Source organism: Chroicocephalus ridibundus, chromosome 1, assembly GCF_963924245.1.
Source record: "Chroicocephalus ridibundus chromosome 1, bChrRid1.1, whole genome shotgun sequence".
NCBI lineage: Eukaryota > Metazoa > Chordata > Aves > Charadriiformes > Laridae > Chroicocephalus > Chroicocephalus ridibundus.
This window is the reverse complement of record NC_086284.1, coordinates 86,970,974-87,259,331: the sequence shown is the minus strand read 5'-3', so window position 1 is coordinate 87,259,331 and position 288,358 is coordinate 86,970,974. Positions and strand designations below refer to the sequence as shown.

The 288,358-nt window shown below is 40.6% G+C and overlaps 3 protein-coding genes across 12 annotated transcripts in view; 1 reads left to right on the top strand and 2 right to left on the bottom strand.

Annotated features, from left to right (window-relative positions):
- Positions 1-123,258, bottom strand: part of CDKL5 (cyclin dependent kinase like 5) — a 132,032-nt gene extending 8,774 nt beyond the window's left edge. Inside the window, exons 1-17 of one of the 4 annotated variants that reach the window (XM_063342561.1) lie at positions 123,151-123,217; positions 77,104-77,231; positions 73,837-74,066; positions 73,253-73,287; positions 47,465-47,510; positions 44,280-44,416; positions 41,134-41,254; positions 39,880-39,939; positions 33,843-33,933; positions 29,352-29,541; positions 24,855-24,935; positions 21,037-21,197; positions 18,322-19,348; positions 14,782-14,887; positions 12,544-12,667; positions 4,404-4,506; positions 263-385 (exon numbers count right to left, since the gene is read on the bottom strand). In XM_063342561.1, the coding sequence (XP_063198631.1) occupies positions 263-385; positions 4,404-4,506; positions 12,544-12,667; positions 14,782-14,887; positions 18,322-19,348; positions 21,037-21,197; positions 24,855-24,935; positions 29,352-29,541; positions 33,843-33,933; positions 39,880-39,939; positions 41,134-41,254; positions 44,280-44,416; positions 47,465-47,510; positions 73,253-73,287; positions 73,837-73,900 (2,469 nt within the window). In that variant the 5' untranslated portion in view covers positions 73,901-74,066; positions 77,104-77,231; positions 123,151-123,217. Of the gene's footprint in view, positions 1-262; positions 386-4,403; positions 4,507-12,543; positions 12,668-14,781; positions 14,888-18,321; positions 19,349-21,036; positions 21,198-24,854; positions 24,936-29,351; positions 29,542-33,842; positions 33,934-39,879; positions 39,940-41,133; positions 41,255-44,279; positions 44,417-47,464; positions 47,511-73,252; positions 73,288-73,836; positions 74,067-77,103; positions 77,232-123,146 lie in introns of all 4 variants that reach the window. The other 3 variants (XM_063342554.1, XM_063342545.1, XM_063342570.1) reach the window with 3 other exon arrangements.
- A 29,448-nt stretch (positions 123,259-152,706) lies between these two features.
- Positions 152,707-224,679, top strand: SCML2 (Scm polycomb group protein like 2). Of its 4 annotated transcripts, none has more exons than XM_063342525.1 (15): positions 152,707-153,139; positions 166,489-166,596; positions 172,495-172,563; positions 179,155-179,225; positions 183,598-183,832; positions 187,974-188,062; positions 189,451-189,694; positions 201,889-202,139; positions 206,147-206,279; positions 208,870-209,073; positions 215,346-215,528; positions 216,620-216,733; positions 221,778-222,056; positions 222,773-222,936; positions 224,479-224,679. In XM_063342525.1, exons 2-15 carry the CDS (start codon positions 166,575-166,577, stop codon positions 224,602-224,604), a joined length of 2,184 nt encoding a protein of 727 aa, XP_063198595.1. In that variant the 5' UTR covers positions 152,707-153,139; positions 166,489-166,574; the 3' UTR covers positions 224,605-224,679. The 4 variants fall into 4 exon arrangements, with proteins under 4 accessions (XP_063198595.1, XP_063198579.1, XP_063198604.1 ...); XM_063342509.1 differs by having other exon boundaries at positions 221,775-222,056; XM_063342518.1 differs by lacking the exon at positions 152,707-153,139 and adding an exon at positions 153,604-153,735 and having other exon boundaries at positions 221,775-222,056.
- A 15,446-nt stretch (positions 224,680-240,125) lies between these two features.
- RAI2 (retinoic acid induced 2) lies at positions 240,126-287,139 on the bottom strand. 4 transcript variants are annotated; one of them, XM_063342468.1, is made up of 2 exons: positions 286,965-287,139; positions 240,126-243,019 (listed from the first exon to the last, which is right to left on the bottom strand). In XM_063342468.1, the coding sequence occupies exon 2, from the start codon at positions 242,912-242,914 to the stop codon at positions 241,244-241,246; it is 1,671 nt and encodes a 556-aa protein (XP_063198538.1). In that variant the 5' UTR covers positions 242,915-243,019; positions 286,965-287,139; the 3' UTR covers positions 240,126-241,243. The 4 variants fall into 4 exon arrangements, with proteins under 4 accessions (XP_063198538.1, XP_063198558.1, XP_063198549.1 ...); XM_063342488.1 differs by lacking the exon at positions 286,965-287,139 and adding an exon at positions 285,222-285,455; XM_063342479.1 differs by lacking the exon at positions 286,965-287,139 and adding an exon at positions 284,401-284,865.
- Between the last annotated feature and the right edge of the window lie 1,219 nt (positions 287,140-288,358).

Genomic DNA, 288,358 nt, shown 5'->3' with positions numbered 1-288,358 from the left:
CCTTTAGTCTTAGTCCCAGGGCTCATTCTCTCTGGAACTGCGTATGTTACATGTTCAGTATATCAAATACTAAAACCATTTTTTTAGGCACAATCAGTTTCAACAGAACTGCCAATTTTACTTCAATTTATTGAACTGGCCCAAGATACTTAACTGGCATGAAGAGAAAGTGATCCCATGAAAATAAAACACATGCTGCTGTAGTCAGTAAAACAAGTTTACTGGAGCATTTGACAGTGCTACTGTACTTAAAAATTAATACCATGGGTAGAGTGACTACAGGAAGCTTTTTCAAAGAAGAACTATGCTTTAAATTATTCTTTGAATTAAAAAGAGGAAAGAGGGATTTCTTGATGCTTGGATTCTCCCCGTTGGTTGAGTCTGTCTGCAATATAAGATACAAAAACTAAATGCATAGTATTTCAAGTCAAGAGATCTGTCCTTACTATATTATTTCTTTTTCTTTTATTTTTTTAAATTCCGACAATATATGGTATCAATCCTATAATTTGCTTTGGGAAAATACAATAGTGATTGAATGAAAAAAGCATATGGAACAAGTTCAAGGAACTCAATGCATATAAAGCATGTAAAAAGAGATCAGTAGACCTATTCTTACATCCATGCTCATTAGGAATGCAGAGTGCATTTCAAAGCCTTTTGGAAACAATTGGTAGGTCTTGTTGACTTTACTGAGCTTTGGATTAAATCCCGTAATTCTGGCAATCATTTGTTACTTATGTAATGACCTAAAACGGTATGACATTTCTTATTTTTATATAAATAAAATATCAAAGATACAATAACAATAATATCAATCCGTTTCAGAATGAGCAGTTGATAGCTACCTCTAGAAGAAATAAAAGTATTCTATTTTTAACTTGTAAAAAGAGCTAGGGCTCCAAGATGAAGTACTTGAGTTCTGACGAAAATATGCCTTCAACAACTTCATGTATAACTGCAAGGGCACCAGCTTTTTTATTTTAATTTCTGTCATACTACCAAAGAGCATACCAATGGATGCACAAACAACAAACAGAACTATCAAGTATTAAAATTATGGATGGGAACATTTCTCCCCTGCTTAGGTACAAACAAGCATAGGACACATATCCTGTGTCTAGCATTATTCTGCCCACCGAAAGAAAACTTTATAATACAATATAATGATTACACAACTAAAGAGAATGATGGGTGCACTGCCAAAAGGGAGGGTTTTCAAACAGCTGCTAGATTCCATCCAAGTTAATGGAGAACAGAGTCACTAATTAGCATAGGCTGTTTAGGCACTTTATGGTCAGAAGAATTTTCTGTGTGAAGTTCAGTAAATTAAAAAGGAATCAAAGCATTGCTAGGAGAAATACTCTCCTGCAACTGTTTACTCCAAAGCAGATATTTCTTCAGACCCATAGCTTGCAGTATGTGCCAAACCCTGCAAAACTCAGGCTTCTCTGAAGATAGTGCCTATTGACACCAATTGTTTGGTGGCAGATGACAGAAAAAAATGTGACTCTAGCGATCCTCAAAACCTTTTGCTACGTTATTAGAAGACTTCAAACAAGATGAAAAGGAGAATGGATAAGAACAGCTCTGCAAAAACAATATTGCAAAGAATTCCCATAGCAGGCAGTAATGATTATTATCCCATGAGGAACTGCACCTGGAGAAATCTAGGGAGAATGATCAATAGGAACAACTCTGCAGAAAGAAGTGTCAGGAATTGCGATCAGTTCTGGGCTATTAGATATTTTTAGAATTACATTATTAAGAAGATGTCTTCAACCCAATTTCAGATATCTTTTGCGACTCTTGCAACAACCACCAGCAACCAGGGGCCTAGAGGAAGGATGGGGAGGGGACTCTTTATCGGGGGCTGTAATGGTAAGACACGGGGTAACAGTTTGAAACTGAAAGAGGGGAGATTTAGATTGGATGTCAGGAAGAAATTCTTTCCTGTGAGGGTGGTGAGGCACTGGAACAGGTTGCCCGGGGAAGCTGTGGATGCCCCATCCCTGGAAGTGTTCAAGGCCAGGCTGGATGGGGCTTTGAGCAGCCTGGTCTAGTGGGAGGTGTCCCTGCCTGTGGCAGGGGGGTTGGAACTAGATGGTCTTTAAGGTCCCTTCTAACCTGAACCATTCTGTGATTCTGTGAAAATGAGACTTGCTAAAGGATATCAGAGGTAAATAGTAGCTAGCTATGATGCGCTTCTCACTGTTGTGACAGTTCTCAGGTGTAGCTTGTTACTTGCCGCAGGAAGTCTGTGTCAGAGTAAATAAGTGGAATTTCATACGTCTAGGACTCTATAAGAATGATAAGCTTCAGAAAAAAGCTCAAGTAGTCACAAGCTATCTGATAGATTTTAATATGAATTCAGATAAAACATTATTCATGTAGTTGAAGAGCTAATACTACAGTGCTGTTAACAGCTTTTACTACTGAAGTCAGACTTGGTGCTGAACTGAAGACAGTTGTTTTTGTTTGTGCTGGAAGATGCTAATGAACATCCCAATGTTTGTTAGGTAGATGTCCTCAACTAACAGACAAAGAATAACAAAGAACAGTGTCTGAACTAGACACTTGTACGTACATCGGTGGGTACAGTCTATGCCTAGATACCGTCCTGTTAAACAGCTGTTAAGTAGAAATGAAAAGGGGTTTTTCAGTCACTGGTTGGGTCCAAAAATTAAGCTGATGTCAGCAAATTCCTAGCTGAGAATGCAAGAGTTTTATCACTATCTTATTTCATTAATTTATTCATCTTCCTGTGAGATACTAGCTCTAACTAGCAAACATAATTTTCCCTTATGCAAAACCTCTTTCTCCCCCCCTCCCCCTCTCTCCCTCTTCTTAAGAGTGAGAAGAAAGAGGAGTAAGGATTATGTATAAATCTGTCCTGTCTTGTAATCAGTGATGTTTTCAGTAGCTGTAGATCAAGGATGTTTCCACAAGTGATGGATTTTGAAATGCAACACAATCCAGTCTGTATTTCCTTCACACATTTTAATCTGGAAGTAGTTGATACACCGTTTATCAGCTGGGCTTTTAAAGCGTTCCCCACCACCGTGTCTGAATGGCTGAATCAGAGTAGATTAGAACAGTGCAAATTTAACACTTTTTTTTTTTTTTTTTGAAAATGCATTACTGGAACCAATGGCCTTAAGTGTGCTGTCCTTTCATGGGCATTTTGATATCAAATAATGTCAGTTATAATCTAGACATTTTGTTCAGTTGTGTAGCGTAAACGATCATATTTGAACTGGGTACAGGTATGAGGATGAACAAGTTTAGAGGGAGAGGCAGACGCCACTTCTCTAAAACCTGCCCAGCAGGAAGGCAAAGTGCATTTTTGAGTGCTAGTTAACACACACATGCACATGTTCCATACAGATCAAAGAAACTACAAAAAAAAAAAAAAAAAGAGCACCTGATAAATCACTCCTCTCCACAGTTTTTAACAGATCTGCCTTCCACCAGCATCCAGTCATGCCACCTCACTCTATGACAGTAGATATTTTGATTTAGTTACTCTCCTTTGCCAGGAGTGAGTGTGGTTTACTCCATTCTGAGAACCTTCAAAACTATAACTGCGGTTACACTTACAGAAACATTACAGCTTTATGTAAAAGGAATTTTAAAGATTTTACTGTTTCCAGAACTGTCATTCGAGAATGAGATGAGATGACGTTTAGGTTACTTCAGTTCTTAGGGAGATTTTCATTATAAAACTTTGTGAAATGTTGATATACCACTGCCCTCTGATAAAAGAAAGTTCTTTCTCCCTCCCATAAACTGGATGAAAATGTAAAAATGCATAAAAGGCACCAAAGGCTTATACTGAATAACAATAACAAAAGCCACAATCCATTCCCCCAGTAAAACATAAAATATTAAGAATGGTTAGGACACATCATCCTTATTCCCACGGGGTGTAGTAAGACGACAGAGGCTTTTATGAAGACACTGCCATGAAAAAGACTGGAACGAATTCTCATTTATAACAGTTTGATCTCCTCCTAACGCGTGTCTGAAATTATTCAAGCTCTGAGGACACACAATAATACATTTGCTATTCTTGGAAAGGTATCACAATATCCTGCAAAAGAATTTGCTGCAACATCAGCTTAAAAACTTGCATCAAAACTGGCTCTGAAATGGTCTGAATGAAAACAAAGATGCACAGGACTAGTAGGTGAAGAAATATTTGAAAAGGCAGATAAATAAACCCTGAACAAGGAAAGAATTTGGCTTTCATATGCTGAAGAGAAAAAATAAAAGAACAAATAAGATGCATGTGGGCATGATCACAAATAATACAAAGGTACTGTACTAACCTAGCATTTTAAAATGGTATAAAACGAAACTGATGATAAACATATTTTCTTTTAGAAATACTGAATACTTACGGTTTGAGATTTCTTCTTTTTCTTTTTTATTGCCCTGAAAAAACCTTGCTTTTCTTTCTCCTTGAGCTGTTCTGAGTGACTGTTAAGGTTTTCAGGACTTTTCCTAAACATGAAATAAGGTATTGTAAGAGAGATTTTATTTTGATGTTATGTAAATTCTGTGTAATAATGAGATCTTATCCCAAATAATGCAAATTATTGATTAAAGCAAAGATTCTTAACGTGTTAGCATTCATTGGTTCAAGGGTTACTCTACAAATACCAGATAAACAGTCTTTTTAAATGGGATAGGAGGAACACAGTGTTAGGTTAAAATGATTAGCTCAAACCAGTGAATAGTTATTTAGGGAAAAGGAAAGCATGCATGTCTTTTGTGTTTTGGTTTTTTTTTTTTTTTTTTTTTTTTTTAAGCCAGAATTTAATATTCAAACCAAAATATCACAGACAAGGTCTTTTAGAAAAATGAAAATCATATCTGAGAGAACATACAAATGGTGATGAGGTATAAAAGCACAGGTCCAGTTTATCCATTGCTTGATGGAGAGCCAGGAGTTGCACAGTTCACCAGAGAGAACCAATTTCAATCACACTTCCTGACCTTTGTGGAAATGGTTCCAAATTTATCACCAGGGAATCTGGGGATCTACTGTTGTCCATTTCAACTTAAAAACTTCAGTTAGTTTGTTATGCTTGGGTGAGACAGTGCTGGCAAAAGAAGATGACCCAAAAGTGGAACAGATGACTTGCCTGAAGACCGAATTTCCACCTTGTAACTTGTCTACACAGCTGAATTAACTACAGCTGACAAATAACATGTTACTTTAAGTATACACAGTAAACTATGCATGTAAAGTACGCATATGGAGTAAAAAAATGGTTTATGTATGTAGGACATTGGTGAGACATAACTGAATGTAGTTCTAGTGCCCTTTATAATAAGTTTGAAAATTGGAAATAGTGCAGTAAAGTGTCACAGAAACAATTTCAGAGAGAGAAATACTGGCCTACGTTAAAAGAGTCAGAGATTTCTATCCCTTTGGTATGTTAAAAAATAGCTAAACCAGCCCCAACATTTCATTTCCTTGATTGCGGCGCACAAGTACTTATCCAGGAATAAATTACAGAGTACTAGAAGGGTGTCTAAAGAAAAGGGCAAAGACTTGGCAACAAGTAGGTGGACGATGAAGCCAGGGAGTCATATTAGAAATAAGGCACTGATTTTAACAATGAGAATCATTAACTGCCAGAACAAATTCCTTAGCGAAATAAGTGGATTTCCCACCTTTGACATTTCAAATCAGGACTGCATGCTCTTCTGGGAGATACACATTACTCAGGTATGTTACTGGGCCTAGACCCCAGAGAACGGATGACACTTAATGGCAACTAACATACAGAAAATCATCCTGTGTGATTTAATAGTCTTTTTTCAGTCTTAAGTTGTACAAAAACAAAAATGAAATTATTCCATTGTCTAGATCAAAAACCTGAAGGAAAGCCACAGTTCTAAGGGCTCCGGATGACAAAAAGGAGCAGCTTTTCTTGGAGTTTACTGTAATGTAGCAACACTTCGCTGTCTGCTATAGTTATCTTTGGCTTCTAATTCTGGCTTTAAATGCTATGCTATCAGCTGGTGATTCAGCTGCTACTACATGCCAAGCTGATATTTTTTTTTTCCAAGCAAATGTGAAACATGTAACTGTGGTAGGAATCACTGGAGTCATCCTCCTGATTGACAAGTATCTTCATTCTGATAGGTGGTTTCATCAGTTCCTCAACTGGAGGAACACAAAACCACCTCAAGCTTGAAATGCTACCTGCTTCTGAATAGAAATGCATGCAGTGTTTAAACGCTGTAACAAAGTGCAATTGTTGAGTAAGAGAATGAGCTTAGAAAAAGATTTATAGGCAGAGGATGGTGGAAATTTTCCTAATTTAGATTTTTGAAACTTAGATCTAGGAAACACATTCAGGTGCACAATAACATAGATTAGGAGAAATCTCTAGTTTATATATTATAAATCTAATAATTATATTATTTTAAATATACTGGATTACTAAGGATTCCTGTTTCTGTCACATCCCTGCATTTGGTACCACTGCGTAACAGTAGTAAGGCAGTCTTGTTTTAGTCACTTAAAGCACCAAGGGGAAAGACTGAAAGTGAAGACTACTAACAGCTTTACAGATTCAGTGAACTCACAAGACCAACTTAATACAGACAAAACACCTGCCAAATTATTTACCTATTGATTTTTACATAATTTGGTGGAAAACTTGGGGGAAAGCATGCACCCCAAGTACCCTGCTTGTACTCTGAAAGTCACGTTGAATGGGGCTGAGAATCTTCCGAGCCTTTCCCCAAAGGGGCTACTGTGCATCCACATCTGCAAACATGCCCCAAACTACAGCCCAGGTACAAATTACCAACCCAGCAACTGTGTTACCTGCTGAGGAACCAGCGTCAGATCATAAGGAAGTTCCCCACGTGGTTACTCTAAATTTTCCTTTAAATTTTTTCAACGTCTGGCTATGGCTTTTCTGGTCCAAAGTCTATTCCAAAATGGAGATGCTGTATTTTTAAAGGTGAACTTAATCTTCAGAATAAAGCTTGGGACATTTTTGCCAGACTTTTAGACACAGATTCACTCATGTGTAAACTCTTTTCTTTGGCCCAGTGAACCTGGATGAGAAAACTGCTCCCTACAGCAGATGAGCAGAGAGGGAAGAAGTGAAATTCTGTACCATCGTTTCCTCTTTGTGACTATAGTGATCAGACAGAGAAGGAAAATAAGGGGCTGAGAACTCTGCTCCTTTTCAATTGCTGCTTACCCAAAAGCCAGTGGTTTTACACCGACTGGTTTATGTCATTAACTCCTATGACTCATATTGCAGTATAGTTGTCTGAAAAAGCATTGACCTTGAACAGCAACTGCTTCAAAACACATGCTCATTATGTGAAGAGAGTGAACATATATAGCATTATAGCAGGAAGCTTCAACACCAGGATTTTGTACTGAGTAAAAATAGAGCAGAACATTTTGATCCATGAAATGAAACACTGGGATATTTTAGGCATCCCAAAAGATGATTTTCAGACAATGGTCTGTACAGGAAAAAATTAGGATTATCAGAAAAAAAATCTCTATGGTATAGTCACTCAACACTAAACTCTTGCAATGTAACTGCAAGTATCTTGGTATTTTGCATAAAGCTCCAGCTCTTGAAAGCAAACAGTTACACCAGAATCTCTTACGCAGTGTCTCTTTTACTAGCAGGTAAGAATAGCACTAGAGAAGAGCCCCCCCATTCAGAGAGCTCACCCTCAAGCAGAAACCAGAGGCAAAATGTGCTGTTCTTTGCTATTTTATCTTTGTGTGCCTTTTGCATGCTTAGGACATATAACGTAGATCACGTTGGTTATTCTGGTCTGAGACATTTGGAAAAGGCATAGGTACAAACAGAAATTCTGTGGTTATCACTAGCATTTATTGCCCCTGGGCAGGAACGGCATCCAACTTCACACTAGTACAAGGAGGTGTAGCAGCAAACATGCATGGGGCAAGCAAGCTGATGTGCTTTAATATTAACTAAAAAGAATAAATACAAAGCATGCTGCATTCATGCTGCCATAGAGAGATTCGTATTGCAGACAGCTCTTTTTGGGAGGCAATTCCTCATGTTTTTTTCAGTTATTCTTCAGCAACCCTAATCTCAGCAGGCAGCCTGGGTTGGAAATCCTCTTTAACTGCCAATATACTACTCCCTTTACTGAACCGCTCACAATTACACAAGTAAGGATTTCCGTTTAATGGAGGAGTTACTGAAATGTCTGAAGTTTTCTTCAGAAGATAAACAAACAAACACAAATTCTCCAAGTTAGCACTTGGTTTTGCTTAAAGTAAAACCCTTGGCAGTTATAGAGTTACCATAAGTGAAGGCAAGAAAACGTCAGAAATTAGTGAAGCACCTCAAGTAGATGGTTTACTTAAGGTAACAATCTCAATCCCACAAGCTGAAGCCCACAGTAAAACTTCCTGGTCTAAAAGCCTAGCATTGAAAGCTTAAAAATCAGAGATCAAATCTGAACTTCGCTTGGAGCTGCACAGATTTTTTTTCATGTCGAAAATGAGGATTTATTAACTGAAATAAACCCCAGATCTACTGTCTTATATACAGAATACTACCCAGAAGCCAATAGATACCTGAGCTTATGGCATCACTAAAAAAAGTATACACATATACACGAGTGTGGGCACACACACGTATAATGTATATATACCCACATACATTTTACACCCGCTTCCCTCTTCCCCCACCCCCGTATCATTCAACATCAGTAACCCATAAAAATTCAGAAGTGGTTGGTTTTGTAAACTTATAAAGCATATACTTCAGTAAGCTTATTTTTTGGGACAGAATATTGATGACTACAAATTCTGGAAAGCTTCCTTGCAAATGACACTAGACTGCATCATCTAATTTTTAGCACAAAACAAAAACACTGATGGCTGGGGAAGGGTCATTGGTTACTAGAAGAGATGGGTAGGGAGGCTCAGATGCAGCCAAACAGATGAATAAAGCAAACACATTGGATGACAATGCATATGCAACTGTCTTGTGCAGGGAATGTCAGCAGGAAAGCTATACCGTTCAGAAAGTGAACATCTTCAAACTATACAGAGCAGATTCCTAAAGCCTCAACCAGTGTAACACACACAGGTGATCAAGAATTCTGTAAATGAGCTGGAAAAGTATTTACAATGCAGCAACAGTTCTACTGCACACAAAGCTGAACAAGCTTTAAATTAGCTTGCTCAGATATTGGTAGCCTTCTAGTTTCAGGAACATTAAGTGTGACTACATTCTTACACCGATACAGCAATATTACACCCAGTCATGACATGTTTACAAAATACTGTATTATTTTGGAGTCTCAAAAATTAATGGTAGGTAGATAATTGTAAGCCTTTGACACTCCTTAGAGACGGATGTTCTTTTTTATTCTTTTCTTGAATGAGTTTATGTGTGTTTACATATATTATATACATGTAAAAATAATAATAAATATTACATATGTTTCCTCTTTTTATTATTTTTGCAGGAAGGTATGACACATGCTAGAGAAGGTATGACAAGCTGTTTGTCATACAATGAATACATTTAAATGGACATAAAAGGTCTAAACAACAAAGCTTTCCAGAAGCCCCCAGATACCTTCTAAGAAACCAATGCAAACACTTCCAAAATGATGTGAGATGAAGTACTGCATGTTGGAGTTTATTCCAAAGAGATATTTAGAACTATAACAATCAGGCCAACATTTTGGCACACTGGCAGAACAAGGTTAAGCATCTTGCCTACACCTACTGATTTTGTCCAGCTCAAGACAAAGCTCGCACAAGTGAAAGAGAAGAAAACATCTGATACTCTTGTATCAAAATGGAAAAAAAATCAAGAAAGTTCAAGGTCATTTACAGAAAATTAAACTCTCCCAAAGAAAAGATTTTCTAGAACGATGAAAAATTTGCCTTTTTTTCAAATCAAGTTGTCTGAAGTTCAGAAATGATCTAGTAATTTAAGAGTAAAACCTGATGACAAAAGTCGAGTTTATAACATCTTTATTTTTCAAGAGGCAGGGCAGTGGGGACAGAGTGAAGAAATGCACACAAAGACAAGGGAACACCTGTGACAATTCAGTCTAGCAAACATTCACAAAATCTTTGACAGAAGAAAGGCAACACAGAGCAGTAGTATGAGAGAAGCATTATTTTACAGTAGTGGCAAGTCCAGGTGGAATACATGTCACTCATAATTCAAGATGAATTGTCATGTACCAGTTACGTATGTCAGTCAAACATCAAATATTTACTTCATCATAAAATTGATGTAAGCAGAATCACATTCCGTTAGAGCTTTCAACATTTTCATAAGCTTTTACACAACTTCTATACAGAAAATTAAGTAGAGGAACATAGACTCTACATCACTCAGGAATCTGATTAAGCGGCATTTATGGCACAGAACAATTTTGCAACAACATTAGACCATTGCCAGGACAACTTGCACAGAGTTAACATGTAGAGCTGGGCAGGAAACATTTCAGGAAAATAGGGAGTAGGAAAAGCAAGGAGAGAGAGAAACGCATGCCAAAATAGCAGTAACTTGGTGTTGCAGGCACTGCTATTCCTCCCATTTCACAAGAAGAAATGCTTATTCTTCTGTGGGTTCTTCTCTCAAAGGAGCTGTTCCACTTTGTGAAAATATTTGAGTACATTAATTGGAGCAAGGACTTAAATCTAACTCTCTCAAAGTTACTGAAGGGCTTTATTCGCTAGGCCATACTCAGCATCTCTGTGGTCCTTTCACTATTTCAACAAGATGAAACAGCTTCAAGAGAATATATTGAGGGAAACAGAATGCGCTCCAGAATAACCTCTAACTTCTGGTTCAGGGCGTTCACTTGTTAGATCTAAGATCTTGGTTCAAGCCTCTGGTTAAAATAACGAAGAATAAAGGCCCTGCACTCGAGTTCCTCACATTCCAAAAAATAATGCTGACCCCAGAATACTTGTTATTTTGCGTATATCTCTGGTTTTGACTGGGAATTCCATCCTGGAGCTGAAGAATCTTCCCAAGAAATGGTTAGTGGATATCAGTCTGTTCCTTTGAAAACTTTTGGTTTCGATAATTTGGCATTGTAAGCAAATAAATACTTAGTCAAAAAATTCCCAACCAGCTCTAATAACATATACTATTATTTCAGTTCAGAGTTAAAATAACATTACATGTTTCTTTGCAGTGACCACATAATAAAAGGTAATATATTGCTGAATGATATATAAAGCAAAACACGATTCCAGTTGGCTTGTGTTATATGCAAGATAGAAAGATTCAGATATGAACGACAACAAAATAGGGTTCAACAGTAGGAATAAATACCTTCTTTAGACACATAAGTCACAACATAAGTACCACCTTTTTACATAAATGACCGGGTTCCTCAGCTAACTTCCACAAAATGGATGTAGATGGAGCTACTGAAGGACAGGAAGCAGACTCTAGTGAATCAGAGCAGGTGACAAGGGTTCTGGAGTAAACATTTTCTATTACTGACAAGGGTATATAACCTGAACACAAGCTGAAAGACCAGTTGTTTCCCTTCCCCACCCCCTCCACCCCCCCTCATTTTTAAGCAGATAATTCACAGGTTGTTCATGTGAAAACACATTAAATCAATAAACCACTGAAACAGTTCTTCAGATAACATGATTTTATCACACTTTCAGAGAGCAGTGTTTCAGATAGTGGTACGAAGCATAGTTGAATCATGTGAATGCATACAGTTCATTCCTCCCACCAATCCTTTGAAGCTCCATTTGCTTATTTTTATTCAGTGTGTTTTATTGTGATTGAACAAAGTAGAAGATTAAGAGTATTTTAGAGCTGAACAGCTCTCAGAGCAACAAAATTAAGATATTTCCCTTTAAGTCCTGCAAAGCTATGCATATGCTGCCATTCTATTAGCATAATTATAGTTAATTGTTCTATGTTATATAATGGAGCCATGTGATGCTTTTAATCTTTTAAAATCGATATACACCATTAAGATGTTGCTTAGTCCATTTTCCCATAGAACGTACTCATTTCCTTCTGTGGTGCGTAAGCAAAAAGAGCAGCAGTCCCCATTGTAGGGCAAACATTATATTCTTCATTAAAACAGTCCTATTATATATATGGAAACATGCATTTTGATATTTTTTTTTCCCGTTTGACAATTCATGCTTCTGGAATCCACAGATGAAGCTAGGGCCTTGCTATCCATACTACATGTACAAAAGCACTTTGTATTATCTTTAACCGAAGATTAATAGATGGAAAAAAAAATAAATCAGGAAAGTCTGGACAAAAGTATATAATCTTTAATGCATTCAGTGTGATAGTGTAATGAAGTGTTTCTTGTTGCTCAAAAGGGAACAGCAAACATGCAACGCTATGTCAGTATAGTCAGAGGAAGCAACTAAGCACATATAGAAAATTGCAAATTCTGAAAAAAAGCGTTTGTTTTTTTTCCCCTCCTGTCAAAAATCCTTTTTTTTTTCCTGCCATTCTCTACACATCTGTGTAAATAACAACTCACCAGGTGTCAAAGGTGGTTTGCCTCTTTGAGTGGTTTGCCACCGTGCTGCTGTCTGCTGGTAACACAGAGGCTCTGTTTGACACATTGTTTTCTATGTACGTACTCTCTGGACGCGGAGATGGAACTGAACAGAGAAACAGCAAACAATGTATAACGACCTCTACCAAAAATCACATCTTTCAGTTGTCTGCTTCCTCTCTACCTCTTTTACAGAAACAAAACAGTAAAGACACAGCTGTACTTTATGTATGACTGAAAAAAAGCATACTTTTTTTTCACAGTTTGGAAAGCTGTTGTTTTGTGATACTTGCAAGGTAATATTAGTTGTAAAATGAGACCATCATTGGAACTTGGGTAAGCTGTTACTAGATTTGAGAACATTTCTATCTGTAGGGAGCCACAAGTGCAATCGTTATTTAGGAACAGGAAACAGAATAAAAGGTTGGAATACTGGTAATTAAAGATACAATACTACACAGTTTACACTTTGCCTTCACTTAGACCTTAAAAAAATAATGGTACCCATTCTGAAAAAAAATTACTTTGGATTTTAATGTAAGTAAGACTAAGATTACTCATTAAAAATGAAAGGATCAAAACCAGATATTATGTATTTTTCAAACAGCCGTACTGTGGTTTTCAAAATAGGTTATACCTACCTAGAACATAAATTTGTTAGAATTATGAAGATCACCAGAAATAGCTGCACTGGATTAAAAATTGATCAGGCAGGAGTTGCAGCATTACTACAGCATCATACTATACTATTTATCAAAATTGAATCTGTAAGTTTTTGTTCAAGCTGTAGTATAAAAGTACATGCTAATAACCTTTGTATTAAGTCAGTATTGAAGAATTACATGAATATAATTTTACTTTTTTCATAGTAACCTTTTCTTTCAATAGTTTTTTGCATATACTATTACCAATGTATTACTTAAATGTAGCATCATTTTTCCAATGCAATAATTAAGTCTATGAACCAAAATATATTTGTTTCATAGATATAATTAAAGAGGAAGAAACCTCTAGTTTATAATAAGGAATTGAATGCAACCCCAGACCTACAGTTTCCTTAGCACATGACTTAGGAAAGTCATTCTTCCTTGGAACTTCTGTTTTACTATGTATAAACCAGAAGGATAATCCATGTCTAATTTTATGAGTGTTTTAAGGATTAATAAAAGCAATTCAGGATTGAGGATTTCTAACGATTCTCTGTTGCACGCGCTACAAAACCTTGCACTCAAAAGCATTGCTGAAAACAGTACAAGCTTTAGTATTGCTCACAGGTTCTAATATTGCAATGGGACACTTGCAAGGACTGGCAGATTTTAACATGCCTAAATCAGGTCATCAGCTAACTGAACAACCTGAAGAGGATCAGAGAGAGATTTGTGACTCTACTTAAGGTTATTAGGTAACTCATAATCGAATTTTAGCTGATTGGGACTTCTTAAGGTTCAGGGGAGCCCCGCAAGTCTCCTAATACTTGCAGGACAGCAATTAGCTTCTTAGCATCCTTGTCTTTTTCGAAAGGATTACCCAGGTTTAGTCATGAGGCAGCTGCTCAGAAATCACCATCTTTTGTGTACCATAATAGGACAATATCTATCTGTGTGTATATATACACACACACATATACATACTATATGCACATACACAGTCCTGTGTTATTATTTATTCTGAACTGGGATTATGTAAGTGTGCTTTTGCTTGTAGGAAACCCTGATCTTTAGTAAGTCAAAACAAAAGAAATGAATACAGGTTTCAAGCAATGAAAAACTAGCATTATAGTTCCATGCACCACAGTATCTGAAATAGATCAGTAAGTATGTCAATGTGTTACAAGTACAAAGGTTTTTAGATATAATGTTAATAAGAATTTAAATAAGAATTTAAAATATGAATTCAAAACATTAATGAACTGTTTACCCTGATAATATTTATTCATTTTGTTCAATTCCCCCCAATGAATTATCTTGTTTTCTCCAAGGTACTGCACTGGATATACTTTCCAATCAAAGCAAGTTAACATTTGCAAATAGATAATGTGATACTAATACAGTTACTGCATACAACCTAGCAGGTCAACCCAGTCTCTGAAAGTGGGGTAACAATTCTTTTTCCAATAAACTTTAGTTGTTTATGTTAGTTCTTCATATCCATTTCCACTACTTAATTTATATTCCATGTTAAAATTCTTGTTTAATTTTGAAAGATCCACCATAAAATTACCTCTGTAAAAGCTGCCAACTCTTCTCGGAACAGGGTCATTATACAGAATTCTATTTTCCTTAGTAGATGCTCCATCTTCTGTGTGTGGATCATGATATGCTCCACCCTGAACAAAAGAAGAATCAACTATTTAAAATGAAAGACTAGAAACTGATTTGCAGTTTTTAGCTAACATACATAAGCAGCAAATCCCAAACTTAACCACACACAATTTTCTTTTCATGTTATTAATAACTGCCCATATCAAATCACAGACTATGTAATTAATAATTATTTGGGTTTGCTGCTTGCTTGCTTTTTCCAAAATGGCATTAACAAAATTTTGCCTTAGTTGTAATTTTAAAGATTTGAGCATGATTCAGACCCTCAGATTTTTGCCATGAATGAAATGCAGTTGTAACATCTCTGGAGGAATCTTTTACTGGAGGCCTTGTTAAATTAAATTCTGATGGAATCTGGTCACTCTACTACTGGCAAATTTTAAAAAGCAAACAGGATATTCATATAACTTGTGATAATTGCAACACCAAAGCATTATCTTTTATCAGCTCTATACAGTAGTACCTAGAGGTGCTAACAGTCACAAAATCTACTGTATGCAAAATAAGAGGTAGTCCCTGAACAAAGAAATCTCTAAGCTAAATAGTTAAATCAGACAGGACAGCAAAAAGAATATCATTACCTCTAATTTACTCTGTTTTCCTGAATACAGTACTTCCTGGAAGGTATTTCAAGCAAAAGCTTAAGTATGCCCTTCGAAACATCTACATGCATGTAATTTGCCACCAAATATGACTTAACTCCACTCTTAAATGAACTAGATGCTGCAATTTTTCCCGCAGTAGGGACTAACCAGATAGAATTCAATGCTCTCTACAAGATCCTACAGGAAACCATACTGTAACCCCTATATAAATTTAAATCTAGAATGTCCAAGAAGGACAAAGGTTAAAGAAACAAAAAAACCTATAAAAAACCCAACCAGAATTAAAAATTGGGATTGCAATACAGTATATAAGTGATTTGCAAAATCTATTTTGCCTTTTATTAATGAAGATCTGGCCTGTCGCAGATAAAACAACCCTTGAAACTGTACCAAGACAAGAAATGGAACTAAAGCAATGCTTTACATCACAGTTTGATTCTTCTAAAATTTACAAGAGGCTGAAGCATGTGATTAAATTACTACTTGTTTAACATACCTCTTCTTTGTCAGCAGTTATGTTACAAATATGAGACAGTAATAGCAACTTGTACTTGATTTTCTTCTGCTTGCTCTCTTTTGTGTATGTTTAATTTAAAGTATAAAAGAATCCTTAAAACAAAAGGGTTGTACTGAGACTTAAAAAGCCCCAAAACTAACACTGAATGCGAATCTTTTTTTTCTTTTTTTAAAGTAAGATTTAAAGACTAGCAAACAAAGAATGGCTTTCTTTAAAAAGACTTGGTAGAGCTAAAGAGAAAAATCAATGAGAAACTAGAAACATGGAAAACATGAGCACTGAGAGAGAACCAGTAGAACTAAACAGAAAAAAAAAAGGAAAACAATGAAGTATCTTTGAGAACACTTATTCCTGATTTTTTCAGTTCAGTAATCCTGAGGGAAGATAGATTTTCTGATTTCTAATACAGAATGTAGCAAGAAAAAAAAAAAAACCAACAAAAAACCACCCCAAAAATGGGGATAGGAAGGAGCCAAAAAATGACTTCTTTGTGACAATGCCTTTACGAGCCACAAGATTGAGAATTTAATTCTGATTTATTACTGAAAGTAGTATAACTGAACAAAAACAGCTTTGTGAATTTACAGACTTGCCATCCATTTCAGAAGAGTATTTTTCCTGATGGTTGAAATACAGATTTAAAAGCATTAATTGAAGGCTTAAAGTTTAAAAACACTGACCATAAGAGATAAAGGCAAGTTCTTTACAGATGATTATGTATTCCAAAGCAAAACAAAATGAACAAAAACATAAGCATTAAGATACACATAAATTTTTCTATTTAAAACAAAAATTTCTCAACCAATTGTCAAAAGACAAAGGATGATCCAATAAAAACAATCTGCCTGTACATAATAGGAAATAAAATTAAAATTACTTATCAAATTAGTATCTGCTACATAATGCAGAAAAAGATCCTAAAGCTCTGAGGAATACAAGACAGCATGAGCTTTTCTTATCAAAAACTCAAATGTTGGTGCTATTGCGCTTCTACAGTAACATTCTGAAGAATAAGTAACTTTTAACTTAACTGAAATGAGAGAGAAAAACGACTACACAAAGGAAAAAAAACCTTGGTTTTGAAATGGAGCTCCTGTAATCTCCTTTTAAGTAGCTTTTTTTTTTTTTAATTACACTGTGTTTCTCCTTTTTTGATGAGATCTCATGTGTGAATACACGTAATTCTAAATGAAGGAGATGTGGTAAGTAAGAAAAAATTTATTATGCTTTTTTTCCCCTACTGGACTAAAGAGGCAACCACTACCTGAAAATTCTTTTTTATGGTAATTGTAGACCACTATTATCAAGTCAGCTACACATATTTCTTACATAAACTAAGTAGGCTGAGTTTTTTAGTCTCTCACAGTAAAGCATAATTTTTAGACTTTAAATAATATTTGAAGCTCTTTAGCTTCCTTCAATTTGTCAACAAATCTGAACTAGATGTTCTCTCCTTTGAAGTTACTTTATCACAGATGTACATATAGAGAAACAAACACTCGTTTTTGTACTTCTCTCTGCACCATTTTGCTCCAATTTGGATCAACAATATAGCAATGTAAGGATCTGGGGACAAATGCAGTCATATTTACACATCTGATGTGTAAAACTTCAGATAATTCTGAAGTGTTGTGTAAAGAATGTAAATCAACACCAGAACTGGTCCTTTCTCCACTCATTAAATAATGCTCACAGTAAAACACAACAAGGTTATCTAATGACAGTAATCACTGTAAGGAGCCAATTTACCACTGCTTTCCGCAACATAAAATCTCTAGAGTAGCCCAGTTGTTTATCATACTAATCAAGAGAAATATTGCAAGTCTTTATATTCCTCTAGTAAATTATGGCATTTCAGCAATAATGTCCTGCTATAAGCGAATGAAAAGCTCACTTCCAAAATTAACATTAGCATTCATAACAGAAAGACATAAAAGAAAAGCTAAATAAAAACACAAATGAGAAGGTTAATTAAGCAAAACAATATGATAAAAATTACATCAAACAAAGTAACCAAAGACTAGGAACTACTAATGAAATTTTAACTTCAGAGACAAATTTTTCTGTTCTCACATTTCAGTACTTTAAGAGAATGGTATTCATAGTCCATTTAAAATGATTTTTAAAATAGCCTCTCATTTTGCACTTGAAATATTTAGCCCTGCTGAGAAAACCCCCAATATCCCTTGCCTTACAAGAGGACAAATAAACAAATAACTGCAAACAAACAAACAGAAGAGAGAAAGCAGGACACTGTCCCCACATGAAGTAAAGACAGGAAGGCAAGCCTTCCATAATAGCAATATTTTGAACTAACCCTATTAGTATCTTCTGTACAGTCTTCTCGTGAGGAGCCAACAGATCTTGTGAGTGACTTATGCTGCACCTGTGGAGATAACAGTTGCAGGCTGTTTGCTCTGGCTGCCATCCCTTGCCCTATGCTTAAGCCACCCTCTGAGCCCTTTGACCTCACTCTGTCCCGGCTCACATACATAGAGTGTCTATGAGGGCGCTGCTGTGAAGAGAAAGGACTGGTATAACCTAGACCATAGGAAAAAGATTCGTGTGGAGCAGACAGAGAGTGGGAATGGCTTCCATCCATGTGATCTGGAAGTTTTAACTCCTCCATTGTTTTGGAGTGTCTTGTCGATGGTCTTCGGGCATCCAGGGTACCCTCGCTGCGGTTATTCCTCCCCGACGGACTGAGCAAAGTTCTGTTATCACTGTGGCGGGGAGCAGTTGGACTGGTAGGAGAGTTCAAGTCCATACAGCTGGATGGAAAATATCTACTGCTGTTTGGTTCTGCAGCTTGGGCCCTGGCCTCAGAAAGGTTGCCCACGGATTTCGAGTCTGTCAGAACCCCATGGCTCTTTGACTTTGTCCGATAAGAAGGACTCTTAGAAGACTGTGGGATAGTATCGATATAGCTGTGGCGACTGTGCTTATCGCCAGGTTGCAGTGTCCCAGTTTTGCTTTGAGAAGTTTCCATAAATGAGTGCCGGTTCTGCTGAGATCTGGTGTTCGACTTTAGGTACTTTGTGCCTGGACCATCGGAACTTTTTGGGTCCACGTTAAAATCAAATTCTGTTTTTGCCTTTGCTTCCTTTGGGCTGAGAAGATGTGGCATATTATTATTGGCTAGATCCTTGTTGCCAGATCCAGGTGTGTTGCTTGATTTTTTTGTATGCATTGGACTGTGTGCAGCTCCAGGAAGGTTTCCATTTAAAAAGCTTTCATTTGCTGGAAGACCCTCTTCTCTTGGCCCGCCAACCCCTAGTGTCTGTATATCCTTGCTGTTTGATCTGTGGTGTGACTGCAAAGCAGAACTTTTGCTGGCTTGATTTCTACGTTAAAATGCATAAAGAAGCATTAATATACCACATTACATATTCATGTATTAGTAACTTCAACAAAAGTACACTCATTTCAGAAGGGAGTTGCCATTTAAAACCACAAAATTTAACTGCAGTAAGATCAAATACTGCCAACTAGGCATCAGGAGCTCCACTAAAATAACCGACATGCAAGTGTTGGTACATTGTTGTTTCTTGCTGCTTAAATCCTGACGGACAAACTCAGCTTTGGTTAATGGATTTTGCTGACAAAAAAATGAAGATATAAAATCCAATCATAGAAATTCCAACATACATTTACACATTTATGCATGTGTGTGAGTAATATATGTGCACATCAATAATGTAAGCACTACATTATGAAAATTAGCTGTATATCCATTGAAGAAAATCTTAAATACACCTGGCATATCAAAATGAAGATAGAACAATAATGTATGTCAGCACTGTCAAAAAAATCAGATACAATCAATGCTCCAGGCCACCTATGTCTGATTTAAAGGGGGAGGGGAGGAGAGAGGAGGGGGAAAAGAAGATACTGTGCTGGTAAAGACATCCAGATGGAGTGAGCCTCAGCTCAGTGCAGCAGAGCAAGCCCCTCATAACATCAAACCCAGGTTTGCCACAGGAACCCCAGCTTTTTGCGGAACTTGGCACTATCCCAGTTCTTGGCACACCAACTCATCCCCAAAGCTGCACCCAAAATGCTCTGCAACCAGACTGACTTGGGTGCAGAGCTACTTGGTGATATCCTTAACCTCTACTCTACTCTCCAGCTCTCCTGGTTTTGGGATTAGGGGACCGAGATATGAGTTGGTTCTGCAAACACTCAGCTTGAATTTATTTGAGCGGGATTTATTATCTCAGGTTTTCTGGCATAAAACCGGTTCTGCTTCTGGACTTATGCTGGCACTGCAAACTAGCCATGACTGCAGTGCTGCAGTTGTACTTGTTAACCTTGATGGACCCAGGCTGGCCATAAAGAGTTAACTTATTTTTGTATCAAATCTGTGATAACGTAACTCAGATATACTAATAAGGGTTAAAGTGAGAGCTCACTGTACAGATGAGTCTGCACCTTTGTTGATCTTGTTGCTAATTATAATCGGATAACGCTAGCCATTTTTATACTCTAGGATTTTCATACTACCCACTTTCAGTGATCTAATTATGTACTCTATTACAGTTTCTAGAAATTTAGCAATTTTAATGCCAGTTTAAAATATTTTTTAGTTAAAAGGTAGTACATTTTTTAAAAACATAGGGATATAAGGAACCTAGTAATTTTAAATCAAGTGGCTAGGCAAGCCTTTGTATTAGACAAGAAGTTTCCCATGCATCTAGGTTTTCCTTTCTGATGACACATCTCTAATGGTAAAACTTCTCTCCTAAATATCTATTAGGGCAGCTAAAACTTTTTGGTGTCTATCGCCAAAAAAGTATAGATTGTAAATGTCATCATCACAAAGCTTAAAATGAGGAGTAATGTTTTCAATCTCACAAAAAGAGATAAAGAAAAACACGGCTGGCAACGTGGAGCAGTATGTGTGTCTCAATGTGCCTAAACTGTCAAACAACAACTTTTCCCTTCTTGTAAGCAATGTTGTATGTAAGCATGATAGCAACTCACTCATTGGCAAAGCAAATGTCGGTGATGACGGTGACATGACTACATTTACCTGTTAGACAACGTGTTGCTGTCTACGTGGTAAGGTTTTCTCTTAGCTGACCGTGAAGGTGAGCTTCCACAGCGATCCAAGAGTCTTTGGGTTTGAAACGAAGGATGGTTCAAACATTGTTCTGTCAAATATCTATCTGCTGGATCTAACTTCAGTAAGTTCTTTGGAAAACAAATCCCAAAGTTTAAATGTTAGTATCTGCATTTGCATTATTAAAAATGCAAAATAAAGAAAATAAAGAACTTTTTTAATCTCCCGAGTTTCTGTGATTAGATGAAACCACTAGAATAATTTCATGTTGCATTAAACTACATATGATACAAAATAAACACTTACAAAACCTATGTTCTACTTAAGAGATGGAAGGCCTCAGCCTTGCTTTTTATGACACATATATGTGCTAAATGTATATAATGAATATACATACACATATATATATTTATATGTGTGTGCTTAAGTATGTTTAAAATACGTATATGTATTTTAAAAATATTTTTCAGGATATACTGTACAACAATGTTTAGAATGAAAAATATTAAAGTTACCAATAATAAAATGCTACAATGAGACAGGCTTTACAAACAAACAGAAGCAGCATATGGGAACATTCTTATTAAAAAAAAAGGTTTTAAAGCTAGTATTTTTTAAAATATACAAATATAATAAGAATTCTGTTTTTTACTTCTAGTGTTCAAGTCCACCCATATTTTCAAAGAATCATCTAAACTGTTTACAATGCACTCAGAATAACCTTTGACTTACAATTCTGTTAGATCTGCTGTATTCTAAACAAAGACATTCTCTGACATGTAGAAAACATTTAATCACAAAATCAAAAACCAGGAGATTTGGTATTTTGATAAGTTTGAAAGGTTTCTTGCAGGAACAGGGCAATACAAAACTTATCTTGGTATATTTGACCATACATGACTGTCAGCATGGATAAAAGTTTGAATGGCTATTAAGTAAAAATAATAGCTATTTTTTTAAGTGTTATGTACGTTGAATAGAGAACAACTCTGTGTGTATATATGCATGTCTACACACACATGCACACAATGCATATCTGAATATGCATTAACTTAGTATTCAGCCACTTGACCACAAACTAGTTTTCCCTTCACAGGATCCCTGCACTTCCAACCATGCATTGAAGAGCATGAAGAAGATGAAGAGGACAACTCTCTACAACAAGAAGCAGAAGTCTCCTGATCACAGGCCCTCAACCTCATGGCAGACTTCAACTGTAGATGATCCAGGACATTTCTAGATTATGTTGGTGGCAGCTTCCTAGTGCAGCTGCTGGAGAGACAAATCAGCCAAGGGTAGGACTTCACTCTACTTGACCTGCAGCTCACCAACCATAAAGTACTGGTGACAAATCTGATCAGAGAAGACAGCCTGAGCTGTAGCAACCATGAGATGATGACAGTTAGGATTCAAAAGAAGGGTGGGAAGGTAAGCATCAGGACGCAGGACTTCAGGAGAGCAGACTTCAGCTTCTTTAGGGCATCACTGGGAAGAATCTCCTGAAAAAATGTGATCAGAGGAAAAGTGTCCAGGAGCCACTTGATTTTTAAAGAAAATTTCTTGAGAGTTGAGGAACAAAGCATCTTACTGCACAGAAGACAACTAAATTTTGCATAAGGTCAGGTTGGCCAAACAAGGAGTTCCTTAATAAACAAAAATGCAAAATGGGAGTGTGTAAGAAGTAGAGAAAATGCATGTCTGCTGCTGAACGGGGGAGCAAGCTGAAGGACAGATGATATGAAAAAGACTGAAATACTCAACGTCTTTTTTGCCCAAGTCATCACATGCAAAACCATCTCCCAACTCACAAATGGAGACTTGCAAAACAGCATGATCTATGAAGGAGAGGGGAGGAGAGAAGCAACAAAGCAATGGGCCCAAATGGATGTCTCTTCATTAATCTAGTCCAGAAATGCTCTCTAAATAGAGACATATCAAGAACTCACTACTTTAGCTGGCTTAAGATGATGTGTGGGTTATTCACTAATCTAGTCATCAGACCTGAGGTCCCTGGGAATGCAGATAATGAGGAACAGACTAAGCGTGGACACGTGACAGACTGTCCAGCATCTGGAGAAGAGAAAGGCATACAGCAAAGTATGTGCAGCATTTGTAGCATGCAACTTAACCACAAGTCCCTTCTGTTCTCTTCTTGTAGTCTTTTGCTCATTTTTTAACAACTTTCCAACTCCTGAATTAAGTAATGTAGGCCAAACACAAAACATTGTCTCTACAGAATCCCAGACCTTTCTCACCGTGTAGGGAGAAATACAGACAGAAAAGTTGAAAAGAATTATTTGAAGTCAAATGGAATTATTTGGAAACCTGTGTTTCCCTAAAATTCAAGGGCTTCATTTCACAACTTCATAACTTTTAAATCACACCAAAAGAATGCAAAAGACATTGAGATATAACATAAAAATTAGGGCAAAATGAAAATAAACCCCACCCCAGCAGATGTAACAATGGTCTGAAGAATGATCTTGAAATAGCTGTTCTGTAACATATGCTACTACAGCTTGAGCTACAGCTAACTACGACACCAGAAAAAAGCTTCTGTGAATTAGAAAATAGAGGAGAATGTATAATACCAAAACAAGTAATTAGATGCACCAAGGTATCTAATTTTGTGGACTCCGTGAAACCAAGATAAAAGCTATGCTGACTTTCTTCATAAGGCAGGGAGATTAAATGAAAGCGATTTGAATGGGTGGTGTTCAAGAAAAAAAAGAGTAGAGCAAATTTTGTGGACTTCTGCTGGCTACATCAATACTGCTAGAAACAAGTAAACACCAAAGTATACCCCCAAAGCAGATGACCTCTGGTTTCCAAGAAAACTGGCACAGATGGGCTTGGGACCACATGATTCATTTAGAGTTGATTAGCCATATCCACACTTCATATTTGTCCCAGCTCACCTTTAATTCTTAGGTGGTACCCCTGTGATTCTAAACCTAATTTTTGACACTGACTTTTTTTTTTTTTTCAGTTTACTGTGGATGAAATAACGGGAGGCTTGTACTGCAGCTTACCACAGTGATGTTTTTATAGTACAGTAATAAGGACAACAAGATGTGGTGCATACCCACGGACATGGCACAAATGCATAGCACAGTACTTGACAGCATCTGGCCATTTTGAGGAGAGCCAGCTTCTCCTGATCCCCTGTAAGAAACTACCTCAGGCCCATATCCTAGTTTGGCGATGGTTAACTAGCTGAATTGTTCCAAAAGAGGACTGAAGAGTAACTTAACATCCATGTTGTGTAGATGTGTGTGATAGCAAGGAGATTAAGGGCTCAGGTAAAAAAACAACAACAAAAAAAAAACAAAAACAAAAAAAACACAAAACTGTGCATCAACTTTGTCTTTGACAACTGTTGACATCCTCATGCTTATCCAACAACAAATGAACAACTCAGGTTAGCCTAATACTCTGTGGATTTATCTAAATTTATTACGGGTTGAGAGCTCATACTCCAGCATTACTAAGGTAACCTGTGCATCTGAATGTATGTCAATGTGAATGCATATTGCTGCAAACAATGGTGATTCTTTCGTCTGGACTACGTATTGCTTATCAAACCAGTCAAATTTGAATAGACTCTCCAGGCATTTGCAACGGATGTTTTCCTAATTCCTAGGAAATATCAAGCCTTGCTACAAACCATGGTGATATCAAAATATCTCAAAAGGAATTTCACAAGTACTTCTAAGATGTATTATATGAGGAAACAACAAATAACTTCCCATCATATTACAGACAGAAAATAAAATACATTTTCCTACCTTCATAAGATCAAGCAATACACCACTTAAAATTCCCAAGTATCTTCTCTCTAAAGACTGTGGATGGTTGACTGCTGGAAACTGTAAAAATAATATAGCATAAATATACTGAGAATGTAAACAAGGTCTACATGAATACAATGTTTCAAAAAATAGCAACTACACAGTAAATAAAGACACCTAATTAATGGGAATCATATGCACTGAAAAGTTAGTGGTTTATGAAATATTACAAAACGTTATAATGAAACAAATAACTGTTGATGTATGATATGCATCTAGTCAATCAAAGAAAGTATTCTTGATTAGTAGGGCAGTCAAGGAGCCTCTGTCAAATGAGTAATAATCAACTTAGATTTATAAATGTTTTTGTGGCATTATGATTGACAAGAGGTGGGAGGTTTAAAATAGATGCAGAAATAACATAAGTAATATATATTTAAAAAAGGGATTAAAAATAGCTTTGAGATAATTTTGGGAGTGCAAATACTGTACTAATTGAACACCAAAGATTAACAGACAATTCCAAAACGTTTTTAGTGAAAAACATCAAAAACTGAAAGGTTTAAGGTTCAAGATCGCTCCTGTGGTCATGCTGTAGTAAGAACTGGCAATGCCATGAGTAGTGCACACTGCTGAAGGGCATCTTTTGTCAACTAGAGTCTGGACAAAACCTGATAAAGGTAGTGTTTGAAACTAGCCCTGTCTGGCAAGCAGAACAGGACCGGTAGGGATGATTCGAAGAAAGGAAAAATAAAGCACAGAATTGGGTTTTTTTTGTTTGCCTTGTAAACAAGACAAGAGTCAAATAAAATGAAGACAGAATCTTTTCTTTTTATCAAATGAAAGAAGATTTGCTCAATATTTCATTGCTATAATGTAACATCAAGTACAATAAGTTGAAAAGAAACAGACAACAGTGATCCATTTCCAGGCTGCGGCATGCGTTAAACTGACAGCAAACAAATAGATAAACTGATTTCAGTGAGGTAACTTCAAATTTAAAAACTAAACATAAATGCCAGTGTTTGCAGAATTAGAAATTAAGTCCAGATTTCCAACAGAGGCATAAAAAAACCTCATGGATCTAACTTACGCTGATTTTAGAGAAAATTACACATTTGAATTCCAGAGAAGCCTCTGGAAAAAAACCAAAACCAAACACAAACCAAACCAAAACAACAAGCAACCAGCCTATCGGCATTAATCCCAGTTTATCCAAAACTACACAATTGAGCTCCAGACACTGTTAGCAGTTCCCAGAGTTGTGGAGTTTGCCTAATACTATTCAAGTGTTTCAGTTGTAGCCTGGCTTGATCCCACCCACACTGTATGTATTTTCTAAAAAGTCCTCTTAAGCTAACACATCAAAACAAGAATACTGACAATAGGAAGCATGCAACGTTCTCATCTACTGGTACTTAAAAGTCACCACTATATGTCTAAATGGGCTCAAGTGATACATAAACTATACCCACATACATTATTGAGCTATAGTTTAAAAATCAATGAAAATACAAGAAAACAATAAAATTCGAGCCAGTAATTAAGACAGACAACAGCAACAAAAAATAAGCACAAAGATAAACGAACATTTTGAGTGGAATTTTGCTACAGTATAAAAGCATATCAGAACTATATGTTTGGTCAAAAATTTCAATGAACATTAAGTCTTAAAGACTTTTATTCCTTTACTTTCACTTGTATATTTTTCAGCTCTCACATCTAGTGGTTGTTACAGTTAGGTGCATATATTTACATGTTCACCTTCCTCAGATTAAATCCTAGCTTCAAACCTATGCTTTAAAGAGCAAGCCAGTACAACCAACCATTTCCAAAACCGCATTTTATTTGGAAGCCGAATGCATTGCATACGCACCGTATGTGCATAAGTGTTAGACCACTATGAATTGCTACCCATCATTTTTACTGGCATTACTTTTCATAAATTACATTACATGAGCTTTGAAGGAAAATGAAAGAACACAATAGTTTGAATGCGTTTGTTCCTAAATAGTCTCTGTATTTTTCTTTTTACTTTGCTTTCTTCTGAAGTGGTTTACTAATAATTGAGAATTTTTTTAAGTCCAAGTCTGCTATGTTGATATTAGACAGTAACCTAAGTGAACCAAGGCTTCCACGCTTCTTCCACTTTTTACATGAACCAAATGGCAAAATATTCTTGTCTTCATCTAGAATGACCACCATAAAGAAAATTTTACATCTGTAATGATTAGAGAAACATGAAAATACGCTGCAGCCATGCAAAGCAGTAATATGAGATGGCTACTCACTGGGATTGTTCAAATTCTCCAGCCTATTTATAACTTATTTGTAGAACAATACTTACAGCCATACATTACCACTTAAATTTTCCATAAAGACATGAGCCTATTGGTACTTTCTGATTCTGTATTATTTTATTTCCTCGGGCCTTCAACATACCATGGATGATTTCTTCTTCAAAAGGACTGAAAAGAGATCACTAAATACTACCTAAGCCTCGGAAGTGACGAAAACTGTGTGTATCTATCTATATATATATGCGTGGAGGAAATAAGCAGGCAGCAAAGACAGAAAGTATGCAAAAGTGCATCTGTATACGTGTCCCTGTGGTGCTGGAGTGTTCATATTAGAATTTTTTAAATCCTGTGCTACAGTACCGTAACTCACAGTAATGTAGAAATTCCCAAAGCCTAAACATATGGATAAACAATTCCATAACATGGGCTAGTTTCTATCTTGTGAACACACAGCACCAGATCCAGCTTGTAAATAATAGTTTGCATGATCACAGCATACCTTCTATCTGCTATGCAACAGAAAATCTTCCACTATGCTACATTCAGAAAAAAGTGTACTTTTAAGGTTGTCTTATAGCATGGAATAATTTTTTCCCATGAATCAACTAATGAGTATCACATTTCAAACCAACATTTTTTGTAGTATTTTTTATGTTTAAGCCATTATTCAGACTTCCCTTCAGTATTCAAAAACAACTCTCTATCATTAGTATCCTGACTTTACAGATGGAGCTAAGGCAGCAGCAACATGTCTGCCAAGTAATAAACCATTGATCCAGGATGAGAACAGAGACTCGTAACTCTGAACCCTGTGCTAATCATATTAGGTCTATGCTGTCTTCTGGAATTATTGTATTTTAAAGCTACAAAACAAAAGATACTTCATTCTCATCCTAAGACATTACAGGCCATTTATCCAAATAAGATTACACTGCAAAACTAGAACTGCTGTAAAATAACGTTGAAGAGGCAGTTTATTTTGCTTACAACTTTTAAATCATTGCTTTCCTGAAAAGGAGTACAATTTTTTTAAATAGAAAAATCTCATCCAGCCCACTGTTCTAAACAGCATTAAATACACATAAGACCTTGCAAGAAATGCTTGTCTAATCGTTTTCTTAAAACCCTCCACTGATGGAAGGTCTACAAACTTCAACGAAACCTCTTAGGAATTAGCTATCCTTGTAGCTAAAATGATTATCCTAACACCTTAAGCCAAGTATTTCTTGTCTTATCACCATATCAGCTAATTTATGGCAACCTTTAACATGTTTTAAGACAACTAGGTTCGCCTTCTTTCCCATTCTCTAAATTTTGTCTTTTACAGAGTAAAAGTCAAATCTCAAGTCTTTAGCACAGATCAAGTCTCCTAAAAACTTCATGTGTCTCTTCATAGGATTTTACACTAATGATTTCAAAGCATTTATCAAGATCATAAATTCACCTTTCTAACCAACATTCATTAATAAAAAATGACAACCAAATCTGAGTTATAAGGAAACATGAGTACAATCACTGACCAGGTATTGTTAAAGACAACAGAGCTATTATATATTGCTTCTGGCATTTTGCTATATTGTGCATCCCAACTTGAGCAGCTTCTCCACTCTAGTGAGTCTCTGTCATTACATGGTATTGGCAAACCCCTGAAAGGGGAACGATGCTATCAGTAGGAAGAGCTTTTTTACTCACGTTGCTTATGACATCTCCCCAGGAATATAAGTCAAAAGGCAAAAAACTCTTCTGCCATCATAACAGCATCTATGGCCCAGATCTTCCCAACATAGTAGCCTGAAGACAGCAGGCATGAATTTTCCACACTCTGAACTGACAGAGTTATGCCACTAAACTTCACAGAGCAAACCTGGCAGGGTAATGCTAAACTAGGTATAAATGCACACTTGCATGCCAAGAAAAGTCAAAGAAATGAAAGAAAATCTTTAATCAACTTTTAACAGTAAACCAAACATACTTATAAACCTCAATACTGGTGTAATCAGAATTTTACTTTGTATTATGAATGACTTATAATCTAAATATCCCATACTTACACAGAAACACACGCGATAGATAACGCACCATGTAAATGAAAAGAGCCTTCACAGCAACAATGACTATAGTGTGAATACTATGTGAGTAAATTAAAAAAAAAAAAAAAAAAAAAAAAAAAAAAAAGAACAAAGCTTTCTCTTACCCGCAAGCCATGGAAGCGTGGGTTGCTGTAGAAGAGCTTCATCTGCTCGGCTGGCAGTGGGCCTAGCACCTTCTGAATGGTAAAGAGCTGGTCAATCTCGCTCTCGCCAGGAAACAAGGGCTGCCCGTCACTCAGCTCTCCCAGGATACAGCCTACAGACCACATATCCACAGCCTTTCCATAAGGGGCTCTGTAAAATTAATGTACAATGTTTTTTTACCTACTGGCACTGTCTTCTTACCAAGCTGTTTCAATTTAGTGGCTATATTTCCTGTGGCCTGCTTCCTTACAACACAGAAAAGTAAACATCAATATTTAAAGAAACTAACTCAAATACCAAGCCTTCTGTTTCTGTTCTGGATTGCCTGATGTATCACTGCTTGAAACGGCAGGAGAGGAATTCTCAACTACCCTCAAGGATCTGGTTACCTTTGTGAAAAATCTTACATACAAGAATACAATACATACATACAATCTTTTCGACTGTGGAGCAGTTACCATTCCAAGTTAAACTAGCACTAACTTCCCTTCCGTCCAGGGGTTAATGACTGTGCTGTATTTCTGCATTACATTTCTTTTTCCATTGGGCTTAACAGGGGGATAGGCATACTGGGTCTGCCACCGGGAGAACAGAAATGATAAGAAACCTTTGTTTCAGCATTCATACAGAGAAATTTTAATTGGAGAGAAAACAGAATGCTCCTGAAAACTATTCCTTAAAAATAAACAGGTGAGGAAGTAACGAAAGCATCATAAAATAAATAATTCCTGGTTTGGAGCAAAGCCACAGGTGTGGTTTTGGGGAGAAATTCTGATGGGTGGTCTATGTGTGTGTAAGCAATGTTGTGTGGTGGGAGGATTGTACCTGGTATTTTAAACTGCTAATGACAAAAGAAGCCATGTCAGCAATGAAGAGGTGTAGGGAATTAATCAGAAACAAAACTAAGTGGTGTAAGTGTTACACCAGCAAGGGCTATACCAGCTTTTCTTGAGACTACATACAATGGTATTTAATGGAAGAAGAGGCAATAGGGATACGCTAGTCAGGAGAGACTATGGGCTTGAGGATGGTTTGTAAGAAATGTAGGACAGAAAATCGGAATGTAGAGAATGGAAGTTTGCATAAGAAGAGAGCAGTAGACTACTGCAACATTCAGTAAAGGCACAAACATTGAAGAAACACAGACTGTGGACGCTTTCTGATTTTCACTCTAAGGTTCTGTTCCTCGGCAAGCTTGTTTAGCTGCCTACCTCAACTGTGCAGCAGCTAATGCATTACATACTTTTGGCTTTTCATTGTTCCTACTATAGACCGAAGCAGCTCCTTTTCTGTATGCTTGAGTTCTTCCTTGTTGAATTTGTGAAAAATTTTTGTAAAAATCCTACTTATTCAAAGAATCTCTTTTGGATGTTTATGTTTGGATCAGAACAACTGGAGAATCATTCTCATGTCAAAGAAAAAGCATATAAAAAGAATGAAGACTAGAACAAAGACTAAACTGAAAACACATTTCACTGGGTGTCTTCTTTTTGAAACTTGTAATCCAACAACTCAACCCCTGTTTCAAGACATTTTTAAGTTACAGCTGGCTCACCTATTTCTGGAATAAGTTGTAGGTGACAAATCTCATCCTAAATCTGTTCCGTTCACTCCTTCTTTATGCTGATGATTAAAGATGGTTAGAGAAACAGCACCCTCAGACTAAAGAAAAAATATCTGACTTTTCCCCATGATTACTCATGATTAGTTACTTGACTTTATGGGGAGGACACTCGGCCAGAGGACCCTGCAACCCTTGTCATGATTTAATTAGGTGAAGGTGAGAAAGTGTTTCTAGCTGGACAATAGCCTGAGTGAAACTACAGGCTCACTGAGAGGCCTGGTGCAAGAATCTGAAAAAGCTGAAGCTAGGAAAGGTCCTAGCTTTTTTCCTGAAGTAAGACGCCAAAATTTCAAGAACCATTTGACTTTCAGAATCTGTCATGAGACACTGCAGTTCTTTCACAATCATGACAAAATCAAAGTTTGCTGCACTGGAACAGACTGCTGACAAGGAATCACCAGTGGCAAAGCAGAGCATGCCAAAACTCCTGAAGTACTGCTACCACAATGGCTCTGTGGGTTCATAATTCCCTTACTAATCTCGCATAGTGTCTACTTGTGGATTTGCTGAGACTCAATGTTTGTACTTTCTGTGATGCTGCTAGTCCAACCCACCCATTAGGTCAAGTTTGAGTGCCAAGGAAGGACTAATTTTTCTACACGCTGCAAAAGGCAACACAGATGAGAACAGACTCCAAAGCCAAGGATCTGCTCTTAAGATACTATGTGCCTCTACTGGAAAACAGTTTGTGAGAGTGCAACTAAAAAACCTACCTCTTTCTTATGACAGAAAAACAAGCACATCTTTATTTGCAACCCCTTTAATTGGCAGGTTGCTCCACTGAAATGTGAAATGGGGAAAAGGCTGATGGAGGCCGGGGCATTGGAGAACAATCTAGAGTTACAACTGAGGAATGGCCTAAAACTCCTTTGAGGCAGGGACCATTACCTTTCCTTGCTCACAAGAATAAAGGAAGATGAATCACAGTTTAAGAAGTTTCCACTATTTCCTCTGTAGTCAAACAGAAACAAATCACAAAACATCCATTTCTTAAGGCAGTGGCAGAGTAAACTGCAACTTTTTTGTTTGAAAAGGCATACTCAAGCCTCCTATTCTGCTGACTATCAGGATCAGTCTTGTCAGATCACAACAGGCAAACAATGCAAGAGTGATGTGGCTGGATAAATGAAATAACTTCTATAGGACAGAGACCATAAATCAGAAGTACTATAGTCTATTCGTGCACAAATTAGATTCTCCAAAACATGTTTTCATCTAGTAATTTGGTATGCCTTAAAATCTACTGGCTTTCAGCAATATTTTGCCATCAAAGGGTACAGAGTACTCTACTAACAGTTACCTGAGGCTCTCCAAAGTGAGTAGATTTTGTATGTTTTTTGAATAATTATGCATCGATTTCTTTCCTCTCCTGAAATTTAAGTCTTGAACTCTACCATAAAACAGAAACCTCTCTAGGACACATTTTAAAAATTGAAAAAGTAAAACTGTGTTTGTTGAAACATATGTATTTAATAATCCTGTGAAGACTTTTGAATATTAGATGCAGGTAAACGCAGGGAAGAGGGAATGGCTAAGATGAGTGTCTGGGAAATAGAAAAGGATTACCAAGAAACGGACATCACTTTGTGCCAGAAAAACTTGGCATTAAAAACATACACCAGCAAAGTTGAAGTCATATGCATTAAATACCCACACTCCCTCCCTTTCTCTACAAGGTAATCAAACAAATTTAGTCCATTACAAACAGACATGATTCCTGCTAAATTTCCTCTGGTAACAAAACAGTTTTTAACACTGCAAGTCAGATTAATATTATGTCTGTCAAGCTTTTCATGTCTTTCCCCTTAAATCCTCATTACTACTATAGACAAAGAGTAAAATGTCGTGCAACCAAAAAGGCCACAATTGATGCTTTCTTTCCAAGTTTTTTTTAATACTTACATATACACATACACACGCACACTTTGCTGAAAGCTTAATAATATCTGTTTTCTCCAAAATATGAAAAACTGAGCTTTGAGGTTTTTAATGGCAATTTTAACTTACTATTCTGCACATAACAATGCAACTGCCTACCAATTTGGTTAAGATTAGCACAGCTCTGGGAATACAGCGATGACTTCATTGACAGAATAATTACTATCTAATGCCTTACCTATTCAAGAAATATCTAGTTCAGTGTTAACCAAAGCTTTCAAGAAAGACTTGTTTCTCAGCAGCATGAAACATTTTGCTTAAAGAACCTTAGGAGTGACCAGTACTTTTTTGATTCATCCTGTGGCTACTGATTCCTTACTAACGCTAACTTCTCAATGCTTTATTAAAATGATTCATACAGCCTCCTTCAATAAATTCTTCCTGACTAGTTAAAGAGCTAGCACCATCCTGAGAGACTTCAGCAGTGCTGGCAAAGGGCAGCTGGGAAACAAACCCAAATCATAGTTTTGATCCAAAGGATGAAGAGAGCTAGGAGTGTAGCACGTTGAAGGTTGCACTGCCATTGCTATGCGATGTCCACCACAAGGCTGACAGAACATTTCATGCTACAGGACTACCATGGAAACCTCTTTTCAAGGGAATGGGGCGGGAGGGGGGAGGTGGGGGGGTGGAATCTGAAGTACATCTGTGATAATTCAGCTTTATATTTTAATCAGTTAAACACTGCTCAGCTCAAGACAGGTCAACACGTCAATGATTCATGCCAACTTGCTGGAAATGAACAAAAATTAATGAAATTCCAGAAGCCTCTTGAATCTTCCCTTTAAATCAACCACAGTTCTCCATCAGTAAATCTTATCAAAGGTGCTTGAAAAAATGCAAAGAATCAGTCAAGATTTATCATGGCAGTTCTACAAAATGTACTTACCCAAGCAAGAGTTCAGGTGAGCGGTACCATCTGGTAGCCACATATTCTGTATAGTTAGCATTGCTTCCTTCAGAGAGATTACGAGCAAAGCCTGTCAATGAAACAGTGAGATTATAATATTTTAATTTTTTTAATTTAATTTTTAAATACGGTATGCATATCACCACTGATTTTGGCAGTAAGAGGTTACACCTATTTAAATAGAGACAAATTGTTTACAAGCCCTAATGCAGAATTTCTCCAACAATTGCTTGTCTACTGACATGAAAGCTTTTATTGATACGACAGTGAAAGTCAGCATGTCTGCTTTAATGACTACTTTACTTACGTAAGAAGTCTGTGATTATTTTTGGTGCTTTGCCATAATCATAACTGATTGATAAAAGTTATCTGTCAGTATGCCATGCAAGCTATTGAACCACTGCCACTAATTTTCACCGAGATGCTGTTTGCAGAAGAAGATTCATGATGCTAGAAATGTAACATATGCATGGGGAGTGGACTCTTCCAGTCATTGATCCTAACTACCACAGCCTTACTGCGTTCAATTTTTTAAACTGGTCAAGAAACTATGTATTATTCTCATGTAAGGACACTCGTTCCCTGACCTGGCAAGGAATGAAGTCATCTCCCAAAAACTACAACAGGCACGCATCTACCACAGAGCAGCCAAACTGCTTTATAGCTGCATTTTGCTCACTCCACACACGTCAGCTTCCCACCTGCTTTACATCACATTTGTAACAAGGCTCTTCATGAATTAGGATCAGAAGCCACTTCCAAATTAAATTCCTCCTCCACATCATTTTGTTAAGAATAAAACCAAAATGTATACTTACTTGCGATTGTACCAAAACTTAACTTCTGTCCTAAGGCATAATAATTAAGATCACTGACTGAGAGAAGAGTGTATATACTGGAAAACCCAGATGTAGGAATAATTTAGATTTTTGTTTTCATTATCCTCTATTTATAAAAAGTCAGTCGAGCACCAGAGTAATGATGTTACTGGATTCTTCATGTAGAAGTACTCTAGGGCAGTTGCTGGCACTGTTTTCAGAAAAGTATTGAGTGTCTTTCTGTTTTCAAACAAATGTTTAATAATGAATCGAGACAGGACAGACAGATCTCAGCAGCAAGACTCCAGATGTGTAAGCTCCTTACTAGAGCTCAAACCGAGACAAATTTCTGGGACTGAAATGCAGAAGAAATATTTTCAAAATGCTTTCTTACTGGGATGTGGAATTAAAACTTGGTCCAAAATTCACTTCAGCGAAATCACTATAAGTCTTTCCATTATTGCACAAATCATGAAGAATAAAAATTCCAAAGTATCACAGAGGTATAAGGCATGATTTCATTTTCAGAATCAATAAGTGCTACTTAAATGCAACAGTCATTTTTCTTTATATCTGAGTTCTTATGCAGAAGCTGCCAAGATTACTTTTCCCACATGACTATGCTTGTAAGGTTGTAATTTTTTTTAATATTTTTTTTTCAGTATTCTGAAAGCATATGTCATTTGGCAGCTTAGTGTGAAGGAGCCCAGCCCCACTCACCCCTGTGGAACACTAATTTACTCCAAGTTTAAGTAAAGGTTTGGATGCAGATTATTACTATTAGACTAGTGATTTGAGAAAACAATGATAAACTTGTTACCGGCGTAGGTTACAGCTGTACCTTTTTGCAAGGTACCTCTACCATCAAGAGTTAGTAAACCAAAAGGCATGTATGATGAGGAACAGATATTTCAAAGTTGTCCCAAAATAACAATAATTCTGATCTGTTCCCATAAAGTCGAGCGAACATTACGATGCTGCTGGAGAAAAGCTGGAAAGGACTTTTTTATTACATGTAACATTGGGTTTGGGTAAATTTCTAAACATGACTATATTTAGAACTGCTTGGGCAGCCCTGTTTCTGTTTCAAGTTACATGACCCATCTGATTAATCTTGTGAGTGAAAAATTCATTCATGTGTTTAAAAAAAGAGAAGGAAGATAACCAGCGACTACACTGAAGAAATGGGACACTCAAAATGAACAGTGGGAAGTCAGTCCCAAACAAGGAGGCGGGTGGGAGATGCTGTCACATAATGCAAATAAACACATGTGCTAATGTAACGCACAAGCCTGGAAGCCCATGAGCCCCTGTGCACCAGAAGAATCAACAAGACAAGGATGCATGCTCCTCCCTCCAGGCCAGTGTATTGGAACTTGGTCACAGTCAGCAGCTACCATGTCCACAGATCATCAGTAGCTAATGTAGTCTGAAAAATTAGCCCACAGCTTTACAGACTAGGTGCATCAGGGATTTAACATGGCAAGACAGAAATTAAAATTATCATCATAGGCTTCAGTGTCATCTACATATTGTTGGGTGATGTAAGAAACCATTTTATGGATTCGCTACCACTCTGACTCTATGACACCATGGTGAAAGATGACGGACAGAATTATTAAGTCGAGAAAGCATAATACCTTTCTATGGGCACAAATACTTTTTTTTTTGTCATGGTGGAGTTAGCTTCCTCCATGGTGGAGTTCCTTCCTCCAGACTGTGCTGAGGTATTGATAAGAATTTTTTGATACAAAAATAAGAGAAGTTAAGTAGGGAGAAGATTAGACCAAACTCCAAACAGTGAGAAGGAACAAATTAGAACATGAAGACAGAAGGCGCTTTGGGTGAGAGCAACTATGAAAGCAACAGAGTTTGCAAATGTGTCATGATGCAAGGAAGGAGAACAAGCGAAATAAGAGATTTCAAGAAAGGACTTTATACAACTCCAAACACGGTAGGAGAGATGTCAAGGAAAAAAAGTGTGAGGAAAAAAGGAGAAGATTGGCAGTTTCTTATAGAGAAATAAGGCAAATTTGAGTTAGACACAAAGTAAAGCATTCTAACATTAATGACATGTAAGTACTTAAATACGTGCCTAGGAACACTAGGGAACCTCCATTATTCAGAAGCTTAAGAATAAGCTAAGCAAACACCTGTCAAGAATGACACAGGCATGCTTAATCCTTTCTTTGAGTAGGTGGAAGAACTAGAGAATTTCTTTAGGTCTTTTCCAGTCCTGTGTTTCACGATTTCTATGCTTATGCACCATACAGAGATTAGGAGATTGCTAAAACAAGTAATTTTGAAGCTCTGGTGCTGAAACAGCAAACACACTACTCAGAAAGCCTAACTACTTCCAACAGTCAGATGCTTCTGCTGTAATCGGCATTTTGCACCGTTCTCTTTTTCCACTTCTATTGGCAGAAATGACACCCACACAACATGTGTCCAGGCAAGCACCACATTCAATCTCATTTTTATCTAGCACGATATGTACGGAACACATGGCACAAGGATTACGAAGAACTATCTTGTTAGAAATTTATGAACTTTTCTATTCAAACTGTTTTGTCCACTGGGCTATTCAGAAACACCTAATTACTTCAATATCTGCATTGGGATGGATGCACAGACCTTTTCTTTGCATTTGTTATCACATGAGGAATGTGGTAGTTGTATGTAACAAGTACTCGTGTTCCAAAACACGATTTAAGTTCGATAGGCAAAGAGCATACATGAAATCACAGAATCATAAAATCATTTAGGTTGTAAAAGACCCTTAAGATCATCGAGTCATTGTAAACCTAACACTGCCAAGTTACTACTAAACCATGTCCCTCAGCACTACACCTACACGGCTTTCAAATACCTCCAGGGATGGTGACTCAACCACCTCCCTGGGCAGCCTGTTCCAATGCTTCACAACCCTTTCAGTGAAGACATTTTTCTTAATATCTAATCTAAACCTTCTCTGGCACAACTTGAGGCTGTTTTCTCTCATCCTATTGCTTGTTACTTGGGAAAATAGACCAATACCCACCTCCCTACAACCTTCTTTTCATGTTAAAAAGCAAATTCTTACATCCTAATCTGTACATGTTCAGGAAATGCTTGTGGCTAATACTGTTCTGACAGACATTTTACAGTAACAGCTATACTAGCTGTAACTAACTACTAGCAATAATGTCAATTAGCAAAAGGCTAAAAAATTAAGATTGATCCCAAATTAAAAGTGTTGCTTGGAATTTTAAATCCAACTAAATCTGGAACATGGATCAAAATTCAAAATAACCCACATGAACAATAAGAACAGCAGAAATTCCCCTAAGTTAGTTTGCCTTCCTTGAGGCTGTGCCGAGCACCATGAGTGCACTGTGATTGCGTTTTTTTTCCAAAAGCAGAAAGAGAATGTGGCTGGCGAATATGGCGTGAGCAAGCCAACGGAGCAGAATATCACTGCGCACAGAATTCACATCATCTGTATCTAGTGAGAAAACCATCGTCCAAAATGAGATCGTACCATTTGTCTAGCTTTTTATTTTCCTGTAACACTGTTGAACAGAGGATGCTGATGCAAGTCCGCATGCGCAAAGATTGTTAGCTGGCATATGCCAACTCTAATGGTGAATGTTACTTTCAGGGGGGACATCCCCCCCAGAAAACGTGGGAGGGTGGGCAAGGGCCAGCAAAGGCTCTTCCCCATGGACAGGGAAGGAGGTGGGAGTGAACAGTTGCCGTCCGGACCCATTCACACCCCTACTGGCTTTTCTTCCTTGCAATGCCTTTAGCCCCAGTAGGAGCACACACTGGTCAGGGGCAGGTGTTGCCTGCTAATTGGTTGTTAATCTCTGTGCAAAGCAGCGACTGGGTCCCTGGGCGGAAGGTGAAGGAGTAGAGGGAGAGCAAAGCGTCCCCCGGGAGAGCCCTGGCCCCGCCAGTCTCAGTGGAGTTTGCTTTGCAGGGGCAAGGCCCTGAAAATAAATGTGGGGTAAGGGAACATCCTGCCCTGACAGCTCGGGACAACGCTGCCAGGGCAGCCTGGGCACAGACAGAGCCACAGCAGTGCCAACAGGAAGCCTGTGGATACCGAAAAGGCCAAGGCACGGAGGGCACCACATAACAGTGTCCCAGTGTTCTCTCAGAGCTGTGCGGTTCCTTACAGTGCAGAATAAATTGCCCTTATTTCAAAGAACTCATATGTACCAAAACTCCTAAGGCTTTTCCTAGAAGGGTTAATGTTTCTGAATGCTTAATCAAAAAATGCCTTCAGGATTAAAAGAAATAAGCAGCACTGTGAATGACAAACGCCTTTTTTGTGTTCCTAAAAAACTATTTCAATCTATTTTTTTTAGCAGTTCTTTTCATTCAAAATTGCAGAGGTTTGAAATGGCAGCTTTCAAACTGCTCTCACTGAAAAGTGCCCTTGGGTAGCACTATGGAATTGATTTACCAAGCCAAACTGTAAGATTTTTAGAGGGAACATTATTTTATTCTGTGTTTACGTAAGCATTTAGAATAAAAAATACAGTTTGTGGGAACAGCGTACACTCCACCCTGTTGTCTTCTGGGGATTACTCACATGGGCCTTGTGCTCGGATGTTGATTCTTCAAAGCCTTAGAGCTGACATTAAACAGGTATTGATAAATCAGGGAACATCAAAGTTAACATTACACGTACAACTTTGACTCTGTCCTACAGCAATTCAGTCATTAATCATATGTGGACAGGATTCCTTGATTAACACAACAATAAAAGTTGACCTATAACTACATACATAACAGTCCATGAAAGCCAGTGGTTCAAATAAAAAGTATAAATTTATTGTGTCTTTACTAAACAATCTTTTCTTTAAATATACAGGCCAGAGAAACTTACAGTTTTGTTAGCCTCCTAATCATCTTATCTGCATTGTTCTCAGCTGAGTGCCAATAACACTGCTAGCAAAAACCTTGTCAAATTTAGGATGAGATAAATGCAGCATTTCAATTGACACGTTAATACAGGTATTTCACAGGGCATGCAAATCAAGCCCAGAGATCTCTCAAATTAAAATACTAGCCACAAAGCTGAATAAGTAATCTATTCTGACCACTAAATGGGTTTTAAACAGTACACACTGTATAATTCTCATAAGGCAAAATTCCACTGCAAGAGATTTTCTTTAAAAGGGTAAGAAGTAGGTATTTGTTTAACTTACCAAAGTCACACAGCTTCAGAACATCGTTGTGGCTTATTAAGAGATTCTCTGGCTTGATATCTGGAGTATCAGAGTGAGAGGGGGAAAAAAAATCTGCTGTTAACTTCTCTTTTTAATTTTGAACTTTGTCAACAAATACTATTTCATTATAACGTATTTAGAGATATTCATGCAATCATAAACAAAGCATTACAAGAACAACTGCTGAAACAGCTTCCAGCAATTCAGTTTGTGAACATGCAGAATTAATTTTCTGCCTTTTGAAGTCTTTTAAAGTGTTTCCCAGCAAAACATGGCAAGATAGAAGGTGCTTACAGGTATTTCTGGGCAGCAAACCAATATGCAGAATATTGCAGATTGCAAAATAATAGAAAGAACTGACATTTAATTAATCAGTTAACCTATAAAATGTTAAGTGTGTTGTGCCCAGCATTTTCAGTTATCATGATTTTCTTGATCACCTCTTGACATTGGTTTAGAAAAAGTGTGCCCTGTAGTTTTAAGCCCATTTTTTTATTTCAATATGGGTATCATGTTATCTGTATACGGTATATTTTTCAAACTATATTTTAAAAAAATATTTTGCTTATGTTTCATCAGTCTGAAATACAAATAGCATATTGTATGAGAATTTTAACTTATTGGAAACATTAATTAGAAGTGTTACTCTTGCAAAGCCACAAAGCAAATTACATTTTTCTTAAATCAGGATAATATACATAAAACTAGATAAAGTCATACACCAAGATATGTACCATAAGTGCGTGAAGTTTAGGGGGGGACAGTAAATATTCAGAGATGAACTCATAGAAGCTGTGTGGAACTGCCTTAAGCAGAAATAAAATACAGGGGACCAACCTTTAAGTTCTGGGTTATTTTTCTACTAATATTCTATTATGAGATTCAAAAGTGAAATGACTGAGCACCATGAAACGTTTAAAAAAATTCCTTTTCCTTTGGCAATGTTTGTACTGCAGTTCCACTTTGCTGTACATATGATACAATCTTTATTCATACGCCAAAGATGGTAGACAGCAAGCTTTACATGTATATGAACTTACTTTGAAAACAATCTGAAGTCATGCGGCAGACTTAAGACCCAGCCAAATTTACTGATTTATTTTTTTTCTGTTGATATAAAGCAATTGCTTATATTTATGTTAAATGCAAATTAGTTCAAGCTGTAACATCTTTCCCTTTAGAAAGCTAATTCCTTTGTGGGGCTTATTTCCATGTGGAGAACTACACACTTACCTCTGTGAACAATATCATTCTTATGGCACCAATGAATTGCTTTAATTAGTTGGTAAATATAGCTTTTCACTTTTTCTGGTGGAACTCCATTTGGCATTTCTTCTAGCAATTCAAGCATATTCTAAATGTTTAAAAGACATGTTTTTTTGAAAGAGTTATACTGTAAGTTGCTAATAATAACATAATACATAATATGCTTAATAATATGCTTTCAGCATTCTGAAGCAACATACTTAGGCCAGTGAGCCTGGCTACACAAAAATCAGTAGTTTAACATTCACGGAGTATATTTTAATCATAAGCATACTACTAGCTGTTTTCAGTCTAGATAAAGCACTTGGGAAGACAATAATCCTTAAAGGTGAAGCACAAATATACCACAAGTCCTTAAAATCATCAAACCACTTATCCTAAAACTTCTAACAAGTCATTTACTTACAAAAAGTTGCTCAAATAAAAAGACCAGGTCAGTGTGACTATATGAAAAGTTTAGTAGAGCACAGCATTTTGTAAATATCTGACTGTGCTTTAACATACTGTTTTCTTCATTGTTAGGCTAGTTCTGCCGCTTTGACCTAGCAGGGCTGTGATTAATCACAAACCATGTCTGTATGTGAACGGATATAGTTAGAGCAACACGAGCCAGTTAGTGCAAACGAAGTAACAGATGTAAAAATGCCTCAGAGGGGCATAAATAGTAACCTAGGGAGTACCCTATAGCTATGTGTCAGCTGTATTGATCTTAGACATATTTGCACTGAAGTAACTGTGGCCATATTAACTGCTTTATGGATATACCTAAGGAAGAAAATGAACTGATTGTTTATACTATTAAATTTCCTCTTTGCAAAAAGGACATTTAGATTCCCATTATGTTAGCAAACGTCTCCAATTTTGCACAATTAGAAGTACAATGGAGTTTGTACTCTGAATCCTGAATGAATAATGGGCGGCAGCAGCCCACTTTGAGAGAAAAGTCTTATTTACTGAATACTGAAATAGAAATAAGTATTTGGCTACATTGTCTTACACAACTCATTTAAGTATGGATTTGAGCATTTGTAGATTTTAATTTGAAAAATATTTACCTTGTCTTTGACTAGCTGTATAATAAAATTTTTGAGGTTTCTCTTATATTTTAATGAACACAAATATAAGACAACACAAACATAAGACAAAATAAATGCAGACTTTGATAATATTTGAAAACATTTTTAAGTTTTGCAATCTGTGAATAAATACTAGAACTTCTGCGCTTGAGCGTAAGTTTCCTTAGAAATACACTTCAGATCTGAGAAAAGGAATTTTCTGTCAAGGAACCATATTGATTTTAGTTAAGACTCTTGTCCATACAGAAGCCGGTGGATCTGGATAAGTAAGTCAAGAAGTTAGTATTACAAATACAAACGAAAATAGTATCATCAACACAGCAAGACATAATCCTATATGAAGACATTAACTAAAGGGATGATGAATAAAGGAGATTAGATTAGATGTGAATTTAAGTAATCTGGATTTGAGTATTGCAGAGCCGAGATTCCCTAAAGGACACAAGGTGCTCATCACCAGTTAAAACAAAAATTAGCCTACTATACCACATTTTATTTAATTCCTTCTACTCTTCCCTCATATAAAAACACAGAAACAATCCTGGTCTTCAAACAAACTATTGTGGAAACTATTTGACGTATCTGAAATGAGAAACACTCATGGACTGCAAAGTTTAGCTAAAATTAAAGGTGACCATTAATATAAAAATAACATTAGGCACAGACTATACATGGTGTCTACTTTTATCATTATATTCTTTTATTCTGATGGAAATAACACTAGATATTGCAGCCTGGTGTTTTTACCAACATTAACAGTTTTTAAAGCATGCTCCTTATCAGACCAATTAAATGCCTTTTATTTACGCTGCTCTTCCAACCCACAACTACGTCGAGCTTAGCCAAGTGAACTATAATAGAAAATTAAATGTATGTTCTAAGTTGGTATGTGATCAAAAGACATTCCGCATGTCTGGAACAACTACAAGGAACATGGGTGGAACAAGTCAAGCTTTGGACGTTAAGATCTAAGTAAGATCCACCACATGAGAAGCTACTGATCTGCTGGTTAAAAACAAAACTGATTTCTACCAAGCTGTGGGCTAATATAGGTCACCTCACATTATGCAATAAAGTTATATGACATAATACATTGTAAACTGAGGCAAAGGAGACACAGTATTTAGGGTGAGCAATCTTTACATGAGAGACAATTGACTGAAGAGGACTAGCACTCAGCTAGACTCCAATATCACACTGGCAGGATATTAAATGAAAATTTCCATCAAGGGAACAATATCTCATGAAAGCTACAGAGATATTTAAGCTTGCATTTATTTTTACTGTGTGTATCTGAATACCATCTAATTATTTCCGTGAATAAATGCTAAATGGTTAAAATACAGAGGGAAGGTCTACTTTTATCATGAAGGTTGCAAAAATAATGAAAGACCGAGCTGTTCTAGGTTGTTTCTCCCTGGAAACAGACCAGAATGCTTGGCAGTAGTAGGCCAATCTAAGGAAATTTTGGAATTGTTTCAAATGAGGTCAGGATTGGAAATAATGACAGTCATCTTTGCCAAATCCCTTTAAGCAACTATTGATAGTGGCGTTGTTACAGAAATATACAAACAAATCCTATTTTTAAAAAGGAAGGATGGAGAAAGTTGAAACAGATTCCAAGGTCAAAAGTCTATGATCTTGTTTTGAAAGACTACGTCAAGATTCATTACACAACATAACACAGGAACAGTTAATCAGCTTTACAATCAAATGGACTACAGAGTTCAGATGGAATTTTCTTCTGCAAATTATATATATTCCAGTCTATATAATTTGAATAAGTTTGTGTTCATATATGAAAGCTTTTTTTTTTAAAACCAACACATGAAGTAAAAACAATAGTAAAGCTATCAGTGTTGCTTTCCACAATAAATATCCAATTACAATAATTCAGATTGTATTAAAGTTTGCTCTTTGTTCCTCTTTACAGAGCTTAAGCTTAAATAGCTTAATTTCTAAAAATAAAAGTAATTTTAAAGACTTTGAGTAAGCTGATGATTTAACTGTGGCAGGGATAGTACAAACTCAACTCACTTTTTCCACATATTCAAAAACTAAGTATAATTTTCCTCTTCTTCTGAAGGCTTCCTTCAGCTCCACTATGTTCTCCTGTTTCAAAGTGCGAAGCATTTTAAGCTCTCGTAAAGTGGTTTCTTTGACTTCTTCATTTTCTAGAGTGCAAAGTAAAAGTGACAGAGTAAAACTTAGTAAAAAACAAAACAAAACCCCCAAGTAACAAGTGTAATACATCTTTACTTTGAACCCATAAATAAATTCTCTGCTTCTAGATATTACAGTGAAAAAGGCTTATTTTCCAGTGTGGACTCTCTCTGCTGCCTGGATGCTTCTGCACTGGAAGAGAGGTAACCGGGGACTGTGCTATCTTTATGCAACTCTCACAGACTTCCCGTCACTACCATCTGGGTTTTCAGTGGCAGAAAAAATCATGAGAAACAAATCATTTGCATTTCTATCTTTTTCATTATGAAGAGCACTAATATGCTTCAAAAAACATGCACGTATGTGTACGGACACATCCTCAACCCCACAAATACATGTCATATGCATGAAGTACTGGCGAGGTTAGTATGTCCTCAGCAGAAACACTGGAATGCAAAACTCTTTTCAACAACGTCAAATAAATCTGTTTGATTCTAAAATAATTTTATTCTCCAAAAGCCATGACAAATTTTAAGACCAAAGTACAGACCTGTAAGTCTCGTTAAGTTTCCCTACAAGGCTTTTAATGGAAATTCAGCAATGCAGACCAGTGTAGGGGCCACAGAGGGCAGTAGAGCAAGTATTCATTCAACGAAACCTTGAGTATGATTCTGAGGAGTCACTCTGTTTCAACAGAGTGTCGTGAGCTCTTGTTTCGACAATTTAGGTGTGTCTAGAAGTTGTTCAAGAAAGGTGGAGTGTTCTACTAAAGCTTTGTACACTGCTTATCATCAAGGGGCCCTGAGCTGCCTGAGTTTTAGAGGATACTACCACAAAATGTCAAGTAAACAAGATTACATTAGGTTCTATTTTTCATTTAGTAAAATGAAATCCATTAATTTGGTATGCTTATGTCGAAGCAGGGTTCTTAATCTCCTAGAACAGTTATCCACAACAGAGGAATATTAAATGGGACACAATTGCGTGAATTCAAAGCTAAATCACATTTGCAGGTCAGGTACCACAAAGACAGTCAGAGACAGAGGAAGAAGAAACAAGGAAGAGAAATTATTTTTCCAAGCAAGCAAAAGGCAAAAACAGGTTTGCAGGGGAGAGAGAATAACACAGGTCATGCAAACACATATAATTATCATCAGAAGAGAGGAGAAAAAAAAATTGAAGTGTAGCAGGAGGGAAGAAAAAAACAAAATACTATCATCACAAATGTTTTGATTAAAAAAATATATAATTTAGAGCAATCTAAATCATTTCATTTTAAAACTGAGTGCTCGGTGTTGGCTCGCAGCAGCCTGAATACATAATTTCATAACTAGACACTTTCTTTGCAGCGTATTTAGCATGCATATGTCAAACAACAGCAAAAATTCAGTGAAGCAAAAATGGCAATAGAAACAATTACAGTATATTCAGATTTGTAATGAACTAACATATTAACGAGACAGATGTGAAATGGGCTGAATCAAATCCATCAAAAGAACTTCTGTCGTATTTCCAGAAACTTGTAAACAACTAGCTACAACTCAGAAAAGCAGTCACCATTCATGTAAACTGCTATTAGATAATACTCTTGAAAAGACAGACCTAACGGCAATGTGGCATTTTTTGTTTTCATTTTTTGGTAGACAGGCTAATATAATAATCCTGTTTAGGGCTTAATACTAAGATTCATTGCCTAGGATCTGTACTGAATAGCCATACTGAGTTCCAAAAAGCAATTCTGAAGTACTCTCATGATCTGGTGAAGATGGTCACCACAATTAAATTATCTCCTACATTCTTTAATGGGGATTTAAAACAGATTTCTGAATAGCAGAGCTAGAAGATTCATCACATATACTCTTCAAGTGTCTAGCAAAATCAGCTGCAAAGCAAAGGGTCTGCACTGCATAAAACAACAGACACAAATTTGACTTTGCTCTGCCTGACTGACTCTGAAAATTACAGTCCTTGTAACCAACCACATCTTCATGGCCACCAGCAATCCTATAACAGTAACCAAAAGAAAAGTTTGCTAAAATAAAGCTGCTGTTTCTTTAAACCACATAGTTAGCTTTCAGCTAAAGCTTTGGTATACAGCAAATCATAGCTGCATCACCTCAGAGTGGGATGACTCCTCATTACTTCATACTTGGCTTCTCCTTCTGTTTGTGCTAGCCCATTAGGGATCAGGGGTAGCTTCTGATGTATGCCAGGTAGACACTTGCTTTTGTGATTGATTGTCAGTTTTGCCTGTGATAGGATAGTTGGATTCCCTGTCCCCCAGTAAGCGCAGGTCAGATAGCCAGTCTTGTCTTGTACAGATCTTTGGGTTTATTACTGCTGGGTGAGGAATAGGTGTGTGCAGCACTGGCAATAATTTCCATGTGTCCAGCCTTCTGCCAACCCACTTTGCGAGCAACAGTAAGCCTTGCAGGAGCTGGCTCTTCCCCCTCTCAGCAAACTCAGCAACACTGGGGAGTACAGAGAGGCTGCTGCGAGGGGTCAAAGAGCAAGTTTCCTGTGGAGAGTGGAGCCTGCTGAAGGGAGGGCAGAGCTGATGCCTCACCACCCAGCTCCTTCAAATCCTCACACAGAGCCCTGAGAGCTCCCCAATTCCTCTTTGTACCACTGAACTTCTCAGTAATTTCTCTCAGTCTCCTCCATTTATCCCTTCACGTCCCCCTAACTTTTAGATCCCCTCCCACAGATGAAGGGTGATAAAGCCCAAAGATTCTGCGAGCCACTACTACAAGAGGAGTTTCTGCCATTTTCTGATCACATCCAGTCTCCAAGTGGTAGATTTTACTACCATGTATGGCACCACAATCTCAGCCATATTAAAACAGATGCACCAAGAAAGAAAGGTGGTTATCTAGTTGGAGCGTATAATGCAGTCCCCTAAGTAGGTATGAAGGATCAAGTGCCTTGAATATTCACAGGGCTAATAAATCATTACCATTTTAAAATCAAGCCTTGATATATGAGACTTCTTACTTTAACTGGAGAGATATTAACAATGTAGTTATTGACATGAAAGATTATGCAGCAGAAAAGGTTACCTTCGCTGTCTTTGAATTTCTTGATAGCCACAATTTCATGTGTCTCCTGTAAAACAAAAGCAAAGAAAGGGAAATGAGCAAGATCTGTCATGTCTTCTCTTGTGTTTTTTTTTCCCCACCTGAGCATCAGACTAAGAAAAAAAAGCATCCAGAAAAATTCCACACTGAAAAACAAAAGTAATTAAAAATCTGGTGAATATCCCAGTGATCAGGCCAAATGCAATACAAAACCTCATGTAGCAGATATGTCACAATTAGGAAACCTAGTACTGAAAAACCAAGGTTAAATGCTCAAAATTCATATTTAAATACCTTGTACTAGATATCAATTAAATTTTCAGAAGAGTTGTTCCTGTGACTCTTGTTGCTTAGTTATTCTGAAAGTCAAAAAATCCTTTATCTGACTTAAGTATAAGTGTGGGTGCTTATCTTTGTGAGCTGAAATAAAAATACTGTGCTAGCTAAGGCTAAGGCTTGCAATGAGACCTGTAATTTTGGTCGCCAAAAGTTTTTGGGTTTCAAAGTTCAAATATCCACAAAGAACATGAATTTAGAAAAGTAAGTTCTCTGTCTCCTTAAAAAAAAAAAAAAAAAGTTGTCATCATCCTAAGGGAAGCCTATCCAAAACCAGAATCACTAATCGCATTTGAAAGTGTTAATCTGTGCTTACTATACAGTCGTAGGTGAAAACTTCTTATTGCCTGCTTGCCTTTGCATTCCTCTAGCATTCTCTATTCTCACCATACCTAATCATCATAGGTCACATTTTTCTCTGAAATTAAGACATTTCTCTTGTTGTGTAAGCAGGAATGCATTTAGGACATGGCCAAAATATAGCCAATATGACATGATTAGTGCAGGTCTATTCATACAATGATGCAGAACCTGAGTTTTAGAAACATGATGGGGAAGAAGCTTTAAGGTCACAGAGTAAGGGCATGTGAGCAGATGGGCAATAGGTTACTTGACAAGCTAGATCTAGCTTACCCACCTTTTGCAAAGATCACAGTTTAAAAAAAAAAACCAACCCACAAACCCATTATTAATCACATACAGAGGCTGGATTGGAGAATAGCAATAAAAAAGTGAAGCCCTTCTGGATAACTTGAAGACATGTGCATAACCAAGTATTGAATAACACAAACATTTACTCCATTTTTCACTTCAAATTGTAATAAAACATGAACCTGTAAAACACCTGATCGCGATTAAAATAAAAGCAAGTGAAAGTAGGTAGTGAATAATGCCTTTTAAGGCCTTTAAATGAAAACCAACTGCTGAATAAAAATCAACAGCTTGCAAACAAACATACATATGTGTGTGTGTATAATTTGCATGTTTAAAAAATATCCTTTGATCATTACTCATAACATCTATGAGAAAAACTTGGAAGCATTATGTTATGATCTAGGTGACCCAACTATATCTACCTCACATTGAAGAAGGTTAGTTCAGCAGAAACAGCACATGCTACTAACTCTTAGAGAGGACTTGCATTGCTTTTCTGCTACTGAAACCTACCCTTCATATACACTGGTCTAACCTGAAGGCTGAAACATACACAAATTCAGCTGAGATACTACAAAGGTCCAAGCACTACCCTTTGCTCAACCAGTTTTAGAGAACAGAAAAGGAAAGGATGTCAGAACTGAGGACATACTACGCTTTTCAGGTTCAGAGTGATTCTGAAAGTCTTGTCTATAGCTTTTATGTCAAATATAGTTCCTAAATATTTTTGTTTCAGGAAGCTTAGAGTCTAAGCTAAACTGAACAGACTACTTTACTAATTATATTGTTACTGCTAAGTTATAGTATTGTTATATTTATTAACTCTAACTACAGTAATAATAGCAATAGTTACTAGCACTATGAAGGAACACTGCTAAGAGGGTGAGTAAATTTAACTTATTTGACTTCTGGTATGTACTGTTAGGTGCTCTGGCTAATTAAGCCTCTGAAAGGTTTTTCAGAAAAGGAACACCATAATTGCCCTCAAAAGCCTCTGCTGACTGTAACATGCCTATGTTTAGACAGTGTGCATACACCACTTTGCAGATGAGCCAAATTTATCCATTAGCATTACATTGCTATTTCAAATGAAGGAAAAGAAAAATTTGTAGATGTTTCGGCAACCATTGAAAGGCTGTATTTTTATTCTCGAAGTAATGGTTAAGTACACTGAAAGAAATGTAGGAGTTAAGCCTGTTGCCTCACACAGACATCAATTCTGCACCACTCACGAAACTTCATCCATGTGGCTTCTCTGCCATATGCTGCTGTCCCTTATGTGTACAGTTAATGTGATTATTTTGGAAGTTAAGTTTTAAAAGCTCTTGTGTCACAGTCTTGCAAAGACTTAATTAAGATATGCTATCAAATGTCCTGTAGGATTTTGACTATACACAGTATTTAAAGCATGAGTGGCTCTATGAAGGAAAAGAACATAAAGACTTCAGCAACACACATATGGAAGAAAAAGTCATCCAAACAGTTCAAAATACTGTAACGTTAAAAAAAAATTAATTTGAAATGCTATATCACTTGTATTACTTCATTAAACTAATTAATGGTGTCATAATTAAGCAACCAAGAATTTGTATGCGACATATTCCCTGTCTTAAAAAACCCCAACACATAATATATGTAAATAACCTGAAGTGAAACAACACCAAAATGGGACTACACAATAGATGCTTTGAGGAGCTGCATTAGTAACATTTTTTTCCTCCTTAGGGATAGACATTCTTGTCTAGGTTTCTTGGAGGACCTCATCCTATCTAAATGGTATTCCCTAGGAATCAGCTACTGGTGAAGCAGTCAAGCCAAAGCTAAAATGGATACAAGGACTCTAAAGATTACTGTGCAGAGATTTTTAAATATGAGCTACCTGCTTGTCAAAAAGTCTGTAGCTTCCCTATGATGTGGAACACCTCCAAAAGAGTAAGGTTTTGGAGTGCTCTATCAGGCAGAACAGAAAATTGAATCTGAGTGCACATTTCCCACTTCTTGGTTGAGTGCTCTAAAGCAAGTAAATAGGTCATAGGAGGTGACATAAAAAAAACCAGTAGCTCCTCACTGATCACGTTTTAGACTAGTTTCCAAAGGAAGAATCCATCTGAAATGCCCTGTTTGTCTGTCTCACTGTTTGACATCACCACTAGTAATTTTGAACTAGCTGTCCAGTTTTAACCAAATTTTACAGAGAAATGCAAATTTTAAAAAGAGAAAATGTCAAAATTTTTTTTCAAATTTGTCAGCCATATATAGAATATCCTTCCTTGGGGCAAGAAAGCAGTAAGAACTCAATCTCCTGTATATTGTATGATGTTGCAGACATGCAGCGTATGCAGACTGCAATGAACTACCAGGCATAGCTTTTGATCAGCCATTGTACATAACCATCATTTACACAAATACAGAAAGAGACTGGAAAGCATGGAATACATTTTGTATGTGGACCAATTCAGCAGGCCTTTTCGTAGGGGTGGTAAGAGTATGCTTCCTGGATCAGGAGACAGATGCTAGAGCCGTCAGATGATGCAGGCCAAACCTCAAGTTTCAAACAAGTACTGACAGGCACGAGGTGCAAACCAAAGAGATCCCACATTGCTAAGCCCTGAGAAGACAAGACAGAATCGGGGATACAAAGAAAAGCAGAGGTTTGAGCAATGAGTGAATTCAACAGTGATAATTCAGATTCCTGTGGGAATCCGAAAGGTTCTTTACAGATCAAATTTAGACTTTGTTACTTAAACCTTTACTTAAAAGCCCTTTTGGAGATCTGACCTCTTTTGTGGATCTGGTTCTCTGCTCCTCAAAACCAGGCCAAATGGCAATTCTCCAAAATAGAACTGTCATTCTCTAAAATATCTTTTTTTTTTTTGCATTTGAAAAGGTTTTTTTCAAGGCTATAATCTGAAACACAATGCAACTCTGAAAACATGTTCAGTCTGATTGCAGAAACCCTCCTTAGACAATAGCTTAGTATCCAACTCCTATAATGGAAAATTCTCATATCCAATTAACGTATCATCTAGGCAGATAAGCTGTTACTAGTTGATTGAATGCTTGAGACTTCAATGAATGTTAAGAAAAAAAACAACTCAAGTAATCCTAAATATTCCGTGGTCTTTATGGAACACAGAATATCCTTTCTGATCTCTACTACTAGCTTATATCAGGAAGTATGAAAATCTGAGTTCACTTAGCTGTAAGTTTTGTTTCACTCAGCTACATTTATTCCTACACATCTCATTACCTTGTTCTACTAAAAACTTCTGGCCTCAATATTTCATTTTACATTCTGCAGCAACACCAAATTTGCAAATACACAAGTCAAATCTCTCATAGCATTGGTACTACCTCTGCTTATTGATCACATATATTTTAAACATTCTACATTATGAAACTATAGGAAAACACTGTTTTACAGTTAAGTATGCAACGAGATAAAGGTTACTGAAAACACTTTGTGTAAAAGGATGTACACCAACTGATTATTCAGACTCCTATTATTACACGTGTCTAAAATGGGGCAAAGTACATCTCCTATATGTACAAACCTGTTAATACTATTTAGTAAGGGTAAGACAAAAACTTCTAAATCCACGTTTGCTCCATTTGCTTTATATATAAATACATATTGAGAGAGCAGGAAGGAGACACCCATTCACAGGAAAAGGATACCTCCAGTCCTGGAGATGGGAGTGACTTCCTGCTAGGGCTCAATCCTTTCCTTTACTTTAAAATATGTGTGGGAATTGCCTCTGGCGAAAACATGTGATTTGCTGTCTGTCCACTTAACCACAAATGAGAGGTGAGTATGCTTATGGGAGCAGAGCAGATCTCACAGCTCTTCTGCTAGCCATCGAGAGATTTTTCTCCCAGGTTTCCTCACAAGATTGTAGCATCTGGTATTTCCTGCCACCAGTATCAAACTAGAAAAGGTCCCCGATTTGAAAGTATTTAATGTCATTTTATTTAAAGGATAGAGGTCCCCTTATTTTTCCATTGACTCTACATATGACCTAACAGTGCTTTTTCAAAACAGTGTAGGAATGTATCTCTGCTGTTTTCTAGAAAAATCCTTGATGTTGATACTGATGATGGGAGCACTCAAGGAGAAAGGTGCTCCTCAGCATAAAACTCATTATCTTAGAAATATAACCATTCTTCTCTGGAAAGAGAAACATATCCTACCAAATGATTTGATGTTCTTGAAGATAACATATGACAAAAAATCTCTTCAAATGTTTGTCCCTATTTTGTTTCAAAGGTTTCTGTTAAGATTTTTTTTTCCCCTTTTTCTCTTGCATATCAAGGAAAATTTGACACAAAGCATAGGTACACAAAAGGATTCTTGAAAAATAGATAATATTACATCCTTCAGAAAGTTACATCATTCATCTATAATTTTACTGCCTCACCCTATATGATTACAAGAATTTCCCAAGAGTGGATTTTTTTTTAAGCAACCGAAAGAATAAGTGTTTATAAAAACCTACAAACATGAGTGGAGATTGTGATAGTCAACACTGAGCACATGCCATGGAGAAGTAAAATGCTGCTGCCTTTACTCAGGCAGCGCTGCTCCAGCAATATCTAGTATGTCGTTCAGGGGTTTATGCCAATCTATCAAGTAGCATGTTAAGATATGGTATTGTGTGTTCTTTGATTGTCTCATGTTTTCCATCTGTGCAGGTGTGTGGCTATAATGCCCAAAGATAAAAGCATGCCCAACTTCTGCTAGAAAAAGTGAAAGTGATCATGTTCTCTACTCATAGATATTTACGTTTTATAAAAATAACCTAGAAGCAGTAAAGAAACCGTGATCTGATCCTCATTGATCCATAATTACATTCACACAATTTAGTTTGTCACAACAAAGACACATGGAAAAAAATTAACAAAATTCTGCCAAATATATCCCACAGCTAATACCATTTCTGAACAAAATAGTACAATTTGACTTGCATGTGCCTGATTATGTTCTTCAACATTTAAGTGTTTAGGATAGATCTTTCCATAACCTTGATTCCAGCAAAAATCACAGAACATTAAGCAATCACCAGAGGCAAGAGAAGCTCATGAAACCATTATGAGACAGTAAAACATTTATTTTTAATCACTCACTTAAAATGAAACTTTTTAAAAACCAGCAAATCCATTTTTCTAAGTTAGTCTCAAAACAAGAACATAGAGCACTACCATCTTCATCAGTATCAATCAATGTATCATAAATGTAACATTTGTCATTACAAAAGTCTTTAAACTTAGGCCAAGCTACTTCGCAATCCAAGTTCTGAGAAATAACAGGCATCGTTACCTGCACGTAAATCAGGTCCTTAAGACATCACCCAGACACTGTCCTGACTCCATATGCATTCTGCCTTAAAACATTGCTGCATTTGGACAATACTAACAGATCAGAACACAGCTTCCTGTCTTCTCAAGACTTCTAAGATTAGGTGCTGGCAATTTTGCAACATTACTTTCAGAATCTAGTGGAGTATCCTAGAATACTCGCCAAGATGTGCAAGATGATGGATTCAATTTCTTGACCAAAGAGTTTCCCCACCACTGGTGGCAGAGGCTCTCCAGACTGCAGTTAAGTTTACAGGCTCATGGGAAGGTTGGGGCTGGAAGGCACCTCTCTACCGATCTTAAACATCTCCATCCCTGGGGGTATTCTGAATAACCTTAGAGATATTAAAAATCCACCAGGACAAGATCTGGAGCAACCTGCTGTAGCTGACTCTGCTTTGAGCCGTTATTAGGAGGCACACCTAAATTTTGCGTTACAATTTATGCATTTTATATTCTTCAAAAACTTGAAATTTACTAATTTATGGGTTACCCCCTGCTGCTCTACTTTCCACAAAAGTTACAAAGACTAATCTTCACCTTTCAGGCCAGTCCCTCCCACTTTCATTTAAGATTGACAGAGGTGCATAGAGTGATTCAGAGCAGGACTAAAATTAAGGTGCTGTCAGTCACCTCTGCACAAATGGAAAAAGCAACTTCCCTAGACTCCCAAGGAAGCCTAGAGGGGGCTTATCTCTCTAGACTCACGTTAGCTCTGTGAATTCTCCCTGCATCCTTTTTTATATTATGCTGAATGCTGGCTTTTCATAAACATTGGGAATTAGGAGTTTCTTTAACCCAAGGTTATAACATTATAATTTAAACAGTCCTACAACCCTAAAATACAGCACTTTCTACTAGCTACTAGGTTGATGATAGTGGTTAGCATTGAAACTTTCATTGTTCCAAATGTGTTTTTCATATTTACTCACATTTTTCTCTAAGCAAATAAGTAAACAAGTATTCCCAAAGAATTTGTACAGTAGTGTAGTGTAAAGGATCTGGAATAAAAAACAGCTTTTAAATACTATAAGTGCAGCTATTCTGGCTTTTTACAGTAAACTAGTATTATTATAGCAATTTTTTTTATAATCTGGCCTTCATTTCATCCTGTTGTAGCATTATTGTAGCACTAAACCATATAATTTTACAATTTGACAGTACTATTTAACACCAACCCTAGATGTAAAACAGAACCCAAATTACGTAAACGGCTATAAGTTTTTTCTGATTATGAAAAGTAATAGTAATTTCAGTTTCGTACCCCAGTTCTTTTACAATTCAATTTGATATTTTTGCCTGTTAAGTCTGGAAATTGTGAAAAATTTGAGAATAAAAATAAAGCTATTTATAAATGGCATACTCCTGCATTGGGCAGACACCAGTATTATATAATTACTTCTTATAGCATAATCTTGGCACTTGGAACACAAGTGATAACAAAGTGAAAAATCAGGAAGTCAACCTGCAATACCTTTATGGCTTCTTTGAAGATATTGCTGACTCCATAAATGCAGAGGCCAGCAAGAGGTTTATAATTACATTGTATTTCTTAATTCTTTATTATTACTAATGTAATGCTCCTTCCCTGGGCACCTTGTAACTCAAGAGTGGGTAGAACTTATTTGACAAATACTTCTTTATTTTGTTTGTGTTTGTTTTTTGGGGTTTTTTCTTTGATATTTTTTTTAACATGCATCAACGTCAAAGTTGTCATTATTCCAACTTCAAGCATCAACATAGTCTCAGCCTGACTGGCTAAACTTCAAGCTTTAATTTTGAAATCTTTACTTCTGCTACTGACACAATCTATGTTTTATCTGGTACTTTCACATTTAAAATTCTGGGTTTTTTCTTATCAACAATCTGACAGGCTTTTTTTTAATCTGTAAAACAAGACCTACTATGAATCAAAGGCACACTTGCCAAGCAGGTTTCTGAGGCCAAAACTCTTCGGGTGGAATTCATTTTCAGATTAAGACATCTAAACTCAGATACCTGCATGCAAGTTGGGTGTTCAGGCTTCTACTGTAACAAGCAGAGCTGGAGAGCTCTAAGTTGACCAGTCACTCAAGACACGATTCAGTAGCCCTCCAGTAGCCACAGGCATCTAGTAGCGTTTAAGATTCCCTAGCTACCCGTAACACTCACACGGTATTGGCAGAAGCGACAGAGAATTTACAGAGACATATAATTCCTAGAGGAGAAGCTAGAGGTAAGGCATAGCATCCTAGATATCACCAATGGCAGTAGGAGCTTATTCTTAGGCAACTAAAATGCACCTTTCATCTTCAAAGAAGCATGAACTGAACTTTCCTCTATTCCTTGACTAGATTTCCATTGATTGTAAGTAGGATTTTAGACACTTGCACAGGTGCACACATACAAACCTAAGTTTATATCTTAATCATGTCATCTTTCAAGGTCTACCAGAACATCAAAAGAAAATCAAATCAAAGCACATATTCATCTTAAGCATGTATTGGAAATGCATGGAAATCACATTTGGATATTCCAATCGTGGGTAATATCAGTTGGGAGTGGGGCTTTGGGTTTTTTTTGGGTTTAATTTAAAAAAAAAAAGAAAAAAAAAAAAAGTTGGCCCCTTCTCTTTTTATCAACTACTTCCCCCAGTCTCCACGACCTATCAAAGACAATCAAGAGCTGTCCTGCTGCAAGGACTCAGTACCTTTGGATGCCACCTGTCTGGTCCCATTAAACTGTATGGGCTGAGTTCTCTTGAGTAATTCCCAACTCAGTCTTTACCCAGTGCTGGTAATTCATCTTCTTCCTCAACCCTTTCACTAAGCATAGACACCTGAGAGATTTTGCCGAAGACAAAGGTAAAGAAGGCACTGAGCATCTCAGACTTTATCTGGCTCTGCTGTCACTAACTTGCCCGCCCTACTTGGCAATGGGCCCAGACTTTCCTTGTTCAGCCTTTCACTACCAGAGTAGCAGTAGAAGCCCTTCTTGCTGTCCTTATAAATCTCAACTCCAGCTGAGCTCTGGCTTTCCCAACACCACCCAGAACCACCCACGCAATGTTTCTAAATTTCTCCTTTGCAGTTTATCTATGCTTCTGCCTCCTGTATACCGGCTTTTTGCACTGGACCTCCACCATGAACTTCCTGCTTAGCCAACTCTGACCCCTGAGAAGCCTACTTGCTTTCCTAAGCACTGAGATAAACCGTTCTTGTGCTTGGAGGATGCTGTTCGTAAAGGACTGGCAGCTTTCCCTTGCCTTTTAGAGCCGCCTGCCACCTACCTGTTTCTTGAATATTCTCTGTTCAAGGTCTGTACTCTGTTACTTTGTTCCCCCTCAATCTACTCATGATCTTATGCTCCACTATTTCACAGCCACTGTAGCCAATTATTACAATATTCTGGCTGGTCCTTCCAGAACCTGTATCAAGAAATTTTTCCTGACATCCTCCATAAACTTTGGGTTCCCATCCTTTGGAACAGCTTCCATCCCACCACATTGCCCTTCAGATGCCAGGAATGTTGAAGTCCCCCATGAAAACCAGGGTCTGTGATTCATAAACTTCATCAGCTGTTTAAAGAAGGCTTTCCTCACTTCTTCACCCTGATCAGGTCGTCTACAAAAAAGTCTCAATACAATGCCACAGTTTCTGGCCTCACCTCTAATTCAGAGCCACGGGCTCCCAACTACACTGTCATCCATCCCAGAAAAGACCTCTGTATATCTGAGACACTCCTTCATATAAAGGGAAACCTCAACCCTCTTTTTCTTTTGAGCCCATCTTTCCTGAAGTGCTTGGATCTATCCATCATAAACTCCGGTATTAATTCTATTTTAACAATTTTTAAATACTAAGTAAATTTTCATTTTAGAGCACAAGCTCTAGGATTTCCCAAGCTTAGTTTGCTCAGTTTACCATTATCTTAGAAATAAAAACTGTCTATCTTGGTCATGATGGTAAAAAAAAAACCACAGAGAATAGCAGGAACAACTGTCATTTCCATGCTGCAGACTTACACATGAGGTTTGCCCTAACTCTAACTTTCCATCTGATGCAGAAATGACAGCAAAAACTCCTCCATATTCTGGAGTGGGCCTTAAACCACCAGAGGTGGTTACCATCTATTCAGGTACCAAGCAGCCATTTCAGATCTGCTCTGGAGCAGAAGCAAGAACCATGGGTCAGCTTATTTTTGGTTTTAATACATTAATTTGAAAGAGAGTATGTATTACTAACGATAAGTTTTCCACATCTAGGGGATAGCCCAAGCTACAATGTTCTTCTTGTCCAGAATCCCAAATATGAAAAGTCTTTGTTTAGCGTTTCCCATTTTTAAAAATATGTTTTAAACTGAAAACTGGGGTGGGTTTTTTCCCCATGTTGGCCCACAAAATAGTTTAACACTGTCTTGTCCATGCAATTTAGTAGGCAAAAGGTGTTACTGAATGTAACCAACACCTTTGGTAATCTGGTCTCAGGTTGTTGATAGGTTTGGCTGTGGACTATTTCACAGGTATCTACATTCACCCTAAGAATCTGCCATTCCATGTCCTCTCCATCAAATGGTATCTGCTTTCTTCTCAAGCAGCACTAAGGCTCACAAACACCCCTTTCACTTCTTTCAGATCTGTAATGATACTATTTCTGTGTTGTTCTGCAGGGGAAGGGATGATAAACTTGAACAGGAAATGCCACCTGCATTTTCTAGCGTCAGTTCTTTGGCTACTTCTTCCATTAGACAAGAGTATTATGGAGAGAAATTAATTGTTTTAACATTATAATATAGCAGCACCATTTTCCTGACATTTTATTGATCAGTTCTCCTCACTTCCGACTCTTTCCCTACCAGCCTGATGGATGGTCTACAGAATCCTAAATCAATGCTCCTTCCTACTTCCCTTTCAATTTAGCTATTATTTTTTTTTTAGTTTTTTACAGTCTGTATATTAATATGGGTTTCAGCGGATACCTTCATTTCTTCTCAAAGTCTCCACATTCAAGTTTGCAGAGAAAGAAAGGCTTTTCTTCTCTAGGATTATACAAACAGTGCATTCTTTGGAAAGTAAGAGAGAAATTCTTGTCTCTTAAGAAAACGGCCATTTCACTCTGCCAAACATTTAAAATTGCATTCCTTTTAGAGATTTTTCTCTTCTTTATAGCATAGCATTAAGGATTAAAATTCAATCCGAACTGCTTAAAAAAAAGACAGCAGGCAGGATTCATAACTCAAACACATATGGGTTTTACTGATCACTGTTGCTGAGGTCAGAGGAACAGGAGGGCTGCCGCTACACAAGTTGCATGGTAATTTAGTCAACCTGAGAAGCAGAACACATGAGGAAAAAGAGGCATCTGCACCCAAGGAAGACTTCTGTTACTATTAATAGATGATATAGAAACAGCAGCTAAGTCTTCAGGAAAATAGCATTTCTACAGATGAAATTTCAGTTTTGGAGCTAAATTGAGAAAGTGAGTTTGTGGATTTATTTCAGGCAGTTTCTGCAGCATCCAAAGACTTATGACTAGATCAGTATATTTTCTCTTATATCTCAAAAAGGAGAAAAAAAGTGTAAGTATCACACAAGTTCCAGGAAGATTAAAGAAAGCTATTCTAACAAAAATTGTCCCTACTGATAAGACTATGTAACACATCCCACTTTTAGATCTTGCACACACACATGCACTTTTGAACGAGGTAAAAAAAAGATACCATGCAGAATTTAAGTTCACTGTGAAAGTTTGCCAAAACGTGACAAACGAATACTTCTTGGAAAAAGGGGAAGGAAAACAGTGTCTTGATCTTACCAAGTTAATTGTCCCAAATACTGGAAACAGTATGTGGGGAGAGGGACAAAAAAAAGTGCCGAATGAAGAGCTGACAGCCAGGGAGTACATAGGCTAAAGAGACTAGAAAAAGAAGGCAGACAAATGCAGGCTGAAAACAGATTGGAAGAGAGAAGCGGGATAAGGCACCTGGACTCAGAAGTATTAAAACCAGTATAACAAATAAGCAAATGAATCTGTGAACATCTAAAATTTTACTGGAACCCCATTTTACTGAAAGCAGAGGAAGGGTGAGAATTCAGAAATAGCTGCAAACCCACTAAAACCACAAATGAGTTTCATTCCACAGCATTCTGGTATGCACGGGGGATGAAGGCAACAGGTTACTAGTTACACCATCTCAAATACTAGAAGCTGACAGCTGTGTGAAAACTGTGTGGGTATCCATATGGTGTTATATGATAAATTTCGTATTTGAGAAGTCTAGAAAATTACGTGCAAAAAAGTTTATCACAGTGTATATAAGCAAGGCAGTGTTTGAGGGGAAAAGGTAGCTTTCTTTTATTAGAACTACTGGGGCACGCAAAAGAAACTGAAGCCCTTCTCCAGGTCTAAAATAGAAACAGCAATCTCCAAAGCTAAATTTAAAATGAGAACAAGTATACTCTGTGTTGAAAAAGATTCAAGACATCTACAGAAAACCTTGTATATTTCCTAAGGTAGAGTCCATCTCATTTAGCTTTAGCCAGCTAAGAGTTATATATGCAATGTGCATTGTCAAGGCTTTCCCCACAGCTAGTAAAAGCAGGGGAGGGAGAGAAGATTCAGCCAGAAGGTTACCGATTTTAACCATTTCCAGATGGTATGAATTGCTTTTTTTGGATGTTGGACTCTCTCAATTTATATAAACTAGGGAGACTGGTTATGTAAGACCTATGCACTGCAAAAGTGGATGAGATTAATTCCACCCAAGTTACTTGACTTTGCAACCCTTCTGTCTGTATCTTATTTTTTTCACACATGCACAAACTTACATGCATGCACGTGTTTTTAAGGTACATTTCAGAAATAGTGATCAACACTAGTAACTTCAGAGATACTGCCTTCTCTCTATCAGTATTCTTTGAGTTCCATTGCTACATTATTAACATCACAGTCCATTGGATTGTGTTTGTAATACACACGCTAGAAATACAAATAAAGCATTCCCAACTGTGCTACTGAAGTAAGAACATCTCCATTGCCAACGTAACTGTGCAGCGTCAATTCTCACATCCCACAAAGCAATCTGGCATAGCTAGCAGCAAGATCAGAATTTCTGAAGCTCATCCTTCTTCTTTAACCCGCACATGAGAGAAAAAAGTACATGTTCACTGGTGAGTAAATTCACAAAGTTATAAATATCTCTGCTACGAGCTTCGCATTTCCTTTTCCTGGTATAATTGAAGGTATTACCTGCGATCAATAAAGCTTTAAATAACTTGCAAAGAAGGCCCCATTAGAAGTAACTCCTTTCCTTACATTAAGCTTCCAGGAGCATGTTTCAGAGAAAATCCTTAGGTAAAAGCACACAGATTTACATGAGAGGCTGTCATAAGAAAAATACAGAGTTAGAAAATATGTTATCTATTGATCTTCTAGAGCTGTATTTCTCTCAGTTCCAAGGCACTGTAAAGATTCATTTAAATGGAACTGAGAGAAAAAGTAACAATTGGAAAACCTTTAGGATTCTTTGTGGAATAACAGTTTCAAATCTTTTACTTAGTAAAATTTCTCTTTAATAGTTAATAACAGTACTGTTAGTTCAGATTTGATTAGGGGGATACAAAGCATTTAAGATAACTGCAAAAATCCAAAAGCTAAAACTGTACAAGTAAGCTTGGAGCTTCATTGCTGTACTTGGTCTAAACTAGATGCAGATATGAAAAACAAAGCTTCTTCAGAGGAAGGTTGCCTTCTGTCCTTTGTGATCTGATATAGTAGCAAGCCTTCTGCTGGTACAGAACATAAACAACAGCTCTAACAACACTCGATTGACTAGCGTTTGTGTTCAAATGTACTAAATCTGACTTGGTTTCATTATAACACAATTCTGGACGTAAAAATTATTTTATTTTTTTTAAAAAAGACATTACATAAAGATTATATAGCCAAAGCTCTGTGTGTGACAAGTAATATAAAAGTACAAATGAATCATTACTCTAAAACCAAGTAAAATCCTCACTGAAGAAAAAAAAAAAATCAATATCTCCACACAGGTTTCACTCAGACGGTACAGTGTAAATAGTTAACTACCACCACCTGTTCAAAAAAGAAAAGGTGGCCTTGCAAAATGTCAATTGTTAACACACCCTACCCTAAAAATAAAGAAGGAAAAAAAAATCCCAAACCAATTCCATGGACAAAAGATCCCTGGACCTAATTATTCCTTCATTTTTGTCTTCCCACAGATTTATTCTTTGCAAGAATAAGCTATGCCCTCATAATTTGATTCCTAGACAGATCTTTTCAGAAAATAATTCTCCCATTGAAAAATTCTGGGACTACTTGTTTACTGTAGAAATAGTGCTATCAAAATTAAATAGACCCTTCATTTTCACTTTTTTTTTTTTTTAATAGCTTAGAAGTGGTAAAAGATTGTCTTCCTTCACGCAAACACGTTTAGGGAAAAAACACAAGATGCTTTAGTAATGAGGATAATTTTCAGAGAGTTCCTGAAACATGATCTTCAGATGAAGAGATGAGTGAAAGCTGAGGAAATAAAATCACAAGATTTCGTTTGTGAAGTCTTTTATTCAGATTTTGGTTAAAGACTTCTACACTCCTGCTGAAAACTTTGATAAAACAACAGAATCATTGTAATTTGTATTTTATACTGAGGCACAAGTGTTAAGTTCTCATACTCATAAAAAGAACCAGCTAGTACATACAGAAATCTGCTAAGAGGCAAGAGAAGGAATGGGCTAGTGTTAGTTTCTAAAACTGACCAGAAGAGATCACTTGCTGCAACTCATTAACTAAACAAACGCGTGTGTGTGTATACACTTGCGCATGGCTCAGTACATGTACACATGTGAAACTGAAAGGATGCTGGTAAAGCAACAGAAGCTAATCTTCAGTAATACAGATTTAAAACTATCAATTTAATTGAGAACCATAGTGAATATAAAGTACGAAATACTGTAGACAGGCTGATCTGCCTTGATTTGCTTCTCTGATACTCTGATGTCATCTGAGAGATCTGGTTTGCAGTCTCTATTTTATGTGATCTGGGGAACCTGGATGAAGGGGCACTACATCCCAGAATTTCTAACTAGAAATACCACCCCCTCCCTCTTTTTTTTTTTTAAAAAAAAAAACAAAAACCAAAACAAAAACCAAAACAAACCTGCTAGTCTCTATGGGATAAGCGTTATTTGGCCTCTCCAAAGCCTTCCTAAATGTCACTAGTGAAGTTCCTACTGATTCTCTTTTCCTTCCCAAGTAGTTTCGATTCCTGAGCACTACAGCAACATTTATAGCAGTGGAAGCATGCAGGGCTCACAAAATTAAGAGCAGGTTCAGAACCCAGGCTGCAATTCCACCAGATAATATCTTGTATACATTTCTTAACACCATTCTTCACTGGTTGATGCTCTGAGGGGGGGGAAAAAAAACAAAAAAGGTACACACCACTCGGATGAATTTTTCACACAGTCACAGGAAATTTGATCCTGTAGAAGAAGCAGCTAGTCAGCTTTACTCTGCAGATGGCAATGCCTGTAACATATTTCTGTGCATAAACATGGCATTACTCCATCTCTGTTGGAAATGTTAATTGATTTCAAGAAGATAGCTTGCCTCCTGGTCAAGATGCGTACTGTCAAAAGAAGAGGTAGGTGTAACCAGCCAACCAAGTTTTTTTGGTCCTGTGGAATTTCATCTTTCCACACCTCTGTGCGTGATTACAGTTATAAATGTAATCTATGTCTGTTATACCTGAAAACCTCACAATTAAAAAAAGTCTCTCTAGTCACATGGAAAATGGACAGTGATGGTAACCTTGTTCAGCCAAGGTTAAGGCTAAGAAAATCACTTCGCAATTAATTTTCAGCACACTGACATCTGTGGTAATCTTCTGCCATGAGAACAGTACGTAAAAATATGCTTCATAACACACATTTGGGAAGGAGTTCTCAATATCATAAAGACTGTTTGTGGACTGAAAAATTAAGAGATATAGCAGCACCCAAACTAAGCTTTCTCTCTCAAAGCATTTTATGGTCAACTGATACTTAGTTGTTCAATAACACAGCACAATCCTATATTAAGAACTGAAAAAATAAAAACAAACTTTTCAGAGAACATATGCATTTGTGCACCTTGTTTTTGCTGCAGAAATCTGAATAGCATATTGGGGAGGCGTTAAGAGAGTATGCACGCCAAGCACGCACAAGCACAAAATGAAACTGCATAAAAAGGTTTCGAAAATAATTTTGACTGATAACAGAGAAAACTGTTCCCAGGACGGTGATCCAATAGTAAAATTGAGGAAAACATTACAGCAAGCCCAGAAGGTTGCAGCACAGCTGACTCGCAAGCAGACCCTGCATCCTAACAGCCAGAGAATGACAAGAAGGTTGCACCTTATAACATATACTAGCCTTTTTCCTGTTAGCCCATCAGGAAAACAGACTACAGACACACATTTCAAACACTAATTCCAAACAAGGAAAAACAGATAACAGACTCATGGAAGTTAAAGTAAACAAGACTGAGGCTAGGGACCATCCCATAGCAACGGACAACTTCTAAACATGAAATACACACACCCAGAGGAACTCCAGAGATGTAGCAAGGACCTGATAGCTAGCTACCGTTGTCCTCCATCCTGCACATTGGAGATACTGCCCAGGTGGGCACACGGCCCCCTCTATACTTCTAAGGGTGTGGGTATGAGGGTACGAGTGAATGAAATCATGAAAGAATGGGTGTTGGTGGGCACAATCATTCCAATTCAAGATCCTGCAAATATTCACCTTCTGTAGGATTTACACTGAATTTTGTTATACTAATCTTTCTATGCTGCAGTGCTCTACAGAAATTGGTATTCACATGGAGGAAGAAATAGAAGATGCTTTATCAAACTTTTTAATGCACAATCCACAATCAGAAACAAATGCTCACTTTGCTACACATCTGGAAAAAGGAAAATAGAATTCCATAAAGTGGGTGATTTTTTCATAATGTGCAAAGTTAAGCAACTATGTTGTAAGGTGTTAGTCTTGCATGAAGATTGGTCTAACTTAGCAATCTAAGCTAAAATAATTCAGGGACCATATAATAAAAATGCAAATACTTTATAAATCCAGAGAGTGTTTTGGTTTTCCTATTAAACTATAGAAGAAGCTTAAATAGTTACCCTTTAGAACAGGAGAAGCCAGCATGCAACTGCACTATTCTTTATAAAAAGCAAGAAGACGATTCATTGAGTTTTATTGTCCAGGTGCAGCTAAATACAGCAAAACAGAAGTACGTACACTGGAGAGTTTCAGAATTGTAATATATGTATAAGGGATAGATAGCGTAAAGAATGCTTCCAGTTCTGTGCAAACCTGTAACAGTTGCTATCAGTTGAAGAAACATCGAGCACTCTGCAGTCTTAACAAAACAGTGCCTGTTCTAGAGCTCGGTCTTGCCTCCCACTGTATCTGAAATTTCTTGATCACCATACTCTGATGCCAGGCTTGTCTAGTCCCTTAGGCTTTTAGCTGAGATCAACCACCACATACGTTAAGTGCAACTATTAAATTCTTTGTATGAAATTTTACACATTTGTACACATTTCAAACAGCTATAATTTTGTAAGTGGAAACTACTTTCCTTTTTCACCCCCCATTAATTGTTATCCAGGCTTTGAGTGAGAAGTAAATACTGCTATATTTGAGAAGTTATATATTCCAGGAGGTTTTATTCAAAAAGAATAGAAAGTTTTCTAGATTTTTAGGAGGGCATCCCACCAATTAGGAGTTACACAGAACTAAGTGGAAAATGGAAAACGAAAGTACTTTAACAAGGACATTCATAAGGACAATTTACTATTTAAAAAAACCACTGTAAACCTTACTGATAAAAAAAATAAATACAAGTGCCAAGAAGAGCCTAGGGCTTCCAGATAAAGTGGAATGCTAGGAAAGTTTCCACTATTGTCGTCAATGTTTCACCTACACTGTCAAGTGTTCCTTTTCCAGGACTCCTGGCTTAAAGAAAAGGCTTTAAGTTCACAAAACCAATTAAGAAAATAAGTTAATGTAATTGGTATATTCAAGACACTTGAATGTGTAGTAAAGTTTTAGATCAGCTTGGCTTCTACAAGTAATTTTGAAAGCCATCTAGATGATCCAGATCCATTTTTACCCTGGTATATTTAATAATGTACATTAAGGACCTTCTCAAAAACTGAACTGTGGTCTATTTTACTGACCTTTATTTAAATACATGGAGTGTTCAGAGATCAGTGATTAACCTAGTGCTCTTAGAGTTGCTCACATGTCCTACAACAGTTTAAGATGTCCACAAGAATCCCTCACAGGAAAACAATTAGCCTAAAATTTAGAAATACAATTTTCTTTGCATCAATTATGCTACACAGTAATCTGTAATTTGATGACAAGACTAGACTGTAATCCAATATTCAAGCAAGTTCATACTACTACAGATGTAGTACTATAATTAGCCACATGTTGTTCCTTCTCCTATCTATTAATTTGCATTATCTATAAATTCCCTAGCCTGCACCACTACTTTCCTAATGATCCAAGACCCTACAGCAGGTCTAAAGCCCTCATTAATTCGAATTTCTTCTGCTGCTTCTTCTAAGAAATACTGCAGTGAGGTTCTTAAACTTCAATTTTCAGCACAACATTTTCCACTTTTTGCAAGAAAGAATAATTTGTATGGATAGTCTTACTTTGTGTGCTCATATCATCTACACTTATAAAAATAAGATTTCACCTACAAGTGCATTAGAGTGAGATACAGGACTACAAGCTGTTTGCAACTAAGCACCATTAGGGGCAGCCACAGAACACACTGCTGCAGGTCTGAATATGATTCCTGTATTAATACAAGTGTAACCATATATAATCCATTTGGAGATGGGAATATGCAGCAACTATGACGGAGTGTGTTTATTTATTGGCAATATTTCAAGGAAAAGTGTTATTTGTGGCCTAAGCAGTAACTTTTCTCTTAACCAAACCAGTACCCGTAGCAGGAATTCATCCAACGTATTATGTTAAAGACTATCAGAAAGAAATGCAGTTTCTTCGAGAAACAAAAGAAAAAGTGCCACTAAAGCTATTAGTGTGACAAACTGGAAGAAGCTGTGTGACTAAAAGAAATACTGATCTGAAATATTGTGACTGTAACGAATTACTTATCTTTGACTTAATTTAAATGGAAAACCATCAGTAATACATTTCACATATCCTTCCCAAGGATATTCCCACTGTTGCTATTTTTAACTCAGGCTCCTATGCCTCCTGCAGTTACCTGTATTACTGGAGTATGAGAGTGACCACCCATTTTTCTCCTTCCCCCTACTTGTTTTGAAGATCTTCTGCAGAATCAGGTGTCTGCATCCCAGCTTTGTGTTGCATGACATTCCATTACCCAGTGTTACCATGGCCAAGCCAACTTAAGCCACCCCAACTTGTGGCACTGAGAGTAACACCCTCACACTGTGCTGCTTTTAATTCAACAAACCTGAAAAAAACCCAAGACCTTATTGTCTCCTTCCACACCAAGTTAGTTTCACCCCTCTGGAAGTACTCTCTCATCTTTCCCCTGCAACTTCCATTTCTCAATTAACCTTTGGGAAGAAGGGAGGGAACGGCAATTTTGAATACTGCCCATATCTGAGCAAGGTTCATAACGTGACAAGTATAAAAGAGGTGGTAAGGGAATGGAGTGTAACACAAGGGACCTTTCATAGAGCATTCTGGATTGTCACAAAAGACTCAAAGGGAAACAACACAACTGCAGACATCAGAGCAGCACTGTTCCATTGATATGGCTACAGACACTGACCAATGTGAATAACGAAAAACGTTAAGTTTAATGCATTTATTTTCATGCCTGCTTTGTAGAACCCGACCAGGTCCTCTCAAAGAAATCATTGCATGTGACTGAAAAAAAGATAGCAGGAGTTCATATTAAAACAAAAAAAGAAAACCTTAGTAATCTATAGCAGAAGTAACAGGCAAAAGACAACGCAACAAAAGCAATTAAAAGGAGATGTGGGACTACCTTACTTTATCTTTTCACACTTTTAAGGCTATATAGCATGAAAAACAAATGTTTACTTCAGTTGATCACAGGACTCGGACTTCTAGGAAACTGGGGCAACATTAAACACAGAGATTTAAATTTTTTTCCCTGGAGCAGATAGATCATTTTAGAGTTGCACAGCTTCCTCAAAATTAGTGCTTTAATGTTTTTTATTGAGAGATACCTTACAGAACAACTCTTTCTAAAAAAACATTTCAGAGAGATGAGACTTGGGAATAAGACTTTAAGGAAAAGAAATCCAAGGCAGCAATCTTGAAATACGGAGAATATTATAGGCCACCTTGGGGCTGGGAAGGGAGGGGAGACCAAACAGTCAGCTGTCTTCTCAACCTGTGGGATCTCAGCAACTTAAATTTCTACCCTCCATTCTGCACAACTACCTGAACTTTGGAGCCATAACAGTACATACATGAACCTTCCACGTGGTTTAATATAAATCAGGACTTCAGTGACATCAATGACATTTAAAACATATTAATATATAATGCTAATCTGATTGTCTGTTGCCCCCTGCCACAGGGAACCGAGAGGTCTACGGAAGAGCCTCAGGTTCAGTACAGACAAACGCCATAACGTGTCAATGAAAAATGAAAGCTTTAGAAACTTTCAATACCACGTTATCATCTACCCTGCATAGCAAGAAGTTACAAGCGTTCATTCTATAGCATTTATACACATGTATAGAAAAGTGATAACTGAAGTGAATTAGGACTAATCAAGCTCGCCTCTCACTGCTGCACTCAAGGGAACACCATGGAGACAGAGCACGGAAGCCCATGAAAGAATTACTATACAACTAATATTTCAAACCAGAATTCTGTAAGGAATTCAAAAGCTATTCATTGCCTAATGGTGCAGTCGAACCAAATGGTTATTAAAGAGTTAATATGTTTTCGGCACTACAGCTTGCCTAATAGCTCTGTTTTCCTCACCTAATACTCAAGACAGATCTCAACTCTGACTACCGCAAACATTTACTACTGGCACATTATTTACTTCAGAAGCTCAATACAGGTCTCAGGTTCACTGTATGTATTTCACACAAGTTTTGGCACAAAAACACATCAGCAAGTTGGTGCTTTAGCCTTAGGAACAACAGCATTAGGTGCAATAGTCCTCGATAGGTAAGCTGCCACTACTGAAAAAAAAATGGTATGCTGCATGTAGATTTGCCCTTGGCCATGATTAAAACCAAAAAAATCTTGCCACAGAGACAAACCACATTTGGTTGGTAGTAAAAATAAGGAATGCTACTTTTAATTACATACAAAAATCAAAGAAAAAGATCAGCAAAGAATTTGGGGACATAACCGAACAGAGGCAGCAATGACAGGAAAGTAACCGTGAGAGAATATGGCTCTTAGACATAAATCAGTAGGGTTTGGCACTGTACTTTTTACCCGGTTTTAGGTGAGGTATAGTTATATGTAAATTCATGTTATAAATGCATACAGACATAATACTTTACATAGTATACAGAAATATCAGTTAATATTTTAAACAGTACACACAGGCAAGTATAAGACTTAAAGGACAGATGGCTTTAGGCACAGGATAAAGTAATAAAAAAAAATACACTGCTGGCATAATCTGTGCTAGAATATTCTGGTGCTAATGACTTTCCAGTAGCACTGTACCAATTAGAGACTGTGAATACTGTGGGGAGTATCGCAACATGCCTGCCCTGTTCTTAATCTGTTATTTACCTCCAACAAAGTCACTTTTAAGATACTGAGCTAGCTGAACTCAATCTGACTCAAAATGACCATTCCTGTATATATCAGGATAGCAGACTGAAAAAAGGCTATGCATTACTCAGCTTTCAGAGCTTTACTCTGACATGATAAAACTGAGTGCTCAAAATGCTCCTAATATAATTTAAATTTTGCTGGAAGGTTCGAATTTTGAAAGTCAATTGTATATGAAGAAATACAAACATTTAAAATATACTTTGCCTGAATTGAATCATTTGCCATGTAATGCTAAATGCTCTGCATTATCTTCCATTGCTTACCACTGCAGTCTGTTTTCCATAACTTAACAGCAGTACTTTCATATTTACCTTCAGATCAGTCATTAAAATGTTGAATAGCAATAATGTACCTAGTGTCTATCTCTGGTCAAAATCAGATAGAAATACCTCTCCTTAACTCACAGTATTACAAGAAGTTTAGTGAAATACAAACACTACCTAGAGGAGCTACTTTAGGTTTTCTGATAACGTTCCCTTAGCAAAGAAAAAATGCGTATAATAATGACAAGGTATTTGTTCGTTATGCCATTGTCTCCAATTTAAATCCATATACACATACCAATGAAATGCACTGAGGTACAAAGCTACATACTTATTGAAGCACTAGTGGATTATATGTTGGAAAATTGTTGCAATTAGGGGCCAGCTCCTCATTTCACACAAAATTTACCCTCTCACCAATACACTGGAGATACACTGACTTAAAATAGCTGAGAATTTGATCCTGGCAGGTTACCACTATTTATGAAGATGAATATAAATACTTCTACATTCAAATTCTTAGACATAATTGCTATCTTTGCACAAAAACAAAAGCAGTAAATAATGCTGAGGGAACATGACCAAGGATGGCCTGGTATATACCATACATACATTAAAAATACTGCAACATTCTCTAGTTTTTATGCTGTTTGTGAACTTACGTAGTGCTGAATAGGCTTACTACGTAATGCACTCAAAGTTCAACTGTGCTACCTGCAGACAGATCATGTGGAAGAACTTCTTACTTTCTTCATCTATACTAAAAAAATACATGCTCATCAGCAGCCAAACAGTAAAAAACCCTCACATATCCTTGCATTTCCAAGTAATTCTGTTAAGACTTCATGAAAATGAATTAAATCTTTGTTTTCCTATATAAAGAGGAAAGTTGTATTAAAAACCAGTTCTTGATCAAGGAAAACAACTGCATATACCATCCTGCAATGTGTTTTTTTCCATCTGTGTATACAAGTAAATTCTCTTAACACACAATCCATCATCTACCAAATGGTTTGGCAGAAATTCCCATTTTTAGCTAATTATTGACTGGTTATAGGCCTCACCTAACCCCTCCCCCCACTTTAGCTTATAACATCTTTCATCTGATGGGAATTAGAATCACCTCCCCTTTTCTTCTTCCCTTTCCCTTCCCATTAGAAGGGTGTTTCACTACAACTTCAGTTCTATTACAGTCATTCAAGTCAATGATTAATATCAGAGCCTTAAAATTTCTGTCTATAATTTGGATCTTTTCTGTCTTAAGGTAAATGAAAATCTGTAACAAACAGGCAGCATCTTTTCACATCTTAAAGCTCCAATTCATACTGACCCTCCAACTCTCTTCCTTTATAGCCACTTTTCCTCCATATTTAAAAGGAATAAGCCAAGTAAAAAAATAATTAGATCCATCAAAAATGTAGAAGCAGATAAATAATTCTGTTTATTATGATGCCTATAATTACACATGAACTAAACTCTTGTGGCAATTATCAAATGTTTTCTTAACAAACCTTGTATATCTAGGCAACAAGCAGGATGTTTCTGCTCTGAATCTGTGCAAAGGAGCTGGGGACAGGCCTCTCAACATATTTTACCAAGGCGTAAAAGGAAAAAGTTAAGATGACAAACAGCCAGGGGAAGGACAGGAAAAATGATGCAGGTCAAAGTTTAATGTTTAGATAGTTATTCTTTTTGTAGTAAAACAGATAGCCCCTGAAGTCATCTGCTCTTAGAGGCTGGGTGCAGCTTGTTTTAAGTAAGTGAGAATCGTAAATCAGTAAGCTTAAAATAGCAACATACAGTGCCTTTTCTTCAGGTCTCCAAATACTGGAAACCCTAAGTCTTAGTAAACTGACTTGCTAGAAGCTTTAATAAATACCACTTTGTTTTAGAACTTCAATACAGTTGTTTCAATTAAGCTTAAAGCGCAGAAAAAAAAAAAAAGGTGCAATTACCTAAAAATGTATATCCTCCCAGTGTCCTTTCACAGGCTGAAGGAAGAAGCACCTCTCTCTGCTACAGGAAAGTCTTTCCTTTCTAGTCATCTGGTATACTGTAAGGTATTCTTATAGGAATTCAGATAACATTACCCTGCCATTATACTATATTCTCAGAGTACTGAACTCTTTAGGATGAGGATATGACTAAAGACATACAGATCTTAAATTTCACTCCGCAATGCAGGAAATCCTAGAAACTTTTTGAGTCTTGGTGAGGTCACCTTCCATAAAGAAGAGAGCTGACTAGTATAAACTGTACTGTTACTCCGCAGGTGCTCTCAAACTATTCACCCTGAATTATTATTCCATAACTATCCAAAAATATCCAATTTATCAAAGCCATTCTATTGAGTGTTATTGTCTCCCTCAAGCCCAACAAGGCTACAGCTTGAGACAGCATCTTTCCAAGTTCTAATATTTTTTCCCTTTTTTAACTTTAAATCAGTATAATATAGTTATTATTATTTGGAGTGGCTTACACTATGTCCTGTGCAAAAGTCCTTCTCTGTACATGCTAAAAGCCACCGTAGGAACACAGGCCCTCTGCACAATGTTAACTTTTTCTAGAAAAAGGTATGAACTACATGCAAAATCTTTTATATATTCTTGGATTGCTACAAGTGAATCATTCTATGATTCTGAAATGTTTTGCTTCAGAGAAGTAGAAGTTATTTTGTTATATGACTAACTGCAGCTCCAAAGACAGCAGAGTAGTTCACGTCAGAGTTCCCTGTTGATGAGCAGCAAGTTCAGATACATCCAACTTAGACAGAAGTTAAAATAATGTAGACAGGTTGCCAGACTTCATTTTTGTCTGAAACAGGGGTTTTTCTCTCCGTTTTTACTTCTTCCTCTTCCAAATTAAAATCAACAAGCATAAGAGTCAGTGCTTTCTTACTGCAGTTTTATTGTCCAACAGCTTTAAGAATTCCACATGGGTCCCACTCCCTCCCTCACCATCTCAGACTGCTACTTAAACAGCAGTATTTGGCAATTAATTGGACATTCTAATTGAGACTACTTGAGCACAAACTACATTCCAAAACAACTTTTTTTTTTTCCCCCCCAAAAACCTCTTGGTTGAGATTAATGAAACATCATGTATTTCAGACAAATATTAAACATCAAAAAAATGGAGGTCTGGTACTAGATGTAGCCATTTTCCTCTTGAAAAACTGAATAACTGACTGCAAGGAAAAACCCACCCCAGCTGCCACATCTCATAAATAGTACCATCTCAGTTCTCATCAAGAGCAACTTCTTCACCCAAATACCAACATTTATCTCTGACTTAAAGCAATTTACTTACCTTGTGTCTGCATTTAAGTACAACGCCATAGGCTCCTGAAACAAAGAAGATAAGAGATAAGCCATCTCAAAGCAGAAAAAAAAAAGAACAGCAAGATACAACAATCCTCAGTCACCTCCTGGCTATAGAAATAATATTATTCCCAGTATTACTATCCAAAACTTGCACATACAGGTACTGTACTAAATTTCTGCGTGCTGAAACAATTTTATAAAAACTGCTTGGAAGTAAATGGATTTTAAAGTGCTGAAATTATTTTTGTTTAAATATACTTGCAGAGAAGTTTGATAACTTGCATCTCCCTGGTATCGCTGAAAAGCGATTAACGCAGTAAACTTAAAACTCACAAAACACAAAAGACCCCGAAACTCTCAAAACGGACACATTTCTCTTCCTTTTCTTTCATCTTCCAAACTTCTCCTTCCATCTGAGAACAGAACTAGAAGGAACTGTAGAGAATAAACTGATGTTTCTTAAGATCCGCATACAAGCAATATTTTGCAAATGAAAACTTACTACCATCAAGAGGACTAAGTCAAATCTCTATAAAATTCTAATCAAATCTTTATTAAGGTACTACTTACCTTCACCTACAACCCCAAGGATCTCAAATTTATTCATCACATTACCAATGTTAGGAATCTTCATCAAGACAAATTCCTCTTACGGTGAGAGCCACAAAACATGGCACAATAGGGAGCGTCCGAAGATTTTGCAAAAGGCAATTGTGAAAAGGCTCTTGGAGACAGAAATTCCACCTTGATCAACCAGACTTCTCGCACCCTTTCTTAATTTCTAGGTAGTCAGTAGCTTCCTGGGGAAAGAAAAAAAAAGTAATTAGTACTTTGTTTTATTTCAGTAAGAGAGAGCAGTATTGTCTCACAATTGTAACAGACGACTAATTTACTTCTAAATTTTATGATCAAGACAGCTTAGCAGCATGTATAGTGGACGAAACGTATTGAGAAAATGTATCTGACAGAACAGCTGGCCTTGTAATGCCATACTTAGGATGTCTTTTACAATAATAACTAACTTACATGAAGTTATTTTCTACAGGACAGAAGCAAACAAAAATGTTGACAGGAACTACCCCAGTGAGCAAAAATACACCTGTTATTATTTATGTTCTCAATTTGGTGTATGTTGACAGCTGGGTATAAAAACAAATTATGTTTAGTCAATTCATTATTTGTCCACTGTAATGACAAAAAGGATACAGTAGAAAGAACACTAAACAATATAAAATATTCTTCTACTACAATTTTCTGTGATTGTTTAAAAAAAAAAAAGGAAATTATTTGCTAGACTGCCTAGCAATCAGATTTAGAAAATTATTTCCATTATCAGCTTATTTAATGGAAATATAATAAACAGAAAACAAACAAACAAACATTTTCAAAGGTTTTTTTTCCATGTTTCCCAAATGTTGAAGTAATTTGTCAAATCAAGCAACTATACACAGGGAAAAGAACAAAGTTTTTTGTGTCTGTCTGTTTTAGGCTCGCGATATCTCTCCTATAATCTTAGAAGTCTGATAAACTAAACACACCAAAGTTTGGTTTTTCTAATTCACACTGCACTTTTCCCCCTAATATTAAAGGCATACATTCCACATTCAAAAATGGGAAAAAAAAATCTTCACCGTGCATCAGAAATATGTAATTTCCACAGCTCGGTGCTTCAAGAACAGGACCACTCTTGAGGAACAAGATGGCATGATAGAAGTGAATTCATTTAGTTAGCTTATGTGTAATGGGTGAGTGTGACCTAATGATACTGGGTTCAGCTCACACAAACGGGAAGTCGTGTTGCTGTTTCACTGTAGCTAGGGGTGCTGGCCAAAAGCCCTCTGTTGACCAAGTCACACATTAACAAAAAGGACAACTCAAGGGTGGCGGGAAATCACAATGACAAGCCTCAGAAGGACACAGGGAGATAATTTGGTGGAGTGGGGGTTGTTAATTTAGAAGCAGTTTCAGAGTTAATCAACCACAGTGTTTGTGAAACAAACTTTGAAAATAAAGCAGTGACTTCTGAATTAAAGGAGTAGTTAGTGGCTTTTTTTGTTTGGGTTTTGGCTTTTTTTTTTTTTTTTTTAATAAGTTACCCACTCCTTAATGCATTATTTCAGTGGTTTAATTTAGTGTTTTAATGAATTAATTTTTTCTTCACTTATGAATTGTATAAAATACCCTTTCCTTTCCCTTCCATGTACTATCTTCCTATCTCATTTGGCATTTCCTTCTCACAAAAGCCTTTATGCTGTTTGTCCAGGCTTTGAACTAAGAAATGGGCTCCTGGAAAAGCAGCTGCACCCATCAGCACAAGAACAGAGCCTGCACTGAGCTGCTTTGGCTTTCTACTGAAACAGGCTGGTGCCGGGCACCCAGACACAGCTGGCTGTCCCCACACTGCAGCCAAGTGACAGGAATACCGCTACAGAGACCCTGAAAGAACCGTTAACACCATAACATAAACAAGACACAAGAAAACAAGTCAGCCACGTTCAGAACAGCAAAACTACTTGCAGGAAAGAGAGGAACAGTCAGAAAACATATATTCTGTTTTCCATTAGCAATATTTAATAACATCACCAAATCCGCTACTTCAGTTGCCAGCATTATTCATTGACAAGTGTTTCTAGAAATTAGTTTGTGAGAACATTCTTTGCTTATCTGCTAATGTTATTAGCATACATCGTCTTTCTGCCTTACACTGTACACAATAGTTTTTGTATCTATGACAAAACAGTGAAGAAGCTTATGAGATAATGTATCAAAAACTCAACAAGAAATTTAGATGCAGTTTCCTCTTTCCCTCATTCATGATTTCTAAATTTCTCATATTCCTAAAGCTATACAGACCTGCAGCTTGTGATCCACTATTTTTATTTTTCTATTTTTAATACTTAAATATTTAATACTTTAATACTTAAAGGGTGGGTGTCAGGACGATGGGGCGAGGCTCTTTTCAGTGGTGCCCGGGGACAGGACAAGAGGCAATGGGCACAAACTGGAACATAGGAAGTTCCACCTAAACATGAGGAGGAACTTCTTTACCCTGAGGGTGGCAGAGCACTGGAACAGGCTGCCCAGAGAGGTGGTGGAGTCTCCATCTCTGGAGACATTCAAAACCCACCTGGACGTGTTCCTGTGTAACCTGCTCTAGGTGACCCTGCTCTGGCAGGGGGGTTGGACTAGATGATCTCCAGAGGTCCCTTCCAACCCTATGATTCTATGATTCTATGATTTTTAAGACTTCTGCAAGTGTGTTCAGTACGTATCCTATTTTTTAATTGGGATATAAAAGTTAGATTTTTCAAGCAGTTGATCTTCCTTTCCAAAATTCAGTGCTACATATCATCTTCTCCCGCGTAATCAAGCGGTTCCCCTTTTCACTTCATTAAAAGTAAGAGCCTTAGAAAGCTGATCTGCTTGTTACACTGGTGCTCCTGGACTTATGGCACCTACAGCAGCATTCAGATGTAATTCCCTAGAGGTAAGAAGTCTGTCAACTTACTTATCAATATTCATTCACCATCAGTGATACACTTCAACTGGCCCAAAGAAACACATAAATCAGCTTCTTGCATTGTCCCCAAAGCACATCATGACTGACAGCAAAGGTAATATAGATGCACATACAAAGGGACTCCCAAAAAAAACCTGCACTTGAGTGACCCACCTCTCCTGCACTAGCTCCAGTCATCTTTGTGCACAACTCTGCTGAGAGCACTTCATGAGAACTTAATCTTGAAATGAAAAGGAGAGCTAAAAGACGAGAAGCAGCATGCAGCAGTAGTAAGGATTCATACCCAAATACTTTTTGCCCCAGCTCTTTTGCCATACCTCCTCAAGCAGGGCGCTATTTCAAATTAGTTCTCTCCTGCAACATTAGTGAATTCAGACTAGCTAGACCCATCCAATCCTCAGACAAGATGTATGTACTTGTTTGAGATCTTCGCCTTCAAAAGCTCCTGAAAGATTGAAAAGAAACTGCTAAAAATACTTGCTCAGTGGCAGCACCCACTGAACTTTCTGGGGTTTTTCTGCTTTTCAAAAGGCACTGGCCTTATTAAGAATGTTTTTAAAATCACCGATTCTTGCAAGTAATCTGGTGACATGAGCTCAAACTCCATAAATGACCGAGTCTTGTCAATGGCAGAGTGAGTAACTGTAATAAAAAAATAAATTAAAAACATAATCTAGAAGTTTTAAGCAAAAAAGTAATTTCAAGAAAGTTATCCATAGCAAGGATTACATTATTCTGTAACTCAGTGAAAACAAGCTATATTCTTTCAAGCTGAACACTGGAAATAGCAAGGAAAACCTTATTAATAGCAACCACAATTTCGTTTTTTGCACTGAGCACCATATAGGTCTTTTTTAATACGTTGCCTGCTGGCTAGAATGATAACCCTTGCAGAAGAGGAAATAAGGCCATTCTTTACCTCTCAAAAGTTCTCAGTAGGGAAAGAGCACTCATTCTCCTAATATCCCTTTCTGAGGCAGCCAGATTCACAGAACATCAACAACTTATGAATTAAACCAACAGATCTCTAAGATGGTCTCAATGTTACCATGGTGTTCTACAAAATGCAGAGCCAGTTCAGCAAAAGGAAACACCATGAAATGAACAAGAACAAATTAGTTTCACTTAATATAGAATTAAAACAGTGTGAAATTTTAATACAAAAGTAATGGCCTTGCAATAACATGTAAAGCTTATATGTAAGAACCAAAACAGTATAAACATTCTGGAAATGAACATACAGACCAATACAACACTATGGTACCTGATCATTTGCATTTAAATTAAAACAATGGGGGAAGTCCCTAGCTCCTTCCCAATTCCTTTTCCCTGCATGACTATTAAGAATTCTAGAGCATCACCCAAAAGCATCCAACTTAACCACTCACTCCAAGGCCTCAATCCTAAATAAAAATCCTGTTCATTATTTCATAATCGTCAATAGCTGGGGCAGGGAGGGGGGTAAACACTTTTCACATAGTTAGATTTTGGTAGGGACATTTAGTGAGAATTATAAAAAACTTGAGGTGGACATTTTCACAAAATGTGGAGAAATAAAACTCCATTCTAGAAATATACAGTTAGATTTGTATATCAGTATATCGTATATCAAGTATATGGTTCATTTCATATATCAAGACAGAAAGAGTACAATCTGCACTCTGCTGAAGTCAGTTACACACTTCTAATTGACTTCAAAGTCATCTATTAGCTTTTAATCAAGCTTCTTGCCAGTAGATAATAAACCTCTCCTGCTCCCCTAAAACAAGAAGTAAATTTAATTTTTTTATTCGTTATTTTACTTATGGAGAAGACAGAACTAAGAATTTCTGGAGGCTGGGTGCATTTTCATCTGTTCACTAACAAAACAGCGGGTCAGTAAACAGATGTAAAGAACTTATACCCTGTAAGTATCTGTCTTTGATGGTTATACATTAATCCAAACCCTGGCATGTCTTCTGTCTTATAAGGTACACACATGAAAGGAAGCATTAACCACCTCTTTTAGTCATGATGTATCACTACTACAGCATCTTTCCTTCTCCTCCCCTTTATATGTGCAGCTCTATTTCAGGAAAACCCTAGTTAGAGTTACAAGCACCTGATTCAGTTTTATAGCAGAATATACAAGTGACAGTGTTCAGAAAACAGATGGAGAAATTTTTCTGGATTTATTGATCTATCTGGAATATTGATATATTCCAGAAGAATGCACAACAAGTATTATGAGGAATTACAGATTAGGAAGAATGAATTCAGTATTTGAACAGCTGTGAGGAAGAAGCTAGTAGTAATATTCTGACTTTAACAATGGAGAGAAAAAGATACAATCATATTGCTAGTGAAGTTTTGCAAGTCTCACTGCTGCATTTGGAAAAAAGCTACCACTTGCTGTTTTTCCATTTTATGGAGGGACAGTAGAGCTTCTAACAGGACAAGGTTCTGGAAGAAGAGCCATCAAGATTTCATAATACGAAGAAACCGATAATGTGGAAGTTGAAAAAAGAAAAAGCTGAAGACGACATAAAAAGCAACAATAACTTGCAATTAAGCAAGCCATTTTTCAAACTCTAAGCTTCAATCTATCCTCCTCTGCTCATGAAAAAAATAAATTAGGAATGAAAAGAACAGCTGGTGAAAATAAATACAAAATTCAGAAAACTGTCAAACTTGAACTAATTCTGTAAAAGCAAAACACCAAGGTTGCTCACACAAGCTCACAGGTTTTGAAATTCATCTCCAGTAAAATTTATTGACGTTGCCAATATCATCATTGGAACTTGACTTCACTGTTTTTGGGTTTTGGAGGAGTCGTTTTCCCCCTCACGCGCCAGCCCCAATAGCTATTGATATAATGAAACTTGGAAACTCATCTGAACGAGTTATATGATCAAGGGAAGTTATCGCCACATAACTGGCCTAAAAGGCAGCATGCCTCCATGGCAGCAGGGCCAGGGGTGCAGGCAGGAAGAACTTGAACAAAGTTCCCATCCTGCAGCAAGCACATAATTAGGAAAAGGGTTGAATCATCTCCAATTATTAAAGATACCTATTTGGCTAAATTCCTAAAGGAAAACTGAGCTTGAAGACCAGGGCACCAATAACGAATTGGTTTGTTTTATCTTGTTCTGCGAGTGCTCTTCCTTTTGTATGCAAGTAGAAATTCAAAAATAAATTCAACTCATCCTGGATACATGAACTCAATTCACTTCTCAGAGTTAAAATGCAGGATTTATGAGCTTCTCTAACAGCTGTGGCCAACTCAAAAAGAGTGGGTGCTTAGCAGGATGCATCTAAGACCATAGTGACAAATAAGCACACTGATTATCAAAGCGTTGAGCACAAAAGCAGCTCCCATGAGTCATAACAGAAGGACAGGAAAGACAATTTTGCTTCCATTTTAGTCTTCCTCTCTAATAAGAACCTTAACAAATATGTCTATTGTGGGTGTGACAGCTTCTTACGCAGTTTATGCTGGTCCTTACGCATGCTGGGCGGTCTTCACCATACCTGCAGCAGCTCTGAAGAAAAACAACCAGTGTTCAGAGGATAACACTCAACAGCAACCTGTTAAATCCAAAGCCTTTCCAGTTTCATCTGGCACAAGGAGCCTGACACTTACGCATTCACTTCTATCAAATAGAAGTACCCAACATTTATAGTTGAAGTAAAAGCACACTTCTGCTTACCATTAGGCAAAGAAGAACAAGGAGAAAAAAAAATATTTTTTTTTTAGATAAAAGAAGCTCTTATTTCATAACAGAGTATCTTCCTGTGGAAGAAGCTAATGTTTCTTTATCTGACACAATATTTGTAGTGGCTCCTTAGAAGTTGGGTCTTTCATTTTAATCTTTCCTTCTCTCTTCTCTGAACACCAGTCTCCAGTAATATGTTACATTCATTTGTCATGCTGCTTACTATTCAGTCCCATATTATCTTTGACTATCTGCCATGGACTTCAAATCCCCAGGCTATAAAATAATATTACAGGCATAGCTTTTTCATTTTTAATAATTACCAAAAAAAAGCTACTATTTTCAAAGAGTTACACATTAGGATTCTCTTTGTGACTCAATTCCCAAATTTGCGTTTGAAGATCCGTGCTTAGAAAAAAAAAAAAAAAGAAAAGAAAAGGAAAACATGTTGAGCATAAAAGTCTTCCTCCTTTACCACCAAAAAAGAAAAAACGAAAAAAAAAAAAGAACGTATCCAAAGTCTTGAGCAGTGGGACTGAGTTCCTGTCCAAGAAAAGTACAATATATTACCTTTCAGGGAATATGTTACAAGCACTGAGCAGCCAGTCAACTGAAGGACTGCTCTAAAGTTTGAGCTCAGCAGGGTATTTGTGGAAAGAAAGGGCCTCTTGAGTTCTTCCATCATGCTCTCTGTTCCCTCTGTTCTCCGGCAGCCTACTGTCAAAAAGCGCGCTGCCCAGTTCCTCTCCACACTGGCAGCAACCACTAACTGTGCACCAGCAATCCTTTGCCGCCATGCCGTCAGCAGACAAAACAACAGATGTAGAAGACCTGGCCAGTTAGGAATGCATCAGAGGACTTCTTTTCTAACTGGATCAGCCACTAAATCTTTCATACGTGCACACACAAAGCATACCGGCTGTCTCCTCACAAAAAAAGATGGAAATTCTTCTAATCTGACAAACTTTCTCCCTCCTACCAACCCAGTTTTGTCTTCATTGTTCCTTGTTCTAAAAATAACTCCCATTCACATTCACTAGTCAGATGTTCCTCTCTGCACTGGCTTTAGCTGGGATGGAGCTTTCTCATAAGAGAACAGAAAAGTAAAGGTGAATATAAAGTATTTATAAATAGCAAATGAATGCTGAAACTATGTTCTGTGGGCATTCTAATGCAGATCAAAATAACCACAATGACTACTCTCCCTTGTAATCTTCAAATATATCATTAAATACAGATTACTAGTTCACTATCTGAAGTAAAAGGAAAAAAAAGATGCAAGAAACCAGTTTTTCCTTTGAAAGGACATACCAAAGATATGGAACAAACCTAAAAATATAAGGGGAGAGCCCTCCCGAAATTTAATACCAAATTAATAAGAAAATGCAATACATGTAAATGAACAGAATTATATTCTAATTACACTATAAAAATTATTCATAATTTCCTCTTGATGCATTTTTCGGGCAAATAGTCAGAGGCATTTTATTTAAATAATACTGATCCATCTTTTACAAAGTTAACCTTGGAAAGAATGCCGTCGAAAGTTTTCAGTAAAGGACTAAAAGAAGCCACTCAATTACTAACTGTCCTAACACCCAAAAACAGGTCATTTCAAGAATAAATTCACATTAGTATGCAAGCACATGTGCAGGAAGCATATTTAAAGAAACAACTCAAAGGCGTTTCATTATTGGTTCTTCTTTCACGAAAGCCATCACAAGTGATTAAACCACATGGTGGGCAAACGGTGTACAATGGAGGTTTTTGGGTAGAGTGATGGGGGGGTTGTTTTGTTTGGGTTTGCATTTTTTTTTTTTTCCTTTATTAGAAAAAGACTCTAACTCCACCAACCTCAAAGCAGCTTGCTTCAAAAAACCCAAAAGAAATTGAAACCTATAGAATCATCTCTCTATCCGAAGTTTTATCTGAATTTGAAGATAATGCTACTATTTCCATGTGTGAAAGTCTACTACAAGACATTTGCTCCAATTTTATAGATTTCAGAGGTAACAGTGAGTACAATTAATACTGAAAATATTTGAATGTGCTTATTTTATTACTTAATAGTCAGGCTTTTTTAATGACGTCTATTATCAGAGTAACTGAACACTAATCATGTTTAAATAAAAGGTGAGTTTTGCCACACTTTCCAGTTGAAAAACCTGTTAAACTTACAAAGGTGAATAAATCAATTAAGTGAAACCCAAGTCAAGAAGACTAATCTCCAAAGTGGCTCAGACTGCATTAAGACCTTATGACCATTATAATAAGCTGAAGGTCAGTAAAAAGAGATTCACATTCTGGATAAAGGAAAAAAAAAAAATCCCAACAATTCCTCTCAATTAACATAAGCTTCCTTGAAACAGAGGATGAAAACTTTGAGTCTTCTGGAATGCAGCACCACAGAAACAGCACCAGCACCAATGTATCAGGTACCAAGGGCAATTCTAACAAGAACCTTAAACTGAAAACCCTGAAATAAACATTGTGTTCAGTGCAAATCCACTGCAAGGAAAGTAAAGCAACAGAGCAATCAATTGTGCTGTTATGACAGATGCCCTCATGCTGAACCACCTGGAACACCTTCAGGTAGGAAAACTTCAGTCTGCTATGTAAATTACTGCAAGCATATTTGTAAGATATATTAAGGTGACCAAGTCAATTTGCAAAACATGTAAACAGCTTTCCAGTGGAGAAAAAAATAGAAGAGGGTAGATTTAGATTAGATAGAAGGAAGAAATGTTTTATGTTGAGGGTGGTGAAATACTGTCACAGGTTGCCCAGAGAGGTGGTAGATGCCCCATCCCTGGAGACATTCAAGGTCAGGTTGGACAGGGCTCTGAGCAACCTGATCTAGTTGAAGATGTCCCTGCTTATTGCAGGGGGGTTGGACTAGATGGCCTTTAAATGTCCCTTCCAATCCAAACTATTCTAAAAAAAAAAAAAAAAAAAAAAAAAAAAAAAAAAAAAAATACAGAAACAAACCCACAAATTTAATTTAGTGATCTCATCTAAAAGCAGCAAAAATCAACTTGAAAATAGAGTCAGGCAAAAGCAAGGAAGACCAGAATATTATCTTTTGCACAAGATCATATGCTCATCTCCACCACTGCTAACTGCATCAGTCAATGGATACTAATGAAGAATTCATCTGTATACAAGAAAAAATAGGCTGGGAGCAACATTTATTCATATTCATTCATGTACCATTTGTTTTACCTAAACACAAAATTTAAGTTCTATTGAAATTATAGTGAAACTGAGTGGTAGTAAGGAAAACAGGCTGTTGTGATTTTTATCTGCTTTTGAATATTTGTACTCAAAAAATCTCTTCAATGATCAAAAGATGCACTTTCATCCCATACAGCATGAAATAAAACTACTACAATCAGGTTAGTTCAGAGCTTGGCAGCTTAAAAATTATAAAGTCTAATGGTTGTGTATTTAAAACAACTGCCCCCTTCCCTCCCAGAAAGAAACGAGTGAGCCACCCTTGTGCTTCAAATTGCAAAGTTGCAAGTGAACTCCAGGTTGGAAGACACATACTTGTATTAGTATGTTATAATGAAGAGGGCTGTTCTGCTACAAGGAAACCAGTAGAAAAAACTACATTCAATAAAGATGAAAGGAAACTGAGGATCTAGTAACATAATTATAAAGGCTAACAGTCTGCCATCCTGTGCATGCTATTCGAGGATTGAGGTGGATCACAGCAAGGCTGAATGGGAACCCTGCAACCAGGCTTGGAGCACTGGAGAGACTTAAAAGAGACAGTTTGAGAAAACTACTGAAATTCATGTAATACTTCCCTGTGTGTATCCTTTCCCCTTACACTATGAGTTTAAGCTATAGTGGAAAAATAATTTTCCATTTCTAAACTTCTATCTCTAGTTCTATATTAGAACAGATGAGGTTCTAATCGTTATTTTATTTCTCAAACTTAAAAGACTCCAAATCCCCTATTATGAAACTTAATTGCAAAGACTTTTAATCGCTTACTATGTTCACTTCTCCTCTCCTGTTTATTTCAACTGCTAGATGCATTCTAGGGTCTTGCCTTTAACTAGATGTTAAGCTCTTTGATAAGGAAACTTTTTTTGCTATGTTGAAGGCCTCTGGGTGTTGTTATAAAATAAGTTAAAAAGACGTAATGTTGTAATGTTTGAAACCATGCTATGGTACCAGTTCTTTGTGTGAACAGAATTGCTACGGTAAAATATAAGTCTTGAGGTAAATGAAAGTCTCACCAGATGACTCAGGAAAAAACTTCAAAAACATTAGGAGGCAATTTGATTCATCTCTGGAAACAGGATGTGGTAATAATTTTTTTTAATAATAAACAACACCGTTTCAATGCCTGCACCCACAATGACTTTAAAAAATAAAATCAAGTAATAGTTTCTCTTGCAATTTCAGCCTAGTGGTTTCCATTTGATAGCTGAAAGAAAAGATACTTAAATCTCACATAACATCAAAACTATCCTCATAATTAAAGTATGAATGTTCAGCCAAACTTCGTTAACACACTCGCAGCCTGTACTTGTTCTATACCTGCATCCATCACCATCAATATACTGCCAAAACATACATACCAAACCAACCATGCCTAACTAGTATTTTTGTCAAAAAGTTTAGTATTTAAAGTAAAAGCCCAATGAAGGAATGCCACAGCCGTAGTCACCATTATTATTCTGGCAAAAACATCTCTAAACTAAATAGAAGAGTTTTCCCCTGAGAGGCATGAGCCACCTCAGGGGGGAAAAAAAAAGGGGGGGGGACACCAAAAATTAAGACCAGTATTTACAATTTAGTCACTACAATCTAAAGTGAAGAATCTTCCAGATTAGGTGGTTATGTATCAATGGAAAAATATTTAAACATAAATAGGAAATGGCAGGTGCATGGCCTTTCTCCCAGGCAGACTGTTTCACAATTGCCCATAATCCTTCTCTCCGGTATGCTGACAGCTTCTTACATGGGAGATTCCCATGGCAATAAAAGCATGTCTGGATATGTAAGTGACCCAAAAGAGGACCTGAAAAACAGGTCTTGAGAAAAGGGAGATGCATCTAAACAATAAACAATGTTGGCAGGCCTACCAAAGGAAAGGTAATAAAAAAAGCTCATAATCCTGATTTTCATCCTTCATGCCTTTCTCTGTCCCTTGAGACTTTTAAGTTTAATTATAGAGTGGAGAGGGAAAAAAGAGGCAATGCCCCTGGCAAAGGGCAGGAAGGGTGGGTGAGGGAGGAAGGGAAGGGAAGCTAACTCCAGGGAATCACAGAAGACAACAGTGAAAGGCTGGCATACAGGGAAGTTCTGGAATGAAAGAAAAGAGGAAAACAAAAATCTAAGATGACGCTTCAGGCATGAGCAATGCGCTCATCATGAGATTTGAGATTTATATTAGCTTACAAAAAAAAATACAGACCCACAGCACCCAAAAGTCAATATTTGCATAACTGACTTTCCTGTTTCTAATATATCTAGTTACTTCTTGTACAAATACTCTTGTAAAATTAAGGGAAATAAAAGTAATTTGGGAGATCTGAATACAAAAGTCTACTCCCAGCAAATAATTATTATTTATTTCCTGTAAAAGAAAAGTAAAAGAACCTAAGAAAATACGGGCTGGTAACAGTGCAGGGCATACCATGTCTCAGAGGATTAAAAAGAACTTCCTGAAGTTCAGTTATACCTAGTGACAGAGGTTGCTGGGGAGCTTCCGAGGTGAAAGACTCTTCAAATCAAAAAGATGAAACAGCTGACACTTATTTGCAGTAAGCAAGTTGTAGAAAACCTTATACATATAATGACAGGCCTAAATATTTGTCATCAAGAAACTCAAAGTGAAGAGGCGCATATCGAGACATTTCATCACCCACCACAGGCAGTAATCACAAAGCAGCTGCACACTCACCCCATGCCTCACCCAGCACACGCAGCCAAAGAAGCCACTGCCCAACAGGTAGGGAGACAACATGTAAGATGACAGTTTTAACTGCACCGTATTACTTCTTTTCACTAACATTCTCTTCGTGCTTTTCTAACATTGGAAGAGTAATCTCCACTTTTCTTTGGAACCTACGTAGAATGGGGGATACACTCTTTACTCAACGAAAAAGAAATAATTATTGTAATCTTTGGATTAGATCACTTTGCTGCTGAGACTGCATACTAAACCAATTCAAATGTAAGTTTAACACTTACGCCTCTTGTGGTGCTAGATATGCATTTCCTATGCCTATCTACTCATATTTCAAAAAACTCCAACAAAACCAAACCCAACCCACCAAAATACCGATTTACAGAGCTGAATACCTACCACTAGAGAGACGTTTTGGTAATGTATAGGAGACATCCCTCCCACCCCCAAAGAACAGAACTAAAAGACAACAAAGTAATGTAAGAGTCTCCATCCTGAGCTGGAATTTCAAACATGGATGTTAAGTGCATTTCATAGTCTATTTGCATCCAATTTTCAACCGATCAAAAGACTTCATAGTTTAGAATAACTCAATTTCTCTGCTTGCATGCTCAGATTTTTTTAAAAAGCAAAATACTTTCAAGACAATTTGCACAACAGCATTTTGCAACGAATCACAGCTAAAGTGTTTTTTCCCCACTGTAAGGTATTTACTAGACTGCAGTAATCCTCTGAGCACTTTTAAAGCTTGAAACACACCTTCTTTTGAATGCTATGAGTCAGTTTTAATGACAGTGTTATGTTCTATTGCTCTGTAGCTTATGCAAGAGAATGAATTTGCATTAAGTACCCAACTTTAGAAGCCACCTTCTCTTCTCCATTGTTAACACCGAATAATGGTAAAAAATAGGCTATATTCCCTGCATGCTTTCTTATTGTTTTAAAAGAATGAATTTAACTAGCTGCCTGCAATGTAAAATGGACATAAAATTTGCTATTGTCACCTTATGGATATGTACTTTTTTTTTTTTTTGCAGAAAGCCAGTATACAGAAAAAATATGAAGAGTAACAACAGTTTCATATTTAGTGAAATTTCAAGATTTTAGTCAAGTGTTACCTGATTAGTGTTATTCTTCTCCCTTACCCTGCTTGCAGAAGAATTTACAACAATACCTTTAAAATTACTTCATTTGGAAGAAAACTAACAGTTAACTTCACAAGAAGGAGGATAAAACAGCCCAACATGCTAATTCAAGGGAGGGAGGAAAGGTGGGGAGTGCAAATTATCAACTGGGTTATAGATTAACTTTTGAAGACTGTCACTGCTGTCATGGGGGAGAGTATGCAACAACTTTGCCTTTTTCAAGAAATTCAACAAGAAAAAGTTATAACACGACATCTCTTGCCATCATGGGTCTTTTAGTCCAATGTTCCAACCTAAATATGCTTTTCTTTAATTTCCTTTGTCCCCTCGTTTAAAATCTCCCAAGCTCCCCACCTCCCTAGAACAGTACATTATACTTACATCAGGGCATTTATTTTTTTTTTTATTGAAAACATGATTACGCTTCACTCAGCTTGACAAAATGAGGGTTTGGCCAATTTGTTCCTAGAAATATGACTAGCAAATTTTGTAACTGGTTCTCATGCAAACCAACAGCCAAAAGCCCTCGCAAATACACCCACAAGTAACCATACAGACATACAAAGTTGATGTGGGTTTTTTTTTTTTATCTCTACACATATATTCACACACAGAAAATGTACATGCACATGCACCTACTTCTAATGACAGGGAACAAATTCCTCCTTCCAGTAAATTTATTTTCTTAGAACTTAAGCTAAATGATCACATTTCTTTTCTTTTCTTCATTGAAAATGAATGTGAATAAATTGAATTACTTCTACTCTACCTTCTAGAAATCATATATCAGCCAAAAGCTTCCTCCAAATCAAAGCTTACTCTTTTTAGCACTTTTAAACACATCCCAAGTTGCCCAAGCAAGAAAGAGATAATTTATTCCATATTTTTAGTATAAGTTCACAAGTTGAACTCCACGAGAATGAAGAGAGGGTCTAATGCGTATCTTCCTCCATGGTTGGAAGATCTGCTATAAAAGGCTAAGCCATTACAGTAACAAAGGACACTTTTTCAGTCCACAAAAAGCACCAAGAAAAATCAAGATAAAACCAGATCCCCCCACACACCTGCAGACTGGAAGACTGATACCGTTTTCTGAAAGCTGTACGTAGAAAATGCTTGTAAAATAAAGAAACACTTCTGACTGAAGAAATGATGCATTTACAAACCCATAAACATAGCATCTTACTAATTAATGAAGGAATTGCACCTGTATGAAGGTATAACAGATACACAGATCACACCACAATCTGCTAGAATCCAAGTAGCAGGTAAGAGATTTGCCCAGTATATCGGAGAACAATATTCACTTTAATGAAGATAATTAATTTTAAGGAAAATGTCAACTGTCCCCTGCACTAAAAGAAGCAATTTCTCAAAATACGAAGTCTATCATTACTGACCTGAAATGTGAAAGCAGATTATACTGCCATTTTTATTAATTTGCAATTAAAAACAGAGATGCAAAACCTAACACCATTCTCATCTTGTTTGGGGGTGTGAGGAGGAGGTATCAGCCTTTTTCTTTTACTTATGTAAAAGCAAGCCTTCTCCTGTTTTTTTTTCTTCCATTAGAAGAACTTCTCCTTATAGTACTTGAATCTGCTCCAATAATAAGCTTTCAACTAACTTCAGAAATATATTATAGCTCTTGAAGTTCAATTAATTGGGAGTAACGGGCGGGGGGAGGGGAGGAATTCATCAGCACATTTTCCAACTATTAGAGACTTGTTTCTTGGCAAGCTGAGAACCTGGCGAACTGAGAACTTAAATAATTTTGTACCCTTAGCTCCAGTGGTGTTGAAACGCAATGATCTTACTTCTAATTCATCTTGTAAGCAGCAGTAGCAGCTAAGTAACACTAGAAATAGAACATATAATGTTGTTAACTTCAGGCATTCTGAAGCACGCGTTAACATATACACCCATCACACAAGAAAAAGGTTAGCAAAATATTTCATCCAAGATTCACAGATTTTCATACTGCAAACAAAAGCAACTATTTTAAGTCTGCTGAAAGTCAGCTTTTTCTAAATAAGGTTAATTTGTGTTCAATATATAATTTCATTATTAAAAAGGGAATGTCAACTGTCATTATTAGGAAGACAAATATATTTGCACCCAAAAACCTGAAGCAATGAGATTTTGCAATACTTCCTTCCAACAGTAGAAGACTTCTTCTCTTCACCCATTTTTAAATGCACCATGCCATCAAAAATAGTTTGCATCCTCCTCTCTTGTAGGAGAAAAGGGGAATCCCCTCCCCAGACACACTCTACACGGGCAAGCTCTCCTCCAAGCTGTTTGTAAGCTTGCGTCTACTTCCTCAGCAAACATGCTGAAATGAATGTTTAGTAAAAATAAAGAGGAGAAATAGTATTTAACCCCATTTCAAGCATCCAATTAAAGTGGCAAACCATTAATCTTTCAAAGTTCAAGAATTTAAGAGACTATAAGTTTAGGCATAATACAACACTTGTTTTAGTTGTAACAGGGGTACGCTTATGTGCCCACTAGGCAAATGTAATACATACAAAACCCCAGATCTAATTTAATTCTTGTTCTTTTAGCATTTCTTTGCCTGATTTAAATTTATCCAGCTTAGTTTATGTAAACTGTTTGGATACAGAATGTGCCAGCTTGAATTTGGCAAGGAAAACATACTTTTAATACGTAAAGCTTGATTTATTTTCATTTCTAACCTAATTAGTTAAAAATAAGTTTTGTGATGGTAGATTTACACTGAACTAAAAATCAAGATTTTCCCCAATAACATTTATACAATATTTAAAGGTATCAAGAATATTTTACAGAAAATCTACTGCTAATAATCCAATTTATTCACATTGGAAGTCAAATCTGTCCAGTACTGAAAATACTCTTTATAGTAAGATTATGTAAACTACTTGGGAAAAGCCTACAAACCAAAGCCACCACAATATAAAGCATCAGCCACTGGTGGTGTGTTCCAGTTCATTCACAGGCAAAGAATTATAGCATTCACTGTCCTCACTAGTAAGCTACCTACCGACAAGACTAAGGACCCCAGCACCCACCCTCCCCAAAGTTTACAACCATGTTGATCTCAAAACACCATTTTTACTTCAGTTTTTCTTGTAGATCTAATCCAAGTCAGTTTTTTTGAGGTGGTAACTCTTTTTCATCCTCAAAAAGATCTTCTCATAAAGAGCATTACACCAACTCTGCACATAAATCGGCAAGAGGCCACCGAGAACTGAAGAACACAGCTATGTCACTAGAGGCTCTAAGGTCTATTCAACACACAAATGAAGCCAAAGCCCTGACAAGCCTTCAGTTAACACCAACCAATTAACTTTCACATAGCAACTTGAGACAACAGGAAATAAGAGCACAAGGCTCTAGTCCTCTCCATTGCCACCTTCTCCGGACACCCAGGGTCTCAGTCCCAACATCCTACTAGGGCTCTAACCTCCTGATCAAAAAAGATCTGCTGCAGTAAGGAAAACCAACTTCAGATACCAGCTCAGAGGAGCCATACAATCTTAATATTCCCCCAAGTAAATTACTTTAAAAGTTAAATATAAACAGAGGTTTTGGTTGGTGGGAGTACAACAGTAGCAGAGTTTTACAGCACCTTTAGAGATACTGTCCAATCTAATCTCATGCCACTAGGGCACAACAGATAACAATCCATCATTTCAGTAAGATAGCCACACACATTTTTCCCCACAGCAAATCAGGAAAGTCTTTTAGTTCTGTGCACATGTAGATACAAGAAAAGAAGAGAGACCACACCAGAGAAATGTCAATCTGCCAAGGACATCTTCACTAGGAATAAAACAAGCATCTATGCTCATGCTTATAACCACAATACTGAACTTCAACCGCTCGACTGATCTGAAAAAAGTAGAAAACTCAGATAAGAGTTTTTACAGCTGGAAGGAAGGAATCAACATTTGCTACAGGCTTGGCTTCCAGAAGAGCTACACCTACACTGAGCTTCTCTTTCAACAAGTAACTTAGGTCAGCGTGCCTTTCAACACTCATTGGTTATTTGGCATCAGTGTGTAAAACAGCTGCGCTCAAACGTAGTACCTTAATTAAAAATGCTCACCTTTATAACAAGTAATTTAATTCACTAATTTACTAACCAGTTTCTAAACAACCATAATTGAAGTTGCAAGTATCAGCTTTCATATAATAAACTCTTGACACCACATAACTTGTCAGACAGAAGCAGCAAAGATGCAAGAAGCTCTCGATACATCAACCAAGTGTTAGCAGCCAGAAACACACCACTTGTCATATATATACAGTATATATTTTTATATACATACACATATATTTATAAAAATATATACATACTGTATAGTATACATAGTTATAAGGAAAAATAACAGGAGAGAAAACGTAAAGAAGCATTTGTCTCTGAGAATGTCTGGATGGCATACCAACAACCACACCCAGCCTGTGAAAAAAACTGGTTCCAGAAGTGAGCAGCAGAGCTATGAAGAAGGAGGTGCACCAGATTAGAATCACAGAATAATTCTGGCTGGAAGGGACCAGAGGAGATGCCTGGGCTGTTCTTGCTCAAAGCAGGACAAAGGCCTTCAATCAGGTTGCTCAGGACTCAGTTTATAATCCTTATTAGGGGTTGCAGAGCATTTCTAACAAGACAAGCTAGAACAACATGATGACAGAAGTGCTTTGATTGCAGTATCTGAAGCAAAAAAAAAAAAAATAATCCTGTACCACATTTACAGCCAAATCAGTAACAACAAGAAAACAACCCACACAAAACCCAAACCAAATCAACAAATTTAAGAGTGCAAGGATGAACAGATAATTATTCAACTGCCTCAAGGGAGCTTCTGTACCAAACATTCTTGTATTCACACACTTAAATTTAACAAAAAGCTCATTCAACTGCTGAAAGTTTCTTGGTTTTTTGTTGCTTGGTAGTTTTCAATTGCTGGCACTATCTCCCAAATCACACCAACCTATTACAATATACCTATGCTAAGAAAACTGAAGTCTATGAAAGTATTTCTAAGTTTCATTCCATCTCCTCGTCTTAAAAGCTTCTCTAATGACATCCAATTAGCCTTGAAAAATCTCTAAAGGAAAATCAAGTTTTTCTTCTCTGCAGTGAACTGAAATGGAATCTCATCTATTTTCTTTAGTGTTATTCTGGATGATTAGCTTCTTTTTTCTACTCAGGTAAGACCTCAGCAGTCGTCTGGGAACCCCTCCAAGCCTGCAAATCAAGATGCAGAAAGGAAAGGTGCTTGTCAATCCCCAAAACTACCATTCTGAAAAGCCTTGTGCTTACTTGCTTGCTCATGTTTAAATGAGTTCAGTACGCAAGAAGCATGTTCCAGAAGGAGAAGCTAGTAGGGGCCAGAGGAGCTGAATAATCAAACAAGATCAACTGAGATTGTGGGGTGCTTTCTCGGGTGTTCCCCCATTGCTAGCAAGTTTTCCACAGAATTCGCAGCTCAATCCATCTGAATAAACCACAACAGATACGGATGACTGGAAATTACGCACGCAAGATTTTATAAAGCCTGTACTTTCTCCAGGCCCAAGAAAAATAATCTGCCTTTAGTATTTTCATGTTGATCAATCCAAAAAAAGTAACATTTAAGGTAATATTTTTGTCTACTTAAAAGAACTTTTAAGAATTGTGTTCTAAAATAACTTCATCAGTAGCCAGAACAATAACTGTAATGAGGGACTACAGTCAACCAAATTAAATAGGTACAGTAAGCAAAAGGCATTGACAAAGTTTCTTTTCAAAAGACAGATGATATTTTGCAAGACATATGGTATTTATTTTTAGACATTAGTCATACAATAATACTACTTATTTTATTTTTCTTGAAAATAGCACAGTATTTTATGTTGAAGTGTTTTGCTGGTATTAATTTTGCACAGCTTGACATTTATTTTTGCTGTTACAAAAGGTTTGACTGTATTTTTCAAGCCATTAACATACTGTACATGAAAAGCAGTATTCGGTATACATACAGGTATACAGTACACATTTTAAAAGAGAAGTCTTCACAAAAAAAGCAATACTGAATTCAAACACTGAAGGGAAAAAAAACACCATACGCAAGCACATGCCGTTTTTTGAGTATCTATTATCTTTTCAATCAAATCTCCCTAGAATCTCATTAAACATGAAACGAGTAACTGGCTTTGGATTGCTGTAATGACTGTTAGGCCAGTACACTGCAAGCAATAAGGTGTGAAACAATATCAGCAACAGATTCCATCTGGACTTCAATACATCCTTGTTGACTTCATCTAAGCAAGAAGTGTTCCAAGACCTTACAGTTTTTAATATTCCAACTTTTTATATGAGAAAACATATGAAGGAATATATCCCCTACTGATTACTCCCCTCAGACTTCAGTTTATGTGGGTTTTGATTCAAATTCACACATTACTCTTCCAGTCATTTCAAGGCTATTTCAAAGTTTATTTATTAGAATTAATTAGTATTAGTATTAACTGTCAGTTAATGTAACATAGATTCTTCAGGTGAGGTTGTTTAAACGTTGTCTACATAAATTTGATATAATTTATTTTCACATCTTCACCTTTGTTATTTCCCCTCCCCTTTCCTTAACATATTTTCAAACTAAAGTACTTCAGGGTTCTACTACATGAAAACTTCCACATAGCATCTAAAATAACCTACAGGACTATATTATCTATTCCTTAAAGGAAAGAAAAAACAATCCCCACTTAAAAAGCTCTCATTCTGATTCAAAGAAGAGAAATCTAACAAAAATTTATGAACCTTGCAGACACAGAAAAACGAGTTTGTTAGTTTGTAAAAGCAGTACTTGCAGGGGTCAGCCCACTCAGAGAGAAGATAACAGAAGTTGGCCAAGGCCTCATCATTAAAACAGGCTCTACCATGGTAAGCCCAGCATGTGTTTGAAAGAGTAAAACACAATAATGTTATTTTATGGTATTTGAGCAGGGATTTGTTTTTCTTTAGGTAGGTGTTATAGAAGCCTCTACAGTACACTAGGCTTTTTTGTTTGAGTTCATAGGTCACAGAATTGAAAACCAAAACTAATAAAAATAAAAGTGTCCACAAATATTTGCGAGATAATAGTAAAACGTTTTAAGATACAATTAGATACTCAATTCTAGCTGCTACTGATCCATATAAAATTGTCAACAACTCCAAGTAGCCATAGTTGATCACAAATTCCTATTTCTACCACCTCTACCACTCCAGGCTCAAAGCGCACTTCTTCTACTATACGTTTTTACACTAATTTATTTTATTTGTTTAATATATATATCTATTTATTTAAAAAAAAAAAGTAAGAAATCCACACACACTTATTAGGCTTTCTTCTTCGAAATGACATACTATTTCCAAAAACATTTGCAATAAATCTATTTTTTTTTTTCTAATCCAGAGGCCTTTACTCAATGAAGATAGCAGATTTTTTTTCCCAAAAAAAAGTTTTGCTCTGTCTTTAGGCCACCATCACAGAAGTCTCAAGGGGACATCTGGGAATATCTTTGCCATCTGGGTCTTATGTTGCCAGATTAATAATTCTCTTTCATATAATGACTCCGAGCAAAGAAACCAAAGCTTTTACAGAATCCTACCACTGTTTTCTCTTGCTAGATGACAATCCCAGCCTCATGTCAAAGTCAATTCACAGATCAAGCTACCTAGAATACATGGAATCTCACACATCTCCTCTTAACCCAGCCTAGATTAACATTTAATATTTCAACACTACAAATTCATTCAAGATTGTCTTCTAACTCTGTACCTAACAGAGGTGACAAAGTCTCTACTGTAGTATTAACAAATCAGTAGCATGAATTTTTTTTTAGTAGCATGACAATTGCAATAGTAAAAATCATACCTGTTCTCTAAAAAAATTGGATGTTTGTGTTCCAATGCAACACTGATTAGCTTGGAAAAAGATTGAGAATAAATGCACTTAGTTTTAACAGCTACAAACATGTTTGTCGTGTCACATACTTAAACCTGGATATATCATTACCCTGTACTGTTTAATTCAACGCCTACGGATACTAAACATAGATCGTTAAGGTACAGTGATGAGGGAACTGGAGCAAGCAAAAAGAAAGAATAAAAATTGACCAGGATCCCCATAAATCTATACAAGAATACATGTCTACAAGGTAACTACCATGAAGATGCAGTACCCATCTCTCCATCCCTAGTGTAAGGGATAACATTATTCTAGCAGTTGAGGTAAAATATTCTTATGTTAAGTTCAATATTTAAGACTTGTAGGAGGATATAAATACACTGAAGCATTATGAATCATCCTGAGAAAACAGATACATTTTGTTTTCTTAAAAACCCCACAGTATTCAAGAAAGTGGAAGTTCATCTTTTCTTCATTTATGGTGAGTTATTTAAACATTTGGAAAACTGTATTGGGACCACCAACCATTCGCTTAAAAAAAAAAAAAAAACCAACCACCAACATTACCCTAATACAGACAAGCTATTACAGAAGAGCCAAATTTCCTGAAAATCATCTAAGAAAAATCCTATACACAACAGTTAATGTACACCTTAAGCCCTGTCTCCATATCCAGTTAGATCTGTTTTCTACTCTCCTCAGGCTTTTCATCTTTGGATCCAGGTAACTGCTAAATTCCAAGCAGCAATAAGCACATTCAAACTGGTTTTATATATATACAAAGAACTTTTTTTATATATATATATATATATATACACATACACACACATATATATGTATATATATGTATATTTTTAAGTGTATGAATCCTGGACAGCCTTTTACCATTATTTGTGAAAACTTGACCTTTCCATTCCTTATTAAACATTTTAACAGCACTGAAGGTGTTTAAAAGAAACCTTTTAATTTTTTTCTTCTGAAGTAGCTTCTTTCTCAACAATTAACTCTTTTGGCTTGAATTAAATAAGAGTCAGAACCAAACCACATGCAAATCCATAAAATAATCAGGCTGAGGCAGTCATCCAGAATAGGGAGGGTGGAGAGAAGAAAAAAAATAAGATGTCAGCCCAGACACATTTGGCAAAACTTATAAGCAATTTAAAAGCTGGGTCTTAAAGGGGAAGCTTTGGGAACCTTAATTATAGATAGTAGTTCCAAACCTGTCTACTAAAAAAAACACCACCAAAAAAACAAAAAAACCACCCAACCCTATTAAGACTAGATGTTTCAATTTCTTCTTTTTGAGCATTTGGTAAAGAAACATAACTTTTTTTTTTTTTAAATAAGCTTAGAAACTCCCATATACATCAGCATCTATTCTAAACTAATAGACCTCACTCTTTATCTCCAGATCTATATATATCACAGGATACAAGTACTGTTGCAGTATTCAATTATCAAATTTACAAATTTCAGGCTGACAACCATGATATTGATGAAGGCTTTGTTCCATTTAGAGCAGATATCTGAGAAAAAGAGAAAAGGATGGATTCAGTTAGATGTATGTAGTGTGAAACTGGTGGGCAAATAAAACTGACACTACAAGATAAACAAAAGACAGCTTTAAATGTATATGCTTTGGTCTTTAAAATAAGAATAGTTCTTAAAATGAGCCTAAGGATTGCAAATCATAAACAGAGCAGCCAGTGGCCTCAAAAAACCCCAAAGAACTAAAAAAAAAAACCCACAATGGATCAGGCTGTGGGGTTTTTTGCTGTAATTCCTTAAACTTTTTTCTATTCTGCTGCAAGTTTAAGACCATATCAAGAAGCCCATATCAATTATCCAAGCATTTCTTTCCTGCATAGTACTGCTTCTTCACAAGTTTCACATAGTGAAATGAAACAAACCGGTGGTTAAATCAAAAGAGCAGCTCATGCAAAATCATGGATACATAGACTACTGCTAGATCTCATAGAGGGGAGAGACCTGCAATCAAGAACAGATGAGCTGCTGCTGGTGAAAAAGGAAAGGCTGAAATAAAGGAGAACTCTAACAAAACAAAAGCTCAACGCAACAGAAAAAAAAAAAGGGAAAGATAATGGGCTACAAAATGAAAGGCAATTACCCAAGGAAAGTGTGTCAAATCATACATACAGGGTGGGGGAACCGCTCCCTTCTGAACTACTGCAATTCATTAGATATTGCATGAGTATAATTTCTTTACCACAAAACTTAGATCAGCAAACTGATACAGACTTAAAACAGATCTGAATGTAATTTAAGTTGAAGACTGCCAGTTTCTTACTCAGTAGGACATTTTCAGGACTACCTGAAGGGAGCAGACGTTTCATTAGTAAAACCGGCATTTTCTAGAATGGTAACTGGGATAAAATCCCTCAAAGTCCAGCCCTCTGTATCTATTTTTATCACAGCTTCTTGTTACTTGCACTTTCTAAAATGTTTTACATGGTTTATTTTTTTTCCCCTATTAAGTATCTAATATTGTTTTCTACTAAGTAGAGACTCAGCGTACTTTCATCAGAACCTTCAAAACTGATTTCTGGGTGATGCTATGTTGACATTTCACTACCATGAAAATTATTAACAAATTCTGCTTCCTGGATTAACATTGCAGATTAATATTGATAATTGGATTTATATATCTGCCAAGAAAAGTATTGTGAATGAACATTGAATCACATTATTTCTCTTAAGGCTTAGCATAACTCACTGTATCCACATGGTCAGTAGGGATCACATAATTTATCGATACAGTAAATTAACAAGTTACAAAGAAACGCTTAATTGCGACAACACATTTTCCTAATAAAATTTAGAACTTCTACTTGCAATTATAAAACTTAAAATTATCAGATTCAATTTTCGAACTACCTTTGTGTTCCTGTGAAGAAGGAAATACTACACAACCAATTAAAGATTGGTATTTGGGACCAGTGTCCTCAGCAGTTAAATACTGTTTAAATACAGATCATGGAACCTGTTTTGCAGCTTAGTTAAACTGCAACTAGAAATGGAAGCCTTGGAGAAAAGCAAAAGATATTTGATCATACACAACAGTTAATTACTGACAATACTGTTTTCCATGAACCCAAATTTTGGCAAAATCCTGAGTTTCGTATGTATCTCAAACTGTACTGCAGTGGTATCTCTCTTAGTTCCTATTTCCTTGGGCCACTACAATTTGGTAGGCAAATCAGCTTGCAGCAGAGCACACAAGGAAAAGGGCACCAAGCCTGCATTTCATCCAGTTATTAGTTTTTATAGAAGATCCTTCAGCGTTCATATTTTTCTCTACATTGCTTTACCCTGGGAAAAAAATAAAAATTGAGGGATCCCAATAATCACCTATCATCTGCAAAATAAGTACAAATTATCCTGCTCCTGCATAATGTTCACCTTTAGGACTCAATATATAAGAATACTCAATCACCTCATTGATTTCAGTACTGTACATACTCATTTTACAGGCCAAACTATAAACTTCTGAGAGAAGACACTAAGATCTCATTAACTTGGATATCATTCATTATAAGAAACCAAACCACTGTTAAAAGGCTTAAGTCTCTAGCACAGGTGCTGAGCTTGTCTGTACAGAGCAGTAACAATGGACTTTATAATATACCTAGTATTATTCCTCACACCAACTCTAGCACAGCCTCACTTAAGTCTAACTCATTACTTCTATATATATATTAAGCACTTCTGCTGTATTAAATCCCCTTCCACACATCTTTAACTCCTACTTTAGGGATTATGCAGTAGAATATTGCAAGAATAAATGGACATCTAAACAGATTCATAATGCACCATTGCAATCAGTATACTAGGAGTTACTTCTTTCCGTTTGTGCGCACTTAGGAGGGACAGCAGAAATGGCTGAGAAGGTCAACTGGTAAAAAAGACTGACTTAGAAACCTCATAATCCAGCAATGGCTGGAAAGTCCTGTGATAAAAGACAAGACACTTGCAGAAGGCTACTGAGGTTACCTAGTTACTCAGACATGCAGCACCAGCACCTGCAAGCTCAGGATATTCCATAAGCAATCATTAGTTAGCCAATTTCACACTGGCCGAGTAACACCAGGGCTACTGTGCTCTGCTCCTTGCAGTTTTAACAACAGTAGAATGGTACTGGCAAGACACGAAAAATCCTGACAGCTTCAGATTAACTGGGGTTCCCAAATTCCCCTTTTCTCTTAAACTCATAAATTGAGAAAAGGTATTTCTTCACTGTGCTCCACAACCTACCTGATCACCATGGCAATCTCACCAAAAATAACACTGCTTGCTCATGACTAGAATCTTTAGCAACTCACACCTCTGAGATGAAAAATCAGCATGAAGAGCACGCTGCCACAGAATAACCCATTCGCTCTCATCATCATGATCGTATCAGTAAGATTGTGATGGTCCTCTTGTCATTTTGTTAATTCAGAAGCTTAATCCATGGAAATAGAAAACAAGCAGAGTTTAACAATGAATTAGAGAAGAACTGCTGAAGAGATAATTAACCAGCTGCAGGTTGAACATGTATTCGTGGGACTGAAAAGGACACGGTAGTGTCTTGGTATCTTGTGATCAGATTACAAGCTGCTGAGCAACATTGTTGACAACTGCATAAGGAACATCTGTGAACCTCACTTAGGGCTGAGAGAAAAAAAAAATGCTCAGACATTCTCCTCAGTCATGCAAAGCACTTTCAGAATACATGCAAAATTAGCAGGGTTCATCTCAAGTTGAAGAACAGAAACCTTTTTTCCTTCAAATTTGCAAACCAAATGAAGTATAGCAACCACTTCAGTGACATATAGATGCAGCTAACTTTTCACGGTAATTTGGAGAGATTTACAGGATTTTGTGAAGTATTCATATGTTATTTTTATGAATATGATTAAATCAATCTTGAAATTTCACTTTTGAAAGTACCTCTTCTTAGTAAAGATCCATAAACAGAATAATGAGAATTTTTATTATTATTAAACAAAATTGCTCTAAGAATCAAAAAAGTCCAAGTTTTGAATCAAACACTTAAGAGGCGGTATGAACCGCAGCTACACAAGCCCTTGTGTAGCTTGAGATGGTGCAGCAGGAACTCCAGGAATGCTCGAGTCTTCAGGGTGGATTTACGAGTCAACAGGCATTACTACTCTCCATACGCTACACTGGGGTGCCAAGGACTTTGGACACAGTGACCAGATAATATCTTATCAGACAAAGTGTCTTGATAGGAGGGTGTAAAGAAGACGAAGTCAGATTCTTCTTGGAGGTGTCCCTGAGAGGAGAAGCATCAAGGGGCATGAACACAAAGGAAGCTCTGTCTGAGCATAAGAAGACATCGTAACAGTGAGGAGGGCTAAACACTGGAGCAGGCTGCTCTGAGAGGCTGCAGAGTCTCCACGTTGGAGATATCCAAAATACAACTGGACATGGTCTTTGGACAACCCCCTCGAGGTGACCTGGCTTGAAAAGGAGGTTTGGATTTCCAGAGGTGCCTTCCAACCTTAATTACTCTGTCATTCTTTGATATTTTGGAGTTATCTCAAACTATAGTGCATGATGTGTCTGAGGGTATTACATGACAACAGGAAGACATTTCCCAAATTCAACAGGAGGGGTGCAAAACTTCATGTTATCCCATTCTTTTTCTATAGCATCCTGGTCCGCGCTTAACTCCTACATTTTAATTTGCCATAATCCTCTTTAGCCCTGAGATATTCCTTTGGTCCTGCCCACACTTCAAGGCAGCTAGCAGTTTTCTAAACATTATGTTATCCACAATCCCTTCAGATGTGCCTAAATTAAGACAGTTCTTAAACTTAGCATTGCTAATCTTGGCTCAGATGCCTATTCTGTCAAAGGTGAATTGCCTGTTCTGTCTTTCAATGCCAAGTGTAGTGTTTCTCAAATTTTCAGATGATGTTTTTATACCTTATTAAAAAAAGAGTTTAGATAGCTTTGCTTCTATATTCCCCATATCTTCTACATTAAATAAGCCAATACGTTATGCTGTGTAGTAGAAGGCAGTTGCTACTGCTGTGCATACCAAAACAGAAACAGTTACTTTGGTAAACAGAAATACACGAATGCCTATGAATTTCAGGGATGGATCAGGAATTGCAACTTTTGTTTTGAAATAGTTTCAACAATCCATCATCAAAATGTCAATAAAACTAAGGCAATAGATTATTCATTTACAATCCCTATCAGAGGCCTCCAAGAATGGAATGATTTTACTGGGCTAACTTCCTACACTGGAAGAAGCAATAGGAGCTGTGCCATCTTCCTTCAGGACCATAAAATAAAGCAGAGATACAAGATGAACTTCAACTTCTCTTGAAGATGCTGCACAGAGCCCGAAATGACTGTTCAAGACATTCTAGGTTACCAGTGTTTTCCTCACCAGTGGATTATCCCTTCTTTGTGATTTTATTTGTATAGCAAGTGACTTATTAGCTGCTTAAATTCTCTACTTTGTATTACAAAAAGAAAACTGCCAAGTCTAAAAAGCCATGACAGAACACTGCGGAGTATAACTCAGAGAATACTAACATATAATGCTATAAAACCTCAGACCTACAAGCAGGACACCGATCAAACCATGAACTAAATACGTAAAAATGCATCACCATGTAAAAATCCTGTGGATTTTAGCCTTTTTAATTTGCTTTGGAGATGCAGAATGATGGGGAAAAGTTTGCTACTTGGAACACCGAAGAGGAGAAAAGGTTTCAGTGAGAAGTTACTTAAATGGCCAGACTATGTATTTTCATTGCCACAAGAAAAACACATTTTTGCCTTTTCATTGCTTTCTTAACTCTAAGTATACTTATGACTTCTCTGGAGTGTACGAGCACTGACTAGGCAACAGCTGTTCAAATTAGAAAGGATAGCCTCCTATAATCAAGGAAGGATGATTGACTTCTATTCTGTCTCCTACTCACCATGCTAAGTAAGCTGGGAATCTAGAGAAAACTCTTAGCTTACAAGCTTACTCCCTCTCCCATTTCAGCATATGGGGATAGACAGCCTGGCACTCAGTAAAAAACACAGCTCTAAGAAAAGAGATTTTAATTTTTTTAACTCTGTTCTGAAACTGATGCCTGCACTATTCACCTTTTGTAACAACACTACCAAGGCATAATTCAAAGGCTACCAAATCACATCCACGTATCAAAGAACCACTCAATATCGCTTCTCCACAGTGAGGCACTAAGGGAGGAAAAAGCCCAAGCAAGCACACAGTCATAGAATCATAGAATGGTCTGGGTTGGAAGGAACCTTAAAGATCATCTAGTTCCAACCCCCCTGCCATGGGCAGGGACACCTCCCACTAGACCAGGCTGCTCAAAGCCCCATCCAGCCTGGCCTTGAACACTTCCAGGGATGGGGCATCCACAGCTTCCCTGGGCAACCTGTCCATGTCCGTTCACAGAAATCATGTGTTTATTGCAACATGTAATACTACATCAAATAAAACAATATAAAACAGGAGAGAGAGATATACTATTTGTGATCCTTTTCCCAGGTACACAGTTTGAGTATAACTGATATTGAAACCATCACTTCTGACCTGCTTAAGGCTCTTTCATCACAATGATTTAATCCATCAAAATGGATTATAAAAATTATCTCCCTTTCTCAGAGTTCATGAAGTTTTCAGTAGCCTGAAATTCCTCTATTGACAATAAAGTGTGACCTACTGATGACATACTTTAAATGTTGTCATACAGGACAATGTTAAAGAAATTATTTTAGTGCACGCTGGTGTTGATACAATACAAAATCATGCAAGAGCAGACCAAGGTGCCAAATAAAAGCCCTCACATGATCATATGCCCACAATTTATTCATCTGTCAAAAACACATTGCTTTATTCCATGTTATAAATGCAGTTTATGCTGTATGCAAAAAAAACCTCATTTAAGAGCTAAACAACTTCAGTTAGTGAATGCCATATCTAGAATTGCTTGAGGAATTTTTTGGAGGCAGATACACTGCTTCTCACCATTAGAAAATGGAAAATGCCTTGCTATCCCACTCAATCAGTCAAATATTTAGAAGAGATGAACACAAACACCCGGACCGTTCCCATTTAAAACAAAACTGTCATAAAACCAGTAATTCACAGAGTGAACAGCCAGGCATAAGACTCACGGCTTAAGCAAAGGTTAAGACTGGTAATTCCAAATATCTTAATGAAAAAATAAACTAAAATGTCTATTTATGACCGACTTTCCAGTTAACGCATAGGGAAGGATATTGTTAGTTTTTCCTCCTCTATTTGCTTCTAGTACTGTTTCTTCCACCTTCCTTGAGACTCACCTTGCATTTTACACAAGTCAAAAGGCTTTCTCGCAGCTACCAAGTCAGATTTTAAATGAAGAAAGTAAAAATCTTATTTGAAACACTAAAAAAGTACCTGCTAAATACAGAATCAGACTAGGGACCCAAGATCCAGTCAATACTTCTAGGTCACCAGATTTTTTCAGTATCTTTTAAAAATCCCTCCCCAGCCTCCCCAATCAAGAATACAGGCAGCATCTTCAAAAATTGTTACGCATTTTTCATAAGCATAGGATCTGTGCATTTTAAAAAAGGGGGTGGAGGCTACTGAAGCTTCTCCAGATATCTTTAGATGCTCCTACAATTTTTCTTCTTTTAAACCAAAAGTAGATCATTAACACTAGTAAGACCTGCAGACCATAGGTAATTAAAAGACTTGTGGAATTGATGACATAGTATGAGCCTATATGAAGTATTGTCAGCTGTCTAAAAAATTGATCCTCACTAAGATCTGATCTTCCAAGAATATTAAAACAGTTACACTTGTTTGACCACAGGTCTACCAAATCCAGCATCTGGTTTCTGACAACAGCCAAAAGGGAATACAGAGTATAGCATAAGAACGCTACGAGCACGTAAAGACAACCCTGAATATTATCCCAAAGACCCTGCCCCATACAGACACCCCCAAACATCCTATGGTCCTCATTGTGTTCAACTCAGATAATCTCTTCCTCAGATTTAGATTTCAGTAGAGCCCTGTTCTGTGCACTTTGACGAAACACCTATTTAACAACACAGTGCAAAAGCTAAAAAGGGCATCGTTTGATGCCATAGTGACAATAGCATAATGGTAACAAGAAGACTAATTTAATACAAGAATAATTTACCAAATATGGATTAGCAAGTAAATACTAGTTTAGCTCATACTTGATGTTATCATCCTTAAACACGAATTACTGAACGGAGTTTTATAAATTGGTTTGTAGCAGACTAAGGCAGTTGATTACAGTAGTTACTCCAGGACTTAAAACCTACCCTGTGGTAAAGGGAATATAGCTCTAAGGAACAGAACAAGCTAAAACTCAAACTGCCTTAGCTAACCAAGAGTCACAACAATTAATCCAAAAAGACTGAGTAATAATTCAGCCATATGCTCAAAGTATTTTTTTCTAAAAATGTCACATTGATTATTAAAAGGCCATGAAGCACGCAGCTTGTTTGAAGAACCTAAACTGAGTTACACCCAAATGCCAACAAAAAAGGTTAGGATCCCAGGGAAACTAACAAAGGGCTATAGGATTCTTCACCTACAATAGTTCACATGAAGCACAGAACAATTAAAGCACTCCAGTTCTACCACATCTTCAGATTGCTTTCACTGAATATTTAACATAGTGCAAAGTGGCGTCTGTCTGAAAGAACACAGGAACCTAGAAATTTCAAAAGTTATTAAGTTATAGCTGTAGTTACAGTTTATCCATGTTCTTATGACTGCACCTAGTCAGGAGTGATTATTCTTACTTTATCAGTCAGTGCCATTAAGTGTTGCAATTCAGCTATACCAATGAGTAAGAACTTTCACTCCAAAAAGGGAGCCGAGCTAATATTGAAGACACTGACACATGATCTTACGCTGTAAAGCAAATGCTATAGGCAGTAATAGTGAATTTTTATTCTGAGGCAAGTAATAGAAAGTAAGAGATCCTATGTGTATGATCCAGCTATGAAATACACCTTGACAAAAATCAAAATTAAAAATTTTAAAGGCTGATAATGGTAGTCTTATAATACCACCATACATTAAGATGTTAGCCACAGAGAAATGCAGCAGAGTAACAGTAGAGCTTCCGTATGTAGATGATCACTAACAAAGTAGAACTTGCTACACCTGCTAGCCACTAGCAGAGCCTATTAAGTAGCGTCAGTTTTACATATACATATCGATCTCCTAGAGGTGAATGAATTCTGCATGTTGCCTTCTTTCAAAGTACCTGATCAATGCATTATTGTCTCACCTGAAACAAGAAGATGAGCACCAGCTTTTCCAGTTAACTTGGGATAGACTTCCTATGCACAAAATATGATTTATTGTTAAAACACTTGCATCACTCTGTGTTTTCTGGGATATCTGACAGCAAATAAGACTTCAGGGAACTGTTCTAGTTCAGTATTTCATTTTATTAGTGTCACCATTATGGATAAGCTATCATAGACACATCTTTAAACAAAAATAGTAAAAAAAAAAATTGACTGTGTATTGTAAATATCTAAAGGTAACTATCAAAAAAGCAGCAGGAATAAGAGACAATTAGCTAACTAGTTTCAGTCTTTTTTTTTTTTCCTCATTCAATTGATAAAACATAGTTCACCATAATTTTCAACAGACGCTTTCTTAATACTACAATTGAAGAGCTTCAAAACTGTAGTTGGGAAAGAAAAGTAGGCAACAAAAGACAAAAAAAACCCCAGGACTGAAAACCCACACACCATACGAGAGACTTCTTCCCTTAAGACCATCTCGCATTTATGAACTATATATGTGTATAAATACACATAGTATTTCTATATCATACAAGTGGACTATTTGTAAGAATGTAGTCACAGAATCCAATTTGATACTGGGTATTACAAAACTCAAAGTAGTTCTATTTAAGAGTTAAAAAAAAAAAAAGAGGAAGTCTTCACTTCAGAGTGACAGTGAACTTCAAACTTCAGAGAAACAAATGGACTTAATCAAGTTTACATGGGTATTTTTTGCTCTAGTGAAAATGAATGTATGCACACTGCAGACTGACATTTTTTTCTATTTCAACTTGACACAGCACACAACTGACATCTAAGCATGAAGTTCTTATTGCTAAAATAAACACAGAAGTGTTGAGCTTGATATTTCACCAGGATTTTTTCCCAATCAAGACTTTTTTTCTTCCTCTCCCTAATCTAATGCAACATTTGCAGAAGTCCCCAAAAAATTTCAGAACCATAGAAGCCTGCCAAACAGAGTAACCCACACTGGAAAATTCAAGAATTGCAGAGATCAGTGAGATCTGCTTTTCTGCATTTCCCACTGCTGAAAAGGCAAATTAGCCTGCTGTTCCTGAATTACAGTATTTGTAAAATGCATTTATAGCTGTAGTACAGCAAAAGATTTCCCCCTCCTCCCCTGATCTCACAAGCAATGCTTCCCCTCTTGGTACTTCCACATTCTATCATCTCATTTGTTAATTATTGCTTAAACCCAAATATACACTACCTGCATATTTTATAAAGAAGAGATACTCTTTAACTTCGTTTGTTTTATTTTCTCATGTACAACAGTACAACTGAACTGCAAAGCTAGAAACATAAAGTTTACACGATTATGACTTAATTACTATCAGGCCTTTAGCCTTCAAGAGAAAAATACTATCAAGATCATAGTGGGCTTTTGTTTCCCAATTAGAAGAACAAAACTGTTAAACATATGACCCCAAAAAATGCATTATGCAGCTGAACAACTCATACTAAATAACCAACTTTTTTTGTTCTCTACTTTTAACAAATTATATAAAGGACAGCTCAGATTCTGAGGTGCTCACAAGAGCCCAAAGCTAACACCTTGCTTCTCACAGGAAACCACATTAAGCAACTATGTCACTGAACAACACAGAGTCACAGAAAAAACGCTTTACCTTTTCAGAAGATTATTGTAACCTAACCTCCAGATAAACAAAATCTTTTGAATACTAGCTGGATTCAGGACTCCAAGTTTATTTCATTATGGTGCTGGGGTTGTTATTCTCTTTTGCAAACCAGGAGAAGTTAGGTAATAAATCTCAACCTTTCTCTGCACAGAGAATTTGGGCACACAAGAGCCATGAGATCCAACTCCTGATGTTTGCTACATTTACTTATTAAACATCCATTGCAAATACAGTTGTTAGGAAAGAACTCTAAGTTCTGTGGTTAATATTCACTAAATATACATTACAATATCAAGGACAAAAAACTTAGCCAGATCCTATAAGATCTGCTTATTGTCTAGAAAAAGGACTATCATCCACAAACTCCCTCCAACAGTAATTCATCGTATAGTCTTAACCATTTCTAGAAGTCAATGATTAAGCTACTGAAAAGCACATAAAAAGATGTAGTGAACAAAACCAGAAAAATGTGGCAAGTAACACCTTCATTCTCACATTAAAGTAAGTTTTAATAGCTAAAACAATCCCCATTCACTTCCTAAACTTACCCTATTCAACATCTGCCCTCCATGGCAGCAACCTAAAATAGAACCATGACACAAAAAAGGACCATTTCCACCTTATAGAGGTTCACTGGAAGACACACAAAGGTCCTCGAAATAAGCAAATTTGTTCAAACCAAACCACAGCATAAAATGGTAATAGTCATTAAAATGTTATCACTAAGCTGTTAGCCATTCATAATTTGTGCAATATTTCCCCAGCGAGAAAGGACAGCCTGCAAGATTCCGTGAAATTGCAACAGAGAACAAAAAAAAATACAAACCAACTTAAAACAGACACTAATCACAAGGAAAACCCTTGAAGCACTATCCTAACCTTCCATCTCTTTAATACAAATGAACAAAAAGGTGAAGGACATATTACTGGAACTTCTAGGGAGAAGTGACAATTATTGCTGAATAAGAGCTCAGCATACTTCAGTGTTTTATCTTAAATGCAGTCTACAACCTACGGAGACTTTCTTGTTTTGGTTCCTATTCAGTAATCTCAAATGCTTAGCCAAGAACTCTACAATCCCTATAATTCAAAAGAAGAAAATTAAGTTCCAAACAACTTCCTGTATACAAAAATGGGAGCAGCGACGCTCTGAAGTCTGCTCAGAACACTCAGCTTCATGTAACTGATAAAGCTACAAAATCTACCTAAAATGCCTTTTTGGTATATTCACCAGCAAAAGTCATTTCCACTTAAGCTTTACCTCCAGGTTTCTTAAGTAAATAGATGAAAACTTTTGCTGTTTGCATCCTCCAGCTCTGATTCAATTAAGTTGTGCCTCAACTGCAAGGAATACAATGCAGGGATAGCTTATAGTATTATCACATAATTAGAGGGGGGGTGGGGGGAAATCACATTTGTCATTTTGCCAAAGGGCTACTTGATGATTATACTCTTTAAATAAAAGAATAATTACAAATATGTGTCAAAGAAAACACCAACCACTTTTTTACCTTAAAACTGCATAAACAACAGTACATGAATAGTGGTACATGAAAGAACAAAGGCACCACCCTGAACAGAGCCAAGCAACAAAGGCAAAAACCACATAGCAAGTTCAGAAACAGCCCAGGACATTCACGGTTTCTACCAAAAGGCATAAGCATGCTATAGATTTCTGTTTTCTCAAATTTTGCTCCAATTTGTATTTCTCCAACTTGTTTCACAAACCTCTTAAAATAAGACATGTAAAAGAGGGAAATTAAATAGGCTCATTGATGGAAATCAAAGTATTGTTTCAGGTCATGTTCAGCACAACTCTTTGTACAGAGTGTACTTTTAAAACCATGTCTATTTTGCCACTCTTTCCAAATAAAAGATATTTTATTTACTTCACTTATATCTTTGAACAATTGGTTTAAGTCATTTATAGTGTGGCACACAATGCTTTATTACCTAAACTCCTTGAAGGCAGGAGGGCAATTTAAAAACACATATAGTATGCTTACTTGATGTCCCATAATTTTCGTACAGTTATAAACACAAAGCTCAGCCTGCTTGTTTGCAAAACCTGACTCTCAAAAGTGCTGACAGAAGAGATGCAGCTTTCAGCATATAACAAATGCATGCAAATAATTCTTAATTATCTGGAAATTTAATTAATCTGTTTCACACTACCCAAGGACCAAGTCCTATTTTCACCTAATACTTCTGTTCTGAAAGGGAAGGGTCATACGGACCTACGTTTAATAGTGTTTACATTTTAATTCAGGTATGATATGTTCACAATATGTTAGAAACATGGTAACTTGAACCAAAAAAGTGTTAGTCAATGGCTCCACACTAGAACTCCTGCTCCTCTGGAATTTAGTCCAGTTGTTACCTTGACTTATATTCCACTTTTTTTTAGCACTCCAATCACAGCTGTACCATATATAGCTAGCACTGGCACTCACACAGTATTCTCTCACCCCATGACAGACATGTTAACTTGAAATTAATTTGGAAACTGATTTCGTATGTTTCTCCTTCAAGAGGATTACATTTCTCTGAGGTAACTGCAGTGAAATTGCTCAACACTTGCTTTCACCTTTTTTGAAGTTAGTTTGAGCTATGGTTTTCGTCCTCCAATGATTTGGTTTTGCTATTAATTAAATGGCAGTATTATTCTCCTCAATTGGAATTATTAGAAAGTGTCTTAATGAGTTATAACTACTATAAAACTGACAAGCACAATATACATTACTTCATTCTATGTTGTCAAGGAACAACATCTGAAAGAGAATGCCCACTTGCCTTCATATAATCAGAGAAAACGGAAAAATACTTATCAAACTGAAGAAGTTAGTAGAAAAAAAAATTATTTGGTATGTGCTACTTCAGCAGAAGACTTTCTTAAAAATTATTTCAGAACACTTCCCTTCATACCTTTTGGATAATTTCTCTTCAGTTCATGTATTTCAGGGGCATATTTATATATACCCACCTCGAGTACTGCGTTCAGTTTTGGGCCCCTCGCTACAAGAGGGACATTGAGGTGTTGGAGCGTGTCCAGAGAAGGGCTACAAAGCTGGTGAGGGGTCTGGAGGACAAACCTTATGAAGAACGACTGAGGGAGCTGGGGTTGTTTAGCCTGGAGAAGAGGAGGCTGAGGGGAGACCTTATCACCCTCTACAACTACCTGAAAGGAGGTTGTAGAGAGATGGGGGCTGACCTCTTCTCCCTGGTGACAAGTGATAGGACGAGGGGAAACGGGTTCAAGTTACGTCAGGGGAGGTTTAGATTAGATATTAGGAGACATTTTTTCACTGAAAGGGTTATTAAACATTGGAATAGGCTGCCCAGGGAGGTGGTGGATTCACCATCTCTGGAGGTGTTTAAAAAAAGGGTAGATGGGGCACTGAGGGACATGGTTTAGAAGTGGCTCTTGTCAGGGTAGGCTAAAGGTTGGACTCGATGATCTTAAAGGTCCCTTCCAACCTCAACAATTCTATGATTCTATGATTCTATGATTTAAGGGCAAAAAAATCCAATATAGTTTGTGGCCTTCGTACAAGCACTTTCAGTTTTCTAAAAAAAAAAAAAAAACACCACCAAACTATCAGGAGAAAATAAACTGTTCATATGGTATTATTTTCTCTGTTTCTTAAATATTCCACATGAAAGGCAAAAAAGGTATATCCCTTGTATTAAAAAAAGAAATAAAATCCAGTATTTTCCCCAATATCAATACATCACCATTGGCAGTCCCACATGAAGGATCATAAATAACTACAGAAGTGATCCGTATGAGAATCAGTGGCATGCAGTAACACTAGAGATGTCTTGCTGCTCTTTCTAACCTTTTAGCCAAGTTAGATTAAGTACAGTGTGAAACAATGCTTTTTTAATTTAAAATATGATTTTGTAACAAATAAGGTAACAGTTTGATTTATAATAAAACTGTAGAGCATTAACAGTATATTTAATATATTTTTATGCTCTTACAGAAAGCATCAGAGGAAATTCTGTAGCCTACACTTACTTACATGCCTGGTAGCCCTACAGAACCTAAACATGAGCACATACTACGTCACAGTAATATACTTCTGCTTTTGCTTGCAAAATGAAACTAGACAAAACCATTTTCAGACAAGTGTTACTATATGTTAAAAACAATCTCATCTTTTGATATTTTGCTTCTAGACTCAAACTCCAAGCAAAAGCATAGTATAATGCCACTTCTGCTGTGGTATCATGATGAAAATCTTTTCTATATAACTACCAGGTATTGGCAGACATTAAACAATTCACATCACGTTCAAATTTATTTCTGATTTTCGGCAGAGGGACTTCACCACCACAATCTGGCATACGTAATGAATAAGAAAGCTTACAATTTCTTTTAATCTGTCCCATAGTTCCTCAATAAAGTGGTAAAGTCTATCAGACAAGGAAAAGGAAGTTAGGGAAAATTCACCATCCATCTCACAAAAGTAATTGATTCTAGAGGTCCATTTTAATCTTCGTCTATCATTGCACCTGAAATAAAATCCAATTATTTCAGCTTCACAGGTGGACTGGATTTTCATCCCGAGAGATATGAATGAGCCATGAAATGATAAAAAAAGCCCACAAATTAACATCACACAAATATATATGCTACATACAGAGCTGTCAAATCCCGCAGTTTGAACATTAAAACTGAATTTCCAGCTCCCCAGTTTAAACCTCTAGCATTAAAACATTAGCAATGAAGCACAAGGACTACTATCCACTGAACAATACCATATTTGGGCAGTACAGCTTGCCCAGGCAGTGTTTCACCTTGAGCACGAAGGCTCAAGGCAAGTGGGAGCCCTATCCACTGAGGCAACCTCTCACCAGAGCCTTGTACCAGACCCTTCTCAATCACGTGGCCCAGCATAAGGCACATAGTTTTCCTTAAGACCCAGTGCACTGGTCTCCTATATCAGGGCTTCACAGCAGAGGAAAAAAAAATAATCTGTAAACATGCTCAACAAAATAGTCTCCTTCTCATCCCTGGTTCAATTCCACTACTGCAACCCATCTTTCATTATTTAATTCTCAGCATTGTATGCAAAATGAGCTTAACGATAGGAAAGACATCATATTTTCCTTTCTAATTATTAGTTATATTCATAACAGCTGAAAGAAACTGGAAGTGGTCATTTATCTGTACAGTAAGTTGCATAGGCACAAATTAGGATGGGAGTCCCATCATACAGCCCCTATCCTCAGGATTCAACAGTATAAAAACACACTCTTACTTTCATGCATTACATGTCCTACACCATCACCCTTGCACATTTTATTTGCCCTTGCAAATTTCACAAATTTGGGGGTATGTATGTTTGTTGGATAGTAAAGGTGCTTGGGGCTTAGCATTGTGGTGGGGAATGTTCTGTTGTAACTATTGTTGTACTTCACAAAGAAAAAAAGAGAACAAAAATAAAATTAATGATCAAAATCAGGAAGTGAGCAAGAAGTTATATTAAACCCTAAGCAATGTAAGAAAAATACAGAAAAGTTTGATTGTCACAAAGTGAAAATTACAACCGCTGTTAACAAATTATTTAAAACTCTGAGTTATTAAAAGAGAACTTGTATTTAAAAAAATACGTATCTATTGATTTTAGAGTGGGAAAGTAAATTTACTAGAGTAAAACTGTTTGTTCATATTTTCAATAATTGAACAATCTTTTTACACTAGCATTGAAGCTTTGTGTAGTCTAATTATTTAAAAGGACAGCATACTTCCTCTTTATTAATTTCTTTGAAGAGGAACAAGCTAACAAGCTTGATCTGCCATTCCATTTTCAGTGAAATAGCCAACAATAGCTCAAATGTTATTTTAAGTGAATATAACTGGAACAGTCAAACAAAAGGTCACCCATTTTACTGGTGTGGAAAAATACAGGATAGGCCTCCTGGTGTCCCAGGGATGTTCAGTACTTTGTATGATCAAAGCTATGCAGACTTTGGCCTTAGTACAAATACCTTCCTATCTCCCCTCATCCATACTTATTATTCGCAACACAATTTTAGTCACTGTTTTTTATGGTGACTTGTATAAAGAAATCTGATTTACCCCACAAGAAAAAAAAAAAAAAGAAACACAAACAAAGCACCCCCAAAGAAAACACAGAAAACATCTCCCACTCTCCAAACTTACAGCTAAAACAATCTTAAGTTTCAAATAAATTAAAAATATACATGGATTTTTTTCTGTGAGTTACATCACATAATTTGAGTCAGCAGAAGCAACTGAAAAACAACTAGGTTAACAGAAGTAAGGCCATGACTTTTTTCAAATATGCTGTTCATTTACAGAGCTTTAGGCAACTAAAATGTCAATACGTATAGACTTCACTGAAACAGATTTAATGATCTCCAAATGACAGGAATAGCTATTTGCTTAGGAAAAGCAGAGTCAAGGTTCACCTTCTGAAAATAGTCCTTTGTTACTATTACTGTGGGCATCCCACATTGTCACCCTCATACCGAAATCTGTTTTTATTTATAGCAGTAGTATAGTTTTTAACGAAAGTCAAGCAACCCATTTGTTGTGTTAAAGTTGCAGAATTCTTGAAGTCCTAACTGAACACAACATTTCAGCCCTCCAAGTTTTTGAAGAAATACTTCAGTGATTTTGATTTGTTTTGCTGTGCTACAGCACCTCTTTTCTCTCTAGTCCCCCTCTGTTCTATATATGAGGTTCTATGTTTGAAGTTCCTCCTGGTTGGCTGCTACGCTTCTTCCTGCATCAAGTTCATATTTCTGTCACTTATTTTGTAGGATATGTACAACCTCTTACCCACGTACATCAGATGACATGTTTTCTATTCCACCTACAACTCTCTCCTTTTCCTTGCTCTTTATGCTCAGGTTTCGACTGATGAGCTCTCTCCCCATTTCCTTCAAAGACAGAAAATTCTTTCAATTTCTGCATAACCTACATCAGGCAATGTCAAACAGGTCTCCCACAATAACTCTGGGTCCCATGTCCACCCATGAGAGTACCCTTATTTCCCTCCAAGAATAACATTACCAAATCATTGCCCTCGTGATATCCCCCCCGTTATGCACAACACAATAACCTATCACACTGGCTTCACGTCTCTCCTACTTTCCATACTACATTTCCTTTCACACTGGCTTGGCAAAAGGCAGCAAATGCCATGGTCACGTGTTACTACAGGCTGACCACAGAGCCACAGAACGGGGTTCCCCCTGTTTCTTTGCCCAGTCTCTTCTCTAACCATCTGCCTGTTTCCACAAGACCTGTATGTTTGCAACAGAGCTGGGGAACGCTGCCCCTCTGCCAAAGTTGAGTGGGAATTGAGCAAGTGGTTGAGAAGTTACTGGCAGGGTGGGAGCACAGGCTAATGGACAGATGGATGGACAGATGGAACAATTGCATAAGCAACCTTCCCTCAAACCAAAATAAAACTTCCAAGTCCCACCTGTTCCACAAAGCATTTCATCAGCACTAGCCACTCCTCACTTCAAGGTTTTCTGTTTTATAATAGGCTATACTGCATAAAGTAGTAGCTTTAGTCTGTAGAGTTACCGGATCAACACATTACTGACTGTACATCACGATGTACAGCTACAGTGCTCCATAAATAACTGTCTTTAAACACAAGCTGTACCCAAACAAGACTTCACAGTTAAGTAGAAAAAGAATGGTTGCATAAAAACATTATAATGGCATGTAATTTAAAACATCCTTCATAATAATAACGTCAACAAAAAAAGGAGAAACAAAACACAAGATTGGCGGGGGGGCTTGGGTTGGGGTTTTTTTTTTGAGAAATACAAAAATATGTAGAGAATTAAAAATAAAGACTACTACCAATTAAAGGATCTGCAAAGGCGTCTTGCATTTCAACAGCCTCAGACTGTGTGAAGGGCTAGAGAAGAAGCTGTGCTAGATGAACAGATGGATCAGGAAAGTGTGAAGAGGTCCATAAGGTAGACTCAAGTTTTTAAAGCATGAAACTTCTGAAGCGAGCATAGGACTCATTGTAGGTGTTTTCATACAAGGATTAGTTAAGGTGAGGGATTTGGTGGGTTTCTTTTGGGTTTTTTAAAGCTTATAGATGTAGGTAGATAACAGCATACTATGTGTGCATGTCTGGAGTGGTGAATTTGGGAATACTGCAACTCCATACACTGACAAGCAAGGCAAGGAAGACTGGAAGTGTTTTTGCAGAGGTTAAGCAAACAACCAGATGGCAACATTGTGGATGTGGCAGATTAAGAGTAGAAACAAAAGAGGGGGGAGATCAGAGGAGAAAAAAAAACCTGCTTGCACCAAAAGCCTTTGGCTCCTTTTAGCTGGAATTCTCTTTTCAAGTGCTCAAAATAAGATAATGCAGCGCCATTAAAATGAGTTGACCATGGGGGGGGGGGGGGGAGGTGCCCTGGAAAGAGAAGAGTAATTTAATTTTACGTAACTTCTTCCTAGTGACATTTTAGGAATAAATATATTTTTAGGAAAATACTGCTTTTGAGCAGAAGGTCTAACTAAACAGCCTCCTGAGGTCCTTCTTCCATCCTTAATGTCAATTATCACTTCAAAATACCCTAAGCAATTCTATTAAAAACAACAGTAGAAAGTTAGAGTGGAGGTATTCTATATGCATTAATAGATTCAGCCTCACTTCAATGAGCATCCATATTGCAATAAAAAAGGATATAATTTTTAAAAAATGTATGGTCTGAGGTTCACAACTGAAAATTATTAACATCTATTGTCACTGCTATGACAATTGCCTACTCTTTGACTAATAAATACCTTTAAATTTTGGATGAATATTTCTATACATAAGCAACCCATAAGTAAATTAAACTTCTTTTCATCTGAAATCGTACATAACATAAAAAGCAAACTTGTTCTAAGTTATTGTAAATCTACGCCCATTTCCTATTTTTCATCTCCAGAGCATATTCTAACAACATAGAAAATGAGCTGCCAATATTTTCCACCAACTATTTTGAACAACAAGAATTTGAAATATCAATTAAAATGTGAGATTAAAAACCAGTTTCATAGACTATATGAGGTGCTGTATGTTCTGACGGTTTTAAGATTTCTTCACCTCTGAAGGGGGTCACATAAAAACTGAAGTCAGATGGGCCCCAATCCTGAATATACTTCTCCATAAGCAATATAACTGAAGTTGAACATATGTTTAACTTATTACACGTGCACAAATATTTGTAGAGAGGGCTTAAGTGACTCCAGGGAATAAATAAAATGCTGCCAAGTGTTAAAATAAAAAACAGAAGAGGAAGCTTTTCCTGCAATTTGTTTTCAGCTACTGTAGAGTTTTTACTAAATACAGCAGGTTAACTGGAATTTAGAACAAGTGTAATAGCTCTAACAAGAAGAACTTTATGAAGAGCTGACTATGACATACCGCTACTTTCCACGCACCTCAGTTTTCCTATTATTATTTCGGATAATGTCCATAGGTGCAATCTATAAAAAAACCCCACCATCTTAAAAGATGCAGAACAATCAAACTACATTATATTTATTCATGGAAAACTGCTCTGATGAACCAGCAATTAACATGATATGCTGCAGCATGCAAGATACTCGTACCAGACATACTGAAATTTGTTCTAAGAGCCAGCATAGAGCAATATCCAAATCCTTCCAGCAAGCTTTTGAAGCTTATCTACTACAGGACTTCCACCAGAACACAGTTTCCTCTTTGCCATCATCTAGAAACGTTGTCCAGATGAAAAGGGAGAGAAGAAAAAAAGAGCACTGCACCCCACCAAGCATTGTGAATCTGCAACATTGAGGGCACACCAGACCTTCTGCTCTGGCAATGCCAGCATAGCGCTGATGTACGCACAGGCAAACACAGGGAGTTTGTGAGATGCAAATTACATGAAAAATAAACATGACCTTCTTAAGACTAGGAAATCTAGCAACAAGTAAGCAGCTTATAAACACAAATTTACTGTGCTCTCGAGTTTAATTCAAAAGTTTCTATGCTTTAAAGATAAATATTTAAGTACAAAGTCCCACTTGCTGATACAAAGCTTAAAAAACTTACTAGCTGGCAGCTATTTTGTGGCCATGAAACCAGATTGTTCCAACAAGTTAAAATGTCACCCAGCCTATCACATACAGGTCAAGCAGAAAGATCTACCTTCTCAAGGTCAGAAAGCACTGAACTGATGAACATTCAAGTAGCTATTCAGTCACTTCACATGTAAGTGGGACTTTACAGCAGAGTAAATCGATCACTTCATAAGCGCTCAAAGTAAACCAAATGTACTGAAGAACTTCCAAGTGATTCCATGGTGGATAGTTAGACCAAATAATTATCAGTTCAGTAGGAACTTAAAAAAAAAAAATCCATTTCAAGATCACAACAACTCTGAGTTTGAAAACTAAGGGTTTCCCTACAAAAACAAGAGCTTCACAATTAGTTTTTAGATGATGAGACCAGCCAAAATACAGTTCTAAGGAACTAAGCTAAATAAGAATTCTTCCCTACAAATAAGCCATTGTAAGTGTTAACCATCTCTCTGAATTCACTAAGAAATGTAGTTACTGCAACACATGATGACTTTTAAACACTGCCACCTAATTATGAAGAAAAGTGGAGGAGGGGATAAAAGTTTTGTTTTCATATTCAAGCTCCATTAATCATTTTTTTTAGTACTTAATAGCTGAATAAATATTTGATTCTACTGAACCTTACAGCCACATACTCCCTTTCCCTCAGTTGAATGAAGCAGTGTGCTAGCATCAACATCGGTACTTCTACAGTCATCTGTAAGAGAAGATTAACAGAGACAGCGATAACCAAAATAACAGAGCTCTATGTAGCTGGCATAATGAGGATTCAGTTAAGAATTGATTCACATTTTGGTTTTTTGAGGGATGATTTTTTTTCATTTGTCTGGGGGCTTTTCCCCCTCCTTTTAAAATACTGCCAGGCAAGTCTTTCTTGTGAATGCCACCCACAGTAAGATTATCTTCTTTTTCCAAAATAAGTGTCAGTTTTAAATTAAGTTATCCTACTGTTAAATATATATCAACTAAAGGCTTAATTGTCAAGACATCAATGGGCAATTTCAACACTAGAAGGTTTGACCAGCTTAGATTAGGAATACAAATTTGAAGCCAAACTGGAACACACTAACATCTCTTCTGAAGTAATGCTGTAAAAATAAACGTAATTCAACTAAAGCTAGAATTAAAAGCTTCTGGAGACCTAACATTTGAGTATCACAGATAAGCATTATAGAAAGTCATTGTATATTAACTATAGCTATCTATTTATTCCATTCACATGTTCCTCATTTTAAGACACAGAAATAGATTATTTTGACTCCACAGCAGCTAAACATAACCTAGGTATCAATCTTCATATGAACAGAGAAGTAGAACACAACTCTAACTTGAGAGCCCATACATCAATTTCTGAAAGTTATTTTGCCTAAAGGAAACAGACATGGAAGTTCTCTGAAGGCTAGGCTATTCCTATGAAATTTGCATGATTGCCTCAGATAAAGGAGAAAAGAAAATACATGCAGTATTTCTATAGCAACAGAGTTTAAGATATGCAGACCCTTTCAAAGGGGTTCTTTCATGGATTTCATCAAGATATTGTTCTTTCATTGTGATTTCATCAAGATATTTAACACAATTACTTCTCTTAAGCTAAAATATCTTATTTAACACAGTGACAAATAAATTATCACATTCTAAACAAAAAAAGTTTATTTTTAAAAGCTGAATACATTAGTGTTGTGAATATTCAGAAGTTTAACATTTTTCCTTCATCCATATTTAATATTATGAAACTGCACAGACTTGGCAAGAGGACTGATGTTGTAACAGTGACTTCCTCAGTTTACTTACATACTGTTTTAATGCTCACTTTAATTTATATAATGAAATTAATTCTTACTGCTTCTGATGCAGAATGCTGATATTACAATTCACAAACAAATCTCCATCTAGATACTGAGGTATTATAGTTAGAATATAAAATTTGGAACCAGAAAATAAACTCTATTACTCATTATATTACATACATTCTTTAGTAGCAGCAAGTCACTGATCATTCTCATGTCTTGATGTTCTGATGTGAAAAAATCAAGATAAAAATCTAGAGCTGCTAGGTTTAGCTCATGAGTAGTGCTAAAATTCTTCAAAATTCTCAAATAGAAGTTATGATAAACATAAGCCATTCTTGTTCCTTTCACATGATGAGCACACACAGAGTTCACAATGACTTCATTTATCCTCCATGTCAACAAATTTTCAGGGTAGCTCCCTCTCATTACTGTTTCATGACCCATGTTCATGCTCTGCTCAGAGTAAGCACATAAACTCAAGAAAATTCTCATAAATAAGAATTCATATCTTATTCAGAGCTTAAATAATACGTAGGAAAACTGCTGGGTTTTTTCTTTCCAGATTTCTACTGCTGAGAGTTGTGTGTATGAGAAGGCTAATGCTTATATGTGAACAGTTTTGAAGAGCATCCATATATAGTCAGTATTATAAATAGCTATTTTTATAACAGCACTGAACTGGCTTTTCGTTATATATAGTGAGAGGGTGTTTTCTGCATACAGAAATTATTCTCTTATTCTACCTTGTACTTGCAGTCTTAGCTCTCCTCCCACTCACGTAGTCCTGCTCCATACAACAACAGAAATAGCCACTGCTAGTGTCAAACCACACTGGCACTATAGTTAACTATACCAGTGCTCCAATAACAGTTTCCAGCAGACCAGCCCAAACCTCTTTTTATAAAGAGGTTCTCTCTCTACTGACCATACAATTTTTTTATATTTTCCTGTCGCTATTTCACTAGTTAGAAAGGCTTATGAAAGTGATATTCTCGAGCGTTTTGTTAGGAATATAGAGCTACAGTAAACATTTCAGTATTTGAATCTCAAAGTGTATTTTTTCCTCATGCTTATTAAACTAAAGTGAAAGGATCTATGAGAACATTAAAATAGATCTGCAATTTCTTCGTTTCGCCCCTTCAAATTTTGAAAACTAAGCCAGAGCAGATCGGCTACAACACTAACAGGTTTGCTACAACTCTCATTTTAAAGTCAGACAAAAGGAATCAAAACATATTTCTACTTTTAGCTTCCATAAAGTTCAAATCTAAAACATTAACAAAAAATATCTTTAACATAAATCAACAACAGGTTATATATCAGATCCATTAAAATCCAAAAAAAGTTAAAAATCAATCATAATGCAAGTATTTTTACATGTGTATTTTTGAATAATGATAACTGCTTTCAACTGCAGGTCTAAGCACTGGCTGAAATTAATTCCAAAACTAGTTCCAGAACATGGTATAGCATTTGCTCTTGCAGCACTTGATTGCTACAGCTTTAGATTTCTCCCTTTTCCTATAAACTAGGGTCTTTCACTCATTGTAATGTATCATCTAGTTTTTCTGCATGCCAGAAAAATCTGAGTGTGGTGACAAAGATTTTGATACAATTTTGATTTAAATCCCCAAATACTACAGTTTTAGATAAATACTGACACAAACAAGGCCATACTCCTGAGAGTTATTCAATGCAGAGGCTTCTTTAGGCAGAAATCTCTCTCCTTGCAGAGCATCTTGCCAGAATTACAAAGGGGGAGATTTTCCTTCCTATTGCCAAATGAGCAAAATGACAGAAATCTTAAACACCCACACAACTAGAGGTAGTATTTAAGTCTGTACAATAGAAAAAGCCAATATTTCTATTATTCATCCACCTATTAAAATGGCGCTTCATGTTTCTACTACAGGCAGGTATATTTTATAAAAAGCTTGCTTTTTTTTTTTTCAACTGCAGATGTCTGCTGTTAGGTCAGCACACACATTCACTGAGACAAGAAAAATCTTAAAGATCATGGTTTTTTAGGCAAACACAACAGACTATGTGAAATATTAGATTTGACACCCTTACACTGAGATCTGGAAAAAGATAGTTAAGTGTCCTCATAGATAGTAAAATTAAGTGGGAACTGTAGGTTGTACTAGCCAAGAAACCACTATCAACTGGCAATAGGCAACTTGATCACTCATTATACTGGAAGCCTGCGGTGCCCAACATGTCTCTGAAAAACAGCAGAGGCATGAGAACAAAAGAAACTAACAAGACAATTTAAAAAACTTCTCTCCAGCAATACTGCAGAACCTGAAGGCCATTCATGATCTGCATCTATCAGTATGCCAATGGATTTTCCTAGCCCTCCTCTGTTTTAGATTCTCTCACAGCCTATTTGAGATGTTCCAAAGCTTTGCTAAATAAATATATGTACTTGCGGTAAGGAAGAACTCTTCGAGATATGACTGCAGACTAATCTATTACCATCTTGACAAGCCTACTGAGTAGAAGTCAGGTAGTAGCTTCCCTCACCCAAGGCACAACACAGAGGAATTTGCATGATCATTACTAATGTCACTATGGCAGTTTCACGCTGTTGCTGTTCCAGACAGCTACCTGCCGCAGCAATGGTAGGCAGTACACGATGCAGACAGAAGGAGGATCTCCGAGAGGGAGGCTGGAGTAGTTCAGCAACAGCACGCAGAGCCCTCTCATACACCAAAGAAAATAGAATAGGAACAGAGCTTCTGGCTCCCCCAGCCCTGGAAGGGGCATCGCTGCAAACACGCAAAACCCTGCTTAATAAAAAAATATAAAATATCATTTTCCCCTCCGTACGCCTAAGTCCAAGGATAGAAACCGGGTTTTCCCTGCCCACCGACCAATAAAAAAGACGAAACCCGAGAGCGGAACCAAGGAATAGCCCAGCAACGGGAATCCCGGCATCCCTCTTCTTCCTAGCGGCTCACTCTGAGGAGCAGCCTCCTCTCCTGGGTGTTGTCCCCTCCGACGCTCTCCATCACCACCGACCTACCCGGTAACCACTCGCCTATTTTCCGACAAACGGCGCAGAAAATGCACAAAGACCAGCAACAGCGCGACTGATTTTTAAACAAACAAAAAACCCCAGCAAAAAAAAAACCAAATCCCAAACACAAAAAGAAACCCCAGAGGAAACACTCCCTCCCCCAAATCATAATAACCTAAGGAGTATCTCTTCAGAAAAAGCCCCTGTAGCCAGCCGGCAGGGCCGTGAGGGAGGAAGAGGGGAGAGATGGACAAGGCGGAATCCCACAGGCGGACCCCCCTCCCCGCCCCTCTCCCGGGGCACCTCAGTCAAACCCCGACCAGCGGGGGGGAGGCTCTGGAGGGGCCGCGCCCACGGGCTCTGCCTCCTCCCGAGCCGGGGCGGCGAGCGGACACCACCGTACCCTCGAACACATCTCCACCGGGGAGCCGGCGATACCTGGGCTGGGGAGCGGCGGGGCGCTGCCCGCCGGCGGAGACGCCCACCGGCCCCGCCAGGAAACGGCTCCCGGCGGGATGGCGGAGGGTGAGGGGGTGGGCGGCGGCCGCTCAACGGCGGCGAGGGCGCGAGCGGCAGGGGGTCGCGCGGCTGGCCGGTAGCGGAGGGAGGGGAAGGGACGGAGCCGAGGGAAGGGGCTGCCCCGTTGCCGCTGCCGCAGCAAGAGCCCCGGAGGTGACAGGTGAGGGCGACGGAGGGCGAGGGGCGACCTCCCGGGCGCTCGCCCGGCCCCGCGCGGCTCCCCCCTACCTACCTACCTACCTACCTCCGCTCTGGCGCTGCCACTGCTCCGCGTTACACCCGGCGGCGCGCGCTCACTCACACACTCGCCCGCCGCCGCCGCCCCCTCACTCCGCTCCCCCGCCCGCCGCCGTCGTCCCTCCCTAGCGCGGCGCTCAACCGACACCGCTAGCCGCCCGGCCCCACCCCCCCATCTCGGACTGACACCTCGTCTCACCAGTCGCAGAGGAGGAGCTGGCCCCAGGCCACGCCCATACCCTCTTCGACCAATAGAAGCTAGCCATGAGCCTTCCCCCGCTCCCCTCCGCCCTCCCACTGGCCCCGCCCGCCCTGGCGGCAGGTTCGGTTGACTCGCAGCTGCCGAGCAACGGGCGCGGGGCTACGGGCGGCGGCGGGGCCGGGGCCGGGGCGCCGGGGGTCGTGTCAGGGGAGAGGCGGCGGTGGCGGGGGACGGCCGCCGAGGGGAGGTCCGTCCGCAGGAGAAGGACCGTGGTTGTGCGTGGCACCTCCGCTGCTGGCAGGTGGAGGTGCGGGGGGTCAGGCGCCGGCAGCGGGGCAGGACCGTGAGGGACGTGGCCCGCCCTGGACGGGGAGCGAGGGGGCAGGAGGCTTCTCGTTCGAGGGGGATTTCGCCTAAGGGATGGGCTTTTTTTCCTTCTTTTTTTTTTTTTTTTTTTTTGGCATGGAAGCTGGTCGACGCCCCCGGCACGCAGAGCCGTTAGCCACCCGCGTGCGGAACGGGGCGGGGAGGAGGGAGCGGGCTGTGGGGGGGGGGAGAAGGGCCGTAGGAACTGCTGCTCGTTCGGATAGATGGATGGATGGAGAGTAAGGCAGCCGAGATGTTAAAAGTCAATATCTCCTTTTCCCTCAGCTCCTGAAACGGTGAAAATGTCTCCAGCGCTCGAGCATTTCTCCAGCCTTTACAAAACCATAATCTCAGCTTGCGTATTCTGTTGCTGGCACCAGTAAGGCTTGCACGTTCCGGCTTTGCTCTCATCAAATTAAAAATACAGTTAAAAACTAAAGCCACTTTTAGCTGCCGCTTTCAGGCAAGCATCAAATATCAGATGCATCATGGCAAAATGCAGTTCTGCAAGTTACTGATGCTTGAACTCGTCTCCCATTTTCTTGGTATGCTTCAGTGGTTATTTAAATTAGAAAAATGTTATGAAACCCACTGGACATAACATGCCGTAGGACTCAGCGATGGCTGAGTATTGCTAATCTAACACTAGCCAAAAGTATATTCCTTTTGTAGGGATATGAACCTTAGAAAGATCTGTGCAGACAGATAACAGACTTAAGGCATTGCAGTGCATAAAAATCAGGCTCCTCATTTTCATTTGTCGTTCTACACATACTGCTTCTTGAGCCTTGGGGCACTTCAAGTGTCTAGGTTTGGATCAGGGATGCACTTTTGAAGTAAATGCTGTCATCATCTCTGCTCACAGTGCTTTGATTCGCAGTGTGGAGTGGTGTTGGACTGCATGAAGTAGATCCCTTTTGGATGAAGCTAAACTGGCAGAGGTGCTCCAGGAGTGCATCTAATGCATTCCAGGCATAAATGAGTGCTCAGTGGGACTCAAACTGAACTAGTTGAACATTAGGAATCCTTGAAATGTGTTTAGCTTGGAGATCAGGTGCTCAGCAACAATTGTTAGACGCTACAGAGATTCAGTTAGGCCTTGGTGCTTGTCAGTATAGTCAAAGACTTGGAGCTTTATAGTTCAGAAGGAAGGTCCCAGAGGATTTCAAATATAACATCTGAAAGACCCAATTCGTGGTTCATAGCAGGCAGGCAAACTGATCTTCTGAAACTTTGATGCTTGAAAGTCTGCCAAAACTCCCAGTTTGTATATGGATCTTCCCATATTGTTGTGTCAGGAGTACATCACATCTTCCATAGCTATAAGGATAACATGAACTCAAGTTCAAGATGTGATGCCGCTGTCTAAAGGGTAGAAAATGTGCTACCGATGTTGCTTCTCCAGATACTGTCAATAGCTTTTGTGGTCCTTAATTATTCCCCTATGCCTGTTACTGATTCCAGGATAGAAGGCAGTGGTGCTATAAGTTAAAAATTAAGATAAATGACTGGGTAATGCTTTAATGCTTAAAAATAACTGAATGAATTTCCGGTAACATATGCTAGCAATTAAATCAATTTTTTTCTATCAGTGTATCTTGTCATTTTAATATGAGGCCAGATTGTAAGTGATGTAGTACGTGTTGAATTTTTGCAAGAAGGCATAGACAGAACCACTGCTATGTCAAAATCTGAGCAGAGAACTGGGGATTTTTTTGTTATAACCTACTCAAAATCAATTTCCTTTTCCTACAGTGCTTCTCACAAGTAACCAGTTTCACACACTAACATGATGTAGTTACTCTTTTTCCTGAGATCTGCCTTCTTTTGGATGTTTCTCATAATATGGTATGTGACAGAGAAGATAGAACAATTTATAATAATCTTTAATGTGGAGCTTTGCTTCAATAAGGACAGCAGTCCATAATTTTACATGCCTGAAATCAAACATCATAGCTCACTTGTCTTCTGGGTTTCTTCAGTATTCATCATAATATTTTTCTCCCTCATCTTGTGGTTGTAACAGAAATGTTAGAGTACAACAGATTTTTGTTTACTGCATTCAAAAGTTTAAGGCTAATTTCACTCAATTAAAAAGATGGAATTTTCTAATGTGAACCTTTGCAAATCAGGCATGGATGTGAGGCCAAGCCCTTTTTTTCTGACACACACATCATGGTCTGTAATAGAGATTTTGTTTTGAGAAGCTAGACTAGGCTCCACCAAGTCACTAAAATAAATATAGGAAAAAACATGATTTACCAGGTGGAACAAGCTCTGAATATGACTCTGAATACAAATAAGCAGCAGGTCTTATTCATAACCAGATAACATTTTTAGGCATTATTCCCATAAAAAGGAGGAGAAACACCCAAGTTTGGGCCACCTAATTGGTTTTTCCAGGGACTCCTAAGGGAGTGATCCAGGTCAGGGACAAACACTTGAAGACAGCAGCCAGATTGTCTTGGCTTCCTTTTTTGGTCCCACAGACGAGCTGGCTTGCTGTCAGGCTGGCCCTCCAGTGCAGATCAGAGCAGTCTGATCTGTTCTGCTGGAAGCGGCGTGAAGTGCCAAGTCCTACACGTGTCTTCTCTAGGAGTGCCTGTGAGTCATTGTACCAGCTAGGGGTACAGGCAGCTACCAATCTGATGGCTAACCAGTCTAATACGGTCTCGGTAGGAAAGAGCTGCTTCCCCCCTGCATCCGTATCAAGCCACTGACACTGAGAGCCAAGTAGGAATTAATTTGATGTAAGCACCAGGGGAAGTGGATGGCAAGAGGATACTGAGTGAGTAGCATTATCCACACGGTTTAGACAGGTATAAATGTAAATACATGGAGCAAGATACTATCAGAGCATTTTAGAAGGGCCTTTAAAAAGACAAAATTCAATGGGAGTTTCTCCTAGCTGAAAAGTGCAGAAATTGGCACATGGGTAGGAGCACATTATTCATTTATTCTTTCTTGCAGTGACATTTCATTACATGCAGAAGAAACAAAAACCATGAAGAAGTGAATAGATATTGTTTCTTTCCTAGGGTCTTGAGAGAAAACAATGCAACAAAAGGGAATGATGCTGGTTTTATTATTATTCTCTACAAACTGGCTGTTGCTTTCCCAGGAACCAAGCTCTCAGTTGAGCAATCAGTAATTTAAAAAGAATTTTATCATGAATTTCCTATACAGTGTTGCATATTTAATACGTGCAATAAAGGCCGACAGTCACAATTCTCAGGTGGTAGAGTTTGCTGTAACTGCACTGACATTCTTTTACACAGCTTTTCTTAAAATGTATATTTTAAAATGTGTAACTTGCAAATATTGCTTTTGAATGGGATCATTTCATTTTGAAGAGCAGGCACGTGATGAAAGAGTTATGGCTTTATTCCTCCCTGTGCAATCACGTCTATGCAAGGGCTACAAACCAATTTTTCCCTCCTCCATTTGGTGGGTGCCACAACCATCCTTCACCGAAATGGCGAGTGGTTCACTCCACAAGATTTGCCTGGTAGGGGTGTTTGTGGGGATTCAATAGGGACGAGGGTTTTCTGCACATCCCCACAGCAGCATTGCTAGCTGCTCTGCCCGGCACTTCTAAGCCAAACAGAGCCCTACCGGGGGTGGTGGTGGGGGAAGTAACAGAAGAAACAGTGCTTGGTCTATAAGAAATGGTTTTACTGTCTTATTTAACAAGACTTGTTTAGGCTACGAAAAGTACCAGTGATCTAGAGCTTACCTACTCTCTGCCTCTTAGTTTAAAAATAGGTTTTCTGTGCTGCTTAGCCACCTGCTGTATTCTCCTCTTATGCATTACCACTGCCCTTTCTTCTGGCTTCCTAAACATATGTGGGTAGATCGCAAGATACACATTCTGCTTTTGCAGAGCCAGGACTCAGCCTAATTATAACCTGCAAGATCAGGATGTGACTGTTTTGACTTGCAGAAGCAAAGATGAATAATTGAGTTGTTGACATTTAATTTGTTTAGATATTCTGAACTCCGTCTGCTTTTTACTGTAATGTGTTGTGTTTATGACAATGCTGATACCTGATGAAAACTACCTGTGTATGCAAGCCATTGTTTGCATTGTATTTTCCGATGAAGTAAATTGACTTCTAGCAAAGTAAAAACACTTTTGTTGTTCTTTTATGATTCTAAATTCAATGTGTTTTTATAACTTCTCCATGACAAGAAAAATAGTCCACGGAATAAAGTTAAATAATATTTCTTTCCGGGCTATGCTAATTTAGACAATCTGACGTTTCAAAGAACTATACATCTTTATTTCAATAATAATGACCAGTTATGGCTAATGGATTTCATTCATCCTAATATGTCTTACTGTGTGTAATAGGCACCTTCAGTGTGCACGTAGGTAGCTTTGCCCATGAGGCATTTCATCCCTGAGCATAATTCATATTTTTATGTCAGCATTTGGTTGGAATAAGACAGGGGGTAAGACGACATGATTGCAGGGTGGCTTTCTGTTGCAGTAATCTGTGTCTTGAGCTCTGAGGGCAATTCCTGTATGTCTAGACCCATCAACACTGCAGTCCTCAGCTCATCTCAGAATAATGGTCCAGACATACATCATTATAGTCTCACAGATCACATTGTCTTCCACCTCCTCTCCCCTCCTGGAGTTCTGGTGTCCCTAGCAGTGATGCTAGAATAAAAACATACTAGATAGGAGAGCTCACATGCTTTCCAGTGATTATTTTCTTAAAAATCAGTTTTGTTTACAGAGCATTTGTAACTTTCCATAAACAGTTTGTTCTTGTTATATTTAAATACCCTATTTTCCTCTGTCTTACTTCTCCCTCATTCTCCTTTCTGTCTTGATTGCATTTAAACTTTACTTAGTTACTGTTTTACTAGTGTCAGTGTGTTGTTTTCACCTCCGTCAGCAGTATCCCCCACTTAGGGATCTTTTGACCTATTTTCTAATAGAATAGGTTTCCATAGGAAAGAAGAATTGCCCTTCCTCTCTAGAAGAATTAGAATTTATTAACTGTCTTACTAAGCCAAGCCTAATGGAGAGCCCATGCCGCTACATTTAGCATCTGTATACAGAATCCCAAAACTTTATCTATGAAACAGTAATATATGAAATATTGCATCTAGGCTGGCAGTGTCTCACTAAATGTAATCTTCAATTAAATCAAAGATACAACTTGGTTTTAATGTATTTTTAATAAGGGAAAAGATGCATGTGTTTTTGTGGTCTGACATACAGAAGAATAAGTTCAAAAATATGAATTTAAATATAGCACAGAGAGAGGGGTCGTACAACAGTATCAACATGGTTAAGAAGTTACAATTTCTCCCTATTGTAACATGTATTATCATCACTGTCATACTTAGGAATCCTATTCTTGGACAGAATTCTTATTCAAGTGGACCCGCTGTCATAAAAACAGAAAGTAAGAATCATAGAATGATAGAATTGTCTAGGTTGGAAGGGACCTCTCAGATCATTGAGTCCAACCATCAACCCAAATCTGACAACAACCATCACTAAACCATGTCACTAAGCTCTACGTCTACCAATATTTTAAATACCTCCAGGGCTGATGATTCCACCACTTTCCTGGGCAGCCTGTTCCAATGTTTGATAACCCTTTCAGTGTAAAAATGTTTCCTAATATCCAGTCTAAACCTCCCCTGGCACAACTTGAGGCCATTTCCGCTTGTCCTATCGCTTGTTACTTGGGAGAAGAGACTGACCCCCATCTTGCTACAACCTCCTTTCAGGTAGCTGTGGAGAGCGATAAGGTCTCCCCTCAGCCTCCTCTTCTCCAGGCTAAACAGCCCCAGCTTCCTCAGTCACTCCTTGCAAGACTTGTTCTCCAGACCCATCACCAGCTTTGTTGCCCTTCTCTGGACTCACTCCAACACTTCAATGTCCCTCCTGTAGTGAGGGGCCCAAAAGGGGATGCAGCATTTGAGATGGGGCCTCACCAGTGCGGAGTCCAGAAGAACAATCACTTCCCTAGTCCTACTTGCCACACTATTCCTCATACGGGCCAGGATGCTGTTGGCCTTCTTGGCTACCTGGGCACACTGCTGGCTCACGTTGAGGCGACAGTTGACTAACACCCCCAGGAAGAAGATGATCCCTGCCCCCAAAACCTTACAATTCAAGAGGTAACAGGTGAGACAGCATTGGGAAAGGATGAGGTAGTTCACACAGCATGACAGACAGTTGGCTAGACTTAACCAAATCTGTAGCATCATGGCAGAGGTGAATTTCAAATAGAGATTTTTCATGGAAAATACTGAAGTAGCTTTGTTGATGTTTATGAGAAACTCAGCAAGAGCATGTGGGAGCAGTGTGGGAGATAACGTGGATGCACATACCTGGAATTTTAACAAGCAGATGATAACTATCATCCTGGGTAGGCTGGAGGTGAGACCTTGAGAGATGATATGGCGGGAATAGATTGCAAATGCACTTGAAGGCAGCGTACACCGATGTTGTAAAGATGGGGAGAAGAAAGAAAGGATTGTAAGAGGAAGATTTAAAATTTACCATCTCCCTGAATGATGCTGAATTATTAAGGTAGTGCATGGCAAGGGTAAGGAAACAGATGTTGCAGCAATCAATGTGTGGCATAATGAAAATTCGGATGAGTTTTTAGTATGCAGATGAATGCAAAAAGCCTTCTATTAGAAATGTTAGAAGAAAGTCTTGTTGGGATTACAGCATAATTTGGCTATGAGAAAAAAAGATGGAGGTGGAAAGCGCAGATAAGTGGCAGGCTAGATATGATTTGTCATGGTGACTGCAAAGGAGATGCAACCAAAAATGTTGTTTTAAACATACTATTCTTGGGGTCATGTCTCTGAAGAACACATCTGAGCCAGATTTTTTGGGACTTTCCTTGGAATAAAAACAGGCAAATCTGTAGTGAAGAGATGAATATTCAAAATAATAACTAAATCATCATAGGGTTAGATCATCATAAGTGCTGGAAGTGGGTCTTGAAAGAACTCCAAATGGCATGAAGTGGTAATGGACAGACACACAGAGGGGAAAAAAAAATAGACAGTCACAGAAACTTAAGGAGGACAAGGTTTCAACGATGGATTATTATTTTTCAAATTTGATTCAGTTCCAAACCAATAAGAGACACAGGTAAGAGCAGATTATGTTGTGTCTAAAGGGAGAAGGCTAGTTTACAGAGGTTCTGGAATGAAACTGGAGAAGAGGTATGTTTAATGAGCTTGGAGATGGGAAAGAGGAGCAGAACAGTCTGTAGCTGGTGAGAAAAGGGGATCAGAAAAAGAATGTTTTTGGTGTGAATGTGAGAACTGAAGGAGGAGTGAACAACGGTTTGCTCAGGGTGGAAGAAATGAGGCAAACGGAGGAGTTGGAAAAGAGAAATTCTTAATATGTGACATGGAAGAAGGAAAGGAGTTACAGAAAGGAAAGTGACGGAAAGCAGCTGTCTTCATGTAGAAGACATTGGTGAGATCCCAACGTGGAGAGTGAAGAAGATGCAAGAGCAGGGTAAGAGGGAGGATGATTCAGGGTAGCAAAAAACCTACTTGAGAAGACAGATGTTCTCCAACTGGAGAATGGAGAATTACTTAACTAGGAAACTGGAAGAACTGAAGATGGATAAAACAAACTTGCAGTTGGGAAAGACAGCTCTTGGGTGAAAAGGGTGAAGCAGGCAGAAAATGAACAACAATCCTTGAGGTAGAAGGAGAAAGGAAAGAAGAAGTGTGGGAAAAGAGAGAGGAGACAAATACTGATAAATACCGATGACCTGGAAATTGCGGAAAAACTGAGTGACAAAGCATGAGGGAGAAGACCTTAAGTATAAAGCTGAAAGATATAAGATCATTGTTTAAAAGGGAGGAACACAGCACCAGGGATGTGAGAATATGGCTGATGAAAATCCATGCAAGGCAGTAAGCTTTGGTATAGGGTGACCTGAAGGAGGAATGCCAACTGAACACAGAAGGGAGACGTGGGACTCTTCAGCGAAGGGACTGGACGCATCAGCAAAGATTTACATGGGATACGGTGAAAATAAAAGAATGTTTTGAGTTGAAATCAAAGAACAAGGCTGAAGAGAACTGCTGCATGGAGAGCAGAACAGCAAGAAAATGATAGGGGGAAATGGAGAAGGGTCGTATTTAATGCTGCTAAAACCAGAGAAAGAGCATAAGGGATGTAGCCAGGGAGGGGCAAAGGCAGGGAGAGAGCAGAAGCCCAGTGTGACTACCATGAAACGAAGCTGGGGGAAGAAATGGGTGGAAGACAGAAATTTCTGAAAGAGAAGGAAGAGAAACAAAAGGATCCAGGACTTGGTGAGGCTGAAGGGAGTGACACATGAAGAAGTCATGGATGACAAGGGTTTTCTACAGAGACAAAGAGAGTGGGAGGAAAGAAGGGCGTGGGTGGGAAATTTGAAGCTGTGAAACAAGACAGGTAGAAGCAGCAAGAAAGGAAGATGTAGCACAAGGCAAGACAAAATTTTCAAGCTTGGATGGTAAAAATAATAGTCCTAACTTCTGTTTAGCCACCTTAGTAGAAAGTGGCTTTAAAGCATAGTCCCTCAAAACATTTTTCTCTTTTCTTTCCAGAGTTAATCTGCAAATAGTTACTTAGATGTGTAGACTTTCCTCTGGGGAGGGCAGAGGGAAATGAACTACTAATTCTTACTTTCTCCTGTTCAATGTATTCATTAGACTGGTGGAAAGGCTGCTAGAAACTGTATTTAATAAAGGAGCAGGTGATTGATTTAGCTGGGAGAAGGCACGGATGTTAACAGCGTCATTCCTAAACAAATTTAGATCCTTCTGTTTCATCACATTTGGCAGGTCTGGTTGGATGATGTCCGTACTAATGCTAAATATGGACTTGAGCTTGAATGCAACCTAAACGACTGAGACCAGGTTTATTTCAGCAGCCTGTTCTGGAGGGTTCTGCTGCTTGATAATGGTGTTGGTTTCTATCTTAGGGACTTTCCTGTTTCTCCAGATGCAAATTAGCAGCAGCCATGGAAGCTTCTTTCAGTGTGAGCTTTGCTCGGAAGTGGATACCTTTTTTACCTGGATGTGGGCCTTGCTACTCTACTTCTCCGTGCTTCTGTCAGCTGAAGTTTGGATTTCTGCAGGGAGCACTCCATAAAACCATGCCCAGAGATCAAAAGGAAGCTTCCCCAGGTGCGTGCAGAATGCCCACTGGCTGAACGAGTTCCTCCTAATGTTCCCACTGGGCAGCCTTAGCTCCTGTGAAATTCAAAGCGTGTGTTTTTACATGCGCTGCAAAGCTTCGGGATGGGATCCATCTCGCTCGAATACATTGCTCACTCCTTGTAATAACTCAGCAGCTGGGCTTCTTCAGGTGAAGGGGTTCTGCTCTCTCCTATACCGGGGAAAGGTCTGTTGATATTGGATCTTGCGTACTCAACAAGGTGCTCTCGAGCAGCATTATTATTTCAGTCATTATGTCTACAAAAGAGCCTGAAGCTACAAAGCCTGTTTCCAAGATAAGCCTTCTCCTTCCTGTTTTTGAAAAGGGATTCGGTTGTTAGGCTCAGGGAGCCGCAGCAGGCTGCGGTTCTGGTTTGTTTTCTAGGAATGACTAAGAGAGGAAGAGTTTGTACAGTCTGACTAAATTCTGACGACTTTGTTAGCAACCGCATTTCTTTACTGTACATGAGCTTGCTGAAAGTATGTTTTTAATCTTGTAAAACCCTCCTCAATTTCTGATGTTGCTTCTCACACACATCCTGTTATTTTCCCTTTTTAGCTTCAATCCTTCTGTGTTCGACATACAGGCATTTCCAGGAATATTTTTAAATGGATTTTTTCAACTTAGTAAGCATACTACTTTCAAATATTTTCATTATTGGCTAATGTCTAAAGATTTCTTGTTTTAAATAAAACCCCTTGGCCCTGGTTAAAAACAATATTGTGTTTTACTATATGAGCAGCCAAGCCATCTTAAAAGTGAAACACATTAAGTCATAAAAATGAAAAACTAATCTGGTAGGCATTTTGCTTTCAAGTTATAGCAAGAAATGCAGAGAGAAGAGTTCAAATCTTGATCAGAATAATGCAAATGTGGGATTAAGGACATGATTGGAGGCTGCATCAGAAAGAAGGTTGTGATTTACGTCCTCAGAAGCAACATGAATGAAGCGCATGAAAGCTGTTTTTGGTTCAGAGTGATGGCTGTCCCAGATTATCTTCCCTGATGTGATTTCAGCTGCATCCAACCATGACAGTGAAGAGTTTCTTGTGTTTGGTCCCAAACAAGAAACAAAAGCATAAGAAAAAAATTTGGAAGTGAGGAGTGATACTCAGTGCTGATGAAAATCTGAAAGCATAAGGCTTCAGTTCTCCATTGTGGACCACTCCCTGGTGAAACTAATATCCCTTTCCCCAAAACCGAGTTGGAAGTAGTTGTCCTGTACTGCAGTGACATCTACTGAAGAAAAGTGAAAAAAACCTTAGGAAAGCAGTGTTGGCCTCTCAAACATAACCTAATCATCAAAGCTTAAATTTGTTTTTAAATACCAAGGGCTTTCGTATTTTTCCCTTCGACTATTTCAGAGTTATTATTATCTGATTGTTACCCAGCATCCATCATCACAATGTTTCCTGACTTTAAACAAATACATACCTAACTAATGTATTCTTTGACTGTTCTGTATGCAAATATTTAATTCCTGAAAGATGGTGTTTTAGTTTAAGTTCGTTCTCCATTTGAAAATGGAAGTGAAGGGATATTTTTTCTCACTGAAGGAGGGGAGAGATTAGAATTTTGGGCGCTGGCAAGTATAGCAAGGTGTTCAGACAGAGCTGGCTGCGACCTGAGCACCTCAGCAGGTGGACGAGGTGGAAAAGACAAGGAGAACTGTCACTTCTGCTCTTAAGGTGAACTGCTTGTATTTGTATTACATTTAGGTAGAGCATGTTTGATGATGTGTTTTCTTTACGCTCTCCTCTTGCCAGCAAGCACTGTTTTATACTGGAAATGAAACTGAACCCCTGTTTTTATTAACTAATGACTTATGTTACATACAGCCTTTTGTAGGGAAGATCAGCCTTGTTTGCTGATGAAAGTTTGTGGTCTGTAGCTGCCCCACCTGGATATGTCCATCTCTTCTTTCAGGGGACTGGATTATGGGATCTAATCTTCCTGCTGCTGGCAGCAGTGGTTACAGGTGTCTGGATCAGAAGGAACGTGGGATTCATGCCTGCACCTCTGCCCTTCAGAAACAGATAGTGTCTTGTCCTTTTAGTTGCAAGACCCTCCTTGAAGGGATACCTCCAAGCAGAAGAAATCCCATGGGTGTATGCATGTGCCAAGCTATCAATGAGCTAGGAAAAAGGCATAATGGAGCTGCAAAATGTTTTTCGATTGAGATTATTGTTATTTGAAAAAGACCTGAAAATACTGAAGGGAAGGTTTTATGGTTCTGCTCTCTTCTGCTTTTTTTTTTTCCCTAGTCTCCCAGCATGCAACACTTACAGCCTATAATTAAAACAGCTTGCTGCTATTTGCATTTTCATGAAAGGAGCCTCTTCTAAAATACCACTCTTAAATCTCCTATTTGATATCAAGTGAAATTTAATTTCAAGGCTTTCCTCTTTGCAGATCATTTAACTCTTAATGGCTTTTTCGCCTAAATCTATCTCGGCTTCTGTCTGAGCATGTGTGTCTCCCTCCCCCCTCTCTGTCTCTCTTCCTCATTATTTGTTCACCTTTAAGCCATTCCAAAGCTATTGGAAAGACAGATTGCAAAGACAGAAGCCCGAATTTTGCTATTATGCTCAACAACTCTGGCATGAGTTCTTACACATTCCTATTAGAAATATGTCTGGAGCTGAAAACCCAAAGAGGGAAAAATGGGCTTCGGGCTGCTTATTAGTTAAATAGTTCTGTATAGCACTATCTGCACATGGGAGTCACATTTATGGATCTAGATGAACAGTGGAAGAATAGTGCTTAGCACGATATTCTTGGAAGTGCTGAATTTAAGGACATACGTAAAATTAAAATACTGTGCATATGCTAAGTGCTAGGTACTTTGTGCAATACAACTGAGCAAGGCTCCCTTAGAAAAGTAATAGCTAGCAGCAAAGGATGTCTAGCGAGTGAAAATTTCTGTTGATTCTCTCATTCCCTTCCCTATCTTTCCTTTTCCTGACAGAAACAGATGGAATTTTATTTTCTCACAATTACTATGAACCGAGACTAACAGCTCCTAAATTGGCAGTGAGGAGGTGGAAAGGTGTGGAAAGAAATAACAACATGCAAACCCTCTGTAACAGTCTGAACAGTGAAATGTGGAAATAAACCTTGCCATATGAATTAACCGTGACTGGCCTGTGCCTTGTGGATTGCACCCAATATGTAATGATCCATCAGCTCTTCAAATAATGAGCGTTATGTTAAACAATAACACAATTCTGTTGTCCTTCTACTGATGATTAGGCCTTCCAAACTATTATGAAAAAGAGGAGCACTGCCATATTATTTACCTAGTGTTGAGACCTGCAAAGATTTTTTTTGGCTTTGAAGTTGTTTTTTAAGCATGGACTATATGGAAGCTGTTGACTTTCTTCGAATATTTCTTTTAGGTTCCTCTTTGCCCCGTTTGTTCTTGTCCAAACTCTGTATTTTCTTTTTGTGATCACTACCTTATTTTTAAAATTGTGTTATTTAAACACGGGGTAGGGCACAATGGTAGTAAACTCAGTTTAAAATCTACTCCAGCTAGCATATGGACGTCTTCTGAGAAAGCAGCCACTTGACTTTCTTGTTGGCTACTTCTGAAGATAGTCTGGATATGCCTGAGGTACTAGTCATGATATGATTGTCTGACACATGCCCCAGGAGTCACACAAGGACTTTCTGTGCTACAGTTATACTTAATTTTGAGAAAGAAGACTTTCTAAATTGAACAGGTTCAGTAACTTATCCCCTCAGCAGACTCTATAGAAAGACGAGGAAATTAACATTCAGAGAAGTAGAAGCTGCTGAAATGACATTTCATAAACCTTGGCTGAGGTGTGCAGGGTGGGAAGGCCTGATCCAACGCTCCTTTTTGTTCCTGAGGAGGATCCCAGTGCAGATTTCCGCATGTGCGGGACCTGATCCCATGGTGGGGAATGCACACTGACCAAGCTGGAGCGAGGGTTCCCCTTCAGCATGAACAGGGTGAGGATATCCTCTTGCGTGAAGGGCATTAAAGGAAGAGATTTTGTGTGAGGGAGAAGAAACAGAAAATTGCGCCAACAAGCATCGCGAAAGGAGTTTAAATCTCAATGAACGGCACAGAGAGATCAAACAGCAGAGAGGACCGACTGAGGAAATAAAAAGCATGGACTAATTTACCTGGTTATTATGAGAAGCCAAAAGTCACAACAGAACTTGTCCTTTTCCTGGGTTTTAATTTGGTCTCTGATGAAGATGTTTCGGATATTCTGGATTTCCTAATTCCAACCCTGGCCTGTTACCACTGTGCCAGTAAGGCAAGGCAGTACTGCCGAGGCAGGCTCCCACTGCCATGCCTCATTCAAGGAAGGAAAAGTGCCACCTTTTCTGAAAAAATGTGATGACCTTGAGTGCAGGGTCCTCACCAACTGCCTTTGTCTCTCCACGTGCTCATTTTCAGAAGGACTGCGGGGGGAGGGCTCCTTTGCTCCTGAGGTGAAGCTGGCCTCAGCTGCAGCTGGGCTATATTTCAAGCTCAATTTTGGCATTGCTACAGAACCAAGATCATGCTGGTCCTGAGTACTGGCTGCGTGCTGCTCTAAGATCAGTAAATTCATTTGGGTGTGACCGACACTGCAATTGATACTGATATTGCTGATCGTGACCTGTTGTTTCAAGAGCTGGAGGTCTCTGCATTCCTGGTAGTGCTTGTATTGATCATAACTCTCTTTGGAATTGATTATAAATTCCAAGTGGTCGGGGTTGCTGCCTCTGGTCTGACATATGTGTGTCCCTTCCTCTTTGCACCCACACATGCATGATTCAGGCCATCTGACAGCTAGCTTAGCCAGCGGCGTAAAGCAATAGCCTCAGAGGCTGACAGTGATTCCTTCTCAACACTGAAGAAGCTGAAATATGGATGTTGCTGATGGTTACACACCTTAAGCTTAAATAGTGCTTCTGGGAAGATGACTGTGAAGCATGGGATAAGAGATGTTGAGTACACTAAAATTATTCAGCTACATATTTTCTGCCAAGCGGACCCTGAAAGTTCTGGGAGGAATGCCAGCGTGATGCTGGTAGATGAATGTTTCTGAACCATCTTGTCCTTGATTGCAGAAAAACAGAAGTTGTGTTGGATCAGGATATTTTTTCATAAGGCTACCCTCTCTTCAGTTTGCTTTTCTGCATATGGAGTCATGTTAAATACTGGGTCAGAAATCTTAAGAGTCCCTTTTGATGGTGCCCTTCTCATGGAAAACCATGCGTCAGATGATTAAACTTTTAGCTATGCAGTTTGCATAGATTGCACCTTATTTATTTCATGGTTACCTCATACCAGTATCATATGCATCTTCCTAAGTTTTCTGTGTTTCCATTGTTTTGCTGATTCACTGTATGCAGCACATTGAAAACGCTTAGGATCCCTGAGAACCCAGTCAGCCTGATTCGCATTCTGTCTATTGTGTGCTCATTTCATGGAAGACCCAGCTTTAGTCCTGCCTTAGTGTATACAGCTGTGAAAGGTTTGGCCAAGTCGTATCTGAAACCTCCTTCTTGACCATTTGCTCAACAGGATTCTGTACTATTATCTTGTATTTTGTTATCTTGTATTTTGCACTTTTGCATCATTGAAATTTGTGCCATGGTGAATCCTGTATGCGGAACTAGCCTCTGAAATACAGATTGTTTGATTCTCCCAGCTATTTTTCTTTACCTAAAAAATTTAAAATTACCACCACAGTTGCGTTTGATTGTGCGAATTACAGTCTTTCCTTCTGGTAATTTTGATGAGGTTGGAATGTTTCTAGATAACGATGCATCTTTGCTAAGCCCTTTTCAGCAACTTAAGTCCCTGCTATTATTATTTTAGTCTTTGTTGTTGTTGTTATTATTATTATTATTACAGTTCTAGAGCTTTCTTTTCTGGTCAGCACAGCCAGCGCAGAGAAATTTTCATTTTATATCTGCCATTTTTTCTGATATTGTAATAGAACAGATTCTTTCTATTTGACTTCAATATCTTACACTGATTGGTGTTTTTGATGCTCTCTTTCATGCCTTGCTTCTTAACAGTTGCAACTCCACCTTTAGTGAAACACTCGTTTCACACTAGCTTCTTGTACTCTGGCGGGATTTTGCAGTGATGTGGAAAAAGAGTCTAAAAGATGTTGAAGAAAGATTGCCCAAAATAAAAAAAAATAGTTCTTTTTTGAAGCATTTTCTAATTTTTGATCCCTGTGAGAACTAACGTAGCCAAATCAAGGATATGCTAAAATATTAAGTATTTTTTATTCTGTAATATATCGCTATGTGAACAGAGGGAAGAAAGTATGCAGGAGGTGATGAACACATAGGAGTTTGTTGGCCTGTAGTAATAAATGTCCCGCTCAATCTGCACAATGTTGGATTTAAAGTCATTGTTCAGAATTCTGGATTATATATGACATTAACAGCTCTGAACTGGCATATCTTTTTCTGGGGTTTGTAGATTTATTTGAATATGCTGGGTATGATGCTCTGTGTTGAAAGAAGACCATTTGCTTAACAGTAGCTTCAGAGATGGAGCTACCACTGAAGGACAGAGCTAAACATAAGGTACTGTCTTCTGCTGAGACTGTGGTGATGGCAGCTGAAAAGCTCATTAGGGCACAGCAAAAGAAACAGTGGTATGTGATAGAGCCAGGAGGCTTTATCAGGTTTATCAGGAGAGGCAGGCTTGGAACTGTGGAGGAGACCAGTTTCCTCCTGTTTGGCTCCTCCTGTGTTCAGGGAAACAGGGATGTGCGCGAAGAGTCTCTTTAAAACGCACCAAAGATAGCATCAAAGAAATACTCATGTAATCAATGACTGATGTAATAAGCTTTCTTCCTAGTGGAAATACCCAATAAAACCTGAAATACTGCCTAGCCATGTGATTGAAGGGACAGTATAATAATTTTTCAACCCTAAGAAGGAGTGCAGCACATTGTTTTACACAGAATATCTGAGGAAACCATGAAATGTCCTGATAAATATAATAAAAACGTTGATATATATGAAAATCTGCTCTGGCACATAAGCTTCAAATGCAGCTAAAGGAACAAAAAATCCCACCCATGTATAAATCTGTCTTTGTCATGGGTTCTCTTATACTCAGGCTGAAGGTAGACTGAAGGTGGGGTCACTGGGACCTGTAACGTCGTGCATGTCAGGGCTGATATTACGTGGGAGTTGTTCAGAGCGATGTGATTCAGATTCAGTGCTATTTGAGGCCATGTTACCATAGCCCTGACTCACAGGAGAGCAAAAACTCATTTGGGCTGGATCCTATTATTCTCCCTGTGAATGTATCTTTTTTGGAACATATACCCCTTTTTGATCAAATTCAGTATCTGATTTTCAATGCAGTCCTAGTTTGCCCCCCCCCTTTTTTTTTTTTTAACGCGTGCTAAGCTAGAGTGGTGGCTTTCCAAAAATGCAAAACAAAACCAGCAGTTCCTCTCCCTTCTGTTCAGTCTGCTGCTTTGTCCTTCTGCCGGAACGTACGCCATCTCACACGAGCTTGTAGCCCCTTCTTAAGGTTTAGTGTTTGCCTCCCCATTTCCTCCATAACTACTACTTTGGCTTTTTCGAATACGGCAATTTTATGTCCTACTGCTATATTTTCTTTAGATCATTGTTTCCTAAAGCTACTGAAGCACTGAAAATGTGCACAAAAGGGCAGATTTCATTAAAGTGCAGTACATGAGTTTAATTATAACTAAAAGAAGAGAAACCGTCCCTTCTTTGTGTCATCTCTGTGCAGTAGTCATTTATCCAAATGCCTCGGGCATCTTGGAGCATCAATTTACTAAACTTGGCTCAACAAAGAATTCCAGGACACCATTTTGCAAAGGATGTTTTATTACTGAGTTAACATCAAGAAACATCAAAAATAAAGGTTCCTGACTTCGTATATTAAAACTGAGTTTACAGTCTTTTCAGCAGTGAAAACTTTCTATCTTTAAAGGGAGTTTCCTGTGACTAGGACTGGATGGAGTGGCGATACACGGATGGGGTCAATGCAGTGATGTTACTGTTTTCCCATCTCATGATCTCAGAAGTACTGCTTGAGCATTACAGCTCTCTCTTTGTCCTTCAACACCCCTCTTTTAGGTATCTATATAGGCTCAGATGAGAAAAGTCAACCAGATAAATCACAGCTATATGCTATCCCATGGTGGTCTCTTTTCAGCTGGAAGCATAAAACACCCCAAAATGTGGGCTCAGGTCTGCGAGAAGAATTGATCACTGTCCTCGTGATTTCTATGGGCTTATCTCCTGGTACACTTCCATTACGTGTGGGATTTTATACGTGTACTTAGGGGACAGCTTTCAGCCAAACATTATGAATTAAGAGGGTACTGTAAATAACTCCACTGCTGCTGTGGTGTGTCTGACCAGAGCACCACCACAGCTACCTGGCCATGGCCAAAGCAGTGGCAGACGGCATGAATACGGCAACGGTGCCACGAACTGCAACGGTTTGCTGTGAACACAAGTCAGGGCCACAGAATGCCCTATTCCATACATGGAAACATGCCAGTTTCTAAATGAAAAACAAAGAAAAAAGTGGTTTTCTTTTTTATCTTCAAATGATTTAGGTGACCACACACATTCACTAGTTATCACAGGGCTGGTGGCAGGGTACTGGGGAGGAGTGGAAGGTTTTGTCATATCTTTTGGAAATCCAAAAGAACTAAATTTTTCATTATGGCTAAGTAGTTGTAAGTCAGACATTAGTAATTTGCTATTTGTTTACAAGAGCAGTCTGGTAGAAAGACAATTTTTGGCTCAACTTAGAGAGAAAAAAAAGCACCTCAAACAAAGTCTGTCCATGCAATGGTATGACATTATCTAAGTAATCCATGTCTTGTCAGTGTATTACCCCAACTTGTTCTTCACTTGTCACAATTAGCAAAAAAGGTCTTTGTTTTGTGCAAATAAAAAGACATTTGAGTACTTCTAAGTACAACTCTGAAAGAAAAAATATTTGCTTGAGACAAACAACTGTTTTGTGGCAGAACTATTTCAGGTGAAAAGAATGTAAAAGTCTAAGCAATGTGTCTCTGGTGTATAAATAAACGCCCTGTAATTGTCTTTGCTAAAAGTGGAGGTAATGGAGTTGAAACAATAGACTCCATTGAAAAATGAAATCCTGTAAAGTGATAAATGTGTAAGGTCAGCTGAACTATTTGAAGGTAAATCATTTTTCTTTCCTTAGCTACTGGCATCTTTAGTCTGAGAAAGAAGACTTCCAGAAATTAACTCCGTGTGTTCCACAGAGGTAGGAAAAGACCTGTATCAGGTATAGGATCACACCTGCCACTTCACGTAGCGGGAACCCCTTCAGTATGCTGTCTCTTGACTGGAATAGACAATTCCTAGCACAAAAATGTCCGAACTGTGTTCAGACATGCTCAGCTCCCTCTGAGACAGTTTCATGCAGATGGCTGGCAAGACTGATGAGACCGATGAGTTTCTGACCAGCTTGCGGCCAAGGGGCTAATACTTCACATTCCTTCTTAAAGGCTGGGGTCCTTTAAACAGGTAAGGGGCAAAACTCCTCTGTATAGACAAAAACATGCCAGATCATTGGGCCCAAATCCCAGCTGGAGCTTGCCTCTGGAGAGGAGAGTGCTGAAAAGGAGGTAGTTACAATTTAGGGGTGCTTTGACTACTCATATAGCTCATATAGATCGCCGTAACAGGCAAAGGTGGCTAACAGCCTCCAACGGGCTGCACACACCAGGTAACGCCACCAGGAGCGGAGCACAGATTTAGCGCTGCAGAACCTCACTGCTTATTATTTCATGTCAGCTTACACTGTTGTATGGTGTATTCATGCCATGCTTTCTTCATTTCGCCATTTCCATTTTACCTTCCAGCCACTCCCAATTCCGATCTCTCCCAGCTCCCTCCAATTTTATATATATTTTACATATATAAAATACTATGTGTGTTATACTGTGTATACATATAGCTGATATGTACATACCTATATAGCAGTATCCTGTGGTAAGGAATGCTCCACCCAAGCACATAAGACTGTAGCAGAGCTCAAGGATCCTTACTGCATGTACAGAAACACTCTGCTTGTGATGGGAACATCAACCTCTGCACCAAAAACTGGTTGCAAGGGCAGAGGGCTTCATTTGAAAAGGTTTTGGCTCAGTCTCGGTGCTGATATCCTCCTTTGAATGCACGAGAATTTTTCCATTAGAGCCTATTTTGTGAAGTTATTTTGGGAATAACTTCACAAGCAACTGAATAAGAATAAAGACATAGGCAGTGAAAGAATAAAGAAAAAGCTGTTAATGACAAGTGTGTAAGAACTTACGCTCACGAAAAAGAACTACTAGAAAGAAAAACACTATGTTCCGATAATTCAGATATTTGATATCTTGCTTCTTATGCAACTAATTTTCTTTACATCTCTGGTGTTTCCATTAGAAATATGATTCTCCTTCCCTGCCTCCTGTTCAGCTGGTATTTTGGTCATGACGGTTTTTCATCTTTAAGAACAAAGGAATTTTTGTAGTTTATAAGATCAGAGGTTCATGCAGTTCCATTGACTTTCCTCTGACAATGATAACCCAACTGATTGCAAAAATAGTACAAGCAATTGTTACAGGCAAAAAAAAGAATTTTATTTCTTACCCTTAGCAGCTGTCAGCTGCAAAAAAAAAAATAAATCTGAAGGGGTGCTCCCTATTTAAAAGTATCTCTATTGTTATCATCATAAGACGGCCAGGCCTATTTTAACCTCTACAGGTCTATTCCTTTGTGATATCCTCTTAACTCTTGATCTCTTGATAGCAGTGTTATATTGTGGTGAGGGGTTTTATGGATTGTTCTATTTTAACTCTTCACATTTCCTTATACTGAAGTTCAGTGTATGTTCTTATTTTTAGAATAAAAGACCATATGAGTTTAGATTCTTTGTTCTTTTTCTTTTTTTTTTTTTAAATTATTTATTTATTGCCCCTCATTCATCTCTACAGGTATATGGTCGTTCCTTGTATAAAAGTCTTGAGAGAATTTCTAATTTGTTTCATCATCTGTTTTTGAAATAATTTCACTTGCATTGTTTTGCAATGGTGAGAATAAAACTAAACACGGTAGAAAATATACCTCTGATTTATATAATGCTTGTATATTGTCATTGTTATGTTTGATGGTGCTTATATGCCCTTCTTGATAATGATCCTTTTATGCAGACGCTTCCGAAGTGTAGCAGGATTTGCCTTAGGGACCACTGTCATCTTTGACCCTTTGTTGGGAAATGTTCGAAAAAAAAACCAAAACCCTTAAGCAGAGAAACTTTTTGCTAACAAGTTCCTGAGAAGTATCTCTTTGTTTGGCCTAAGACTGACTGCGTATTATTTTAGTAGTTCCACCATTTATTTCAAAACTCCCTGAATGTACCATTTAACCCTGAGGACTTGTCCTTCACTTTGTTCTGCTGTTTCAACACCTCTCCCTCCAATTCCTCAATCTTCATCTTTATTACCTGGAGGCAGAACAGAATAGGGCTATTCTGACATTTTCTTACTGTTTCTACCCTCCTTCACACCTAAACTTTACTCATATTCTCATATTTTTAACAAAGAACATTTACATAATCTTTTTTTTTTTTTTAAATACTAACACAAGGGAAAATATTGTTAAAATTGAAAGCTAGCTAAAATAGTTGAAAAGCTTCGTTTTCTTCACCCAAATGCTGAAAGCTGAAGGTAAGGTGGTGTATATATGAGAGAACGGAAAAGCACATTATTTTTGTATCTTTGTAAGAAATACTTAACCTGTCGAAACTTCATTTCTTATGCTAACAAACTATGTATTTGTTCAAAATATTTAAAAGTAGAAAAGAAAACCCCATTACCTCTATGTACTGCTGATTTGGGGTTGTCTATTATTAATTCCAACAGTTGCCTTGAGAAAAACAATCTGTACTTATGAATATGGATAAGGTGGCTCCATTTGGCACTCCCATTCTGCTCCACAGCTGTCCCTCCCTCGCGCGGTCTCGTCGCTGAGCCAGAGGAGGGCAGGGGTGGGTGGCAGGGGGTGACCACTCTTGCCTTGCAGAAGGGGAAAGATGGAGGTGCCAGCAGCTGCTGCTTATGCTCCTGGTCCTTGTTCTACCCCTTTTCCCAGCCACTTGCCCTTTCGCTTTCCCTCCACGCTCTCCAGCAGCGAGGGTACCCCCTGGGGCTTTCTGGGCTTGGTGGGGCTCCATCCCCAGAAAGCTGAGGAAAGCTGTGCCCAGCAGAGACCCCCTCGCACGCCACCGGCACCCATGTCACTCCGGAGGTGGGCGTCCAGCGCCTTCATGGGCAGAAGCATCTATTCCTAATAAAGCCAACTAAGCTAAACTATAAATAAACACATAAATAAATGATTGAGAAGCTGAATAAACGAAGCAGCACTTTATGTACCCTATTTAAACCAAGCTATTCTCTTTACAGAGAATAGTCTGTTAAGGAAAGCAGAAGCCACTGGTGTTGGGGAGCTTGCAAGCCGAGAGCTGCAAGCAAACTGCCTCTGTCATCATTTGAAACCACAGCGCTGACAGATCTCTAACTTGGCGGTAGCACTAAACAGGATTAACCACTTTGGCAGCTCAGGTTTCATTGCACTGAAATGGAAATAAGTGCTGTTCACACGAAGAATGGCATTTATCATATTATTCATGCTTGCAATGGCCTCTCAGGCTGTACGTGGTCAGTCACATCGTGCCAAACAACGTATGACTTGAAACGAAACTTTCAAGAGTGCTTTGATGGTATTATTATCAGTTAATTCTTCTTCTGGTCTTAAGGCACTAATTGAAACAGATAGCAACCCGGCTCAAACACCCTGTTACTCCCAGCTTCAAGAAAAGCAGAGTTTTGGGTTTCTTCTCACGGAGCACATTTATTTAGCGGTTAGCCCCTCACCCACCCATGGCACTCCCTGTCACCTCCATTTCATCCGGGACATGTTCACCGAGGGCTACAGCACGAGTGGGACTTACATAGCGGTCATTCGGAGGTGAATTTGAGGGCGAACCCGGGATCCCATCACCAACCAAAGTGTCTCCTTTCCCTGCCCGCCCCGGCTCACAGCTGCTGCCCTGCCCCAAAGGCAACTCAGGCGGCGGCCAGCTTGTGCTCCTGGCTCGCTCCCGCTCGCTCCCGCTGGCCAGCTGGGCTCCCCATCGCTCCCTCGCCAGGCGTCTTGGCCTCTGTCTGCCACCCCCCGTGCCAGCAGAGCCAAGGAGCCATGGGCAGCTGCCGGCAGGCACTGGAGGGGCAAGGAGACAAAAGAAAATGTCAGGGAGCCATCGATGGCAACTGGCAAATCCCATGGCACAAGTGCTCGGTTTGGTGGCATCACAGAGAACGTACTGGATTTGGAACCTGTGGGATCACGAGGACCAAAGACTGCGTAGCAGAGAAATTTACCCCTCACAATTACCTGTATGACCGCGCCAGATTGCCTAGAAATATCGGGAGACAACAGTGCATTTGCTTAAATTTTTTCATTTTCTCAAAGCTTTCCCATAGCCGGAAGAGCTGGATTTTTTGTTGTTGTTTTTTTTTTTGTTAACCACCCAGAGATCCGTCAAACCTTGCCAGACAGAGCTCCCCACCGCATGCCTGGGACTGAGCTGGGCAGCGAACCCCCCCGACAGCTGGATAATCCCCAGCAGCAGGGACATGGCAGCGACAGCACCAGCCACTGAATTCAAAGGCAGGGATTGTTAGCACTTCATCTTGTTTGCTCTCGCTCTTAGGGAAGAGGGTGCTCTGTTTTACTTGAATTTCCTTTTAATTTTTAAAGAGCATCCAAAGGAGAAATGCTAGTATACTTGCAGTACTCCTTGAAGACACTCGTTCTTACTTAGACATGCAGAGAAACCAACTGCTTTAAGAGAAAAGGGGGTAAGTTATGCCACATTCTGTAGTGTTTTATGGAGCGCTTCAACTGAATTAGAATAATTATTCATGAATTTCAACTGTTGCAAAATTAATCGGAACTTGGGTCAGGTGCATTGCTAAAATATTTGTTGATGCATCGGGATCAGTGACTTAGGATGTGTATTGTAGCTTTCACATTTGGGCCCCTAATACAAATCACTCATCTGGATTATTATGAGAAGCAGAAATTTTGTTTCCTGGTGCTGCTGCTTTATTTCAAATCCCATGTTTATATCCATTCCATAAAATGTTTTCTCCCATTTTATTCATGTCTTTTAAACTAGTCCAAAAGCTTCCTATTACATTAACACAAGTAATTCTGCTTCACTGAAATTATCTCCAGTAAAGGGATGATTTTTCTGCCATTCCTAGTTCCAAACAAAAAAAAAAAAAACAAACTAAGGTTGGATATTTTAACTTTCAAAGTAGGATATTTATAACTAAAAGTTCTGAAAATGTTTGATTCCCAACATTTCAAGTCAAATACAATGAAATTTATGTGAAAACAAAGAAAAAAAGCGTCAAAATGGGGTATTTGGAAACACTGAAACAAACTATTTCCATTTACTGAAACAGTTTTACTCAGTCAGCTTATGAACGTTTGGGATTTTGGATTCTATGGAGAAAATACCATAGAAATGGAAAATGCACAGGGAAGGAAAAACAATTGTCTGTCCAGCCCTGCATATTATTTATGCAACCAAGAGGCAGCCTGAAGCTCCAGAGAACTTGACAGATGTCAGGGAAAGAGTTCCCTCATCACTTCAAATTTTATCTTTTTTGGCATTACAAATCTATTGCAGGTTTTCGTCCCCAGCATTTTCTGAGTAAGCACTTCTTTTTGCTTGTCACTGTGTAGGAAGCACTCACTTTAGGTAATACAAAACTAAATAAAACAAAGCTGTTTTCCTGCTGGGGAAAATTTTAATCACTATCCATCCAATGGCAAAAGACTACCCCTAGCTGAAGTCTATCTTACCTGAAATTGGTTCCTCACTGCTTTTCCTCTACAAATCAATTTCTAACACAGCAAAATGTTTTAACAAGCGTGGGCAATATTCTGTTCCCACTTATTTCTGTGACTTTCCTATACCTCAGAGAAGTTATTTTCAGGTTTGCAGCCATGCAAATGAAAATAACATAACTCCTTTTCTTTCAGCATTACCAGTTCCTATGTGCATATCTAAACACCTTAAGTGTACACTGTAACGTTATAGCATTAAATGAAACTGCTTTGGAATGTCTGAATGTTTTTACTTAATATAGTCACAGTGAGTGTTCTTTACACTTGTCATCTGTAATTATTCCTGTTCTTAATCTACACGGTTTAAAAATTGTGAAGGAGGTGATGGCGATTCCCACAAGCAAGCAGAAAATAAAAAAATAAAAAAAACGTTATTAAAAGAATATGGCATTGTCCAGCTTCAGGCCTTGAAGTACTTCTGAGGCTGTTCTGGAAAAGGTAAACTTCATTCTTGGGAAAGAACAAAATGTTAACTTGCTGTCAGATAAAAATCTACAATTTCTGTTGAATTCACATAACCGGGAGTAGAAGGCAGACCTATTTCTAAATTACGGCTCAGTTCAGGGACGACTGAAACTGTGCATCCTCTTCTATATCTACAATATACTTAGTTACATATTGTGACAGCTTGAAAGAAGGAGGACTCTGAAAATAGGAAGGCAGTTTAACATTCTTATTGAAACAATTTATTTTTGGAAGCTAGCGGCATGCTCATTGCAGAAACAATAAAACCCTTTCCCTGAGGAAGCCGATCCTTTCTAGTGCCCTTAAAGAAAGCTTACATTCATTGAATCGTGTTGCTGGCAGGGACCATGAAAGGTGATTTGAGTCCACCCTCCGCCCGCAGACCAGCCTACCTGCACCAGCTCTGACCGATGGTGCCTGCTTCTCCTTGAAGAGTCAGAGGTTGGAGGCTGCACAACCACCCAGCCAACCTTCCTCTCTATCCTTATCATTTTTATTTTCTCATCTTTCTTGCTGCGTTTTAAACCTCTTCTCTCTTGACCCACCTGCTATGGAACCGGAAAGCAAATTCGTCCTTTCCTCTTTACAGCAGTCTTTCATATATTTGATATACATTCATATCTGCATTGTATATCTGTGTCTGTTATTTTCTCTTTTTCCACTTTCCCCCCTTCAACCTAAATCCCTGTTGGTTTTTTCTAGAGTTTCCTTATAGGGCATATTTTATAGATATCAGATCATTCACATGGTTCTTTTCTGCTCTCTTCATGGGCTAGATATTACTGAAGCCACCCAGACCATGGCTACTGAGCGTTTCTAGGGCTGTGTAAATCAGGCTGTTCCACAAAAAGTCTGTGCTCTCTTTCTGTATTGTTTTATGCGGTTTGACTTTCTCACTGCAGCTCTCTGACATTGTCCCCTTTGTATAGACTGTGATTCACGTAACCACAGATTTTCTTTTTTTTTTTTTCTTCACACAATTGCAGCTTTTTTTCCTGCAGAACACCCAATAGTTCCCCCTTTCCTGTTTGTACAGCTGATGATATCTGCCTCCGCCCAGTAGCGTGCCCTTATCCCTGTTGAATAGTACCCTCCTCTTTTCAGACCCAGTCTCCAGTGTGTGAAAATCCTTCTAAATCCTACATCTGCCCTCCAGTGTGCTAAAGCCTCCCAGTTTAGTATAATCTGCAGTTGTGTAAACACGTTTTTTGAACCATCATTGAGTTCATTAACACCTTTCTAACAACAAGCTGCTTGTACCAGCTCCCCAAATACCTTCATCTACATTGTTTCCCTTGTTTACTTAAAGACTGTCGTATGAAACCATGTCAAAAATCTTACTAAAGTGACATCCAACATGCCATCCAATGCCGATTCTCCTCCACTGACGATTCCTCTTACTTTGTTGCAAGAGAGATTAGATTTGACATCTTTTGTTCTATCAAAGCTGTGTTGGCTGTTACTTGTTGTGTTGTAAGTGCTTAAAAATAGCTTGTTTACTTGCTCCAGTACCTTTTCTGGGCACTGAAATTAAACAGATTGGTATATAACTTCCTATTTCCTTCTTTCCTTTCAACAACCCTATTTGTCCCTTTCTGACCTATAATATCTTTCCACTGTAAATTCTCAAACATAACCACTAGTCACTGAGATTTCATCAGCCAGTCCTTTAAGTCCAGGTGATGTGAAAGCAGAAAATTTTGTGTGAATAATTTCTCACATGTTCCTTTGATAGTTAAGTCTAAAATCCATCTGTTTTCCCAAGTATCGATAATGCCTGATATTAAAAAAAAAAAAAAGAAATAAAATGCGGTGCAAAAATATTAAGCTTGGCTTTCTCAGTTTTGTGTGTCAAAAACTTTCCACTGCTGCCTGATATTGGAGTAATCATTTGCTTGATTGTTTTCCATTTCTGGTAACGTACTTAAAATTATTTCATGCTACTCCCGATATCCCTTGCTAGTTGCTGCCTACACTTTCTGATTTCATCCCTGCACGATTGGGCTACGCTTTTGTAGCTTTCCCAAGTAACCTGACCCAGCTTCTCTCTTCTGGGTGCTTCGTTCCTGTCTGAGGTTCAGGAAGAGCTTGTGACAGCCAGGCTGATCTTTTACTGTGCCCCTTAGCTCTTCTGCATGGATAGTTCACTTTTACGCTCTTGATGTTATTTCTCTGAGGAACTGCCAGCTCTCTTAAACATCTTTTTCGTCTGCATCAATCTCCCAGAACATCACATTGACCGGTTGTATGAGTTCATTGGAGTCTACCTCCATGAAACATCTTGTTTTTATTTTGATGTTGTTGCTTCTTTCTAAAATCATGGCATCTCTCTGCAAAAAAACTGGGAAGCCATATATATGTATACACACATATATGCATACACGCATCTTTCTTTGTGAAGAACACTGAGAACTTAAAAATTGCCTGGCTTTTCTGACCCAAATAATTCAGTTTAATGCCTATAAAAAGAAATGAAAGATGATGGGTGAGACACCAGAAAACAAGCTCATCAGTCTGCTGGAAAATGCAAACAGGCAGGACTCCTTATTCCTTTCCTCATAATCCTGTAAATTGTTTAAATCAGCTATAGCTCGTAGGTGAAGGGCACATGTGAAGGCATTGTGGACCCATTTGGCTCCTGGATTAGAAGAGTTAAAAGTTTTCTTCTGTTCTGCTCTTTTTACTGGTGATGTATCTGTGACCATGTAGACATTTATTCTTATGATGTCTGTTGTTTATTCTCAGTTTCACAATACCAGGGGTCTAAGAAGCTGGATTAATGCTGCCCAGGCTTCCCGATTTCAGTCTCCTGGGAAAATTACGCGCAGGTAGAGGACTGCACCAGTTCACAGTTGACAGGTTCTGCAACAACAGCTGTAGAAACAAATGGTATGGTGTCCCACTGGCTCGTGGGGAATGAAATCTTCAGATGTTCTATCTAGCACTAGCTTCGGTTTTAAAGGATATCTTTAAAACACGTTTTCTTTTCCTCCATGTCTACCAAGGACTTATTCTATGACACTTGGTATATTTCTATATCCATTTCTATGATGCAAATGATCTCTCATTTTCCTGCAAAAGTTCAGTATGACAGAAAGGGGAAAATATTTCAAACGAAGCAGCATCAGTCTGCATTGGTTATGAGTATACCACACTTGGCTCTAAAGATTTTATGTAAGCATCTTTCAGTATTTCTTTGTCTTTCTCTTGTGTATTTGTAATCACTTGGATTAGCGTATTTTTACTCCTTTCTCTCATGTTGTCTAAATATTAAAAGTTCATAATTTATGGCAAGGACTCATTTTCCTTGTTTCTGAAGAACCATTTACTGCTTACAAAAGCGCTTAAAATGTTAGTAGTAACTTGCAATACATGCAGGATACAAAAGTGGGCTGTACGAATTTCACTTTCATATAGAAGAGTTTGAGGGCTTTGGGGTATATACTTGGATGAAAAAAACCTCCTACAATTTCCCTCTCACGACCTTAGTTTAGTTTTGAATTTAAAACTGCATTTTACAGTCATGTTAAGTAGTGAAGATGAAACCTGGGCATGGAAAGCCCCGAGCGTCGGTGGTATTTTAAAGAGACAAGTTTCTTGCCAGGTTGATGTACTTATGCCTACATACTGCTTGGGCTGCGAAATAAAATACCCAGACCTTATGCAACGGGGACGCACCCTCTTAAAAAAGTGCAGGAAGGACTTTTCAACTATTTGAAGTATTTATAAGTAAATATATATATATATTTATATATAATGTATACATTATGTATCTTTATATACTGCATATATTTACAAATATTGAGTATTTATAAGCGTGGATCTGTAAAAACCACAGAATCTCTCAGGCTTCCACCGATTACAATATGCGTTACACAGTCGTGATCGCTTGTGCGTGTATAATGCGGCGCATTATTTAATGTAGGTCCGCGTAGCCGTGCCTTTATCCCGACGGTGCGTCCAACACCCGGACGCCGCCGCCGGCGGTCCCGGGGGTGGCCGTGGGGCACCGCCACCCTCCGCCTCGCATTTCCCAGCACGAATTCCTCGCGCGTTTTCCAGCCGTTGCCCGCTTTACACACAGCATTCCCGCACGAACACCTGCCGTGGGGTGACCCCCCGCCCCTCACAAAGCTCCCAGGGCGCCGGATCCCCGACCCCTTCCCAGCCGCCGGCGCCCCGCCACCCTCTCCCTCCTTCCGCGCCGCGGCGAGGGGACGGGAAGGGAGCACAGACGGCGGCCGGTGCGCCGGCCCCTGCCGTTTCCACCGAAGCCCCTCCGGCCCCGGCCCCGGCCCGCCGCAAGATGGCTCCGGTCGAGCGGGGCGCCCCTCGCCCCCCCTCCCCGTCTCACCCGGCGAAGGGACGGCGCCAGGTTTGAACGCGGGAGGACGGCGGGTAGGCAGCGGAGGGGAACGGCAGGGGCGAGGCCGGACGGGCTGCGCTCGGCGCCGCCTCACGGGCCCCCCGCCTCCCCAGACGGGGCGGCTCAGCTCCTAACGGGGCCGCCCCCCGCAGATACAGACCAGGCACAGGGGGGCCGCCCCCAGCGAGGGGCCCGGGACCTCGTACTGCGCCTCCGCCGCCGCTTCCCCCCGCGGCGGGCGGAAGGGGGGCGGGTGTGAGGCTCGCGCCCCCGGTGCCGCTGCCGGGCATGCGCGGTGCCCCCGGAACATGGCGGCGGCGTGAGGCGGGCGAGGGGCAGAAGCCGCTTGACAGGCGCGGCAGCCGGCGCGGGACGCTGGGGACTCGCTTTCCGTCCGCCCGGTGAGTGGCGGCGGTGGCGCTCTCTGCAGCGGCGGTCAGGGGAAGGGAGGAGCGGGGAAGGGGAGGCGAGGCGGGGGTCGCGCCCCCTCCCCGGGCTCCCACCGCGACCCCCGAGCGCCGCGGGGAAAGGAGAGCGGCGGCGGCCCCGTCCCCTTGTCCGCGTCCCCTTGTCCCCATCCCCTTGCTTTCCTTTCTAGCTGCCGCCCGCCCCACTCCTGCTAGCCCCGCCGCGCTGGAGGTGGCAGCGGGTCCGGCCGGAGCTGCCCCGGGCTCAGGCGCCGCGTCCTGGCCTTTGGGAACTGCCCGCTCCCCGGGACGGGCCCCGCTCCCTGCCGCCGACTCCGGCGGCGTTTGACAGGAGCGCGGGGAGGGAGGACACGCCTCCCCCGGCGAGGGCGGCCCCGTTGCCTCCCCCGCCTCCCCCGGCCGCCCGCCGCGCCCTCCCGGGGGCGTCCGGCCGGGCTGCGGCTGCCCGTGTCCCGCTCCTCGCTGCCGCCGCGCTGGGCGTCCGCCCCGGCCGGTGAGGTCCTGGGAGGCGGTTGTTCAGCGGGAAAAACGGAGGCGCGTTAAAAATTCCGTAATTCGGAGAGTGTTCGGTAAGGGGGGGGATGGGGCTGGCCGGCGGGCGGGGGGCGGGACGCGGGGGAACGACTTATCGTTCGGCTGCGGCTCCGGTCGCGTTTTCCTCACGGTTAAACTGCCGATTTAGAGGAGGTTTCGTCTTCTCCGCAGATGGGATCTATGGTCCAAAGAAAGCAGTTAAGCCTGCTCTGAAAAGTTCTGGTCTTGCGAGCGGTGCTCGTCATCGCTGTCCTCAGCCGCTGGGACAAACGGCAGAGCACGTTGCAATGCTGTAGTAATTAAATTAATATTCAAGTTGAATTTTATGCTCCGTTGGTCTTTAGCAATAGAAACTTTACGTGTCTATTGCAAGTGTGAAATTTTCTAAGTAGTTACTTCACTGCAATTTAAAGTTGATGCCTTTCCCTACAGTTATTTTCTGTTTCTCACTGGTTAATTAGGCTGTAGGAGATAGCCAGAAATCATCCTAAAGCCTAAAAGGTTTAATGAAGAGGTGAAATACTAATATCTTAGTGAGTTATAATGATGTAAACCTCGCTTGTGACTCATGCACGTTCTAACTAATGTAGACTTGGTGGTTAAAACTTTTAAAAGCATAGACTTTGTAGATTTGCTGTCAGCTTTTCAGAGCGTCCCGTGTCTGACTTGGAAACAGCTCTTCAAGTTTGACTGGTTATAAATTTTTTATCGTTCAGAGTAGCAGTCTTAAACCTTTGGATTTTTCAAGCTTTCATGCTGCACCTTACTCTTTGGAAGCGGCAGAGAAAGGCAGTCGGTGAGGCAGTCACTCGGGGTCGGTAACACTCCAGGAAGGCGTTTGCTGCGTTACGATTACATTCGAAGCTCTCACATTAACATCAGGTAATAAGTAGGGGAGTGAAGGCGTTGTGGCTTACTGATTCTCCACGGGCCACCATTGAGTGCTGCTCAGAGCGTGGCAACCCACAGCCCACGTGAGTGGCCTCGTTGGTAGCATGTCTGGGGAAATTACTTGTACAACCAGGCTGGGTGCTTGGGGGCAGGGGGAGCTGGTTTTCTCCCTTAGGGTGTCATAAAACTTAAGTGCTGTTTAAGGATGATATGACTTGAATCGATGTAAAGGGAAAGTACATTGAAGACGCTTCTATTTTATTTATGGAAGTTTCACAGTAATGCAAGCGGGAGGTTAACAGGAAGGAGTGCATGGTAAAACTGAAGTTGGGACCTGGAAGTACTTGCATGGCTTTTAACTTCAACATAGTCTGGTTTTGAATACAAAAGTAGTGTTTACTGATTTTGTTCGATTCTCAGCTGATGGAGTTGATGCTCTAGTTTTCTATTCGGTGTAAATATGTAGTAATATTTATGCAATAATAATATTTGTGTAATATCTTTCAGGTTGCTTGGTATTATGTATTTTCACAGTAATGTTCAGATTTGGAAAAAACAAATACTAGCTTTTGATTACGTGTTATAGTTGCAAGTATAAACTAATTTAACATTAATTAGAAGCCGTGTAGATACACAAATGTGACTGTCTGTAATTTGGTTGTTCTTAAAATTTGGTCTTATGTTAAGCTGTGATTTTGATGTAGGCAGGTTCAGGGAAGAAACAATGACCATCCTCTAAAATACGTTTCCTCAGACTTTGTATATTCTTACTTTGAATGTACAGATGCCTTTTTTGTTGTTGTTGTTTTCTTCCTTGCTGTGTCTGTCCTTGCTGTGTCCAGCTCCTGTGCTCTTGTAAGGCAGAGGCATTGTTTTCTGGAATAGCTGCTTCAGTTCAAAAGAGGCGTTGAAGAGTAGTGTTTCCTTGACAAAACCAAGTGTAATTTTGTTTTCACCAGAGTGAAATTTGTAGTACTGAGGAAGTATTAATTCCAATATCTGTCTAAACATTGCGTGTATAAACGACGACGCAACTTTACTTAAGAAGAGAGAACGTGAAAAAGCCTGAAGCGAATTTCGATAGCTCCTTCTGCCCTTTGTACGTGGGTGTCTTTTTCTCATGATTTTGTCTCCTTGTTTTCTTACTGTTTGAGTTGGATTGTGAGCTGCAAGTGAGACGTGTTTTCTCCCTTTACTGTTGCAGTCGATCCGTAATGGAATGGATGTATAGAGAGAAATGAGGTCTGCAGTAATTATCCCTTGATATTAAATAGCATCACTAACAGGAAATGACATTTGTCATTAATTGTCCAGGACACTGCAGCTGGCTTTCTTGCTTGTCTGGATACACCTACCTCAAACAAGGATGGGTGAAATAAACAGTTATTCTTGTATGCTTTAAGATAAACTTTGAAAATGCTATTTGACAGTCTACTGTAATATTTTCTAAGTGTAAAAATAGAACAAATTACAGGTAGAGACTGGGACACTGCTTCAAGGAGTCTACACAAGGGAGGTTGTTAACCGACTTCTTGACCTCTGGGCATTTAAAGTTCTGTTTATTCCCGTTTGAAAGAAATAGCCTTAGGCACCCAGCCTTAGTGCTGATTGCTTCTTCCAGAGATTAAAATCTTAAATGTAAAGGACTACGCCATTTGTGTTCTCTAAAGTGTAAGACATGCAAGGTACGCGGCCCAGAACTCTGAGATTTTTCTAGCATGTGGGAAAGCCAGAAAATCCCATATAAAATTGATGAGTCTTAATAAAGCAGTTTGTAAATATGAAGAAATGGATGCGTTAAATGGAAAAGTATTTGTGCTTGCATGTTACAGGTGTTTTCATGACATGTAGTAGTCCTGGTATTCTTGCAAATAATTCTGATTGCAGTTTGGCTCAATGTAATTGGAAGTCCCAGAATATTTATTGACATTCTGATATGATTTGGTGAACGATTCTTTTTTACTGTGATTTGTGTTTTGGTATATGAGAGGGTTTTTTATTAATCCAATTTGCACAGCTTCTTTGAAGACTTATTTTAAGGTCCAAGTGTTCTGTATTTTGGTTGTATCTTGATGTATTGGTAGGAAGCTTTAATATTAGTTAATATTAGTTGCATGCAGTTAAGTTTATTTTTGCACTGTAGTGATAACTGATAATGGTGAGGTACACGTAGTGTGTGTGAGCAGCTTTACTTATGATGTCTAAGTGGAGAGACGATTCATTTGCTTCATCTATCATTCATCATCTATCTATTCATCCATCTATTGTCTTCTGCGATGGGCAAGGGGGGCTTGTAGGAGTGGAGGAGCGGCTTCAGGTATCTGAGCCAACAGTGAGCAGGCTCCCCTTTTATCTGGAGCAGGTGTATAGATGAAGAGTAAGCGATGCATAAATGGTGATGATGACCCTCAGACGTACTTGTATCTCTTCCTTGTTAGTCTTTCTGCTTGGTCAGCAGGGACATAGATCTGGAAGAAAGTCAGGAACCGCATCACAGCCATTCAGAAAGCAGCAACTGTCTTTACAAGCTGCCTTCTCTCTTTTATTTGGGCTTGCTCTGGTATTTTCTCTTGTGTACCGTGGACACTGGACACAGGTATATACAACTAGACTATTTGTAGTAGAGGGTATATACTGTCTCCTACCCTTAGCAAGTCTTCTCCCAAGATCCCTGTCACAAAAAGTAACAGCTTTAGTTTCTATGTCCTTGGAATAGGACCAAAAATCCAGTATTTTCTTATCTTGGATCTAAATGACTTGAAGTAGTATACACTTTTTCTTTGTGATGGTAAGTTACATGTCGCTCTTATTTCAGCAGTGTAGATTCAAGACGGATTCGTAGTTCTAGAGTTTGACATGCCTGCTTTATGGGTAGTGCTTGACGATTTTGAATCCAAATTGGTGCAATACTAAGTGTGTGCTTCTTGTGGTTCTTCTATGTGCTCTCTTCCTGTCTTTCTGAATTACTTGCAGAGCCTAATATCAAAGTATTACTGAAATACTAAAACCTTTAACGTAATTTTAGTGCTCTTCCATTTGTTTTAGCAGGTGGGCTAGGCTTTCTGCTCCACAGGGAAAATGCTGTATAGATATCTTATGTCCAAACTAATCCGAAAGTACTTTTTCTTTTTTTGGATTTGTTCGAATAAGCTATATGCAGCTTAAGTATGAACAGCGTTTTGGACTGTTATTTTTTTACTCATAAATGATACATTCTCTGTGCAGCTCCCCATTTGTATGTTGTCATCTAAACCCAAGCAAGACATTGCATTAAAGGCAGATGTCCTGGTTAAATAATTTGACTCTAGGCCTTCAGCTTCACAAATCAGGTCAAATTCTATTTAAGATACCAAAGGAATTCAGTCTTTTCATGAAAAGGGCAAATTTCTTTGATGGAAATCTAAGTCTGTTGTCTTCTCAAGGTAACATGATATCCCTTTTAGCATTGGGGAAAGACAGGGTTGAGCCTTTCATCATCTCTAGAATACATTAGTTCAGGGAGCATCTGAAGTTTATAAAACGTACAAGAGGGTAGCACCATTTTAATGAGGTGCATACCTAAAATGAAGCATGTACCATTATTTATGTACTGCATGGAATCAATTCGAGATTAATGCAGGGAGGTTCAGTGGAAGGAGTGCAGTTCTCAGGGCACTTTTAAAAGCCCATTTAAAAAGCAGAGTTTGTAAATGTGAGTCTTGTACACGGAGGAATGTGGAAGGGTATCAAAGCTGCTAAATTTGGTGGAACTCCTTATTGTCACTATCGTCTGTCAGGGGCTCAGAGATTAAAAGGGCTGTAGCATGTTTGGTGGCACTTCTCATACCAGGGTATGTGTACCCTGCACTGGAATGCTATAAAGAGGCAGACAGTGGTTTTCTGGAAAGATCAGAAGATATATGTACTGGATTTAATAATGAAATAGACAGTGTTATTATTAGCTGGAAAACTTTGTATGTGGCATGTAATTTTTTTTTCAGCTTGTTGTAGAAAAATGCTACCTGGGTCCTTGTCTGAATACTCTCCAGTGCTCACTGGTGTAAGCACTGGGTGGAGGAGGGAGGGAGGATCGCCTTCAGAAAGGTGAGCTCCAGAAGCAGCAGAAAGGGAGATGCTCTGCCTCTGTCTTGGGCTGGAGCTGCACACAACCAGTGAGAGCTGTGCTGAGGAAGAGGTGGAGGAGGTTGCCCCGTTACAGCCTGCTTCACCTGTGTTCTTTTATAATCGGAAAGTTGTCTGGGGAAGTGGGAGAGAGAGGTACGGATTTGCTGTGGATGTTCCTGATGCTTTGGGTCTTTCATCTTCTTCCATTTTTGAAAGGTGTGGCAAATACTTCTGCTGACTATTTGCAGCTGTCTAGTCCTTTGAGCACTTAGGAGTTGTCTTTTCTTTTCTGACCTGTCAGCACTAGGTAGCTGCAGAAATGTCTAGCAGCACTGAATGGTGCTTACGAATCTTTGTCCAAATAGATGGACAAATATTTTTGGCGGCATCTGCCTGGAGGATGAATTCCTTCCCTTGTGTAAGGGGATTAAAGAAGGATTTTCCTTTTTAGCTAGAGAAATAAGAAGTTGGGGAACCAGCACAGCCATCAGTACCAGCAGCACAGGTGAGCCCAGTGTGGGGATGCAGGTGTGCCTGGAGACTGCAAGCAGCTGCCTGGGGTTTTCTCCATTCAGAAGCATCCTCTGGAAGGGCAAGCCATCAGGAAATTGCTTAAGGGTTTATTTAGTTCTGGTTGGTTTGGTTTTGTACCCTGATTAGACACCGGTATGTGGGACAAATATAGTTGTCTCATTGTATAAGCCAGGGTACACCGAAGGGTGTCGCAGCAGCAGATAACACGTGGTGAGGCAAGTTCTGTCCTTGTTAATAGACAGTGGCAGGGAATTGTTTGGATTCTCAAGTGGGGAGAGAGAAACACATACTTTAAACACTGGAAGAAGATGGTAGCAGAAGTATATTGCTGCTGGCATTGAGTACAAGCAAGGGGAGGCAAGCGTGTTGCTCTGAAACAAGCAGACTCCACCTGGGGTGCTGGCAGCAGACTGATCCTATGCAGAAATGTCCCAAGACTGTTCTCCATGCGTTCAGTGAAAAAAAAAAAAAAACAAACCAATAAATTGTGCACTTTATTTGACTTGCGTAGATTTCTGCATCAGACTAAACGTTGTTTGTGTTTCTCCAGATACTCTGTTGGATGAACAAAAAGTCTGGACCACAGGGATGTATTTGCCGGCTACGAAATATGTGGCTAGAGCTCTGTTAGATCATATCTGAACCGAGCTCCCGCAGTACTTCTCGAGTTTGGAGGCAATGTAGGTGGGAGGAAGCCAAAGTTGCCTAAGAGGTTGTAAAATCCCCTTTCCACCATCCCTCCTCTGCTTGTCTTTCTCCCCCTTGTCCACTTATGTATACGTGCTCTCTGACTGCTGCTTTTAAAGCTGGTGGTATTGCTTGTTGTCTGCCAAAGACAAGCGCAGAAAAGCTCTATAGGGATCTCTAACATCTGGGCATCTCTTACTATGTTTGCAACAGCAATTTCTTTTCTCCCTTACCTGCTGTATTTGCACTGTGCTAGAAGTATGCTCGGTGCCTCACAGAACAAATAGTTTGAGAGCTCTCTTCTGTGTCGAGGGAGGCTGAGCTGAAGGCAGAAGAGATGTATCTGTGCGTAGAGAAAATTTCATGCAGGTATGTAGCTCTTAGCCCATGCTAAGCGTACAAAATTGTTGGGGTTTTGGTTTTTTGGTGCCTAATTTAATTAGTTTGCTTTATGAAAGAAATTTAAGTTAGGCATTTGAACAAAGCCAGGTTGAATAATGATGATGAATGTTTTCAGGAAGAGTACTCCAGGCTTGAAGGGGGAAGTGGAAAACAGCACAGAGGTTCAGTGAGCTGAATTCACCAGAATGTTTAAACAATTTGTCGAACGCTTGTGCTACTGTAAATATGTACTAGTAAACTACTAAAACTGGCAGTTTTACTTAAGATATGTAATGTAAGCGCTGCAAGTTGTATTTTTGATTTATTTGAATATAACGTTAAAATATCCTTTTATGTGGGAAGACTGGCATTTTAAGAATATTTAAAGCTGTTAATGGCCAGTCAGCCGCTTTGCTGAACTGCTGACTTCACACATACCATTTCCTTTTTCAGGTTTTTACAACCCCACATCTTCTGACTTTTAAAGCAGGATGGGGAGGGAGGAAAAGAGGAGAAAAGCTATTTTTATTTTGCACCGGTAGCCGTGGAGCAGCTCTGAACTTTAATTTTTAAAATTAATTGCAAGTTAGTAAATGTTCAATCTACATAACATAAATTGTTTCTGTTGTGTGTTGATACAAGCTATGCTGTTTGATTCGGAGACCTTACTTTTCTGCTGTTCCCACTTATAAGTATTTATTTTTTGTTTCAGGAATTTTTGGGACGAATCTTTGGTCTAAAGCTTGTTAATGTTGCTTTTGAAAATACACAACGCCTTGCTCTGTACTGGATAATACACTTAGTACAGTTTGAGAGTTTAGAGAGATTTTTGTAGTCTTGAAATGTATGACTTACTGTAATTACCGTTGCTCATATTCTAAAGCAGATCGTAAACTTACCTGGAGAGAGGGCAGAACATTTACAGGCAGTATTTTACTGCTGACAGCTTAAAAGTTTGTTTATGCTAATCACTTCATAAATAGTGAGCAGTACACTGTTGGCGACTTTCTGAGGAATTTTGCAAGTGCAGAAAACTCCTTCTTGATGTTGAGGCAAATGACATTACAAAATAATATTTGTAAAGTACTAAGTACCCACTCTTCCTTTAAGAACTTAAGAAATATTCAAACTTTGTTTTTTAATAATACATATGGCTAGCTAATACTTGTTCTTTTGAAAGCCCGTAAATTTGACAAAAGCCTATCTCTCCTAGCTCTGTTTTTATCAACTGGAAGAGAGTGGAAGAGAAGGTATTCAGATATATCAGCTCATTAGAAGATCTGCTGTATGAAAACATGGAAGTTTAATTTCCTTTCCTTGAAAGAATCTCACTTTTTCTTTTTTTTTTTTTTTTTTTTTTTTTTGCAAAGAATGTGGACTAAAAGGGATTCCAACTTGGATCAAATTTCTTGTCAGAACACTGACTGATTACGTATTTGTGTGCATAAATGAAAAAAGACCTGATCTTTAAGTTTCATTTTGAAATCATGTATGAGTAATGTTAAATAATACTGATTTTATAACTACAAAGCTTTTGTTACATTTTATAAACTTCTGATGCATTTGTGTAATTATTTTTTTTCTCCTAGCCTTTGAGATCTTAACTTTTCTATAACGATGTCACAGTATGCTCTGAAAGGTATAAACTGATTACGTCTATTACAGAAAGTATATGCTCTTGTGTCTTGAAGTATACTAAATGAGTCTATGCACTGGGTAACTTGCCAGAAAGTAAATTTTCAAGTGCTGGAAATTTGGAAATATTGCATGTTATAGAAATACTCCTTTTAAGTCTTACTTTCTTTATTTGCCTCTTTTCATCCCCTTAAAGACTTTTGAAACTGGTATGAAATAGGGTTTTTCTGTAAGACATGACAGATGAATAGATGATTAGGTTTAAAAAAAGGTATTCCGGATTCATGAAGGATAACTTGGAAGGAATGCAGTTAAGTCACGCTCCTTGTGGAAGCGACTGGTACCTGTAAGTACATGTTACCCATGGGTGGAAGCTGGAGTGGGAACCGCGGCTGCTGGACTGTGTGTCGGTCCACGGAGGGGGCTGTGCAGGTCCTTTTCTTGAAGGGCTCTCTGCTGCGTTGGCTGTAACAAACAGCAAGAAGGAGGCGAGGAGCGGTAACAGTGATAGGAGCGTGGTGATACTCGCCAGCAATTGTAGCTGGTGTCTCTTATGTTTCCAAAGCTAACAGCACATGAATGCCGGTGGTGAAAGCAAATGCAGGACTTGTACATATGAAAGAGTTGGGGGAGAATATTCCTTTTCTTACGTTGCGCCTATTCTCTGTCTATAACTGGTTTTGCTGTTCAAACTGTGCGTAATTCTTTTCCCCCCTTGCGTATGGAAATTTTATCTGGAAGCGTTTGTAGAAGAAAAAGAATGAAGAAAGAGAGGGGCGAGTAGAACTCCTTGTTCAGATTGAGCCTAAAAAATGTCTGCCTGTATTTCAAGCTAAAATTAAGAAGAACTTAATGCTTCAAAGTGTGTATTTTGTTAGATTGCTCTTCTGTGCTGTGTATCTGTATATACACATATATCGCATACATATACATGTATCTATATATCTGAATAGTTTCAGTCCTTATCCAGCAGAGATTGCCCATTGGTGACTGTCCCTTCCTCCCCTGAGGACAGCAGCGATGAGGTCTGAATTACTGCATTTATATGCTAGGGTCAAAAAGCTAACAAGCTCTGAGATTGGTATCACTGTCTTACCTCTGAGAATGAGATGCAGAGTCATTGACAGAAAAACCTTAATCTTTTTGGTGGGGACTAAACCCTCAATCAGCTGCTTGCTTAGGCTTATTTTAAATATTATATTTATCTCCGTAATTCTGTGCTGTGTATTTTTATGAGTGGGCACGCTGTCAAGATAAACTTGTGCTGGGAAGCCCTAAGTATGCATGACTTTTTTCCAGGACATTCGGCTTACTTGAGTGCCTGGTTTACAGTGAGAAGGATAACGGAGATTTGTAGCAGGCAAAATGGAGAATGATTTTGACATTTTCTGTAGAATACTAGCTTCTTTGAAATGCAGTAATACATGTCCTTCGAGAAATTCTTTCAAAACGAGAAGAGCAAAGTTAGACAGGAAAAATGTTTTCCATCCTGGTTGCTGACACCTAGTATTATGTAGTAGCAGCGCAGAGAGGGGGAAGGCTTAGACTTGTCCACTAATATACTGCTTTCTGACAAAGGGCTCGCACAGTGGGAGGTGGCTAGTAGAAGTGATTTGGGGATTAACAATAAAAACTTCAGTAAGGAATTAAAGGCAGATGAATGCTTTCCATCTGATTTTTAAAACAGTAACTAATGTAAGGGACGCTAATCAGAGAAGGAATAAAACTCAGTTTATGGGTTGAATTGAGATGTAAATGATGCAAATAATACACTTCATGAGTGTGGAGATCCTCCACAGCTCTTTAAATTGAACATATTATGATGGTGAATCCAGTGTTATCCTAGGCTCATGGATTTATATTTTTTTCTTCGCTTTTTCAGTTTCCTTAATTTACAGGAAACAGTTTCTCACTGGTGTCTGATATGAATTCTGTACTGCCGTTCCCTAAATCAATGAGTTTTGGCCATTTTCTGTCCATGACTGACAGTCACTATGCTTAGCTTAACTTTGGTTTTCATTCTGCTGCTTTGTGCACCCTAACGCCATTATGCTTCATCCTTGCCGTTGCGTTTCTTTCTTTGCTCGTATATTACTGATCTTGTTTTGTTTCATTTTTTCCCTTAATTTCTAGAAGCTGCTAGATTAATTTCTTAACCCCAGCTTTCTGTATCCCTCACTCGGCTCGCTTGCCAAGGTGTGCATCCAAGAATGCCTTGAGCTCTGTCCTTCCTACGTAATTTTGCCAAAATGCTCGTGGAGGTTTCTCCCGTCTTTGCTGGCATTTTTCTTCTCTTCTGTGGTGGTTGAGCTGTGGGTTGAGCCAGGCTGGTGATGGTGAGTGCAACGTAAGAGGACTCTGTCTTGGTTAGCAGAGGACGTAACTGCCTTGCTTACGGTTTGCCGCGTAATGATGCGAGGCGATGGAAAGCTGTTCCTAGGTCTGCCCCCGCAAAAGAAGATGCGCTTTGTGTCAGACTGACCCCGCTTTTTTTTCAGAGGTAACTGGCTTTCATTTTGCTGTAATTCAGCAGCATGTAGCAGTTGTTAGACGGAGGCTCAGAAACACCGTTCTTGAATGTTTTCTGTGCCAAACAGCACTATCTACAAGCTAATTTAATAAGCGGCTCTAAATTGAATACTTAGGTGTAACTGAGTTTTAAGTAGCACCTTTTCAAAGCAGTAGTTTATGGTATTCCTGCAGTTGGGTTTGTCTCAATTCAAACAGCGCTTTCAGAGCTTTCGGTTGTCTTATATTTTTAACAGGCTGGTGGGCATGCTGTAAAATAGCCTATCTGGTACAACACAAGCTAATGAAAAGCTGGAATCCTTTTTATGTTCTGACAGACGCTCCGGTTGTGCTAAACTTGATGACTATCACTGTGGGGTTGGAATCTTTATTACTGCACCAAGTGCAATCTGGTACTTGGAACAAAAAGATAAAAACCATGCACTGTTTTAAAGTAATCTGTAAAAACAGTTACTTTGACTCCGCATCACCTTTCACGATTTATTACTTGGAGCGGAAAAGCTTTGAATTTTTGGGGGAGTCTACGAAAGTATCAAGTATTTCAAATTTATTTGATGGCTTAAAAGGATTTCTGTTCTTAATCCTGATGATCACTTATGCTATGAATGCTATTGTGTAGCAAAGCCTGCTTATTTTATGGTAGTATTCAGTTTTATTTATAACTGCTTTCAAGTCTCAATCTTGAGAGTTTTTGTAATAACTGTCCAGCATGTTCACACACGGCACACACACTAAATGAATTCTTCAGTCACTGGCATTTTTAAAACCATATTTAACTAGTTTTAGCCATGGGACTTGCACTGTCTAAAGTTTTCATCGTGCAATCCATCACCATAGTGTGCAAGCTCCTTGAAGTTTCACTGAAATGTCACAGTTTCAGGAAAATACTGAGCTGTATGACACCTCTCTTGTTACGTGTGATGCATATGTGTAATTTTATATTTTTTTTAGCATGCGAGTATAAGATTCAAGAAATTCCAAGTAGATAACTTGCTTTTTAACTATTATTCCTTTTATGTAACACTGGAAAGGTGTAGCTTCTAAAAATTTTACTTTTGGCAAAATTAATCTTGGAAAAAGTATGCACTTTTTTACATTTAAAAAAAAAATCTCGAACTTTTCATGATATCAGCTTTAATCTCATGGGAGTTCCTTGAAACAAAGTGAACAAAGAAGATAATTCAGAAATTTGAATGTATTTTTACCTATTATTACTTGAACAGTTAATGGAAAAGGGTAATAAAATTGCTGGCTTTGTTGCTTTGAGGCTAAAAAGCTTCAAATGAGTTTAACTTGAATTGAATGCAGTCAAAGTTCAAAAAACTAGATGGTGGAATAGAAAACCACGGTAACATACACACCAAAAAATTAAGTTTGGTTTTGCTGTTTTACAATAGTTTAACTAATTTGGCCCTTCTAGTTTTTAAACCCTAAAAGAATGTGGCTTGTTGCTTTTATCTGCAGTTAGCGTTTCCCTAACAGGTTCTCTGTGCTCTGTTACAAGTGGTGGTGGGCAGCGGTATCAGTGAGTACTTGGGCCTTTGTGTAGATTTCTTACATTGGTGTTTAGTTTCCCCCTTCCACTGTAGTTGTGCAAGTTAGTGTGTTTTACCCAAAGATGTTTAAATTGATGATTGTTTAACTTTCCGCAAGTGAGGCAGGATGACTGGGTTAGGTATAAAAGTCTTTCTTCCATTTTTCAGTAATGTGTGTTTGGGGAAAAGGGAATAAAACGTGTTTTATATCTTTCTTTGTATTAGAAATCCACAGAAAATGCAAATAATACAATGAACTGTCTAAAACAACGAAATAAAAGTTTGGGTTCTGTACCCTTGCTACTTTGATATATCTATTGTTTACACACTGTTCTTCTACACATAGCTTCTTAAATGCTTGCAACTTAAAATCAGGAAGATAATTCTACACCAATACAAAAAAAAAAAAAAAAAATCCTCCTTTCCAAAAAAAGAAAACCCAAACCCCACCAACAGCCTCCCCCCTAACTTTGTTGTATTACTACTCCACAGGAAACTGTTGTGCTGAAAGGAAGAATTAACTGGTCTTTCAACTTCGGCCTTTTTATTGTGAGAGGGAAGATCACAGAAGTGTTACCATGGGGAGAACAGCAGCTAAAGGTAAGGCCTGGTAGCTTTTATCCAAGAGGAAAGAAAATAGGGAACCTGCTAAACTCTCTTTTTGAAGATGGTGGAATATTACTTGACAATTACTATGCTGTTAGATTAAAGAAGACAGTTTATATTTTATGCTGAATACAGGTAAGTTCAAACTTCACATTGTTTTAGAGTAAGTATGCTAAATTTGGCTTACCCTGGAGTTCTACAAGTTCAACCAAAGCAATTTTGTCCTGTGACAGCCTTGACGCCGTTACACTATTCTAAAATTGAAGAATGTGTCTAGGTGTGATGTTAAATAAAATGTAGTGCTTTAATCTGTAAACTGCATATAATTTAGCAGGATGATAACTTAAGTAGTACAAGGAAGCAAATTTTATCACAATGGATGGCATTAACAGCTGCCTCTTGAAGATAAAATGAAAAGTTTTAAAGAAATTAATCCACAAATGCACAGCGTACTACAAAGGTGTGATTTTTGCAGTGTCATGTCTTCAGAAGTTAATTGTGAGTTGTGAGTTAAGTGCTAAAATAAAGAGTGAGACTTAAGAAGAAACAAGGGCATTTGGGTTGGTGAAACAAACTGAATGTGAAGAGAGAGAAAGACCCGCTATCTGAAGCCAGGTTGCTGCTGCTTTTCAAAGCTTTCAGATGGGTAGTTTTGCCCCATAAAAGGCTGCTAACACTTTTGTACTTTTCTTGAGCTTTCCACCTTCAGCCCAAGCTGCTTTATGTGCTTGTGCACTCCCTTGGTAAATAATTGTCTTTTTCTAGAATAGATTTTCTGTAACGGTAGGAGTAATCCACTTAATTGTTGCAGCAAGAGTTTATGGAGGAGGCCTATCCCCTTCGCTTGTAGGTTTTCTGCATGGCTGTTCTTAAATATAGTGAAAGAGACACCCTGTTCCAGTCAGATAAGAATCCCACTAGGGAAGCATAAAAAAAGGGAAAGGAGACATTTCATGCTCTTGTCTTGATATCCTCAACTGTGTACGCTGAGGCTTGGTGAAGGGTAGCTAAAAGGTGCTCATAACTCTGTGTGGTAGAAAGTGAAGAAAGTCCCTTCCTGAGCAATGGTAAGGCTTGGGCTTGTCTTGGTAAACTTCACCTGAAGGCGAGCAGCTGTGTGGCATGGGAAGAGCAAATACCCAGAGGTATTTTATGTTCGTCAGGAAGAGACAAGGGGTTTCTTCGAGAAAAGTGGTCTCCTGCAATGTTTTGAACACCCATCAGAGTTGAAGACTTTAAGGTGGCTAAGAAATAGCTGTAGAAATCTCAAAAGCATGACTGTGAACTGCTTCTTGCCCACGCTGCACAGCAAGCAAAAGCAAGTCTTAGAAGATAACATATATATGCCTCCTCATGTAGCACACCATTCTGTGGTAAAAACTAATGCTATCAAAAGATGTGATGCTTGCCAGCACGCAGACAAAGCAGTCATCTTGTTTATTGAAAGGTTAACTGTTCCCAGAAAGAAGTGTTGTGGATTTTTAAAGCATCTCAGACAAGAAGCTGGAGTTCAGCATGGGAGTTTGCAAGAGGAACTATACACCAGGATTATCTTTACTAGACCTTATATTCCAAAGGTGCCTTTTCTGACTGATTGTTTTTTGGTTTGATTGGGTTTTTTTGGCATTCACGGATCAGTCAAGATAGCTTTGTCTTTTTTCTTCCTTGTCTCTAATTTCTTGCATGATAGATGTGGTTGCTCTTGCCTGTCTTCTGTTGAGTAATCTTATCAGCAGAAGAATTCTGTGGTTACAGATAGGGTGGGAGTAATGTAAACACATGGAGTTTTGAATCGGTAATCAGAAAGCACTATGTTAAATAAGCTTACTCTAATCTTGTCGTGTATCTACAGCTTTAGTTTATGAAGTGCACTGTAGAAAAACAGTTAATGAACAATAGAATATGCTGCTTTTGTAATTTTAGTATATTCTGTTTTATAATCATGCTACCTAGAAGAAAACAATCTTTCATGGGGTTTTGAAAATAGGTATTTAGCCTGTATGTATTATAGGCTACATGTATATATATTTACATAGCAAATGTATAAACTACATATGCTTATATGTATCACCATATTTTTAAAACTTTCTTGGAAAATGGTATCCCATTCTTTGTTCATTTGTTGTGTGTTTGGTTTTTTTTTTCTTTTTTTACAGAGAACTGAGTAGCATGTGATAAAGTCCAAAGTAGCAGCATTTCATTTGTGTTTTGACAAAATGATCTAAAACATACTCTGTTTTACACTGGAAAGTAGACTGCAACTTTTCTCTTTAAAAATGGACTTTATGAATAGAAGAAGATAGATAAGGAATTGAATTGACCTACTTTTTTGTCACCGTGATCTTCAAGACTCTAGAACAATAAATCTCTTCTCTCTCTAATGTATTAATAAAGTTCCCATTTTCAAGTCCACTTTTCAGGTTTCAGAGAATTAGTCATTCAGCGTAGCTAAGTGAATGAGATGGAAAGAAAATACTCTTTGTACCTGCAGAAGTATTTCCCTCTTTCATAACCCCATTTTTGAGGTTTGACCTCAAAGTTTGACCAAGCTGAGGGTCATATGCTAAGGGAGTCATCTTCTTCAGACCAGTAATTTGATATAATAGTCTTCCATGTCTTAATTTTGTTTTCTGTGATCTTTTGAAAATAAGTTTACTCGAATTTAGGATATCAAAATTTCAAATGTAGATTGGCATGCAATTAAAAAGAAGAAAAGAAAAAAAAAAGCATGTATTCCATGTTTTAAAGTTGGATTTTAATAAAATCTTATTTTCTTTAATGTTGCTTTTGAAAATAAACCATAAATTCTTAGCCACCCTAACTGAGGTGGTAGTAGATACAGGATATCTTATGTGAAAACAGGGTAGTAATTCTTGCTGCTAGTACCTCTACATCTGCTTAGACAAAACACTCCAGCTTTGTAATGGTCTAACCAACATTAAAGGTTAGAATGCGTAAAAGCAAGGGGAGCCTTTGAAAACAATCTTGGTTTTATTCAGACTTATTTTTGTATGCTTCTGCATGTGCTGGGTGAGCTTGAGTGTTTTAAAGAGTAAATTTCTCAGCATCAAAACCAAATGATAGTGGCGGTGGATGAAGATACTTCCACCTCAAATGAAATAGATGTTTATAATGCTATTGAGGAATCCGTTTCTTTTCATTAATGTCATCATCTCTTCTTCTTCTTATGGTTTTCTAATGGCTGATGATAAGAAAAACGTGTTGCTGAGTGTTCCATTTCAGCGTTTGTATTTGCTGTAATATTTGTGAGATAGGCACTAACCTTAACTGGTACAGGAAATAAATAATTTGGGTGGTGATTGTCAGTGAGAACTCATCTGGTGTCCAGGCTGCGGTTTTTCACATTCTTTCACCTGCTCTTGATGTCTCTCATCATGAAAGACAATCATCTTGTTTGAAATCTGGCACTGTTGGGTAGATACTCTTTCATGACTCTGTCCTTTCAAGCTTTGGGTGTTCACAGGAAGCAGTTATTAGTTTTTGTCTTCAGTAAGTCTCTTATGTTGGACTCCATTGGATTTCCTCTTCGGAAATAAGTGGATTGGGAAGTTATCTGTTCTGTAAGCTGGTAGCCTGATGTCTGCAACAGTCTCGTGACTGTTTTGGGGAAAGCTTGACTAACTGAGCTTGTAGAACATGGCAAAATGCTCTGCTGGTGATTGCCACCACCCAGTACAAAACTAGCTGTATTCAGTTCTATGGCAAAGAGGCTGGATGGAAAATATTTTGATCTGTAGGAGGGAGAAGGTGAATGTTAGCTTTGTGTCTTGTCATTGTTACTGAACTAGTTTTAACGCTATCCCTTCTCAGATTCCCCCTGGTAGTTATAAGGACCCAGGGTGTCCACTTGTGTGGGCACCATCCGGAAGCATTTCATCAGGTCCATCTGAAAGTGACCTCCATAAGGATTGTTTCTTTGGGAACCTATCAAGTAGAAAATGTTTCAAAGCAAACTTTTTTCAAAAGAAGAAAGAGCATGTAAGTCAAGAAAGAAGACTAAGTCAAGGAGTAAACATAGCATTTTCTTTCCTTTTCAAAGGATCTGTGGTACTCCCCATATATGCTTTATGAGAAACAGGTGATATTTTTGCAGCATGTTTTGATCAGGTATGTAACTGTAGGTATATTTGCTAGGACTGTGGAGTCTCGGTTATTCTTGGAAGGTGTCTTGGCCCTGAGTACACTAATAGGCTTTAATGGCCCTGACCAACCTCACCTGGGGCCTCTCCTCACCTTGTGTAGGGCCCAAGACCCCATGTCAACCTCCTGGGACATCAGCCCCTGCCCCAGCGATGCCAGAACAGGGCCGGTCTCCAGCTCCACTCAGCCCAGCCATGGGCCCTGCCAAGCTGGGCCCACCCGTAGGCCCATGTCCTGTCCCATCATGTCCTTGACCTGTCCCCAGGGAGGCGTCCCCCAGTGCCTCCCCCTGGGGTAGCTCCTGTCTGGGGTGGTGGGGTGGCCCTGGCTGGTGAGGCCCTGCCTGGCCACCCCTGAGGGCCAAAGGAGCACCCCATCCTACCCAGCACAGAGCCAGGTGGATGGCTTGTCTTCACTGACGGATGGGGAGGATTTGCGTATTGATGACAGAAGATTGTCAGGATGCAGCTCTTCCTCAATAAATAATGAAAGAAGTGTGATGGAAGTGATGAACGTCATATGTTGCTCATCAGTACTCTCTGTTTCAAGAAAAGCCTTACTTACAGAAAATGCAGAAGAGAAACACTATTAGGGCTTAATCTTTGCTGCAGAACAACTCATTGTACCTCAAGTGTTTTTGATCACCAGATGCTTCTTACTGTAGGTTAGGAGTGTTTTTATTTCAAGTGCGAGCCAATCAATAGCTAAAGACAAGTGCAAGAGAATACAGGAGTCAGCTACCAACACAATCTTTTGGTACAAGTGAGCCATCCCTTCTCCTGTAACAGTCCAAGCTAACTAGGATGACCCAAGGTGTGAGTTGAGGCACGCGCCTTCCCAGAGGAGCAGCCCCATTTACGTTGCTGAGCTGGTTGCAAACAGAGAGAGTTATTCTGCCATGCAGAGCTTGATAACCTTTTTAAATCTGAAAATGTAGTTGCGTTTTGGTTGCTAACTCGGTTTCATATTTGAATTGCGCTTGAGTCCGTGAGTGTCAAAAGCAGGTCACCAAACCAACATATTTTAAAGAATAAAAGGAATGAGTGGAACTGGCTCCCTCAGTCTTCTGCATCCTAGCCTCCCAGTCCCAATGTGTGTCTCAAATCCTTAAATCCAGCAAAAATGAAATATGACAGACTGCTTTCTGTATGTGTGTAGAGATGAATGATAGAGAAGGCAGATTCTGCTGAATGATCTTTTTAAATAACTGACGTGTGCACTGAGATAGCTGCTTGCATTTGAGTATTCAAGAATTTAAATATAGAATGTAATCTTTAACTCAGAAATATGCTTTTAGGGTGGGTTTGGGTTTTTTTCTTGCTTCTCAGTTCATAGTGGTCTAGACATGATTTAAAAAGCTATTCAGTGATCTTGAGGATCTCGGATTGCATGTAGGTTGAGTAAAGCTGTTAAAAATTAGAACAGGGTTGCTCTTTGTGGAGCTAATATTACATTTTCTGCAACTAGATTTATTCTGATAATGTAATATAAAGTAGTAAAGAACTGTGCTTTTTCATGCTGTACTTCTCAATATACTTTGAAAGAAAAATAGTGCAGTACAAATACCTTACAATAGTACAAATACCTTTTTGATTATGCACGGAAATGAGTAAAAGAAAGTCAATATTTGGAACAAGACATTCTGTATTGTTTGGAAGCATTCTCTGTTATGCTGGACATCATTATGATGTGAATATTACATTTATTATGTAATGGAATCTTGTCTTTTAGATTCAAAGAATATTAAAAAAGAGAAAGATGGAAAGAATCAGCAGGCAAACAACCCGTCTTTAAAAAGTGGTAGGTATTGCAGCTGTCAGGTTTTTAGTTAAGGTACCCTAAAAGAAAAAGTGTGTATTTGGATTGTACTGTCTCCTGAGGCTTTGGTTTTGTTTTTGTTGGGTTTTTTGTTGTTGTTGGTTTTTTTTTTTTTCAATCTCTTTGGCTATTACTGATGGGTTGTTAAAAGTGTACCATTGCTTTTGTCTAACTCTGTTAGGAAAGTATGTTTTGGTGTAGAAAATGATGGTTGAAACTGCTTGATTTGAGCCTGATAGTTTTACTAGCCAAGACAAATACTCTTTGTATATGTAATCAAAGATGCTGTGTAAACGTTACTTTTTTTTAGATCATTACTCATTTGTCTGTTCTTCTCATCATGGATTTCCCAGTTTCATGCCTTGTCTGACGCAGTTATCTTCTTTTTCCTCAATGCATTTGCTAGTGCCAAAGAAAGGATTTTCAGTTTAATAGTCTGAGTTTTTAGGATTGCTAACTGGATTAAATTGCCTGGGATTCTAATTTTATTTTAAACGAATTCTGTTTTCAAATCAATTATGTTTTTATAATATAATGAGGGAACTACACACTTGCCAGAAATGATCCAGCTTCTTATCAAACTTACACAGCTTTTGCTCTCCTCAACAAGTGCCATAGGGCAGCACATACATGGGATTGCTGGCAGTTTAGCTTTTGTGGGCTGCAGTGAGAAGGCAACAGCATCCTTATATACCCTTCATATGTTTATGTTTGTTGCTTGAATTTGGGGCAGTAAGAAATGTCATGAGTACTGTTGACTGAAGTAGAAAATCTCTTCAGTTGTTGTTAGTTAATTCTTGATAAAATGTCACTGGATCACATAAACTCTCCCTCTGGTTACATTTCTGTGCCCTCTGACTCCTAATAGATGGTCTGGTTCAGAGCTTTTCTTGGCTGTCAGTGATGGAGTTCCTTACAAGTAGTGGAGTCACTGAACAAACATGCTGAGATACTAATAGAGTAGCTGGGTAATTGAGGTAATGACTTTGCATAAAAGATACGATACCGTGTTACCACCAGCCACAGTACAGCTTTCTGCTGTTGTATTTGCCAGACTTAATTCTTCCATTTCTTGGGATCCTAGCAGTCATCTTTGTTATTCTTCCCTTCCTTTGAGACAAGAAAGGAAGTGTATCTGTGTCTTGTTTTCCCTCTTCTGTAGTGTAAGAGGAGCTCCAGTCAAACTGGACTAAGCTAGCAAGTTGGTGTTTTAAGATAATGGTGTCTGACATGACAGACAGAGCCCCGTAAGATGCCCCCCCACCAGCAAAGTGCTTTTCATATGTGGATAAGATAAACGTATTTAATGAGTCACTGGAAGACGTCCCTGCCTCCTTCTTCAGTAGAGAGCAAGGTGATGAAAAAGCTTTGTGGAGAAGCAGTGCTAAGCAGGCAAGCCTTATTCTGTCATCTGTATTCTTCCGCTTAGGACTACGCTGTTAATCTAGTGTGAGAGCACTGAATTTACTCATTAAATCTAGAGTCAGCTCTGTCAGACACTTATAGAGGAGTGCCTTGCTCAAGATCACGCAAGATCTCTGATTTTTGTGTAGATGAGATGATAATTTATATCCTGTGTTGTTGCTTGTTGGTGGCAAGGAAGAAGGAGCCTCTTGATGCTGGATGAACCGGGGTGCCTTAAAATGCTTTGGGTTAGTGTCCAGGAAATCCCCAGAGTTTTCAGGGGGATGTGTGATAGCAAAAGCTGAAAAGGAGGGGACATATAGAGATGCGAGAAGAACAGGTGAAAAAATAGACTAAAGTAGGTAGAGAAAGACAGGAGGAGGAGAAAAATTCTAATTGAATGATCACAGCATATAGAAGGAGGTACAAGGTATAAAGCAGGGTATGAAATACCTTACACTTGTGCTACATTTGCAAGAGTATGTAAACCAAATTCAAAGGAAGCCTCATCTTTGACAAAGAGAGATTGTGGGATGAAGACTAGAAAAGATACATCTCTGTGTCAAAAGTCTCAGATGCGTGCCAAGGGAACCTAGGGATGAGATGAGAAGACACGAGGTGCTCCGTCTGCTTAAACAGTGTTTAGGCTATATTGATAAACCAACTTGAATAAACCAGGACTTTAAATTCTACTTATCTACACGTGACACTTATCTCATAGTTTTAATCTTCAATTTAAATTTTGTAAGACTTTGACTTAAACTAAACTGAAGCATTACATACAGCAGAAGAAGACAGGGAGCGCTTCAGCAAACTGGGCATTGACATATTGACAGGAGCAGGTGGGTTGCCTCCAAGGGTGCTGAGGTAGTTGAGAGATGTCGCTGTGAGGCTTCTTTCTCATTTTGGAGAGGTCATAGTGATTGGAGAAGTTTCATGATGACTGGAAAAGGGCAAACAGTATGCCCAGGGTCAAGAAGGACAAGAAGGGAGCACTGGGAAAATTACAGGCTGGCCTGCCTGACCTCAATCTTCAGGAAGACTATGGAGAAAATCCTCCTGGAAGCCATGTCCAAGCAAATAAAGGACAAAGACGCAGTTAGGAACAGCTGAGATGGATTGCAAAGTGTGAACCATGCATGATTGATTGCCTTTTGTGATAACTGATTCTGTAAACAAGGGGAGAGCAGTGGATGTTGTTCGTCTTGACTTTAGCAAGACTTTCTGTACAGTTTCTGTAGTGTCCTTTCTGCCAAACTGGTGAGATGTGGTTTGGATTAGGCGGATGGAAGATTGACTGGACTGCCAGACACAAAGGTTTTTGATCAGCAGTACAAAATCCACCTGGCAGCTGGTAGCTAGTGGCATTTCTCAGAGGTCAGTACTAGGGCTGATGCTATTTTGTGCCGTACTGACAGATGGGGACAATTGGACAGAATGCACTCTCAGCTAGTTTGTGGGCAGCTTCTAACTGGGAGAAGTAGCAGGTAGGCTGGAAGGCAGGGCTGCTCTTCAGATGGACCTCCCCACGCTGGAGGAACGGGCTGACAGGAACCCTGTGAGATTCCAAGGCAAATGGAGAATCCTGTGCCTGGGCAGAGTGGAGTCCTGCAGCAGCCCAGGCGGGAAGCTGGCTGCCTGGAAAGCAGTTTTGCAGGAAAGGCCCTGGAGTCCTGGCAGGCAGCACAAGCTGAGTGTGGGCCAGCAGTGTGCTCTTGTGGTGAAAGACATCAACTGCATACCGAGACGTATCAGGAAAACTGTAGGCAGCAGGCCGAGAGAAGGGATTTGCTTCTTTTGGCTATTTGTGAGACTGTATCTGGAGTACTCTGTTCAGTTTTGAGCTCCCCAGTGCAAGAAAAACAGTGCTATACGGGAGCAAGCCAGCCGGCAGTCCACCAAAAAAGTGAAGGAGCTGGAGTGTAAGACGTAAGCAGAAAACTGGTACTGAAACCAGAAAAAAATGGTTTCTTCAGACGAAAGAAGACAGGTTATGGGAGATCGTCTTGCTGCCTTCAATTACCTGACAGGCAACGGTAGAAAGGGCAGAGCCAGGCTCCTCTGAGGTACAGTGGAAGGATGAGAAACAACAAATACTGGCTGGAACTTGAGAAATTTCTGCTTGATGGAAGAAAAAAAATCTTCACATTGAGGATGATGGAACTCTGGAGGAGCAGGAGGCTGAACTAGAGACTTCTTAGAGTCCTTTTCAGCTTGAATTACTTTGTGCTTGGCAGGTTTGAGATGAAGTGGTGGGGTATTGATACAGCATCGCAGAGAACATTAAGGGTCGCCAACCCATGTGTCATTGACAGTAATGCAGGCAGCTATGGCAGAAACTTATTTCCTTCATTTTTAAATTAGTCAGGCTGTTTGCCTGTCCTGATTGTCTTTGACTTTTTTAGAGTCTCACACCTGTGTTAGTTACAAACTGTTCAATTCTTTTACAAAAAGCCCTAGTTACCTTCTGGTGAGTTTTTTTTTCCTGTTTCCAGTATATGCCGGTTTGTTCTTCAGCGTAAAATTTCCTTTCTCTCTCTAGTTTTCACTTTGCTGGCGGGTTATCAAGTTGTGCTTGTTGCATAATGGGTTTTTCTTAAGCTGTTTAATTCAGCCTGCAGGTTTGAGTGGGAAGAGAAATGCATGTTAAAATCATTTAGTGTGAGCTAATTTTCTTTAGGATTTCTATTTCTCAGAAGTTGCATGTTTTCAGGGGCTTTAGAATTAGAAATATATATAAAACAACTGTTTCTTTACCTGTCCACACTGACAATACAGAGAAGCTTTTTGTATAGAGATTTTTTGCAATGTGATTATCTTCCTAGACGTGCATCTTACATGTTGCAAACATATATTCATCTCCTGCTTCTATGACTGCAGTAATTAAATGATAATTAGCACCATCTCTGAGAGCTTGCCTTTAATTTAATACAGTATATCTTCGTAAGTGGAGAGGTTCTAATTTAAACTTCAGGTCATTTCTGCCTGATGAGAGAGGATTTGATAGCCAGGATTTAAAGCAAAGAGCCAGGCAATGTTGTTTTCATCTTGGCTTTATCTGCAGCTGGCCTCTTCTGTTACTTTATGTGTCTTTCTAGTACATGCTCCCTGGAAAAAACACAAAACTCTTTGTTTTCCTCTGTACTTTTGGGTCATCCCACAAAATTTGCAGTCCTGTTATAACAACTGAGATCACTTGGGAAATACTGGAATGTGGAGATAATTTTTTTGGAGGAGGTGAATGGGGATTTCTCCTGGTGAAAGGCGCTGTCTGTGAAGTATCTGCATTATACGGTCCTTAACACAGAGAGGCTCTGATTCACGATTACGACTTATACATCATGTTAGATCTGAGACAGCTGGGACGTAGCTAACACTTTCTTTTTGCTAGGTTTAATTTTATTGAATTGCATATTTTGAAGTTTACTAATGTAAGCTCTGATTAAAAAACAACATTTTTTTTTTAAGTCAGAAGTCAACCTGAAGCAGCAACTTTATTATTAGACTCAAAGAAGAATTTTTATAAGCCTCCTTGGCCTGTTAATGAAAAGAGCAATGGATCTGGATGCTGCTTTCTGGAGAAAGGTCTGAAGAGCCATTTCCTGACCATGCGTACATGGACCATGTACCTGAAGTACAAATATCTAACATATGCTTAAGTTAATGTACCCTGCCTTTTGTGAGTAATACAAAATCAATATAATTGTATAAATGTGTGAATAAAACTTTCATTCTGAAATAGGCGGACTTCCAAGGTATTGTATGGAAACGTCTTTGTTACCAGCCTACATGCAGTCCAGACCACCAAATTAACAGCTTCTGGGATTTTATTGACTTGTTACGTAGCTAACAACCACACACCTGCAGTGCCAAGGACAAATCACTCATACCCTTTCGAGTCTGTTATGCCAAAAAAAAAAAAGAGGATCTCGGCAGGTCAGGGGGGCACTTCTCTTCTGCTTGAAGCACTGTGTATTTTCAACTAAATGCTGTGCTAACGCAGGCAGACTCTGGGTTCCAGCCACCATGCATCCTTCGGAGAAGCTGCATGTGAGTGCTGGAAAAGGCTGCCGTTTTCTGATTGTTGCTTTGCTTTTCTGCTCTCCTGAAAATTGCGAAGATAGTTTATCTGTGCCCAGTGGCGTTTTTGGAAGAATTACTGATAAACCCAATGTGGTCTCTCCATTATCACCAGGGGTTTTGCTATAGGCCTTGTGAAGGGCCGTTGCTGAGCCGCTGGGTGGCATCACTGCATCGTTTTGGGGCTCATGGGTGATTTACTCTTCAGGAACATTAGAATGATGCCAGCTGCCCAAACAAGAAAAAGAAGCCAAAGAGCTCACTCTAGATAATTTAGGAACAAAAACATTAGCTGTGCCATTGTAGTTTTTCTCTTGTGCTTTGTATTAATTTAAGTAATGCTTGCTTATATATTTGATGTTAGTACTTTATACTGTTCCATTCATGCAAAACCGATAACACTGATCAAATGAAATGCAGAATACACTTACCCATGCACATAAACAATGCCAATGTTAACACTGGAAAAAATACTATGAATCTGTTGCTGAACACTGCTATAATATTTATCCTATAAAGAGAAACCTTTATCAGACTTCAGATGAAAAGAGACAAAGATGCAGTTGGAAGGCCGTGCTAATCCTTTTCCTTTCTAGTGGACTGGGGATAGTATTCTCAACATACATTTCAATAGAATCTACGTGTCCCATGTTTTTCAACATATATCATCTCAGTACTCCTATAAAGTTATCATATCAGTCCTGCTGTTAGGGGAATTAAGATACAGAAAGGCTAACGTGATTTATACAAGGATGCTTGGGAGGTCGTTCTGCAGAGAGTTGAGTCTAGATATCCTGATTTGTATCTTTGTATGTGGTCAACAAAACAAAAGAATTTGGGGTAGGTCTGTATTGGTTTTGCCTGTTGTGTGATTACCCCTAAGAATTAATCGTACTCTGAAAGCTACCTCAGGGGTTGTATGTTTTTCAAAGGTGGAATTTCAATTTGAGAGTAATCCTGTTCTTGAAAAAAAATGTATTCTACAAGATAGTTGGGTTTTTCTGTCCCTGTCTTTCCCCAACCCCCCCTTTTATATACATTCCCTTTATAAACTGTTTGTATGGTCTTTTTTTATCTTATGTCTTCCAGAACAGTTTAATTGGGATGATTATCTGAAAGAGACTGAATCAGTAGCTGCCCCTCTACATTGTTTCAGACAGGTATGCCAGATGCTATTTTGCAAGCGCATGTGTATGTCTGCATGTTACAGGGTGATCCTAGAGCAACTTTTACGTTTAGACTGCTTGCAAACTTCCCATTTGACTACTTTTGATCTGTGGTTATCAGTAGCTTCCAGTTTTGGCAGATGCTAGCTACTGAAGTTTTTCATTCTTGGTTTCTGCCTCAAACCAGACTTTGAGGGTTTCATTAAAATTGTAACTTTGGACTCTGTTTTCCTTTAAAAAATAGGCTAGTTAATGAAAACAGATAGTCTTATCAGAGTTCAAAAATATTTTCTACTTTTTTCAGTAACCTTAGAGGTACCATGGTTTTTGTGAGAATTAAAATTTGGCTGATTGTCAGAGGACCCTTTCTCCTGCCCAATTGTTGAAAGAGTCTTCTCAATTCTGTCTAGCTACAAGATGTGTGTGTATATATATGTGTGTGTGTATAGTAGAGTTTATTCATGACTACTTCTTCTGGATCTCTCAAATATGTTGAATTCTGTCTCTTCCTGAGCAGGGTGATTTTAGCTAAGGAATAACAGATATTCAAGTTTTTTAAAAAAAGCAAATAAAGGGGAATATATGGGAATACAAAAGAAGTACAGGATTTATAGTGAAAGGTGTTTCATATACTATTTTATGTTTTACATTGTGCCCTACAAGTTTGATCCTTCCCCCCCCCGCGATGTTTTGGTATGTATTTGCAGATGCAGTTTAAATCTACTGTCTTATGTGAGCTAATGACCTCTAGTTATTCAGCCCTCTGGAGACTGAGTCGACCTCTGCAGGCATCTTTCTCTCTGCGGAGGGAGCTGGGGGCTGGTATTTTCCCAAGATGAGGAGTATCTTAGGTACATAAAGTTACATAGGATGAGATTCGGTCTGTACACCTTCAGTGTGTTAGGAAGATAGATGCTGAAGAAATTGGATAGTTCAGGTTGATAGAACTGTAATAGATGTGACAAGCTGTGCATGTCTAGTTTAGTGGATTGGGCTTGTTCAGATATGTATCTTTTAGGGTTTGTTGGTAGTCTGATGGTACTGTAAATGATACTGGCATCCAGTGGGGCCCAAACAGAAAGCAACATGAACCGGAACAGTCTGAGGCGGAGAGGAATCTGTGAATCTGAAGTAATGCACTCAATGACTCTGAAATAGTTGCAGGAATGGAGAATAGGGAGAGACAAATGCAGGTGGTAGCATTTCTTTGTTCTAGATCATGAATCTCATCTTGCTCTTCAGAGATGAGGATAAAGGACAAAGAGCCCCTCACATGCTGCTTTAATGAGATATGGCTAAGAATAGCAGTGTCCATATCTCTGTTTGGGTGGAGCTTCAGAAATTAATTCTACAGCATGTTTTTTTCATAGGGGATACCCGCTCAAGGAAGAGACCCCAAATTCTGCTTGGGTAGAGGCATAGGACAGTAGTGTATCCCGTGGTTGTTCTGAAAGTAATGCCATACTCATAGACCACCATGACCAGAGATCCCAAGAGATGTAGCTACTGCAGAAAGCTCCTCAGAAGCCTTTCCTTGTGCCTTTCTTGCATCTTCCTTTTCCCTCCTAATGCTCAAGAGGTCCAAACTGAACAACCATGCAATACCTTAAATAAAGACACTTAAGTGACATGCATTGACTGAGATAAGTAAATCCAAGCGACCTGGATTGCTTAAGGAGTGTGTGGGTTGGAAAGAAAAGCTTGAATTTCTGTGCATAGCAAATTTCAAAACAATTTACGTATGCAGACTTTCATTTTTTCTAGGAGTTGACCTTTAAGTAGAAAGTGATATGCAATGTTAATTAATGCAGATCTAGCTCCCTTCACTACATAACGTTTGCAGATTTTAGGAACTGAAATGCTTGAGCTTTGTGTAGGACTAATTTGACTTTTATTGAGTTACACATGAATTATGCGTGTCATTATCACTCTGTGTAATGCAAAGAAATACACTGCTGTGGCCAGCCAGAAAACAAATAGCAGAGAGAAGCATAATTTGAAAATTATATCCCGAATTTGTGACCTGTGGGAATTCTGTGAAGTTTAAGTTTTGTAGTAATTAAAAATGACCTGGGGAGCAATAAATTAAAGCCTCTACTGTAAATTTAGATACAGACACAGACAGATAATGGAAATTGATTGAAGTATTTATTTTAATTTAGAAGGTATTTTATCTGTTTCTCTGAATTGTTTTTCATTACGACTTAAAATTTCGCTGCATACCATGTCCCTTTCTTTCACCCTGAAACTTTTTTTCAAGCAGTTGAAAATTTTAAATAAAAAATGCTCAGTCCATTGTGGTTTGAACAGAGCTTAGAACAAGGCTGTTATTGAGTGGGTTTTGTTATTTTGCTGTAAGGATGGACTGGCATGGAGAAGTTACCTTTTCAGTAGAAAGCCCTGAGTTGTTGGTATTTAAACAAGCTCACCTTTTCTACAAACAAATAAGCAAACTCCCCAACTTCTTAATTTCAGTTGCCTTTCGTGGTTGGAGAAAATAACAGCTTGACAAGCCATATCTTGAAATTGAATTGCCCTTTAAATTTAATATGCTCAGGCTCCCCTTTCAGACAGCCTGCTGTCTAAATGCAGCATTGGCAGATGCTACACTCAGTGTTCAAAGAATATTGCTCGCTTCTTTGTTTTTTGGGCTTGGGCTCCTCCAGGGCTCCTGCAGTTGATCTAGGGCATGTTGCAAATAGTGCACCTGCACACCATAGCATGTAGAGCAAGAGGTATTTTAAAAAATTACATGTGATGGAGACAAAATATTGCTAGCACTTGTTGCAGTAGTGGATTTCATCAGCCTTTTCCTGTGTACCCAGACAGAGAAGTGCACCTTTGCCCGCTTACTACGGAATTCCCACCTGACCTGGTCAGGCAGGCAGGGAATAGGAATCTTGCAAGCGTGGATGCCTGTGGTTTTGGTTTTACTACCTGCCTCCTGTATTAGGATTCAGATTGTGCTAGTCTGTATGGGATAGCTACTGGGTTTAAATATCATGTGGAAGGCTGCCTACAGTTCTTGGCGTCTGTGTTCAAGAACGACTTGGTACTGGAAGAGTTGTAGAAAAGGGCTTTTGGGGTGATAAGAGAAGTCATCCTTTCCTAAGAGAATCTTCAGTGCTTGGCTTTTTCAACTTGTTGAAAGAGTACTGAGAAAGGGACGGGTAAATCACTGTGAATACAGTAAATACTCTGTAAATACACTGTAGATTTTGTTACTATTTGCAAAGGTACAAAAAGAAATTAAGTTAAATGATAGAGTTGGCAAAAATTTCCGTTAATAAATTCAGGCTGGACATCAGGAGTCTTCTAAAGAGAATAGTGAGATTGTGGAATAATCTTTCTACGCGATTAGGTGAGGCATTCGGTCCTAGTTAGTGTCAATATGAAGTTTTGAACATCATTAGATGATGTTACTGCCTGCAGTACTACAGTAGGCAAGTAATCAGACTGCAGTCCGGTTGATCTCTGCCAGTAGTGTGTTGATACGTGAGTAAAAAATATTCTCCTTCTCTCCTGTTCATCTTTGGCTTGTGACAAAAAGTTCTGCTCAAAGACCCAAGTTGCATTCATCATGTTGCTTTTCCCAGTGCCAGGTTTTTTTCAAAAGATCTCATGTCTGCTAATTAAATTGGCTTTTCATTGAATGTGTATGAATGTATTCAGTTCTCTATGAATGAGCACAGGCTGCAATTTTTTTCTTAACACAGAAGTTTTATGTGACTTCAGGACTGTCTGTTTTCTTTCTGTAAAACACAGTTAACGCTAACTCCTTTTTATCTCCTCTTTGTATTGTAAGCTTTTTTTTGATGCAGAATCTCTTTCTTGCCTTGAGCTTTTGTAGTGCCTCATGCAGTAGGGTCCAAATTTTGTTTAAATTTCCAAGGTACTACTATGAGAGTAACTATTTATTTTGAATTGAAAGCTAATAAATCTTGTGAGTGTTGGGTTTTGGGCTGTTTGGGGGTTTCGGGGGGTTGGTTTGGGGTTCTTTTGAGTTGAATGTCATGTTTCCCAATGTCATTGTTTTTCCTTCACTTCAAATGTTAATCACTGCTCCCCCATCTTTATGTTCATATCTTTGTCAGGATTCCCTTGTTACACTTCTTAGTAGTGCTTATCTTTTTAGAAAGCAGTTGTATTTATGCAGTAGGAACATCAGGTATCTGAAATGGTAGCTGTTGGTAGGTTATCCAGCTGCCCTTTTTGACTTGCTGCTAAACACTCAAAAGTTCAAAGGCTTCTTTATATTTGCCATTTATATGATACGTTTGGATGAATGAAAGCTGTATGTTGAACTGGCTGTTAAGTTTAGCAATACTAACAACAATAAGAAAAAGTCTTTTACCTTTTATTGTAGTCTAGAATTCCACCTACGAACGATTTCAAAGTTGGTATGAAACTGGAAGCCCATGATCCTCGCAATGTTACCTCAGTTTGTATAGCTACAGTAATTGGAATCACTGGTGCCAGGCTAAGGTTGCGGCTGGATGGAAGCGACAACAAAAATGATTTTTGGAGGCTTGTGGATTCCTCGGACATACAGCCCATTGGGACCTGTGAAAAGAAAGGGGGCATGCTCCAGCCTCCGCTTGGTAAGAAACAAAGCTTCTGAACTAATGCGTGTGGAGTATTGCTTTCACGAAGTTGATTTTACCTTTTTGTCTTGGCAAATTCAATGGTACTAACATTTCACCAAACCATTATTTAATTGAAAAAAGAGGTAAGCAAACTGATTCAGGGTAAGTGAATTGTGGCTTTTTCTTCCTTTTGGATTCTTTCGATGAAATAATGAGCAGAATAACTAATTTGACTTCTGTTTTTTTTTTTTTTTTTTTTTTTTTTTAATAGTCCCTTTAGTATTAAATGGGAGTATCTGACAGCTTTCTTAATGTTGAGATACACTGTCATGGGCCCATTCTAAAAATGTTCGCTGGTGCACGTCCTGCCTCATTGGCATGTATGGATGCAGCATCTTGCTTGATGCTGTGCGTGCTGCTTTTAGTAGACTTTTGTAAAAACTGGGGAAAGCCGGATTGCCTTTTTCCTGGTCAGTAAATCAGAGCAGTCCACTAGAAGGCGCTCGCTGTTAACCCATCTGTGCAGTGCTCAGCTGGGCTGCAGGAGGGGCATCAGCTTAGGACAGGCTGAAGGTTTTCTCGGGCACTGGGCAAATTGGTCGTGGTCTGGGAAAGGCAGCATAAGGGGGGCTTAACGACGGTAATGCAGCATTCTCTCTGAGGTAGGAAAAATAGCACTCCAGAGCTTGAGCTAACTGCAAGCTTATATTGCACGATTCTCATCTCCTCAAATCGACACATGTTGGGGGACGTCTGATCAGTTTGTCATGACTAGTTTGTGAGCACGACGGATGCTTGTGAACAAGGTGTAGCTTTTCTATGCTCTAAGAAACAGTCTGCAGAATTTCTTTTTGCCTTCCATGAGCAATATGGATGACAACATTTTATGTTTCCCCAAACTGAGAAATAGTGCTTGGGCTTAGTCTTATTGAGGAAATGTATTAAATGGGGAACTGTACTAAGGAATGCCTTCCTATATGAGGAATAGTCAGAGGTAACTTTGGTGAACTACTAGAGTTAATAAAGTGTGATATTACCTTTCTTTGCTGTGATTAACCTGTATATTTAGATATGCATTCTTGTACCATATTTGTTATAGCTTAAACATCTAGGTGTGGAAATCTTCAAAGAAACACATTTTTCACATTGGTCTGAAAATCATTCTGTTTTTAAAAAGGAGGAAAAAATAATGACCAAAATTTATCTTAACACGCCCCCCAAGCCCTTCACAACAGCAACACCCCCTCCCCTGTTAACCTGTTATCTTCTGTAATTTTTAGAAGATGCAAGAAATAACGTTCTTAATATATGAAATGAACTGTAAGCAGAAATTGGTTACTGCTGGTTTTCCATCTTCTTATAAACCTACATCTGGTTTAGTGTCATCAGTAACTTTTACAGATTTCTCATCAGAGGTTGAGTGAAGATAGGTATGCTTTCTCTTAGTAGCTTCTCAAAAGACTTCTTGTCCCAACTTGTTAAAAACTTTTAGTTCTTCTGTTGAAAGATGAAGTGAAAAGTATCATTTCACTACAGTATGAACCTTGATTTGCTTATAGAGGGGCAAACGGACACAGGAGCAGTTGACATAACTGTTAAGACACTTCACATAGATTATCAGGGTATATTTTTTGTGCTGCTGTGCTGCTTTAGAAAAACAGGAAAAGCAGTGCAACCAGGGTACCAGTCTACAACAATTTAATTTGGGATAGATAAATACAGTTTGAGCCCAAAAGGGCTTTTTTCCTTCTTTCCCATGGATCTGTAGAGGTTTTGAATGAAAGCACTGGAAGTTCTTGACACCTGGGAGAAAAGATTCAAAAATTTGTTTTTTTTTTGTTTTTTTTTGAGAAGTTATTCAGTTTAACTTCTTTCAAGTTCATGGTTCAACCTTGTAGAATGAATGCAGTGCTACTGTTATGAAAGAGGGTTGTAATAGAGAAGAGTATACCTATTCCTTCAGCTACACGTATGTACAGTGTTAAACGCATGGCTTCAGTTCAGGAGCCATAGTGCTTTTTAAAATGTGTTTCTAAACCAGTCTGATGAATAAAACAACTCTGGTTATGTGTAATGGGGGCAGTCGATCTGTTAAGAGGAGAAAGTTTCCACGATCGTCAGTAGAAAGGTTGATGGTTTCTTCTCTTTGGATACTGTTTCTTACCCCTGTTCGGTCAGGCTGCTTATAGTGCAGCCCCTAACAAGCAGCTGTTTCCCAGCACCCGGGCATGTAAGTTTACCTGCCCTCGGAACAATTGCTGGTTATTCGGAAAAGAATGTGAGTGCCATTATTTTGTCCCTCCTGCCCTAGATTTTTCTAGAGATAGGCTAAATTCCAGCAACCAAACATTCTGGCGTACCTAGATAAATTTTTGAAAAAGCCTTTTTGGCAGTTTTACAGCATCCTGTTCCTGGGCAAAGCTGGGAGCTAATTGGGTGTATAATTACCTCCTGTTAGACATTTAAGCAACTGATTATATTTTTTTTTTCCTGAGTAGTGGGGGACCTTCTGGATACTAATGTTCTGCTTCTTTCATAATAACAAGCTGAAATAGTCCCTCCTACCTGATTTTTACATAGGTTTAATTATGTGTGTTACATAAGGGTTTTGAGAAAGTGATTAATTTAGCAAAGGGTTCCTGTTCCAGCCTCTGTTTTTCATAGGTGAGCTTTTTTGTTGTTGGGAGCTTAGTGTTCTCCACAAATCAGGTTGACAGTAACATTTTCTCTGGTTTTACCAGGACAACTTAAAGACCAAATGAAGTTAACTGAAACTGTTATTTAGTTGTCATTCCTCTGTCTCGCATAGGTGTCGTTTCTGGGCAAGCTGGTTAGGAATACCGTGTTTCAGTAACCACACGTGTTTAGATTGTGTAAAGACTCTGGTATCAAACCAGGACAGATGATCAGCTCAGCGTTCCTCAAATTATGTCAGTGTTCTCAGATGTGAACTTTGTTTTCGTATGGTTTTGCATAGGTAGTTCCAACTTGATAACTGTTTATTCAGCTGAAGGTAGCTTAAAACTACAAGTTGAAGAACCATTATACCATATTTTAGATAAGTTAGTGATTTAACTGATTAAGAATTGCAAATGTGTTCCATCTTTCTAGTTACATTTTTTAAAAGAGAATCGTCGAGGCTCAATTATGAGGGAATTCATGAGTTCCTGGCAGATTCTGGTACTATTTGCTTTGTGGAAAAACTTACAATTTCCTCTATTATGTCTCTTTTTCTGTAGAACTGTGCCAGACATGTAACTGCTAAAGATGCAGAAAAAATGTCGACTATGTCTGTTATCTTACTCATTACTTTGAAACATCCATTTGGAAAGCACAGAAAGCAAAAGGGATTTTTATTTTGTCTTGTTTTCAACTGGAAAGTAGTTGATTCTGAGGGAAGGTTTATCTGGAATGAGAATGTTTGCAGCCAAATCTTTGTTCTGCTTGAACGAAGGTAGTTCATCTAAACAAATATGATTATTGTTTGTGCTTTTTATTCACTTGTTAACGAAGAATATTAAAGTAGAAACATCTTCCAGTTTATGTTTTCCAGTATGATACATGCCTTTATTAAAATAATTGCATTTTTGTTCTTCCTTGTTATGTATTCCTTGGTTTTTAAGGCTATTTGTTTGTTTGTTTATTTATTTTAATGGGGAGGGAGAAGAAACTGCTTGGGTTTTGGGTTTTTTTGGGGGTCTGTGGTCTAGTGAAAGAACTGCAAGAGTCTTGAGAATAAAATCAGATAAATAAATGAGAGAAGCTGGAGCAGAGGATGTTGTTTTAGAAAAGAGCAAAAAGCAGCCCTGAAAAGTAAGCTAGGCGCTTGTGCTGGGGTAGTTCCGCTAGGCCAGGGACTACATGGGACAACTGGACTATCTGTCCTAGAACATCATTAAGTCCTCGACACTTATCTGTAAAATCACAAATGATGATGAGCGATTCTGCAGGCAAGTCACTCAGAATGGAAAGGCATTGCACAGCTTTCTGCACCGCCAGTGACCCTGTCTCTTCCTTCTTGGCTACTTTCGTTTTGTCCAAGTCCAAAATAGAGGGAATGAGGCATTAATAAAGCACTTTATATCCTTCTCCTCGTGTTTTATTTTATGACCTGAAAGTAGGGCTATTATATACAAATAAATTATTTGTTACTCAGGTTTCCAGATGAATGCATCTTCTTGGCCAATGTTTCTCTTAAGAACTCTCAATGGAGCTGAAATGGCACCTGCAGCATTCTTTAAGAAGGTAAGAAGAAACAGACGCTGGTCCCTGGTTACATTTTTTTAATGAGGATGCCAAGATATTACCCTCTTTTCTGTAGCACAGGAAGGCAAGACTATTATTTAAAATGACTTTGAACTGGCAAACTGCAAAGCTAGACAGGAAGCTCTGTGATTCTAGTCCATTGGACGGGCATCTCTTTTCCTGAGCTGAGACTTTATGGTGTGTTATTTAGAAAACTTGTGCTACCTCATTTTTTTTGCATCTCATGGATTTAAGATATGATGCATCTCACATTTCTTAATAGCACCATATTCACATTTGCACAGGAGTAGAAAATTTTTAGTGGGAAATAAGAGCCATTGGAATATAGTGGTGCTTGGAAAGGTTTTGTTAAATGTATTCGTTGGGCACATACTCAAAATTTAAAAGGTAGTGAAAAAATAGTTTAAAAGAGCAGAAAAAAACATTCAGTTTTTTAAACACGACTCTTGAGCAAGTTACTGTGAAACATGAAAAATTATATAAAAACAACAGTAATATTAAAATGACTCGTTGGTTCAATTTTTTGTTGGGGTGGTAAAACCCAGTGGTCACATTAAGTGACTTCATTTTTGAAACTGAGAGTGAGATTCATGTCAGCAAATCAAACAGTCAGGTTCAGACCTGCAGTCACATTGCTGGTATGTTAACTTTATATACGTTTTTCAGATAAAATTATATAAATTTTCTACGGCATCATAAGCCACGCTTCCCTGTGCGAGCCTACCAGCACATCTGAGATGGCTTTTGGATAACAAGGTTCCTGAAGCTGAGGTGGTAATTCAGGTTGTATCAGATCACAACTCCTGCTGTAGGGGTCTACTTACGCTGGTCACATTGACTTGATTTTTGTTTTTCTTTTGTCCACTTGGAATTGGATTAAGGCCAACTGAGTTAACAGAGGCCTATAAATAATGTCCAATGCTAATGAATTTTTCATGGATTAATTGAGAGGTGAAGCTTTTACTAGACAGTTATCAGTCCCCAGAAATATCCATTCCCTGCAAACCTCCTCTTCTTTATTAGCATGTAATAATTTCATTTTAGTGTCTTTGCTGTCTTCCTGCCCAGACATAATGTATTGGGTGCAACCTATTGCTTACATAAATACTTTTACTAGGGTCTTTCTGTCATAGAGAATTTTTCTAATTATCCCAGCTGTGTTTGTGGGAACAGAATCTAGATTTTTGTAATATAGAAGAGCAAAAGCAAATTTGGAATACCGGTAAGCTTCCTTGAATGTCTACTATAACTTTTTGAGAGTAGTGAGTATAAGAAGTAAGGATGTTGAAGAAAAATAGAGGTTTTTCTCTTTTTTATTTTTAAGAGGCCATAGAAATACAAATATTATACTGCTCTTACTTTTGTAGGAACCACCAAAACCTGTGCCAAACTGCTTTAAAGTTGGAATGAAGCTTGAAGCTATAGATAGAAAGAACCCATACTTGATTTGTCCAGCAACCATTGGGGATGTTAAAGGAGACGAAGTTTTTGTTACATTTGATGGCTGGAGAGGAGCATTTGACTATTGGTGCAGATGTGATTCTCGAGATATTTTCCCAGTTGGATGGTGTAGCTTGACAGGAGATGCATTACAACCACCAGGGAACAATGGTAAGATGACTAATAATATTGCTTAATTATTTTTCCCCTCAATTACAGCAGAATTTTAAAAACCAGCTGGCTGTATGCAGATAAGACTGAAGATTTGATTTGTGAGTAGCTGATGAGGATGAAATGTTGTTAAATTTTCTTTATGTAGTTTAAAGCTAATAGGATAGTTACTGGGAAACAATTTTTGTCTGTTCATAGTAACTCTGGGAACATGTTTTATTTAACACTGTCAGGAGCTCTTTTGATAATCTTTAAATTTTGTGTGCTTTTGAGGAATCTTGGACTTAAACTAGATTTGCTGTTTGTGTTATAGGTAGTTAAATGCTCGTGTTTAATGATACTAATTTATTTGCTGCAGCAGCACTTTATATTAAGCTAACTGCTAAGAAAGTGGTCTTTGCTTCTGTGGTGTTTGAAGGCTTAAACTATATATTTAGTGTTTCTTCCTTTGTACTCCCAAAATTCTGTCTTGAAACTGCCTATTCCGAGTGCTTTATTGTCCTCATACCTCTAAGGATGTTCGTATGTAGGGTTTAACTAATAGGCACTGTGCTTTATAATGTACAGCTATCTATCACAGAGAGAAAGGAAATGGAATAAAGAGGGATATCCCTGAATGTAATTCCTCTGCTACTCTGGGGACCTCTTGTCATGTTTCTGTAGCGTAAGGCTTTTCTGTCAAACTGTTTGGGCTCTTCTATCCTCACTCTATTCAAATTTGACAGAAAGGCAAGTTTTTAAAGAGGGAAACCATATTTAAATTAATTACTTCAATATTGTTGACCAGAATAATTTGTGAGCGTTTTCACACCTGGTTTTAGGTGAGTAAGGAATGAGTAGACTGGTATCACAGAACTCTCACTGGAAGTACAAAGGAAAAGAAAGCAAGAAATGAATCATGTTTCCTGCCGTCTCCATCCCCATTGTTTTTCTCAGTCTTTTGCCAGCAGGTCAAGAACCGTAAGGAAAATCGAAGTGAAATTAGTTACGGGTACCTCTGCATCCTTGCCTGTAGCTACTGTCTGCAGTTACTGCCAACGGTGATAGTACCTTTAATCTAGTTTAGTCTGTTTGGGCAGATCTTAGCAAGGGAACAACTATGTGTGTAGCTGTACTGGCAGATCCAGGATGATCTTCCAGTACAAATGTGCAGCGAGAAGGCAGGGGAAAGCCAGGTGAGGACAATCTGTATTCCATCAGCAGTCATTTAATAGGTACCAAGCTGACTGCAACCTTAACATTTCTGTGCTCCCAATCTGTAAAGTGTCTTTCTCAGCTTCTTCAGAGGGTTGACCTTGTTTTGACAAATCATGAATGAAATATGCTATTATGGTCAGTTAATTACATTGATTGTGGTGAAATAAAATGGCTTTATGCAAAAGGGGCTGTGTAAATAAGTGACATAAAATTTTTAGAAGATATTTTGTGACAGTTCAGATTGCTGAGCCCAATTGCATCTTCTGGAGAGAGGTATTATTAAATTGTTTAGTCTACTCCAGTATCAGTGCTGGAAAACCAGCAATATTTCGAGATAATATGTACAGAATTTTTCTTGCCTGATTAGTACTTCAGAGAGTTCAAAGAGTTGTTTAACAGTTAGTAAAGTCGATGACGTATTCCAGTTGTTCAGATAGTAAAACAAACAAAATTCTTGAGTATGTTCAAATTTGCTGAAAGCTTCAAATGCCTACCCAGGTATTTTTATGGATTCTATTGCTTTGTTATGAAAAACAATATCACTTTAGGCATTAATAAAACCTGAAATAAGGTTCTGACAGACTTGTAGTCAAACCGGAGCATTTTGGACATGTGATAGAAACTGGGGGCAGGGAGGTGCAGGCTGGGGATTTTGTTATTTTTTAATTCTAAAAGGGAGCCCAAAGTTAACTGCAGTTTCATTGAAATTGTGTGTGCTTCTTTTTTTCCCCATTCTGAGCATAAAGCATTTGTTCTTTCAGTTTTGCTTCATGTGCTTATTTTTTATGTGCTGTTTGTGCATGTTATATGCACTTGTCAAATTTACATAGCTAGATGAAATATTTTGTGCTCTCAGGTTATGTTTTCAACTGTTATTTGATCGCTTTTGAGCCATTAAAGAACCGTAATGATAGTCCTTTATTAAGATGTAAATAATAGCTTCAAGGAGAGTATAATCAAGTCATTTCAATTCAGAAATATGATAATGTTGTCAGGATTCTTCATTAAGTCACATTAACATTGACTGCTCCTGTTAAGGAAGAAAGTGTGACAGACACTATATTCTAGGCATTCACTTGATATATTATAGTATTATTCTGGTCTGGACCTTTTTCCTGCAGGTTAGTTTAGTATTTCTGCCTTGAATTACCGCAATAGAAAGTGAAAATAATTGACTGGTGGTAGCTTAGATTTCAGAGTGAATATAATGTGAAGTATTCTTGATTTTTATAACTACTTTTTCTGAAAGCATTTAAATGTATTAAATCACTAGTTAAAGGACTGAACACCTGCCCCTTCCCCCCAGATTTTAGTGACCGAGCAAAACCAATATTCTGCAATCTAAGTATGAAAGCGGTAAAGGATGCTTTAAATTCATCCATACCTAGGACAACAGTTTCCTGCCATAAGACTTACATTTTAGGGTCTAATTTAGCCCTTTGAAAGAGATGAAATGCAGTAGGGGAGACAATATGAAAATTAGGGAAGATTTTATTTTGACTGTTTGCTGTCTTAGCCATTTAGGATGCCCAGAGAGAATGTAGGAGCCCTGTTGTGGGAGCTTTTTAAGAACAGTTTAAACACAGGCTTCTTAGTATGGGTGAATTTATTCAGAACAGATTACGTGGTATGTTTAGTCTTTCTAGCCTTATCTTCTGAAACTCACATTGGTTTTAGAAAGATAAGCTTGGGAACTAAGATGCAATTAATAGAAGGTAAAATTGAGATGGTAGGTGAAAAGTTATTTTGGACCAACTGTTTTTAACATTCAGGCCTTAGTCTTTGTGTTGATGTTTTGTCTTTGGTCCTTATCAGAAAATGTGACTTAAGTGGACCTGGCTGGGTGTCAGGGTGTGAGTACAGTGGTATGAAATGTAGTGTTCAATATTTATACTAGCAGAAGCTGTGCTTAGCTAATATTGTAGTTTCTTTCCTTAGAAATATCTCTGATGGTAGTAACTTATGTTGTGTATGGTTCGACAGCAGTGCTTGATGTTGGCTTGGCCTGCTGGCCCAAGGTTAATATTTTAAGGGCACAGTAGATTGTTTTCTCTGCGTCTCTTGGTCACTTGAATGGTTCTAGTCACTCAGGAACATTGGTGTGAACTGTATACCTGGTGAAAGAAGTTGGCATGATAGTATGTTTATGATCGATCGATCTGAAGGACCACCTACTCTAGCAGGCTTTCTCCAGCAGTGGCTGAAAGCAGATGTCTGATGAGAAGCATAAGCACCTGGGAGAGAGGCTGGTAGAAGTATTCCTAATATCTGGCTGTGTACAACCCAGCACCTTCCAAACCAAGGATAATGTTTTTATGCTGAGTACCTCCTGGAGGAGCTTGATCTATTTTGTTCAGTTATATTTTGATGCCATCCAAACTTTTAAGCTCCTACAACACCCTGTAGTAAGGAGTTCTGTATTTGAGTATATGTTCTGTGGAAAAGGAGGTATCTTTTTTCTTGCTGGTAGTGTCATTTGTTGTCCTCGTATTCTTGTACTGAAGTAGATTCTTGTACTTCCAGTACGTGTACAGGAAGAGACAGTAAATAGTTGTTCCCTAATTGCCTCCTTCATATCCATCACAATTTTGTAGACCTATATTCTAGCTTCCCTCAGCTATCTGTATTCCAAACTTGTCAAATCCTGTTCTGTTTCATTTTTCCTCATTATGGGATCAGTTTAATTCCTCTGATCATCCTTGTTCTTCTGTACTGCTTCCAGTACTGCTTTCAGCTACGTTATTTTTGAGCCAATGGAACCAGAAGTGCACACGGTATTTAAGACTTGGTGGCAGTGTGGTGGTTTCTGGTTTGTTTGTTTGGTTTTTTTTCCTGTTCGTTTTATAGTTATTCATGAATTGGTATTTGGGATTTTTGGACTATTACTGAGCAATGAACTAATACTGTCATAGAAATATTTATTTTAATTCTGAGATGTCATTTTTGTATACTTTAGCTAATAGCCCATCATTGGTCACAGAAGCTGGATTATTTTGAATTCCTTGACATTGAATTTCATCTGTTACTTCTTCTGTTGAGCAACTGCTCAGCTTTACAAGATCTTTTTGTACATCTTTACTCACTCAAATAATTGTTCAGCAGTTGTTGCCATCTTATGCTTTAGTCTTGATCATACATGAATCAAATGGCACAGGCCCAAGGAGAGATCTCATCAGGATTTCTCTATAGACCTCTCTCAGCTGTGGAAACATGTTTATTCCTGGCCACTGTTTGGTATTTTCCAAGAAATTCTTGAGAAGGATTACGAGGATATTCCCTCATATTCATTGCCAGCTACAGATTTTTTAAGACTGGTATGAGATCTTGTCAAGTGCAAATCCACAGGCTACATCAGTTGACTTTCCATTGTCTGCTTGCTTATTGACTCCTTAAAAAAAGAAATTAATAATAAATTTGTGAGGTATGACTTTTCTCTACAAAAGCTATGATTTGGTTCTCCCCCAACACATCATATTCATCTTTGGGTTTACTACCTCTGTTCTGCAGAAGAGTTTTTAGCAACTTGGCCAGTACAAACGTCAGGTCCCCTGTCCATACCTTGCTGTCTGGAGTGTTGGCATCGCATTAAACCCCTTTTAGCCTCTGAACTTGATGACAAACTTGCACAGCACTATCAGTAGGTTGGACATTTCATCTTTTCCTTTCCTTAAAACTCCGAAGTGCTGTGTGTCCTCCCAGCTCTCTACTGTTTGTTTTGTCTCAGTTTCCTGACCTCTGCTACTATTACTTCATGTCAGGGAACTTGTTTCAAATCCCTGCGAAAAGGGGTTCTGGTATGGGAACTGATGTGATGAGCTTCCTTGGGGTGAGTATGAATGCAAAAAAAACATTCGGTTTTGTTGCTTTATTACTATCTTCTGCGTTTGGTCATTCTGAAATTTGATCATCTGTTGGGTCCATATCGCTTCTGCTTTTTGATATGCTTTAAAAAGACCTTTTAAGTTTGATACCTTTTGAATGTTTTTCTGTTAATTCTTTTTCTAGGCCAAACATATTATGCTTTTCTATTTAACCACCATAGATTGTAGCTTTTATTTTACTCAATTGGGTAATAGAAAGCTGTTACTATGCCGAAGAATATTCTTGTATTGCACTGTAGCTAGTTGTATCCGAGGGTTATGATTGAAGTGGCTGGCAGATGACTGGAGATTGTCAGAGCAGTGTTGGTTTGCTGTTTCTCTATAAATTAATTTTACTGTTTAGTCATTACATGTAAATGGCAGTTACTTAGGCAAGCCCCCTTTTTATTTATAATAGAAGTAAAACCTATTCCATAAAAGAGAAAAAACAAAAGAACAATTGGGGACAAGCCATGCGGGAAATGATAAGTAGTTTCACCTGCAAAGATTGATTTCAGCATAAAGTAGTATCTTATCATTTAGATGTGAATAGCATCTGGAGAGGGATCAGTTTCTACGTATCGCTGATCCTCACAGTCTTATGAAGCTGGATCTTTGACGGATAAAGGGGATGCAAGAACTCACAAAGGAGGAACTGCTCTTTGTGCTCTACAGAATTTGGGTGACCAAAGGAAGGTGATGCAGTAGTCTAAATAAAAATAGTGATACACTCTAGCTTTTATCCTTAGTCCCCTTTCTTCCATCTGTTCGTCTCCCGCCTTCCACATCATGTGTCACCTCATTGCTCTTCTCCCACTTCCGTGCATTTATTGTCAGCGAGAGCAATCTTCTTTCATTACGCTAATCAGCCTGTGATGTTAAAGGTCTCCTTCAAAAGCTGTCTGCAGCAATAAGAGTAGTACAGGCTCAAGCAGAGATTAAAAAGTATCTTATTTGTCTGTTTTATGATTTCTTAGCTTAGTTGTTTAGTTCTATTTACTTTTCAGACGTGTTCTCATGCTTACTTTGAGCAGATTTTTCCAAGCTAGCTGCTGGAGATGCACTTCTTCGTTATTGATAAAGAAATTTTGTCAACATATCTGTGCTGTATTTTCAGCTGAGTTGTCACAAATATGCCACATCAATATAAACTTCAGTACTAGCCTATAGTGTTTGCAGATGAAATGAAAGAAGCGTTGAAACTTTTGATAGAGCTACAGTTAGATCTGTGAAAAGAGTTCGTGTTGTTTAAAGTAGCCAAAAAAATCAGATAAGCGTGGTAATTCTTAAGTTTCATTAAAGGAAGAAACAAATATTGAAATGGTACAATTTTGTACTGCTGGAGGTTTCATTTTTCTCTCAGTGCAGTCAGCTTCTTTTCACAAGCAGGTCACACTAGTTAAATCAGGCACATACAGTAAGCAGATTTATGCTGTCTTCAGAATTGTACATGAAAAACTCAGTGCTTCAGGCTAAAATCTGATTTGCCACATTCTCTCACATGTTAAGCTTTTTCTATATGGTATTAATGTTTCTTGGCATCTTGCAGCAATGCCTGGATGGTGCTGCTACAAGGCGGTAATCACTTAAGAAAAAATAAAGGTTTTGCCTTTCCCAAAGCTGTGACCTTACTGTAAGTCTGGTTTCCCCACAATCTCACCATGTTTATTTATAAGGTAATTGTAATTTTCTTTTAAGTTGGAAGTACTTCAACATGTGTATATTTGATTGTTACACGGAAAATATTCTTTTTTATTTGCTCTTGTTCAGGTCTCGTGGTTACTAGTGTCCACAGTGATTGTGTTGCCCAACTAGTGGATGGGATTGAGTGGATTTTTTCCAAATCTGTGTTAGTACATGTACGCTATGTTAATAATATCAGTGCCGTCATTCAGATATTTAGACAAAACAAATTGCGGCATTGCACTAACCACACTCTGCGTTTTTTGGGGGGGGGTTTGTTTGTTTGTTTGTTTTTTTTCTTCCACTGAAGCTTGTTGCATTTTATTGTTTCATTTTGGGATGACCTTTCATCCTGATGACACTATTTGGGGAAAACTAATGGCAAAACCTGAGCAGAATCAGTAATGATAGGGTGAAGAATCAGGATGTTAAAACTCTTATCTGTTGTGTAGAGGTAGGCTTTGACAAGCTTATTGACAGATTCATCATCAGCACACCTAAATTGTCTTCAGGTAATTCAAGGTTGTGCTGCTTTGATAGCTTATCAGGTACTTACTTGCTCTCTTCCTTCTCAGTTTATCAGCAAAATTCTTTCTTTTTTCCTTTTGTTGTAGCAGAAACTAAAACCTAGAAAGAAGAAAACTGCAAACCATGATGTCCCTGTCTTGCCAAGGTGGATGTGAAAGTTTCCAAGTGCAGTGTTGCTTTTTAGACAGCAAAATGCTGACTTGTAACTGATTTTGTATCGTAGCAACGTATCAATTAGTATTTTGCAGCTACCTCTTAACCAGAAGTAATCCAAACATAGATAGAAAGAGGTGGCATGCGTTACAGATACTTATGCTTTTGTATGGTGCTCTTGTTCAATTGAGACATAAGGACATAAATTTTTATAATCCTTGGCAGTAAGCTGTTTTGAAAAATTGCTAATCTTTTCCACCTCCTTTCCCAGTTGTCAAAACCATCATGATAATAACCTACTGTATTAAGGAAGGTTAATTTTATAGTTAAAATCCTGGGCTAGAACTCAGGACGTATGTTTCCATTACTTCCGCTGTGGAATGTTCACGTGGGTTTAGGGTAAGTTGCTAAATCTCTTCGCCTTATTTTTTTTTTAATCCATAGATGAGAGAAGGGTCAGGATTTTGTATTCTCAGAAGAGCATTTGGCGTGCGTTTCAGGGGGGACGTAGGAACAGTACTGCAGTACAAATAAAATCATTTCTCTCTTGAAATAAATGCTGGTTTAAACACTGAATTACTGTTTTTACTGTCCTAATTGGCACCTTCATCTAAGGTAGCAATGCTCTGTTCACAGAATGTATGGCAAAATGGGCCCATACCTTGCTTCGTGTAATTTTACTTCAGCTTTTTAAAGTCTTGTCTTGTAATTGCTGCTCTGTGACACTAACTGAATGGCAGATTTCTCATGTTTAAATATTACAAATCTGAGCCTATTTTCCCCTCAGTTTCCATAAAAACATAGAGTGAAACCATCACTGTGGATTATCTGAAGGAATTTTACTAATTAGAATTGCATGAGAATTCAGGCTGAGCTGTCATCTGTCCCATCCCCTTCCCAAACGCTGGAGGTTTCAAGTAGCTTCGGATTTCACCGTTGTCTTAAATATCTGACTTATTCTGGCAAGAGATCTTGTGGATAACGTTATGGGGTCAAATTTTGCAGTCCTGCATGTGCCTGGGAAGTTTTTCTGCTTCTACAAGCAGAACTTGGCCCCCATCTAAAGTCTAATCTTTCATGTCCTTCTCATGTAAATGAGCTCAGTTCACTCCGGTGGATCCGCTTGTGTGAATGAGGGCTGAGTTGTGGCAATGCATCTTTAGCCTGTGACTTCCAAGATCCTGGATTTGGCATTTCTCTTACGTACGTTGTATACAAAGTGTGTCGGTGTTGGATTCTCACAGAATGTTTTTGTGTGAAAAATGAGAATATTTTGAATGAGCAGTAATTAAAAGTATGAAAGCTGTTTGTGTGTTGCGTGGAGGTGGTCACCTCACTAACAGGACAGTATAAGTAGAGCTTTGTGAACTTTGAAAACACCATTTAGTTGCTAACGTTATGATGGTAAAGTGTGTTTGTGTAGCATTTTCTCTGCTCTTCAGTTATTGAGGATGCCGGTACAGTTTTTGGGTCTAAATAAGAGACTTGGGAAAGAATGCCATGCAATGCATCCCACTCCTGAAACTGGAGCAGCGGATATTTGTGTAGAAGAGCAACAAGACACAAATGCTTGATTTTGTTTGTGCAAATGAGAAGGCCTTTGTGATGCAAAGCAGCATCCTGAAAAGGGAAATGTGCTTTTTTGGTTGTAAATATCCCAGCTAAATACTGCAGTAATTGCAAGCAGAGCTTGGCATTTTTCCTCTCTATTCTCTTCAACGTTATATTTTAACAAGTTCTCGTGAGACTATTAAACCGTCTTAGTTTTTGGAACATGTGGCCTAGTGGGGATAACTCTGTCTACAGATGCAGTGGGTTGGCAGCTCGATTTTGCATGTCTTTTCATTTCCCTCCAGATCCTGTGACCCAGCGTAACCTTTGGTCTCCCTCCGAAGGCCGGGGTGAAGGAAGTATGAGCAGGTGACTGATGATCACTGTCAATACAGCCTGCGGACAATATGGGAATTACTTTAGCAGTCTCCCACTCCCTTGCGCTCCCCCCCCCCCGCCCCCAAGTCTTGTCCTCTCTTAAATCAACAAATGCAAATAGCAGCCTCCTCATTTGCTGCTATCTCCGGGAGGCTGCCCAGGCAGCATGGGCTTTGTTGCAGTCCTGCCTATTGGAAAAAAAAAAAAAAAGCGGCTTCAGCCCTAGGCAGAAGGAAAAATACCAAATGGGACCTGACCCCCCCCTCCCTTAATGGTTAATGCTGCTAATATTCGGTCCTCTGGCGCGTACAGGTAGGAAGATGCTGAGATAAGGGTACGTGGTGCTTGTGTTTCAAGAGGGCAGCCTGAAGTGGTTGCAGCTGTTTGCGTTGTTACTCTTTGTCCGGTAAATGGCCTTCTGGAAGGGAGCAGGGATTGCCCAGTGTCCCGAAAGTCATACCTGTGCTTCTGGAACCTGTTGACGTTGCAAGTAGCTGTGTATTTAACCGTAGCTGTGTCGTTACTGTGCGAGAACGGAAATGCATTTGATAAATTTCAGCGTAGGCAGAGGCACAAAGAATTTGTGAACAAACATTTCTTTACAAGTTCATGATTGTTTTGTTGAATGTGTAGCTTTGTGGCACAAATAAATAAAAATGGCTGCATTTTACATTGGTGTAAGCATAATACAAGATGCGATATTTAGTACTGTATTGTACAGCATACAGTTGATATTGTTCTGCTTTCCAGACGTACAGCTTAATGCGAGTTGTCGTTCAGCAATTTGGACACATCAGCGTAATGCTATGCCAGCATTTGGTTAAAATTCTATTTATCTTACTTTAAGCTGTCATTGCATATGAAAATAAGTTTGGCATACATAAATAAAAGGAAGGTGATCACTTTGCACATCCAGAAGGTGGTCCTTCTCAGATACTTAGGGATATCATGTTTGTATTTGATGTATTGGGATTGCAGCCAGCCATAATGAAGAGATTTCTTCTGAACTGCCATTTAGGAATATTAGATTAGTAACCGAATCAGACAAATAGCAATGTATGTAAATGCTCCTACAGCTTTAAAAATGTGTGTCAGTAGTACTTATATTTTATAAGAAGTCTGTTTGCAGCATGTATTTCATCTTACGGTGACATTTTCTATTGCAAATACTTTTTAACAGTTAAGTCCTGAATAAAAATTCAGACTTAAGTAGCAGTTATAAAGCTAGGTGCTGGACTGTTAAGGTGAATATTACTCATAGAGCTAGCCATTTAAACCATTACTCAGTCTTTAAATATGTTCTTTTCTCAAGATCTCTTTTCAAATGTATCTTTTAATTTATTTTGTGTTTTATTTGCCCACCAGAAAGGCTCAACATACTAATATTTCAGGAGGAGAAATATCCCAAATTCACAAAAATCCAGGTAGTTAACTATTTAGCAGCACCCCATGCTCCACTTTCAGTCTGCAGTAGCGCATTGGATCAGGCACTGGTGACTGACACAGTCAAAGCCTGCTTGAATCCTAACTTGCAATACTTCTGAGTCATATCACATTAAGTTTATAGTATTTAAGGTTAGGGAGAATCACAAAGTTTCATCATCAGCGAGATGCAAAAGGCTGTGGTAGAGGCAGTGTGATAAAAGAAAGCCATCTAATTTCAGTGTAAAGCCTTCAAATGATTTCAAATGTGTTGTGTGTTCCTTTCCCACATCTCTTGCATCAAGGGTGGTTTGATGTCACAAAAATTTCCCATTTTCATCTTCTACTTACCTCTTTCACAGCTTCTGCATCTCTCTCTGTCAGCAGTCAGGCCAATGAAATAGAATATTTCTTGGTCTTTTGGACTTAGTAGTTGCTTTTGTTGGCCACAGGTACTGCTCTAGCATGGTGTGGTGCATCTTTTCAGTGAGACTATGCCCTTATCCGTAGGTTCTGTTTGACATCCTTCTGGTGTTTAAATCAGTCCATCGTGGAGGGAATTGTTAAAATAAAATCATCATTATTACGTCAGAGGAGAGTGAGTTGGGTGGAAAAGGTTGCTAACTAGGAAGTTCAATGAAATCTGATTACATCTTGCAGCTCACATCAGATTATAATATAGTCACTTCATACACATATTGGGTCAGTTTTGTATTGGGTTGGGAGATTCAACGGAGAACGAGTTTAGTGTTAAGAATGAATAAAAGTGATACTTTGTTTGATTATTGGGAGTCCTTCTTCCAAATAAAATTTGAAGTCTGGGTGGCTCCAGGTAGAAAAATCCAGGTATAGTTACATGAACTTAACTTTCTAAGTGGCATCTCAGACAAATGCTCATTAATGATACTTTGCCTGTCATCAGTTTCTCTTCTTCAGTGGGATGATTTTCTTCACTGCTCAAAAGGTTTGTAGCTTCCTAGAAGTAGTTGGCATGTCTTGTAATCGTGGAAATTGCCCTTAGAGGAGAACGGATGTTTTTATGGGCTGTATAATTTGTGAAGTATTTTGAAGGCCTTCTTGATGAATGGCACTTAACAAATATCTTACCGTAAAGAAAATTATGGGAAGCATTTATAAGGTGAGTGGATTTTTTTTTTTTTTTTTATTTTTACTTGAATGTCTTTCTCTTAGAAAAGTCCCTCTAAAATAGTGGGTATAGAGAGTTCTCTCTTGGTCTTTAATGAGGTTATATAGTTTCATGCCAACCACTTAAGTTCAAAATATCCAAGTATATTTATTTTACAATATAACTTGTGCACTACACTTTTATTTTTTTTTTTTAAGCCTTTGTTAGAAAAGTTGCTTTCCATCGTTCATTTTGAGGTTTTCCTCCCCTCCCCTTTTGTTTTTGTTTTTCCTCAGTTTCCATTACAAAGAGCAGTGCAAAAATCCAATCTTCCCCTTCCAAAGTGACCCGGCGTTCAATGCAGTCTCCACAGAAATCTGCTCCAGTACCAGCGCAACGGGGCAGGAAACCAGGTCGGGGCAAACCCCCTGGACAGTCTGCAGTTCCCAAGAAGGGCAGGTCTCCTAAAAATATTCCCTTGACAAAAAGCACCTCTCATACTGAAAATCTTAAAACAAGGAAAAAAAGTTTAAAACCTGGAAAAAAGGTTAGTCCTTATCTACTACTTTACTCTATATTGCAAAATTTTGTAGTGAGATTTTTTTATTATTATTATTGAATTTTCTGTTTTCAGCCTTCAGGGCTTTAGTGTTTTCAGCAATTGATTACAAGTAAAAATCTAGAATACCTATTCTGGAATATTTCACTATAAACTTCTATGGATTATTTAATCCAGAACAAGATAACAAATTTCCTGATGGGCGAGCTGTTGGTGTTGAAAAATACTAGTCTGGAATAGCCACTTCCAGTAAAATTGCAAGAGCTAGGGAGGCCTTTTGAGTTTTTAGTCCTGGTTATTTTGCTACTGTACTGAACCATATACGTAGTTTTTTTTCACCCCTCCCCTGCCCCCAAGTTTCGGAAAGTTGAAGTTTTGTGTTTTTTCTCCTCTACTCTGGATCACTGTGGGCTATGGGATCTATTACTAGTGATGTGTGGGAAAGGGTGGAGTAATGGCACATCTCCATGGGAGATGTGGGTGCGACATCTCCCTTCAGTGATACTGATGATCAGTGTAAAGTGCTAGTGAAGTAACATTATTAGAGCATACCTAGAAGGCTCTAGCACAAAACTGGAAGCAGGCACTTTGTTAAAATGATGACCACAAGGTAAGGCATTCTTCTGGGGACTGGAAATTGAAAGCCCAGCACTGTCTCTTCTGCTGCCTGCCCCTTCCAGTTGGGCATCCAAACTGGTAGGCTATTGATGCAAGTGGTCTCCAGCTTTATCTCTAGCTTGGTGTATAAAAGTGCACAGATACACAGATTAAAGAGTAGAAAGGTGCTCCCACCCAGACTCAGCTGGTGGATGGGGTGTTCTCCATAAGTCTGGGGGGCTTTAAAGGAGAGCATTGAACACAGGACTTTCATATCTTAAGGACGTACTCAGGTATGACAGGATGCGCGCTTCCATGTAAGAGTTTTGTCCTCTGTGCCTCGTGAAAAAGAAATTGAGAAGCTCTGTATGCTTTGAGGAATAGTTGGAGGCATCTCACCCATAGAGGAGACTTCTGGGGTCTAAACACTGGGTGTCTGAAAGTGTCTGCTCAGAGCACTGCGTTTTGCACTTGGTCTGTGAGAGGTACTTGGGGGGATTTGTTTGGGGAATGGGCGTTACTGCTGACACTCCCTGTCTTGAAGCAGTGAATCCGAGGTACCTCTACACACCCCTGATTTCCTCTGTGGGACCAGGCAACTAAAAGTTAGGTTTTGCAGAATCTAAGTTTGATATCTGTCTTGGGAGTTTTACTACATGAACTTTTGCATTAAAAAACTTTAAACATTATCTCCTTTTGAGAATCCGTGGAAGGTTCTTATTGCTTCGGTACATAGTTAAATTGCCAAGACGTTATACATATGTGCAAGCTCTTCTTTGGACTGTGACACATGTTAACATAAGGGTGAATAGAGGAAATGGCTTTGTACGAGTTCTGCACAGATAGGGTGTATCTGACATGCAGTGCCATACAGCCTCTGTACATTTGAAAATGCCTTTTTTTTTTTTTTTTTTTTTTTTTACGACTCATCCAAAAAAATCCCTTCAGCTTTTGAGGCTAAGTAATTGTGCTTCAGGTGTGAGCTGGCTATGTGGTAGTTCAAAACCTGTGTATCTGGGGAGATTGGTCTATGCCTGATACACTGTAGAGTTGTTTGACTTTCTTTGCGCTTTTACATCTGTTATGCTGGAATGTTTATCATTGTGCAGGTATTAACTTTTATTATACAGCTAGGAATGTTGAGCTGTTGTGTCATGCACGAGATGCATGCTGTGTTTTGTTTTTGGTTTATCTCCCTCGGTTTGCACTGTATGGTTTTACTCTGTCATAGTGAAGAAGAAATATCTTTAAATCTGTTACATCTCTCTCATTATTTTTAAAAGTACACTTTGCGTAACAATGCAAAGAATTCCTTCCAGAATCTCTTGAGGGAGGCCTGAGTGTGGATCACACATTTGACCCCACAAGAAGAGAGTTTTTAAGTGTCAGGGTAAAGCTTGTGAAGTTGGCCATGTGGTGCCAGACTGCGAGCAGATTTCTCGGCAGGCAAACGGAGCTGGCATGCCCTCACAGCTAGCAGGGGCCAGCCGGTGACAACCTGACCAACCAAATGTGCTGAGCCCTGCTGGGAACGTGGCCCGCCTCGTGAAACAACATGGCTTTGGAATCGCAGTTTGCTGCTCATTAGTTTGGGGTTGCAAAATGAGGACGTCAGCTGAGCAAGCATAATGTGCTGTGTTTCCAAAACGCATGCTCTTTCCTCCTCCTGAAGGAGAAGATAGGAAATGGCCACTAGCCTCGCCATGCTTATGTGTTAGTACGGAAGGAGGATAGTTCCTGTGTCTTACAGTTTAGCATTTGCATTCTGTTTCCATGCATACATTTCTCCCATTTCCTCCTCTTTACCCTGAACTTGACCACCCGTATTTTGCAGTGTGGTGACAGACAACTGGGCGCCCAAAGGGTCCCTGCTCCAGAGGAGCCCTCAGGAACGTCAGACTTCAGATCAAAAGCTCAAACTTCCCAAGTACATTTTTCTTCTCTGTATTAAGGATGGAGCGAGACCCGTCTGTCACCCACTGTTGAGATATGTAGGCAATTCCTGACAAGTAATACATCAGTGCTTGGCTCAGTGTCTGACCTGAGCCACCTTGTCTCATTCACAGTGCAATGCCAAGCCTTGGCAGTCTGTTCCTTATGTTTGTGGCCATTCCATCCAGTGCCATATTGTCGAGTAGTTTCTCCAGCCAAACCGATCTTCTCTGAACTGTAAGGGGCACAGAAATATTCTTTAATGTGCCCTGGATTTCAGAAGAAAGTGAATTTATTCTTTATAGGTGTTGTGAAGAAGTTAAGCGCTGCTTCTCTTAGGAAGGTGTATATTTTGATTGCTTTCTACATTATTTTTAATATATTATTTGGAAAATGTGCTGCTTCTAAAAGTGTAAAGGATGAGTACTGCTAAGTGTAAGAGGGCTTACCTCCCTTAGCACCTTGACTGAATTTTCAGTTCACTATAGATCAATTTTAGCAGTAAATCCTTACCACGTGAGTAGCGAGGTCTCTGCTGCCTTCAGCAGTGTCAAGACCTTGGGTAATCTCTTGTATTCCTAACTTTTTGGTAGGTTAGAGAATGAGAACATAATCTGTTCTCAGGTGGTGAAGGGAGAGGTGATGAACTTTTCTACAATTCTTTTTTTTTTTTTATTTCCATGTATTTTCACAACATGTCAAAGCACATTAGAAATGCCGTCCTTGTGCACGTCTTTTTCTAAACTCCAAACCAAATTACAACAAAATCCTCCTTTCCTTAGGTGGAAGGTAATATGCGCTGGCTAATTTCTAAATCTTTGTGCTTCAAACTCTGGTGGTCTGTCATATGATAACCTGCAAATAAGTTTGGTGTGGGAAAGGAAAAGGTTTTGGCAACCTACGTTGACTGTATTGTAACTACTGGTTTATTTGAGAGCTTCCACAAAGCACTAGTTCCTGAAAGTGATTAATTGGGAATTTCAATCCCTTTGAAACAAGCTGAGGAAAAATCTAGGTGCGCTGTAAAGTTGACACCTAAGTATGCCTCAAGTTTTATATGGGTATATATACACAGCCCAACTGACTGGTTTGAGTTGTGATAAACCCAGACGATTGGAAAGATTTGGACAGGAAAATAATCCAAAGCACCTCTTCTGTGCTTCCTAAGATTTAGAAGGGCCATGAATTAGAAAGCTCATTCTGTTCCCGCTTTTCAGATAGAGGTGGGTTCCTTCTTAAGTCGTTCGTCTTCCACTGCCTTACTTAAGTAGCTGTAAATGGAAACTGACAGTTTCTGGTTTTCCTTTCCTGGGCTTTACCTTCTCTGCTCTGTGTAGTACTTTTGTAGTAAGGAACCACACACATTTGGTAAGATAGTAACTGATAGCAGAAAGATTTTGCATAGTCATTAAAAAACATTAAATATTTTGACTTTGTTGTTTGTTTGTTTTTTTTTCTCTAAACAGAAAAAAAGCTCACTGGACCAACTGACTCCTGCATCACCTTCTCATTCTTCTCCTGAGGGGGACAGTGGCACTACACAGATACTTAAAGATGGAATTAGTTTGTCTGGTGCAACTGCAGCAGTTATATCCACAGGTAAAAGACAAAGAAAAAAAAATAGTGACATTTTTAGTGTGAATTGGCTTCCATTTCTAGCAAAGTACTAGTGTCATTTTACGGCAAATGTGCTGCAAACTTATTACTGTAAATCATTATCCAGCTGCCTTATTTTTTAAAGATATTTGTAAGTGGCAGTGTTACTTTGCAGAACTAGTATTTTGATGCCTGCATTATAGCAAGAAGTGCTGGTGCGCAGGGACTTGTGATAGATTTGCTAGACCTGGCAGTTTGTTCCTGTTTGAGGAAGGAAACTGTACAGTTCTTTCATGTCTGTCCCACTCCTTAATGTATGAGATGGGAACAGACGTAGCTGAAAACCCATATGATGTTCTGATATCATGCAGGCTGTACTGTAATACAGCAAAATGGAGATTTTTATCTCTGTGTAGCCTTACATTAAAAGAAACAACTCGGACTGTTTAAACCATGCAAAGGCAATCAGAGGAAATACATTCCTCCAATGTTTACTTGTTTTTGAAATATGATGAAATATATCTTGAAAAGGGTTGGCAAAAGAGAAATAAGCTAGTCAATGAACTAACTCATTGAGGAATTTGTAACCCTGTAGTGAAACGATTTGTATGTTGTCAACTGAAATCTCAAAACTTTCTAAAAACTCCACAAATAGTGATAATTTTGTTTGGGGTGCTTTTTGTACATTTAAAAAACCTGATTTTACACTACAAATTATCAGGCTCTTCTCACTCCCAACTTCAGTGATGGATGAGGGGAAAATATGTATGTGTTTCCTAGGAAAATAAACCTTTCAGGAGGCAGTTGTTGTTGAGCCCAGACAGAAGATGCCATGAAAACTATTTTTGCTAACTTGTATCTTTGGTTATTTGTACAAATAAGTTTCCTCCAACTTGCAGACATCGGAGAGTGAGCAGATATGCATGAAGACACAAGATCACTAAAACACTTATAGAAATATTTCATTTTTAAAACCCCAAGTTTTTAACTAAGCCCAAATAATAATACAGTTCAGAAAATATGGCAGTCTCTGTATAACAGAATGCTTAGATTGTCTGCTGGATCACCACAGAGGCATGTTTTTTGATTAAGCTGTAATAATATCTTGGGTGCGTTCCTGGTCATGTGATATCCGAGGCAGAAAAGAAAAGAATTCTTCAGTTACGGCTTTTTCCCGTTTTTCTGCCTTGCTGTTCCTTTTGAAAGACAGTTTTGCATAGTGTCTATGAAAAGTAATTTCAGAAGTCCTATTTGATTGTTTTGTGCTAAGCTTTAAACCACCTTACAGTGTTTCTAGAGAAGTAAGTTTATTTTATTTAGCAGAGAAGGCCAAGTTGCTGTGTGGAAATCCTACATGAGTGGTTGTACCTCTTGTCCCCTACAGGACAAGGGGTAATGGGCACAAACTTGAACATAGGAAGTTCCACCTAAACATGAGGAGGAACTTCTTTACTTTGAGGGTGGCAGAGCACTGGCACAGGCTGCCCAGAGAGGTGGTGGAGTCTCCGTCTCTGGAGACATTCAAAACCCGCCTGGACGCGTTCCTGTGCAACCTGGTCTAAGATGACCCTGCTCTGGCAGGGAGGTTGGACTAGATGATCTCCAGAGGTCCCTTCCAACCCCTGTCATTCTGTGATTACGTGGTTTGGGGCTTCCGACATCCTTCAGTACAGACATCCTTCAGTAGCAGTTATAGATGTAGACATGACTGTTATACATGCACGTGTTAATGCTATATGGGTGCTTCAGAATGGTAGGTATATACTATGGGGTTGTCTTTGTTGCAGCTTCTCAAACAGGAGAAAAATTAGCGCAGTAACTTGGTCAGGCCAGCTTTTTAGAATCACCTCTTGGTGTACCTGCCAGTAATTCTTACTTTATTGGAACTAGTGTATGAACAGAGATTAGTCAAAATGACAGGCTGAGAGGGCTGGGGTTGTTCAGCCTGGAGAAGAGAAGGCTCCAGGGAGACCTTATAGCAGCCCTCCAGTACCTGAAGGGGGCCTACAAGAAAGCTGTGGAGGGGCTGTTTGCAAGGGCATGTAGCGATAGGATGAGGGTCAATGGTTTTAAACTAGAGCAGGGTAGGTTTAGATTAGACATTAGGAAGAAGTTCTTTACAATGAGGGTGGTGAGACACTGGCACAAGTTGCCCAGAGAGGTGGTGGAGGCACCGTCCCTGGAGACATTCAAGGCCAGGCTGGATGAGGCTCTGAGCAGCCTGATCTAGTTGAAGATGTCCCTGCTTACTGCAGGGGGGTTGGACTAGCTGACCTTTTAAAGGTCCCTTCCTTCTGACCCAACACATTCTATGAAAATAAAAGATAAGCACAGATTGTGACAGCTTTATTATATTAGCAAGGTAGAGAAGGGCTTTAGAGACCAGAAAGAAGTGCATGTAGGACTCAGGCAGGAGAACCTTGACAGAGGACAGAGACAGCACTTTTTGTGTGCTCGGAAAGTATGCCTGCATGTTCAGCTTCTTGACCAGTATATCTTTTCCTCAGGATTAAAACTAAAAAGATGGTTTACAGTTCTAACTTGGGAACATGTCTTAGTTCCTCGTCAGTAAATATGGCTTGTTGTTTTTCAGTGTGTGTTTATGTCAACAAGCATGGAAATTCTGGGCCTCACCTGGACAAGAAGAAGGTTCAGCAGCTTCCAGATCACTTTGGACCAGGTCCTGTCAATGTGGTGCTTCAGCAGGCCGTACAGGCTTGCGTGGATTGTGCCTATCAATCCAAAACAGTCTTTGGATTTCTGAAATCTGGCCATCATGGAGGGGAAATGATAACTGGTATGTGAAGATGCTTCGTTTCTTCCTTGTCTTCCCTTGCTTGCAAACTTGAGGTAGGGCAGAAGAACTGAAGTAGCTGCAATGAGTTTATATTGCTTTTGTAACTATTTAAGCACAGTCAAGCACATATACTTGTGAACTCCTTTACTAAGAGAGTATTGGTGGTGTGGGCTTTATCTCACTTTGGGTCCAGGATGATTTGAACAATTCTTTAAATTAGAATTTAGTAATAGCAGCGTTAAATTACATATACACAGTACAGTTAGATTTCTGTACTAAGTCGAGCTCTTGCACCTCATTTAGCAGCTGTAGCCAAACATTCGTGAAGTAAACTCAGTACAAGTGAAATATCAGCTTTATTAATTCAAGTCATTCACATAATCTTATCCATACGTAGTGTTTGTGTTCTTAACCAAGTCGGTGAAAAGCTTCAAACTAATCTGTCTAGCTTCCAGGCAAGTGATTCCACGTGTTAAAGTGCTGCTTCTTCCCTTCCTCCATTCCCCAGAATTGTAGCAGTACCTTAGGTCAGTGTTCATCCACCTATGTCCCCTATTATGGAATAGGTTTATTTCTGCTACATTATTAATGGCAGGTTTACGGATAAATTATCTCAATATCTCAAATGGAATAGCTGCTGCTTGACGTTTTTTTTCCTTCTAGGCTAGGAAATATTCTATATAGCAGTTAGCACATCAATTCATAATTCCATCACTGGCAATAAAAAGACTTTGTGCTATTTTAATCTCCTTACATTAACACACGATGTGAAAGATCGTTAGTGGAATACAGGTTCAATTAAATCCTCATAAAGATGTTGCAGTCTAAAAATATTTAAAAAGCAGCATCCTGACCTGTTTATAGCAGAACTTCAGTAAGCCTTGCTTATGCATCCCCATGAACTTGTTCACAAAATGGATGCTGCTTCTCTGCTGTGTAGTAAAGGTTTAATGGCGTTGCATGTGTGTGGTTTTGAAACCCGTATTGCTTTATTTTTGCAAGATAAGTGAAAGTTTATTACATTACTAATACCTTGCTGTACCTAAGTCAGACAAGTCAATTTTGCTTGAAGAAAATGCTTTGAGATGGGCATTGCCAGTATTCTGTTTGTGATTGTTTATCACGAAGGACTAAATCGTAGGCCAGTGGCATATCTGAGCTGTGACTGAGAGGTTGAAAATAATTATTTCACAGAGGAGAGAGAAATTTCAAAATCTCTATGTAGTTTTGGTTTGTTTACATTCAAAAATTCTGTATGAAAAGGGACTACTGTTCTGCACCTTGCTTCACTCTAAGGCCTTGATTCAGAGGAGCCAGCTCTGTAGCCCTGGATTTGAGGAACCTGGCGATGTGGGCTGCTCCTGGAGCTGAGTCCTGGTCCAGGTGATAGCGAGCCACAAGAGCTCCAGTGGGTTCCTCATGTTCTTGAGCTCTTGCCTTCTCATTGACTTGTCAAACAAGTTGCTGAGAAGCGGGTGAGCAAATACTCCCCATCATTTTATCAAAAATTTGTGTGATGTATTTTGAGAAGCACAAAATGTGACTTAAGTTAATGTAGCACATTACAACCAGCTGTGCATGTGAACAGTAAGGAAGAAGGGGAAAGCCACAGTGGAACAAAATGAGGAATTACAGAATGAAAGCGTGAGGATGTTTTCTTGTGGAGTCTTTGAAAGTGGTTTTGGAGTGTGGTTTGTTGTTTGGGTTTTTTGTTGGGTTGGGTTTTTTTTAAGACTGGCAAGAAAAAAAAAAGTTGCAGCAGAGAATAAGCAAAGAAATCTAAATCTTTTGTGGACTAACAAACTTTCATGATGAGTATTATACCTGCCATAGGAGAATAGTGTATGCTGTTGAGGATGTGGATAAAATAATCTTGCTAGAATACATGTGAATAATTAGTGGGTTCTTTTGGTTCAGCTGCCAAAGAAAATAATTGTTTTGAATGGAATTGAATTTAGGATTTTTCCATCTTTTCTTACTCAAACAAAAGCACAAACCATTTTATTTTTGCTTGATGCATAAGGTTTCAATTCAAGCAAATGTAACTGAAAGGAAATTAAAGGCTTGATTAGCAAGCCTGCTAATGATGGTGGTGTGTCAGCCCCGTTTTTTCTCCTTGTAGCACAGAGACTATGGCGTTTGGTGGGATGAAATAGTCTGAGGCTCAGATGATAAATCTTACCAAGCAGAGAATTAAAATAAGACTTTTGGGTAGTTTCTTCACTATCAGACAAAACACATTTCTCTGATAGTTTAGTGCTCAGCCTTTCTCCTGGCTTGAACTGGTATTTAAAACGTACTTATACAATGAAAGGCGAAGAAATGAGAATGACTCTTCGGCCTGAGACTGCACACGCAAGCTCCGGTCCCTGTTTGTCATTAGAGGTTGAGGTTATTGCACTCCAGAAGGACTTTTTATTTTTTCACCTAGCACTTACATGGGAAGTAAGAGGCTTATGTTGTCCCAAAACAGAGCAGACAATTGATCTGGATCCCACGCCCTTGGTTGGAGTTCTTACGGTTGCCTCAGGTGTTCAGAGTACAAGGGAGCTGTGTTTGCACTGAGTCTTTATTTGTGGGTTTTTTCCATGGTATGTCATGCTGGGGCAGTCACACTGCCTCAGCTGTTTATTGCTTTACCCTCCTGACAACTCTAAGATAATATTGTTCTTTTCAGCGCTTCTCTTCAAAATGAGAAATTAAGGCATGGAGAATAAGTGATTTCCCCAATGTCATATAAGACGACCCGTAAGGCTATTATAAAGCATTTTAAATTTTTGCTGTAGCTGACTACTACCTTGCAGTAAATTTGTCAGGAGATCAGGCTGTGCTAGGTCGCACAGCCCATTTGCTCTCCAGAACTGGTTGAGTTCCAAGCAAAAATTTGCCTTCAGAGACCCCTTCCCCAAATAGGAGGTACAGGAGCTTGTGTCGGAGCCACATGTAGGACTGTGAATCATTAGCATTTCATTTGAATGTTGGAGCCTGGAAAAAAATGAATGGGCCATGGAAACACGTGGGTCTGGGATTTGTCCCTGTAGAATTGACTCTTAAACTTTAAGTACTTGCATTGGGTCAGTCTGTCATGAAAGCAGATGAGAGAGGTAGCACAATCATAGAATCATAGGGTTAGAAGGGACCTCTGGAGATCATCTAGTCCAAGCCCCCTGCCAGAGCAGGGTCATCTTAGACCAGGTGGCACAGGAACGTGTCCAGGCGGGTTTTGAATGTCTCCAGAGACGGAGACTCCACCACCGCTCTGGGCAGCCTGTGCCAGTGCTCTGCCACCCTCAAAGTAAAGAAGTTCCTCCTCATGTTTAGGTGGAACTTCCTATGCTCAAGTTTGTGCCCATTACCTCTTGTCCTGTCACTGGGCACCACTGAAAAGAGCCTGGCCCCATCCTCCTGACACCCACCCTTTAAGTATTTATAAGCATTGATAGGATCCCCCCTCAGTCGTCTTTTTTCCAGACTGAAGAGACCCAAATCCCTCAGCCTTTCTTCATAAGAGAAGTGTTCCAGTCCCCTAATCATCTGTGTAGCCCTTTGCTGCACCCTCTCCAGCAGTTCCCTGTCCCTCTTGAACCGGGGAGCCCAGAACTGGACACAGTGCTCCAGGTGCAGCCTCACCAAGGCAGAGTAGAGGGGGAGGATGACCTCCCTTGACCTGCTGGCCACACTTTTCTTGATGCACCCCAGGATGCCATTGGCCTTCTTGGCCACGAGGGCACATTGCTGGCTCATGGCCATCCTGTTGTCCACCAGGACTCCCAGGTCTCTTTCCACAGAGCTGCTCTCCAGCGGGTCAGCCCCCAACCTGTACTGGTGCATGGGGTTATTCCTCCCCAGGCGCAGCACCCTACACTTGCCCTTGTTGAATTTCATAAGGTTCTTCTCTGCCCAACTCTCTAGCCTGTCCAGGTCTCTCTGTATGGCGGCACAGCCTTCTGGTGTGTCAGCCACCCCCCCAGCTTTGTGTCGTCAGCAAACTTGCTGAGGGTGCACTCTATCCCCTCATCCAGGTCATTGATGAGTATATTGAAGAGGACTGGACCCAGTACTGACCCCTGGGGAACACCACTCGTCACTGACCTCCAACTAGACTCTGTGCCCCTAACCGCGACCCTCTGAGCTCTGTCTTTCAAATAGTTTTCAATCCACCCCACTGTCCATTCATCTAACCCACTCTTCCTAAGCTTCCCTATGAGGATGCTGTGGGAGACGATGTCAAACGCCTTGCTCAAGTTAAGGTAGACCACATCCACTGCCCTCCCCTCATCTATCCATCCAGTCATGCCATCATAGAAGGCTATCAGATTAGTCAGACATGATTTCCCCTTGGTGAATCCATGTTGAGTACTTCTGATAGCTTTCTCTTCCTCCACATGCCTTGAGATGACGCCCAGAACGAGCTGTTCCATCATCTTTCCAGGGATGGAGGTGAGGCTGACCGATCTGTAGTTCCCCGGCTCCTCCTTCTTGCCCTTTTTGAAGACTGGAGTGACATTGGCTTTCCTCTAGTCCTCAGCACCTCGCCTGTTCTCCAGGACCTTTCAAAGATGATGGAGAGCGGCCCAGCAATGAGTTCTGCCAGCTCCCTCAGCACTCTTGGGTACATCCCATTGGGGCCCATGGACTTGTGAATATCTAATTGATCCCTCACTCGATCCTCCTCAACCCAGGGGAAGTCGTCGTCTTTCCCCGTTACTTCCCCCAATGCCTGGGACTCCTGAGGGCTGGGCCAAGCAGTAAAGACCGAAGCAAAGAAGGCATTTAGTAACTCCACCTTTTCTGCATCCTCTGTCACCATGGCTCCTGTCTCATTCAGCGGTGGGCCCACAACTTCCTTTTGTTTCCAGTATACTTGAGGAAGCCCTTGCTGTTGAGCTTGACATCCCTAGCCAGGTTTAATTCCAAGGCGGCCTTGGCTTTCCTTGTTTCATCCCTGCTTGATGCTAGCTGGGTAACTTCAATTAACTCTAATCAGAAGCTTCCTTACATCTACAGTGTAAGTAATTGACACTTCTGATTTCCTAAGGAAGCCTAAAATATGCTAAACTTGGGCGTTTTCTTTGGTTTTGTATGCGTTATCTGTCTCTTCTGTAACACAATATGGAAATGTTCGTTAATTCAAATCTGTGAATAAAGGCTTTCTTAACATTTCTGGTTTTTGTTTTTGTTTTTTTTTTTAATGCATCTGCTACCAACAAAATGTGATCCTTTAAAGCTCTACTTCTCATTTGGAAGCTTATGTTAACAACAGAAAGCTGCATGACAGGCTGAAAACCAAGAAGACAAATTGATGCCTAAACTTGGTGTTTTGTGCCTCTTCTTCCTAGCCCTAAGTTTAAGTTACAAGTTTGTTCATGCTTTGTTGTAATGTCTTTCTAGTCAGAAGTAACTAAAAGTTTCAGCTAATGCAATGATAATTATTTATCAGTATATTGGTAGTATTGAGCCTCTTCAAAATCTCACTAATTTTCACAAAAAAGGAAAGTACCATCAGCTGCAACACTCTGGGGGGCAAGGACGAAGGTCAACAAGTAAAAGACATAGACACATGTCCAGGCTCTTTGTAATCACTCAGTTTAAAAGACACCAGATCAATTTGTGGCTGTTGTGGTATCTCTGCTACCTAACTCCTGTTGAAATAAATGGGAGCTTGACCACTGTAGTGTTGACAGCGGAACAGATTTCTCTAGTGGTAAAATAGCAAATGGCAAAACAGTTTCTGGAATCAGAATTTCAATGGTAATGGATGCCAGCATGCTACCACAAGTATGCTCAGTTCAGTTAGAAACTGAGGAAAAAAAAAAAAACCAAACCTGAACTCGTTTGCTTCCTTTCTTTCTTTTTTTTTTTTTTAATGTTTAAAATTTTTTAGCAATTACTGTTAGGTTCTTTTCTGTGTTATCTTCTGTAAATAGGTGGTAGAGAGGTTGCTGTTTTATAAGCAAACAACAGAAATTACACATAAGGTTCTGGTGATGAAAGAATAGCTGCAAGTGGTTTTTTTTATGCTGGTGTGAATCCAAAATTATTTTGCTAAACTAAGTTCCCACAGAGCAAATTTAAACTGGCATGGATCTGACAGAAGGTAAAATCGGACTTTTGGATGTAAATTTGTTAACCTATCAGCGTGATTGTTTACTCCTCTTATTTCTTGTGCGGTTTAAATCAAATTGGATGTCTTCTCCTTTAAGTAAACAATGATGTTTTACTATAATTCACAATGCTCGGGGGGATGTTTGACATCATCTTCTTATTCACAGCTTCCTTTGATGGGGAGAAGCACGCCATCAATCTTCCTTCTGTAAACAGCGCATCGTTTGTCCTACGCTTCTTGGAGAAACTCTGCCACAGCCTGCAGTGTGATAATCTCTTCAGTAGCCAGCCTTTCAGCCCTTACATGGGATGTGCACATAGTCCTACGGAGTATGATAGGAACAAACCAGGTACTGTTAGACAACTGTTATTTTCAAGTGCTGATATTTTTGAGAAGCGTGGTGACTTTATGAAACGCAACTTTTTAATCTGTCTTTCTGAGATGTGAATTGATTGAAATGAATACGCTTCAGTTCTTAGTGAATTGGTTCCAGTGCAGTAGTGCCTTGACAGAATGGGAAAGCTCATACCACATGTGCAGAAATCATTTTGTTCAGCAAACTCCTCCTTGTAGCCAAGCCAGGAAACACATGTATCGTACCACTGTGATACTTCTAAAGGACGAGCTCAAAACTTCACATTTCATTTGTTAAATTTATGTTCAGATCATAAAATAAACTTTCAAAAAGATACTTACTCTGCCTCATGAGAAGGGACTTGCCCTGAAAGGGAATTCAGTCTAGCCCTTCCCACACCAGTAAAAGGTCCTTTCTTCCCTCTTCATTCACCTTACTCAGTGGTGGCTCCAAAAATTTTGCGTTCTATGTACAGTCCAGTCTTCTAGTAGAAGAGGTGGGTTTTGCTGGTGACTGCTTATGATACTTCGTATGAGGCCAATATCTTTATCTGCCGCACTGGGAGCATGGAGTGAGGGGGAAATGAAATGTGTGCAAGATCTCCCATCAGGTTTTTTGCAGGGCCTGGTCCCAGGCCAAGGGTTACCAGGAGCCATCGTTGAGAAAACCTTGATATCAGGGCAATTTCCCAAGATTCATATTGGGTTGTGAAGCTTTCTCACAGCTGTCTAATAGCTGAGTCTGTCTTCCAAATGCTGCTTTAGAAAATAAAATATTCCTTTTTTCTTTTTTTTTCCCTTTCCAATGGAGAAATTGTGTTTGTAATTCTGTCTGTCATATGAAAGTCATTAGTTTTAACTCTTTTCAGAGAGGTAGCCAGGGTCAAGGTAATTTGAGTGATGACAGTATAAACTAAGCTGTGCTTCAGCTTGGAAAGCTTGTATCAAAATGACCGAGTCTGTGTGACATAAGAAACTGAACTGTAACCTGGTGAATGGCTGATGTATGTCTTTCCTTTTGTCCCTGGACTTTCCCCATGAGCAGCTTTATGCTAGAATAATAGGTGGTGACTTTCCTCTTCACAGCAAAAGAAGAAATACCTGAAAACAGGAGCACTAAACGATACTCTCAGGACTCTCCACCATATACCGCTCCTCTTTCCCCTAAGCTTCCCAGAAATGATGCTCATCCATCTGAAGGTAATTACATTATGTCAGGATTATATATGAGGATTATTTATGGTTTCAGTATTTCCAGTCAAAAAGGATCGAGTTCAGCGTATGTGTCTGGTTTGTCTCTAGCCTTTGACAGGTCAGGGTGAAAGTTTGTTAATTATTGATCACTGGCACAGATTTTGCACTTAGGGAAGATCTACTGCAAGTTCCAGCAGTCCTTCTCCTAAACCTGCTAGCCTTTTTTGTGAAGGGGCGCAGGCAAATAGGTGACAGATGAAGCTTCCTGCTCCATATATGGCTATTTATCAGAAATCCAATTGCCTCGAAATGGATTAGGAGACAAATTGGAAGCAACTCTAGGCTGGGGCCATTAAGTGTGTAAGAGCGTAGCTTGATGACACAATTCAGCTGAGTTTATAGCTAGCTGCCTGTGAAAGTTGTGCTGCTCCTGCTTTCCTTGCCTCCTTGCAGTGGGATCCAGGCCCCCCCAGCTGGGTGGTGAGCTGAACCAGCGAGGAAAAGCACAGAAAACATTTTGGTGAAGCAAAGAGTCATTTGCGGTTTAGTTCTCAGGACTGACTCAGCGTGGGCTCGGATGAGCCCAGGGAAGGGTTGAATGAAATGCAGCCATGGCCAGGGGAGCAGCGAAGCCTCCCCGTGGCAACGGGCTGTTAGATTGATTTAGCTCACTGATGAATAGCACCTTTTCCTGCACTGCAGCTCAGCTGCAATAACTGAACACATGTCTAGTCTTAGTCTGCCTCTGATGTAAAGTAAAGCATCTAGGTTTAAACCTCAGTGGAAGAGACTTATGAAAATGTGGGCTTTTTTACTCTGCATTTGCCACTAAACTGATTAAGCCGTGTTAGCTTGTTGATGTTGACTCGTCCCATCTGATACGTACTTGCTCTTGCTGCAAGGTATTTACACAGCGTTTCCAAAGGGTTTTTTGAAATATGATGGGGTTTAGTTATTTCTTCCTTCATATTACTTTTTTTCTTCTTTTTGGAGATCCCGGGGTCATTTTGTGTCTATTAGTATCAGTGGAGCAGAACGATCTCTTTTTCTGTGCAAGTTAAAAAGTCATAGGACTACAGCTAAAGCAGAAAAGGATATAAAATTAAAATGTTCAAAACGATAGCTTATTTTAAATGGTACACGTTATTTTTTATATATGTAGCATATTAACTTCTTTGTATATAGTAACAGCAGCAGGAAACACCGTTCTGCATCGATTATTGATTTTTGTGTCTTTCCAAAAGAAGTACTTGCTTAATTCCACAGATATATTGTACACCTAAGTCAGATGTTTCTGGTAGGCAACTTAGTAAGCGTAGAGCACTTAATTATACTCAAATTAAGTTGTTTCAGTTGGAGCAAAACAAATGTTTGAGCAGATCTGCATTATCTTGTAAGAAATCTTCCTCAAAGTAAATGTGCATGCACATACTGCTTTTTAATCCTTGTTTACTAATGGATCCCTTTTACAGATGAAGTCAGTGTACTCCTTAAAACACATTTTAAGATCAATAGTTCATTATAAAGTGCAGTTACTTGGATAAAAAATAATTAAAAATAAGTGTTTTGCCATGGTTTCAGGGGTTTGAATTTGTGCTCTGTGCATTTCAAGAGGCAAAGCGTTCTCAAGTGTTGTGTGTTTCCCATTAGGGCAATGTCCTCTGCTGAAAATCTGGAGGTAATTTTATAGTGGTCAGTCATGGGTTGGTTAGCAAGAAAGATCCTGCCCCAAAAAAGTTCTGGTTCCATTGAGACATAGTTGTCTTGAAATAGTTGTTTTGAAATATCATTTGAAGGCAAAGTGGAATAATTGTGGGAAAGGGTCTTTCAAACAGCTCATTTTCCTTCTGATCTGCTTAGGGATATGTTTTGCAGATTTTGCTGTCTTTCCTACTCACTAAAAGTTTCTTCTTAAAGTTATGAGAGATAAGGGGGGGGGGGGGGGAACACAACAGGAATTAACTCAGTCTCCCTCCCGCTGAAAACAGTGTTCTTACTACTGCAGATGATTACATCATTCCCGTTATGTATGAGGCAGAACAACTGGCTTCTAATTCCCAGAGGAGCTTCAAGAAAACAAGACGTTTGATTCCTGCTAAGGCCTTCAGTGTTTAAACAGTCTGTCATCCTTACATTTGAAACATAAGGCCTTTTATTGGCCTTTTATTAATCTACCCAGAGATCAGGCATTCTGCAGTGGAACCTCCCGTCTCTTTCCATACTACCATTCACAACTGCTCAAAAAGTTGAGGTGGAAGCGTGTCATTCGTTGCTCCATGGATTGCAAAGCTCCATTTGCTAGATGCTGATTTTGAATCAGCTGTCATGCCAGTTGACCACTTTTTCGACAAGATTGCAGCTGTATTTTGTTTGTAGAGAAGCTAGATGGAATGGAAAGGGAAGTGGACTGGAAACTATAGGTGCTGAACAGAAACACTTTCTCTAAAAGATGATGGTCCTGGGAAGTATGCCAGCTTTTCCACCTTGTGTATGTGAATTGAGAATTTATTGTAAGATAAATTCAAATGCTGGTATCTTGGGAAAAAAAGCAGAGTTGATCTTTCCCAGGCCTATTTACTATTGTTTACTTTAGGATATATAACATCAGAGAGAAATGTGGGATGTAATTGGAATAAATACAATTAAAATCTTTTGTAATACGGTCAATTTTAAAAATCTTTGTGTCTTCAGGAATCTTGATGAGGATTATGCAAACCAGTTATTTTTTAAAAGTCCTATATTTGGGACCTCTGCTTGTTTACTGTAACTACAAAAAGTTTTTTTCCTAAGATGTTACATGGAATTGGCTGATACATGCTTAATACTCTAGTTCAAGCTTTCTGCTAGGGAGTACTGTCTCCATTGTTTCATCCTACCTTTCAAGACTTCTGAAATCTGAATCTCCAGGTTCAGTCAGTTAAACCTGAGGCTCCTTCGTGTAGCTTTGCTGTAACTGTAAAGTATCCCCTCTGCCTTTTGGTCTTGGACTGAAATTTCTGTTAGTGGCTTCATTCTCTACAGTTCTAATTTTCCCCTGGTCGGCTACCCTTTAATTTTATAGTGCGTATCATTGACTACATCTCTTAAAGTCTTTCTGAAATTCTAATAGAACGATGGCTTTTGTTTTTCATTTTGGTAGGTTGCTGCAGCTACTTCAAGCTGACAAGTGTAAAGAAGTTAATTTTCTTGTGTGTTTGTTTTCCTTGCAAACCTCAGTAGCTGCTTCTTTGCTTTTGTGATTCAAATCTAACAAACTCGAAAGTTTTGCAGTGGTTGCTTTGAAGGTTGTGTATGTGAAAGAGAAGGGCTCCTGTCCATAAAAGCTGCTTTATTCCATGACTATCAAGTTTAGTAAAAGAAGTTACATCGCCTTGCAGATCCTGCCTTACTGAATTCACTAAGTAGGGAGCTGGCTCTCTGAGTGCCTTTGTTCCCTTTCAGGATTATGCTATCTGAAGACCAAAATCCACTTAACAGTTCTTCACTGCACTCCACTTCTAAACAGGTTTCAGCAGAGAACCGAAGACTTCGTGAAGCAAGCTGAAAACATGCTCGAGAAGCTCACTGGGTTGTTTTAGGAAAATACTCTTGCTTTAGTTTTAACTGGGTAGTTGCCCAATAAAGTCTTGAAAGTTGTCATATAAGAAGGGTAGTAAAAACTTTATTTCAGGAACTTGTTTCACAGAACATATCAATTCTTATCCCAAAAAATATGCCGCTTCACTAACATGTGTTTTGTAACTTCACTAGAGTCATTTTCAAGATGGTAGTGTGGGGTTTACACTTCTGTGAACCTGTTAGCTATATTTTCCAGCTCTTAACTCTCCTGCCAAGGCAGCATTTGTTTCATACAGATTTGCACATCGTGCTTCCAACTTCTTTCTCAGGCTAGATATTGGCCTGATGCAAACAGAGCAATACATATGATTGCTAGAAAATGAAGTGGGATTCTCATTGATGTGTTGGGTTTTTTTCCCTCATATAGCATATTTCTCACAATCAGGCCTGCATTAGGTTGACCCAGAGTGGAACTTTCAGTAATTATGCAAGCCTGGCTCCTGTCTCATGGTTCAGGGAAATGGACCTGCTGAGCTTTGCTCATCTGGCTTAGAAATAATATTGACAGGCTCTAAAAATTCACAAGTCTTCTAAGCAGGCGTTGTTTGTGTCCTGCAGAGTAGAAATTAGCTGAGAAGTGATAAGAACTAAAAAGAGGAATGTTGTTACAATCCCTTCCTGAGGCCTGATTTTGGTTTTGTTTTGATTTGGTTTTTTTACTTTCTCAGTAGGTTCAGTAATTTACACGTATCTTTAACTTTCCAGAGTCTGTGCTCATAGACCCTGCCCTGTGCGAAGAACTAAGTGCATGTAGATACAGTGTTGTGGTCAAAACATGTTACGTTATGTGTGCCATACCTGGCACTCGCAGCCTTCTGTGGCTTTGCCTATTCAGTTCTTAATGACAAACCTCTATGTTTGAACGTATTTGGATCTATAGATTAAAATTGTCCACTTGTTTTGTATATGAAGTTAGTGACTCCCTCTGCTGTTTAGAACAAATTAAACAGTTGCTAGTTAAAACATGAGAGTTTTTATTTATATTAAAAATTTCATGCAAGATAAACATAATGAACTCTTAATGATTGGCTTTTTGAGAGTATGTTTAAAATAAGGTAATGAAAATGCTTGACTAAGATTGTTTGATGTATAAATATTAATGTTAGGCAATTTTACCCCCCCAAAATTTCCTCTGTTACTTCCCTGTTCATAGTATTTAACAAAATACAACTGAAATGATTTTTGGAAGACTCTTTGAAACTTAACATGTTAAATCTTTTGCTGCAAAAAGAAGTTCTAAAAATACCGTAAGAGCCCAATGATTACTTGAGGAAAAGGGGCAAACATTCAGCAGCAGTGAATGCCTCACAGGAGCTTTGTTAGCAGGTTTACAATCTGTCAGTATCTTCAGGAGAACTTAGCAAGGAGTTAAATAACAAAGGTATAATGTCCATCACTTTGAACATACTGATACTTGCTTTTTGTGTAGCAGAAACATTACCTATAGAGGAAAACAGCACTTCCAAAGAACACCGATTTTCTGAGGACTCTATGGATTCTGCACTTAATTCTGTAAATCCTTCAAGCCCGACCCGTCGAAATTCCACGGAATATCGTACTTCTGGGAGTGCAGCATATTACAGGAATTCCCTTCAGCCAGTGACTGCTACCTCAAATTCAGCCCCAATCCTGCGCAGGCTGTCCTTGAGCTCTGCTGGGAGCAGTGGTTACTATGAAGTTAGTAGGAATCGAATACAGAGGCGGATTGAAGGTACGCTATATAACTAAACTTTCCAAAGTATATAACTGCTTTTATTAACGTACAAAGTCTGAGAGTTATGAATAAAGACCTTCTTTGCTATAGAAAAGCTTGCGTGTGGGGTGAGATGTTGTGCTGTTGCCAAGCATGTCAGGCTTGCTAACGTAACTGCAAATGCAGAACTGAAGCCTGTTAAAACTAATAGTGTGGTGCAAGCCAGGGGGGAAGGAGGCCTTGCCTGCTGTGCCTTCCTCTCGTTGCTGTGATGGACGCTGCGGCAGGCCAGGCTGAGGAGGGCTAATTATATGCAGCTCACTTCCCGAGCATCTTATCAACTATTAATTACTGTGTTGCTGAAATACGGGGATAGGGTTTCCTCCTGTCCCTCCCTCTGTCTGCCCAGCTTCGTTTGCCTTTGCCACATTCCCAATTAATGGCATCTTATTACTCAGGAGCCAGGTACAAGTTGAACTAATCCCTCTAGGTATGCCATAGTGCTAATGCTACTGTAAATATTTGCAGTTACGTAAGGTGTTTAAAGACAAATGGAACAGTTCGGTATTATTTGGAGGAAAATAAAACATCTTCCATTTAATATATTGCAAAGAATGCATAATAAAAGCTGCACATTAATATTAAGAATGTCTTAACGTAAAACGAAATGTGTTATCCCTGTATAATACGGACTAGTGATATTTCTTCCTTTCACAATATTTTTATGCTAAAAGCTGCAAGTTCCACAACTGGACCGGATCTGAATTCACTAAAAAGGGAACCTTCAAGAATATTGAATAAGGATCCTTCCGCCTGGTCAATAGAGGAAGTAATGCGTTTTGTGAAAGAAGCTGATCCACAGGCACTAGCTCCACATGCAGAGCTCTTTAGGAGACATGTATGATGCGTATCCGTTCTGTTCTAGTAGATTGTGTGTTGCATTAATCTCTTAAAATACAGCTTTCATGTCAATCACTGTTTGCAATTGAAGGTAGAATAAACTCTACTCATATATTAGAGGGAGGATGAAAATTATTTTTCCACCTGAAACTCCTCCTGCAGTATATTTTCTCTATGTTCCAGTCTTGTTAGGCTAAAGTAAATACCCACTGCTTTCCAGTTTATACGGTATAACACCAATCCTGGAAGTATCCAAGTTCTAATGGCCAACATCCATAGTACCCCTGTCATCCCTGGTACCTCCAGAGAAGATGGCATTCTTGTGTACTTTACCCCTGGCCTACGTAGGCAGCACCTCTCTTAAGAGAGTCTGTTTTGGACGCTGATTATACCCTAGAGGAGATGCCATTATGCCTCATTAGATTTACACTTGGTCTACTAAAATTTTTAATTTTTTAATACTAAAATTCAGAGAATCAATTTAAATGTTGAATTAATCTGTTTTGAAAAACAATGTGTAGGGTTTTGTAAGATCTAACTGGATATTTTATTGAGAGAGAGAAACTGTGTCAGTTTCCCTGGTTTTGGTCTCCCCTCTTCTTCTCACTGTACTTTTCTATGGCATGTTGCTCAGCAAAGAGCTGCTTTCTTATTTCATTGTTTAGATGGCCCCCCAAAAAGAAGTTGGCTTTCTCTTGAGTAGTATTTCACCCTTGTTCTGCACCAGCTCCTACTAACAGTTAAATCTCAGTAAGCTGGATTGGAAAGAAAACTCAAAATAACTTTTAACAGAGCTTCCTGTGTTATGTTTTATTCTTAGTTGTATAACAAGACTAAATGTCACTTATTTTGTCAGGTTTATGTTTAAAAAAAATATGACAGAGTGGTTTTCTTTATGGTGTTTTAAGGAACTAATTGCCTGTCTACAGTATCTAATGCTACTAAGAGCTTAGGACTGTCACATTTCAGCAGCTTCTCAACCAGGCAGTTGAAATCTGACTAAGTTGTCCTTGGTCTTGATCCTAACAATCTGTCCGGTTTAACCAGGACATAGATCTGTCTTATTTCACAGATTTAGATGGTCTGTAACCCCTTCCTCCACGTGACTGTTTGCATGCGCATGCCAAAATCCTCCCACAGCTGTGTTCAAGGTTCAGTGCAAGGCCTCAGTGCTTGGATCATTTAATCGCTAACTGCACAGACCTTCCTTTGCAGCTTCCTTTTTTTTTTTTCTTTTTTTTTTCCCCTTGACCTATTCACTTTTTTTCCTGGCTGGTACCTAATTTTGAGGGCTGCTTGGTCAGTTTCTTTTACTTACTATAATTTTCTTTAGCATCTTAAATACTTTAACGACACATTAAAAAAACTAAAATAAATTCGATTTCAGAGGCCATCTGTAAATATCAAATTATACTAAGTTACTGTTCTATATATAGTAGATAAATTTTTACTGCAGTATAAACAAGTATACTTTCCAGTTTTACCATGCAGCTTGTTAAAATAGTTGTGTGTTGTTGTGTTTATTCTCTTCCTTCTGCAGGAAATCGATGGGAAGGCACTACTCTTACTGAGGAGTGATATGATAATGAAATATATGGGACTGAAGCTGGGGCCTGCCCTAAAGTTGTGCTACCACATTGAAAGACTTAAACAAGGAAAGTATTAGCCGGTGGGAATACCACAAATATGTGTGTTCGTATCACACTAAGCTCTCAGGTTCACAGCCATTGCCTTTATTTGAAACTATGTCATGTTTCAAATTGATTTTGCTGATATAAATCATCTGTATTTTTTGAAAGTGCTCTCAAAATGTATAAAAGACATTCAGGATAAAGAGGGAGGAAAAAAAAATATCTGTATTACATTCTAGTATTTTGTGAACTGTTTCAGAAAGTTTGCAGGGAAGGACAGTTGATCATAGTGAGGGTGAGCGGGTCGGGTAACAATGATCTCCGAATCCTGAAAAGTGCGTTCTCTGTTACAGACTTCAGCCAGCGTGTTCATATTCACAGAATCACAGAATGGTTTGGGTTGGAAGGGACCTTAAAGATCACCTAGCTCCAACCCCCCTGCCATGGGCAGGGACACCTCCCACTAGACCAGGCTGCTCAAAGCCCCATCCAGCCTGGCCTTGAACACTTCCAGGGATGGGGCATCCACAGCTTCTCTGGGCAACCTGTTCCAGTGCCTCACCACCCTCACAGGAAAGAATTTCTTTCTAATATCTAATCAAAATCTCCCCTCTTTCAGTTTAAAACCGTTACCCCTCGTCCTATCGCTCTACTCCCTGATAAAGAGTCCCTCCCCATCTTTCCTGTAGGCCCCGGAAGGCTGCTATAAGGTATTCTGCTATTCAGAACCAAAACAGCTGAATCCCAAAGGAAAATAATAAACCAGCATCAGGTGTTAATAATTTTTACAGGGGTGGCTGTAAACTTTTATATTGCAAGAAAAATCTAAAATAGAGGATCTCATCTCTGTAGTGAATACTGTGTCTGATCCTCCAGCACAGTAATACACTAGTATATTATTCTAGATTATTCCTCCTAGATTTCCATAAAGGGAATAGCCATATGAATTGATCATGGGGGATGGAGGTGCAGGGAAGGAAGGGTTATGGAGGGGGAGGGCTTAATATAAGCTTTTATAAAGTGTGATTATCAGTCCTTTGGTAAGTTATGAGGACAAATGTACCATATATTGTCAATTTATGCAGGCAGTAAATATTTCTGTTTCATGGAAGGACGTATTGGCTGTATAAACAGCCATTTCTGGGACAGACTGATTTAACTGGAGCAATGCATCCACATTTTAAACATTCCGTCTTTTTGCTAAGTTTGGCATGGATGTGTGTGTTTATGCTTTTTATATACACGCGTATGTGTTGGGGAAATACATACTATATATATAAAAATATACATACACACTGTACATATGTATTCAGTTTTTTAATGTGTACTTTGCACTGTGACAGAGAGAACTGTACAATTTCTTGTGTTTTTTACCAGTAAATTTACTTGTGTACTACTTCTCGTATTCATTAGCACCTGTTTCATTTGTTGTCCATTCTTGGAGTCAGAAGGTGACAAACAATCAAAAGGTGGCTTTATTCATACAGGCGAGATCCCTGTACTATGCAATACCCTTGGTTATTCATCCCTTAACTCTGAACCATGTATTCTGGTGTATTTCTGGAAAGACACATTTGGTTCCGATGTTTTGGGCTTATATTTCCTATAAGGAAGTGCTACTATGTAACCGATAAGCCTTTTTGGGGTAAAATTGGTGCTGTTTGTATAAGCTGCAAGAATGAGTGGTGATAATAAAGCAGTTTATTGTCACTGCCAATTGTAGTATACGTCAGGGACAAGAAAATATACTTTGTGTGTAGGAAACTGAATGTACTGTATGTAATAGTGCAAGTGATAAAAGCTATTTGCTAGGGAAGGTGTAGTCCTAAAATGGTAGGGTTTATTATATTTCTTACTGCCTTTTTATATGAAAGCATATAGTGTAAATGTATTTTTTACAAATTCCTTTTCTGAAAATGCTTTGCTTTGCCAATAGTCTGATGCTCCTCAGGTTTCAGCAGAGCTACTGCTGCAAAGTAATAAATTTAGTGGCTCACAAGTGTCCAAGTACTTTGTTAGTTTAAGTGACTGCAACGCAATTTTAATTTAGCAAGTCATTTGGGCTTTGAGAATTGTTTTTATTATTACATCATTAGACATTTGACACTAAAGGTTATCTATGTTGATTTGTTTTGCATATCTTTTGTGGTGCATGTATGCTTAGATGAATAATACAGGCATGCTTTCTATAGTAAGAAAAGGTCAGAGCATTCATTGGAGAAACAGAATATTTTCTCTTTGTGTTAGGAAAATCCTGACTTGATTGTTGGTGTAACTGTATGAAAGTTAGTTATATATTGAGGAAAACATCATGCTCCACATGTTCACTGTATTGTTTGTGTCTTACTTGTTCCATGCTTTATTATGCTGAATTTCAGAGTTCTTTAGTGTAAAAAGATGTCATATGATTTAAGCATAAGTAATTGACTGAAAACAGTTTTCATTTTTTACAAAGCCATTGGCGTGAGAAAAACAAGGGTGTTTGAATTTTCTGTTTGGCCTTTATGGAGTGACATTTTTGTACATGGCACTATAATGGGTATAAATATTTGTTCAAGGCTTTCTGTGCACCTGTGTGCACAGGGATTACCGTGATGTTGCAGTAGCAGAATTTCACCGTGTGCTATAGCGTGAGATTCAAGCGGTCCAAGTGTTGTAGCAGAACATATTTTTTACTCGTTATTTTCAATGGGATGTTCTTATCTATCAACAGAAATAAAATAGCTTGTTCATTGTTGTAACTGTCCGTTTTGTTTGACGTTGTGTACGTGTGTGAGCACTGTTTGCGTAGGCAAGGGTAGCTATCTTATCTGGCATTTGGCACTTCTTGACAGTTCATGTAAACATCTGATGTAAGGAAGTTTTAATCGAAAGGGTAAAATCATTCCAACATTGTTTATCTGAAGCAATTAATGTTTGAACTTGGCTTGTTCTGTGCTTTCAAAATAACAATTTAGGAATATATTCAACTATTTGATTTTGCTTATAGCATTTTGCCACTTACAGCTTAAAGAATTCTCGTATAACCACTGAGGGGAAGAGACTGCTATAAACTGTCCTGCGTTCAGATGAAGACCTGAAAGATTTTAAATCAAAGCAGTTGATGGCAATAGGTTTGAACTTCATATAGTAAATCCTTTCGTATTTCTGTGATACAAAAGAAGTATGTACTTCTCTATGTACTTCTGAAAAGAGTACTTCTCTGTGCTTGAGAAGTAACTTAAGTTGGGTTAATGATAACCTCAAATCCTTCCCAGGCTAATTATGAAACTTGGAAGTTGGTAGTAACAACAGTCTAGAGGCATTTTGCATCTGATCTCTCTCAAAAGATACTGAATATTATTTTTTGTTGCATATCTGATATAGAAGACAGCATGATTTATTCCCTCTATTTCTCTGAGTTGCTTTTCTATCAGCCAGGATTCATCTGCTTATCTGGTTCTGTATCTTTCAGTCATCTTGCAAGACAGTGCCATCACTCCTCAGTACATCTTAAGATCTCTTCTATTTGAAATTAAAATGCTACTGCCTGGAAGGACTAGCAGCTCTCAGAGTTGTTGTCGCAGAAGACCTGTGCAGCATTGAAATTGGAGCGTGGTGTATGTCAGGGTGAAGGCACATTGTGCTTGACATGACTGCACTTCTAACAAGTTTGTTGTGGGTGTATAGATATTGTAGGAGTCTTTCAGGAATGACAGTGAAAGACAGCAACATTGTGTTATCAATGTTGGCTCAAAGGATGGAGCATCTTCCCCTTTTTTCTTACTTTTAATAAAGGCACACCATTTTTTACTTCAGGTGGTAAACACAGGGGCAAAGATGTTCACCCGAATACTCATGGTATTTGTAGAAACTCTTCTTCCTTTACAGTCACTTGGGGATATAATTTGCGCAAAAGCAATGTCAACCTTCTCTGTAACTCTGATGACAGATTTATGCAAGTCTGTGGACGTGATTGCGTATGCCCTGAATGTGATACAAAAATTCTATGTTTAAGTATCTCAAATATTTCTGCAGGGGAAAAATGAAGCCCCAAGTAAGGATGACTAAAATTTGAACCTGCTCAGATGAAACACCATGGTTCTTTGTACTTGTTTTACCTTTAATTGGAGGTGAAATTCAGAGAATTGAAACATGGGGACACTGATGAATTAATAGTTTATCTTCCTACTTAACTCAGAGGGCTTCAGTCACCTTTTCTTATTAATGTGTTATTCCTGTGGGCCAACTTAGGATCTTATTTTTATTTAAATATGAATAACTAATGAGAGTCTATTTATATATATGTAGATGGGAATCTATGATGTAAATAATTTTTAATTTAAATGGCCTGACATCCAGGACCGAGGAGTTAGAGCAGCCTGTGTCCAGCTAACTTGAAGCAGAGGCTGGTAGTCACAGTTTTAACCTAATTTGTGTTATACTGTTTATCTGTTCTGTTTCCAGTTTGAGCTGACTGGTTTTTTTTTCTGTTCTGCATTATCAAAGATTATCTTAAGTCTGCATGGTGTTTTTGTCTAGACCACTTAGGAAGCTTTTATGCATGATTCTCTATACCAGTTACTCTGACCCTATATAATTTTTTAAAGCTTTTTCTACAATAGACTTAAAATAGTAACTGGAAGTAATGAGTATATAGAAAGCTGTATAGAAAGCAATGCTACAGAGACAACCAAAAATACTGCTCAGCATTGACCTGAGGGTTTTCAAATTAAATGTAGCAGGTCTTGCATGTATGACTATTTGTGTTTCTAGGTTTGTCTTGTATCTGCCCCGTTCCTAAGTAAGAGTTAAGGAGTGTATCACAGAATCGAGGACTAGTTGAGGATAAAAGGAACCTCTGGAGGTCATCTGGTCCACCCCCCCTGCTCAAACAGGGCCACCTACAGCCAGTTGCCCAGGACCATGGCCAGATGGCTTTTGAATACCTCCAAGGATGGAGACTCCACAATCTCCCTGGACAGCCTGTGCCTGGGCTTGGTCACCCTCCCAGTGAAAAACTGTTTCCTGATATTCAGAGGGAACCTCCTGTGTTTCAGTTTGTGCCCGCTGCCTCTGGTCCTGTCACTGTGCACCTCTAAAAAGAGCCGGACTCCATGTTCTTTGCACCATCCCTTCAGATATTACTGTAGGTTGATGAGATCCCCTTTGAGCCTTCTCTTCTCTGGGCTGAACAGTCCCAGCTCTCTCAGCCTTTCCTCAGAGGAGAGATGCTCCTGTCACTTCATCATTTTTGTTCATTGGATTCTCTCCAGTTATGTCTGTGCCTCTGTTCTGGGGGAACCCAGAGCTGGCTCTAGGTGTCGCCACACCAGTGCTGGGGAGAGGAGAAGGATCACCTCCCTTGACCTGCTGGCAGCACTCCCACTCATGCAACCCGGGGTACCATTAGCCTTCTTTGTGGCAAGCATGTTGCTGGCTCATGGTCAACTTGTTTTCCACCAGGACAACCTGTCTCCTTTTCTGCCAACCTGCTTTTCAGCTGGTGGCACGTACTGGTGACTGGAGTTGTCCCCAGTTGAACTTCATGAGGTTCCTGTCTGCCTATTTCTCCCACCTGTCGCGGTCACTCTGGATGGCAGCATGACCGTCTGGTGTATCAGCTACTCCTGCCAGACTGGTGTCATAAGCAAAGTTAATGAGGGTACACCCTGCCCAATCATCTAGATCATTAATGAAGATGTTAAACAGGATCGGACCCAGTATTGACCCATAAGGTACACTACTAGTCACTGGCCTCCAACTAGGCTTTGTGCTACTGATCATTGTCCTCTGGGCCCAGACATTCAGCCAGTTTTCAGTCCTATCTCACTGTCTGCTCATCCAGCCTGTACATCAGCAGCTTGTCGGTGAGGATCTTTTGAAGACAGTGTTAAAGGCTTTCCTGAAGTCCAGGTAGACGATATCCACTCTTCTCCCCTCTACCAAGCCAGTCATAGAATAATAGAGTCATTTAGGTTGGAAAAGACCCTTCGGATCATTGAGTCCAACCATCAACTCCACTCTACAAAGTTCTCCCTTACACCATATTCCTTAACACCACATCTAAACAAGTCTTAAACACATTCAGGGATGGTGACTCCACCACCTCCCTGGGCAGCCTATTCCAGTGTCTAACCACTCTTTCTATGAAGAATTTTTTCCTAATGTCCAGCCTAAACCTGCCCTGCTGCAGCTTGAACCCATTCCCTCTTGTTCTATCGCTAATTACCTGTGAGAAGAGACCAGCACCAACCTCTCTACAGTGTCCTTTCAAGTAGTTGTAGAGAGCGATGAGGTCTCCCCTCAGCCTCCTCTTCCTCAAACTAAACAGTCCCAGCTCCTTCAATCGCTCCTCATAAGATTTATTCTCCAGGCCTTCACCAGCTTTGTTGCCCTCCTCTGCACTCGCTCCAGCACCTCGATATCTCTCTCGTATTGAGGTGCCCAGAACTGGACACAATACTCAAGGTGTGGCCTCACCAGTGCTGAGTACAGAGGGACAATCACCTCCCTCCTTCTGCTGGTCACACTATTTCTAATACAAGCCAGGATGCCATTGGCCTTCTTGGCCACCTGGCCACACTGCTGGCTCATGTTCAGCCGCTTGTCAATTAGAACCCCCAGGTCCTTTTCTGCCAGGCAGCTCTCCAGACACAGTCATTTCATCATGGAAACTTAGCAAGTTGTTGAAGCATGACTTCCTCTTGGTGAAGCCATGCTGACTGCTCCTGATGATGATCATGTTCATGTGCCTGGAAATGGTTTCCATCATTAGGTGTTCCCTGACCTTCCCAGGGTCTGAGGTGTGGATGAGTGGCCTGTAGTTCCCTGGGTGGTCCTCCTTGCCCTTCTTCAAGATAGGAGTAACATCTACTTTCCTCTGGTCTTCAGGCACTTCTCCCATTCACCGTGATTGATCAAAAATTATGGAGAGTGGCCTTGTAATGTCATCTGCCAGCTCCGTCAGCACTCATGGGTGCATCCCATCGGGCCCCTTACGTTTGCTTAAGTATTCCCTGACCTGATCCTTTTCCACCATGAGTCCATTGTTCTTGCTCCAGCCTTTCCACTGGTCTCTGGGAGCTGGTATTCCTGAAGGCTGGTCTTGCTAGTAAAGCCTGAGGCAAAGCAGACATTCAGTAGTTCAGCCTTTTCCACGTCCTATGTAATGAGGTCCCTCATCTCATTCAGCAGTGGGCCCACATTTTCGCCAGTCTTCCTTTTGCACTTACAGCGTGTAGCCTATTTTAATGCAGTGTCATGTGACAAAACATTTTAAAAATTGATTGATAGCAGTATTTTTTTCTTTGATTGGTTAGCTAGTTGTATAATAGAGTAAAATAAGCATTTAATTCCAACATTAGATCTGTGAAACTATTCTAAAAGTTATGGGCATCTTCATCTTTCTGCTCTTTCTGCTGAGTTGAAGCTATGTAGAGTTAGGCTGGCTTGGTTTAATGAGAGGGAAAAAAAAAGGAAAAAAAAGACCCTCTCGAGATCAATTTTAAAGGTCATATATTCCTCCTCTCTTTTTTTATTACATGTAAAACTATTGGAGTGAGTAAAAAGTGCTCGTTTGGAACTGCCTAAGAGTGATGCAGGGAGGCAGAAGCTGATTTCACATCCATTTCTGTGGTGAAACGGCCGCTGCTTTTTTTTGCTCCAGCCTTGATTATAATCTTTCGCTCTGTAAAGCTTACTAACTAGCCCATAATCCTGGGATCCTGTTCTCCAACTGTCAATGCTCCCGTTGGTTCAAAGGTCACATTAGAGCCATTTTGAGACTTTTATCTTCTTAAAATCTGAACGATCTGTTGTAAACTCCCTGTGTTTTGAGTTGGCAACTATGAGACATTTTATATCTTTTTTTTTTTACTTATTTTTGTACAGTCAGAACCTCAGAGAATGTTGGTTTTGTTTTTGTTTTTTTTTTTTTTAAATAGAAAGATATATCTATTTTAAAACTTCGTCCTCTGACAGTTTGTCCTAAATAAATTTTCAGTACTGTGGCTGCGTAGATGATGGGAGTCCTATATGTACTTAAAATATGCCATTACAGTGGTCCAATAAGCTTTTAAATCCCTCACTTACATGAATCATCCATCCCTGTCCTAGCAGATCATTTTGATTAGCTGTAATTTGTCTCATTTGAATCTGAATTGGCTTCCATCAGCTCCAGAGCCTCCCGGTCCTGCTGTCCAAGCTGAGTCGTCCTGCATCAGCTGCTTCTCCTCGTAGCTTTATGGACCACTGCTAGTTTTATTTCAGCTTTCATTATCTGCAGGGGAACTGTTTAGCGCTGATAGCGAAGGCTTGCACCCCTCGACTTCTTTTCTTTTTAAAAGATGTGAAGACATTTTCATCCACCGAGATTCACTTCTCAGCCTCTGAAATCAAAGCCCTTCCAGGGCAAACAGTGCGAGCAAACAGATGCCGGCGTTAAGAGGAAAGGGGGATCGCATCCCGTGTTGTGTGAACAGACAAACGCGAACAGATGTACAGCTCGAAGCTGGCAGAAACCCTCTCTGCCAATGGTTCCTTTCTAGTTATGACAGCTGGAAGGAAATGAATACACCACAAAACCACCATGATAATTGCCATTACCCTGCCTTGGCAGTCTCAGCACTGAGGTCAGGAACTGGAAAGGCAAAGACTCATCTACCCTCCCAGGTGGAGGCAGAGGCAGATTGGCAAGGCACTGGGAAAAATCTTAATGAATGGTGGCGCACCTTAGAAAGTCTGGTTTCAAATGTAAGAGGCTGTAATTTTACTAGATTTCTCCCTTTCTCATACTGAGGTTTTTTCAGTAGTTACAGAGGCACTCTGTTCCCCCAAGAAATTGTGCTAACGCTTTCCCAGATCGCTAAGAGTGGGGGTTTCAAACAGCTCTGAACTCTCTTCCCCCCCCCAACTTCCATCTCTCTAACAAACAGGTCTTCCTCCTGTTGGAGAGCCTTTCAAGGGAAGGATCTTTCCATGTGCTGCTTACTCCTGTGTGTTTTGAAAAATAAGAAAAGGACTCTGCAGCTTGCTTGCTTTATCTCTGATGTATGTACCAACTATTGCTACCGATTTCAGTCCTTGTCTGGGAATGTTGGTGGCACTCTGTTACGAAGAGATGCCTCTCACCTGGGTGGTGTTCCTCAAGGTGTGGTCTACAAAGTGCTTTTTTGTCTGTCTGTGTGTCTCTCTCTTTTTTTGTTTTTTTTTTTTTAAGTCCCTATGCTTGCATGAACAAAATAGTGGGGAAGGAGAAATTAATAAATAAATGCTCAGTTTTAGTCTACCTTTGGTTTATGCCTGTGCTTTAGGGGTGAGGTACTAGATAGGTCATTGTAATGTACTTGGGACGTACTGCTTATTAGGCTTAATGGGCAATGATGGGGGGGTTGGGGTTTTTTTGGTTGGTTGGTTTTAGTTTTGGAGGGTTTTGTTGGTTTGTTGTGTGTTTTGTTGTTTTGTTTTTTCTTTTTTTTACTGATTTCTGTCAGCTGTTTGTTTATTTTCAAGGGACCAGCTCAGCCAAAGGGAGCATATTACTTTCATCCATCTTTGCGTTCACCATGATGTATTAATTGTAAACTGTCTTTGCCTGGGTGGTGTTTGGCTACAGGAAATGAACAGGTTGGGGAAAGTTTAAATGTTTTGAAAGAAAACAGAAATGGAAGCCTGGGATGAGTGATAGAGTTTGCGTGCCGTAAACATGGGAAGGAAAATATATGAAGAGTGAAGTAATGGAAAATCGGAAAGGAGAAAACCAGGTGGATATACTAACTTAAACTGTTTCAGATTTGGGTGCACTGACTGTTGAATCATGACTACTGTCTGTGACTGTTTGTGTTGAGCTGGGATTTTAGAGAAGAAAATTAGAAACTAACACTTTGAACCACGCCAGGGGTGTGAAGTATTTTATCTTGACATGGTTTCATCTGAAAACACGGGCTGGATCCTTGTAATTCCCTACCCAATTCTTGGGGCATCCTCTCTCTGTCCTTAAATTGTTTCTTCCTAATTGAATGACCTGCTGCTATCAATTCCCTCTTGATGTGATTTCTTTTAAAGGCAGACCAGTTGAGGAGCCAAAGCCAAGGAATACAGGATTGGGTTTAATTTCCTGTAACTTCATGTCTTTATATCATAGTTTTGACTCCCTTTCATTGTAGTCTAGCTGACCGAGTTGAGGGTATGAGTGATCTGACCAGACACCAACATCTGCTTTACAAAGAGATGAATGGCTCTCTTGACGCTATTGGTTTTATTGACTCGATTTCCAGTATCTGTCATGGGAGCCCCGATACCCATCTCACTGAACTTCAGCATCTGAGCCAATTCCCCACCTAAAGTGCTGTTTGCTGCAAGTAAGATGGAGCAATCCCCATAATTGAGTCCTTCACCGAAAGACCTAGTTGGTGTTCAGAAGGAAGTGTTCAGGTGCCCATGGTACTAACCAAGAAATCCTGCCTGGATCCCATGGTCTACCACACAAGGGATCTTGCTCAAAAGTCCAGGTATCCAGAATATCTAGCCCAAAAAGTCTATCCATAGGGAATGTTTCTGCTCTCTTAGATCTCTGTTGCTGCACAGTTAGAGCTCTGTTGCACATCTCTTGTTTAAAGTGGCAAAAGGCAGACAACAAGCATTTAAATATTCTGTTGTCTTTTTTAACCCCACTCTGACCCCCCTGTACATGAATATGGATGGTGGTAGGTGAGTGTAGCACATACATCATGAGGCTTTAAGATCAAATGTGGCAGCTTTGTGCCATCACGGTTGAGCTGTGGAGGGTCTCTGAAGGGCAGGCACATGCTCTCTTACGCTGGATCATCCTCTGTGGACCAAGTTTTCCAGGTACTTAATTTGAAACATTTGTTTAAAGAATGAAAAATCTACCTGATACCTTTATAACTGTGCACGCAGGTAGGGTGGTGGGTTCTTTTCTCAACAAACAAGAAATGACTGGTGTATCAAAAGCCTCAAAAATTAATAGCTTTCCCATGCTCACTGATGGGACTTTTAGGGGTTTCCTTGCGGTACGTAAGCTCCAGAAAGAAGGACCTCCTTGTTCTGTGTCACCCTGGGTCTGCGAGATGCCAGACTAGGACAAAAGTTTGCCTTATCTTCGGTTCTTCTTATGCAAAGAAAGGATGGGAACTCCCGTCGACGAGGATGTGGTGGGAAGGATGATATTGAAACAATGCAGAAAATGTGACCGTTTTGAGACAGCTGTGGGCTAAGGAACATTAGTAATCCCAGGAGCAAGGGGGGGCCGGGCACAAGCTGATGTGGGGGTGCGATGTGTTACCAGCATTTCACTGGAAACGTGCACTTCTTAACAGTGAAAACCAATGTTTTATGTGGAAAATAGTGCTTCCTTCCAGATATTTGCTTAGATTGTACCCTGCTGTTTGTTCTTTTAATTTTCCCCTTAATTTGCATGTATCCTAATAATTTCAGTACCAGGATATTACGCTATCATTCGAGGAGAGCTTGGGGTATATGGGCACAAAGCAGCGCTAAATATTTTAGCGATTAGTAATTTTTCTCCCCAAACATGAAGAAATGTTTCAGATGGTTCAACAACAGAATGGATTTTCCTAGCAGGGCTGCGATACCAGGATTTTAACGACTATGGAAAATACGTTTTCCGCACTAAAATTGGGGGATTTGCTTGTGTGTGTAGGTCTGCCCCGGAGTACTCTGAATTGCAAACTTCAGCATTAAGAGTATGTGTTATAGTCTAAGAGAAATGCAACTTTAAGTAAGAGGAGGGGGAAGCATTGGGGAAAAATGTGAAAGGTGAGTGAAAGAAGCGAATTGCACAAACTAACATCCTTAATGTCGCGGTGGCAGGCTGGCTGCGTTCGGGAAGGCAGGAACCGATCCCAGCCAGAGGAAAACAAGGTCTTTGACTGAGCCCTTTGGCATGTTTTTATAAACTTGAGCACAAAAAGAAACTAAAACATCTGGCACCAGGATATTATGCAATGTTGTTTTATGCTATTTTCATTGTCTAAGATTCTTCATGAGGACTGCTAACGAGTCGCTTATTGTTGTCGGATCGCTGTCCTGAGGTGCCTCTGTGCCAGCGAAGGGGCACAGGCTTCTCTGAATCGCTGCTTTCGGCGCTCAGTGCCCGCTTCCGTGCCAGCCACTTTCCCCTGAAGGCTTTTGTGTGTGAGAAGTGCGTGAAGCTGCTCCTCCAGCCCCCAGTGGGTCAAACCTCTGCAGGGATGTGCAAGGCGGCGTGATGTGTCTCAGTGCTCTGGTGGGGGGGGGGGGGGGGGGGGGGTGGATGCTGAGCAAAAAATGGGTAGAAGTGGTTAAAAAAGAAAAGTTGGCACTGACCGGGAGACATAGTGGCATATTGGCAGAACCATATCACAGCCTTTGCTGTTCTCCTTCCCCTCCCCTTCCCGACAGGCTGGCTTTGCTGCTGCTCTTCCCCGTCACCCTGCGAGAGCAGGAAAGTCACGCTGCCCGGTGTGCTCTGCATGAGGGTGACTTGATGTATGGTCTCCCCCCAGCCCTCGCTTCTCGGCTGCCTTCAGCCCAGGAAAGAGTTAGCGCTCGCCTTTCTTCCTGCTCTCCCTAAGCCCAGTGGCCCTGGAGCCTTGTCTTTGAAGCTGACGCCTTCCTTTTCTCTGTCATCTGCTCGTGGCCAAGGGCTGCAGCTTTGCTTCTCCCTCTCGTTCTCTGGCTGGCTGCTTGCTAACGTCAATAAAGGTGTGACGGTCGCAGGCCTGGAGGTGGCTCTTATCTCCGCTTCTGCTGCCTGCTTTCATCTCCCCGTTCTCCACCTTTTCCTTGCGCTTGTAATTGCCTGCTTCTTACCTGACTCCTTCTCTGTTCTCTCGGCCTAAAAACCACCTGGTCCAGCCAAGTTCTCTGTCTGAGAAGCTTCTCATTCTTCTTTTGTATTCCCTTCTGTTGCTAACAGCCAACTCCCTGTGCCGCAGCCTTAGCCGTGCACCCCTGGTCCTGGGGCTGTGCCTTGGGCGGCGCAGGGGAAGGGGACCGACTGCTCCAGGGAAGAAAAGCTCCAGGCTGGTGCATCTGAGCTCTCCCACCCTTGAGGCTGCCATGTCCCGTGGCCTTCATCAATGCTCCCCTCCTCACGTTCGGTGTCTGCCTGACGGGGGGAAGAGAGCATTAACCCCCATAACCCTCTCCCCTCTCACCCAGCCCCTAATAAAAGCCCACCCCCAAAGTCCAAGTCAAAGGAAGCTTGGAACCAACAAGAGGTGCCCTTGAGGGTCTGCCCTGCTCTTCTCTCTCTCTCTCTACCCTGCATATACCCATCATTGTAAAACATCTTCCTCCTACCATTACGGCTTAATGACTTTTCCTTCAACTTCGCAAGAGGTATTAATGTCTCCATTAACAGCCACCAGAAATGGAAGCTCCATATATCACGAGTGCAGCTCCCCGTCCTTCTCCTCGTACAGAAGTTTCAGAAGCAGTTAAAATGTAGCCCTGTAGAAAATTAATGGCCCAATATACAAAATCTGTAATTGCTGCTAGAGGCGAGGAGGAGGAGGAGGTGGAAGTGCTCAATCTTGGTGTAATTAAGTACCTTGTTCTGTGGCTGCTTCTCCCCCGTGCTGACGGGATGTAGGACTCGTGCTTCACACACGAGGCATGGTGGGAGGCAAACGGTCCCTACTTAGTGTCGTTTGCCCAACAGAGTTTAACGTCAGGAGAGGTGCCGGTGTGTGGCTTCTCTTCCCGTGGCACAGCCCTGAAGGCTGAGGTTGCATGAAAGGGTAGCAGGGGAGGGAGCGGGAGCTGACTGAGCCTTCCCGGAAAGATGCTGTCCAGAATATCCCCCCTGCCATCGTGGTTTAAGGAATGGAAAAGGCAGGTGGTGGGGCGGGTGAGCCCACTCTGCTCTGCCCATCCGTTTCTCGTGGGGTGGCTGCAGCCCGTGTCGCCTTGTGGCAACGGGGATGTTGGTGGTGACCAGCAGAGGCAGGGAGCTTGGCCCTTCTGGAGACAGCCCTGTAAAGCCGGCGGCGGGGGAGGCTAGTCCTGGGGGGGCAGAGGGGGATGCTAGGGCAGTTGGAGCCTGCTCTGGTTTTCCTCAGCCCTGTTTGACAGAGGGGAGGTTGCAGTGACTCTTTGTGATGGTCTGGGGGACGATGCAGCCGCGTGGCTGCTGGTCTGCTCTGCCTTCGCAACCGCTACCAGTTGCCTTTAAACTGAATTAGTTGCCCGTAGGCGTCGGGTGTTTTGACAGTGCTCGTATGGGTTTATAATGGCCATAAAGCTGATTTAGCCTAATTTGTTGTCAGGGTTTTCTGGGGCTTGTGGTCTAAATTCAGCTAAACCAGAGCGCTGTGTGCAGAGCGGGCCAGCAGGTAGCCTGAAGTTAACCTGGCAGCACTCGCAGCTCCCAGTAAAGGGCTGCAAAGGAGGAAAAACTCAGCACCGGCAGCCAGTGTCACCTGTCACAGGTGCCCCGCGGCCGCCAGGAGGGGTGGCATCGGCTGGACGCTCTCCTTCCACGTGCTGAGGATGCTGCGGGGGATGAGGCTCACACAAGGATGGCGGGGATCGGGGCGGTCAGTGGAGCTGATGTAACCACCAGTGTGAAACGCACATACGTTTCTTTAAAAAAATAATAATAATTAAAAAAAAATCCCAGAAACTTCTTTTGAATTTGCTTCTGTCAACTGTGAAATAAAAATAACAGCAGCTAATGCTGTGACCTCCTTCTTTTAAAATAATCTGGTGTGGCCCTGGGGAAAAACTAAATTTTCAGAAGGTTTTTGACACTCTGGAGACGGGCCCGCTCTGGGGCAGTGACAACTGGGGCGGCCGTCCCAAGGGATGGCAAAATCCTGAGCTTCTGCACTCCAATAACCAGAATATGACACATTTCATCAGCGCAGTTTCTTGGAAGGAGCAAAACAAAGTAGCAGAGTATTTTCAATGAAGAAAACAAAATATTAAAAAAAAAAAAAATACAGTCAGATGACTAAACGTTAATGAATCCATCAACACTTTACGCTCTTCTGAATGTTGTCAGTTTTGCCAGCTTTGGGGAAAAGAAAAGGCTTTAAAAATACTTAAAAAGCGAGAGTTTGACAGAACTTGATGCTACGCTTATGTGAAAGTCCTCCATTTTCATATTCGGCAAGAGGGCAGCCATCGTTCAGCCCAGGAAGAGAGAAACAGCCTTTCCTAACCTCTTAATGAGGTGCATTTTCTGAATAGTGAATTGCTATTTGCTGGCATCAAAATTTTCAGTAGATTTTTGGCATGACACCGGTGCCTAAGGGTGGGATTAGACTTCTAACCCAGAAGCCGCTTCTTTGGGCGATTCCTCGTTGCATGAACAACTGCAACAACCTTCCCAAAACTGTCCAAGAGGAGTCTTGGAAGTAGATTGGCTGCAGGCAGATGAACGAAGGCATAGTTTGTGTGCGACGGCATCCAGCTGGTGGGTTTACAATGGATTTTTTTTTTTTTTTTTATTTAGACAGTACTGGTGCAGCGCTGGGAACACGGCATTTGAAATAATAACAAAAAAGAGATTTTCTGCGTAACAGGTATAGCCACCAAAAAGGCAGCGCCCACCGAAAATTGTTCTCCTGCCCTCGCATTTGTCCTTCTGTGGGGATGGGTTTTTACAAACGAGCCGTGTGAACTTAAAAGCTGACATAGAACAATGCATCTCCAGCCCATTTCCATACACAAGTGCAAAACCGTAACCTACCAGAACTTTTATTTTAATTGTACATTCACATTTCTCCATTGACGTGGGTGGCTCGTACACTGCCGAGTGATAAAGTTACACAGGTCTGCTCTTTCACGTGCATTGATTTCAGCCATCAAAGAAACTTAGAAAACTAACAATAAACAACTTTTCCATATATCTGTAACCAGGCTGGGAAAAATTATGCGACTCTTCCTTCCCCTCCCACCCTTCGGCCACCGAATTCCCCTGACTTTTAGGCTTTTCTCTTTTGAATGACCGCTAATATTGCTTAATATTTTAAGATGGTTTCCTGTGGGTCTCTCGCAATGAAGCTGGTGTTAGGTGCACTGTACCGCTCGCTCACTCTCGCTCCTCCAGAAGCTCGTTTGGGCACATTGTTAGCGGCTGTTGCAGCGTGCTCGGGACAGTATAATTTTTCTTAGCCTGTTATTTTTTTTTCTTAACATTTTAGGCTCGTCACAAGTCAGCTGCGGCGCTTTACAGTTTACAGACTTTTTGCCAAACCTTGTCCGTACACTGAAAGCAACTCAGAAATGACAAAAAAAATGCCGCAACCAATTAGCACGTACAAACATTTATTTTGAAATGTCCATTCCGACCATTATGAAGAATTACATCATCAAAGCACTTTATGGCAGTGAAAATAGCTCTTACCCCTCTGACTCATCCCTTACTCCATTAAAGCTGCAAAATGTGCAATCTGCTTGAAAAATAGGTTGCTTTTTATTCAGTTTCCCATGAAAAGTCAAAATTCGATAACAAAAAAAAAAAAACCCAAAAGAAAAAAAAAACCAACCAACCCAGCTTATAGGGACTCTACATCCGATCCTCTTCCCCTTCCCCCAAAAATAACTTACAAAGATAGTTTAAAGTTTTAAATGAGTTTAAAACCAAGTGCATCTTTTTTATTATTTTTTTCTTCTTCTTCTTCTTCTTCTCATAATAATCTTAAAATTCTAAAAACCCATAATTTACTTTCTTGGAAAAAAGGCAGCGAGCCGTTGCTTCTTGATTGGAAGAATATGTATCTCCGGCGAGTTCATTTTCTTTAGCTTTACGCTCCTGTTTTTGACGGGTTTCCTGAGGGCCTCGGCAGCATCCCGGGGCTCGGGCGGGCTCTTCACGTCATAGCACTGCAGCACCGAGTCCTGGGGCAGGTCCCTTTTGAAGGAAAAGTTTTTGGTGGAGACCCCCGACAGGCCCTTGATCTTGCCGCAGAAGATGGTGGGCACGGCGTCCTTGACTGAGACGATGACTTTGGCTGTCTGCGAGGTGCTGACGATCTCGATGTTGTTGCCGGCCTTGGGCTCGCAGCCCGCCCTGCCCGCCGGCTCCACCAGCCACTTCTGCGGTTGCCGCAGCAGCTCGGACGATCCCCCGCCCGTCCCCTTGCCAGACGCCTCCTGGGGCTTGCAGGGGACGAAGGGGGCGGCCGGGCCGGGGAGCTTGTCCGGCACGGGGTGAACGCCAGCCTCGGCGGTGGCGGTGGGGACGGCGGTGGCCGCCTCCCCGTGGGACCCCCCTGGCTTGCGGCAGGAGGCGAGGGACAGGTCCAGGGCCCCGTCCTCAGGGGGCGGTGGTGGCGGCGGTGGTGGCGGGGCGGCCTCGCCGGCCCGGGGTGCTGGTGGCCCTTTCATGGAGAGGTCCAGCGCCTCGTTCTCGCCGCCCATCTTGATGACGGTGTGGCGGCTCAGCTGGGGAAACTCCCGCGGGTGGAGGAGGTCGAAGGGCTTCGTCTCCTCCTTCTCCAGGGGGGTCTGGGTGCCCTTGCAGGAGTGGGGGGTGAAGAGCGGCGGCTTGGGCAGGTCGGGGGCCGCCTTGGCCTCGGCGCCATGGGGCACGGGGATGGGGACGGGGATGGGGATGGGGACAGGGACAGGCAGGGGCACGATGACAGGGTAGGGCACCAGCAGCGTGGCGGGGGGGACCAGCGGGGAGAGGGGCGAGCTGAAGGCCTGGGGCGGGAGGGCAGCGTAGTCGGGGGGAGGCTGGCAGGGGGCAGAGCCCAGGGCGCCCTGCGAGGGAAACAGGTCCTGAAGGACGGCGGCGAATCCCGGCGTCTGAAAGACGGGGGGCAGGACGGGCTCCTGGGCTTGGCTGGAGGGTTTGGGGTCCAAGAGCTGGGGCTGCCCAACGGGGGCAGTGGCGGTGGGGGGGAAGAGGCCGGCGTGCAGGGGGCTGGCGGGGCAGGTGGCCCCCGGGGGCAGCACCAGGGGCGAGTTCAGGTGCTGGAAGACGTGCTGCTCCAGGAGGACGGGCAGTGGGACGGGGCCCTGGGTGGTCATGACGTAGGGGGTGGCGGCGTTGGTGGCCGGCATCTGTGGGGCGGCGCTGCCGGCCACCTGCAGGTGGATGGGCAGGACGACAGGGCTGTCCCCCAGGCAGATGGGCTGCAGCACGGTGGCCGCCACCTTCAGGGCCACCCCGCTCTGTGACTCGGCCGGTGGCGTCAGGATGGAGGGCGCGGGGACGGTCACCAGAGGGGACAAGGCCTTCTTCATCAAGTCGGCGGAGTTGATGTTCCAGGCCTCCGCCGTGATCAGCTGGGCCACCCCGTTCTCCAGCTTGTTGTTGGCCATGGCCGAGGGCGAGCTGGTGACGTCCATGGGCAGGTTCGGGGTGTCCTTGTACAGCTCCTCCATGTCGCGGGGCTTCTCGGGCTCTGCCGGCGCCGCCTCTACATCGCTGTCAGCGGGACCCGTGGCGGCTCCGGGCTGCCAGGAGCATCGGCACCGACATAATTTGGCCTGCAAGCCAGAAACATATTTTAGGCACCACATAAATCTCCCCCTTAAAATAATATTTGCAATTGCCTTTAAAGACTCCATCGCCGAAGAAAAGCCGTTAAACGTTTCCACGCTTCAGGCTAACGGCTCCATAACACCGTGTAGTGTATATACAGAGATGCTGGATATACATACATCCGTGAGTGTTGTACGAAGAGTTTTGAGGAACTTACTTATATTTAGCCGTAAACACAGATAATTTAAAAGGGCTCGGGGGCTGCCTGCAGCCAAACTCCCCCCCTGCCCCAGCAGGCAGCCTGAAACAAGGACGGGGGCCGTCCGCTTCACGTTTTTAAACAAAGCTTCACGTAATGACAGTGCACAGCAGAGCCAAGCGACAGCGCGCTGTTCTAACTCAACAAAAGCCCCCAAAACAAACATTTCTAAAAATACCACGGCTCAGAAATGTTCCGCTCTGGGTGAAGGGCCCTCGCTCCCCCTAAAATACTCATCTTTTTTCATCCCATTGGGATTTACTACAAGTGAGCAGGCGACCACCGCATGCTGCCTACAGCGCCTCCGAAACTGCCGTGTGCGGGGTGAGAAAGGAGCAAACCCAAACCACACCCCGACGTCTGCCCTGCCACAGAGCTGGATGGAGACAGTAAAGTGAACCAGGCACCTGAGTCATAAAAGACACAAAGAATAAAAAAAAAAATAACAAAAAAATAAATCAAAGCAACTTCAAATTAATTTTGACGGACCAACTCTTTATATTAACCAAGCAAACGTCAATTAAAAAATAAAAGGGCAGAGAGGTTTCCATTCGTGATTGCAGTGAAATTTGCAGCCTGTTTCCTAAGGAGATTAACAGCCCTTTCCCCCTGAAAAGAAAAAAACTACCCAGCAAATGAACACCACTGTGCATCCATTTATTTAGACGGATAAATAATTTCTGCCCCGCAAGCTGCCGCTGGCAGACTTTGGCTGGGGGCTGGCCGCTCTGCCTGACACTGCCCGTGCCTCTCCCGAAGTGCGCGGTGCATCCTGCCGTAGTAATAATCACCATGGAAACTTGTCCAGTTTCAACTCCGTTACCATGGGAAAGCACCGGCGCACCCCAAATTTACATTTTTCACCTGCACGCGGCCAAATCCTGCTCCCTACAAACGAAACACGTGCCATCGCCGCTGACCGGGCTGCTGGATGCGAGCTGCTTCCCTGCATCCCCCAGGCACGCTGGTGTTGGGATGACAGGGAGGGCAGCGCCACTCCGAAATTGGATGGGTGAGGAATCCCAGCCTGGGGATGCGTCTGCATCCGAGAGCATGCGAAAAGCTGCACCGGTTCTGCCACGTACAGAAATCATTTGCTCACATAGATGTTTGTAGGGCCGACAAACCTGCAAACTAAGAGGGAAAAGGGGGGGGGGGAGCAAACCCCACAAACAAAGGCTAAAAATTGTCCAAGGCAGGGAAGCGGGAAATCTCCCAAGTCTCTCCTGAGACCTGTAAATCCTTGGATTTGGCAGTGAGATGCCACGGCGAGCGCAAGACTACTGAAATGTCGGGAGTTAATAGTGGAGGCTGGTTGGGTAAAATGCCGATAATTTATCAGGCGCGTTTGAGTTCTTAAAAAGGATTTTTAAAAGTAAACAGATGAGTCATTTCTTTTCCTCTCCTGCTGCTGGTTTAAGGAGAATAATTCCGGATTTTTCTCATCTCATGAAACGTTCTGCAGAAAACATTCACGACTATGGGGTTGAGATTTTTTTTGTTTGTTTCCTTTTCCAGCCTCAGCTGAGACAGATTACGGGCAGACAGAGGTGCTCAAATACCAAAAAACAGGAGCAAAAATCAAATCCCTTATTCAGAAAGTGACAACTATTGGTACCAAAACAATCGGGCCAGTCTTGTTTTGGAACAAAAAAACAACAACCAACCAACCAACCAGAAGAGCAATCGTTTCTAAAAATAAAGACAATGAGGAAGACCGCTCAGCAGATTCAAGCTGGAAAAAAAACAGACGTTATTGTTTCTGTTAAGGAATTAAAAAGCCATTTTCTACTGCTCTTATATAATCTCTCCCTCCCTCTATTTCAAATGACCGTTTTGAAGCGCTGTGGTCTCTGCAGCGCACACCAGCATCTCTGCTCCTCCAGCTGCTGCAGCACAGCCCAGTATGTTGCACATGACACCGGCTCTTTCCGACGTTTCTGTTTGCTCGAGAAGCGGCAGAGCGCAGTGTTTTCACCGGGAATTAATGATCTGGCGGGGACAGGAAATGACCCCCTGTTCCCCTGGCAAACCCATTTAACGTTGAGAAATAAGAAAAATTAAGATGAAAATTATGCTGCATAAGAGACTTGAGGGATTAGCGCGCTGGTTGGACCCACGGAGAGAGAGACAGATCACTGCCGAAGATGAAAGTATAAAACACAATAAAATCCCCCCATTGCCGCTTTAAAAGGCGGCAGGGCTGGAGGCAGGGAAATACCTAGATGAGGGGAAGAAGAGCTCATCTATCACCATCAGACACCTTGAAGAAATGCCTGTGGGATTGGCTGGGGTTTTTTTAAGGCATAGTCAAATACTGTTTTCCATGCTGAATCCTATACATTTCTGGGATCTATAAATATATATTGTTGAGCTCGTGGCCCTACACTGCCTCCGGGAGGGCTCCACCATGCAAGGGGAAGGAGAAGGAGAGAAAGGCGAGGTGCAGCCCTCGACCCAGGTCTATGAGCTTGGGGTGAGGTTTTTCCCCCCTCACCGTTCCTGTGCGGAAGCATACCTTTCTGTACTTCCAGCGCACCTGCTTCTTGAGCATGGGATCGCTACAGAGAAGAAGAAAAATACATATATGCACTTAAATATTTCAGGATCCTGCCCGCAGCTTGTCAGTAGCTGGCTGCCAGGCACAGCGGAGTCCCAGTGCAACCGCTCACCGCACCCTGTAAAGCAATTTTCGGTTTCACCCAGGGAGGCAATCCCAGGGCGGCTAAACATGTATTATTACACTAAACACCTATCATCGAGGTCAGTAAGCAGACGGCGTGAAAAGGATCCGAGTCCCTAAGCCTCAAAAGGGGAAACGTTTGAAGATCTGGGATCAAGAGGCGGTTTGAAGTTGTCCAAAGAGCTGGTTTGTAGTTCCCGGACTCCTTTTTTTACACTACGTACACTGATTACATGGTACAAAACTGTAAGTCAACATGGACATGACTTAAAGTAAAATTTTTGATGTTGATATCAATGGTGATAGCTGTACTATATTTCTCCTTTAATAAAAATCAACCTGAAGTATGTGCCGGGTTTGGGGTTTTTTCAGATAAAGTATTCAGAGTTACCCCGTTTTTAAAACAAGTTTCATGTAGTTAGCATACACAAACAAAGGTAATATAATTCAGTGAAACTGCCTTAAGTTTCCTCTGTCTACCACACCTCAGTGCTGGAAAAATCAATTAATTTCACTTCCCTACTTATCTATTTAATATTTAATTTGCTGTTTGTTTTAATTGAAAAGAAGCTTGCAAGGCTGAAAAGAGCCCTATTGTAAATAGCCCGGGCTTTCCCACCAGGGCGCTGATAAGAGTTAAGTTCATGGCACTATGCAATGGTGTGTGTAACTGCACAGGAAATGGTGTGTTAGCTGTACCGAAATGCCATGAAAGGGGTGGTGATAAAAAAAAAATAACCTACAGAGTCATCTCCTGCTGATGGCCGCGCCACAGACTTTTCTCAGGGCTGTTGCGCGCCTTCCTGTGGGATCTCCTGTGGGACTGCGCCATATGCAGCTACCCCCCTGCTTCGCTTGCTTGCCCGTACTGCGGCTTCTACCTTGCTATCGACACAGAATTCAAATTATACCGTGCACCCTGTGGAATGGGTGCTCACTTTGTGGGATGCCCTGCTCAGTATCTCCTGGAAAAACTGGGTTTCCTTTCATTATAAACACAGTATCCAAACCAAAACATAATCAGAAATCTTGGCTTAATGGAACAGCTTGGGGACAAAGTTATGGATGGATTTGGACTTCGGTGTTCTGCCAAAACTTGCTGTCAACTGACCCTCCTGCCAGAAGCAACATGTTTGATTTTTGCTCGGTGAAAGTCCATTACAAGGGCTGTGGTGAGAGCACCCCTGATGGGGACGCCCCACCACCCTTTGGGAGGACGATGGCAGACCTGCCGAGCACCCCCAGTGGCACGCACCCGACCAGAGCACCATGCCAGGTCCTGCACGCCCCGGTCCCCGTCAGGCTCATCCTGCCACCCCATGGCAGCACTCCTCATCGCCACGGAACCTGGCACCCAACCTGTGCCCTACTGAGATGTGGGTTTCTGAAGGAGCTCAGGGTTGCGCCTGCTTGTCCTCGGCAGTCTCAGCAGCCAAACTCCGACCCATCTTTCTGCATCCTTCTGCAGTAAATATGCGAATGGTCAAGGAGGACACATATTGACATATCCAACGAACAATAAATCGTCTTCCATCCTGCAGTTTTTGCTTTGTGTAGTTCAAGCCATACACAGATAAAGGCTTTACCATGTTGTTATTGGGGCCTTGTTGCTAGAATAGAAAACATGTATTTGAATAAAGTGAGCTTTCATATACCAAATATATGGAGGTATTAACACACAAATAGCATCCAGGTTGTCTCTCCCATACATGCAAACCACAGATGATTTCAGCAGTGTTTGTCTCTCACATTTCTCACGGATTCACCTATTCAGGCACCTGGGACCGACACTCCTGGCCATCCCTTCTAGTAGTGTAATCCCCGAGCACCACAGGGCAGAGGATTAACCAACTCACAGCTAATGGCAAACTAACCTTTTCCCCCGTGTTTCACCATTTGTGGTGCTGTGTTTGATATCCCCACGCACCTCGGCCGGGTGCAGAGTCACCAGGAGGGATGGTGGGACCTGTCCCCTCTCTGCTCACAGGAGGGCTGATGGTGACCCCTCTGAGATTTGGCCAGGCGGAGTGGAGGACAGGTTTCAGGAGATATCAGACAACTTCAGAAGAGGCTGGAGGAATAACAAGGCTCTGACTCAGCTCATGCAACAGGTACTCTTTTATCTTCCACTGCTGCATTATGGATCCTTCCGGGAGGCAAACCTATTTGTGTCAAGGCTCCCGTCCAGGCTGTTAAGCCCTGGGGGAACGAGAGGGAAAGGAAATCATTACAGCAGCGCAAAATGGCATGTTATAGATGGGACATTGACAATATGTATACACTGCTTCAGCACAAAGCACAAGCGTTCTCAAATGCAGCGGCTTGACTGGCTGATCCTACTTGGGTCTTTTAAATAGTTCAGCTGAGAAATACCATGGTGGTCTGCCTATTGCACAGGCTGATCGCCTGCAAAGAGCCGCGTTACAGTCATATATTTGCTAACTATATTGCTGTTGTCAACAGCCTGTAGTTAGCAATCCATTCTGGGAAGGAGAGAACTCACTTCCTTCTCATTTAAAAACAAATCAGACCAATTGAAAAAAAAATCCTGTCACGGGCCTGAAACCAGTGTCTTTACTCCCAAGGGCAATATATACAAGACAGACGATAAATGCCGTGGAAGGAATAGAGCATTTGGCTGACAAATTTCAACCTGTAGTGAATTTTTATACTCAATTTGAAAGCCTCGCAAACCCCCCTGACACTTGCAGCGGAAATTGTGACATACCCCTAGTGTAAGGGAGCCAGCACAGGCCGCCACATTGCCAGACGCCTCTTCCTCTGCTCCATTCACAAACCATTCTGATTACTAGATATGACACTTAACTGAAGGGCTCCTACTTTGAAAAGGACCGCTGCTCGTGCAGTATATAGTATTACATATAAGCAGGCACTATAAAAACAGGGCTACTTTGAAATTATTTGAGATTGATCTTGCTGTTCCCAAATGCTCACGTTTCTCATATCCACAGCACAGCCCAGTTCCCGGGGTCTCTACACTGTCACGCTTGGAAGAACCTTGCAGCAAGTTTCCAAATATAAAACCTTTCAAACGGTGGTTTATTTTTTTCCCTTAGCATAATACAGAAATGCCTAAACAGCAGCAGCTGGCTTAGCCTGCAGTAAACTGAACACACACTCCGAGGCAGAGCCAGTGCACAGAAGTCAGATGTATTAAACCTGACATGTGAAGGACAAATATAAATTTGCCAGCCATAATTACTGCTGAGTCACATGCCGCCCAGTTCGGTGACTGGGCTCCAGTCACTGGGCGGTGACTTTGACCCAGCCAGCTCTTTTGACCCAGTGCAGCTTTTGTGCTCCAAATTTCTGGAAGATGAGTTACCGCTTTTGCGACTGCAGAAGCAGCTATTTAAATCAGCTTTCCCTCGCTGCTGCTGGCAGCGTGCAGCTGTCTCCCCCCAAAGCATGACGTAGTCCCTTAGGATGGGGACGTCGGTGGCTGCAGCAGTGTGGTGGAACGGGTGCATCCATGACACAGCGAATCACAGCCCTGCCCTGAGCGCCTGCGGTGGGGAGGTGCCGCTTATGTGGCCCTGGGGGAGCATCTTTTCACCAGCAGCTTCCCAAAAGCCAAACTGTAGGTCTGCTTGCTCCTGGGAAAGTCCTGCCGCACTCCCCTCCCTGCCTCTCAGCCCCATCGTGCACCACGGCTTGCTCAGAACCACTGAATCACAGACAGGTTGAGGTTGGAAGGGACCTCTGGAGGTCATCTGGTCCAACCTCACTGCTCAGGCAGGGCCACCTACAGCTAGGTGCCCAGGACCATGTCCAGGCAGTTTCCGAATGTCTCCAAGGATGGCGACTCCACAAGTTCCCTGGGCAACCTGTGCCAGTGCCCAGTCACAATCACAGTGAAAAAGTGTTTCCTGATGTTCAGAGGAAACCTCCTGTGCTTCAATTTGTGCCCATTGACTCTGGCCCTGTCACTGGGCGCTGCTGAGAAAAGCCTGGCTCCATCCTCTTTGCACCCTCCTTTTGGGTATTTGTATACATTGTTGAGATCCCCCCGAGCCTTCTCTTCTCCACACTGAACAGTCCCAGCTCTCTCAGCCTTTCCTCATAGGAGAGGATGTTCCAGTCTCTTCATCACCTTCATGGTCTTTTGCTGGACCCTCTCCAGTATGTCCATGTCTCTGCTGTACTGGGGAGCCCAGAGCTGGACACAGCACTCCAGGTGTGGCCCCACTAGTGCTGTGGGGAGAGGAAGGATCACCTCCCTCAATCTGCTGGCCACACTCTTCCTAATGCAGGCCAGGGCACCATTAGCCTTCTTTGCAGCAAGGGTGCATCACTGGCTCATGTTCACCAGGACTCCCAGGTCCTTTTCTACGAAGCTGCTTTCCAGCTGGGCGGCCCCCCAGCACATACTAGTCCCTGGCGTTGTTCATCCCCAGGTGCAGGATATTGCACTTCTCGTTGAGCTTCATGAGTTCCCTGTCCACCCATTTCTCCCACCTGTTGATGTCCCTCTGGGTGGCAGCATGACCCTCTGGTGCATCAGCAGCTCCTGCCAGTTTTGTGTCATAAGCAAATTTGCTAAGGGTATGCTTTGCTCTCATCCAGATCATTACTGAAGATGCTGAACAGGGCTGGACCCAGTATTAACCTCTGGGGTACACCACCAGTCACTGGCCTTCAACTGGACTTTGTGCCACTGATCACCACCTTCTGGGCCCAGCCATTCAGCCAGTTTCCAATCCACCTCACTGTCTGCTCATCCAGCCATTACATCGACAGGTTCCCAACGAGGATCTTTTGGGAGACAGTGCTAAAGGCCTTCCTGAAGCCCAGGTAGACAATATTCACTGCTCTCCCCTCATCTGCCAGGCTTGCTTCTCATACAGTAGGTCACCTTCCCATGGGGAAGGCAAACCAGCAGCAGCTGAGTGTCTAAGAAAGTCTACATTAAAATGATTATCAGGGAAAAAATGGACTTACTCTAGGGATATCTCTTGCATCCGAGCTCCTGAGATTTACTACACCGTGACCTTCATTGTTTTCACACACGCAGTGCACCCACGTGTTTACTTTTGGGGTGAGATCGTAGGAAGAATGCAGACTCAACCTAGCATTAAAAGACTTCTTAGGCTCAAAAAGTAAAGTGCATGATTTTCCTATGGGAAAAAATATTTTAAACAATTTTTCCTGTCATTAAATATCCCACTTAACTGATTATTTAGTATCATTTTCAATCAAAACATTATATTCGCCAGCAAAGCAAAGAAAAATGAGCTGTTTTGAGAACACCGAGCTAAACAAAACAAACGAGAGAGCTGTAACTTTACAGTAAATTTTAAAAACCATGCATTTGTTTTCCCAGCAACTGATACACCAATGATAACAAGAGGAAAAGGATACCAATTAAATGTAATTGCCAGCCCCGCTTCCCCCAAAACCCGAAACAAAAGGCACTCAGTGTCAGCCTGATAAAATATTTGCTCCTTTCCCAGTCAAGTGCTTTATTAAACAGTCCTTAAAGCATCTCAGTTCTTACAAAGGACTTCCAAGTTTGATGTCAGCGAAACAACTTCAAAGCCTCATTAGTTCCCCGGTGGAGGTTTGTTCTCTGCTCAGAGACACTCGGCTCGCTATTTTGTCCTGACCCTCTCCACTGATCGCAGGCTCAGATATTTTTACTACATTCATTTGATCTTTTCCAATATCCAGATGAGAACTCGTATCAGTGTGGCAAAGGCCGCCGTCCGTTGCCCATCTCTGCTTGCTTACGTGAATCTGTCTTGCTCCTGCCTTCGAAGGATGGGGTCCCCTCATGGACCAGTTACCAAGTCTCAGCCGACAGGTTAGTGAGGTAAAGTTAAAATCAGTTTTTAAACTGCTATAGCACTTTTACAGGTGAAACATCTGACTTTGCCCCATTACACCAGGATGGTTTTGACCGCTTGACACACACACAATCACGCACAGAATCTTCAGAGTTGGAAGGGACCTCTACGATCACCTAGTCCAACTCCCCTGCTGAAGCAGGACTGCCTAGAGCACATCACTCAGGACTGCATCCAGGTGGGTCTTGAAAGTCTCCAGAGAAGGGGACCCCACAACCTCCCTGGGCAGCCTGTTCCAGTGCTCTGTCACCCTCACCATAAAGAAGTTTTTTCTCATATTTGATCGGAACTTCCTATGTTCCAACTTGTGCCCATTGCCCCTCGTCCTGTCACTGGAAACCATTGAAAAGAGTCTGGCTCCATCCTCCTTCAACCCACCCTTTAGGTACTTGTAAACATTAACAAGGTCTCCCCTCAGCCTTCTCTTCTCCAGGCTAAAGAGTCCCAGCTCTCTCAGACTTTCCTCATAAGGGAGATGCTCCAAGCCCTCAATCATCTTAGTTGCCCTTCACTGGACTCTCTCCAGCAGTTCCCTGTCCCTCTTGAACTGGGGAGCCCAAAACACAGTATTCCAGTTGTGGCCTCACCAGTGCAGAGTAGAGGGGGAGAATGACCTCCTTGATAGCTTCGGCTGTCTCCCGACTACCCACACAAGCGAAGCACACTAGAGTTCCCCTCGAAGGGTAAACCAGCTTCACCAGCTCAAAACCCATAAATGAAGTGAGGTGCCTCCACCACTACATGCACCGCGAGAGCCCAAACCCTTCAGACGTGCTGCAAACCCTTTCCCATCCCCTCCTTACAGCACGCCAGCTCCAGTTAAAAACATCTTTTTCTTGGTGCAGACAAGGCCAGAATAGGGCTAACCTCAGCACCGTTGAGGGGACTGCCCTTAAACTTGTCGTGCTTCTAGACCTTCCCCAGACAGAGAGGAAGAAGCAGCATAAACCAGGCTGAAAGTCTTTTAAAGCCATGGGGGTTAGAATAGCAAATCGTGATGGTAACCCATCTTCAATCAACTGAACGACAAATTTTCACATAACCTCTCCTTGTCCTAATATACTTTGGCTTAAATAAATAAATAACGAGTAGAAAAGCAAAACCAAGTAAAACACTGAACATTCCAGCTCCAAATCCTTTTTGGTGAGGTACGAATGCTCCTATCTAAGACCACACGTAAGGACATGGAGTTGATTAACCACACGCATACGAGCCACCCAGTTTGCCACGGTGGGCCAAAAGGGCAAACCCCTTCTCCCGCCTGCAGCTCTGATGGTTCTCAGTGGCACAGATATTGTCCCAAATGACAAGACGCAGGGATGGGACAAACAGCTGGGGACCGAAAACTGACTCATCAGCTTCTCTTCTCTCGTGGGACAGGGTTTCGCTTGGGAGCACGGGCAGATACAAAGGTGCAGGAGTATCAGGGTGCTTACTGGGGAGCAAAAGGGTAGCGGAGTCTTCCCTCCCCTGGTGCTAAACACAGTTATTTAATACTTCATCCTTCCCCACTGGCATGAGTAACCAAATGCTCCTTCAGCTTGCCCCTTCAAGATCAAGTTTTATGTTCATAGCTTCAGATTTATTAGATTGACTCTCCTTTTCTTCCACCCCATCACTTTGATAAACCAAGCCCAACGTTTCATCAGCTACATGATGGTACTAATCCTCAGCAGAAAGTACACCCATGTCAGATTTCAAGCTTGCCCTGCTCTTGAAACACCCCTATCTAAAAATGTGTGGATGGAAAAAACTTTCAAGCAAAAATAGCCCCTTATTTTCATCCCTGCAAAATTTGTAAGCAGCTGCAGGGATTTTGTTTAAAAGAGACAGAAAAATGTATGACTCCTGTAATGTGAGGAAAAATGCAGCATTTTTTCTTTGAATTTCACATACTTTTACACACTCACTTTCATCACAGTGTCTGTACCAAGTGTTTCCTGGTCTGACTTTGAGGGGCAGAGAAATGACCTCTTCCCTCCGTCATGCCGTGATGCACGAGATGTCTTCTGATCGAATTCAAGGTAACACCAGCGTGAGATGCAGCACAAGGGTGCTGATGAATGAAACAAGACCTCACAACTTTTCAATATGTTTTCGCCCACAAAGGCCAATTTTTCCCTCCTAGAAGCGCCTACGCTGGACTGTGAAACAGAGATGCCTCTGACCACAAATGATATGTAAATAACAGAAAATACTGAAAATCTGTCTTGTTGCATCCCAGTGCAACTGAGGTTACTGCTGTTCAGGTAAGAGGTCCAGGTTACCTCTAACACCTACAAACGCCCCACGTGCAATGCATACATGCAGCAACTTCTTCTCTAGCGCCTTTTGCCTCATCCATTTGACCGTGAGGTCCTCTGGGCAGCGATTGTCTTGGCACACGATTAGCACAACACGCAGACCTCATCTTGGGTTCCAGTTACTGCTGCAATCCAGATCATCCATCACTCACGAGGACGCGTGGGCAAACACACACCGGCACACTCACCGAGGTGGCATGGGGCCGCCTTCCCTCGCAGTCTAGTGGCTGGCCACTACTTGCCGTGGCCTTCCTCCAGTGTGCCTTCTCCTCCCTTTTCATCATGTTTCTCTGCTGCTGGAACACTTATAGTCTGCCTAAGTATGAATGTTAATGTCCGAATTTTACTAATTTGATGCTAAATGAACAGAGACCTTCCAGCCAGTTCAAAGGAGTCTTCTCCAGCCAGGTAACCTGGCTCCAACCGACACACTGCTCACACCGCATGGAGGCGAGACTATGCCAAACTGTGCCCAGACTACACAAAAAAGTAATAATGCTCTTTGTCATCAGGGATCCAGACTCCGACCACTCAGGAAAAAAGGGCTATATTTCAGGAAATGCAGGCAGGGCAACCAGGGCTGTAAAAATAGCACTGCTATTGCAGGTAACTGTAAATATTATTTTCCTGATACTATCAACCAGTCAACATGAACACATTTCGCAGATGCGTATTGCAAGAGGAAACAAGGTCGGTCCTGCCCATACTTTTCCATCAAACCTTTGGAGAGCACATACATCGTGATGAACGCAGTATACCAAATTTTGTTATTATCACCTCCCCTACCTTAATGATGGCTGCGTGGTTCCAGAAGAGGAGCGCACAGCCGTAGGATATAGAGCCCCTGACATATTTACTGCAGCATTTTTCACCAGCAATTTCCGCTGCGATGTGTGCTCTTACGTGTTCAGAAAAACTTAGGGAAACTGCAGGATGCAGAACGACAATTACATCTTTCCCAGATGAGACTACTACGTTAATGGATCGGCGCCATCCATCACCATAGATTGTAAGTCCTCTGGGGAACGTCACCAGGCCACTCCAATAAATCTGCCCAGGAGATTTTGTATTTGGCTGTTCAGCTCAGCCTTAGGAAGCAGTTTAGCAACACGCTCCGCAGCATGACTACGGCTGAGCTCTCCCGCTGAGGTGACGTTGCTCTACAGCCATGAAGCTCTGGGTGCAGGATTTCCTGCACACCAGCATGGCAAGGCACGCAGGGCTGCAGCCTGGCGTTAATTCCTCATGCGGTCGGTTCTTCAAAGAACCGAATTTTGGTATGCAGATCATAGACCGCGAAGGAAGAAAGCTGACTGCGCAGCTTTATTCCTTTACCAACAACAACAAAGAAAAGGAAATAAAAAATAAAGAAGAACAAAACTAACAGACAAAAAAAAATACCTGCCAGCAGACCGGTGCAGCTCAGAAGTAAATATTTTTGCTGTCAATCTTCTTGATTCTTCAAGCCACTTCAGTCTGCAGGCAGAGCAGACTGTCTGCCGTGAAAATGTAAGGTGATGCTCTATTAGGGAAGAACATACTTCTCACAGGCTCTTCCCTCGGGAAAGCCAAACAAATAACCCACAAATAAAAACCTCCATGGCTGTACCTTGTCCTAGCTTATCCTTGTAATAACAGGAGAACCAGACCTGAAGCTGTCTCCCATCATCTCCCGTGCTAATGCAAATACAGGAGCAGTGTAAGCGCAGGCTGAGGGGAAGGTCAGCCCCATCGATCCCCTTTTGGGAGGCAGCTCCAAGCGAGGGGGTCCGAGGGCACTTTTGTCTCTCCCACTTTGTGTATATTCCGTTTCAGGCGACGATATATTTTCCTGACACGCCATAGCTAAGCATTTCCTCGTACAGTACTGGGGGTGGGGATCTGCCACAGCATTGCTGCTCCCAGGCTTAACCGTTTCGAGCCCTCTCTTCCCTTAGGCACCCACCCCACCCCACGCCTGCCCCAACGCCACGGGCAATGCACATGGTCCTTCTCCCTCACCCCTGGGTCCCCAACATGAGGGCATCAACATCAATGCCTGTTCCCACCAGGATGGAGCCACCGCCAGACATGCCACCTGAAATGGGGACAGCCTTGGGGTGCCACCCGTGCCTGTCCAACCCTCCCCATCCCCATGCCCCAGCCCTTAAGCTCTGCATCCCCAGGGTGGGAAATCCCCTCCTGCTGTCTCAGTATGGTTACACCGAGTTTGGCCGGAGGAGCAGGGATGGAGACCAATGGCTTGAACTACTGCAGCTCCTGTGGCAGCGAGTACCTGATGGTAACCAGAAGGGAGCACAACAGAGCTTGGGAGATTAGTAAAACAAGGAGGAAGTAGTTTTAACTACAAAATAATTTCAGGGAGTAAAAACTGCCTATAGCCTGCATAAGTCATGAGAAACGGCACACGCTCATCTTGCCTCAGGCAAATCCATATGTTGATAGACAAGCTCAGCTACAAAAATGATACCCTTTCTTGCAGACAGAAACAGCAAGAGCACCCAAGAAGTACAAAATATTCAGTATTTTCTTGGCGGGGTGTTAGAGAAAACAACAGTGCTCATTTAAGAGCTTGCTATTGGCAAAAAGGGAGGGAGGATGTCTCCATCCCTTCCCTCCTGCAGAAGCTCTCCACCATCCCTCCGGCGGGGCAGTCAGCATCAGGTCTCCATGTCTGCCCCCTGCTCAGGGGGCTAAGCCACTGCTGGATGGAGGGGCTGTGGTCCCTTTTGGCTTCTCCTGTGTGCAAATTGTGTGTCTGCTCCACGCCACCCCGAAAAACCCCATGGCGCCAACTGGGCATCCTGGACAGGCAACCCACGTCCAGGGACGGGCACACTGCGAGATGTCAGAGCAGTGTGTGCCAGGCCACTGGGCTCCTGGGGGGCCACTGCTGGCCAGTCTTTGCCTGGGATGGCAGCTGAGGGAAATCAGAGGAGTCTGCAATAGGAGAGGCACAGCAGGAACAAGCCACACGGCAACAGAGATTGCAAAAGAAGCCCAGAGAGCTAAGCTGGCAACCAAGAAAACCTCTGGTTTTACCGCACGTTGGTGGATGCGCTCATGTGCCAAACTGTTGGCCAAGCTGGGTATAAACATCTGAACAGCACAAACCAAACCAGAGGAGACAGCTGTCCCCCATCTCCCTTTGTGACCCCAACCGAATATTCCCCCAAAAGGTGTCATGACCCATAGTTTGCGAAACTGAGCAGACAGCTGCTGGCCACAGTTGGACCAGGAAGGGTGGCCACCAGGTCAGGCGTGAGTGACCACAAACCAGTAGCCAAGCTCTCTGCCAAGATGTGTTCCACGCCAAGAGGGTGCTGGAGCCACCCAAAACTCAGCATCCCCGATTTCTGCAATGGGAATCACAGAATCATCTAAGTTGGAAGGGACCTTTAAGATCATCGAGTCCAACCATCAACAGAATACTGCCAAAACCACCACCAAACCATGTCCCTAAGCACCATGTCTACCCATCTTTTAAATATCTCCAGGGATGGTGATTCCACCACTTCTCTGGGCAGCCTCTTCCAATGTTCAGTAACCCTTCCGGTGAAGAAATGTTTCCTAATAAGGAAGGACAGGCTGCAACGACCAACCTGCATTTCCTTGGCTGCCTCCTGCAACTAATAGGGCTATCTCCACAAGGTGCATTTCCCAAAAGTCACTTCACGCAGGGTAACTCCATTAATGTCAAGGGATGGCTGCCAGCTGCTGGCTGCTGGGTGCAGCGCTTGCCTCTGTTTGGGCAAGGGCCCTTGGACCCTGCTGGCAAAGTCAGTGCTGGCCCCCAGAGCCAGGGCTTCATGGAGTATGTGGCCATGGGGTGCAGGCCCTTGGCGCGCATCCATCTTCCCACCCCCAGGTGTCCTCCATGTCCAGTGGAAAGGCTCCCTCTGCAAAAAGCATGAAAAATCAATAGACGCCATTGACTTTTTTTCTGACGTGAGCAATTTTATAGCTTAATGCTAACCAGAGTAAGTAGGAGAGCATGCTGCTACCAAAAATTAATTAAAGGCAGGGGGGAGGTGGATCTCCAAAGATCCCAAAGTCACCCACTACGATGAACGCCTGGTAAACCCTGCCCTGTCCTTACAGTGATTAAGGATGATTCAGTCCCTGCTCTGGGATGAAGCTTTCACCAGGACCCAGCTGCCAGTGCAGGGGCTGGAAGAGGAGAATGGGGCGCTGGAGGCCGGCTGTTTGGGTTTAGCTGTCCAAACAGGCACTGAGGGATTAGGTCCCTTTGCGTGTGCGGTGCTAATTAAAGGTTGTTTATTATCTGATTGTTCCCGATAGTGTATATTTCTTCTTTGTGTAAACACAGCCGACGTCTGAAAAAAAAAAAACGAAAAAACCCCCCCAAAAAAAACCAACCCACAAACCCAAAAGGAGTGGAAAGGCCCCCATTGGAGCGAGTGATGGGGTGTGATGGACGCCCCGCAGCCCGCCCCACCAGTGCCTGGCTCTCCCCAGCTGGCAGGCACAGGCCACTCGATGCCGGACCGAATGCTGACGCGGACTATTTCTTCCGTGCTGGTCGTGACTTGGGTAATAGTCACCAGGAAGAGAAGTTTTGGCCAAAGCATTTGTTCTTGGAGCAGCAGCAGCTATGTGTAATCAGAGCTTAACAAGGTAGCTGGAGAACGCGAGCTCCGACGGCAGAGTAGACTCATTAACGGAGCATCCCGGGCATTGCTTGTACATACAAAATGTGCATCAGGAACAACAGGCAGCATCCCCTTAACCACAATTTTTGGGGCTCTGGAACGGGTTTACATAAATACAGTTAAACAAAGCCCTTTAGCAACATCTACGTCCTTCATGCAATTGGTGGAGAAGGATGGGTGTCTTCTCCAGGCCTCGGCTTTAGCTGGGCCACGGGCACCAAGAGTGTTTGTCTGGGTCTAGAGGCCAGTCTTCACATTAAAAAGCCACTGAAGCCACAAACTCAGGCACCGAAGGGAACAGAAATGCAACCTTCTCCTGGATGCCTGTATGCTCCTGACTCTGCGTGGCTGCATCACGATGCATTCTTAAATACACAGTTATCCCCTCTTTTTCAAAAGGCCTTGTTATGCTGCAGAAGGACAGACACAAAAGGAAAAAGTATTTTTTTTATAGGCCTCTGTAACTTCCAAGCATCTGACTCCGAACTAAGCAACACTAATTTCACGCAGATTTGTACGTGGTATCTAAAAAAGTTAAATTTACCAATGAATCTGCTTTTAATGATGCGATGCTATGTGCTACCCTTCTAAATCTATAGAATTATTTGAGTTTTTCTCTTGCTGCTTCTTACAAAGGCAACACACTGGAGTTTCAGTTGTTGCATTTTTAAACGTGTTTATCTGGGTCACTGCTACTTACAGCATAAGAAGATTTAGTGAAGCCAGTTTACATCAGTTTAGTGTAAAGGAAAAAATTCTTTAATTAAAACCAAAAGAATGATATTGTTTGGTGGGTAAAAATCTCAACATTACCAAATTAAAGTCTTTGGGCTGATTCAAGAAGAAACTAGACTTCTGGGCAATTTCATTCAAAAGGCACTTGGGGTTTTGGGGTGGTTTTTATGCTTATCACAAATTATTTCATGTAATTGGCAATTTCAGGTACAGAAAAGAGAACCGAGCATTACAACATCAAGATGACATTTTCTTAAATGGTATGATGCAAAATCATGAACAACAAAAGACTGTGATTCCTGATGATGGTGGTCCATCTGATGCACATGGAGCAGTGCCGGTGTGCATGCCAGTTTGCCCAGAGAGGCTGTACTCCGTTGCTTTGTAGTGGCCATCACAGAAAATGGGGGAGAAAGCAACCTGTTTTGATGGCACTGCTCCCAGATCCTTCCACTAAGATACAAATAATCTGCAGACAGAAGAAAGCAGAGTCGACATTCAGAAGCCAAGAGAGGCACCTAACATACTCCTTATGCCTTTCCAATGGTCCTAGCTTGGCCTTGGAAAATGCCAGAAGAAAGGAAGATGATGTTCAGGAAAGGTGAAGCTGCGACTCAAGTGGGAAATGGTGTGGGAGGCTGAAAGGACACCGTGAGATGAAAGTCTGAGTGCGCCCATGTGACGTGAGAACAACATCCCTTGGCATCACGCTGCCCGTCGGGTGACAGGGAAATGACTTAGAAGATGAGCGCACTCCAAAGGTTTGTGAAATACTGGTTTATTTTAGCTGAAGCCCATCTGTGGTGGAGCAGGGAGGACCGCAAGCAGAAAGCATCCGCTCTGTATCCTGTGTCCGCTGCCGGAGTGGTTCATCCCCCAGGAACAAAAGCCTTCCTCCTCTTTGTCCTTTCTTCTGGTCAACAACGGAGAAGAACAGGCAGGGAAATAGCTGTCATTGCCGCTGCTGAACTGCAGCCAAGCCAGTGGAGGCCTGACGCCGCAAAAGAGCAGGATGAGATGCTTGGCACCCACCCCAACGTGCCCCATGATCCCTACGACAGAAAGCTCAACAATTGTCTGTCCATCAGTAGGGTATCGGTGTGACAGAAACATCAGGTTACAGACACCGTGATCCGCAGTTAATTATTCCCCAGATCCAAACAGCAGCAACATGGGGAGGAAAAGGACGAGCGTGTAGTCAGTAGTTTGATCCTGTTATCGATTGGATGCTAACAGAGGGAAATAACTAACTATAAAATATTTCCTGTGTCAGAAACAGGGAGGAAGGATGATGGATTTTCTTCAGATGATCGGGGGCAAGAAAAGGAAAGTCATAAATTCTCAAAGCCCCGAAGTTTTTACTTACTTTTTCCAAACATGGCAGATTTTTTTCCATGTTTTGTGGGGATTCTTTTTGGGTGTTTTTCTTCAGTTCCCTCAACCTATTCCTTGCTGACAGACAGCACAACAGCGTGTCACTGGATACGGTGATCTACAGCTTCAGTCCTTGGGGTTCCCATTTGATTGCAAGAGGGCAGCTTCTGGCACTCCCAGCCCTGCTGCAGCAGAAGTCGTCTCGCAGACAGCAGGGCCAGCTACAGATCAAGACCCCAGAGGAGTAAAAGGCTCAGTATCTGGCTCCTTAGTTAGAGACGACTTATTTTATCACACGGTTTTCAGCGATTTATCACTTCCTTTACCTTCCTCCATCCGCACAGTGAAGAAAATCTGTTTTAAACGTGTGACAGGCACGACTTTCATCAGCAAGTAAATTTTGGGGATAAATAAAGAAAAAAGGAGCTATTTTTAAGCCAGAGATGATCACCATGCTGATGAGTGAGCACAAGCGTCTGAACGCAAGTGTTGTTCAGCATATTTACATGATCAGGTTGCCACGTCATTTTTCAGATGATCTGAGATCACTGAAACTCCTTGCCTTAAAAATATGGCTCTAAGAAGTAATTAAATGTGAGCTTGGGGTTTGTGCGCGTAGGCATGACCGCTTTCTCCTCAAGCGCCTTTGAAGTTTGCCACTGGTCCTTACAGAGAAATACATTTAGTCCTTCTATTAGGTCCCGCAGGTTGTGAAGGCCTACATTCAACTTGGTGCAATTTGGGTGCAACAGCTCCAGAGAGCTGTATTGGATCAACACCAGTAATGCAGATAGATACCTTTGCAAGCAGCTTGGACACCAGTCCTGCAGAGACCAGGAGCATGCCCCTGAAAAATGAAGCAAGGGGCAAAACGAGAGGCGAGCAGGGTAGGATGCAGAGCTCCTGACATCTGTATTGCAGAACTGCAAGGACCTCTGGGTTGTCTCCAGATCAAAGGACCACTTGATAGCAGTCACCAAACGCCTTCTAGCAGAACACCACCATTCATCTCATCCTTCGCACATCCTCCCGAGAGAGGCCACTACGTTGACATGCTTCATGATTTATTCTCAGGAGAAGCTGCAATGGAAGGAAGTGGTAGCACATGGAGACCTGGCACCAGCAGAGAGACTGGGGGATCCACTTCTGGGGACACACATGGTGCTGCTGCAAAAAGTGGAGATGGTGCACGGTACAAGACACAGAGAGCTTTGGGCATTAAAAAAAAAAAAAAAAAAGAAAAGCACAACTGCTGGAGGGAAGATGAATAGGGGAATGAAGGAGAAAAACCTAGAGCTGCTGACACAAGGGATAACATCAACAAAGTTGGAGAGAACACCTGAAGTTGAGGGGGTAGAAAACTGAGTTTGTTAGGGGAGATGCAGAAAACAGTGACAATGAAGACCTGCTGTGCAGTGCCCTTAGCTTGCAAAAATAAGACTCATTGAGGGATGTCTACTGTCTTTCGAAATTAGTTGCCAAAGATGGATGAAAAATTCCTCTGACGGCAACTGAGGAAGTGATCTATTTCCATAACTTTGAAAGCTGGAGAAGAATTGGGGTGTCTTGATCATCTCCCAGAAAGTCAGGTCATGCAAAGAGGTTTCCTTGGGCAAACCCGTGCTCTCTTTTGCTGACCTCCACGGGCTCCCCACTGTCTGAGTGAAAAGGTCTGATCTGCATTGAAGGCCCAAAGGAAGTGGCCGCCCAGCTCCGAGTGGAGTCCCAGGACACCTCCACGGTACGATCTGCAAAACTGTTGTCAGCTAAAATTGCAGGAGCTGAGTTTGTGTTGAGTGAAAATATATAGAGGATGTTTAAGACTTTTGAAGAAAAATATTCTACTTTCCGTCTGCAGTCATTCCCACATACAAATCCCCTCACACTTTGTCTTCTAGAAGGAAAGAATATTACACTGAAGCCATTCTTAAGCAATAACATATCTTGAGATGACTGAAAACCAACTTTAAATGCATGTTGCCATTTACTAAGCCATCAAGAAATTTCTTATCATTGCCTTGAAGCCACAAATTCACGTGGCCTCCTTAGACCCACTTTGCACTTCCAGTTCTCAGATCGGCACAACCGCAAAAATGATTAGAAAATGTGTGTTACACCGCGGCCAGTAAAAACTAAGGAGAATGTCCCAAGCTTTACAACAAAAGGTTACCGACATCCCAAGCTTTACAACAAAAGGTTACTGACAGACTCCAATCTGAGAAATAAAATAACTAAAGTAAATAAAATGGAGTCTGAAGAACAAACAAAATATATTCTCAGGCCAAAATGTAAAAGAACCTGAAAGAGCCAAAGAAGAGTCAATACAGATTTTCAATTTTATTAGTTTGATTTAATAAAATTCTTTGGATAGTGTTGCTTGCTCAGTACGACCACAGAAATTGGAATGGCAAATACTGTACTATGATTTATGGATTGAAAGGTTGTCTGATTTCATTACGCTGGTAAATATAACAGTGCAGACACCTTCTCTTGGAAAGCTATTTCTAAACTGCGACATCAATATTCAGATAATCAAAACTGATATTTACCTTCTACAGGAACAGCATGTGGGTGTATGTCCACGTGGGCACACACACACACTTACATTCTTAATATTCCTGCACCTTTCAGATCACATGAATACATGCTACAGGAACTGCTGCTTTATCCCAAAGCAAGACCAAGGCAGTTGCAAGGTGCCTAGCCCTTCACATAGGACATTTCTGCTAATTGTATCCTCCTCTCTCACTAAAATAAATTCAAGCAGAAGTACCAACAGAGGCTCAGTTCAACCATTTGTTATTCCAGATCTACGAAGGCATAACTTCACCTTCAGTTTACAATGACATAATTGATGGATAAATCACTGAAGCCCTAAAACATGCAGTCCAACACTTATGTGAACTCTATTTATATTTTTCATCGGACTAGAGCACGGTAAATCATTTCTTAACTAAACATCGCTTTTCACTCACAGTTTTGCAACAGAAGTACGAAGCAGCATGTTAAGGCAGAGCTCAGGAACCAGAGTTCACATGCCACCACCTACATCACCCATGGGGCAGGAGGCCAACAGAGAAGCGAAGGATGTGAGGCAGCACCAACGAAGAAGAGAGAGGCAGAAGTGAGGAGAGAGGGACAAGGATGTCCTTCTGCAAGGTGGAGCCTGGCGTCCCTGCCAATTTCGCTTGCACACCTTGCGCCATGCATCCCTCCTGGCCATCCTCAAAAGCCCTGCCCTGGTCATTCTTCCCTTCTTCCCCATAGAACAGAATCATAGAATAGTTAGGGTTGGAAGGGACCTTTGAAGGCCATCTAGTCCAACCCCCCTGCAATGAGCAGGGACATCTTCAACTTGATCAGGCTGCTCAGAGCCCCGTCCACCCTGACCTCGAATGTTTCCAGGGATGGGGCATCTCCCACCTCTCTGGGCAACCTGTGCCAGTGTTTCACCACCCTCAGCATAAAAAATTTCATCCTTCTGTCTAGTTTAAATTTTTCCTCTTTTAGTTTAAAAACATCATCCCTTGTCCTATTGCAACAGGCCTTGCTAAAAAAGTTTGCCCCCATCTTTCCTTTAGGCCCACTTTAAGTACCGGAAGGCCGCTATAAGGTCTTCCTGGAGCCTTCTCTTCTCCAGGCTGAACAACCCCAACTCTCTCAGCCTGTCCTCATAGCAGAAGTGCTTCAGCCCCCTGGTCATTTTTGCAGCCCTCCTCTGGACCTGCTCCAACAGGTCCATGTCTTTCCCATGCTGAGGACTCCAGAGATGGAGGCAGTACTCCGGGTGGGGTCTCACCAGAGCGGAGTAGAGGGGCAGAATCATGTCCTTCAATCTGCTGGCCACACTTCTTTTGGCACTGAGGTTAGACTTCAGGATGGCCACCTTAAGGAGCCAAGAGAGCCAAGGTCCCACACCAGGCGTTTCACATGCTCTGCAGTGCTGGGGGAGCTGAGAGCAATGAGGACAGCCCTCCAGCATGCAGATCCACAAAGCTGGCAGGCACGGCAGTCTGCGCAGCCAACAGAGGACTCCTCCACAGCACAGACTCGGCCTTGGGCTGGCCTGCGAGCCATACCTCTGCATGTCCTCCACAGCTGGCTTGCACAATCTGTGTCCCCCAGCCCTTGCGGCAGCAAGCCTCAAGGGGGGCGCCTGAAAAGGGTTGGGAGAGGATTATGGAGACGGCAACAGAAGCTCCAAGGACACACACTCATCCTCTGCGGCAGGCAGAAGAGTGAGGGCATGTCTAGCCATGATAAATAAACCAGGCCACATCCCCATTTCTGCACAACGCCGCAGGAGCCCACAGGGTGATGCTTTGCCTTGTCCCCCTCGATCATTGTCACCAGGAACAACAACCGGCTCTTATCAGCAGAGACATTTCTGGGAAGGAGTGACTTCAGGACACAGTGTCCTTCCCCGGTCCCTTGAACCCCCGAGACAATTTACAACGCTGTCACTCGTACATACTCCCTCCTCATCTGTACAGTTCTTGCCTCTAAACTTAGCATTTTGATTTCTAAATAAATGTCCTTTAGAGCTCTTCGGAGACCTTGATGATAAGCCCTTTTATTGATATTCCAGTTCACTTTTTCAAAATATTTGCAGATTATAGGATAAATAGTGTTTGCTTTTATCCCTTCTTCGGGAGATAACAGTTCCGTAACTTACGTTACCCAGATGAAAATTTATTGGTTAGCATTGGGGAAAGCAGATCTTTTCCAAAATTAGCCTTTGACCCAGTTAGTCTTCCGTAAACGAGCAATGATTTAAAAAATCCTCAGCGGATAAGAGATGTCTGCAGTCCCAGCATCAACTTGCACTGATGTTAAAAGGTGTAAGGATAACAAAGCAACATCACCCATATTTTACAGCATAAAGACCAGGGATGAAAAACTACGGAAAGCTTCCCTAATGAAATGTCAAAGCCAACTAGCTTCACTACAGCTAATCCGCAAATCTTGATGACAGTGCAGATTATCCATCCTGCTAAACTGGCAAGCGCCCAAGGAAGCTCATCTCCCAGGGATTACACCCCATTTAGGTTTGCCTGCCTCTGAATTATCTGGAAGAACCCCGGAGGGAACAAGTTTCAGCTCATCTATTTCCTTCTCAGGGCTTTCGGTACACTACCCGGTCTTAAAGCATCAAGCAACAACAGCACGTGTACACACACAGAGAGACACAGAGCCCCAGATATTGACTTTACTGTGCAATAGGCCAGTCACCCGCAGATACCAGGCAGAAAGCTGCTGACAGATGCTGCAATATAAACCTCCTAAGACCCTTCAGGTTTGGCGAAGAAATCCTCTGTTCTCCGTCTACGCTGCCCTGACGCTTGGATCTGAAACATGCCCGAAATGAGAGATTATTTTTTTCTCACACTGGTTATCTATAGAAGATCCTTTTTATAAGTCTCTGTTGTGCAGCTCCTGAATGTCAGGCCCGGCAAATCAAAACATTTTATTGTAATTTCATATTGTTTACTTTTGCGAGGCAGGATCTTGGCAGAGATGAGCATTTCCTCCAGGGACGAGGAGGATGGGGGTGGGAGGGGGGGAAGGACAGAGGGATGGAAGGAAGCATTTTAATGCAGACTTCCTTATTGTCTGCTTTAATAGGGACCCTGGCTGAAATACAAAGGAAGAGGTAGCTAAAAAGACCTTTGGCTACAAATTCAGAGACACCGGAGAATGGGTGGGTGCAGACCAGAAGGCCGTGGCTGAGGAGGCGCAGGGAAGGACAGCCTCCTCCCTTCTGTTCCCACCATGCTCCCACGCACCTCTGCAGAGCCAGCATGTGTCCCCTGATGTGGGGATGCTCCTGGTTCCTTGCCCAGACCCTCCTCTTCCCTCCCCAGTCCCAAACCACAGGCAGGTTGCCCTCTGAGGAAGATGGCACTGCCAGAGCACTTCTTTCCCCATAAGGACCCTCTCGCTTTTCTGGGAAGGAGAAGGGGAGGCTCCTCGCACCCCGCCAGCCGGGGACACCAGAAGGCACCAGTGATCCCACCACAGGCGTCTATTTTTAACTGCACGTTTCCAGGCAGATGTAACTCCCAACGTTCAAATGTTTGGGTGAGCAATATTTAAACTGATGAGAGCACTTAAGAGCTCTAGGTAGGGGAACAAGGTATTTGTACCTGTAACACGTCACATTCACGTCCCTCTCAAGTCCCTGCTTTCACTTTGCACCAGAGGCCCCTTCCCTGCCTGCTGCTGCAGCCATGGCCCCTCAAGGAGCCTGCAGGAGCCGGACGATGTCAGGACAGCAGTATGGCTGAAAGGGATTTTATTGACTTAGTTTTGTCCCCAACCATCTATACCAAGGGCTCAGACCTTCTCGCTATCTTTAAACCCAGCTTTTTTGGGCTGCTTTGCACGAGACAAAGACCCGGGACCAGACACGTGGAAGGGGCACGATGCCTTGAAGCCACGACTTGCCATGTCTCCAGGATGGCCGGCGGTCGCAGGCAGACGGGCAGGGGCAGGCGACAGCCCCCAGCTCCTGCGCTGCCGGGCAAACCTTGGCACAGCACAGCTGCTGGCTCTCCGCCGGCCATAACAAATCTCCCTGTGCTTCGGCATCCTCTCTCTCTCTCTCCTTCTCAAGCTTTGTTTGGGTAGAGAAAGTGGTTCACAGAGACCTTTGCACAAACTCACCCCAACAGCAACTGCCTTACTATGTAAAATGATTCACTGGTGTTTAAAAATCCCACAAACAGGAGCCCTCGCCGACTTTATGACCGACTTCCCACGAAGGCACTGAGGCCGGCAATCGCTAATGCTCCGTCTGGCATCGACTCCCCGCGAGTATCTCTCAGCAATAACAACTGATAGCAGAGCTCGGAGCCTACACATCATCCCCCTGTTTGTACATAAATTCCCTTTAAAAGGATTCCGGCATCCTCACGCTGCTTCTTCCCAAGCATTCAGGCTCTTAAAGCCAAGTCAGCCAGACAGAATGGTGCCACGCAACTACAAACAACACGGGACAATTTTTTATTACAATACACGGCACTATTATTTCTAAAAGCACTGACAGTAATATGCAGCATGTAAAAATACACATTCATCAGAAAGAGGTTAGATACTAATTCCTGCAGCTTAATTTTTTCTTAAGGGCACCAGCCCATTTTTCAATTACGGCAGGATAATATTATTAATCATAAAAAATTGCTGATGTGTAAAATTGTTTCCTTTCTAGCTAGTATTGGCGAAGAAATGTCAGACACGCTGCCTCTGAATTAGTCTAACTTCGTGGCAGTACGGAAGCTGTTTCATCCTTTTAGGCAAGGATTCACGCCGCTCCCAGCCTCGGCCATGGGGAAAGGTGCAGCTCCCTGGGGAGCACATGGAGGCAGACGCGGCTCCTCCAGGAGCAGCAGGTCCTTCAGCAAGGCAGCTAGCCCCACGTCTCCCTTGCCCTGGGTGCAGGCTGGCAGCAAGGAGCCTATGGATATAAATTCCCACGGAAGAGCCAGCACCGTCCACCGTGGGGCAAACCGGCCAGCATCACAGGGCAGCCCCATCCCAGGAATGTGTTTTAATGGTCTCTGTTGCCCGAGTATTTCCAGGGCACCGTGTTTCAGCACCCCCCGAAGAGAGAGATGGGGTTTCTGTCCCCCCTCAATTTTAGTGCTAAATTTGGCACTATGGGACTCTCTGATGAGAAGGTCAGTGCTTTCTCTTTAAGGTTTTTCCACCCTTCCCCTGCTGCTGAATGGGTTTGCCTGATTCCTTCCAAAATAAGTGGGCACCTTGCCTTCAGACTGGGCCGCCAAAAGCAGTATGAAGGAAAGAGAAGAATTTAAAAAATAAGCCAAAGCCTATGAAATAGTAAATTAGGAATAACAAAACCTCTCCTTGCCCTATAGCAAGCAAGGGAGACACCTGGACTCTGGCTCAGCAGGCCCTGAGAAGATGCTCCAGAAGGAGGATGGCTCCCTGCCGCAGTACTCCCTGGTACCCGGCTCCTCATCCTGGGAACCTGTTGGATCACTCCTGGCGCAAGTGCCCAGTTCTGCCCCAGGCTAGATGCATGCATGCTTTGGGCAGACCCTGGTCTTACTCCGGTAGGCAGCCAGCCCTGCCCTCCAGGAGCCCTCCACGGGACACAGGCAGAAGCATCCCAAGCGAGGAGCAGGGCTGCCCCAAGCCCCTCTGCAATGGGGCCGGGAGACAACCCTCCGGCAGGTTTGCTGGGGATGACGGAGCTGGAGGGAGGCAGCCTGGCTCCTGGCTCCGCAAGTGCCTGACGCGTACTTCAGTGGCATGGATCCAGACAAAACGCCTTGTCTCCAGCCATGTGTCCAACCCTCTTCCCATCTATGGGCACTTTCCCTCCCACACATCACTAAGTCATATATCCCCTGACTTCTGTTGAGATTTCGCGCTCCCCCGCTTACAGGACCTCCCACGAGCAGCTCATGGCAGTTATCTCCTTTGCAGCTCAACCTTTGCCCATCGCCTGGAAAACTTTCAGCATCACTCCCAACCTGCGTGCCCCCACCATTCATCTCCTCCCTCCCTGGTCTTATTTATCCCCTGTTCTGGAAACCGCATCCTCCCTATTTTTTTCCCGTAGTGACCAGTCTCCTCCCAGCTGCAGGATCCTCCTGTTTTTCCACAACCAACTCCTTAACACTATTCCCAGCTATCTGTAGCCTTGTGCCATTAGTTTTCTGACATCACTGAATACTTTCTTATCTGAAGCTGCTTTTATTTATATATACACATATATATAAAAGGCCATCTTCCACCACCATCTTAACTGCTGAACAAAAGTAAGCCATGTAAGGAGAAAAGGCCAAACACTGGGACCACCTTGGGGGATGCCCCACCCCATGGTTGCTGCCTCCTGGCAAATACTACCAAGAGGAGCACTTCACTCTGAAGTCTGCAGAGGCAAATCAAATAAATAGAAATTACGACTTTCAGCCAAAAAAATCCTTTCTGACAAGAGTTGCTCCTATTCATATGACTCATCTCATTAAGATCAGCGAGAACTGGAAAAAGCCGCAGGACGGAGTTTGCGTGTGTCTCCTGGCTGAGATGTTCAGCTGTATTTTTCCTCGTGAAAAGGAAAACGCGCCCTGTGCCACCAAAGCAACAAATGTAGTGGGATTACTGGTCAGCAACACGCCAGATACCACTTCCAGCTGTGCTATAGTTAGTAACTACTCATTGGCCGTAATCGTTACAAACAACTGCATTACCAGAGAGAGATTTTCATATTATGTATACGCACATGTATGTATATAAAAATACCACTTTGTACAAATCCAAAGTATGTGAGGTTAAAGCTAATGGGCTAGCTTTGTCGAGCATCTCAAAAATCAAATTAACTGCAATCAAATTCATGGCACAACTCAGGGCTCATTTCATTACTATCAGAAAATTCAATCTCTGAAATCTTACAATATTAAGCTAAAGCAATGATCTTTCTGTTAAAGTTCTTTCTTTTTTCATTTTAAGGTGAGAAAAAGCTGGCGGGCCCGGGGAAGGTGGGGGTGGGGATTCCCGATGGATACCACTGAAAGCTTGGCAAACATTCAATCAATTACTCTTATATAAGGGAAAGAAAAAAAAAAAAGGCGTCCTTTCAAACACATTCTAAAATGCATTTTGCAGTATAAATTCTACCTCTTGCATCTATTTCTACGTCATGCCTTTTCTTGCAAAGATTAACTGTATACAGACATGCACGTATATATGCATACACACATTTAAATTCAAAATACAAATCCATTAGGGAGCTACTTAAATCTGCTCATTGCTGCAATAACTAATCATCTCATCTCCGTGCCGTACTGTACGTGGGAGAGTCAGAAGTTCATCGCGTTAAATGCAGGCATTTTCCCCCTTCTTTAATGAAGCTGCCTGTTTGGTTTATTCTACAATAGGCGCTCTTTAACCTTACTGCAAAACCTAGATGTAGAATACTCACTGCAATTTCAGCCTCCTTTTCTAACCCTCCTCTCCAAGGTTCCCAGCCAGGTTTCTCTGCGGGAGTCAAGTGTGGTTTTAATAAGGCAGACGAGGCAGGGCTTCTCCACTGCTTTTGATAGAGGTGAGGTGGTCAGCTCTTTATTGACTTTCTGCAGCGCTGCAGCTACGGACCGTACAGACAATCTTGCTTTATGAGCATGCACCAGGCAGGAAATGGGCCTGGAAATTTCCAGCCGGCGGTGTTTGATGCACCGTTTGAAAAGCGGCACGATGTGCATATAAAGGAAATGAAGGAGAGCCTTTTGTTGTTGTTGTTGTTGTTGTTGTTGTTGTTGTTGTTGCTAACCCACGAGGCTGCAGTGGCTACACGTACCTAGGAATGCCTGCTCAGGAGCCATTTTAAGAATTAACATGTCTCAGCAAAAGGAAGAAAAACAACATTTGTGCATGTGAGGGAGCGCGCCGCGTATCAAAGATCCTTTTATAAACGCTCGGGAAAAATTCACATGGGAGGTAACTAGCCGCTAAACGATTTTACTGTCCCTTTCTTATGTAAGCAGCCACAGCACATATACACTGTATACAGTGCACAGCTGCACTGATATACACACGTCCTCACAAGGGGATGTGGAAAAAAGGAAGCAATCACAGCCTGGCATCATGTACTATTAAGGTTTTATTGATACCAGCACGGAACAACTGCATCACTAATTAATGGATGCTCACAAGCTACACACATCCTTCCAATCAAGCGGCAATAAAACCAGGTAGCCTTCTTTGCCCTCACACATATATTACTTCAGCTATTTACCCTCATCCCATTTTTTTTTTTTTTGGTCTTCTGCACACACTCCCCTCCCCTCGCTGCCCCACACCTACACCAGCAAGATATATTCGAGCTTTGCCGTAAGGCGCAGCAAGCCACTCCAAGCCAGGTTTGTAACAGCAGACAGGGTCCAAACTACCAGACGGGAGGTTTTGAACGCCCCCCTCCTCCCCGAGATGTCTCTAAATACGAAGACATGAAAAAAACTTTGCAAATCGGGCTCGGCATCTCTCACTGCCTCTTCTTACTCCCTGCCCAAGGGGGATAATACCCTCCCGCCCCGGGGAGGGCAGTGACGGTGAGCGGATCAAAGACAGTAGGAAGGTTCAGACACCTGGGTGACGGCAGCCCTACAAAAGCTAGAACAGACTTTTAGCTACTAGGAAAAAAAAGCCACACTGGCCTACCCATGCCGGGGGGGTTGCTGACTGCACTGTGGATGCGAACTCCGGCTCTCCCCCAGCTGCAGCAGCGTCAGCTGCAGAACTGCTCCAGCCAAGGGACCGGCTGAGGAAGCCAGGTCCCACCTCCTCCTGAAGCACCACACCTGAGCATCCAGAGCTGCACGGTGTTTATCACGATTTCACGTCCTTCTGCTAATTGCAAAGCTCTTGGGGACTCTGAAAATGAAGCTACACACACACACACACACACACACACAGGGGTTCAAAAATCTTACAGCTGTAGTGTTAGGATCAGAGCATATGCCCTTATGGTATGTAAGATTTAACTATACGCTTAAATTCTGATGATTTCAGTGGGACATAAGGATTTGCTTAACTTTCATTATGTGCTTAAGTGTCTTTTCTCAACAGATAGGCTTTCGTGCACAAGAACTCTAACGTATACTAGCCGTTTGTTTTCTAGTTACCTGGATAATATATCTTGCCTTCCCAAGTACAGCACTGGGCTACTTCCACTGCAGGGTGTTATTTGTTACACATAAAAGGAAGTGTAGGTAGAAATTGGGGCTGGATTTTTAGCTAGCCACCTGAAAAACATGGAGAATGATGGGCATATGATGCTGCTGCACACTGCGATGTTATCTGAGTGCTCCCAAATTTTTTGCCCGCTAGAGAAGCGTCAGTGGACAGCTGTAACACAGTCCTTACAGGAAGGTGAGGAAAGGACAATAACCCATAGCACAGAACCTTTTCATACTGTGTTCTGCATTTTATATTGAAAATGCAGCTACAGGGAACAGGCATCCTGTGAAATAACAGATGTTAGACTCTCACCGCACATGCACTGCTTTAATTCAGATGACCTTGCTGAATTAGGAAGCTAAATAGAAGACAAATGTCCACCTTCTCTCCTGAATGCCTGTCTTGAGCAGAACTGGTTTTGCTGGTGTTTGGCTGATCCGCGTGTCCTCCCACTTCCCCAGAACGTGTTCTTACAGCAGTTTGGCTTGTTTTTCCAAATCAGATGCTGCTGACTTCATGAATATCATGAATTTCCTTCGCTGATAGGAATTAACAACTGCTTCACTTTAACCCTCTGACTTGGCAGAAGCTGGAGACTGGCCTGGACCTGCTGCCAGTTTGCTCTCTGGGTCTGCTCCCAGTAGGCAATAGATGCTCAGGGCTTCTGGAGAGTCATATGCCATACATCGATTTCATCACAATTATACGCAAGTTTCACTGCTTAAAGCACAACTTAAACAGTCAAACGACTAATGGTTTCTTTAATTCTTTGGGTCTTTTTTCCGCACGTGTTTAAAACACTCTAGGAGAAGAAACAGACTGGCATTGTCTTTCGGTCTTCTGCTGGTGGCAAAGCAGATTATTCCTATCATGTTCTGCAAGGGTGCTGTCAAATGCTGTTCCAGGCTATGGGCCAAAACCTACCCCCAGTCCATGTGCTCAGTTCCCACTGGCATCAATGATATCTCCACCACGGACTGACAGTAGTAAATGGGCAGAGATGTGCTGGCTGCTCAAATAGCACGATCTATGTGCTGAATAATTCATTTTAAACTGTTGCACAGATGTCAAAATGTTATTGCTGATTTCTAGCCAGCAGAACGGGCGCTTCTTCTCCCGATACGAGTGTGTCACTGCCTGTAACGCCAGAGAAGATCAGGGGGATGTCTCAGCAAGACAGCAAAGCCCATACGTGGCATGCCTGCCAACGTACAATTAAGATGCTCGTTACAGGTCACCTTTCACTCTCCGTATTAGGATTCTGCTGTGGACGCACTCACCCACTGCCTCCAAAAAGCTTCATAAAAGCAGGTTAAAATATGCCGCAGCTACATAGGCTTGAGCATGTGGTCTCCAACAATCACTTCAGCCCTTTGGATTTTCTGTAAAGTCCCACAGAAAACCTCTAAGTACAAACAACTTAAGAGTCACAGCCACATTTGGATAACAAAATAAAACCCAACAAACAAAAAAATGAGAATTCTCTGTAAATGAGAGTAAGTAGATCTGTTCTACTGAGATTGTCAGCCTGGCCATGGCAAGAGCCCTACGGCAGACATCAAAGATCTCCCTCCCCTCCAAAAGAAAGGAAGAGAAAAGGAGTTTTCCTGTGTTTGCCCTTTCACTAAACCTGGAGCAGCCAATCTTTTCACCTGGGCTTAGCACCGAGGTCACCCAGGAGCTGGGCTACGCAGCCAGCCAGCCAGGTGGACCCCAGCTGCTGATGGCCAGCAGCCACCTCCAGGAGCGAGGTGGGACTCCCACCTGCACGAGGGCTTGGGTGGTGGCATCACCAGGGGTGGCCGAGCGTGACAGGAGTGACGGGAGAAAAATGGGAAAGACGCAAGAAAGCCAGAGGTTTTGAGTTGAGATCAGAGCCTGGGGATCTCCAATACAAACCAAACGAGCGGATGCAGCCCTGTGACAGCCCGGGCACATCTCCGCTAGGGATGTGTCAGCTAAAAAGTGAGATTTTCCCTAATCGTAGATGGGCTTTTTCATGTCAGCTGGTCTGTGTGGAAGCAGACCTAGGCTTAATGAGGTCTAATTTGTTTTAAATCCATAGGTTTCTTTTTAATAATTAACAGTCCCCATCGCTCAACAAAGCCATTCCTTACCCCTGACTACTTGCTATTAGGAATGAATTTACTGTGAAATACTGCTAAAAGGTGGAAAGCAAGTGACATAATTCAAGTTTTAATTAAAATATATATATATCACACAAAGCAAGAGCTGTAGGAGGAATCATAACCGAATAAGCAAAAAAACCCACCCCACTCCAACCCAATTCCTGCTCTCCCCAATTACCCACTTTATTCTTTTTATGCTGTTTGAATTCTTGTAATTGGTTTCTCTTACTGGATGCCCTGTGCCCAGATCGCATGTAAGGTTCTCTGCGATTCCAGGAACCAGAGAACGTGTCGGCATCATTACCGTGAACATTACACACGCTCACACGCGAGGGTCCAGGAACTACAATTAACACATTAAGAAATAATAACTGCCAAGGGAGCAACGAAAGATAAACAGCATGGAGCTGATGTAGTAAGAATTCTGCTTGGAAAAGGGGCTGTCTCTTGAGTAACGGGTAAGGGAGAGAAATCGAAGCGCCGTGCAACGCTGCCCATTTAGCAGAGCAATCCCCAAAACCGGTTGAACAACTGTTTATACATTAATTTCTTGAAATTTAATTTCACTAAAAGTATTGCTGGCTTTAAACTGGATTTCAAAGGAATCTGAAGGCTTGTATTTACAGAGAAATAATACTCGTGTCCTGTTTGAAAGTTTAAACTTGATATGGTTTTTGCTATTTGAGAAATTACCTTCAAGTGCTGTGGGTTTGTTGTTTTCTTGTTCTTTTTTTTTTTTTTAAGAGAAGCCAGAAATATTTATTTATTTTATATATATATATATTTTGTATATAAAAAAATTTAAAAAACTAAAAAAAAAAAAATTATTCCTGCTTGTTGTTAACCATGTTGATGATTGCCTTTTTTTGTTTTCCTTTTTTTTCTTTAAATGAAGTTGAAAGAAGTAAATGATTTTCAAAATTTTTCCATGAATTTTTAATGAAAAAAATTGTTTAGATTACAGAGCCTTTTATTAAAGCTTCCAGTCTGAAAATATTTTGTGTGAATAGTCCTGCAGAAGCTGCCTAACAAAAGCCTGCAAGAGCATGCTCGCCCTTTGGATATATATTTTCACCACTGTAACGATCAGAAATGACGGACCACGCTGGTCCTTTTGGACACCAGTCTTGATTTTTGCTATTGCTTTCAGCTGGACCAGCCCAAGGCCTTAATACTTTATTTTTCACTGAGATTAGAAGCCGAAGGAACACTGATGGCACAGGCGACGCTTATGAAACGCATCTCTCCCACCTTGGGGCTGCTCAGCCACAGAAAAGCCAACAAAAATATTGCCATTATAACCTATTTCTGACATCCACTCATTTCCCAGTGGGGGAAAGAGGAGGCAGAAGAGGCGCAGACAGGAGGGTAGGATGAGGAGCCCTGCTCAGACCCACCTCTTGGGGAGGGAAGGGCCAGCCCCTCTCAAGCCGGGGCGATGCCTGTCACCCATGTGGGGACTTGGGCGCAGGGTTTCTGTCATCCCCCACGCTGCCCCCACGCATCGCTCATCAGTCAGCTCAGACATTTCGGCAAATCACACAGCACCCTGTAAAAACATAATTGTTTTTATTTTCCAATTTTCCATGTTTTGTGTAGAGTGCTGCTGTGTTCAAGCGAAGTGAATAAAAGCATAAACAGTAAGCACCATCTGGAGAACATTCTTCCAGCACGCTGAGAAATAGCAGCCGCCTGTGCGCTACCTGCTATAAATAAATGTCATTAAAAAATGTCCAAAAAAATTGTTTGCTCCTATTCGATGGAACTGCAGCCAGACAGAATTTTCCTTAACCCTGTCTTTGGGTACCTGCCATCTTCACAACAGAAAAATAAAGACGTGGATGTTTGTTTCTCATTCCTGTAGGTTAATATGGGTATCACTAACAGAGTATCAACCCTACATGTTATTCTAATAACAGCAACAGAGGTTGCAACTTAAGAGTAACACATGAACAAGACATTCAAAATCCAAATGCTTTTTAAACTGTATCAGGTTCACAATATGGTGCTATCCCTCAGCCTGCTAGCAAGCGAAAGGGTAAAATTATTCTTGCTTTAAACTGACAGTGTATCAGTTTGGAAGGGAGAAAAAAAGAAAAGGTCGATAATTTCTTTTCAGTCTAGCACAAAGCCGCTCCGATCTCCCCCTCCGCTGACAAAATACAGACCAAGTTGGCTGTGGGGTTGGGAGGAGGCTCTGTGAAGGGTCGGCGTTTGCTGTGTTTGTTTAATCACTGCAATTAGAGCTATGCAAATAATGGAATTGTTTGCTATGGTGGCCAGGCTGGGGGAAAAAAAAATAAAAAGAAGAAAAAAAAGAAATGTTTGGGTTGAGCAATTTAAGAACTATTTTTTTTTATTATTATTTGGTACTACAGAAAAAAAAATAAAACTGTTTGTTCCACTTAGAGAGCAGCAAAGCCTTGAACGAATCCATTCAGTTTGAAATGAAAAATACATTTTCACATTGGAACAAAGCGTTTGAGCATTTGACATTTTTCCCTTCTCTTTTTGTCAGACAAGCATGTTCAGCGCCCAGAAAGGGATGTTTCGGAGACCTTACTGCTTGTTGGGGAAGGAGGAAAGGATTTGACCATCCCTTGCCCTAAACTCAGGCACATCTCGGGTCTTCAGGCAGGGGCACCGCAGCTTTCTCCCCCGCCAGCCCTCGGCTTCCCCACCACGGTGCTCCGCTCCAGGCACCCCCAGCTTGGGCAACCCAAGAGGGATTTTTTTCATAGACTCAATCATAGAATGGTTCGGGTTGGAAGGAACCTTGAAGACCACCTAGTTCCAACCCCCCTGCCATGGGCAGGGACACCTCCCACTAGACCAGGCTGCTCAAAGCCCCATCCACTTCCAGGGATGGGGCATCCACAACCTCCCTGGGCAACCTGTTCCAGTGTCTCACTCACCACCTTCCCGCTCTCCCCTGGGGCGCAGGGCTGCCACGCTGCCTGCCAAAACGTGTCAGGTAGGCACGGCTACGGCAACATCTAAGTAACCTCACTGATACCGGGCCGAAGCTGCGCCCCCCTCACACCCACACCACTTTGAACCGGCAGCGAATGAGGTTGGTATCTGGCCCCTGGTTTGGGGAAGAGGCAGTTCTGATCTCAGGGAAGTCAGTGAAAAAAGTTAAAAAGCCACCAAGAACAAAAGGACTAAATCTACAGCACTTAGGCTGCAGAAGAAAAGGGCTGGGGAAGCCTCAGGGGAAATGTGACCCCGGTACCCCGGGCACCACAAGATGCACGTTCCTCAAGAGAGAGGGTTCAGTGCTTCAGGGAACACTTTATCCGGATTTCAGGTGGGAAGGAGGTGCACCCACCCCTCAAGGAGGAGGCTGAAACTGCCCACGGACCTGGGAAACTGGGTACCCCCACCCCGAGCACCCAGGACTGGACGAAGCGACCGCCTTGACTCTTCCACAACCATAACAATTTACAATTGTCTATTAAAAAAACAAAGACAAAGCCAGAACGGTCCCTGGCACGGTGTGGCTCTTCCCAGGTCCTCATGAGGTCAGGATGTGCTTCATGGTACAGCAGGGGGCCAAGGTAGCCCGAGGCTGATGCAGGAGACAACCCAAATCCTCACTGATGGACCACAGCTACCAGCAGGAAGAAGGATTTGAAGAAATTTCGGAGGGTTTTCCTTTTCTTTTTTTTTCTAAAAAAAAACCCCCAACTTTGGATTATTAACTGTCATGAGGCAACAGGAGCAAATCTGTCTTGTGAAACAGCATCCCCAAAACAGGCTCTGGGTCCTTCGAAGGAGAGAGCAGCGGCATGGGGCGCATTGCCAGCCTAGCTCCTCATCACCATTTCAGGGTAAGAGTGGAAATGATGGACATGAATCAGACTCGGTCCTTCCCTCGAGCTATACTGCTTTCTCCAAAGCCCAAAGTTGTTGTGTACTAAATGGTTCCTCTAAAGCCTTGCTTTCAGCTGGGACTGGCCACCGCTCCCACTGGAAGCAAAGGCATCATTCCCACTGTATTTTATTTTGTGTTCTCAGAAGGACTCGGTGTGCCAGGAACCATATGAATAGGGATGAGGGCACACTCCATTCCCTGATGAAATCATCATCTCAAACCCAGCAAGGGCAGGAAATGATAACGTGGTTATGGTTCCCATTAGCCGTATTTTCCTAATATAAATATTTTAGCTACTTTTATTTATGGAGTCCACTCACTCTAGTTAAATGAGAAACTTTGCAAAGGGATACTTAAGCTGTCTGGAAATTAAGACATTGGACTACTGATTTTGTTAGGATGATGATTTGCCTAGATGAATAAGGTTTTCCCGGACCAGGTATACAGGGAAGGCAGGTGGTGGAAACATGTCTGTCTGTCTGTCTAGGGGTGTGTGTGTGTGTGGGGGGGGGGGGGGGGGGGGGGGGGGGGGGGGGAGGAGGGTTGTTCTTTGTTTTGTTTTTGCCTTTGGTCAAATTCAAACAATGTGCAGTAACAAGAAGTAAATGTCATTTTCCTCCCATCCATCTTAATTTGGCATCCATTTTAAAGCTTACCTTTGACCTTTTAAAATGTTAATACACTTAAGCAGATATAAAAAACACAAAGCTCCTGGAAAAATTAATCACAGCCATATCACGATGCTAGTCTAAAAATGTAGCATCAGTTGTTTTCCTCTTTCATTTTAAGAAACGTTTGTCCAATGCAGCAGCAGTAACTATGCTACAATTAGCTATTATTTCCTTTTCAAACAAATATCCACGTTAAATGCTATAGCAAATCCCTATCAGCATTAGCAGCACAACCTACTATGATTTTTTTTTGTTGGGTACCTGCCCAGAACCACAGAAAAGGTCCCGAAACAGACCTTGAGAAGTCTCCTAACCCATCCCTCTGCCCCAGGCAGGGCCAACTGTATCTAAACCATTCCTGACAGGAAACCTTTTTTAGTCTTCCTTAAAGTAGCAGACTTAAATAAAACGGGAAAAAATTGCGCTAATCAAAATACACAATACAAATATGAAAATAATTCATATATATGTGCGCTATGTATGCAAATATGAAAATACAAAGAGACAACGCTGACGTAAATGATAACTCTCCCACCTCTGACCGCTTCATACCCTTTAACCAAAGGGTTCAAAACAGGAAACTCTTAATAAAAACACCTCCTTCCTTTTTAAACGTAAAAGGCTGCTAGCTTGAGAGCCTCAGCTCCTTGGAAATGCAGTGGCACCTTTTCTCTAGAAAAGCAATTTCCAAGGCACCAGGTCCCAAAATATTTGGGCCTTTACACTTCAAAGCGAAGAGCTTTTCGATTCCACTAGAAAGTAAGTAAGAAGTGAGAGTGTTGACCAGCCTCTCCAGTAACCAAAGCAAACCTAAGATGTCTGGAGCCTGTTCGTGATCAACCGCATCCATCTCTTCTTTTGACTTAACCGTTTCAGGTGGGAGGCTGGACTAGGTCCCTCCGGGACCGTCATTGCACGGCTCTACGCTTACACGCTGTGAACATGGGGATCCACGTTCTTTCTGCTGCTTTCAGCTTCTTCTCTGTAGCATCTGATGGCATCCAGAGCTAGCCCCATCAATTTAATAACCCCCTTTAGAAAACAGAAAGCTATGGTGACAGCCAGAATGTATCCTAAAAGACAAGTGAGGGTTTCATGGCTAAACATGTATGGGGAGGACCTATGGCTGCTACCTGAGCATCCAAACAAAACAAGCAAACAAACACAATCACCCAAGAACCTAAAAAAGGACCCAAAGCAAAGGCAGACACATTCCTTCAGTGAGTCAGGAAATACGCAACTGCTTTCTTCCACGTACCAGCATTACTTTGCTTCTAGCACAACTGGAGCATGGCTGAGCAGTCTTCCGCAAACTGAACACCTGCTTAGATACAACGGTGGGGGATGATGCGAGATACCGAGCCTGGCACCACCAGCCCCACGAGAGAACACCACTCTTGCACGTACCCTGCATGCACAACACAGAAGAGCCGTAATGCAGAGCCCAGTTTCTTTCATCACGGAAGCCTTGTGAATCCACCCTAACCACACACAGGTCCTCCTGTGGTGGAACGGCGTGAAGTTACTCCATCTACGCCCTAGAGACCAGAGATGAATTAACAGCATGCCATGGCTACAACAGCAAGGCTCTTCTGTGCGTTCCTTCTTCTAGGATACGCTTGTGTGCATCTGCCTATGTGTATATTTATTTATATCTACACACTACATGCTCTCTCCAGTAGAGAGTACACTGTGCCAAAGGGACTCTTTGCTGTCACATCAGGAGACGTCCAGGGCTGCAGCCCCATGCTTCCATTGATCTTCTGGGTGGAGCCCCCTGATCCAACTGCTTTGCCGTGGGGCTTGGGGAAAACTCCCCCCCAGGGCTAGGCATCCCACAGCCTGGAGAGCAAGGCTCAGCCAGGCGAGGCCGGACTCGGCACAGGGCAGCAGTCCTCTCCCCCCACCTTTCTGTGGGGCAGAGAGGCCTCTGGCCGAGAGCTGCCTCCTGATCCCCAGCCCCGTCACCAAGGCCGGAGACGAGGGCGGCTATTATTCTGAGGGTGATGCCTGACTGCTCCGTTAGGAAAATCCTGATTAAAAACCAAAGCACTGCCCTTCCTGTTTGCTTTGCAGTGGCCTTGTGTGCATCCAGCTCTACGGCAAGCGATCCATCACCAACAACCAGAAAGATGCATATCATACACACACAAAAATAATTCACGTTTCACTTCGTTTTCCACATCTTCCATTCTCAGTGCCCTTCTGCATCATCTACTTCAATGCTCTTCAACATCTTTTCTTTAACCAAAGGACCACCCAATTCTTTTTTTAAGCCAAGGACCATTTTGTGCAGTACTGTCACTTAAACTTCCAAAGACGACCACATTTTTGAAAAAATAAACAAAATGAATATGTTTCGCTTTGCCATTCCTGACCCTGTATTTGCACGCAACAGAACCCACATGTGCCACTGTCATACTGCTTGTGACTGTGTTACTCACCATCTTCCGATATTCATGGACTATTAGTTAAATAACACTCCTCTAGCTAATTAGTTGATTCACTGAGCACAGATGAATAACGGATGAGCTACAAAAAGTTGCTATTGTCTGAGTCAGTCACCCAGTAACTAACTTGGCCCTTCAACCAGGGAGAAGTTTTCTTGTCTGAAAGGTGACAAGTAGCTCTGTAATGACTTCTATTATTTTCTCAATAAACCCAGAGAAAATAGGACATCGCAGCTAGAAAAACACAGAAAGAGAAATTAGCTGCTACTGTCATTAAGGATTCAGAGGCTGAAAAAGAACAGTTGGTGCAATGCAGCTGGAGAGGCTTTTTGGACTAAAGTGATTATTCTCTGGCCATTAACGAATTATTTTTTGCTGGAATGCAAGACCTGCACTCCTCCAAATAACCTGGCTTTGCCACAAGGAGCATGCTGTTGACAAAGCTGTTGTCCTCTTGGTCCTCCTGATGGCCACCGCACTTCTCCCACCTCTTTGTTGCCATGCCACAACAGAAGCAGAGAAATAATTAAAAGGCTGAAGCACATCTAGATGCTGGAGGAGAGATTGCTTTTCTAAACTAGCCTGACCAACTCAATTTGGAGCTAGAGGCTAGGATGCTCACAGGGGCATTTGCCCTCTGCGTCCCCACTGAAGCTCAGCGAGGTGTCACAGTGAACTCCCTTTGCCTCTCTTGCCCACCAGAGCTCACACCCAATCACTGGCTCAACATTAAGAAGATAATAAGACATTTATGGACGTGGTCAGTCCTGGGGCTTGTTCTGAGATCTTTGTGCCTGTCACGGGGGAGACAGATGGGAAACCCAAACCCAAGCCCAGCTTGCTCTTCAAGGATTCATCATCAGTCACCTCCTTTCTGCTATAGTGGCTGCTCTCGAGCCACTTTAATGGTAGTACAAGCTGAAGAACACTTTTTTTCTGAGGGGGTGAAAAGGACAGGAGACCTGTCCCAGGCTCTTTGATTAATTCTTGAGAACATTTAGCCCCACATCTGATGCCGTGAAGAAGCATTCCCAAACAACTACATACCCTATTAACTTGCAAAAATAAAAGGGTACTGGAAACGGGTCCAGCTCAGAGGGGTCCAGTCACTCGTACCCAAAGCCAGCGCTTGAATATGGAGAGGAGCTGCCACAGGGGTCCCCCAGGACCCACAGCCACCCATGGGACTGGCAAAATCACACAGGCGCCACCCTGTAAACTCACCCCCCCACGTTACAGCGCTGCGCTGCACGTTAAAAAATAGCGTGGATAGACCTGTTTGGGGGTGGGAAAAAAAAACAGAAAAGCCAGAACTAACAAGCAACATTAAATCACCCGGCAGAGCAGCTCCTCCACAGAGTGGCTTATTTACGGAGCTGCTCGGTGCCCTGGGAAGGATAGGCAAGATTGTAAAGCCAGGACTGGAAATTCCCGAGGAGGACTGAGACAGGTTAATAATGATCCGCCACAGCCTAGGACCTCCCCTACAGCCACTGCCTTGTTGAAATCTAGAGTCTGCTGGGAGAATTCAGGCCTAGGGCTTTGAACAAAAAATAAGGAAAACTTTTTCTTCCTGAAGACGGTCCATGAAACCCAAGCGATGCTGAGAAGTGTTTTACTGCATTGCTACTCCGTAGATGCCGATTCTGGAGGCGTGACCCAGTGCAGCCTGATCTCAAAACAAAGCCATTCGTGGCTATAGCACCACAGATTGCCAACTGACTCCTTCCGCTCAAAATAAAATAATAATAAAAAAAAAAAGCAAGTACCCCCATAAATCATTCATCCGTCCCAGTTTCACAACGAGAATATTTGTCAGCTCCCATTTTGCTTCCCTTTCTCCGGCTGCCTGTTCCACAAAGCCACCATTTCAGCTGCCTGTGCATACAGACCGGCGGGCACGCTGTGCCGCAACAGCTCCTGTATCCCTATCCTCGTGCCTGCGGAGAGGATGGACTCCCCTCTCCCACAAACCCTCAACTGCATTGCCAAAGACTTTTCAGGGGATTTTTTTTTTTTTTTTATATATATATATATATATTTATCAGTAGCTCTGGGGCACCCATCAGATGTACTCAGCTCCCGTAACAATCACGTGATTTATGTAGAAGTAATTGGGGTTAAACTATCTGCCACATCAAACTCTTCACATTTGGCCCCATCTCTAGGACCTAGAAACATCTGAAATAAATAAAGCCATGTGTCATTTAACAGGGTCTGGGCTTAATTAGGATCATTCTGGATTTTATGGGAGAAATCTTGTACTGCCAGCTTTATGTGGCTAGTCCATCACTTGCAAGGTTATCTGCTTTTTTTTTTTCCTCTTTAGTACCTACATCAAAATATTTCTATTTCCACACAGCTTTTCTTTTTTTTTTTTTTTTTTTTAATCCTCCAACCAGCCGGATGACAACCACTCCTTATCTTTGGCTGTCTTCCATGCTAAAATAAGAAAGCCGTTGTTAACGCCGAGGGAGCTGCACCCTTCCACCTCCGTTCCCTCCCGACGTGCACACAGCTGGCTGCGCAGGAACGCCCGAGGTGCCATTTTCTGGCCATTTTTCTGTGATGGTGTTGCAATTTACCCTCTGGCTACGATTTGTATTTCTAAATCACAGCGGGCCTCTCTCTCTCTCTCGTGCCAGGGATTTTTACAAACCTCAAGTGACAGACGGTCTCTGTCCTGAAGAGCTGGTGACACTCAGCCCATCTTCGCTGCCACCGCTTCCCTGCCTTGACGTGGGCTGGCCGACACGAGGGCCGCCACGCAGCCAAGCACCGCTCGGGCGATGCCGGGCGATTTGATGAGCAGCGGAGAACGACTGGATTAGAAGAGGGATAAGGATTAGAGATGGATGAATCGTCGCGAGGCTGCTACATCTGTATTACCGGCTCCAGCAAGCAGCGTTTGAATGTCCGACCGTATCCCCCTCGGAGCATCGAGGCACCACCTAGCGCGGGGTTCAGAGTGCTGTGCGCAGGGTGGTTGGGGAAGGCGAAGGGTTTGCACCAACAGCTCGGCACAGGCAAGCCCTCGCTGGGTCACGGGCAAAGAAGAGGAGGAGAACAGAGGCAGGGAAACGATTTGCCCAAAGCTACACTGGCAATTTGTGGCAGAGGCCGAAACGGCAGCCAGATTTTCTAAAAAAAATTAAATAAATAAATAAATAAAAAATTAAAAAAATAAAAATGAGTTCCTCACGCAGAGAGATGAGCCAGCCGCCTTTGTTACATGCAAAGGCATTTTTCCCTGTAATTCGCACCGCTGCAGGCGGCGCGCAGCCAACGCCAGCTTCCCGAAGTTGTGGCGTGTTCGGGGCGACCTGCTCACGGCACGCGTCACGACTGGCCCCGTCCTCCAGCCCGCGCTTGCAACCCAGCCCACGCGCCTTGCAAAACCTTATCACTTGATTATTTTTTTTCGCTAGGAAGCGATCAAGACCCTGCAAAACCCATCAGGGGGGTGATTCCCGGTCTGACCTGGATAGCTCTGGCTGCTGGAGCGCCTCCAGAATTTAATGTATACTCGGAAACTCGGCATCACTCTCCGGTTAATTCGAGCAGTCGTCCCCTCTTCAAATTTGGCTTCAATCATCTCTCAAGGTGAAAGGGATTTCAACGTCTCCGTGAGGGTCCCACTGGAGCTTCTCACAGAAATGGTCCGAAATTCATCAGGGACACCAAGGACAAAATAGTGAGGGTGCATTAATTGAACAGGCTGCTCCAGCAAAGCTGCACAGGAAAACGCGCAGGCTACCAGCAGCCTCCTGGGCTAGTTACTGTAGTTACATCTGATTAACCAGGGCCACTCACAGAGTCACCAGAAGGAAGGAAAGGCTTTTCCAAATTTACATATTAAAAAAAAAAAAAAAGGAAGCGTGCTGATTTTCTGCCCTATATGAGCCTTATACCTGAAACACCCCAATCAGTAGCATATTTGTGAGGAAATCTTTACTTTAAACGCTAAGCCAATTTGTTTAGTGATAAAAGACATGAAAGGTTACTTGGAAAAAATGAGAATATTTCCTCATCGAGTTCAAACAGAAAATACCTGAAGAATTCACGGGCGACCAGATACTCTTTCCTCTTTAACAACACATCCCCGTTAGAAAATATACATATTTTGGATTCTGCATTTTAAGCGCTATTCTGAGGGAGAACGGCAGGCGAGAAAACTAACATCAACAGCGGCGACTAAACCAAAGCCGAATCCATTCTTAAAAAAAAAAAAAAAAAAAAAAAAAAAGAAAAAGGGAAAAAAAAACCCCAAACCCTGAGACAAGGCGAACGAGTGCCCCGCAACTCCGGCAGCGGGTTCCGGCGCATCCCCCCGCCGCATCCCCCTCCCCCGAGGGATGCAGAACTTCTGGAGCCCGACACTTCGCCCGGGCGCCCACCGCCACCGGCGACCGGGGCGCAGCCGGGGACCCGCGCCCCGCCACAGCCCCAGCCAGAAAAAGCCACGGAGGGCTGGTGGGGGTGGAGCGGGATGGGGGGTGGCAGGTGACAGCAGGTGACAGCTCACCCCTCCTGGCAGCCCCGGCCGAGGGAGGAATTTCTGCCCCAACTCGGGAAGGGTAAATTCCCCTCGCTACGAGAGGGACCCCCAAATCCTCCCATTAACCGCCCATCTTGAAACCCACCCGACGTTTTCAACCTCCTTCTTCCACAGCCGCGCACCCGGGGGTCGTGACCCGGCCGTGTTTTGTTTTTCCCGTGGGGCAGCACCCACGACGCGGGGTGGAGGCGGGGGGGGGAAAGGGGAGGGGGGCGGGGGGGGGGGGGGGGGCAGGCGATGCCTCGCCGCGGCACGCACCCACGGGCGTGATTTTGGAGAAGTTGCGCAGGCAGGAGGAGGAAGAGGAGGAGGAGGAAAGGGAGAAGGGGTGTGTGTGTGTGTGTGTGCGCGCCTCTCTCCCCGCCTCGGTCCTCCGCCGCCGCAGCCCCACCGCCGGGACAACCCCGCACAAAAGCCGCCGCCGCCGCCGGGGTCTCGCTGCGCCCGCTCGGCGCCACCAGAAACAATAGTCACGGGCCCAAGCGGGGACGGCGGAACCGCCGCCGCCCTCCCCACGCTACGGCAGAGCCCGGTCGCGGGTGGGAAGGCGAGCGGCGGGGAAAGAGGAGGAAGGAGGTGGCGGTGGTGGGGGGTGGTGGTGGAGAAGAAATCCCGCAAAACGCCACCGCCCCGGCCAACCTGTCACCGCCCGGCGCGGCACCTACCTCCGCCGGAGGGTGCGGCGGCCCCTAGCCGGGCTCCATGGAGAAGAAGGGAGGGGGATAACGGAGCGGGGGAGGGCGGGCCGCAGTCAGCCGCCGCCGCCGCCGCCACCGCCTGCCTCTGTCAACCCCGGCCGCCGCCGGGGACGCGCCGCCCTGCCCGGTACCGCGTCCCGCTCCCTCCCCGCGCCGGGCGGGGCGGTGGGCGGGGCTTAGCATCAATAAGCCACGCCCACCGCGTGGTGGCTCCGCCCCCTCGCCGGCGCGTCCTCCCTCCTCCCCCCCCCCCGCGCCCCACGGGGCGCGGGGGGGGGGGGAGGAGGGAGGACGCGCCGGCGAGGGATGCGTGGGGTCGGACCCACGGAGGGTCCCAGGTAGCCGCCCACAGCCCGGGAGGATGCTGCAGCATCTCCCTCCCTCCTTGCTCTGGAAGTTTTGACCTCGTCCCCCCCCCTCCTTTCAAATCGAAAAATTCCGATTTCCCATTATTTTTTCTTATCCCCCCCGCCCTCTTTCCCCTCTTTTTTTTTTTTTTTTTTTTTTTGGATTTTCATTATTTTTTCCCCTCTCTCTCTTTTCCACCCTTAATCTCCCTTGCTCCCCTTTTTTTTTTTTTTTTTTTTTTCCCCCCCTTTTTTCACCTTGACCGCAGGCTCCTCTGGGGGCTTTTAAAAGAGTTTTGCCGGGGGGGTGGGGGGGGGGTGGCCGGGGGGGGTGTTTCAAATCAGTGCCGCCAGCAGCTTAATTGGAAGGTGCGGTGCGTGAAAACTAAATCCGTGGCTGGTATTACATAATGTGCCCTCGAACGTACAGAGGGGATGATTGTAATTCCATCTGGATTTCTGTTGATATTAGCAAACCGCTCGAGATTTCCTCTTGCGGTTTAATGGGCGTTTCGAAACCTTTGACTGGGGCTGGATCAAACAGATTATGATTTAAGAAAGGGTAAGGCACGCACACTCATGACATCGTAGGAATTAGTGAAATAAAAAAAAAAAAAAATACTTAGTAGGTCATCTGCCTAATCCATCTTCCGAAAGAGAGTAGGAATGTCCCCCATAGGATAATTTATGGGCATTTGTCTACTTTTCTTTCAAACGCTCCAAATATGTGGCTTCCTCATTGCCCATAGGAATTTAGGTCAAGCTGCCTGAGAGCGAATTTCGTAGCATCTCGGGATTTAACATCCACTACTGTTATTCCAAGGTTTTTTTTCCCAAACTGTGCAGTTGCAGTTGGCCATTTCTTTCTTGCTTATCAGGATGGAAAGATTTCGGCCATCATTTTCCCCAAGTCGAGAGCCCAAGGAAATGTCAGCTCCGTGCTGAGTGTGGCCAAAAGAGTGAGTCAAATGTCAGGACTTGTTAGGAGAGCGATGGAGAAGAAAATAGATTTTA

What these genes read in the sequence shown, in the direction of transcription:
- RAI2 (XM_063342468.1), bottom strand. Translation starts at nt 242,914, where the DNA reads ATGGAGGAGCTGTACAAGGACACCCCGAACCTGCCCATGGACGTCACC.
- SCML2 (XM_063342509.1), top strand. Translation starts at nt 166,575, where the DNA reads ATGGGGAGAACAGCAGCTAAAG. An exon ending in GTTTAAAACCTGGAAAAAAG is followed by an intron (nt 202,140 to 206,146) that starts GTTAGTCCTTAT and finishes TTCTCTAAACAG; the next exon opens with AAAAAAAGCTCACTGGACCA. An exon ending in GTATGATAGGAACAAACCAG is followed by an intron (nt 215,529 to 216,619) that starts GTACTGTTAGAC and finishes TCCTCTTCACAG; the next exon opens with CAAAAGAAGAAATACCTGAA.